This window comes from Chiloscyllium plagiosum, unplaced genomic scaffold, assembly GCF_037043375.1.
Source record: "Chiloscyllium plagiosum isolate Xiang-an unplaced genomic scaffold, Cpla_swu_hap1 HiC_scaffold_45, whole genome shotgun sequence".
Classification (NCBI taxonomy): domain Eukaryota; kingdom Metazoa; phylum Chordata; class Chondrichthyes; order Orectolobiformes; family Hemiscylliidae; genus Chiloscyllium; species Chiloscyllium plagiosum.
The window spans coordinates 17,678,958-17,881,853 of NW_028270183.1; the positions used below are offsets into that span (position 1 = coordinate 17,678,958).

The 202,896-nt window shown below is 40.0% G+C and overlaps 1 protein-coding gene across 8 annotated transcripts; it reads left to right on the forward strand.

Moving 5' to 3' along the window:
* Positions 1-17,342: 17,342 nt before the first annotated feature.
* LOC122552186 (bromodomain-containing protein 4) lies at positions 17,343-196,497 on the forward strand. 8 transcript variants are annotated; one of them, XM_043694781.2, is made up of 22 exons: positions 17,343-17,398; positions 85,825-86,143; positions 101,949-102,086; positions 105,370-105,508; positions 109,063-109,367; positions 110,093-110,482; positions 124,291-124,419; positions 126,645-126,851; positions 132,861-133,075; positions 135,769-135,819; positions 138,197-138,483; positions 147,946-148,065; positions 157,842-157,964; positions 174,105-174,166; positions 176,529-176,766; positions 178,106-178,681; positions 179,564-179,670; positions 181,574-181,739; positions 187,628-187,758; positions 190,437-190,663; positions 192,523-192,736; positions 194,821-196,497. In XM_043694781.2, the coding sequence occupies exons 2-22, from the start codon at positions 85,859-85,861 to the stop codon at positions 194,887-194,889; spliced, it is 4,179 nt and encodes a 1,392-aa protein (XP_043550716.2). In that variant the 5' UTR covers positions 17,343-17,398; positions 85,825-85,858; the 3' UTR covers positions 194,890-196,497. The 8 variants fall into 8 exon arrangements, with proteins under 8 accessions (XP_043550716.2, XP_043550712.2, XP_087839425.1 ...); XM_043694777.2 differs by lacking the exon at positions 17,343-17,398 and adding an exon at positions 18,279-18,598 and having other exon boundaries at positions 176,532-176,766; XM_043694780.2 differs by lacking the exon at positions 17,343-17,398 and adding an exon at positions 18,281-18,598.
* The last annotated feature ends 6,399 nt before the right edge of the window (positions 196,498-202,896 follow it).

The following is a 202,896-nucleotide window of genomic DNA, read 5'->3' on the forward strand; positions in this document are numbered from 1 at the left end:
TAACCCTAATATCCTTGCTCAGAATTAGGCACAATATCATTGCTCCTCAAGTGCTCCAGATTTCCCTTCTGTACTATACTTTGGATGATGTATATAGACATATCAGAATTGGAAATGAAGGAACTACTGAAATTTATCACCCCCCAAAAAAAGTTAGGATATGCAATAGTTGATGGAGATATGATGGAATTCAGCGTTTCACCTAGCTACCCGGTTCAAGAAACGATGGACTTAAATTTCGTACAAATGGAAAATACTGCAGAAACTCAGCAGGTCTGAAAGCATCTGTGCTGAGAGAAACAGAGTTTATGTTACACATTCAGCAAGTCTTTGGAATTTCTTTTACTAGACGTGTGTTTATTAAAGTTCAGAACCTCTATCTGTTCCAAAGTGAATTACTTTTGATGTACGTTTAATGAGTTGCGAATCTAAAGAGGCTTTTGAATAGTCGCAGCGAGAACAAAGCCCCAAATTGTAATTATTTTCAATTATTGAAAGAAGTACAGAAACATACAGGGCTTATGAACACCTGGCCAAAAGAATCATCAGTAAAGATAAAAGATGGTTACAAAACATGTTTCACCAGCAAAAAAAAAGCAAGTACTGTACAACAAAATGCCAAATTTGTGGCAAAAAAAATGGAGATTAGAAATGGGAAATACCAGGGAGAGGCTGGAAACATCACAGACTGGTAAATGGAAGTAAATTTTCAATATTTGATTAAACATTAGAAAAGTAAGTTGGATTGCATTGTAACAATATCTGGTGTGAAATACAGGTTTGATCAAGAAATTATAACTAATTAGGACAGACATCCGTGTTAAATGCAGCGAGCAGAAAAAGCCAAAAAAAAGTCCACTTTGAAATTCATATATGCCTGCCTGTAAACAGACTTGGAGATGACTCACGTATGCCATTAATTCAGGTAATAGACCAGTACTTATCACAGACAACAAAAAACGTACAAACAATAATTTAATCATTGAAAATTGGCTTGAAAGAGACATGGCAATATCATATGTGGGTATGAATATAAAATGTTAATTTTTTAATTCACTCATGAGACATAGGTTTCATTAGCTGACCAGCATTTATTGTCCATCCTGAGCTGACCTTGAGGGTGGTGATGAGCAACTAGGTGCAAGTGAATAAAAAAAATTAATTAGATTAGATTAGATTATTTACAGTGTGGAAACAGGCCTTTCGGCCCAACAAGTCCACACCGACCCGCCGAAGCGCATCCCACCCAGACCCATTCCCCCACATTTATCCCTTCACCTAACCCGCACATTTTTGGTCTGTGGGAGGAAACCAGAGCACCAGGAGGAAACCCACACAGACACGGGGAGAATGTGCAAATTCCACACAGTCAGTCACCTGAGGCGGGAATTGAACACGGATCTCTGGTGCTGTGAGGCAGCAGTGCTAACCACTGTGCCACCATGCCGCCCATAATGTTATTTTCACATCCATATTTTCATATTCATATAAGATTATTAAAATAAACCACAAACAAATTAACTAGGTAAAGACTCACTGGTTTGTAAAGGAATATTTGTGGAATCCTTAATGAATAATATTAAATGATGCAGCATTACTTTAAACTGGAAGGAACTTATACAGTGTTAATACCTACATTTGCAAAGCAGGGAGCTGGGGTGGGATCTGAAAAATGGTCCAGCATTATGTTAAACTCGGAGGAATCTCTATAGAGTGTTAACACCTACATTTGCAAAGTGAGGAGCTGGGGTAGGATCTGAAAAAATTAAAATATAATAATTTCATTGAAATTTCCAAAGGTCCAAAGATTCTCAGATGATACTTCTCAAAAGATATTTTTTTTTCCTAGTGGAGAATATATCTCTCTTCCTCCGGGCTTTAAAGTAAAGCTTTATTTAGATTTCTTACAGTGTGGAAACAGGCCCTTCGGCCCAATAAGTCCACACCGACCCGTTGAAGAGCAACCCACCCAGACCCATTCCCCTACATTTACCCCTTCACCTAACACTACGGGCAATTTAGCATGGCCAATTCACCTAACCTGCACATTTTTGGACTGTGGGAGGAAACTGGAGCACCCAGAGGAAACCCACGCAGACACGGGGAGAATGTGCAAACTCCACACAGTCGCCTGAGGTGGGAATTGAACCCGGGTCTGTGGCGCTGTGATCTTAATTGTTATTGGATATTCTATTCAATTTTGTTATTCTTTCTATTCTTGGCTTATCTTAGATAATACTAAATGTTCTTACAGATGCTTAGAAATAACATCAAAGTGGATTTCATAAGATTTGATGTTACATCTGTTGATGTATTTTGGCACAATATACTTATCCACTTAAAGGTGGTTATTTCATAAATTTTGTTTATAAAATTAGTAAATCATCTCAATTAAGTTTTTTGTTACAACTGAAACAAATCCTAAATGCCATATGGTCCTTAAGCTAGAAAGGAAATATTCAGGAAAAAGAAATCACAGATCCTCAAAATATCTGAGATGTGTAGATCATAGCTAAGACTTAGTAAAATAAGCAGGCGATTTGGAAAAAGTTAACAAACTCAGGCAGCTTCCTCCATGTGGATGATTATGTGAATCCTATAGACCCCAAAATAAATGTTTTCAGGATTGACTGGCACAAACTCATCAGAGAAATTCTCATGATTTATCTTAGCTTTAAATAAGACCTAAGAGTTATTAATCACTCCAACATACTTTTGAAGCAAAGCCCCAGATAGTGAAAAAAAACCAAATAATCAATATATATTACACAGCCAGACAATCGCAACATGAAGAAGTCTTCCTTACCTCTAACCTAATACCTTCATACAAGACAGCTCAGCAAAGAAAATAACATAAATGCACAACCTTCCTCAGCTCATGACCACAAGCTGATATGCCTTCACCATCTCTTTGAAAAGTTTCAACACAAGGAATAGAGGGAGAATCAGCAATTTGAATACAGAACTGGCTCAAAGATAGGTGGTGCTGGAGGGTTGCCTTTCAGACTGGAGGCCTGTGACCAGTGGTGTGCCATGAGGATTGGTGCTGAGCACTACTTTTCTAATTTATAAAAATGCTTTGGATATGAATGTAGGAGATATGGTTAGTAAGATTGCAGAAGACACCAAAATTGGAGGCATAGTGGACAGTGAAAAAGGTTACTTCAGAGTAGAATGGGATCTTGATCAGATGCGCTAATGGGATGAGAAATGGCAGATGGAGTTTAAGTAGATAAATGTGAGGTGCTGCTTTTGGAAAGGCAAATCAGGGCAAGACTTATATACTTAACGGTAACATCCAAGGGAGTGTTGCTGAACAAAGAGACCTTGGAGTGCAGGTTCATAGTTCCTTGAAAGTGGAGTTTCAGCAAGATAAGATAGTGAAGAAGGCGTTTGGTATGCTTTCCTATATTGGTCAGAACACTGAGTATAGGAGTTGGGAGATCATGTTGCGGCTGAACAGGACATTGGTTAGGCCACTTTTGGAATACTGCACACAATTGTGGTCTCCCTGCTATAGGAAGGATTTTGTTAAACTTGAAAGGGTTCAGAAAAGATTGACAAGGCTGTTGCCAGGGATGGAGGGTTTGAGCTTGAGGAAGAGACTAAATAGACTGGGGCTATTTTCCCTGGAGCATTGGGAGCCTGAGAGGTGATCTTATAGAGGTTTACAAAATCATGAGGGACATTGATAGGGTAAATAGACAAGTCTTTTCCCGGAGATGGGAGAGTCCAAAATTAGAGGGCATTGGTTTAAAGTGAGAGTGGAAAGATATAAAAGAGACATAAGAGGCAACATTTTCACAGAGGGTGGTGAGTGTATGGAATGAACTGCGAGAAGAAGTGGTGGAGGCTGGTTCAATTAGAACATTTAAAAGGCATCTGGAAGGATATATGAATAGGAAGGGTTTGGAGGACAATGGGCCAAATGCTGGCAAAACGGAATAGATTAACTTTGGATATCTGGTCAGCACAAACGAGTTGGACTGAAGGGTCTGTTTCTGTGCGGTATATCTCTATGACTTTAAGGAGAACATTAGCTGTCAAGTGAAAGGAAGATCATTGCTTAAAATCCTGTGTTGTCTTTTACTCTTCACAAGGATTACATTTTTACAGAAAGAACTTAATGCTCATGGATTAAACAAGTTGGCATTTTCAATGTGTGTTGTTTTTATTCTTTTCCAACTTTTTAAAAATATTGCTAAATAGATTTCTTTTAAATCACGGAGGAGACTTTCTTTTAAACTTTACTAAAGAGATTTTTTTAAGTTACAGAGGAGAGTTTTTCTAAAATTACAAGCACAGAAGAGAGTTCTTTAACATCGCTAAAGACTTTTTTAAAATCTTGGAGCAGAGCTTTTTTAGATGGAGTCATGTTTACGGATTTTAGACAGGCCCACATGTAAATGGCTCTGGAATGAGTTTTTTAATATCAGAAGATTGAAAGCTGTCTGCTGGACCACTTTAGGAGGAGTCGTTTTTTTTAATTCAATTGTTCAACTAAGTGGTTGATTTTATTTAAGATTTATATGTTTGATTTTTTCGTATGTTTAATATTAATTCTTTTGGGTAAGGAAAGGCAGTTTATTTTATATATTGCCGTTTTTAGGCTTGAAGTCATTGAGATATACAATTCTGAAAGATAGGATTTATAAGCATTTGAAGAGGCAAGGAATGATTAGGGATAGTCAGCATGGTTTTGTGTGAGGGAAATCATGTGTCACAAGCTTTATTGAGTTTTTGGAGGAAATCGCCAAGAAGATCAATAAGGGCAGAACAGTAGACATAGTTTACTTGGACTTTAAGAAAGCCTTTGACACGGTTCCGTGTGATAATCAGTTCTTAAAGTTAGATCATTTGGGATTCAGGGTGAGTTTGCCAATTGGATACAAAAATTGGTTGAATGGCTGGAGACAAAGAGTGACAATGAGGGGTTGTGTTTTGGACTGGAGGCCCGTGACCAGTGGCGTTCCACAGGGATTGGTGCTGGATTTGCTTTTGTTTGTCAAATACACAAATAATTGGTGGTATAGTGGACAGTGAAGAAGATTATCTAAGAATACAAAGAGATCTTGATCAATTAGGTCAATGGACAGGAGAGTGGCAGATGGAGTTTAATTTAGATAAATGCAAGGCATTTTGGTGAAACAAACAAGGCCAGGACTTACACAATTAAAAGGTGGGCCTTGGGCAGTATTGTAGAACAGAGAGACCTAAGTGTTCAGGTACATAATTATTTGAAATTTGCTTTACATATACATAGGGTGGTTAAGAAGGCATTTAGCACATTTGCCTTCATTGTTCAGATGTTTGAATAAAGGAGTTGGGACGTTGTGTTGAGGTAGTACAAGATGTTGGTGAGGCCTCATTCGGTATACTGCGTTCAGTTCTGATCACTCTACATGAATAAGAAATGCTTGGAGGGATATGGTCCAAGTGCAGGCAATTTAATTTAGGATTTTGTTTGGCATGGACTGTTTGGACAGAAGGATCTATTTCTGTGCTGTGTGACTCTATAACTGCAAGTTGGATTGGGATTGGGGATGGTGGTGGGGCTGATTGAAGACACCAGCTTGACTTCAATCATAGCTATTTTTTTGTTTAGTATATTTGAATTTATGTCATATTAATCAAATCATTATAAAAGTAAGGGAAGCTGTAATGGAAAGTGCAATGCTTTGAAAGTGAATTTTCAGTCCAAAATGGATATTTTCTGCTCATTTTCCTTTCAATTTATAATTGTAATGCTTTTACACACTGTGTCCAAATGCAATGTTGTAATATTTTGTTATTGAACAAATGATTGTAGATGGACCAGGTTTTACTGGTCTGATTATGCCTTTTCTTTCCATTCACGTACTTTTGAATCAGAACCCATGCTTTCCAAATCCCATACTGACTGAGTCTTAACGATACCAGTGTCCAACTATAAAGACCAGAGAAGCCGAATTTGTTCTCATTAGATGTGGACCAATAGATGTAGAATTTTATAATTATTAAGGGTATAACTCTGGTAAATAAAGATACAATATTTCCAGCGACTAAATGGTTGTTAATGATAAGATATCAATTTAATGTGATTGGCAGAAGAACTAGAATTAATGTGAACAGAGATATTTTCATATAGTGAGTGGTTAGGAGTTGGAACACATGGACTGATGGAAGATTTTGGATATATATATATACAATAATAGCCTTCAGAAAGAATTGTATACACACTTGAAAGTAAAGGAGGTATATTGGAAACAGTAGGGCAGTGGAATTAACTGGATTGTTCTTCAAAACAAGGTGCCAAGTGGCCTCCACGTATGTGTTTTTATGCTAAAGCCTTCTGTGAAGCATCTTGGGCATCTGTATTTCAGATGAAATATTAAGCTGAATCCCTTTCTACTGTTGTAGATGGATATAAATGAGATGATGGTACTCTTGTAAAGAATAGGGTGTTACCTCATTCCTGATAGAACATAGAAAAGTAGAGCACAAAACAGGCCCTTTGGTCCACGATGTTGTGCCAACGTTTAATCTTAATGTAAAATATAATAACTTAACCTCTCAACTCACTGCTATCCACGTGCATGTCCAGCAGTCGCTTAAATGTTCCCAATGACTCTGCTTCCACCACCACAGCTGGCAACGCATTCCATGCATTCACAACTCTCTGCGTAAACAACCTACCTTTATACCATCCTCCTTATATCTTCAAACTATGACTCCTCGTACCAGTCAATCCTGCCCTGGGGAAAAGTCTCTGGCTATTGATTCTATCTCTTCCACTCATTAGCTTGTATTATCAGGTCTGATCTCTTCCTCCTTCTCTCCAGAGAAAAAAGTCCGAGCTTATTCAACCTTTCCTCATAAGGCAAGCCCTCCAGTACAGGCAGCATCCTGGTAAACCTTCTTTGCACCTTCTCCAAAGCCCCTGTATCTTTCCTATAGTAGGGCGACCAGAACTGGACACAATATTCCAAGTGTGGTCTCACCAGGGACTTGTAGAGCTGTAGCAAAACCTCACAGCTCTTAAACGCAATCCCCCATTAATGAAAACCAAAACACCATATGCTTTCTTGATAACCCTATTCACTTGGGTGGCAACTTTGAGGGATCTATGTACTTGCACACCCAGATCCCTCTGTTCCTCCACACTACCAAGAATCCTGTCTTTAATCCTATATTCAGCATTCGAGTTCCAAAATGCATCACTTCGCATTTATCCAGGTTGAACTCCATCTGCCATTTCGCAGCCCAGCTCTGCATCCTGTCTATGTTGTGGTGCAGCCTGCAGTAGCCCTCTGTACTATTGACGACACCTCCAACCTTTGTGTCATCTGAAAATTTACTGGCTCGCTCCTCAACCTCCTCATCCAAGTCATTTATAAAAACTACAAAGAGCAGAGGCCCAAGAACAGAGCCCTGCGGGACCCCACTCAACACTGACCTCCAGGCAGAATGCTTTCCATCTACAACCACTCTGCCTTCTGTCAGCCAGCCAATTCTGAATCCAGATAGCCAAATCTCCCTGTATCCCATACTTCTTGATTTTATGAATGAGCCTACCATGGGGAATCTTATCAAATGTCTTGCTGAATTCCATATACACCACATCCACTGCTCGACTTTCGTCTACCTGTCTTGACACCTCCTCGAAGAACTCAGTAAGATTTGTGAGGCATAACCTGCCCCTCTCAAGGCCATGCTGACTGCCTTTAATCACACTATGCTTTGCTAAATAGTCATAAATCCTATCCCTCAGAATTATTTCCTAAACTTTGCTGACCACAGACGTAAGGCTGGCTGGTCTGTAATTGCCAGGGATTTCCCTATTACCCTTCTTGAAAAGAGGAACAACATTCGCCTCCTTCCAATCCTCCAGTATGACTCCCGTGGAGAGTGAGAAGGCAAATATCATCGCCAGCAGCTTAGCAACCTCCTTTCTCGCTTTCCGGAGCAGCTATGGATAAATCTGGTCTGGCCCTGGGGACTTATCAATCTTAATGTTTTCCAAAATTTCCAGCACATCAACTTCATCAATCTTGATCTGGTTAAGACTGTATCCCAGCTCCTCAAAGTTTTCATTCACAACAAGTTCCCTTTCCTTGATGAAAACTGAAGCAAAAGACTCATTTAGGGCTTCCCCTATCTACTCAGACTCCATGCACAAGTTCCCTCCGCTTTCCCTGATCGGCCCTACCTTCTCCCTGATCATTTTTTTATTCCTCACATATGAGTAAAATGTCTTTGGGCTTTTGCCTGAAACGTCGATTCTCCTGCTCTTCGATGCTGCCTGACCTGCTGTGCTTTTCCAGCACCACACACCCGAATCTAATCTCCAATATCTGCAGTCCTCACTTTCACCTGTTGGTTCAAATATCCGAACAAATACTTCTCCCTGAATCAGTACTACTATGAAACAGTCTATTTGCCATTATCACATGAACAAATTAATATGGAATTTTATTCATGACAACAGTAGCTATAATTTAAAAGTACATAATTGATGGTTGATACGTGCTCGAAAATGGATTCCAAGACTGCTACAAATATCCAATATTGTCAAATTGCTACATTCACCTGTCAGAAAATAGCTATTGAAATCTGCTACAAAGTGGGTGTAAGAATTTTAAAAGTCATACATCTGTCCTAATTGGTACCGTAATCTTTGCTGATGGCCTTTCACTTGATTGCATTTAATTGCTGTGAACTTTGTTGCAAAAGCAAATAACGGGGACATTAGAAATCTGAAATAAGTATAGAAATTGCTGGATAAACTCAGGAAGCCTTGCAGGAGACAGACGAATAGAATTATCAATAATCTATCTTCAGAAGTCGAAAACCTAGCAAGGAACAAGTTTAGGAGTGGGGAAAGGGGTCACATGAAAGCAAAGAAGGATTCAGTATGAATTTGGAATCTAAGAGTTGTTGAAGGTCACGATCCTTGACACTTGACAGGAAAGAAGAACTTTTTTTTAAAATCCCAGATGGCGAGCATATAAGATGAAACTGTAGACTAGTACAAATCTGAAATGAATTGTTTCTTCTGAAGAAGGTGCTTGAGAATGCGTATATGGACAGGGAGATGAGCTCAAAAGTATCAAGATCATTAGTTTGAAGAATGCTAAATATCACAGAAATAACTGCAATCATGGGTGTTCTGAATTTTGCAGGGTCTTCTTGTTCTAACAAAATCAGCAGAATATCTGATGGTTTCTCATAGTTTTGGATGTGCAATACTTGCTTATTCCTATAAGACCATACGAACAGAAATTAGACCATTCGGCCCATCGTGTCTTCACCATTTGATAATGGCTGATAGATTTTTCAACCCCATTTTCCTGCTTTCTCCCCATAACTTTTGATCCCCTTGATAATCAAGAACTTATCTATCTCTGCCTTAAATATACTCAATGACTTGACATCCACAGCCCTCTATGGCAATAAATTCCACAGATTCACCACTCTCTAGCTATAGAAGTTTCTCCTTATCTCCTTTCTAAAGGGTCTTCTCTTTAGTCTAAGGCTGTGCCCTCGGGTCCTCATCTTTCCTGCCAATGGAAACATCCTCCCAATGTCCATGCAGTCCAGGTTGTTCAGTATTCTCTAAGTTGCAATCAGATTCCTGCTTATCGTTCTGAACACCATCGAGTATAGTGAGATTTTCTATCATGATCTGCTTAGAGTCAGCTGATATTGAGTTTCTGCAGTTCCAACCAATGTGATCACTTTTATGGATATAGTCTATGTCAATGTTGTGTTTAGGAAGTAAACAAGTAGTAATCAGACATCAGTTCTACTGCTAACATGGACTACTAATGAAGAGTCTTTCACCAGCTATTTCCTAGTGAGTTGAGAACATAGGAGAAGGAATAAGCCATCAAGCTGTGAGAAACAGAACTTACTCACAAATCAATCAGCCTGAGACAAAGCCTTGGAAACAAGAACAATTTATTACAGCTTTGCAAGTACCGGACGCTTCTGCAATCAAGCAGAAATGCGCACGAAAACAGAGCCTGTTAGCATTCTTATTCAATTTACAAGTTGGGGAATCATGCCTCCCTTTTCCCATCCTATCATAAGCCGATTACCTCATTTGTTTTTTCTCTAGTTATTTTCTTATCTGGCTATCCTGCTGTCCTTGTCTGCATTCTTTGTTCCTTGTTTGTTACAGCTTGTTCTTTTATCCAGTTTCTCTTATCAATAATAAGCTTTATTGTGAAATGCCCCTGCTGCTTCTTTTTGTGGTCAACTACAACACCTGAAAGTTATTTCCTAGCTTAAAACTATTTTCTTTAAAAGACCCTCTATATTCATTAAAGTCTTAGCCTTAAGTATGCTACATACTACAAGAATTCCACGACCATTTGTATAATGTTCCCCTTCCCTTTCCCCCACTACACCCCCTCCCCCACCTGCAAAAACAACATTTCTAATCTCCCACAAAGCCAGTTCCATTCATCCTGTAATTCCTGTGCTCGTTGACTTACATTGACTTCTCATTAAGCAATGCTTCAATTTTAAAATTCTCATGTTGGTTTTCATATTGCTCCGTGGCTTTGCAACTCTTTTGTCACTATAATCTCTTCCATCCTTACAACTCTTTGTGATATTTGCATCCATCCAAATCTGACGTCATGTGCAACATCAATTTTAATTGCTTCACCATAAGCAGCTATGACTTCAATTACAAGTGCCCTAAAGTCTGACTTTTCATCCTTTACTCACTTATTATAACTTTTCTGTTATATCCTGTTTGGTCATCTGCCCTAACATTTCCTTATGTGGTTTGGTGTCCAATTTTGGTTGATAATGGTCCATAGGATGTTTTACAATGTTGAAGTTATTTCATAAATATATTGTTGGTGTAAAGGAGGAGAAATGGATAGTTTGGATTGAGGTGGCTCCAACTTGAAAAGTCTGTTGAATGAAGTATGGAACCAGAAGGAGAATTTCCAAACAAAAACTAAGGCATACAAAGTGGATCCTACAGCTGAGGGCTACAAGTCTAAAAGGGATACTGATTATGAAAGTAAATCAGAATCAAATACAAGAATAAACAATAAGTGCTTCTGCTGGTATTTAAAAAGAATAGCTAATAGCACCCTTGGAGGATGTGTCATGATATTGTGGCTTTAAGAGGTGTATTTTGTCCTTTTCAAAAAAAAAGACAGGTTTTAAGGCAGAGGTGGCGAGCAATCTCTGAAAAGATAAATAACTGGTGAAGCCTTGGGTGTTTTTTTTAAAGCTGGAACAATAGCAGCAGCCTAAATGGGTGTGGTCAATCTCTCACCCACAGGACCAGGAGTTTTACTTTTTTTAGGCTTTTATTAGCAGAGCTGCTAGGTTGTGAAAAGCTGCCACATCTCTCTTTGCTACAGCTGAAAGCTGGAGTTCTCACTCTCTCAGAATTGTCTTTTGATGTTCTTTCCTCTTAGATTGGAGAACTGCCTTTGGCATGGGTGTGTTTATGGGATATTGCTATATTGGAACAGTTAACTAGTAATATTTAAGTACCTATTGTTCTAGTAAGTTTTCCGATAGAATTAAGTTATTCCAATTCCTTCTCTCTTTTGCTGTATTTTACAGCAGTGGGGTTGCTCATCCATAATGTTCAGTACCATTGGGAACTCCTCAAGTACTGAAGCAGTTCATGTTCAAATGCAACAAGGTCTGGTCACTGACAATCAGCAAATAACATTCATGCCACACAAATGCTGGCAATCATCCTTTCTAATAAGACAATCTAACCACCACCCCTTGACATTCAATGGTGTTACTATTGCTGAGTCCACCACTATCAACATTCCTGGAGTTACCATTGCCAGAAACTCACTGGACTCACTATATAAACACAGTGGCCACAAGAGCACTTAAGAGGCTATGCATACTGCAGTGTATGAGGAACAATTCAGGACTGTGATGGATCACTTCCATTTGCCTGGATGGGTGCAGCTCCAACAATACACAGGAAGCTTGACACTATCCAGGACAAAGCAACCCACTTGATTGTGATCACATCTACAAGTACCCACTCCCTCCACCACTGACACTCTGTAACAGCAGTGTGTACTGTCTACAAGATGCGCTGCAGAAATGCAACAAACCCACAACCACTTCAATTTAGAAGGATAAGGGCAGCAGCTACATGGGAGCACCACTACTTGCAAGTTCCCCTCCAAGTCACTCACCATCCTGACTTGGAGATATATTGTCTTTCCTTCACTGTCACTGAGTCAAAATTCTGAATTCCCTCCCTAAGTGTATTGTTGGTCAACCTATAGCATGTGCACTGCAGCAGTTCTAGAAGGCAGCCACCTCCACCTTCTCAAGGGCAACTAGGAAAGGACAATAAATGCTTGCCCAACCAGCATTGCCCAAATCCCCTTAGTGAATTAAAAAAAGGGACTGCTGGCAGACAATCCACCAAGACATGATGGTCTACATCCAAGGTTTTTAAAGCAAGTGGCTGCAGAGATTGCAGGAGGGTTTCAGTGAATTAGAAAAACACTAATATGAGGCCACTTTTCAAGAAGAGAGGAAAACTGAAAGCAGGAAACAATAGGCCAGTTAGCCTAACATTTGTCATTGGAAGTGCTAGAGTCCATTTTTAAGGAAGAAGTAGCAGAACATCTAGAACGGTTTAAGGCGATCAAGCAGTCAAATCATTTTTGGCAAATTTGCTAAGTTCTTTGAGGCTATTAACAAGCACAGTTGATAAAAGACAGCCAGTTGATGTAGTGTACAGTATTTGGACTTCCAGACGGCATTTGATAAGGTGCCACATTAAAAGTTATTGCACAAGATACGAGCTCATGGTTTTGTGGGTAATATATTAGCATGGATCAAGGATTGATTAACACAGAATATAGTGATTGTAATGAAGTCAGCCAGGTGGACCTCATTGAATATGAGTTCTGTGATTGGGGGCTGTTAATCTGACCCAATCAGGGAACCCTGGCTGACAGATAAAAGGCATGTCTGACATTCTAACAGCTGGCTCGAAGGGAACTGCACTGATGTCAAGGACTTTCCATGTGTTAATAGAGGGTGACCTGCTGACAGAATACTAGCCTCTGTGATGTTATTTTCACAGAGGCAATGGCAAGTCAAGATTAATGGGTCTTGTTCGGGTTGGAAAGACCAAAAGTAATAGAATGCCAGAAAGGTCAGTCCTTTGGCCTCAATTATTGACTTGGGGGAGTGGGTAAAATGCAGTATATCCATACCTGCTGATGGTACAAAAATAGGTGAGAAGGCATGTTGTGATGATGGAATAAGAATTTGAAAGAGCATATAGATAGATTCAGTGAGTGGTCAATACTTAGCAGATGTAAGAAATGTGAGGCTATGCACTTTGGTCAAAAGGCAGACTATTTTTAAAAGAAGATGCCAAAGAAGTGCAGCAGAGGGGTCTGGGTATTTGTGTTCTGAAACTCAAACCTTTAGCATGCAGATGCAACCAGTAATTAAGAAGGCAAATGTAATTTGGGCTTTTATTGTTAGGGTTGGAATTTAAATTTAGGTAAGTCTTGTGAAAAGCATAAAAAATAGCAACAGCTGCTCCCAAAGTTGCTGAATATTTTGTCTGATTCTAAGAGAAAGTGAGGACTGTAGATGCTGGAGATCAGAATTGAGAGTCTGGTGCTGGAAAAGCACAGCAGGTCAGGCAGCATCCAAGGAGCAGGAGAATCAACATTTTGGGGATCAGTTTCCTGATGAAGAGCTGCTGCCTGACCTGCTGTGCTTTTCCAGCACCACACTCTCGACATCTTGTCTGATTCTGCCATTTCTTGCCATGCCCTGCATTGCTCAGACCCATATCTTCCCAAATATAATTTCCAAATGTGTCCCCTTATTGTGCTTGATAGAAAAGCTTGTGTTTGTAAAAATGTCATCAAAGCTCCTGAACTTGGGAAAGAAAATGTTTTCAGCCAACATCTCTAATCCTGAATGCTTTTCCTTGACCCTGCTGGAACTGCTTATTGTACAAATGCCAGAATTTAGGACCCTTATAAATTTGAAGAGCTTGCCAGTGATCCTTGTTTAGATCACGTGATGCATAGCAACTTAGATGAGGCAACGGAAGCAGCAGGTAGATGTGGAACTGTGGCATGTCGGGTCTTTGGGGAGACAGCAAATACAGCATATAAAATGTAAAGTCCATAAAGAGGCTATTTGGCCCACTGTGATAGTGACAACAATGAAAAAGCTAGCATTTGGTCCACATCCCTGCAGATTATGGCACTTCAAGTGTACATCCATGTATTTTCAAAATACATAGGGCATCTGGTGCCCTAGTCATTGTTAGCATTTGTTAAAATATTTTCCTTAATACTCTGCCTCAGAAAAAAAAGCCTGTTTATGAAATGCTTTTTTCACACCGCTTCTGAGCTGAACTTAAACCCTTCACCCAATTCATTGTCAAAGTCTGCTTAGTTGCTTTACATGTTTATATTCTCTGTCCCAATCACAAAAATTGAAACACTAATCCTGTTTTGTCACTTATTTCTGCAATGCATCCAGACTTCATGACCTGCATTTCACCCTGCACTAAGATCCTGCTCACCAGTTGCCTTTCCCTTACCAAATTACACTGATTTCTATTTTCTCCAAGGCATGAATTTCAAAATCTTCTTGCACTTCATGAGATTAGCAGAACAGCTGCATTGGAAAATCAATGCTATTTCGAGGACTATATGCTAGAAATTATCTCAGACATTTAATATTTCCATGTCATTGATTATTAACAATAACTGAGTATTAACTTAATTCTCTTACCCTATTTATTTCTTCTGAAACAGCTCACTGCTAAGATTAACTTGGAGGAAAAATATTAAATAATGGAAAATAAAAGAGGAATCAAGCAAAGGGATTAACAAAAAACATTTATTTGTTTACTCTAACTGTTTAATATATTTTTAAAAAGTGATACCGGTTGGGAAACTGAAAAAGAAGTAATGATAGAACACCTGATCACCATGGTTTCAATAATTACAATTCTGCATTTAGCTTCAGAAGCTTCCGTAACCGTGGTTTCAGTAATTGTTTACATTAGCAATAAACAGGAACTTTGAAAGTGAGAACCAATGTAACTCAAATAAAATATTGGCATTGCTTCAGGCAAGAAAGAATTTAATCTGTGAATAGTGTAAAGCATGAACAGAATATGTGTTGCAAAAAAAAATTCTGCACATTCACAAGAATAGTGAACATGTGAAATGAATTGCTACGAAGAGCAATAAGCATACATAAAAGGAAAATGGAGTGGGTTCCTGAATGAAGAGAGTAGAGGGGACAGTCATGAATCTTAGTAAACATGACGAGAGAAATGACTGTCTGGAACAGAAGTCAAGAATTTACACATATTAACTGGGTGGGCTGAATAGCCTTTCATTTCTCTTGCTCGTACATCAGCTTCTTTAAAGATTCTTTTACTTTATAGAGGTAGGTGTCTGCATTGAATCCATTAAAATATTCACTTGCAATATTTATTCATCATCATGGAGGTTCTTCCATTCATTTTTTTTTGCCTTTCTTATTTGAAGATTCCACCTCTTTTCATACATTCTTCTTTACATCGCTGTTGAGTAGCTTTACCTCACTGCATTAATATAGAGTGTGTTGGAAAGCCATTTGAGTTCTTTAATTTACACAAGTACTGAGCTTTACTGAATACAATGCAATCTGATCATTGTCCCTATACCAAGGAGTGGGGAGATGAACAAAGCATTTTCAAAACTTCTACTTGAATTCATTTCAGAGATTGAACTAAATTTTACCCTTCTAAATGACTCAGATCGCGCTTGATATGCTTTCACAAAAGTTGTTCAAGGTTGTCAAGGATAGTGTCTCAGCCTGTTTGGCCACATTTAAAATGGCACTTGAATGAATAATCCATAAATGGAGCATGTAATGTCTAGGCTTTTAAAAAATATTTATGGGAACCTGGAAAAGAAAAAATATTACAGGCTTTTGAGGATCAGCAGTATGTAGTCCAATTTGATAGTAATTTTAAAGAGCCCTCAAAGGGATGATGGGCCACATGACTTCTCCCTGTGAATGGTGAGCACCATACGACATCATCTCAACAGTACTGGCTTGATGTAGATGTAGTTTTAACTAGAGTATTATTACAGTCAGGGTATCCTGCAGTAGGCTTCTTCAAGAATGATTAGAAGTTTCTCAATCACTGACCCTGCAGAGCAAATATTGATGTCGAATGCAGAATTTGAGAGAAAAGCACTTAACACTCAAAAACTTAAATGCCAGATTTGATATTTTAGCACTGATCTCCATATGTTTTTCCCAAATACAAAATCTGAACTATCATACATTCTATCCTCATATCTGTGCTACCATATTTTTCATAGTCAGAAATTGCAAATTAATAATAAGTCACAAGATTCATTTTTGTTCATCACTTGTTATTCCATGTCCTCATACATTTTTATTACATTAATTTTAGGCATATCTCAGCAGCAAAGACCAAAAAGTACTGAAAAATCCAAATTTTCAGATCTATGGAATTCGAAATGGTTTAAATATTTTCGTGAATTCATGATACAGAAATACAGTACTCAAGCAGAAAAGAATACAATAGAAGAAAAAAGTATGAGCTATGAATGAGTGGGTGCATTCCTAGTCAGGAGATTGTGAATTCAAATCCCATTTCAGAGAGCCAACCACCAAAAATCTAGGCCCACATTCAGTGCAGTACAAAGGGAGTGCTGAGTTGTTCTTTAAGACAGATATAAAATATCACTCGATACTTTTCAAAGTAGAGTTTCATCTTCTCAGTTTCCTGGCCTTCATTTATCATCAAAAACATTTTTTGGTTATTGCTGTGTTACAACACAGCGCCAGCGACCCGGGTTCGATTCCAGCATCGGGTGACTGTGCACATTCTTCCAGTGTCTGTGTGGGTTTTCTCTGGGTGCTCTGGTTTCCTCCAACAGTTCAAAGGTGTGCAGGTTAGGTGAATCTGCTATGCTAAATTGTCCATAGTGTTCAGGAATGTGTAGGTTAGGTGCATTAGTAGTTGAGTTTCAGTTGCAAGAGGGGTTAGCGAAATGGAAGGTCCTACTTTTAAACAAAAAAAATCAAGCAAAAAAACAGAAATTGGAGTGGAGAATTCAGTTCTGATTTGAAGGATCGTTGGATCCGAAGCATTAATTCTGCTTTCTCTCCACATATGCTGTCAGACCTGCTGAGTTTATTCAGCAATTTCTGCTTTTGTTAGAGGTTATACTTTACCTGGTTTTCAACAGTTAATGGGCCCATCAAGGGTCAAGAGGGGGCGGGCCCCATCGGTTTTCATTGACAGCTGGTACGCACGGTGCGTCTGACGTCACGCAGAGGCCGAAAAGGTTGTGTGGAACCGGGACGCCGCGCGCGCACACAAACACAGGTAAAAAAAATTACACAAACAAACAAACAAGAACTGAGAAAGCGATCAAAACCGAAAGCTGGGTCTTTAGCAGAGCCCTACGCAGTTGGGGTTTTCTCACGGTGGGAGGTGGAAGGAGGTGAAGCCAAAACAGGGTCAAACCTTGGCGAAAAGGCGCAAGTGGAGAGAGGGAAAAAATACACAAGAGTTGTGGAGCGGCCTATTGAGGCCTGTGTGTTCGGAGAAAGGCGCGGCGACCTTCGCTGTTGGGGCCGACCGTTGCTCAGTAATCGGACAACCAGGGATGGTAGGCCGAATTCCGGCCTGGTGTGGATTTCGAAAGCGGCTTGCTGGGAGGGCGGAAAAAATTTGGGGCGGGGGGAAGGGAAGGGGGGGCTTGAAAATTTGCGGCGGTCGAAGGCTCTATCGTCACGTGCTGTGTGCCGACCAGTGACGGCGCGAGGGCTATGTCACGTGATAGGGACTCCGCCAATCCCACTCCGTCATGGCGGCGGAGGAGGAGGAGGCGGCGGCGGCGATGGCGATGAGTTGCCCCGTTACCCATTTTCTGTTGCCTCCCGCCTCTTTCCTTTTTTCGTCCCTCCTCCTTTCCCCGACCGCGAAGCACCTTTTAGAAATTTTCCCACCGTTACGAGCTTCCCTTCCGTGGGGTCTGCTCTTCGACGCCACAGTTTTTTTCCAAAAAAAAAGACGTCCTATGACTCGCACACTCAGGTGGCGGACCAATTGCGGGGCGGATTTGAAGTCACGTGGCAGGCACAGTCCAATGGAATGGTGCGGCGAGACGTCACGTGCCCCTCTCGGCGAATGGGACCGGTCAAGATGGCGGGCGCTATATAAGGTGTTGTCGAGGGGGTGGGGGTTCTGCCATCTGGGGAACGGAGACTTCGGTTCAAGGGGAGTCGCTTCGTATTGGATTTAAAGCGCCGGCTGTGGGTGGGTGGATTTAAGGGGTCGTTAAAGGCCAAGCGGCATTTTGGAGAGGGAAAAACCGGCCGGGAGCGAGAGGCAAAGTTTCGACGGGGAGGGGGTGCTGTGTGTGAGAAGGTAGGAGAAGTGGAAAGCCACTCACACACTCACCCTCCCTCCTCCCCTCACATCCTCAAAAGGGCGCCGGTTGCTGCTTCCAGGAGATTAGGGTGGATTTTTAAACGGCAAGATGGAGCGCGAGAGCGGTGCCTCGGCAGGCCCGACTACACGGTGAGTGTCGTGGCTGGGCCAAGGCTACCTACCAGTAGTGGTCCAGGTGGGGTTGGGAAGAGTATGATAAGAAAGGAGAGTCAGAATTCAAGGGTGAAGCTTAGAGGTGAGGAGGGACAAATGGAAAAAGCAGGAGGGAGAGGCCCGATTGTGGGGAAGGTAGCGGGTGCGAATCAGCTTTTATTGTTGTCGGCGCAGAGCGGGAAACTGCTTCCTGACGCCATTTTGTGTGAGAGAGGCCCAGAACCGGGGCGCAATGGAGCTCGGCGCCACTTTCACATCTGTTTGTGTGTGTATATGGAGTGTGTAGCGGAAGAGCAGCGTCTGCTTTCCCAGGGACCCACATTGCCATTGTGGCCCCACATCATTTTCAAGCAGTGTGGCCAGTTTTCAATCCACCCACAAGGAATGCGGTGTCTGCCTGTTAGAAAAGTACTCTATCTCTTAGTTCTTCTCCCCCCCCCCTCCCAAAGCTTTGCATTTGCCTCCATCCGCTTCCTGTGCCCCGCTGTAATGGTTACAGGATTGAAGTGCCGTTAGATTCGCAGTAAGCAAATGTATTTCTGAAAGTCGCTGTTTTAAAACGTGCAGTTCGGATAGAAACGTCGCTCGGACCGCGTAAGCGGTGGCGTCGGAATTAAATATGCTTAAAATATTTTCCCCTTCATAAGAGGTAATTTTAAGTTGTCCATCCGTGTGAGGTAGTTGCTACTATTTGTTTACTTAGAATATAGCTTCATATGCCGATCCGTTCCTGATGCATAAATGAATGTGTATAGAGTTGTGATTTCTTTTAAGTTGTATATATGCAGCGGCGTTAGGAACCTTGTTTTCTTTGGTCGTTGTGTAGTTGCAGGTTTTGGCAATATGGAATACGTAGTTGCTCCATTTCCACTGATGGGAGGGATGCTAATATTACAATTACAGGAACCAGAGGAGATCATTCATACACTGTAGCCTGTGCATGGCCGCATTAGAATTTTGTTCGGCACAAATAAATCTACCAACTACAGATCTGGTTGGGAGAAGCAGATTTTTTTTTGTTGTGCAGTGTCTTTTTGATTACATTTCATAGATAATAAAATATGTTTTGAAACTGATGCACCTAATTCTTTTGTCACTGAACATCTTGCACTCACGAGGAATTTGCTCGTCTGATCCAAAGTGGGTGACTTCGCACTATCCCTGTGCTGTCTTGCTTTTGCTCACTTGTATAGTTATTTTTGTCTGATTTCTTATATCTTACTCATATCTGCAAGTTGGTATGTCAAAGTTGTTCATCTAATTCTAGCGCATATAAGTAAAGGTGAGGTGCTTGTCCATATTCTGGGGTAAATCTCTAGTCATATTTAGCAAGTCAGAAAACTCTTTATCCTTTGTCTTGGTCTTATACCTCCATCTAATTAACAACTCTTGTCTCTGTTAACTTCATTTTTCTGTGATATTTTATTTACAAATCTCTTGTAGAATCCTAACCGATTGCTTTTTGGAATTTCACAGCAACAATTTCTTTGACCCTCCCTTATTAATGTTTAAGGAATTTTGAACGCGGGTGATCACCCCTCACCTTAACTTTTGGATGGATAAATGATTTACCATTCTAAACCTGATTAATATAAAGTTATTTTATTGATCTTGAGTACATAAACCAAAAGCACTTTTTGGGGGTAATGCATTTTGTTTGAAGAATGCTTGTTATGATAACCTCCGTATTGCTGTTCTTCAACCTTACATTTGCTGTGCCAGTGATTAGCTTGGCCAAGGGTTATTTTTATGTAATCAAATGCCAATATGAAAAAGGCTGTTTTGTGATTTAATATTGATCTTATTTCAATTAATTATGCTATATCTAGTGTACATTATCATTAGTAATGTGTTTGTTTTGTGGCTTAATATTTTCCATTGAATTTAATATAATAAATTATAGCTAAACGCAATACCTTAATGCACATAAATGGATAGTTAGATTACATTGTTTATTTTATGCCAGTTTATAAATTGCTATAATGTTGAACTTTGTCTGTGTTAATGTAAAGTTTTAGCTTTGTTTCTAAGTGTCTGCTATTTGTTTTTAGCAAATGGAGCATTTTGATGCATTTGGAAGTTATGCAATAAGGGAACTGTGGTCCTTTGAAAAACTTGGTCGTTGTGGTCTTGGAGGCCAATTTATAATGAATCTGTAAAAATTATGTCCTGTTGCTATTGTTTTGTGAAATACATTCTTGACCTGTTAAATCTGTATCTGCGGAAAACGTCACTGCTTTGTGTGCTTATGGATTCAAGTTGCAGTTCTCTTGGTTTTTTAAAGCCAATTTGAGGTGCTTTTACCATGCAAAATAAGAAAATAGTATGCACTTGCAAAATAATCAGTGTGGTAGATAAGTTGAACTTTACATTTCATCTATGTAAATTTGATTTGCTCGTCACACTGTAACTTAGTGATTGCCCCAGGGATGATGTTTTCCTTGTTTGCTTGTTCATTATAATTCAGTGATGAGAAGCTAAAAGCATGCGGGAGAACTAAGCTGCCATTGGCAGCTTAGTTATTGACCAGTACAATTTTTGCTATATCAAGTATTTGGATTGTGACCTGTTCAAAATAAGTCAGTCAAAGCATGAGGTGATGAGGAACTGCTTTCTGAAAACAGATGCAGTCAATTTGAAGGTTACTTCACTGTATGCTTTTGATAATTCCTGCAAAGGAAGTATTACCTTTTAAGATGGCAGATTTCAAACAGGAATTCCTAGGGAAGTTTTTTTAAAATGGAAGTTCAACAGCTTGGGGGATTTGGTGAAAGTGTCTCTTCATAATCTGTGGGAAACCTGCCAATATTGGTTTCTTTGAATACCACGAATAGATTGCGCCGATTTAGATTCTGTCTTCCTCCTTCCCCTGTTTTTTTCCCCCTCTTCCATGGACATGACTTTTTTAATAGGATGTTATTTCCTTGTATGCTGCTGCATTTCTACTTTTGGAGAATGTGAAATCCAAGTGAATATTACCACAAACTCCTTCCCTTCTTTTAGCTTTACGAGGCCGAATCATATTATTTGCAAACTTACTTCTGTGTTTGACCTGGAGATGAGTTTCCAAACCCAACCATGTCAACAATGTGGCTGCCCTGCAACATGCGTCCTGTCTTAGTGCAACTTCTAAGACACTTATCCATGCCCTTGTCTTCTTTAGGTTCCAATTCAGTCCTGATGGCCTTCTGCTTTCTTGCCTCCAAATCATTAAGTTCATTCCAAATCTGCTTTGTTATTTCAGTCTAAAGTTCAGTTCACATTTCACTGTTGTGCTCCCTGATCAATGCTGGCTCCTGATTAAGAATCTCCCTTAAATTACCATTCTTATTGTTATATACTTCCTGAAAATAAGGAATGTCTTGGAATAGTGTGATTTTGAAGGTACTGCATGGATTCAAGGCAATGTCATGAAATGTTCTGTGCAAATAGTTACACGTAATTTGAAATGGACGTCTGTAGATTATGAAAATAATACCATGCAGAGATCACAAACTGAAGTAGAGAAATTTTAGCTTTGCAACCTAACAACTTCACTGAACAATAAGGTAAACCGTAGGTAATGGTCACTAATAAGAAAGTGAATTTGCTGACCTTATAGATTTGAGAGCTGGTGGGGTGGCTTAATGAACATATGGTGTCATTTAAACTTATTGGTGGTGATTTAGTTGTACCTTCTGCACTTATTGGTTTGTGTTGATCTAATGAATTTAGACTTTGAATTATTTGGTCTAGACAGTTAGTTAACAATTTGTCATTATCACCATGCTAAATTGAATGGCCTTCAGACTGACTGGTGGTGTTGAAACTGAGCATCCATAATTCATCAGAATTATTTACAACTACAATCTGTAACTTCATGGACTGACATTCCTTTCTTCTACCATTGTAAACAAGCTGAGAAATAATTCCAGATTCAATGAAGAAAGCGGGGGAGCATGACAGGAGAAGCAATAGGCATGCCAGAAAAAACTTTCTTTGGGTGAAATTAACTGCGAAAATGTGGAAGCAAGATGCAGTCGGCAGGGCTAAATGATCTCCAACAGATCAGTCTTTTCTCATCTAGTCATGACTGGCATGGACAATTCAGCATCTTGGAGGAGTAATCTCCAGAGATCCCCAGGGTTGAGAATATGGAAGTCCAATGCATCAGTGCAATAGCCAGCATTGATCTATATGTATTCAGTGGCTGATCCATCTCAACTGCCTGTTGTCTGAGTGACATGCCAGTCTTCAACTAATTTGGTTTGTTTCTTCATAACATTAAATAGTTGAAAATATTGGATATTGTAATGGCTATGAGATTTAGCAATATTTTGGCAATAACATTTAACTGATGTCAAGTACCAACACTGGCATCTACCTAAAAATCTTGGAAACCTGTCGAGGTCTGTCCTCTGCACAAATGACAAATCCAACACTTAAATCATCAGCTAATTGATCAAAAGAGCTATCCAGTTTTGTTGAACAGTACTTGAAAAGGAGTATCATGCTCTCAAATATTCAGGTTCAGTTCTGTCAGTGCTCCTGACCTCCTTACAGCCTTAGTCACATGGACAAAAGAACTAAATTCTAGAGATAAGGTGGGAGTGAGTTCAAATGGCACCTTGATGTCAAGATCAGAATATGCTATGAAGGCACTCTAACAAATCTGGACTTAATAAACATTTGGGCAAAGCTCTTCACTCATTGGAGTTGTACTAGTACCAAAAAAGGTGAGTTGTGGTTGTCGGAGGTCATTCATCTCCGTCCAAGGGCATCATTGCAGAAGTTCTTCAGTTTAGTCTCCTACCTGCAACGATCTAAAACTACTTCATCAGCTTCTCTTTGTGAGGTCAGAAGTGAGAATGTGTTTGCTGATTGAGATGCTAAAGCAGTCAGTATGCACAAATTCAGGACCGCATTCAAGTGAGGGCTGCTGAGTGAGTAACGTTGTCTGGTACTTATTGTTAGGTTCTTTTTCTTGAGATTCTTACACACTTGATGCAACTGCAATATGCCAACATCTGTGAACAGCTAAAATTTATTAAAACATGTACAAGGTTTGGAGGAACCCTTAACACGGCGTCACGATGGTTATAAAGCCATGACGAGATCTCTGAACAATGGGGCCAGTTTTTCCTTTATACAAATTTTTTTTCATCAGTTAATGCCCAGAAGACAACAGTCAGCCACTCCCCCATAGTCATGTGCCACTCAGAACAATGCAGTGACTTGACTAGTTCCAGAAAGAATGTAATTCAGATCATTCCTTAAAGGCAAGATCTGATGTAAATCACTTATTTTTAAATGGTGGGCCGTAATCAGAATTTTAATTTCAATGTTCTTAGTCTTCTGCTATTCAGAATCAATATGTAAATTTTTTTACTTAGTACCTGCAGATCAGAGAAACTTACCACCCTACCCACAGGGCATCCATTTCTTACAGGTCAGCAGAGCAAATTAACCCCATAACATTCTCACTTGAGTTGGGAATGACCATATTGAATGAGCCGTTAAACTCTGCATCAACTGTGTGATTTCCAGATATTCCCCCCCCCCCCAGCCGCCAAAGAAAAGCATGCAGCATTCCACGCAGTGACTGTACGAAACGCTATAGGGCAAACAGGCAGACAACTAGCAATTTGCATCCATTAAACTCCACAGCCGGCTGTCCCTAGTAGCTGTACACAGATGACCAGGACCACAGATTCGGCTGGGACAACAGCATGGCACTCAGCCATAGAATGCATCAGCAAGACTGAGACCCAATATACTGGCTACTACAACAAACAACCAGAAACAGCAAAATGGAACCAAATAAATTTTAGAAGGCACAGTACATCAGTGCTTCACAGGAGGCTCCAAAGCACTGAAGATATCATCCAAACAGGGGAAGAAATATCTGCAAATCAGTATCCCAGCTCGGTGAGCAGACGCACAACCATGACAACCGGCACCCGAACTGCAAATCTTTATACAAACCTTGAAAATTACAGTGAAGATAAGAGAATGGGTAGATGTCTTGCCTGTTTAATGTTCGGGAGAAAGGAATAGTGCAGGTCTGTGAAGGATGGGCTGCATTCCGCTTTGCTGATTTTTACATATGAAGGCTTCAGTATTAATCCTTGTATATGTTTCAGTTAAATGTTATACAAATTCTTTGGTTTTTTGCAACTTGAGAATCTTTGGTGTTTTTTTTTAAATCAGCTGGCATTTTTGCAAACCATATCCTGTACTGTGCAAAAAGTACAGTGCACTGTGCAGGCTCTTTCCTCTGTAGATTTTCTAGTTGGAATTTTGATGAAATGCAAAGCTTATGAATGAGTCTGTGGGGAATGTAGGTGGATGTGCAGTTGATAAATGCAACAGTTTACTGACAAGTGGAGAAGCGCAAAGTAGCGACAGTGATTTTGAGGTGGATATATCTAGGTTTTTATTAATCTTTTTATTTTGATGCTGAAAGTGAGTATTTTTTTCTGTCTACTGATTCCATGTATTGTTAATTTACGTGGTTGTGGTAAAGTCTGTGCTCCATAGGGAATTGTTAATTGTCGACTGACTGGGGTTGAATGCTGCCATAATTGAAAAGTCTATATCGTTTGACGTCTGGATTATCACTTTAGAGCCAAGAGTTGTATCTCTGGAGATACCAGTCTGTGGCTGTGGAGGGCTTTAATGAATTTTATACTTTGAATGCTTGACAATGCCTCTGAATGCCCAAAATGAAGCTGATAGGACAACTCTTTTTATCAGAAAGTAAATTTTTCCGGGTTCCTTCACAACTTAATTTTAGTGGTAATGAGACATTAAAGAGTTAATTTGCTTTACTGACTTGCAAAAAATTGAATGCCCTGGGGGTAAGGTGGTGTGTATTTGCCCTATAGGTGGAATGAGGGAGGTTTACATGGCCATTTCCTTGCCATTCAGGGATAACTTAGATTTTTCATCCCCTATTCAGAAATCAGTAGGAACATTATAGTTGGAATTTGACTACTCCCCTAAACAAAGGAACCTCGATTATCCAAACTTTCTTTATCAGAACAAGACATCAAGGTCCTAATACTTGGCTAAATTGTGTTATCCGGTGGCATTCAGTTATCTGACAAAATATTCCCTGCCTGTGTCATTTGGATAATCGAGGTTCCTCTGTAGTTGCAAATCGTTTTTTTTGTAACAGGTTTGATCATTTAAGGGATGATTTGCGTTGTATCGAGTGGCTTATTACTGTGAGGGAGTGACAGGGTTTTCTTGTGGGCATAATAACTGTGATTTAAAGATTTTCGATAAAAGGACTGTTTTCTTCAATAAGCTTTTGCCACAGCCCCATTACCCCTGCGATGTTTGTTAAGTTTCTCCAAAGCTTGTACTGGACTGTGGTTAATAAATTTGGTTGCTTGTTCACAGAACTTGGTGTGTTGCAGTTGCATCAATTATGTAAAATCCTCAAAAATAACTTAACATTCTGGTTTTAATACTTTGCAGATCCTTGATCCAATTTGTATTGCATGTTGAACCATTCTTGGTAGAATTTTATGGCTGATGTCTAGGTTATTTGTTCACGATCTCTTAACTAGTAACCTCTACTACAAAGATGTGTGTTAGATGTCAGTTGAAGATAGCAGATTAGATTCATGAAGCAGGGTGCACATAACGTCAGGAGAATTATACCATTCCCCACTGTTTGGTTATCACTTTTATTTAAGACCACATTCAGCAAAGTCTGAGGTTTGCACTATTTGCAAGTGTTCATTTTGTAATGGTTTATTAAACTAGCCTATCTTGAGCTATATGATTCATGTGTTATGATGGAATTGATCATGGTCTTAAATAAACGTTTACACGTCAAATTTGCAATGCTGTTCCTTATTAAATAGTGTAATATAACAATGTTTTTGCTAAGACTATGCATTTGACATGAATCCCTGCACAAAAGTGTCAATGTAAATGTTTGTAAATAAAATTAGGGTAAACATTGCAAGGTGTTTTCTTGCGCAGCCTTGAAAAATGTTTCATGTTCTTTCAGTGAATTTTGTAGCTCCATGTTGTTCCATTCCCCACCTTTTTGACATAAACAGCAATGTCTTCCCTTTCTTAATTTTAGCTGCTAATTTTAAATACTATTGTCTTTACAGCGCTGTTATGTTCCAGGCAGCGCTCCTTTTGATTCTGAACTGTTTCTGATCCCATGTTTTCCATTGCAAGGACTGCCATCTCTGAAACATCAGTTCAGTGTTCAAAATACTTAGTTGTATTTTGTCCTTGAAACCCTTCACTATGCAAATGTCAAAAATAGGTGACAATATTCAGTTTTGTATTAAGTTACATTCTCCTTGAGTTTGCTGTCTGAAAGTGGGTCCTTGGTGTTGTTTGCCAAGCTATGAAGAAGTAGCAGATTTTACTTACACAGGGCAGGGATGCATGTTTGACTTTTCGGGAATAGGGATCAGACTCCCGCTTTGATGTCAGTGGAGCTAATCAGATTCCCTTTAACTTAAATTCTTCAGCCAATATGTGTGGTTGGGGCAGAACCTGAGTAATTGCTCTTGCAATCACAGATTCTGTCTTTTCTACTTTGATTTCTTAAAGTACAAAATCTGCCATTAGAAGTACTAAGGGAGGGATGGAACATAGTTTGGAGTTTGAGGACTAGTTATCGTGAAAGATAAGGCAGTCCTGGGACCAGGAAATGAGGAGCAGAAAAAAGAGATGGCCAGAAACTCTGTAATGAGGTCACATTAGCCGGTTGTATTGAGAATCTCTTCAAGGGTAGCAAATGAGTGAGATGAGGTTCATCCTGTTGTTAATTTCCCTGTAATCCCGTGGTAATGGTTGGGGAGCCTGTTGAATATTTTTGGAAATTGAGAACAGTATTTGGTGATGAGGGACACCGGCTTTTTTTTTTTGTAGCTGTTAAGATGCATTTAATCTGCAGGTATAAATTTGATCGATTACTTGTCAGCCAGTTTCACTCCTCAATCAAAGCAAAGCACTTGGAGACAATGGTTTTACCTCCTTGATCTCTTCTGGGCTCTCGAAGGATAGAGAGCAGTCGCCAATGTGCACAGAGACACAGCAGTTCCACAATGACCTATATAGTCATTTTACAAGGAGGAGCGTCCAGATAAGGCAACATTCATATGGACATGGTGACCATTACAATCAGTGAGTGTCAACAATAAAGATTAAGTAATTTGCTGTTACACAATGAATAACTGGCTTCACATAATGAATAATTTTCACCTTATTAAACTGACCTTACATACTGAATGCTTCCAATATTGTTAAATGGCTCTGCATAATGAATGCTTTTCTACCTTGTTAACCCATTACCCTTGCCTCCAGCACCCCATTGTTAACTGTAAGTTCTTATCTGATCTGAATCTTGCTCAGCTGAACCTCTTGTTTTATTAAACTCAAACTTAACTCTTGCCCTGCCTGCTCATACCCTAGGAAAAAACAATGACTGCAGATGCTGGAAACCAGATTCTGGATCAGTGGTGCTGGAAGAGCACAGCAATTCAGGCAGCATCTGACGAGCAGCAAAATCGACGTTTCAGGCAAAAGCCCTTCATCAGGAAATACACATTCTCAGTAGCCCTGGTGTCTTGACCGAAGGTTTCCAGACATTTTCATCTGCTTTACAAACTATGAAAAGCACTTGATGTGAGCTGAGTCCACGGATTGTGGTGAAGTTTGATTGTTAACATGTGAAAGATGAAATACATTAACCTCTTTGGCCTTTGGTTTTTCTTAATCACTATTTCAGAAATAAATCACTTTTTTTCTTGATCCTACAGTGAGTGAAAGAGTAGCCCCATAAAATCAACAAGTAACCCATGACCAAATTATTATATTTCAAAAAAAGCCTGTGGTGGTGAGCTTACTTTGCTATTTCAATGTCTTGTAATTTGTATACTAATTTAGAGTTTTGTTCACTCATGTCTCATTTTCTTTGACATTTACTCCCGTAAGATATAGTAACAGAAGAGAGCCATTCAGCCTATCATGTCTGCTGTGCCATTCAGTGAGACCAAGGCTGATCTGATGATCTTCGAATCCTACTCTCTTTCGATTTATCCTTTACTGATTTGCCAATCTCTGCCTAGTCCTGATCACAACTTGATATTACTTTTTCTGTATATAAGAGCTTCCTAGCTTGATTTAATTTACTTTGCCTTTGATCTGTAAACTCGCAGCTCCTCCTCCACCCATGCATGAATTGTTCTAATTTATCTCTGCTGTTCCCTAATTTTCATATTCCATAGTTAGGTTTCCTCTGTAAATCTTTGTCCTCTCGAAATTCCCCTGAAAGATGATCTTAATGACCATTATTTTGCGTACACGGTCTAAAATTCATCACTAATTTTAACTACTTGTTGGGAAGCAACGTTGGTTTTTGCTGAAGAGAATTTCAGGCTTTTTTAATTGGGACTTCTACACTGATTTAATTATTTTATACATACCTGTGCAGTTGTGTATGGGCAGCAATTTAAAATGGTTGGTCAATAATTTGCCCATATGCTCATTGAAATGAGGGAGATGAGTTGTCCAAGATATCATATTGGCCTGCTTCATATGCATTTTTGCAATCTGTTGGTGAGAGACACAAGCAGAGGCACTTGGTGACTGAATAAGTTGCTTTGTGTTTGTAATTCTGGGACTTTTAATTGGTTTTATACTCTCCATTTATAATTGTGTATTTGTTCTATGGAGAATAAACTTCAGTTGTGTTCTTCGTTGCCAATAGGTTTCTGCTGGTTTGGAGCGTTCATTTTGCATTTAAATCTTTCACGGTTCTGTCCATATGGGCTTGTTTGCTCACCTGTGGAGCAATCCGTGGATAAACATGTTTTCCTTTTTGATTGACCCATTGCGGGTAGAGGTTGTTCTGGTATAATGAGAGTTTCGTCAATGCAAATTGGTTATAACATGATTGACACATTTGTGGATGCTGTTTGGATATCACAAACTTTCTACTGAATGGATATAGTGATTCTATAGTGTAAGGTTGCAAAAGAACACAACTGTTGTGTTATACTAGAATACCCTGTACATTCAATTTAAATACTTGAACTTCAAAAAGCCCTACTAATGTATGGCTGGAAAAGCCTTTGTTTAGATTGGCTGTATCTACTATTGCTCTGGAACTCATCTCAAATGTGGGCAGTCACATATATATGTAGTCTTATCAATATACTTCAGTTTCTTCCTTTATTCGTACTTTCTGTCAAAGTGAATAGTGTGGTATTAGGTGCTCTTAGAATCATTTGATCTCTAGTTAGTTGAGAAGGGGTTAAATTCAATCATTAATTAGATCATGCTCCTTTTGAGACTATTGTGCAGTACTCTAAGCACTGAATACTCTTAACTTTTTGTGACCTCAATATTTAAAATGGATGAAACTCTTGCTTTTATTTTGTATCACATTTTACTTATTTCACAACATTTCATGTTATTGGACTAGTATCCGGATGCTAAGGCTCAAATCTCACCAAGGCGTCTGGTAGAAATATGACTATAATGAAGAATGTGGAATTGAAAGCTAGTCTTGCACAGTGACCATGAAACCGTTGCTTATAAAAGCCATCTAGTTCATTAACACCTCCTTTTTGAAGGAAAGGGCACCTGCCATCCTCACTTGGTCTTGTCTCCAGAACACCAGAATTGTGAATGACTCTTAACTACTCTTTGAGTTGGTCTACAAGCTGTTCACTTACTATAAAAAAGAACTGCATTGGCACTTCACCCAGTACTTTCTAAACTGACAATAGCAGATAAGTGGGAACATGACCTGCAGGTTCCACTCCAAGGTATGCACCACCCTGACTTGTAACTAATTCGCAATTCCTTCAGTAGTGGTGGGTAAACATTTGTCAAGAGAATAGGTATAGGAGCAGAATTGGGCTATTCAGCCCATCGAATCTGCTTCACAATTTGGTGGTTGATATATTTCTTAACCCCATTCTCTTGTCACCTTCCTGTAAGCCTTTGCCCCTTGCCAGTCAAGAACTTGTCTATCTCTCTCTTAATGACTTGGCCTCCAGCTCCCTCTGGAAAGACATTTCTCATCTTGGTTCTAAAGGTTTGCCCCTTTACTGTGAGGCTGTGCTCTTGAGTCCTAATCTGTCCTGCTAGTGGCAACATCTATGTCCACCCTGTCTAGGCCCCCCATATTCTGTGTTTCAGTCAGATATCTCCCCCAATTCTAAACTCCCATCAAGCATAGATTGAGAATGCTCAAATGACCCGCCCTCCTTCACCTTCTCAAGGACAATGAGAGCTAAATGCTGGCCCAACCAGGAATGTCTGCATTCAAAGTTTTTGTTCGAGATTTCATGCTTTTCCAGTGTACTGTTATTATATTGGTATTTATTCGTTGGATTTGTGCATCATTGCAAGGTTAGCATTTTGCCCATTCATGATTGGTCTGGAGAAGATAATAATGAGTTACCGCATTCCCTGGGATGTGGGAATATCCAAAGGTCTGCTAGGGTGGAGAGTTACAAGGCTCTGACTTTGACACAACAGTGAGGGATCAGTGATTGTAGATTCAAGTCTGGTTAGTGAGCAATGGGAAAATTTGAAGGTGATGTTCCCGTGCTTTCTCCTCTTGTCCTCCCTGGTAGTGCAGGTCATATCTTTGAGTCGCTGAGCTACACAGACCTTTGGGCCCAACTCATCTATGCTGACTAGTTTTTCCAAAATTAATCTCTGTCCCATTTGCCAACATTTGCCCCATATCCCTCTAAACTCTTCCTATTCATATGCCTATCCAGATGCCTGTTTAATGTTGTAACAGCACAAGCCTCTGTTAGGTTATTTTTGGAGATTCTTATGCACTTGATGCAACTGCAATATGCCAACTTCTGTGAACAGCCAAAATTTATTAAGTACAAACTTTCTGGAGGATCACTTAACACACTTGGCAGTGCTTGCAGAGCATGTCAAGCAAGGTTCTCTGAACAAGAGAACAATCCTCCTTTTAATACAGAATTTTACATCACCATCAGTAATGCCCAGAAGACAACCCCTCCATAGTCACATGCCACTTCAAGGCATGTGGTTATTTCCAGAAATAAAGTGGTTAGGTTATTCCTTCAAGCAGTGTGGGCGAGGTTGTCACATTCTGTCTGCAAACCCCCCCCCCCCCACAAAAGACATCCAATTTCTTAGACGTCAGCAGAACAAATTAACCCTTTAACATCTGACCTCCACTGCTTCCCCTCTCAGTTCATTCCATTCTCCCACCACCCTCTGAAAAAGTTGCCCCTTAGATCCCTTTTAAATCTTTCCCCTCTCACCTTAAACCTATGCCCTCTTGTTTTAGACAACTCCTCTCCTCTCCTCTTTCTCCCTCCCCACCGCCCCCCAAAAAAAACCATGCCCCTCCGATTTTATAAATCTCTATAAGGTCACTCTTCAGCTGTGACACTCCAGGGAAAACAGCCCTAGTCTGTTCAGTTTTTCCGAATAATGCCAATCTGGCAACATCCTTGTAAATCCTCTCTCAACCCTTTACAAGGTTTACAACATCCAAAGGATCTAGAATTACACACACTATTCCAGAAGTGGCCGAGCCAATGTCCTGTACAGCCACGACATGACCTCACAACTTCCTGCTCCTCGGATGTTGCCTGAACTGCTGTGCTCTTCCATCCCCATTCTAATCTAGAATCTGGTTTCCTGCATCTGCAGCCCTTGTTTTTACCATACTCAATGCACTGACCAGTAAAGGCAAGCATGACAAACACGTTCTTTTCACTCTCCTAGAAACCTGCAAATCCTCTCTCAAAAAAACTCTTCAGCAGTACTCCCTAGGACCTTTGCATTGAGTGTATACTCCTGCCCTCTTGTATAAGGAGGTATGGTGTGTCGACTGATCTTGTCAGTCTCTGTTCATCAAGTGCTAATCAAGTTGGCTGCTTTGATATGAATAGTGTTGAGATTTGAAAATAACTAAAATCCAAACTTTACCTTTTTAGAAAGAGAAATATAGAAGTTAAGCATTCCTTGCACAAAGTAAGGTAGTATGAAGAGTGTTATCGTGGAATTTTAAATTGTATGTTGAATTTGTTGAAGTGCTGTCCATCAGAAGACGTTTGAGGCAAAGTCATTGTCTATTTAAGACGGGTATGTAGACTCTTGATAAGGGGTTCAAGGGCCGTGGGAAAAGAATGGTTGAATAGTAGTGGAGATGAGGTGCTGAATGGTCTTAATTCTCCTATGCCTTTGAAAAGATGGAGCAATATACATAGTGAAATGCCAATTGCAATAGGGAGAGAGTGCTTTTAAAAACAAGCTGTGCAGTACAGTGTAATATTTCTAAGACTCATTGTGATGAAATAAAATTGTGCAATGTTGAATTCATCAACTTTGTTTAGAAATCTTTGTAATACTCTTTTAAACAGTGTGAAATTCATTTGTTGTAAATAGAACAGTGGCTTCAAATGTTGTATGTGTTTGATTAGAAATGACTAAAAGTATTAATCAATCTATATCAGAACTATAAACTTGACATTGCTCTAGCCTTAATTTCTCACCCTTTTTCTACTCGATAAATGTCTGTGCGTGTGGCCTTGACTAGGCCGATGCTTCTCCTACTCTGATGTCTGCTGCATGGAGATTGAACCTGGGACCACTATAACTCCTTTCTTATTATTTGTTACTACATGTTGCGTCTTTGCAGGATGATTTGGAAAATGTTTTGATTCAGTTGTGTTCACACTCAGTGAAATAGATGTTGATCACTCCAGGGTATCAGCACGTGATTTGTGCACGTACTGTATTTACTCGCATGATAGTCAATCTTGTGTAAAGGTCGACCCCCTACTTTCACCAAAAAATCTGGAATTTTCCATTTATCTCATGTAGATGTCGACCCTAGTTCTTCACAGATAATGGGAGTCAGTGTGCCGGTCAAGGTTTCCAATCTGCTGGTCATCATGCTCTGTTCTGGGTCTTCCAGGCTGCCGACTGCATTTTCAGAATAACTATAATTCATTGGTTTTTGTTTTATTTGTTTAGAGACCAGTAGTCAAAAAAATCCGACTATTACTCTCATATACGGTAATTCTGAAGAAATGTTGCCGTGCTCCCAGCAGTGTTCTAGATCACAATAAGCAGACGTCTCTCTGCCAACATGTCATTCAGGCGGATGGAAAAAAATGTATATACTGTAGAGCAGGGAGTTTTCACTTGCCATTTAATCAACACTTGTTCCTCCAACGCCAAAACAAATTAACTGGCTACTTATTTAGTCACTTTAATTATAGGACCTTGTTCTGGAAGCATTTGTTCTTTTCAGTAAAGAAATTGTGATCCTATAAAATCTATTATGAAATGTTTGGGATGCCCTGAGGGAATGACCGTTTGTTGTTATTTCTCAACTAATTTTAAACAGGAAGAGCTGTCGAGGCTGGTAGACTGGAATGTTTATTTTTGGTAGACTTCATTTTAAGTGGTGCAGACCAAGATTTATGCTGATACTGCGCAATGTTGGTAATGTGTAATGCATTAATCTGGTTGCATTCCTGCATTTAAGTAATCTACATTTGAAAGTTTTTTTGTTAATGTAAAATGTAGGTAGGCTGTTGGCAGATCAAAAATGACTTCCACAACATCAAAAGTGAATTAAACATGCTAATGATGAGTGCAAGAATATGAATTGCTGCTACAGTCAGACCCATCTGTTCTTTGTTCCCATCACCCAATATCTGGATTTGTCCTTCGACAAAAGTCCTGTTTGCTGAGAAGTTAACTCTGAAAGTCAGTGTTCAATGCATTGGGTGGTAGTTTTTGTAAATCACTGAGTATAACTCATTCCATTGACAACGGAACGAGGACATGCCGCAACCCAAAGGACTAGCCACACTACCATACATCAAGAACATCTCTGAAATGACAGCCAGACTACTGCGACCACTAGGACTTATAACCGCACACAAACCAACAGCCACACTCCGACAACAACTCACCAGAACGAAGGACCGATACCCAGCATGAGCAAAACTAATGTAGTGTACAAAATCCCATGCAAGGACTGCACAAAACACTATATAGGACAAACAGGAAGACAGCTAACGATCCGCATCCATGAACACCAACTAGCCACGAAATGACATGACCAGCTATCCCTAGTAGCCACACACTCACACGACAAGCAACATGAATTCGACTGGGACAACACTATAGGGCAAGCCAAACAAAGAACAGCCAGGGAATTCCTAGAAGCATGGCACTCATCCACAAACTCCCATCAACAAACACATCGACCTGGACCCAATATACCGGCCACTACAGCGGACAGCTGAAACTGACAACCGGAAGCGGCAGGGACAGACCACTATAAACACCGGAGTAAACATCAAAGAAGCGCTTCACAGGAGGCTCCCAAGCACTGAGGATGTCACCTAGATGGGATGAAACGTTTGCAACAAAAACTTCCAGCTCGGCGAACAGAACCACAGCAGACGAAGACTTCATTTTCTAATGGCAAAAGTTCAAGTTCAAAACAGTACAATTTAGAAAATAAGTGTACAAGTTGCATGGTTGAAATGTGGTTTCACTGATGTTCTGCAGATGCTAGCATGTTCTGGACTGGATTGTGTCCCTGACAGATTTTATTACACGTTCATGACTATACTCGCACATTAGTGTTCATTTTGTATACGTGGAGTCAAGTCTCTGGTGCTTTCATACCCGACTGCTGATCAGGATAAATTTGTTAAAAGAAAAGACAGGTGGTTGTTTTCAAACTGTTTAAATATTCTTTTAATATTTATTCTGAAAGTTAGCTTTGGGGAGAGGGAACGCCAGTAAACTGTTAATGCTAAAGAGCGGAATGCATAATTTTTTGAAATTAGGTGAGAGCATTTAATGTGTTTTTCAGAATGTAAATTTGCAACTATTTGATATTGTGGATGTTAGAAGCTATAAAAAGTTAAGATTCTGAATATATAGAAGTATATTAATCATAAACAGGTAATTTGACTTGGTATCCTGTAAGTAAAAAGCCTCAATAGTCTGTTTATAAATTCCTTTATCATTTTCAGTCATATATCCCATCTAATCATTCAATGAAAGCTATACACTCAACTGTTGAATTGGAAGTGAATTCTGCACTCTGGAGCTTCCTCTCTGTCTAAAATGTTCTTTCCAGTGCCTCTATTCTATAGTTAGAATATTCTAAACATTGCTGCAATTTCTCCTGAGTTATCTTTAATTGTACTGTGACACTAACCCCAAATTCCCTCCCCTTCGCTGCTCCATTGTCAGCATAAATGGCAACTCTGCATGCTACCAGTCAGCAAGAGAAAATAATACCTGTTTAAATGCGTGGTAAGTGGGTTAGGTGTTTTGGCTCAATCCTTGATGGTGAAATATGCTATTGCAATAATGAGTATTTTTGGGTATCTCTTTGTACTATGCCAAATTTCTCTGACAGAATTTAAATACACACTTCTGTTTTGATGGTATCTTATGTATTTGACTTGAATTCTGTTCGCTTTCCATCTAAAGCGCTCTCAATCTTGCAACTTCAATGTTATTTTTGTCTGGATCTTGGAGCGTAGAACAATATTTTCTTAAAAATTGAATGTAATCTGTAGATGTAAGTATTACGTTTGGGATTAGAATGAGTTGCTGCCAATGAATTAACTATATCTAAACATTGCAAAATTAAACTGTGGCGCTCAGGAAAAAAAAAACAAGCTTGTTCCTGCATAGATAACTATTTTCTGAATTAATGGACATCTGATATTGTTAGGTTCTTTTTTCCTTGAGGTTCTTTACACACTTGATGCAACTGGAACATGTCAACTTCTGTGAACAAGCAAAATATTAAGTATTGTACAAGCAGAGAGATCCATAACACACTTCACAATGCCTGTGAAGCCATGTCACGGAATCTCTCTGAACAAAGTAACAGTCCTTCCTTTATATAAAATCTTTACATCGCAGTCAGTAATGCCTGCTGGAGAAACCCCAGCCATCCCCCCACAGTCACGTGCCACACAAGGCAGAATGCAGTGACCTGACCATCTCCAGAAACGATATAATGTATCCCTTAATGGCCAAATCTGTTGTGAATCATTTTTTTAAACTATGGGGAGTAGTCAAAATTCCAACTGCAATGTTCTTATTGATTTTGATTAGGAGGGTGGTGCAGTTCTTTTATTCTGAATAACTAGGAATTGCCTCTGAATGCCAAGAGTTGGGAATATAAATTCCTTACAATCCATCTTCACCTTGGGACATCCAATTTCCTGCAGGTCAGCAGAGCAAATTAACCCTTTAATATCTCACTGCAATTGTTAGGTTGTACACTTACACACTTGATGCAACTGTAATATGCCAACTTCTGTGAACAGCCAAAATTTATTAAGCAAGTACAAGCTTTTAGAAGATCACTTAACATTCTTTGCAATGCTTGCGAAGCGTGTCAGGCAAAGCTCTCTGAACAAAGGGACCGGTTTCCTTTATGCAAGATGTTACATCACCATCAGTAATGTCCAGAAGACAACCCCCACCCACTCCCCCATTGTCACATGCCACTGAAGACACAATGTAGTGGTTTGATTATTTCCAGAAGCAGTGTGATTAAATCGCATCTAAATAACAGGAGATGGCTAGTAGATTTTTTACCTTCTCCCTGCAAGACAGAAACATACCACCCTGTCCCCGGGACATCAAATTTCTTGTAGGTCAGCAGAACAAATTAACCCTTTAACACCTCGCCATTACAACATTTAAGAAGCACCTGGATGGGTGTATGAATAGGAAGGGTTTGCCCACCAAGAGTACATTTTGTACCCTTGCCATTCTGGCCCCACGTGTTCACAAAGAGGAATTCGTGGGGTCCAGAGTAAATGTCGAAGATTGTGGGCGGCACGGTGGCACAGTGGTTAGCACTGCTGCCTCACAGCGCTAGAGACCCGGGTTCAATACCCGCCTCAGGCGACTGACTGTGTGGAGTCAGTGTGGATTACATTTCCACACTAATGTAATCTAATCTAATCTAATTCCAAGGGCATCTTTTTCCTGACTGCCACTGCGCTGCCACCTCTATTGGATTTGTCCTGCCTGTGGGACAGGACATATCCAGAGGTGGTGATGGTGGCATCTGGGACATTGTCTGTTAGTCATACTCACGAAATCATACGTGACTAGTCTGAGAGACAGCTCTCCCTATTTTGGCACTGGCCCTGTGTGTTAGTGTGGAAGATTTTATTGGGTTGGCAGGTCTGTTTCTGCCATTGATCTACCCAACAGGAAAGACAATGTCAGGAAGCCTGTGTGTTGTAAATCAGCTGTCAGTGTAGTTCAAATTACTTACTGTTATGAAATACTTTGAAATGGTTTTCAAATATTGTGAGATGGTCTTTGTTACAAATTACGTTACTGCATGTCACACATTCAGGAAGTTGGTGGTTTTGTCATTTCAGTACAGTCTCTCATCAGCTTCTACTTTCACCTTTTTTTGTTTTTCATGAGCATAACATGATTTTAAAAGTCTGGCAGTTTTCCAAACTGTTATAAAATCAAACAGTCATTTTGGCATGATGAGCTACAACTCAAGTAGTTGCATGGAACTGTGCAACTACTTGAATGTAGTGAGTTAAATTATTTTGTTAATCTGGTAGTATTGTAGATATTATGCATTCTTTTCTGAAACTAGCAGTTCCAGAGCTTAGTCTAAATGCTGTATTAATTTGGCCTCAACCGGTTTTCCCAACTTTCCTTTTTGGTGAGTTAAATTTAGTTATAAATCTTTCAGGAAGTGGGAACAATAATATCTTAGTCTCATTATCAGCTTCATTTCTGTTTGCAGTTAAGTGTGAATCTCTTTGTGTGTGTTTATCTTTAATGGAGCTCCAAGAATATTTAAAAAAAAACACTTCCTGCCTAACTGTGATATTAGAGTTAATTTCCTAGTTATTCAAAAGCCAATTTACATTGTCATCTCCTACTATTTACATTTTCATCTCCTATTCAGAAATCAGTAAGAACATTACAATTGGAATTTTGAATACTCCTCGTAGTTAATAAAAACGATTCACAACAGATTTGACCATTATTAAGGGATGATTTACATTTTATTGTTTCTGGAACTGTGGTCATTGCGTTGTCTTGAGTGGCATGTCTCTGTGGGGGAATGGCTAAGGGTTGTCTTGTGGATGTTACTGACTATGGTGTAACTCTTGTACCATATAAAGGAAGGACTGTTTCCTTTGTTCAGGGAGATTTTTTGACACTATTCCACAAGCCCTGCATAGTGTTGAGTTTCTCCAAAGCTTGTACTGTGCCTTTATTAATTTTGGTTGTTAACAGAAGTTGGCATGTTGCAGTTGCAATAAGTGTGTAAGAATCATAAGAAAAAGAACATAACTGATGAGGTAACTGAGGTAGTGATGATATACATGAGCACTATTTAGTAGTGAGCTTGACTTTATCAATGTTCAATTGCCAAACTTTAAAATAATGTGTAGTTTTCGGTTTCATTTGGTTGGTAAACCTTTCAGTGGACTTGATGGAACTGCAGCAAGTGAACCTCTGAACAACCAAAGTTTTATTAAGCAAGCACAAGCCTACTGGAGGAACCCTTAAAATGCTTCACAGGGCTTGCGGAGCAGTGTCAAAGATCTCTTTGAACAAAGGGACAGTTCTTCCTTTGTACAGTACAAGAGTTCCACATTACAGTCAGTAACGCCCACAAGACAACCTCTTGACATTCCCTCACAGTCACATGCCACTCAAGACACAATGTAGTGATCACATCATTTCCAGAAACAGTGTAATGTAAATCATCCTTTAATGGCCAGATCTGCTGTGAATCTTTTTAACTGCAGGGAGTAGTCAGAATTTTAATTACAATGTTCTTAATGATTTCTGAATCAGGGAATGATGTGATTCTTTTACTCTGGATAACTCTGAAATGGCCTTGCAAATGGCTAGAGATGGGAATGTAAATTCCTTCCATTCGATCTGTAAGACAGAAACATACCACCCTACCCTCTGGATATTCAATTTCCTGCAGGTCAGTAGACCGAAATAACCCTTTAATATCTCATTCCTTTATCATACCATGATAACCATTGAGATGGTGGATGAGAAAGGCGTTACCAGCAGCAGGGTAGGTGAACATAGCATTCTTTGCTGCTTCTGCTCTGCTGTTAAATGTAATTAAGCCAACTGGCTGTTGTGAAAGTTAGCTTGATCAGCAAGCCTTCATATCCCTTAAATGACTGAAAGACAAGGTAAGGCTCATCTGGTTGAATGCCCTTGCAATATGAAGGGGGCCAATGAAATCTCAAAGAATTGACCCCTAAACCTTAAGTGAGTGGTAGGTTAAAGAGAGAGATCAAGGCAAATGCGGTGGCTCAGTGGCTAGCACTGCTACCTCACAGACCAGGTTCCCAGGTTCGATTCCAGTCTTGTGCGACAGTCTGTGTGGAGTTTGCACGTTCTCCCTGTGTCTGCGTGGGTTTCCTCCGGGTGCTCTTGGTTTCCTCCCACAGTCCAAAGATGTGCAGGTTAGGTGAATGGATCATGCTAAGTTGCCCATAGTGGTAGGTGCATTAATCAGAAGGAAATGGGTCTGGGTGGGTTAATCTTCGGAGAGTCGGTGTGGAACTTGGGCCAACTTCTGTGAAGAACCAAAGTTTTATTAAGCGAGTAAAAGCTTTCTGGAGGAACTCTTAATACACTTCGTAGGGCTTGCGGAGCTGTGTCATAGATCTCTCTGAACAAAAGCACTTCTTCCTTCATACAGTACCAGAGTGTCTCATTACAGTCGGCAACACCCACAAGACAACCCCCTGCCATTCCCACACAGTTACATGCCACTCAAGACACAAATAGTAATCTCTCAATTTCGAGAAACAGTGTGGTGTAAACCATCCCTTAATGGCCAGATCTCCTGTGAATTGTTTTTTTTTACTGCAAGGAGTGTCTGAATTTTAATTGCACTGTTCTTAGTGATTTCTGAATTGGGGAATGATTATAATTATTTTCCTCTGAACAACTAGGAAATGACCGTACAGATGAATCTGGCAAGGGATGGCAATGTAAATTCCTTACATTTGACCTGTAAGACAGATGTCCCACCCTAGCCTTGGGACATCCAATTACCTGCAGGTCAGCAGAGAAAATTAACTCTTTAATATCTCACCAGTCTGTCTTTGTTGACCATGCCTGATGCTGAGTTCTGTACAGTTCAGCCAGTGAAGAGTTTTACCCCCATTCCAATTGTCGAGTAGTCTTGGCAAACTGAGCATTGCTGAGCCAGGGTTGGAGTCAGTCTGGAATACCTTGGTTTGACATGTACATCTGTACATTGAGATGTAGCTAGTGGTGAGGAAGGTTACCTTGCACTGGACGCATGGCATGTTCAGGATCCATATCCTTTCAATTTAGTGTACTTACATATTGTAATATGTGGAGTGAATCAAATTGTCTGAAGACTGACACCTTTTTGGCAACGTTGTATCTTGGCAGTTCTCTGAGAGGATGGTCACAAATATTTGTGCGCTCCATGTGTTCTAATCGACTTGTTCACAGATGTAATCACGTAGCAGGTTTGAACTTGAACGTGAGGTAGGGACACTGCGTCGGCTGCTCTTGTATTTTTACACTTGTTATGTCAACATTGAGGATGATTATGTTCATGGAGCAGCTACTGCCTCCTATTATTTAATTGTCCACCACCATTCAGGACTGGATGTGGCTGGACTGCCAAGCTTTGAGTTGATAGTTGATTGTGGAATGGCTTATATTCTAAACAGCTTAAATTATGTAATGTGCTGCCTTCATTTCGTAATTATGTTGTCACCTCTTCTCTCATATGCTTGATGTCACTGAGTACAGTCCTTTGTACTGATTGAGCTTGCGTTTTGATGCCAGGCCCTGTGCGTTCTATGCTGTGGTGGAATATGATTTTGCTGTTCTGAATCTGTTTGTATTTTGGTAGTATAACTCAATAATGAAAAATGTCAGTGTGAAGGTGTGTCTTGATTATCACCCCACTGTTATAAATCGTCTACAGCACTGCATGCACATAGTTTCTCTCCTACACGCTCAAGCCGTTTAAAATACAAGTATCACTTGAATAAGTCATTGTTTTAGTCATTAAGATGTGGCTCCTACTGGCCAGTTTTGTATGTTGTCCATCCCAAATTGCCATTAAAGGTGCTGATAAGATGCTGCCTTGAATTGCTGTAGTTCTTTGGGACAACTTTGTACAACTGCAAAAGTTGCCAGGCCATTTCAGGAGCGGAGAATCATCCACATTGCTATTGCTTTGGTGTGAAGAGATGCTTGCTTGTCCTGAATGTTTCGTGAGGCAAATAGGTTTTACTCATGCTCCAGGAGCTTAGTTATCAGACTACTTCAGATTTACCAAACCTATTTAATTAATTGAATTCAGTTTGATAGTTGTAGCTGTGAGATTGAACATTATTAATTAAGGCATCTGGATTACTTGCCCTATAGCATAACTAAAGATGGTTGACACTTGGATTCAATCTGTACATTGTTGCCTAAGCTGAGTATTTCAAGTATTGTCTGTTTTTGCATCATGTTCCTAATATAGCATCTATCTTGTCAAACTTAATCTGCTCCAATATGGATAACGTCACTGACTGAGTCCTTCATATTTGAGGATGCATGTCGAATTTACTTTCTCTTTAATAGTAACTGCCAGAAATGTGAGATACTATATTGAACAGCAGAAAATGCATTTCAGTTGACTAAATGAGTTTGATTTTGTAGCAAGTTGGTCATTTTTGTACGTCCAATGTCTTGTGGATCTGCCTGCAAGTGAACAATGCCCCAAAGGGATGTACTGTTACACTGCATGTAGAAACAAATTAAGTCATGTATTAAAAGTCATCTATCTTTACTGACTTGTGTGCATAAATATCCAGCTCCCTCTGCTCCTACACACGTTCGTATGTGTTCTTTCTGCCAGTCATACAATTGATCGTCATCTCCCACCTATTTGCCCACTCCATTTTGCCTGTATCCTTTTATGAAGTTCCACCCCCTCTTGCTCTGAATTTATACTTGGAAATTGTCCCCAACACGCTAAGATCTAGATCATGAAGGGAAGGCCCTCCTTGGAAAACCCAATTACAAACCTTCCTCCAGTCTTAAAAAGTATCCTTTGACTGTTGTTTCATATCCTTCAGTCAATTTTGTAACCATATCAATGCTATTCCTCCTTTTTCCCAAGCTAAACTTTCCTCGTCTGTTTTGTGTCACTGTATTAAATGCCTTTTTGAAATCTGTGTTTGCTGCATCATTTGTATAATACCCTTATCAAGCATCTTACCTCTTGGAGAAATATCCAAGTTAATTGAACCAGCATTTCTCTTAATGCAGGTGTTTTGTAATCAATTCACATTTTTCCATCTGAATATTAATTTGAATGACTTTCTGAAAGCTTCCCACCACCAAAATTAAACTGACTGGTCTGCAGTTGTTGGGCTTTATCCTGAAAAAGGGTATAATGTTTTTCACACTTCTTGAGCCACCTCTTTGTCAAAGGAAGACAGATTATGGCTGGTGCCCTGGAAATATCTTGCATGCAGCTCATCTGTCAAATACCAGTAATAGCCTATCTGTTACTGCTATTGTCAAACCTAAACCCTGCTAGTGAGTTTTCTCCTCTGTTACAATGGCTTAGGTAGCATCCACTTTAGGAACACTAGATGCAAAATATTATTAATTTAATACCTCTGCCGTTAGATCACTTGTCTTGTCCTTTTATTGGCCCTACTTTCTTTCCCACCTCTTTTATTATTTGTGGCAGATCCTTGTTAAGTATTGGCAAAATAAATGCAAGTGTGCAAACAATTTAAAACTCAAAATAAGCATTGATTGCCAATAAGTACTTGTCAATGCACAAGAAAGATAACTGAATAAATGCCATGAATATACAAAGCTTTGTATTAATGAAATTGCATCCAAGTTTCAATAATGTATTACACTTGTTTAGTCTGAAGATATGAGGTACTTAGTCCGAGGGCAAGGTAGAACATGAATTGTTGGCCAAGAGAATTACTGTCTGCAGTGGTGCTGAGCTGTCCCACAACAGTTATTTCAATAAAGACCAATACAATTGAAACCAAATCTTGCACCCAAAAAAAAGCTTGAAGGAAAAAATCCTCTTTGCATTTCTCACAGACCTCGTCTTGCTTCCAGATGGCAGCTGAAGTATGTTTTTGAGCAATGCTGGCAAAAGCTTTGCTCTTCTCATATAGACTTTTAAGCTGTTTTAGCACACTGAAATTGTTTGTTACTAAAATTAGTTCTAAAACACTCAAATGCTAACACAGAACACTTCAAGCACGAATTCCTAAGTTGGCAAAAGCACTCCAGTGCTACTTGTCAGTGGTTTGAGGGTATGTAGTATGCTTTTGAGTATTGGTAGGCCAGGAAAACCCTGGTGTACGAGAGCTAAGAAATTTCACTTTTAGGCTCATCTGGAAGGAACAGTCTTGTTGATTCACTTCACTGTTATTTATGTATTTCATCCATTGATTTTCAAACTTTTAGTATGTCTGTGATGCATGATATGTTATAGGAAATGCACTACTTTTATTGGTGCATCTCATCTCGTGCTGTAAGAGTTTACAGTGCTGAAGATGGACATCGAACTTTGGAGCAGGAGTAGGTCATTTGGCCCTTCAAGCCTCCTACACCATTCAATAAGGTCATGGTTGACATGGTTTTGGTCTTGCTTCACTTTTCTGTCTGAACCCAGATGCTTTGGTGTCTGAAAATTCAGGAATTACAAACTGATAGGAGTTTTAATGTTGATCTGATTTGTTTCTTGAGAATCTTATTGTTTACACTGCTTCATTGCAGTTGAAATCAGGTGAGAGATGGTGTCAGCACAGATTGAGTAAACTGAAAGTAGCAGGTTGTTAGGTTCGCAATTTGTAAACAGTTAAAGTTTATTAAAGCTTGTACAGGCTCGGTGACCCCCTTTGACTCTATTTGCAGGTGAGCGAAGTCGAGTCAGTTTGAAGCACTGAACAAAGAACACATTCCCGTTAGACCGGTGAATTGGCCGTGCTTTCAGATACTCTGGCCACTCCCCCACAGTCACATGCCATTCAAGACAGCCCCCAGTTACTCAGTCATAAGTTACTCCAAGTCCTATGGCAGGATGAGATCGTCCTCGGTGATTTATGCAAGTGCTCATGCCCTAATCCTGGGTAATCGTTATGCAGGTGATTTCCTGACTCGTGATTTCCCCAAGACCATGCAGGTACTGCATAATGAGTTTCAGGGGATGGCCAGAAAGCATTTTTGGATGGAAGAAATTGAATTATAGCTTAGCTTGACAACAGCCGGGAAGTAATAGCAAATGACTATCTAAATGAAGTGTAAATTACAATGAATGGTCATCCACTTTCTTTCTTTCATGATTGTTGACCCTGTCCAAAGTGCAATTTTCCCCTTTTAATATTACATTAAATGGGAATATCTCTCTTGTAATGTTAAAAGATTAATGCCCAAAATGACAGTGGAAAACAATTGCCAGTTAGTTTATCACCATGACCTTTTCTACTTCAGCTTATTCTGCAGTGCTGCAGTTGAGAGATTTTGGCTTTCATGTTTCTAGTCTGTGAGCACAAATGTGCTTTCCTGAAATCTTACTCATGTCATGGCTCAATGCTTTACTCTATGATCCACTGTTTTGAGGGCTTTGAATTGCACGTTTTAAGAAAACTAATTTATTAAACTGCTTTACCCTTCCATTTTCTTTCCTCTTCTGAAGCTGAAATGTTTTTACAGATGTTGGCTACCTCTGACATTCTGTTGGCAGACATTTCCTCTATTGACCTCTATATACACACACCTGCTTTCTATCAAGAACTGTTGGATAAGCAGCTGGGAGTTGGTAACTCTGGCTGTGTATTTATTTTTGTACCGTAACCCATGGATGTTAAAAGTCAAAGCACTTCCGGTTGTCTGTTTTAGAACAGTGAACTCAGTGTAGACCTGTGATCATCCTAGCGGATACAGTACTGAATGAAAGAAGACATCAGCATAAATACCACCCTTCCCTGGCTGTTTTCAGTTCCAAAGGGTCACTGGCCTCCACGTTCGCTCCTGTTCCCCTCTGCACATGCTGCCAGACATACTGTGTTGCTCCAATTTGTTTTTTGTTTCTATTCAGATCTTCGTTTTGTAGTTTATTTTCTTTTCGTGGTTAATTAACTACTGCAACTATTCAACGTATGCCCAACTTGAAGTTCCCCTTTCTCTGGAAGTATTTGTTATATTCTATCTTGTTGTTATCATTACTTTTATTCTCCCTCCTAGTATTTTAATAAGGTATTTGCAAAAACTTGCTTACATCGCAGTGTTTCATTCCTTTGGCTCAGATTTAGCCACATGGATTCCAACTGGATTCTCCTCTTTTTGTTTTGAATCACTCAATCACAGGAAGGTCCATGATGTGCACTGCTTTTCAGATGGCTGTTCTTGCCACATTCTGAGATCCACACTCAGTATAATTTGTCATATATGTAGGTTCCATTTTATTCTTTGGCTCATTTTTCTTTTGAAAAGGAACTGTCTGCCTTTCAGGCTTGAGGAATGCAGGCTTCAGCTGCTCAGAGGTACCGGAATCCTCTGGAACCTTCCCCTTCCTTTTCCTTAATTCCATCCCTTCTCCTAATCTATCTCTTGTCAGCTATTTATGATACTGCTCTCTGCCAAATATGCTGTGCTCAACAAAGGACATGGTGTTCTCATTTTTGTGCAAGACATGACATTGTACTCTTTCATTTTCTTCATCTCTGTGCCCTTTTAATTGGATAAGAGTCCTCTCCTTGTCCCCTACACTGCTTCACCTGTCTGAATGCTCTCCCTGAGCCTGGACCCCACTGTCTAGCCTCTTAGCTGCACTTGACCTGCTCATTTAGACAGTTGAAGTGCTCATAGTTTTCTCAATCTTTCTGCACACCTTGCCTGTTGTTAACTCCCTATGAACTGACTGCATGCTATGCCCTCCTGATCAAACATGCCAAAATGGTTGATGCTGTTAATTGGCATCATGACCTTGTTGAGGTTGAGTGCCAGGTCTCTAGTGGCACCTTATGTTTACCCAGTCTGTAAACTATTGGAGCAGGTTTAAGCCATTCAGCCCATTGATTTTGATGCCCCACCACAAGATCATGGCTGATATGTCAAGCGGATTCTCCTGCCTTCTCTCTGCAACCTTCGATCCAGTTGCTAATCAAGAAACTACCCATTTCTCTCTGAATGCAAGTGCTCCACAAAAATGCATTTATCCGTAAAAGTGACCCCCAAGCTTCCAGTTGCTGCTTCACGCCAACATTTGTTGCAGGCCTTCTGCAGTGCTCTGGTGAGGTTTGACACAAGCTGGAGCAATGACAGCCATTACTTGTCTACCTTTTATGGCCTTCAAGTCTCCATGCGGAGCATGAACACCACCTTCAGAACACTTCCTGAACCCAAAGCATGAACTGTTTTCTCCATACTTGCTGCTAGACCTGCTGGGTTATCTCAAGTTTACTAATTTTGTTTGTTTTAGATTTCCAACAGCTGTAGTTCGTTCTTTTATATTATCACAGTGGATAGTGCCTTACCAGCTAAGCCGATAACAAGCTTCAAGTGAACATGGTCTAATTATAGTCATGGAGAAGTACAGCATGGAAACCGACCCTTCGGTCCACCGTGTCCATGCTGAGCAGATATCCCAACTTAATCTAGTCCTACCTGCCACTATCTGGCCCATGTCCCTCCAAACCCTTCCTATTCATATACCCATCCAGATGCCTTTTAAATGTTGCAATTGTACTATCCTCCACCACTTCTGGCAGCTCATTCTATACACGTACCACCCTCTGTGAAAAAGTTGCCCCTTGGGTCACTTTTATATCTTTCCCCTCTCACCCTAAGCCTTATACCCTCTAGTTCTGGATTCTTTCCCCACACCAGGGAAAAGACTTTGTCTATTTATCCTATCCATGCCCCACATGATTTTCTAAACCCGATTCTTTAAATTCTCTTCCCACAATTCTCACTGTTCACTTTGAAATTGTGTTGTTCACACAAATTGAAAAATATGCATTTTAAAGTGTATGTTCTAGGCAACCAATTTTTAGAAATCCATGTTGCTGGACTTAAGAACTGAAGTGGGGATGATTTTTATCCTGTGGCTTAAATATATGCTAAATAAACTTGATTGCAGTGAGTGGGTTTGTGGATTACTTCCAATATTGCCTGGTATTCTTAGAGAAATGGAAGAATAGCTACTTAATTATAATTGAGTATGTCTTGGAAATGGAGAAAGTGAGGAGTGCAGATTTTGGAGATCAGAGTTGACCAGTGTGGTGCTGGAAAAGCCCAGTAGATTAGGCAGCATCTGAGCAGCAGGAGAGTTGATGTTTCAGGCATAGTTTCTCATGAAGGGCTTTTGTCCGAAGCGTCGACATGTCTTGGAAATTAACTTGTTTGCTTAAATGATATCGTTAATAGAATTAGTTACTTGACTCTCTGCTTATTAAGTAGAGCTTTTGGGTGATGGGTACTCAGTTTTATGTATGCAGGGAACCACAGAATATGAATCAGTGGTGAAACTGTAATCAGACACAGTTGATCTTAATCTTCCCATATGTTCGACTGCACATAACTTGAGCTCTAGTGTCGCAAATGTCCATGTCCCTAGTTCTGACTCATTCCTTCAGTCTTGCATTTTAATTTTTGATTTCCGGTTTCCTTCCATTTTCTCTTGAAGGTATTGACTTTCAAGAGTGCACAGTTCACTTAACAGTAGATTTCCAACCAGCCATTCAGTTGAGTTGAAGCATGAGTAGAGGTCATTGCAAGAAAATTGAACCACAGAATCCAAGAGTTGTTAGCATGAAAAGGAAGGTATTTTGGCTATTTGCCTGCTCTGGCTGTTTAAGCATTTTGACTTGGTGCCTGTAACTGTTCACATTGAGAGATGTGTAAAGGAACAGAGGTGAGATACAGGTAAAATATTTCACTTGGTTGTTGAATCTTGAACCCGAGGGACATCATTTAAGAGATGAAAGAGGGTGGTAAATCTGGGGGCATAAAGGGTGGGTGGGTAAAGGCACTTGAGTGTTTGATCCACCGTGATTGTATTGAATGGCAGAGCAAGCTTAATGGCCTATTCCTATGAAAATAATCCAGCACCCTGTTGAGTGTCACAATTAAACCTGCATCCAACACACTACCAGATAAGTGCGTTTTGATTTGGAAGCTTTCTCAATTTGCATTTATTTTTGCAAAGCACTCTTAATGTGTATTCTTGTTCCCAATCCTACCTACCATTCTCATAAAGATGCTCCTCTAAACTCCTGGGTGTAGTATGCTTCCCCTAGGTAGTTAGTTAGAAGATATCTCAAGCAGATTTAGTTGTTTTGAGAGAAAGTTACCAGATGTACGTTCAGTTATATAATTTTTTTCTTTTCTGAAATAAGAATAGAAAAGTCATATACTCCTGTCAGGCAGTATCTGCAGACAGAAGCTATGATTACTGTAGGTTAATTTTTGTTTGAACTTGAAATATTAGCCATGTTACAGTTTTACAGCAAATGTAGAGATAAGAACATGTGGGATGGATCAAAAAGCATAGGGAATCATAAAGCTGGATGCTACTGTAAGGATCCCAAGATGCCTTATGTTGAGGAAAGTGGCTTGAGCCCTGAGTAGAATTAAAAAAAACTCCTGATTATTGTGGTGTTCCTCAGTTTGGTGCAAGGGCAAGAGGAGAAACTTTGAATAATGTCAAGAAAAGGAATCTCTTACATGGAAATAAAAGTGAGTGAGTTTTGGTGAGATGTTTAGGTTTAAAATGTATTTATAGAGTAGTGGTGGTTGTACTTTAAATAATTATACAGTCAAGATGTTTTGTTTCAAAAATGAAATCTCTTGTGACTTCATGACTTAGTTATTTTTCTTGTTTCTTGTTGGGAGATTGAATTGAGTTAGAGAAGATGTTAAGGGGGGATTGATAAAGTAGATTTATGAAAGATATTTCCTTGTGGGCCAATCTAGAGTGAGTGATCATTTAGTTTTAGGATAAGTGGTAGCACACCTAAAGCAGATGAAAAATTCCTTCTCAAAGGACTGTGAATCTGGAATTCTGTGAAAGCGCCAGAATTCAACGGATGTTAAAACATTCAGTTAATTCAAGGAAAGTGATTTTTACTTAATCGGCTATTAGTTTCTTTTTCTTGAGATTCTTAGACACTTTATGCAACTGCAATACGCCAACTTCTGCGAACAAGCAAAATTTATGAAGCAAGTACTAGCTTTGGAGGGACTTTTTTTGTAAATATATTTATTAACAAGAAATATCAAGTTCTTGGAAATAAAACCAGTATAATAAAGAAAAGTGCAAATTACAATAAATTGTCTACTAACTATCAACCTACTCCTATGATACAAAACAAAATCTAACACTGCAAACAACACCAATAAATAAATGGCTAATAAAACAAAAAAACACACAAAAAAAAAACAATGATCGGCGCAAACTCCCAAACAAAAGAATGGGTGCGTTGTGTGTATATATACCAGTATTAAGTCAGAAGTCCCCCTCCAGGGCTCAGCAAAGTCAGAAGTCCCCCTCATCCTGGTTAAACAAATGCCCTAGCTAAAATGGCAGACAAATCTGTATCCAAATAACTCAAAACAAAACACCTGCCATGTCTTAGAAAAAAAGTCTGTTGTGTGGTGTACTATGTTTGTGGGAAAAAAAATCCAAGGGAATGTGCTCCATGATTAATTTCTGCCATACCAACAAACCCAGCGGGTTCTCTGACACCCGATTCATCAGAATGTTCTTCAGTGCACAGTAAGTAAGGATATTAAATTGTCTTTGCCAATGCCTGTCTAAAAATAAATTTGGGAGACCTAATGAGAGTTATCGGGTCTACCTTGACTTGGGTCCTTAATACCCTCCCTATCTCTCCCGCCACAGTGCTCGAATAAACACTGAGCCTGTGCCATGTCCAGAAGTGATGGGTAAGAGTACTTACACACACATTTTACATTTGGGGCACATTGAAGATGCCCTTTTTAAAACCTCTCCAGCCAGTCTGAACCCTGTGCAGAACTTTAAACTGCATAGCGCATGTCCTATTAACAGATTGAGATCTTTTGCACATTCTCCCGTATGTCCTTCCATGTTTCAGAAGAGATCTCCACTCTGAGCTCTTGCTCTCAGAACTGGTTAATATCCTACCAGTCTCTGTCACCCAGCAGGCAATAGAGGGCACTAACAGAGAGGGTGCTTGTGGAACATTGGAACAACTTCTGTATCAGGCTTATAGGGCTTAGTGAGAAACGTAGTTTTCTTCTGGATGAAATCCCTAACCTGAAGGAAAGGAAAAGATCTCTAGACAGCCCGTGTTTGTGGCACAGTTGATCAAAATACATCATAACCACCTCCTCCTCCAAACAACATCCCAAACTGGAAACCCCTCTCGCTGCGCACAGTTTGAACCCTGAGTCCCTCATTCCTGGTTGGGACCCTAGCATACCAAATATGGGTGTAAGTGACGATTAAGCAACTGTCACTCTGACGCATCACCCTCCATGCCTTGACCGTACTAATAACAATGGTGTTCCGGCAGTGTTCGATAACTGTCCTCATCTTATCTACGAACAATAGATTAATGAGATGGCACTTTGCCTGGAAGGCTTTGATATCTAGCCATATTGAGCCCTGATTGTTACCTGTCCAATTGTGCACACAGGACAGCAGGGAACTAAATTGATACCTCCTGATGTCTGGGAAATCAGCACCTCCCCATCCTTGAGCCAACCACAATTTAGTAAGTTTGAGGGGCGGCCCACAATGCCAACCAAACTAACTAAACCAACCCACAAATTTCTGCAGCATTGATCTGGGAAACATTCCTTGAGGTTCCCAAAGGATTAGCCTCCGATTATTCAAAGTTGATCTTATATCCTGAAATTGCCCATAATGAATTGATACATTGTATCAGATGGGGTATGGAGGTCATCTGGTCCGATTTTTAAAAAAAAAACAGAAGAACATAATCTTGTCCTTCAATCCCATAATCTTGTAACATCAATCCCACTTCAGGACCAGTTATGTGTACGTTCTGATGAATGACCACTGACAGCGGCTCTATCACCAACATAAAAACAATGGTGAAAGGGGGGAGCCTTGACGACTACCCCAATCAATCCTAAAGTTCCCAGACTTCACCCCGTTGGTGATGACCGCGGCCAGAGGGTGGTGAGATAAATCATCTTTCTTCCTCCCTCCCTCCTCTTTGCTCCTCTTTCCTCCTCCCTCCTCTTTCCTCCTCTCTTTCCCCCACCCCACCAGCAAAGACCCCACTCAACCAGAACTGCTCTAAGACTTAAGGGATACAGCTATTCCACCGTGCATCTAAGGAAATTGCCTACCCTTGAATTGATCGTTGCTGACCTACTCAGTAGCCTTCTAATATTAGAAGGCCTACGGCCCCTTAGAAAACCTTTTTAGGTCCTCTTTGCCAATATGGGCTAACGTTTTTTCCAATTTCAGCACCAAGATCTTAGACGGAATCCTGAAACCTGAATTTAATAAGAGATGGGCCTGTATGAAACACAATCCTCAAGAACCTTCCCCTTAAGAAATATTAGCTTCTCTCTCAGGTGGTGGTCAGCAATCATGCATATAGGAGTGATTGTACATCACCAACATTGGCCCTGACAGAATCCCTATGAACTCCTTATAAGATTTTACCCCCTCTGAAGTTGCCGAGCTGCCTCCTGTATTTCCTGGGCATTAAGGAGAGAGGTCAGTTCCAAGGTTACCCCTGGAAAGTCCAGGTTCTTTAAAAAAAAAAGGCTTCCATTTTAACCCACTTGTCCTCCTAACCTTCAGACTGATACAATTCAGAATAAAAACTCCAAAAAGCCTCATTAATCCTTTTGGCATCGTATGTAAGGACCTCTACACTGTCTCTAATTGTAGTAATGAATTGGGGACCACGCTTTTTCCTAGTCACATGAGCTAAACACCTCCCTGGCCTATCCCCATACTCAAACAGCCTTTGTCTAGCAAAAGCAAGTTCGTTCTTTGATTTGTGTAAATATTTTATTCAAGGCAGCCCGGAGGGCTGTGATCCGCTGAACCTTAGTCACCGAAGCTCTGCAAAATGTGCCGCCTCGGCAGTTTTCAACCGTGTTTCCAGTAGATATTGTTCCCCCTTCTGTCATTTCTGGCTAGTTGAATAGGAAATAGCTAATCCCCTAGCAAAGCCCTTAGCAGTCTGCCATAGCATAGACTGACTACTAGCCGTGCCTAAGTTGATGGTCAAGAATTCCTGAAACTCCTTCAAGAAGTACTCCACAAATTTGGCAAACTTAAGAGAAAAGGATCCAGATGTCTATACCACAAATCTCGATCCTCACTCTTGGTCTTCACTTCTGGATATACTGCCACGTGATCAGTTAGCTGTGTTCCCAATTTTACAACCCATAATCTAGCCGAGAATGATTGAGGGAGCCCAATCAGTGTGTGACATTTTATGGGTTTGAAAAAAAAGTGAGGTAGGGTGAAGACACCTCCAAATATCCACCAGCCCCAACTCTCTGCATAAGTCAATCATCTACTTGGTCTGCAAAGAAATAGTTGGGGGTCCACTAGGCATCTTGCCCACTGTCTGATCCAAAAGGCAATTGAAATCCCCCCCAAATAATAATGTGCTGTGTTCCAAAGGCACTCAACTTAGAAAAGGTACCAACCAAAAATTTGAGGGGATGTGCCGGAGGACAGTAGACATTTAAAATGCCATACTACTCCCCATGTATCAGGGCCTTAGGTATCACAAACCATCCGTGCACATCTTTCACCTGCTCTAATAACGTGAGTAGAAGATTTTTCTGGTTAAGTACTACCAATCCCCTACTTTTAGTGGTGAAGGATGAAAAGAATACCTGGTCATAACCCCCTGTTGTAGGTTTCAGGTGTCCTCCATTATCAAAATGGGCTTCCTGTAACAGAGCAACATCAACCCTTTCCCTCTTAAAGCTGGAAAGCATCTTTTTCCTTTTAACAGGTGAATGACTTCCCTTGATGTTCCAGGTGCACCATTTAACAAGATACTTAGCCATATCCCTTTTCAGAGATCCTTGAACCCCTGGGAGGCAGAACCCTGTTTACAATGCGCCGGCACAAGTAAATAAAGACTGAGTCACAAAAACTACTCTAACATAACTACAAACAACTACTGCTACCAAAGAACTACAAGGAAAACCAGCTATAAAACCTTGAACGGGAGACCCCCGTCCATATGGGGTATTCACCCTACCCATCCCCTCCACATCAATTCCTGAGAGTCTGGTCCCTGGACTTTCGAGAGGGGCTGCTGCTGTGGCCTCTGGTGTACCTGCTGCTGAAGGGGAGGATCCTCCCGGCTGTTTGCTTGTTCCTTTTCCCACTCCCAAATATTAACGAATGTGTTCTGTAAGGTTTTGAACTAATAATTCCGCCAAATAAGTTGGCCAGGGATGGCAAAAACACCAATATGCCTTGGCTGTTAGGCAGAGCCGTCCACAGCAGTTCTACAGAATTGCCGACATCTTGCTAAGTCCCTTGGAGGACCCTTAACACCTGAGGCATGGTACATTGGGGAAACCAAGCAAAGGCTGCGGCAGCGGATGAACAGGCACCGCACAATAATCAATGGACAGGAGTGTTCCCTCCCAGTTGGGGAACACTTCAGTGGTCCAGGACATTTGACCTCTGACCTTTGGGTGACCATCCTACAAGGCGGACTTTGGGACAGGCAGCAGCGAAAAGTGGCCGAGCAGAGGCTGATAGTTAAGTTCCATTCCATAGGGAGGGCCTCAACTGGGACCTGGGTTCATGTTACACTACAGGTGACTACCATTGCACTATACATGCGCACAGACACCTGTACACGCGCGCACATGCACACCCCCTTACAGACACACACTCTCACATGCATCCTCTGAGACTTAGACCACTCTACATTCATGGGTGCGCGCGTTCTCTCTCTCTCTCTCTCTCTCTCTCTCTCTCTCACCTCTCTCTCTCTCTCACCTCTCTCTCTCTCACCTCTCTCTCTCTCTCACCTCTCTCTCTCTCTCACCTCTCTCTCTCTCTCACCTCTCTCTCTCTCTCACCTCTCTCTCTCTCACCTCTCTCTCTCTCACCTCTCTCTCTCTCACCTCTCTCTCTCTCACCTCTCTCTCTCTCACCTCTCTCTCTCTCACCTCTCTCTCTCTCACCTCTCTCTCTCTCACCTCTCTCTCTCTCTCTCTCTCTCTCACCTCTCTCTCTCTCTCTCCCCCCTTCTCTCTCTCTCCCCTCCTCTCCTGTCCCTCCTCTCCTGTCCCTCCTTGCTTGCTTTCGCGCTTTCTCGTGCTCAACCCCCCACCCCAGACACACTCCCACACTCCACATGCACCCCCTCACAGACTTAAGACACTCTATGCACATACACATATGCGCACTCAACCACCCAACCCAGACCCACATGCGTGCGCCCACACACATACGTTTGTGGGGTGAATTTGTACTTTGCTCAAAAACTGCATGAATTCATGTAAAACTCTGATTCTAATCTAAAAAGTGAGAACAATCTAAACATCATGGCAGAGGGGCTAACAACTTCAACATATTGTCTAGCTAACACCAATTGTTACAGTTAACCTGAGAATGCAACTTTTTTTAAAAAAAGTTTTGTGATTTACATATGAAAGAAGTGAAACTATCATGGTACTTGAACAGATGAAAGACTCAACAGAAGGTATTTTTCAATGTATAATTTCAGTTACATCATGCTGTAAACTTTTGCTATAAATTCTATGCCTTACAATTGTGTCCTCCACAACCACCTGATGAAAGAGTGGCACTCCGAAAGCTAGTGTGCTTCCAACTCAACCTGTTGGACTATAACTTGGTGTTGTGTGTTTTTTAACTTTGTTTCTAGCTTTGTTTGAATATTGGGAATTGGTATTTTTTTAAGACTGCTTGCTTGTTGAGAAAAATTGCAGTGTCCTTAACTTTTTAAAACCTGCCAGTGCTCATTCTGAATGTGATTTTTCAGCGTATTTGTAGGACTTTCATCTTGGATTGCTTTTAATTATGGTAACATTGACGTGGCTATTTATTGGAAATGTATTATAGACATGTCCTTTTGGGCTTATTTATTGAGTCATGAATGTTAGTTTGCTTAGACACCTTTTCAATAATGTATTCAGTGCTTTCAAAGCCTTTAATTTGTACTAAATGTGACCCAGTACTGTTTTAGGTGGAAATGCCGATATTGCAGTGTAAGAGATTTGTGTAATTTGGGTACAGTATAAGAATGTTTGCCTTTATGCACAACTTTTGTTGTCTTTAAGTTATTGCAGAAATATAACTACACTCCGTTGAGTGTAACTAAGAAGATAGGCATGTAATTTTTTTGAGTGGGTGATCTTTTGGGTTACAGAAGTTACTGAATTTTAGGTTTGTGGTTCATTGATTTTGTTGTTGAATCTGCAACTCACTTTAAACTTGACTGTTAACTTGGGCATACTGCATCAGGATTGTTAGCTCTATATGAACGGTTGCTTGTGATTGAGATTCATTTTTATCTTTTTCATTAGTGTATCTTAGAGATTTATCCCATGTATGTTACACAAATTGTATTATGCTTGCAGAGGATACTCAATGAATAAATGCTTTACTTATATAGCCCCAGTCATTGTGTTGATTTATATTATGCTTTTCCTCTGCCACCATAATAAATACCATATTCTGAGATTCTGTTTTAAGCACTCTTCACAATGGAGGAGTAACTTGAGCCATAATTTGTGAAAATGCTCGACTATAATGGAGCTGGTGAAGTTTTATTTATTGTCACTTTGGAATCTTGTTCATTTTAAGTTTGTTTTCAATTATATATGGTTGCTGTTAATCAGAAGTTTTAATATGTACTCTGATCTGGTAGGAAAAAAGTTTTTTGTTTGAAAGGCAGAGGTGAATTCATTTAGGAGGCTCCAGTGGAACAGACAAATTATTATTGTAACAGAACTAGGCACAGAGTTTAACTAGATTAACTGACTAGATATTACATATTTATAGGAATATCTTTATTGTTCCAAGGTATATTTTGCTTGCAGGGGAGAAGGTGAAGAGGAGAGGGCGACAGCTATTTGGGGTTTCCTCTTCCTTAATTTGCTTAAACAAAAGCATTCACTTAACTGTAGAAATAGACTTCCCATTCATCTGTTGTAAAAATGTGAATAGTTTGAAATTTGGAATGTAAACTGAAAGTTCCGCTCCAGCTCAAAATGGGCAAATGCAATTCTAGTTAGTCCCTATTCACTGTAATGAAAGGAAATAATGTGCGATTTGTTGCAGATGTGAGATCAGGATGCGTATGTTAGAAGTGGTGTAGTAGTGATGTCCCTACTCCTGGACTGGGAGGACCAGGTTCAAACCCCACCTTTCTAGAAGTGTAATAACATCTCTGAGCAGGTTTATGAGAAAAGTGGTCAACTTTAGAAAAAGAACCTTAAACTTATCTTAATATTGAAGGCAAAGAAGTTCCAAGGCAAGGTGAGTTGGTAATATTATTTTAAATCATTATTTTAAATCAAATTGCGATCCAGAGGAAAATTTTCAATTAGAGATGGGAGGACGTGGCTAAGGTATAAATGAATATTTTGCATTTGCCTTCACAAACAGTTGATAGATCACATTTTTAAAAAGTGGGAAGAGGAATAAGAGCAGAGGTAGATAGCAAATCAACTTGTTGCCCTGTTTTCCTCCCTCAGTCGAAGCAAAACGCTCAGACCCGTTCATCTTTATTCTGGGCCCTGGAGGAAGAGAGAATGATCGCCTTTGTGCACAGAGATCTGAGGTCTCGGTCTTCTCTGGAACAACAGTTTCTCAATTTCACAGGGAGGACCATCCAGAGAAGACAACGTACATATTAATCTGTTGCAATAGCAGAGACCAATCCCTTTACTGTTATACAATGAATGTTCTTAACCTTGTTAACTTAACTCTTTCCCTGCCTGCTTATACTCTATACACATCGCCTAAAAAGAACACAAAGTTTGATAGTCTCCTTGCCTGGATGAGTGCAGTTTTAGTTGCTGAAAGAAGTAAACTAGAAATTAAGTCTTTCATAGTGTTGCTGTTAAGTTCTTTTTCTTGAGACTTTACACACTGCAACATATCAACTTTGAACAGCCAAAATTTTATTAAGCCGCAGTACAGTTCAAACTTTCTGGAGAAACCTTTAATACACTTCATAATGCTTGCAAAGCCATGTCAAGGGGTCTCCCTGAAAAGACAAGACAACCCCCAGTTGCTACCTCTGTCACATGTCCCTCAAGAAACAATGCAGTGACCACATCGTTTCTAGAAACAGTATAATGTAACTCATCCCATAATGGTCAAATCTGTTGTGAATCACTTTTTTTTATAAACTATAAGGAGTAGTTAAAATTCCAACTGCAATGTTATTGATTTTGAACAGAATGATGATGCAAATCGCTCTAAGCGGCAAGGGGTGATAATCTAAATTCACTGTGACGAGGAATGGCAAGAAATGAGAATGTAAATTCCTTACAATCTACCTGTAAGAGAGAGACATCCCACCCAGCCTCTGCACATCCAATTTCCTGCAGGTCAGCAGAATAAATTAACCCTTTAATATCTCATTGCAACCCATCACAAATTGTCACCCTCGATATATTATAAATAATGTTATACCGTTAGCCCACGGTCTTCCTTGGATAAACTAGGAAGGTACATGGCCAGTCATTCTAACATCATTTGTGGGTGTTGGAACCATTTGTCGTTTAATGTCATTGTGGAGCAGGCGAAGGGTGGTGACAAACTGTTTGGACCAGTGTCAAGCAGGGCTGTCGTCTTCTCAATACTTTTAAATCTACTCCCTTCAATCATTCACCTCACCGTTGATGCGCTCCCCTGTTTTGAGTGGAGCTAACTTAAAGAATCAGTGGAAAATTATTGAACCTCCACTGCTTTCAAGTTTGAAATTCCAGTTACTCCGACCAGTGTCAATGAACTGCAGTATGTGGATGATGCTTGCGTATATGCAGTCTCGGAGGATGTAGCTCAGACCATTGTCACCCCCTTTACAAAGGCATATGAGGTGTCACCCTGAACATCTGGAAGATGAAGGTCTCTGGCCTGGCATTGTGGAGCTGAGTGCTGATTGTCAATGTCCATGGGAATGCCTCAGAATGTTGACCACTTCCAATGTTTAGAGTGTTATGTCAGCCAAAGGGCCTACTGATGGAGATCCAGCATCAAGTCCAGTGTGTTAGTGCAGCTTTCGACCACCTGAGGAGAGTGTTTGAGGACAACATCAGATCCAATAACAAGCTCATGGTTTACAGAGCTGTGCTGAATCTCTTCTCCTAATAATCTCTTGAGACAGTAGACACCTCAAGGCGCTGAAACAGCACCACAAATTGTTTGTATGAGATCATGCAGATCCATGAGGACATCCACCTGACATCCCCAGCATCAAGGCACTGATCACCATTGATTAGTTGGCTACAATGGGCTAGGCACATAGTGCGCATCGCAGTTTTAGGTTCTTTTTTTCCTGAAGTTCTTAAACACTTGATGTAACTGCAACACACCAGCTTCTGTGAACAAGCAACAAAATGTATTAAACGCAGAACAGTATGGGCTTTCTGGAGGAACCTTTAACAAACCTCAGAGCTTATGGGCTTGTGGCAAAAAGCGCTCTCTGAACAAAGGAAACATCCTGCGCCAACTGGTTTTCAAACTAGAATTCTCCTTTTAAAAAAAGAGCTAGATGTGAGAATGTGTATAACATATGAGCAGTTAGGAAAAGAGTGAAGTTTCTGGTTTGCGTGACAGGCTCAGCTGGCATGTATTTGACCAGATAAGAATTTGCAGTAAACAGTGAGGGGTTGGAGGCAAGGGTAGGATGGTTTAACGAGGTGAAGAACATCTATTGTGTAATGCCACTTGGCTTAATCTTTACAGTAACGGTCATTCAATTAATATAGGTGTTGCCTTATTTGGATCCTGCTCCCTGTAAGTGACTATATAATTAAGCATCTGTTTGAGAGAAGATCGAGAACTCGTGTCTTTTGTATACATGGGAATAAAGATGGAGGTCGAGCTATGCTGTATGAGTGTTTGCTTCGACTGATGTAGAAACGGGATGACAATTGTAGACGAGGGGCCTTCTGAGCTGCTTGTTTTTTAATTCTGTACTGTACTTAGGCTGACCTCTTTCTGACTTCCTGGTTTGGTTTCAGCTCCCTAATAAGAGGGGGGAATGCTTTGGCCTTTAGTGTGGTTTGTTTACCCAAGTATAAGGGAGAACAAAAGCTGTTTGAAGTTTGAACTTCGTCTCATTGTTTTGTGAATGCAGGTTTTTAGATATTTTTGTCCCCATTTCATTGTCTTTTGGGTTGAAGTCTCAGGATTCCATCACTTAATGATTTTTTGAATAGTGCACTGGAGTTTGAAACTTAAAATGTTGATAGCTGGGAATTCATTGCGCAGGCACTGGAATAGGAGCCAGGTTCTTCAAGTCTGTCAACCCTGTTGATTGAAAAAACTGTTCGTCAGTCAGTATGAAAAACCTAGAGATCATTCAGGGGGTTCATAGCAGATACATGGTGGGTTACCCTACTCTATATCAGGGCATCTCTTCAGTTACTTGCTATGTAAAATTTTAATATTTGCAAGATAAAGCCCCAATAGTCATTAACTGTGGGTTTTAACTTGAAATCTCAATTTGCTCAATAGTTAGGATCTGTAACTTAATTATTCCTTGTTTCTGGAAAAGCGGCATTTGTTCTGATGCCTCTGTATTTGTGGATACTGTTCTGTGCAGTACAGAGGAACGTCGGTCATCCAAAGGACACAGGAGGGTAGTATTTTGCTCATTTAATTGAATTCTGGATAACATAGTTAAGCCAAGCATCAGGATCTTGCCGGATAATCCTATATTTGGATAATCGAATGCTGGATAATTGAGGTTCTTCTGTAGAGAAGTAATTAAGCTTTAATTTTAGAATACTCAAATTGGTGGTGTAACATGAGCCATGTATCTGGTATGGAATCTGTTGACCACCTGCACTATTTGGAGAGGAGGGAGGTATCCCAGTTCACTTTTCTCAAACAATGTGAAATGACTAACTGGCCTTTCAATCTTCCTTTTTGTTCAGTAATCTGGAAACTGAGACCTGCAGTAGTATACAAATCAAAGTTTCTTCCTTTGTGAAATATGCTAAAAATAAGTGACATTCTTGCTACTGAATGCAGGTTCATAGTTCCTTGAAAGTGGAGTCATAGTTCCTTGAAAGTGGATAGTGAAGGCATTTGGTATGCTTTCCTTTATTGGCAGAGCATTAAGTATAGAAATTGGGAGGTGATGTTGTGGCTGTACAGGCCATTGGTTAGGCCACTTTGGGAATATTGTCTCATTCTGGTTTCTCTCCTATCTGAAGGTTGTTGTGAAACTTGAAAGGGTTCAGCAAAGGGTACAAGGATGTTGCCAGGGTGGGAGGGTTTGAATAATAAGGAGAGGCTGAATTAGCTAGAGCTGTTTTCCCTGGATTGTCAGAGATTCTGGTTGAGAATGTGTGCAGGGTATAAGTAGGCAGGGAAAGAGTTGATTTGAGTTTAGTGAAATGAGGTTTAGCTGAGCAAGACTCAACAGATAAGAACTTGCAGTTAACAATGGGGAGCTGGAGGCCAAGGTGATAGGCTAACACAGTGGAAAAGCATTCATTATGTAGAACCATTTAACAATATTGTAAGTATTCAGTATGTAAGGTCAGTTTAACAAGGTGAAAAGTGTTCATTATGTGAAGCCAGTTAAGGTAAAGAACATTCATTGTGTAACAGCAGATGGCTTAATCTTTGCTATTGACACTCATTGATTGTCATGGTCACCCAATCAGTAAGTATGTTGCTTTATCTGGATGGTTCTCCCTGTGAAATGAATAAATAATTCATTAAGAAACTGCTGTTCTAGAGAAGGCATTGAACTCCTGTTTCTGCACATGGGTAATCATTCCCTCTCCCTCCAGAGCCCTGAATAAAGATGAAGGAGGTTAAAATTATACTGTCTGAGCGTTTTGCTTTGACTGGGGTGTCGGGTAAAGAAGAAAGGGATGATTGGGTGACCTTTATAGAGATTCATAAAATCATGAGGGGCATTGATAGGATAAATAGACGACAAGGTCTTTTCCATGGGGTGGGAGAGTCCAGAGCTAGAGGGCAAACTTCTAGGGTGAGGCAGAGAAAGATATAAAGGGGACAGAAGGGACAACTTTTTCATGCAAAGGGAAGTGCATGTATGGAATGAGCTGCCAAAGGAAGTGGAAGAGGCTGGTACATTTGCAACATTTTAGTGGCATCTGGATGGGTATATGAATGGAAGGGTTTAGAGGGATATTGCCCAAGTGCTGACAGATGGGGCTAGATTAGGTTAGGATATCGGTTGGTATGGACCAGTTGGACTGAAGGGTCTGTTTCTGTACTGTACATCTCTATGACTCTACTGAAGATGTAAAGGAAGGTGAAGCTAATATCTCTTTAGTTTGGAAAGGAGCAAGCTGTAAATCATGAGATTGGTGAGTGACTGCTTCTAAAGTTAAAGTTTGTTTATTATTCAACAGCAGAGGGTACAAGTACTTTTGTGACAGAGTCAAGAACACCTGAAGAGAATAAAACAAATTTTGTTTTGCTTCCTGTGGAACTGAACATATACAGTTTTCTAGGCCAGTGTTCCATATTTACCAAAACAGCTATGTTCATCTTAACTCCCAGTTGCATTCAGTAACTGTAGCATCAAGCCAAAAAAAGCTCTGATCTGATTACAGGCAAGTGCATGATTTGATAAGTTTTTGACTATTTCACTTTTTTTTGTTGTGAGCAAGGAGGAACATGCCATCTTGCCTCACTTAGCATGACAGCAGTGTTGAGGCAGAGAACTCTGCTTGGTTAGAGAGTGCCCTGGTTCAGGTATCACGCTGAGCACTAATGTTTTCCCACAAACGTTCTAGGTCTGTCCAATGTATGGTAAATTTGTTTAAACATTCTTACTGTGAGATAAGTGGTCTACCTATTTTAAGTAATGTGAATTGTTTGCAGAATGCAAATTAACCTGGGCATTCAAACTTATTGAGAAACACTGTTTTTAACCTCTCCACGTGTCAGAGTACAGAAATTAAACTATGCAATAATTAGTCCAAATAATTTTAAGCAATGTTATCTTTTGCATCACTCTCCATATTAGATTGCTTTCTTCAAATAATACTGCTCAGAATCAGCTCTGTTGCGTTGGACCTTTGCCAGACAATTAATTGAGACGGCTGTTATGAGCAGCTTTCACCCCGAGTAGCAGCTGTTGAATTGAGTACATTGGGAATGGAGATTGAGGAAACAAATATCCTGTTCACCAATTGCCCTACTGACATATATAGTGTGATCTGTGCCAACAAACGCTCTTATTGAGGTTGGTGAGGGTGGGGTTGGGAGGGGGAGAAAGAGGAATCTCTTTACCTTCGGTGAAGATTTTATTTGCAGTCTTAAATGTAACTCGGATTGTAAATGTGGGATTATTGTATGTTTAGTATTATAGTCCTGAAATGGGAAATGCTGTTAAGCGCATGAACTATAAAGCATTCAAAATACAGGCCATTTGGCACAATAGATATAACCTGTAATTTATGCTTTTACACCTTTTCCCCTTGTGTGTTGTAGCAGAGATGTAGCACATGGGAGAGAGAAAAGAATCCTCCATCTGCCATAATAAGAAGTGGGCTCTTTTTAGTGTATCTTGTAACAGCCTACAAGAGGAATGGCTTAAAGGCAAAATGTTCCCTCAAGCAACTGTCCTCACATTCTTCATTAACCCTTATTCTCTCCCTTCCTGCAGTCAAGTTCATACACCACTGAAGAAGTCTGAGAAAATGATTTGTATTACTTTTCTAACACTTTAGGTTTAAAAATACTTAAACCTAATTTTCCTCACCTGCGTTCCTCTTTCAATAGTATGTCGCAAAATAGAAAACTTTGACCAAGTATCTGGCTGTCTGTTTTGAGAGCTAGTGCAATAAGCTTTTTATTTTTAGTCTACTGCACCAAAAACTTGCTAATCCCTCCCTCCCTCCCTTAGTTTTATTTTGAATGTAATGCAAGTGTACTCCTGATTGCATTTTTACATTCAATGGATTTGTTCTTTTTAATTTTCCCATAACCTTCCATGATTAGTAGATGAGAAGGATGAAACTGATGACCAACCATGTTGTCTGCCATTTTTTTTGTAACAATTTACACGATTCATCATCACAAAACTTAAGATCTCATGGAATCTCTACAGTGCAGAAAAGAGCCATTTGCTCCATCTGGCCTACACTGACTCTCCGAAGACCATTCGCCCAGGTTCTACAATATCTCCATATTAGCTAATCCACCTACTTACACGTCTCTAAACATTACGGACAATTTTAGAATGACCAGTCCAACTACCCTGAACGCGTTTGGACTATGAAAGCAGAGCACAAACTCACTCAAACAGGGTGAGGACTTGTAAATTCCACTGGTCTCCTCCCTATCAGAAGAATGTTGTGAAATTTGAAAGGGCTCAGAGAAGATGTACAAGGACGTTGCCAGGTTTGGAGGACTTGAGCTACAGGGAGAGGCTGAAGAGGCTGGGGCAGTTTTCCCTGGAGCATTGGAGGCTGAGTGGTGACCTTTATAGAAGTTTATAAAATCATGAGTGGCATGGCTAGGGTAAATGGCAAGGTATTTTCTCTGGGGTAGGGGAATCCAGAATGAGAGGGCATAGGTTTATCGAGAGAGGGGAAAGATATGAAAGAGACCTAAGGGGCAACATTTTCACGCAGAGGGTGGTACATGTATGGAATGAGCTGCCAGAGGAAGTGGTGGAGGCTGGTATAATTACATCATTTAAAATAGATTGTAATGGGTATATGAATTAGGAACAATATTTTTAACATTAAAAAGCTTTTTTTAATATGCAAGAGATTTTGACAGTTACTTTTGTGGATGGTTGAAACAACAAAGCAGGATGGAACTAATGTGATGAATTTGCTTCAGCCCATGTGTTGTCTTTTGTTTCGAGTAAAGACCTTCCCACCCACAGCTGCTCTCCTCCTCCATGCAAGCACCTTGTCAGCATAATTAGGGTAGGTCCTCTGTGATTAAGCCACAGCTGGAATGTGATTAATATTCAGATTTAACCAAACTACATCCCTCTTTTTTGAGTAGCGTGTTTTAATGAGCCGGATGTTTTATGTAGATAAAGCTCCCTTTTTTTGACTGCCTATTTGTCAATCAATCTGTGTGTAAACACAGCAAGATATTCACATGACTAAGTCAGTAGTGTAATTGGTGCACTTGTTACTGTTGTATAATCCTTTTAACTTCATTGAACAAGTCTATTAGATTATTGGTTTTACTGTATAAATGATTGTGGTCAGTTGTAACTGAAAACCGTTAACCCTAGAGAGTTTTTAAATGAATGATGTGTGCTAGTACTTCAACAAGCACTTGTTTAAAATTGCAATTGTTATATTTAATTTCTGTTTGAATGCAAAAACTGTTTTAATGTTACAATCCAAAAGCAGATAAGAGTAACTGAGTTGATGAATATTGAAACATAATATGTTACAGTATGAACAATACTCATGATACCAGGTTAGTAATCCAGTGGCAGTGACAAATTAATCCAGCGAAAATGAATTCACATCCCACCATGGCAATTTAAGTATTCTTAAATAATGAGGTCTTGAAATAAAAAGCTAGATTTATTTAACTGTAGCCATAACTTTCAGATTGTTGTAGTCAATTATTTTATGAAGAAAACTTGCTGACCATTGCTAGCTTGGCTTGCATGTACCAATGGAAATGTCACCAGGGGTGCTCACCTTCCACCCTACAAACCTCCGCATAAACCAAATCATCCGCCGACATTTCCGCCACCTCCAAAAAGACCCCACCACCAGGGATATATTTCCCTCCCCACCCCTTTCCGCCTTCCGCAAAGACTGTTCCCTCCGTGACTACCTGGTCAGGTCCACGCCCCCCCTACGACCCACCCTCCCATCCTGGCACTTTCCCCTGCCACCGCAGGAACTGTAAAACCTGCGCCCACACCACCTCCCTCATCTCTATCCAAGGCCCTAAAGGAGCCTTCCACATCCATCAAAGTTTTATCTGCACATCCACTAATATTATTTATTGTATCCATTGCTCCCGATGCGGTCTCCTCTACATTGGGGAGACTGGGCGCCTCCTAGCAGAGCGCTTTAGGGAACATCTCCGAGACACCTGCACCAATCAACCAAACCGCCCCGTGGCCCAACATTTCAACTCCCCTCCCACTCTGCCGAGGACATGGAGGTTCTGGGCCTCCTTCACTGCCGCTCCCTCACCACCAGACGCCTGGAGGAAGAATGCCTCATCTTCTGCCTCGGAACACTTCAACCCCAGGGCATCAATGTGGACTTCAACAGCTTCCTCATTTCCCCTTCCTCCACCTCATCCTAGTTTCAAACTTCTAGCTCCGCACTGTCCCTTTGATTTGTCCGGACTTGTCCGACCTGCCTATCTCCTTTTCCACCTCTCCTCCCTGACCTATCACCTTCATCTCCTCCCCCACTCACCTATTGTACTCTATGCTATTTTCTCCACACCCCCACCCCCACCCTCTTCTAGCTTATCTCTCCACGCTTCAGGCTCTCTGCCTTTATTCCTGATGAAGGGCTTTTGCCCGAAATGTCGATTTTGCTGCTCGTCGGATGCTGCCTGAATTGCTGTGCTCTTCCAGCACCACTGATCCAGAATCTGGTTTCCAGCATCAGCAGTCATTGTTTTTATCTCCTGTCATGTTGTCCCATTTGACCTCAATTGATGACGTGCACTTCTGAGTCAGTGGATTTGAGTCCTACTTAAGGAGAACAGTTAATTGAGACTCACTTGTTAGAGATAATGTTGAAAAACATTTATGGCACAACACAGGCCGACAATGCTGTATGATTTGTCAACGGGAACAGGGATCCTGAGTGAAAATGAACTTGACAGTTCCTTGTTGTCTATTTTCTTCTGTAGCATCATCTTGTCCTCCCTGGTTACCCTGTGACTTTAACTGCATAGTGCTTTAATAGCTTCAGCAGTCCCATTTCCATTGAACACAGTACCATGCAAGCTTCTCCTTAATTTCTGACCCCTTACTCCATCACCATTTTTCTACTCTGCATCTTCACACCATACTTCACCATTATGACCTGCAAGAAATCAGATGTCCCAAGGCTAGGGTGGGATGCCTCTGACTTGCAGATGGATTTTAAAGGAGTTTACATTATCGTCTCCCATTATTCAGGCTTTCTCCAGCATTCTGCATGCTATTTCATTGGGTTGTCACGGGCCAGTTATGTAAATATTCTGGCTGTAAGAGATGGTCAGAAGCTGGGGATTCTGCAGTGAGTAAGTTTTTACTTTTGACTCCTTTAGTCTGCCATCCAGAATGCACAACTGTGCTCCGATGCAGTGCATTTGTTTGGATGGAAGTCTGATTATATTGAAGAAGCTTGATACTATCCAGGATTCAGCAGTGTACTTGCTTAGTATCTGTTAGTTCTTTTTTCTGAGATTCTTGTACACTTGATGCAACTGCAATGCGCCAGCTTCTGTGAACAGCCATGGCATTTTATTAAGCAAATACAGTACAAACTTTGGAGAAACTCTTAACACACTTTGCCATGCTTGCGAAGTGTGTCAAGAGGTGTCCTTGAATAAAAGAATTGGTTCTTCCTTTTATATAAAATATTTACAGCACAGCCAGTAATACACAAGACAATCCCACAGCCAGTCCCTCACAGTCACATGCCACTCAAGACACCATGCAGTGGCCTCATCATTTCCAGAAATAATGTTATGTAAATCATCCCTTAATGGTGTTTTAAAAAATTCTCAAGGTCAGGTTCGTAGGAGAGTAGTCTGACACAGAACAAACGACCAAGAGGCGAGTCTGCTAGAATATGAGCATTTTATTCCCCGCAGCGTCGCCACAACCAGGTCTCATACTTACAACGGGTCTGGCTTATACTCACTCTACATGTTACCGGAACTGGGAGCCGTCAGTTCTCGTAGAGCGGTTGCCAACAACCCACGCTCGGCGGTTAAACGTAACCCCGGAGCAGACTCTCCGAACTGGAGACTTTTCCAGCTGATATACTCTTTTCCAGATATAAACATTCATGTGAACAGCAGAGCAAGGCTAAAAAACACATTCCATTCTGGTTACATACAGATAAGAAGATTCACACGGGGAGGTGTGTAATAAGATTCACACTGGACTAAGCAACACCTCCATTCCGGTTAGATTCACACATGTATTGGGACATAATTTTTTAACCGTTTCACCACAAATGGTCAAATCTGTTGCAAATCTTTTTTTTGTAAATATAGGATGCGGTCAAAACTTTAATTGCAGTGTTCTAACTGATTGTGATTAGGTGATGATGCAAATGGCTCTGAATGGCAAGGAAATGGCCATGTAAATAGCTCTGAATAATGGGAGACGATAATGTAAACTCCTTTAAAATCTATCTGCAAGTCAGAGACATCCCACCCTAGCCTTGGGACATCTGATTTCTTGCAGGTCAGCAGAGCAAGTTAACTTTTTAATATCATAGTACCCATCCACCACCTTCAACATTCAGTTGTCCCCACAACTCCATGATGAACTGCAGCAACCGAGGTCCTCCAGCATTTTCAGCAGCTGACGGCACTGACATATGTACATGTGTCTATCCCAGCCCCTCACCATCATGACCAGTATCACTGCCAATTCATTCCCCCTGCTACCTGGACCTCTAGGATTTGTGCACAGCAGAAATTTCCACATACAAGTTCATGCATAACTTGTCGATCAGTCCGAACACAACTGCAAGGCAGACCTGCCGCTTCATGGGAGCAATGATGTTGATTTAGTACCACAGCAAACTTTGCCAGTTTATCAAGAATAGCATTTAAAAAGAAAAATACCTTGAATGACAGATTGATCATATATTTGGGATTTACCGTGACCTGGATAAGTGTTGTAGATCAGAGACCAAGGGTTCAAGTACATATTCTTTGAAATTTGCATTATGTGTAGACAGGGTAGATTAGGTGGTGTTTAGCATGTTTGCAGTCACTGCTTCTCTTTTGAGGATAGGTGTTGGGAAGTCATGTTGAGGTTGTGAAGGATGTTGGTCAAGCCTCTTATGGTGTAATATGCTGTTCTGATTGCCCTCATAGGAAAGAGATGAAATCAGAGGGTTAAGACAGATTTACCAAAATGTTGCGGGGAATGGTGTTTGGAGTTACAAAAATCTGCTAAATTCTAATTGTTAAAAGATTTAAATGGGAATATCTCTTGAGACATTAAAGGGTTCAACTGCACTCTTTGGGGATGACAATCATACAAGAATGCAGATGACTCATTTTGTTTAAACAGTCATATACGACTACCCTCCTGTTATTGGCAAGTTAAACTATCATTCGATCACTTTCATTCAGAAATACTTTCTGGCCAGAGGAATGTTGCACCTGCATTGTTGTGGGGCATCACTGATTCAGGAAATTGTCTGCATAACTATTCCCCCAGGATTAGGGCATTAGCATTTGCATTATCTCCACGGATGATCTCATCCTGCCATTGTATCTGAGGTAACTTGTGGCTGAGTAACAGAGGGTTGTCTTGAATGGCATGTGAGGGGGGGGGTGTGGATAGAAGTATCTGTGAGCATGACCAAATGACCTGTATAAAGGGGATGTGTTTTCTTTGTTCAGGATTTTACTTTGACTCAAACTCGCACACCGAGGGGGTCAAAAGGGGTCACCTAGCTTGTACAAGCTTTTATAAACATTAACTGTTTGCAGAAGTTGGTTTGTGTGAATTGTCTTGTGTGCAAAACCTCAGGAAAAGAACCTGATAAGATAACCTCGGACTTTTTTTCACTGGAGCAAAGGAGGTTGAAGGATGACCTTCGAGGTTTATAAAATCATGAGGGACAGAGTTAAGGTGAATGTTAAGGGTGTTTTTCCTAAGGTGCTGGAGTTCAAAACTACAGGACGTAGTTTTAAGATGAGATGAATAAGATTTTTAAAAAGACATGCGTGGTAATGTCTTTACACATTGGCAGATCATTTCCAATGTAAACCAAAGGAAGTGGTGGATGCAGGTACAGCTAGAACATTTTAAGACATTTCTGGAAGTGCATGAATAGGAAGGTTTGGAGGGATATGGGCCAAACACAGGCAAGTGGGACTAGTTCAGTTTGAGTGTGGTCATTTTGGACCTGTTGGATTGAAGGGTCTGTTTCCATGTTGGGAACTTTTTTCTTTTTTTCTTGAGATTCTTACACACTTGATGTAACTGCAATGTATGAATGTCTGTGAACAAGAACCAAATTTTATTTAGCAAATACAGTACAAACTTTGGAGAAACTCTGAGTGCTCTTTGACATGTGTGCGAAGCGTGTCAAGGTCTCCCTGAACAGTAGAAGAGTTGCACCTTAGTAAAGCCCACAAGACAACTCCCAGTCATTCCTGCACAGTCACATGCCACTCAAGACAATACAGTGGTTACATCATTTTTAGAAACAGTACAATGTAAATTATCCCTTAATGGTCAGATCTGTTGTGAATCGTTTTTATAAACTTCAGGGAGTATTCAAAACTCCCAATTGTAATGTTCTTATTGATATTTGAATGGGGGACGAAAATGTAAATAGTATGAGACGACAATGCAAACTGGCTTTTGAATAACGCAGAAATGGCCGTGCAAATGGCTCTGAATGCCAATAGATGGGAATGTACACTCCTTACATTCTACCTGTAGAACAAAGACATCCCACCCTGGCCTGGGGCATCTAATTTCCTGCGGGTCAGCAGAGCAAATTAACTCATTAATATCTCAATGACTCTGAATCTCTGTCTGAGCAGTTGTTTGAGGGTGTGAGAGAGAAGGCTGTCTGCCCGTAAGTCTTATTTAAGGCAGTGTTGCATTGTTATTTGTGATGAGTGTTGTGTATACCACTGCATTACATTGCTATGACTTATTGTGTCTTTAAACATTGATCATGTGGACCTCTTCATAACCATAATATTTGGATCATATGGTACACTCCTGGTCCTATAGGTGCCAGTTTAAAACAAAATTGCTGCGTGCTGCTGTTCCTTCATAATCTCTGGGTCAAAATTCTGGAACCAGCTTCCTGAAAGCGTTGTGGTGGTGCCTTGCTGTCATGGACTGCAAATGGGTGACCCACCACCACTTTAAGGGTAATATGGTTAGTCGGTGTTTACCTAATCAGTACATTCCATGTCTTTTAAACAAATAAAAATGTGTAAAGTCCAGTTAGAAGTCTCCAATCATTCCTCTGATTATCTAACCTGTCAGAGCCTCGAGCTTCATTCTTACCAGTCAATTTGGTACTTGGTACATTGAGGTCATTCACAACGTCTTTGAAAGCAGAAATTGTGTGCAGAAACCAACCTCTTCAGACTTCATTTATTGGTCTCTCCAAAAAAAAAGCTGAATTAAAGAGTCTGTCAAAGCAGTATTTTAAGATTTGGTTTGATTTTTCAAAGTCTGAGGTTCTAGTTAATTGTCAATATGGTTAACCATTAATGTTATAATGTAGAAAATGTCTGATTTGGTTTATTGTTGTTACATATAGCCAAGTACAATGAAACGTTATATGTGAGCAGTACAGATAGATCATAGGGTGCTTAGAGCCAGGCATAAATGTTATGGCTGTACAGGAAGTGCACAAAGCAAGGTTAATCTTATTTGAAATTGGGTCCAACCAATAGTCTTAACAGCAGGGACAAAGCTGTTGTTCAATCTCTTAATTTGTGTTCAAGCTTCTGTATCATCTGTCTGACAAGGTTGCGAGAGGGCATTACTTGGGGTGGGAGAGGTCTGTGGAACCTTTCCATGGCAATGAGAAGTGTAAATTAAGTCACATGCATGGGAGGTTAGCTTCTATGATGGTCAGGGCTGTGCGCACAACTTTGTGTAGTTTGCAATGCTCCTGGACATTGCAGTTGTCATAGCATGATGTTATGTACCTGAATAGGATGCTTTCTGTGGTGCATCTGTAAAAGTATCGTGAAATCAGTATCGTGAATTTAAAGTTTTAAATGCATTAGTGGGAAAAGTTACAGCTTCATCATAGAATAACTATTTTCCCTCGAAGGAAATTGCCTGAACTTAGCAAGTTGTGTGGAATGGTTTGGAAGATGATGGCAACTCTAAATCGAATGTTGCTGGATTTGAAGGTACAGATTCTTGATTCTTTTGAACTTGCAGTCCCCCAAGTAGTGGGAGAGTTGCTATTGATCGCAATACCTTCATATTTTAGGGGTGGGGACCTCTGATGTTATTCCAGATCCAGTTGAGGCAGCTCCAAGCGTCTTCAGATTGTTTTCAGAGGTTTGACAGGGTGGTAGATGTATTGCTAATAGTCTTGAATTGAGGAAGCTGTGGTGGATGAGACAGTTACTACATCATGTTCTTGTCTGCTTTTCTAGGCACTCTGATTTGATATTTGAGCTTTGGATGTTAAATATTGCTTTCTCCATGAGATTTGTTTGTCCATCTTGTTTTCCCCCACCATGTTTCCTGTTGAAGTTTGTTTGGTCACTATACCGAGGTACTTCACATCAATCTATTACATCGGTAAATTGAGATTCAGCAACTGTATCATTAAAGCTTGCAAAAGGAAATTGCATTTCATTCACAGCAATATTTCTGTTGTGCATATGTTAGGTTCTTTTTCCTGAGATTCTTAACGCACTTATTGCAACTGCAATATGCCAACTTCTGTTAACAACCACCAAATTTTAAGTACAGTACAAGCTGTGGAGAAACTCTTAGCATTCTTTGCCAGGCTTGTGAAGTGTGTTGAGAGGTCTCTGAACAAATGAACAGTCCTTCCTTCATACAAAATCTTAGCATTAAAGTCAGTAATGCCCACAAGACAACCCCCAGTCGCTGCCCCCCACACACCCCCCAAACTCATGCCAGTCATGACAATGCAGTGACCATATTGTCTCCAGAAACGATATAATGTAAATTATCCTTTAATGGTCAAATCTGTTTCAAATTGTTTTTAACTACAGGAAGTAGACAAAATTCCAACTGTAATGTTCTTCATTTTGAGCAGAATGATGCAAATGTAAATTCTGAGTAATAGGAGATGGCCAGGTAAATGACTCTGAATGGCAAGGGATGGGAATGTAAATTCCTTACAATCTACCTTTAAGTCAGAGGCATTCTATCCTAGCCTTCTAGCCTTGGGGTATCCAATTTCCTGCAGGTCAGCAGAGCACACTAACTCTTGAATATTCCACACAACGCTCACTCAAACTGTAACTATTTTTGTTTTCTAGCTCTGGTGTTATGAATCCTCAATTTACTTGGCAGTCAATTCACTACTGTCTTGACTTCAGGGATTGGAGACCTAAAAATGGCATTTTTAACATTCCCATTTTGCTGTTAACTCAGGTTATTCCATAGTGACAAAGGGCAGAGAATCTCAGCTATTTCTGATTCCTATCTCAGACTAGACCTCTCTATCTTTGAGATTATACTGACAGGTGTCCAGGAGACTTTAAAAGAGTCATGCTGGCCATACTGTTGTGCTTTCTAATTATTTTGGATGGTAACTTCCTTTTGAGGCTGGGAAACTTCATCGAAGAATTGAAAAAATGGGGCGAATTACTATAGAGGTGAAACAGTTAAAACTCCGTCAAAATACCTGCCTCAGCTCATGACCCCGAACTTTCAACTTGTAAACCCCACTTGGGCTCCCACACTTTGGCAAGTACTGCCATTCTGTATAAAATGTATTTTATATAGTTGTATAATTATTTAAACCTAATTTATTCTAGATAAACTTGGAAGTTATCTTTTGTCTTACGATTGTTTATTGCCAAAAGAGGATGTATATTATGAATTCTCTGGAATTATGTATTTATATTGAGAATTGGATTTCTCTCAAGCAGGGGAAAGAAGGTAATTGAGGATGAAAAATTATAGGATTTTCACATGGTGTTCAGAGAAATTGACCTAGTTACAGAATTTAGTGCATCATTTGAAGTTTAAAGTGGAGTTCATGAAACTGAAGGTGTAATGCTGCCAAGCAAGATTTAAGCATCAGATCATGGCCAAAATATGATCATGTACTTCTGTCATGATCCCTTGCATCCCAAGCCAGGACAAGACCAAACCAAAAATGTCAAATGATGTACAATCTAGAAATCTTTAGTAAGTCTGTAAGTTTATCAGAGAGAGGCTATGTAATCTGGATGAGAAAAATCCACCAAATGAGCAGTGATTAAGTTTAGTACTTCAGTGATTGAGAAATTGAAAGATGCAATGCAAATAGAAATTCTAGTTTGGATAAACTAATACGGTTAACTTTCTTCAGCACTGAGCGCTTTATTTATCTGTTTGTAATATATCGGCTCCCCAATCACGCCATGTGTTGACACCTCTGACTTCACTTCAGCGCTCCTGTCATTGATTTAATCCATCATCAATTTTCAGACAATTATGTTTGGAAAATTCACTCCTTTTCCAGCCTGACCTTTCCTGTTCTTTCCTGCTGTTGTGCCTTCTCTTATCTGCATGTTTTACAAATATGGCTTTGAGGTTGAGGTATAATTGCTAAAATTAAGATTATAGAGACATCTCGTTTGAAAGATGAGTAAGCGATCTTATTTCGAGCTCAACCTATATTTATGTCAGTTAAGTGAGCAAACACTGAAACATGGGTAACCCCTATCTGTGTCCTGATAGGAATGATGTAACAACAGCTAACTTAATGGGGATAACTTTTTAAAGGAATATTCCCAGTCAAAGCAGTGTTTTGAAGGCGAAGGATGAACAAAAGAAGAACTTTAACCATATTAGGTTAAATGAGAGGTAATTAATTTGTGTCTCAGGGGCATGCTAAGTGTGACATGTTGCTGTAGAGGTAGCTTGTTTGCAAGATGTTTCACCTAGCTTGTGTGTCTGTTTCTCTGATACAGGCAGCAAGAGAACTTCCAGCAGGGTCAGCTTGGAAGGCGCTGGGAAGGCACTAGTGTAACTGGCACTAGTCAAAGCAAAGATGTGGAGGCCGTTGGGAACTAGCTATGTTCCTGAGTTGCAGTCATGAAGTGGGAGTGGTATGTAGGGCTCATGTTTGGAACTCTAGTCTTGTGCCAAAAGAATTTAAATTAGTTCTGTTTGGCAAAGGAAGTGGAAGGGTTCAGAATTGGAACGTGAAATCATTGGCGAAGAAACAAACTCTGGAAGTTCTTCGCAGAAAATGGGGGAGATACTAAATGAGTTATTTGCATCAGAATTTACTGTGGAAAGGGATATGGTAGATATACACTGCAGGGAAATAGATGGTGACATCTTGCAAAATGTCCAGATTACAGAGGAGGAAGTGAAACGGTTGAGGGTGGATAAATCCCCAGGACCTGATCAGGTGTACCCTAGAACTCTGGGAAGCTAGAGAAGTGATTGCTGGGCCTCTTGCTGAGATATTTGTATCATCGATAGTCACAGGTGAGGTGCCGGAAGACTGGAGGTTGGCAAACGTGGTGCCACTGTTTAAGAAGGGTGGAAAGGACAAGCCAGGGAACTATAGACCAGTGAGCCTGACCTCGGTGGTGGGCAAGTTGTTGGAGGGAATCCTGAGGGACAGGATGTACATGTATTTGGAAAGGCAAGGACTGATTAGGGATAGTCAACATGGTTTTGTGCGTGGGAACTCATGTCTCACAAACTTGATTGAGTTTTTTGAAGAAGTAACAAAGAGGATTGATGAGGGCAGAGCTGTAGATGTGATCTAAATGGACTTCAGTAAGGCATTCGACAATGTTCCCCATGGGAGACTGGTTAGCAAGGTTAGATCTCACGGAATACAGGGAGAACTAGCCATTTGGATACAGAACTAGCTGATAGGTAGAAGACAGAGGGTGGTGGTGGAGGGTTGTTTTTCAGACTGGAGTGCCACAGGGATTGGTGCTGGGCCCTTTACTTTTTGACTTTTACATAAATGATTTGGATGTGAGCATAAGAGGTACAGTTAGTAAGTTTGCAGATGACACCAAAATTGGAGGTGTAGTGGATAGCGAAGAGGATTACCTCAGATTACAACAGGATCTTGACCAGATGGGCCAATGGGCTGAGAAGTGACAGATGAAGTTTAATTCCGATAAATGCAAGATGCTGCATTTTGGGAAAGCAAATCTTAGCAGGACTTGTATACTTAATGGTAAGGTCCTAGGGAGTGTTGCTGAACAAAGAGACCTTGGAGTGCAGGTTCATAGCTCCTTGAAAGTGGAGTCGCAGGTAGATAGGATAGTAAAGAAGGCATTTGGTATGCTTTCCTTTATTGGTCAGAGTATTGAGTACAGGATTTGGGAGGTCATGTTGCGGCTGTACAGGACTTTGGTTAGGCCACTGTTGGAATATTGCGTGCAATTCTGGTCTCCTTCCTATCGGAAAGATGTTGTGAAACTTAAAAGGATGCAGAAAAGATTTACAAGGATGTTGCCAGGGTTGGAGGATTTGAGCTATAGGGAGAGGCTGAACAGGTTGGGGCTGTTTTCCCTGGAGCGTTGGAGGCTGAGGGGTGACCTGGTAGAGGTTTATAAAATTATGAGGAGCATGGATAGGGTCTTTTCCCTGGGGTGGGGGAGTCCAGAACTAGAGGGCATAGGTTTAGGGTGAGAGGGGAAAGATATGAGACACCTACAGGGCAACTTCTTCTCACACACGGTGATACGTGTATGGAATGAGCTGCCAGAGGAAGTGGTGGAGGCTGGTACTATTGCAACATTGAAGAGGCATTTGGATGGGTATATGAATAAGAAGTGTTTGGAGGGATATGGGCAGGTGGGAAGAGATTTTATTGGGACATCTGGTCGGCATGGACGCGTTGGACCGAAGGGTCTGTTTCCGTGCTGCACATCTCTCTGACTCTAAAGTGCCGGACTGGTTCTCCTCCGTTTCCAAAGTGAATTCTTTACACTGTGGCAGCCCTTTTGATTGAACTGTGAAGAAGTGAAGGAAGCCTCAAAATTGTTTAATGTACTGTAGAAGTCATTGCTGGAAATAAGTGCAGTATTAAGTGTTTTGATTTAATAGGGTTAATTGATTAGTGTCTATGAAATGTAATTTCAGTTTAGAAATTTAATTATACAATAGAAATTTTTCAATGTGTAATCTTGTGCATTTCTTGCTGTTGAGTTTGACTTTCCTTTTTAAGGTCTCCCTTGAGCAGAAGCGTGCTTCAAAGAAGTTTCTAGAAAACTATTAAATCTCAATGCGAAAATGCAGATTTCTCAAATACTTGATGAAATTTAATACTGTCAGAACAAGGTTTGCTTCACTGCTGGAGGTGGGGATCAGGAAATGTCGAGATCTACCAGCTCTGCTGTTTTAAGGCTTGGTCGTATTAGTATACTGTAATTTGATAAGTTAATATGCTTAAGGTTAACATACATGGTAAAGTCACATAGGATTCAGGTAATTTATTACCTTGGATAGAGGATTTGGCTAACAAAGCTGAGAGTCTGGATAAATGGGTCTATTTCAGGTTGGTAAATGTGAGTGAATGAGGTGCTGTAGGATTTTGTCCTCTGGTTCTGACTTTTTACAACCTATATTAATTTATGTCGGGAATAGAAAGTAGCCAAATTTGCATATGGCACGAAAGTAGCTGGGAAAGTCTGTTGCAACGAAGGAATATTATTCCAAATGAGTCAGGGTAGCTGAATGGACCAAAATTTGGCAAATAGGTTTAAAGTTGATAGATGTGAGGTTATCCATTTTCGGCTGAAGTGTAGGCAACTTATCTAGAGAAGACTTACAGTGCTTTGGTGTGGCGGTGTCCTTACACTCTTAACAGAGAAAAATAGTATGTGGAAAATAAGGCAAATGGATTTTGGCACTTATTGCTAAAGTATAAAAGTGAGGAAGTGTTGCTGCAACTGGTACAAAGTATTTGTGAGACTGCACGTGGAGTACCACATGCAGGTTTTGCCTCCTTCATTGAGGGATATTGATGCATTGGAGTTTGTACAGAGGAGATTCATTAGATTTACTCCAAAAGTAAGGGTTTGTATTTTGAAGAGAGAACAGTTTAGACTGAAACTCTGTGGAGTTGAGAAGAATGAGAGAAGATCTAATTGAGGGATATAAGGTTCTAAAGGTGATCAACAAAGTAGACATTTTCCTGGTGGGGAAAACTAGAATGAAAGGTCATAGTTTAAGGATAATGAGTAGTGGATTTAAAATAGCTGAGACATTACTTCTGAGTGGCATGAATCTATGGAATTTGCAACCCCAGAGTGCACTGGAACAATGGAGTAAATTTGAGTAGGCGGCGCGATTGAGGACTCTGGGTCTGTATTTGGATATCAGTAGGATGAGGGGAGGACCTGATAGAAACTTATTATCAAGGGAGGCCTTGATTTACAATGGCCCATGAGATGATAATTCCACTGATAAGAGAGATGAATACCTGAGGGCACAGTATCAGAGAGAAAGGACAATCCTTTAGGACTGAGTTGGATGGTGAATCTGTGGAACTCATTGCTGAAGAGAGCTGTAGAGACCAAGTAATTGACTGTATTTAAGACAGGTCCTTGATTAGTAGGGTGAGCAAGAGTTATGGGGTGAAGGCAGAAGAATAAGGTTGACAAACGCATTAGCCAAGATCTATTGTTAGAATAGACAGTGGCTGAATGGACTAATTGTGTTACTATATCCTATGATAGTAACTTACAATGTTAGGAGTGAGGCATTTTTTTATTAGTACTGGTTTGAAGGGTTATGGAGAGCAGGCAGGAAAGTGGAGTTGAGACAGAGTTCAGGTCCACCATGATATCAAATTGAGCAGGTTGGGGGGATTGAATATCCTACTTCTGCTAATTAAGTTCTTTTGTTCTTAACTGTCTGAGAAGATACGTGTAATTTGAAATCTGCTTTTTGTAAGAAATAGTTTATTCTTGTGTTTTTCCATTGTTGTCTTCACCTCAAACCTGTCTGTCTTTGATGTTAATTATGGTATAGTCTATAATATTTGCTATTTCATTTCCCTAATGAGCAGTCCCTTGAACTGAGAATTTGATTCTCCTTCAAAGGGGAAAATATTCTTCTTTCTGAATCAAACTCCTAATTTTCTGAATGTCGGGACCTTGAACTTTGTTCTGAAATCAAAACTATACCAAGGGCTGGAAAGGCGCAGCTGGTCAGACAGCATCAGAGCAGCAGGAAAGTTGACATTTTTAGTTTGGGACTCTTTGGGACAGTTGTGCCTTCCCAGTTGCATGTTTTATTGACTCTGACTCTGACTTGATGTGTTCTTGTGCAATCCCTGTTGTTGAAGAATTGCGCTTCAGAAGCAGCGTTTAGTGTTGGCAATGCAATCGTTTTACAGCCAACACATGTTTTAAAAGTTCGCACTTTAGAAAGTGTCTCTAATTCATCAATTGTGTTAAAACGAATTAAAGTTTTGGAACACGTTATAGCAATGACCTGTATCTCTAAACTAATGGCTAATTTCTGAACTGATGGTTATAAACTTGACATAAACATTCCTATCTATTTACATCATTAGGAGTCCGGTGAAGCACTTAATATGTTTTGTTGGAATTGATAAAATGATGGGTCATTTCTAAGGGAATTTCTGCCTTGATTTTTTAAAAAAATAAAACTTTATAAGCATTTCTGTTAGACTGTAGACTGAAGGACTAATGCTTAGCAAAACTATTCTGGGCAGGAGTGAAAGGAACAGGGTGGCCATTATGGGGGACTTTAACTTGCCCAACATTGACTGGAAATGCTATAACTCTAGTATGTCGGATGGATCAGTTTTTGTCCCATGTGTGCAGGAGGATTTCCTGACACAGTATGTTGAAGGCCACATTCGATCTGGTAGTTGATAATGAACCAAGGCCAGGTGTTTGATTTAGTGGTAGGTGAGCACTTTGGAGAGTGACCATAAATCAGTTACATTTACTTAAGCAAAGGGAGAGGTACACACCGCAGGGCAGGAGTTATAGATGGGGGAAGGGCAATTTATAATGTGATTTAGGCAAGACTTTGGAGGCATAGTATGGGGTAACTAAATGCAGGGGATGGGGACAATTGAAACATGGAGCTGGTTTAAGGAACAGATATTGCTGTCCTTATAGGTATGCCCCTGTCAGGGAGGAAGTGATAAGGTAAGGCAACTGTGGTTTACTAAAGAAATTGTATCACTTGTTAAAAGGAAAAGGGAGGCTTATGTGACATTGAAATGCGATGGTTCAGATGAGGCAATGGAGAGTTAGATTAGCAAGGAAGGATTTAAAAAGAGAGTTAAGAGGAGCAAGGAGGGGACGTGAGCAGTCTTCAGGTAGAGTAAAGGAGAATCTTTAAGCTTTCTATAGGTAGGTGAGGAATAAAAGGATGATTAGGGTAGGAATAGGGCCAGTCAAAGAGAGAAGCAGAAAATTGTGTGTGGACCCTGTGGAGATCAGAGAGGTGCTGAATGAATATTTCTCACTCCAAAAAAAAAATATTGTTGAGGAGAAGACGGAGATACAGGTTATTAGACTTGAAAAGATTGAGGTTGGTAAGGAGGAGGTATTATCAATTCTAGAATGTTTGAAAGTAGATAGGTCCACTGGGCTGGATGGGATTTGAGGATTTTCTGGGAAGCTAGGGAGGAGATGATGGAGCCTTTGGCCTTGATCTTTGCATGTCATCCTCTACAAGTTTAGTACCAGAGGATTTGAGGATTGCAAATGTGCCCTTGTTCAAGAAGGGCAGTAGAGATGAGCCAGTTAATTATAGACCAGTGAGCCTTGCGTCTGTTGAAGGAAAAGGTTTGGAAAGGATTATAAATGAGAGAATTTATTATCATCTAGCAAGCAACAGTTTGATTTAAGATAGTCAACATGGTTTTGTCAAGGGCAGGTCATGTCTCTCAAACCTCAGGATTTTTAAGAAAGTGACCAAGCATGTGGATGAGGGTAGGGCATTTGATGTGGTGTACATGGACTTCAGTCAAGCCTTTGAGAAAATGCGGAGGCATGGGATTGAGGGTGATTAAGCAATTTGGATTGGAAACTGGCTTTCTGTAAGAAGGCAGTGAATGGTGGTTGATGGAAAATATTCAAACTGGAGTCCAGTTACTAGTGGTGAACCACAGGATCTTTTTGGGACCACTGTTGTTTGTCATTTTTATAAATGACTTGTGCGCAGGCATAGGTGGAAGGGTAAGTAAGTTTGCAGATGACATTAAAGTTGGTGGACTGATGGATAGCGTGGAAGAATGTTGCAGGGGGACTTGGATAAACTGCAGAATTGGGCTGAGAGGTGGAAAATGGAATTCAATGCAGGTAAATATGAGGTGATTCACTTAGGAAAGAATAACAGGTAGGCAGAATACTGGGTCAATGGAAAGATTCTTCGTAATGTGGATGTGCAGAGGGATCTTGGTGTCCATGTATATAGATCCCTGAAAGTTGCCATCCAGGTTGATAGTGCTATTAAGAAGGCATACGATATGTTAGAGGAGAAAGTGAGGACTGCAGATGCTGGAGATCAGAGCTGAAAATGTGTTGCTGGAAAAGCGCAGCAGGTCAGGCAGCATCCAAGGAACAGGAGAATCGACGTTTCGGGCATAAGCCCGATATGTTAAGCTTTATTGTTGGAGGGATTGAGTTCGGGAGCAGTGATGTTATGCTGCAACTGTATAAATCTCTGGTGCGGCCGCTCTTGGAACATTGTGTACAGTTCTAGTCGCCCCATTAGTGAAAGGATCTGGAAGCTTTGGAAAAGGTGCAGCGGAGGTCTACCAGGATGTTGCCTGGTCTGGAAGGAAGGTCTTATGAGGAAAGGCTGAGGGACTTGCGTCTGTTCTCGTTGGAGAGAAGAAGGCTAAGAAGGGATTTAATAGACACATACAAGATGATCAGAGGATTAGATAGGGTGGACAAGGAGGGTCTTTTTCCGAGGATGATGACCTCGGCTTGTACAAGGGGCATAGCTGCAAATTGAGGGGTGATGGATTTTAAGACAGATGTCAGAGGCAGGTTCTTTACTCAGAGTGGTAAGAGTGTGGAATGCCCTGCTTGCCAATCATGTTGACTCAGCCACATTAGGGGCATTTAAACAGTCCTTTGATAAGCATTTGGATGATTGCTGGGATAGTGTAAGGGGATGGGCTTAGATTAGTTCATAGGTTGGTGCGACATCAACTGTCGAAGGCCTTTTCTGCGTTGTTTTGTTCTATGAAGTGGTGAGACAACCAATGAGAGGGTAAAGCATATTTGATCTCGTCCTCACCAATCTGCCTGATGCAGTTGGTATCTGTCCATAACCTTAACAATAGGGTCACTTGTGGAAAAGAAATCCTGCCTTCACAATATATTTTCAGAACTTGGCGTTGTTATTGCTATCACTGTGTTAAATGGGGCAGACTTCAAACAGATCCAGCAAATTCATATTGAGCATGCATGATGTACTGTGGGCTTTGAGCCAAGTTGTACTCCAACACAATCTGCGACCTCATGATCTGGCATGTCTCCCATTTGACCATTTTCATCAAGCCAAGGGATCAATCCTAGCTCAATAGTGTGAGAGGGTATATGAGGTTCAGCGCAACACATACCTAAAAATGAGGTATTAACCTGATGAAGCTACACAGCAGGACTATTTGCATGCCAAACAGCCAAATCAGCAATTACCAAATGATAGACCTAACTGATCCCACATCAAACAGATCAGATCTTAAGATCTGCAGCCTTAACGCATCCAGTTGTGGCGAGTGAACAATTAAACAACTTGGTGGAGGAGGGGCCTCAGCAAATATCTCCATCCTCGAAAATGGAGGAGCCCAACACATCATTGTAAATATAGCAACCTTACCTTTTGTAACAATATTCAGCCAGAAGTGCTGAGTATATGGTCCATCTTTGCCTTGTCCCCAGCATAACAATTTGATTTGCTCCGTGTTATTTTAAAAAAAAACTGGAAGGCACTGGAGTACAGTTCTGTTATAACACGCTGCTTCAATGCGGATTGGCTTTAATGTGATTCAAGATTTTAGACTTGTTATTTGTAGACCGTGAACTTTCCTTTCCTATATTGGCTATACTGCAATTCCGGCCTCATTAGTTTAAATAGCCTTGAGATTTTCTTGATATGAGATCACACTGTTAGGTTGTTTTTGTTGATATTCTTACACACTTGATGCAATTGCAATACGGCAGCTTCTGTGAACAGCCAAAATTTATTAATCAAGTACAAGCTTTTTGGAGGGATCCTTAACACTCTTCGTAGGAATCATGGAGCCGTGTCAAGAGTTCTCTGAACAATAGGACCAGTTTTTCCTTTGTACAAGATGTTACATCACCATCAGTAATGTCTACAGGACAACCCCCATTGTCACATGTGACTCGATGCAATGTAGTGACTTGATTTCCAGAAACAGTGTGATGTAGATCATTCCTTAATGGCAGATTTGGTGTATATCATTTTTTTAAAACTGCAGGGTGTAGACAGAATTTTAACTGCAATGTTCTTCGTCGTTTTGAACAGGAGATGTAAATTTTTTTTTTACATTCTACCTGCACGACAGAAACATGTTGAGTGTGTGGTGCCGGAAGAGCACAGCAGGGCACCCTACCCCCAGGACATCCAATTTCTTGAAGGTCAGCAGAGCATATTAATCCTTTAACATCTCAGCACGAGAACAGAACTTCTGGTATATCAGAACTGACTGTGTGTTGTAAAGGCTATGGGTCCAGATATTATTCTGGTAATAATACTGAAGATTTGTGCTCCAGAGTTTGTCATAACCTTAACGAGGCTGTGCAGAGCAGCTCTCAACACTGACAACTACCCGACCATGTGGAAAGTTGGCTACATTTATCTTGATTTGTATGTACAAGATGTATCCAACCTGGCTGACTACCACCCTATGTTCTTGATTATCAGTAAGGTCATGGTGTTATCAAGATCTCCTGTCTAGCAATAACCTGTTCGCTGACATCAGGCTTTGGTTCCACTCGTTCGAGACTCATTTCATCCTTAGTTCAAATATTCCATAAGTGAGGTGTGACTGCCTTTGACCTGAAAGATGCATTTATAGAATCATGTCATGCAGCACAGAAACAGGCCTTTGGTCCAAATCGTTCTTGGTGACCAATTTTCCCATTTGCCTGCACTTGGTCCATAAGCCTTTCTTATTCATGTACCTGTTCAACTGTGTTCTAAATGTTGTAAATGTATCTGCATTTACTGCTTCCTCTGGCAGTTAATCCACATATGAACCACTCTGTGTGGAAAAGGTTGCGTCTCTGGTCCCTTCTTTACATCTTTTCCCCCTCACCTTAATATATCCTCTGGTTTTGAACTCCTCTATGAGCGAAAAGACCATTGCTATTCACTGTATCTCATCCCCTCATGTTTCTAATAGACCTCTACAAAGTCACCCTCAACCATCTCAGCTCTAGTGAAAAAGATGCCAGCCTATCTAGCCTTTCCCTGGACTACAATCCTCCAGTCCCAGTAACATCCTTATAAATATTTTCTACACCCTCTCCAAGTTGTTAATAATCTTCCTATAGCAAGGTGACCAGAACTGTACACAGCGGTTAGGGGCATTCAGCCTCTGATCTTCGGGTGACCATCCTCCAAGGCAGACTTCGGGACACTCAACAATGCAGAGTAGGCAAGCAGAAGGCTGATAGCCAAGTTAGGAACACATGTGGATGGCCTTAAACAGGACCTTTGGTTCATGTCACACAGTAGGTGACCCCACTACACCATGTACTCTAACTAACACACACCTCATCTCCTGCACATGGTGTCACATACACACACGCCCCACGCTCTCACCCATGCACATGACCTCTCACAGGCATATACTCCATCATGCGGGTGCACACAAGTTTATGGGGTGAATTTGCATTTACAGATACGATGGAAATAAAACCAGTTTGACTCAAGATTGGGGTGAAGACTCTAACCTCACACCCTTTTAATGCACTGTCTGAGCTGGGTGTCACGTTTTTTTATAAAACCTTAAGTTATCTTGAAGGTGACGTAAAAGAAGTTCTGGGCTTTACATATTAATGAACCAAAACCTACAACCCATTCTAGAAGATGAAGGACTTCACAACAATCTAGGTTTGTTCAGTATATCATTTCAGTTGCATAACACTGATCTTTTGTTAGGAGAAAGTGAGGACTGCAGATGCTGGATATCAGAGCTGAAAATGTGTTGCTGGAAAAGCGCAGCAGGTCAGGCAGCATCCAAGGAGCAGGAGAATCACGTTTCGGGCAGCATCCTGAAGAAGGGCTCATGCCTGAAACGTCGATTCTCCTGCTCCTTGGATGCTGCCTGACCTGCTGCGCTTTTCCAGCAACACATTTTCAGCACTGATCTTTTGTTATAAAGTCTGTCTTACGATTCTCTTCTAAAACTACCTGATGAAGGAGCAGTGCTCCGAAAGCTAGTGCCTCGAAATAAACCTGTTGGACTATAACCTGATGTGATTTTCAACTCCTATCGATGAGCCCAGTGTACTTGTGCATTTAAGTGTGCAGCCACACAGGAGTGTGGCATACTATTCTATAATAAATAATCCCTGTGCATCAGAGAAATTAACACATGTAGCAATGGTTACTGGCTTTTGGAAGCTAGTTGAAACCTTAGTCGAGAAACAGTTGTTGATGTGGCCAGTGGCTGCCGATGTTTTTATTGAATCTTTGCTAAAGTTCAGTCTTGTAATAGCAATCCCAACAGCATTTCAGTTGTTAAGATGAAATTTGGGCAATTTTGGGAAAGCAGGGTCATGAAGTCATTTTTGACAGACGCTGTACAAAACGTGAAGAGTTAAGTCAGAAGTAGTGAGGCGATTACTTCAGTTGTAGCTTAAGTTAACATTCAAATGGTGAAGGTTTATTTATTATGAATCTCACTTCAGTAATGATGCAGACTCATTTGAAAGTTTACCCCTGAGTATTAAATCTGAGTTGCTAGATGAGGTATTAAGTATAAGTACTGCTGCATGGGGTTTCAAGAGGCTCTAATTCCACCCTCTCTCATTCCAGGTTACCAGGCGAGGTCTACAATGGGATCAATGGTATGTCAAGTGAAAGTGGTCCAGGGAAGAGATTAAGAAAATTATCAGCGATGGGGGATGGCCTAGAAAGTACACAAATGTCTTCAACACAGTCACAAGCTCAACCCCAACAACCAAGTAATGTTATCGGCAATCCACCCCCTCCTGAAACTTCCAACCCTAACCGATCCAAACGGTTGACGAACCAACTGCAGTTTCTCTCAAAAGTGCTCTTGAAGACAATATGGAAACATCAGTTTGCATGGCCTTTCCAACAGCCTGTGGATGCTGTGAAACTAAATCTGCCAGTAAGTTGCTTGTTTTTCCTTTGAATAAACAGTTTTGTTTTTATTGCTTTGTAGGTCTACCTTGTCCTGTCTTCATGGGAAAACCATGTTGTTCAGTTACTAACATGTCTGCAAGTATTGGAAACCCTGCTATATTATTGCCTGTTAATGAGGGATTTCTGGGAGTAACTTCATTGTTCCCGCTGTTGGGATTGAGGGCAATCAGACTAGAATTAAACATACTATATTAAGTGTCAGTCTAACTTAGAAATATTTGCCTTTAAAGCAGAAGGCAACGGTTCAGGTTTCACTCCAGAAACTTGTAATATTTGAAGAACTGTTTTCTCAGTCCTTTTGATCGGTGGCTATTTTGTTGATTTGCTATTTGTGGGACCTTGTTGTGATAGTATGCTGAATTTGTCTCCAGAAAAAAAATTGTGCAATACACAATTAATTTAATAGGAGGAAGTGAGAACTGCAGATGCTGGAGATCATGTCTGAAACATCGACTCTTCTGCTCCTCGGATGCTACCTGACTTGCCCTTTTCCAGCCCCACAGTTTTTGACTCTAATAGAATTTAATAGTCTGAGTGATATACAAAGGCAGTTTCTTCATATTTTATGGAGCTCATTCAACCACATGATAACTCATTTTGGGACCCTGCTTTTAACAAAAAGGTGAAATTTTTCTGTAATTTACATTTTGAAGTCTAAATTACTTGTTGAGATACGCAGTGATTACCTACGATAGGTGTCATATGTTGCATTGCATTCATGCTGTGTTCAAGTTCAGTTGTGATCCACCAGGTACTAAGCTCCCAAGTTCAAAATACTGTGCAAATAGTGAAATTCAAAAACGAGTGTCAGCTGAATTATTTTGTGGCATATTTGGTTGTATATGCAAACTCCATAGTGGAGAAGCTCTGAACAGTTGGTTGCACATTTGTGGCGGGGTTAGCTGCAAAATAGGCATTTACAAGAACATAATCTGAGATTGATTTCCAGCTGCTGAGAATTAACTTTTTACTAAAGATGGTGTGGAGGTCTTGGTGTGAATGTTTCGAGCACTGTCTGCACTGTCATTGGTCCTTTGTCTCCAGGTGTCTTTTTAAACTAATTGGTTGAATTTAAACTGTTGTGAACTACCTGGTCGGAATCCTAACTAGTTGTTTGTATGGAAACAGAATTAGATAATTGACCCCGTACATTGTCTCATCTACACACATTCAATATAGTCAGTCAAGGTAAATAGCTTGCATATCTTTCTGGCCTGATCTAATTTGGTCGTGAGTTCTGCAAGTTGCTATGTAAATTCCATTCTCAGCATGCTATTCCGTTGACAATTTTGCTTTGTCCCAAAAGAGCTGGTATTCAAAGTTTGTGCGAAGATTTGTAGCTCGGGTGCTCGTTGTTGTGGTTCTGTTCGCTGAGCTGGAAGTTTTTGTTGCAAACGTTTCGTCCCCTGGCTAGGCGACATCATCAGTGTTTGGGAGCCTCCTGCGAAGCGCTTCTTTGATGTTTCCTCCGGTTTTTATAGTGGTCTGTCCCTGCCGCTTCCGGTTGTCAGTTTCAGCTGTCCGCTGTAGTGGTTGGAAAATTGGGTCCAGGTCGATGTGTTTGTTGATGGAGTTTGTGGATGAATTCATCCACAAACTCCATCAACAAACACATCGACCTGGACCCAATTTTCCAACCACTACAGCGGACAGCTGAAACTGACAACCGGAAGCGGCAGGGACAGACCACTATAAACACCGGAGGAAACATCAAAGAAGCGCTTCGCAGGAGGCTCCCAAACACTGATGATGTTGCCTAGCCAGGGGACGAAACGTTTGCAACAAAAACTTCCAGCTCGGCGAACAGAGCTGGTATTTTGAGACATTCGACTATCTGAGTAAATGGCAGCACGGTGGCTCAGTGGTTAGCACTGCTGCCTCACAGCGCCAGGGACCTTGGGTTTGATTTCAGCCTCAAGTGATTGTCCTTGTGGAGTTTGCGCATTCTCCAGTGTCTGTGTGGATTTCCTCCACAATCCAGATATGTGCAGGTCAGGTGAATTGGCCATGCTAAATTGTCCATAGTGTTCAGGATGTGTAGGCTAGATGCATTAGTCAGGGGAATGTAATCGGGTAGGGCAATGAATCTGGGTGGGATACACTTCGGAGGGTTGGTGTGGACTTGTTGGGCCAAATGGCCTGCTTCCACCTTGTAGGGATTCTGTCTGTTCTATGAACAGCCTTTTGATTGCCTCTAATGCCAGCATATCCTTCTTTAGATAAGGTGGGCGGCACGGTGGCACAGTGGTTAGCACTGCTGCCTCACAGCGCCGGAGACCCGGGTTCAATTCCCGCCTCAGGCGACTGACTGTGTGGAGTTTGCACATTCTCCCCGTGTCTGCGTGGGTTTCCTCCGGGTGCTCCGGTTTCCTCCCACAATCCAAAGATGTGCAGCTCAGGTGAATTGGCCATGCTAAATTGCCCGTAGTGTTAGGTAAGGGGTAAATGTAGGGGTATGGGTGGGTTGCGCTTCGGCGGGTCGGTGTGGACTTGTTGGGCCGAAGGGCCTGTTTCCACACTGTAATCTAATCTAATCTAAAACTATTGACAGTATTTCATCTATGGTCTGATGAGTGCCTTGTATTGTTTTAGCAAGTTCTTCCTACATTGTTTCTTTTCAAATAAAGACCAAGATTCCATTTCCATTCTTTATTGTTACAAAGCAGAGGTTGATCCTTGTCTGATAATTAAAACTGAAGCACCCAGAGAGGAGCATCTTGCTTTTGTAATCTGATAAGTGTGGCAAGTGGGAGAACTTACCCCACTCCCCTGCAATCTGTCGTAAAGGAAATGAAATGCTTTCACTCACTCTACAATTAACAAGTAACAATTTATTTACCTAGCTCCAATAGTGAGCAAATTAACAGAATTCCTAACGAACTGAACAATTACTCCCTAACTATTCCCTAACTGAATTAAATTCTCTTGGTATGGTGTTTCAGTAGCAGGTTCCACATAGATCCAGTTAATAAGAACAATGAATTTAAATGTAGTCTGTCAAAGGTCACAGTGGATCCTCCTGAACTTTGTATTATCTTCTGTCATCTTCCTGTCTAAAATGCCGCCTTAGTTATTTTCTGGTGTCAGAAATATTCGCTGAATATGCCATGTACCTTTGCAGGTAGATGCTCCTTTTTTTCTTGAGTGCTGGAAAGTTCTTCATCTTGAATTGGCAGTTGACTGTTCATTCTCTGTCCAATTGCTCCTTTGTTATATAACCCCATCAGACATCAAATTCTTATGATTGGTTTCAAGTTGTCAACACCAGATTTGAATTTCATTGGTCCTTTGTGTCTTTTTAAACTAATTGGTTGAATTTGAATTGTTGTCTGGGTAAAAATGCTGTGAACTGAATGGCTTTTTGGTACAGTGTGTCAATTGGAGCACTTGCAACTGCTGCCCACAGGCATTCATTTTCAAAACTTTAAGCATAAAAAGCACTTAAAGGAATTATGCAGTGCTTTCTTTCTTTCATTTTACAATTTTACCTTTTTAACACAGCAATTCATGACACCTATTATCTACAAAACTTTATGCTAGCTTCTTGTGACTCATACATGAGAGCTCCCAAATTTGTTCCTCAGCTGTCTGCAGTCTTCCCTTATAAAAAAGGGAGGGAATTTTTGTGTTCTTACATTTTCTTATGTTATCCATGCTAAAAACTTCCTCCAAAACCCCTTAAGTAGCTTAATGTATGGTACCTTTTGAAAATCGAAATATGATGCATCTGTTGCTTCTTGTCCATTTATTCTGCTTGTTGCTTTCTCAAAGTATTCTATTGAATCTGTCAGGCATGTTTCTCCTTCACAAAGCTGTGCTGACTTATCTTGCAGTTGTACAGCTAGGTGAGGCTGCACTTGGAGTAATGTGTTCAGTTTTGATCACCTTGCTATCTGAAGGATGTTATTCAACTGGAAGGAGTGCAGAAGAGATTTACAAGGATGTTGGCTGGACTCTAGGTCTGAGTTATAGGGAGAGGTTGGACAAGCTAGGACTTTTCGCTTTGGAGTGTAGTAGACTGAAGGGGGTCCTTTTGATGTGTGTAAGATCATGAGGCGCATGGATAGGGTGAATACACTCTATCTTTTTCCCAGGGTTGGGAAATCCAGGACAAGAGAGCATTAGTTTGAGCTTAGGGAAAGAATAAAAGACGACCTGAGGGGTAACTTTTTTGAGGGTGGTATGCATATGGAAAGAGCTGGCAATGGAAGTGCCACTTGATTATTTAGTAATTTTGTCACCCTATTAGAGTCTTCTGCTTTGAAAACTGATGCAAAGTATTTAACTCATTCACTATTTCCTGGTTTTCCAGTGTTATTTCCTCAACCTCATTCTCTAAGGAGCCTATGTTCACTTTGACTTCTCTATTCCTGATATTACTTAAAACCTCAAAAATAAATCCCAATTGTCTGGTTTACTGCCAATCTTTGCCACACTATGTATTTTTTTCTTTCAATTTGATATCTTTAACGTCCCTCGTTAACCATAATTGTCTCATCCCCTTCCCAGAATCCTCCTCCCTTACTGCAATATGACTTTGATTGTAATAACTAGAAGATCATACCTGTGAACCTGTATGTATACCATTAATTAGCATGTAAGGCCATTTTCTTTGTATGCCGTTTGAAGAATTTAGGATGAACAAATTTTTAAAATTCCATTCAGAAGATGTTGAGTTTATAATTAAATTCAGTTTCTCACTTGAGTTTGGTGCTCTTTAGGGACCAGAGAGTTTAACAAAAAAGTTTAATCTGAAATTTCCAGACCAGGATAGTTTAGAAAACTTCTGACTTATTAAAAACTGAAAACATAGCTATTCAGATGTTTGAAGGTCGTATCGGCAGGTTTGCTAAATATCTAGTAAACTATCTTCACAGACCAAATAAGCTGTCAGAATGCTAAAGAGTTGAGATATTAGGCTAATTTCCTGGATTTGGATATCTATGGCAGAGAGTATTTTTTAATGAGCTGGTGTGGGCATCACTGGCTGGCCAGCATTTGTTGCCCATCCCTAGTTGCCTTAGAACCAGTGGTGGTGAGCTGCCTCCTTGAACTGCTAGAGTCCATGTGCTGTAGGTTGATCCACAATGCCTTTGGGGAGGGAGCTTCCATAATTTTTAACAATGATTTATGTCCAAGTCAGGATGGTGAGTGGCTTGGAGGAGAACTTGAAGGTGTTGGTATTCCCATGTATTCGCTGCAGGTGTCCTTTGAGATGGAAGTGGTCATGGGTTTGGGAGGTGCTGTCTGAAGATCTTTTTAGTTCCTAAAGTGCATCTTGCAGATGGTACACATTGGTGTTACTGAGCGCCAGTGTTCAAGGGAGTGGATGTGGTACCAGTGAAGAGGCTACTTTGTCCTGGATAGTGTCAAGCTTAGAGTGTTGTTGGATTTGCACTCATGTAGACAAGTGGGGAGTATTCCATCACACCCCTGATTTCTGCCTTGTTGATGGACAGGCTTTGGGCAGTCAGGAGGTGAGTTACTCACCACAGTATTCTATGTCTCTGACCTATTCGTGGTGTTGTCCTTGTCATCTGTATGGCTGTTCGGGACAGCTGATCGTGGGTGTGGATTGCTAGTTATCTGTATGTTCTCTATTGTGTTTTGTGCAGTCTTTGCATGAAATCTTGTAAATTACGTTATTCTTGCACATGATCCACATCCATGAACAAACTAGCCACAACCACTGTCCTGAGTAGCCATACATACAGATGACCAGGACCACAAATTTGACTGGGACAAAACTATGATCATAGGACAAGATAAACAGAAGACTGCGGAGAATTTCTAGAAGCGTGGCCCTCATCCATGGACTCCCATCAACAAACACACAGACCTAGGCCTAGTATACCGGCCACTACAGCGAACAATTGTAAGCAGCAGGAATGGAATCAAATAAGCTTTCAGAAGACACAATGCAACAGCGCTTCACAGGAGGCTGCAAAGCACTGAAGATGTCACTTAGACAGGGGAAGAAACATCTGCAAATCAACTTCCCAGCTCAGTGACCATACCCACAACTATGGCAATTGGTACCGGAACTACAAATTTGTACATACACCTTGAGTAAGTCTTTGGTACTGTTGCCAGAATGTTGTCAGAACCTGTAGCCTTTGCAGTATCCATTGTGTCCAACTATTTCTTGATACTACAAGGGGTGAATAGAATTGGCAGAAGTCTGGTATCTATAATGCTGGGGACTATTGGAGGAGGCTGAAATGAATAATCCAAATGGCACTTCTAGCTGAATATTGCTCATGCTTCAGCTTTATACTTTGTTTGGACGTGTTGGGCTGTTCCATCTGAGGATATTCGTGGAGCTGCCTCCTCCAGTAAGTTGTTTAATTGTCCACTATTCGGCTGTGGCAGGACTGCAGGATTTAGATCTGATCTGGTTGTTGTGGGATTGCTTAGCTCTATCTATCACTTGTTGCATATGCTGTTTGGCATACAAGTAGTCCTGTTTGACTTTACCAGGCTGGCACCTCATTTTTAGCTACGACTGGTGCTGCTCCTGGCAAGTCTTTCTGTACTATCCATTGAACCAGGGTTCACCTCCTTGCTTAATGGTAATGGTTGAGTGGAGGATATGCCAGGCTATGAGATTACAGATTGTGCTGGACTACAATTCTGCTATTGATGGCCTATAGCACCCCGTGAATGCCCAATCATAAGTTGCTAAATCTGTTTGAAGTCTGTCCCATTCAGAACAGTGATAGTGCCATGCAGCGTGCTGCAGGTTACTCTCAATGTGAAGATGAGATTTTGTCTCCACAAGGGTTGTGTGCTGGTCACTCTTACCAATACTATAATGGACAAATGCATCTGCAGCTGACAGGTTGGTAAGGATGAGGTCAAGTATGTTTTTCCACTTGGTTCCCTCACCACCTACAGGTCCAGTTCTAGCAGTTATATAGGACCAGTAGTAGTGTTGCTGAGCCACTCTTGGTGGACATTGAAGTCCCTCACCCAAGTTTAAGGGGTAGGCCATTTAGGACAGAGATGAGGAGAAACTTCTTCACCCAGAGAGTGGTGGGTGTGTGCAATGCTGTGCCTCAGAAGGCAGTGGAGGCCCAGTCTCTGGATTCGTTTAAGAAAGAGTTGGGTAGAGCTCTCAAGGATAGTGGAATCAAGGGTTATGGAAATAAGGCAGGAACAGGATGTTGATTTAGGATGATCAACCATGGTTATAATGAATGGTGGTGCAGACTTGAAGGGCAGAATGGCCAACTCCTGCACCTATTGTCTATTTACATTCTGTGCCCTTGCCATCCTCAGTGCTTCTAAATGTTCAACATGGAGGAGTACCGATTCACCAGCTGAAGAAAGGTAATCAGGAGGTTTCCTTGCCCACATTTAACCTGAAGGCATGAGACTTCATGGAGTCCAAAGTCAAAGTTGAGGACTCCCAGGGCAACTCCATTCTGACTATGTGCCACTGTATACTACCTCTGCTGTGTGTGTCCTGCCAGTGGGACAGGACATATCCAGTGATGGTGGTGTCTGGGACATTGTCTGTAAGGTTTAATTTCATGACCATGACCATGTTGCTTGAATAGTCTGAAACAACTCTTCCAATTTTGGCAATAACCCCTCGGTGTTAGTAAGGAAGACTTTGAAGGTTTGACAGGGCTGTTTTTGCTGTTGTCTTTTTCCAGTACCTAGGTCGGTGTCAGGTGATCTGTCCAGTTTCATTTGTTTGAGACTTTGTAGCGATTTGTACATCTGAATGGCTTGTCAGGTAATTTCAGAGAGCAAGTCAAAGTCACCCACATTGCTGTGGGTCTGCAGTCACATGTAGGTCAGACCAGGTGAGGACAGCAGATTTCCTTCCCTGAAGGACGTTTTTCCAAAAATCAGCCATGATTTCATGGTCATCGGTTGATTCTCAATTCCAGAGTTTCTTCATTGAATTCACAATCTGCTATCTCCCATGGAAGGATTCGAACTGCGGTCAAAGAACAAAGAAAATTCCAGCACAGAAACGGGCCCATTGGCCCTCCAAGCTTGCACCCGTCCTGATCCCCTCTCACCCTGTTGCCTATTTTGAGGATCAGGCTCGAAGGGCAGAATGGCCAACTCCTGCACCTATTGTCTATTTACATTCTGTGCCCTTCCTGCCCATTCATGTATCTGTCAAGATGCATCTTAAATGCCTGTGTCTACCACCACTGCTGGCAACGTGTTCCAGGCACCCACCGCCCTCTGCAGAAAGAACTTTCCATGCATAGCTCCCCTAAAATCTCCCCCCCCCGCCACTTTGAAGTCGTGATTTCTAGTAATTGAGTTCCCCCATTCTGGGATAAAGCTGCTTTCTATCCACATTGTTTATGCTCCTCATGATTTTGCACACCTCGATCAGGTCCCCCCTCAACCTCAGTCTTTCTAATGAAAATAATCTTAATTTACTCAACCTCTCTTCGTAGCTAGCATCCACCATGCCAGGCAACATCCTGGTGAACCTCCACTTCACCTTCTCCAAACGGTGGCTCAGTGGATAGCACTGCTGCCTCACAGCGCCAGAGGTCCAGGTTCAATTCCCCCTTCGGGCAAGTGTTTGTGTGGAGTTTGCACATTCTCCCCATGTCTGCGTGGGTTTCCTCTGGGTGCTCTGTTTTCCTCCCACAATCCAAAGGTGTGCAGATCAGGTGAATTGGCCGTGGTAAATTGCCCGTAGTGTTAGGTGTATTAGTCAGGGATGAATGTAGGGGAATGGGTCTGAGTGGGTTGCTCTTCGGAGGGTCATTGTGGACTTATTGGGTTGAAGGGCCTGTTTCCACAATCTAATCTAATCAAAGCATTGACATCCTTTTTGGTAATGTGACAATCAGACCTGTACAGAGTATTCCAAACGTGGCTGAACTGAAGTCTTATACAAGTGTACAATGACCTGCCAAATCTTCTACTGAATACCCCCTCTGATCATGGAAAATGTACTGTAAGCCTCCTTGACCACACTATCGACCTGCGTTGCCACCTTCAGGGTACAATGGACCTGAAACCTAGATCTCTCTCCATCAGTTTTCCCCAGGGCTTTTCCATTTACTGTATCGTTCATTCTTGAATTGGATCTTGCAAAATGCATCACTTCACCTTTGCCCGGATTGAACTCCATCTGGGGAACCTTATCAAGGGCCTTACTGAACTTTAGTTAATGGCTTAATAGTCTAGCGATTAATATCATAAGGCCATCACCTTTTCTTTGGTGGCTGAGAATAATCAACCCAGTGGTGAAAGATGGCGCCAAAAGATTGGTGACTTCATTGTTGGTTGGGGCTGATGTAGGTGTTGGAGAACAGATGGGCTGGTTCAAGACTGATGGATTGGTTCAAGACTGATGGATTATCTTTAAGCTAAACCTTTCTGTATTTAAAACTGTTCAAAATTGGACTAGATTATGGAGACAGTGGAAAACGTTTTCACTATACGGTTTTTCTTATTGAAATGCACATGCCAATAAAACTAATCATTCGTTCGTATTGGAGACAGTCATTCACACTACACAACTGTCAGGCAATGTTTACTTACCATTTGCCAGCCCAAGCCTGAATGTTGACTAGATTTTGTTACATTTGAACATTGACTGCTTCAGTATCTGAAATGTTGTGAATGGTGTTGGGCTCAGCACGTTTGGCGGTATCTGTGAAGCAAAAGCAGAGTTGATGTTTCTCATCCAGTGACCCTTTTTTCGAACTAAACATCAAGACTTTCCTGTCGCAATGTCAATCCTCTGCCCTGAACTTCCAGACACAGTAGCTCAATAAAGGTTTTGAGGTTGCACTATATATCTGTTTAGTTGAGGGAAGTGTACCAACTGGCGAAGTGATGGACAAACTAGTTTTGTCCTTCAAATGAATGTGAGGCTGGAAAGGCTGTGCATTTGCTAGATTTCCTAAGAAGGCTATTGACTATCGTTGAACTGCTGCAGACGTTGAGTTAATGGTCTTTGCATAATGGTATTTAGTAAGGAATTATTTAAAGTTGATTCAAAGATGTGGAAGGACTGATGTTTATGGTCAAAACTAGATTTTCATGCTCTTGATCCTTGAAATAACCTTGATTATCAGCACTGGTGTAGGTGATAATGCACAAATATGGATGAAGGATTAGTTATTTCCAGGAAACACAGCATCGAGAACAATGATCACTTTCATGTTGTTAGGTATGGTGAAGAAGGGCCTGTGCCCGAAACGTCGAATCTCCTGTTCCCTGGATGCTGCCTGACCTGCTGTGCTGTTCCAGCAATAAAGTTTCAACTTTGATCTCCAGCATCTGCAGACCTCACTTTCTCCTAGGCTATGGTGATGACCACCACAGGGATCAATGTAATCTCAACTGTTTACTATCTTCCATAACTTTGAATACATTGTGGCTCCATTTGCACATAGCACCCATAGGAAAAGTAATTTGAGGCAGTAGTGTGTCTGCAAAGGAATATCGATGAATTAAGTAGTGAGTGGTGTTTGGCGTGTATGTTTCTGTAGTACATCACAGATCATACTTGCATACAAATTAGGCATAGAGGTAGACCATCAAGGTATTTGAGCCTGCCCCACTTGCTAAGATGTTGGATTGGTGTGTGACATTGTGTGTATAGGGTATAAATCTTCGAGGAGAAAGTGAGGACTGCAGATGCTGGAGATCAGAGCTGAAAATGTGTTGCTGGAAAAGCTCAGCAGGTCAGGCAACATCCAAGGAGCAGGAGAATGCCATTCCTGAAGAAGGGCTCATGCCCGAAACGTCGATTCTCCTCCTTGGATGCTGCCTGACCTGTGCTTTTCCAGCAACACATTTTTAGCTCTGTATAGGGTATAAGCAGGCAGGGAAATAATTAAGTTCTGAATTTAGTGAAACAAGGTTCAGCTGAGCAAGATGCAGATCAGATAAGAATTTGCAGTTCACAATGGGGTGCTAGAGGCAAGGGTAATGGGTTAACAAGGTAGAAAAGCATTCGGTATGTAGAGCCATTTAACAATATTGGAAGGATTCAGTATATAAAGTCAATTTAATAAAGTCAAAAGTGTTCATTATCAAAATCCTTTCTCCCAAGTGCTCCACTCTCCCACCTCCTGAGAATCTGTATTAGGTATGAGCAGGTAGGGTAAGGGTTAAGTTTTGATTTTTGTGTAGAGCTATTTAACAATAAAGGAAGCATTCAGTATGTAAGGTCAGTTCAACAGGGTGAAAAGTATTCATTATGTGAAGCCAGTTAAGGTAAAGAACTTTCATTGTGTAACAGCAGATGGCTTAATCTTTGCTATTGACACTCACTAATTGTAATGGTCACCCAATAAATATGTATGTTGTCGTATCTGGATGCTCCTCCCTGTAAAATTAGTATATAATTAATTAAGAAACTGGTGTTCCAGAGAAGGCTGTGAACTTCTCTGGAACGGGGGTGGGTTTGGGATGAGATCTGGATCTTGAGTGGTTCTCGGAACTCAATTGTAGGGTCTAACTTTTTTTTCCCCTCTGGATGTGGGTGTTGTTAGTATATCCACCATTGGTCTCTGCAGATACTTTCTATTTTAGCTCAAAAAGCACACAACCTGCAGGCAGTCAATCCATATAACATTTTATAAATTCCTACTTTAGAAATAAAGCCAGTCTCACTCAGGATTGCGATTCAGACAACTAACCTCGCATCTTTAATACGTTGTCTGAGCTCATGTCACCTTTTGTTACAAAACGTAAGTTGTCTCCAAAATGTGACTTATAAGAAGTTCAGGGATTTACATTTTGATCCATCAAAACCTGCAACCCATTCCAAAAGATGAAAGACTTATCAGCAATCTGGGCTTGTTTAATTATGTTGTTTTAATTGCACGATGCTGTGTTCTTCTGACTTGTAATCCTGCCCCCTAGTTATTTGATGAAGGACCACCACTCTGAAAGCTAGTACTTGCAAATAAACCTATCTGACTACAACCTTGTGTTGTCAGTTTTTTTTTGTCCATTTGCTAAGGTCGTTCCTGTTCTGGTTGTGACTTTAACTCCTTTTTGTTGTGACTTTAACTCCTTTTTAACTCCTGAGAATACCATGATAGTTTCACTACTTTCATGTGTAAATCACAAAACCTTTTTTAACAAGTTGCATTCTCAGGTTAACTGTTAACAATGGTGATAGCTAGACAAGATGTTGAAGGTGTTAGCCCCCTGTGTTCTCTGTCTATGCCATGATGTTTAGATTGATTCTAATCTAAAAAGTGAGATAACGGAGTTTTACATGAATGCATGCAGTTTTTGAGCAAAATACAACATAACCCTGCAAGTACAAATTCAGCCCACAAAATGTGTGTGTGCATGTGGGTCTTTGTCTGTGTGTCTGGTTTGGGGGTTGAGTGTGTGTGTGTGTGTGTGTGTGTGTGATCTTTGTGAGTGTGCGCGCGTTGTATATATGTGTGTAGGTGTGCGTGTGTGTGTGCAAAATGGTGGTCACCTGTAATGAGACATGAACCCAAGGGGCTGGTTGAGGCCCTCCCTATGGGTACCGAACTTAGCTATCAGCCTCTGCTCGGCTACTTTTTGCTGCTGCCTGTCCCGAAGTCTGCCTTGGAGGATGGTCAACCAAAGGTCAGAGTTCAAATGTCCTGGACCACTGAAGTGTTCCCCAACTGGGAGGGGACACTCCTGTCTGTTGATTCTTGTGCGGTGCCCAGTTATCCGTTGTCATAGCCTTTGCTTGGTTTCCCCAGAGTAACATGCCTCCGGGCATCCTTGCTTGCAACGTACAAGATAGATAACGTTGTCTGAGTCACATGAGTACCTGCCATGTACAAGGAGGGAGGTGTCCCCACGTGTAATGGTGGTGTCTGTGTTCTCACTCTGACACGTCTTGCAGCGCCTACCGTGACAGGGTTGTATGGACACCCACACACACCGTTACAGACACACACACACACTCCCACACTCAGATGCACCCCCTCTCAGACTTAAGACACTCTGCACTCACTAAACTCACGCTCGCTCGCACTCACGCTCGCTCGCACTCACGCTCGCTCGCACTCACGCTCGCTCGCACTCACGCTCGCTCGCACTCAATCCTCAACCCAGACAGACAGACAAAGACCCACATGCACGCATTTTGTGGGGTGAATTTGTACTTTCAGGATTACATTGTATTTTGCTCAAAAACTGCATGCATTCATGTAAAACTCCGTTATTTCACTTTTTAGATTAGAATCAATCTAAACATCATGGCATAGACAGAGAACACAGGGGGCTAACACCTTAAACATCTTGTCTAGCTATCACCATTGTTAACAGTTAACCTGAGAATGCAACTTTTTAAAAAAGGTTTTGTGATTTACACATGAAAGTAGTGAAACTATCATGGTATTCTCACCGATGAAAGGCTTAACAGATAATCAATTTTTCAATGTATAATTTCAGTAACATCACACTAAATTTTTGCTATAAATTCTGTGCGTTAGGATTGAGCCCTCCACTACCACCTGATGAAGGAGCGACGCTCCGAAAGCTATTGAGCTTCCAATTAAACCTGTTGGACTATAACCTGGTGTTTTCTGATTTTTAACTGAGTTTTCATTGGAAGCTTGTTTGTTTTACCCTACATGGTGTAATTGTAGCCTCTGGAAAAGAGGAACATGCTTTCAGCTTCCCTGCTGTCATATTGAGCTGAATGCTACTTGCTTCCTTGCGACACTGAATTGTAAACCCAGTTTTTGATCAGGGTTGGGATGAGATCTGGACCTTGAGTGGTTCTCAGAATGCAAATTATAGGGTCTAATTTTTTTTCTCTCTGGATGTGGGTGTTGCTGGTAGATCCACCATTGGTCTTTGACTGACTGTTCAGCTATTGCCAGTTCACAATCATTCCTTGATGCATTTAACTCTTTCTAGTGTTGGTATTCTTGATAAGTAGGTATTGATTAGCGATATGTGAAGAGGGGGGCTTGAATTTAACTGGTAGATTTAAGGAAGGAAATGGAGGTGGACATAAGATCAGAATTCAGTGTCTGTCACTCGGAAGCAAATTTGTGGTTACTAAAAGTGGGTAGAAGAGATTTTGGATAACGCAAAAAGCTAGTTTAGAGCAAAACAATCTATGGTGGATGGTTATGTAACATAGTTAAAGTATCTTGGCGAGAGTACTGGCAATCTGGTGATTATAATCTGCAATATTGTGTACTGCCTTTTGTTACTTCACAGAATTGACTGGATTTAAGTGTGTATCCCCGTCTAGCAGCTTATTAAGCTGATACTTCATTCTGAGGTGATCTTCTGCACATGTTACACCCTTCTACATTTTGCATTCAATCAAACTTTTGCATATTTTATAATCAATTTGTTCATAGATATTAAGTACCTCTCTGGAGCAGGTAGCACTTTTAACCTAACTCAGTGGGGCCAAAGGAGTAGGTGATGTGACTATTCATGAGTTTATCGTAGTTCATGGATTTTGCCATTTATGCCCATACAATCTTTTTGTATGTCTCTGCTTTCATGGTGGCATGTGGGCTGTCTTCATTGTGAAGAATATACTTGGTCTCCACAAGTACCCATGAAAACTGTTTCTTGTACATAGCATTAACTGTGACTGTGAGAATGAGGTCAAAAGCAGTAGATTTTACTTGGACTTCCATCAAGTCTGAGACTATTTGGAGGCAGATAAAGCTGAAACCAGAGACCTGAAATGGAAGGGATGTAGCAGAAATTGGTTTGGTATAGAGAAAGTGCTGTTTTTGATCATTAATGATAATTGTCTTTGCCCCAGGATGGGTGATTTCAAGATTAGGAGGCACATTTTTAAGGTGAGAGGACAAAAATTTAAAAAAGATGGGCAAATTTGTTGCACAGGGTGGGCTCGAGTGAGGAATGGACTTCCTGAGGAAGTGGTGGACGTGGGTACACTTATCAAGTGTTTGAGACATTTGGATAGATACATGCACAGGGAAGGTTTGGAGGGATATGGGCAATGAACAGACAGATGGGGCGAGTTTAGTTTGGGTTGATGTTCAGCCTGGGGTTGGACTGAAAGATCTGTTTCTGTGCTGCATGAGTCCATGATTCTAAGTAAGCTGCTTGCATATTTGCTCAACATTGGCTGTGTTCTGTCTGGAAGCTATCCTCTTGAGACTTTAACAGTGCAGTTGGTATCATGACCAAGCTCCACCTGTATATTGGAATGTTCAACCAAACGTACAGAAGTTATTGTGCCATTGCTCCTTTTGGAGTCTTCCAGTGGTATGATAGTTGCAAAGAAAAGCTGGGTGAAACTTCAGAAAGCACGATTGAAATCTTGCGGATTTGGCTGCAGCTAAAGAGAAACAAAATTTCGAGTTCAATGACTCTTTTTTTCAGAACCAGTCCCTTGACTCGAAGTTGACTTTACCACCTTCAATTTTGGAAGTTGCTGATCACAACTGAGTGGTTTCTTCTTCTACTTATTCCTCAGATATTTTAATCAATAGTTTTTGTTTTCATGGCACTGGAAGCTTCCTGGTTGTTTTTCTGATTTATCATATCAAATGCATATTACTGAATTTAGTTGAAGAAGGGCTTATGCCCGAAACGTCGATTCTCCTGTTCCTTGGATGCTGCCTGACCTGCTGCGCTTTTCCAGCAACACATTTTCAGCTTATGGAGTCAATGGTTGCATTAACTCTCAGTAGAGAACATGTAGACTATTGATTAAGTTTGAATGAAATTTTGTCCAGTGTGTGGTACAAGGATTACCTTTCCACCTGAAGGCTGTAATTTTAAGTTAACAAGTGATTATACTGATCTAATTAATCTCTTTTCAGGATTATTATAAAATCATCAAGAATCCTATGGATATGGGAACAATTAAAAAGCGCTTAGAAAACAATTACTACTTGAACGCCCAAGAATGTATTCAGGACTTCAATACCATGTTTACCAACTGTTACATTTATAATAAGGTAAGATCTTGACATATTTAAGGTAAATAACATGGGGAGCAGCACATCCATGTACCAGGAAAAGGCTCCTAATTAAACTTCCTCCTTTTCTGAACTACTTTGAGTGAACGTAACCGAATCATATTATTCAGCTGTTACCTCACCCAAGCTACCAGTTTTCTATTGTAAACCTAGTTAGATAGGTACCCCTTAAGATGGAGTTCTCTTTGATGTCGAACAGTATCCAAAAGATCTGCTCCTGGATGAGTGCACTTTATGCATGTTCAGTTAGGCGCTCCTCCGCTCAATACAATGTTATTCAGCATCAATTAGGTGCCATTTGGAAAGTGTATGCAAGTTATTTTGTTACTGAAGTGCATGTTTGGTACTGGATATGAGGGGGTGTTTTGTGATACTAGTTGTTGGAACATTCCATTTTGTGGGGTGTCAGATGATGCATTTTATTGTGTACCCTGCAAAACAACAATATTTTGATTCAACAGATGGAATCAGTACCTTTAGGTGAAGACACAGGTATTGAACATTAAATGCTTGGTGTTGTGTTGCATCACACTTGTGCTTTTAATTTTGTATGAAGGGATGTGATAGTATTTTGGAAAATAAAATGCTCGGTAACTCTGAAATGAGTGGTCTTAGTGAATCCTTCAATGAGGTGATTAACGTTGCTTTATCAGCTATTGTGTTGAAATCAAACTTTTGGGGTATAAATGTCTCTTTGGTAGGTTGAACAGAATCGGAATCACCGTTCACTGCGATGTGTTGCAAGACAGTAGCTGTCTGCAGAAAAACAGTTGCAGCTACGTTTGCAAACATGTGGTGTCATTAAAGATTGATGCTAAATGATTACATTGTTGTTTGGATGATGTGCAGTTTACTCATTGGTAGTACTCAGTATTTGATCTCAAATTGTGTCTAATTCAGAAATGACCTTGCTTTAGGAGCAAATTACTGGAGATGCTGGAATCTGTACTGAAAACAACAAATGCTGGAAAATGGGAAGCCTTCAGAAATGAGATACTGAGAGTCCAGTGGCAGCATATTTTTGTTAGTGTGAAAGCAAAGGCTGGTAGGTGTAGGGATGACTAAAGAACCAGAGGGTGTGGTTTTAAAAAAAAAGGAAGCATATGTCAGGTATAGAGAAGATCCTTAGGAGAGTATAAAGGTAGTGGGAGTATACTTGAGGGAAATCAGGAGGGCACATTGCTTTGGCAAATAGGGTTAAGGAGAATCCAAAGGGTATTTCCAAATACATTAAGGACAAAAGGGTAGCTCGAGACAGAATAGGGCCCCTGAAAGATTGCATATCGGCCCTTGTGTGGAGTTGCAAGAGATGGGGGAGATATTTAAATGAGTATTTTGCATTGGTGTTTACTGTGTCAAAGGACATGGAAGATATAGAATGCAGGGAAATAGATGTTAACATCTTGAAAAATGTCTGTATTACAGAGGAGGAAGTGCTGGATGCCTTGAAATACATAAAGGTGGATAAATCCCCACAACCTGATTGAGGTGCATCGTAGAATTCTGTGGAAAGCTAGGAAAGTGATTGTTGGGTCCCTTTGCTGAGATATATGTAACATCGATAGTCACAGTTGAGGTGCCGGTAGACTGGAGGTTGGCTAAGGTGGTAAGGACAAGGCAGGGAACTATAGACCGCTGAGCCTGATATCAGTGGTGGGCAAGTTGTTGGACTGAATTCTGAGGGACAGGATGCACATGTATTTGGAAAGGCAAGAACTGGTTATGGATAGTCAACTTGGGTTTGTGTGTGGGAAATTATGTCTCACATAGTGAAGAAGGCATTTGGTGTGCTTTCCTTTATGGGTCAGAGTATTGGAGTTGGGAGCATGTTGCGGCTGTACAGGACATTGTTTAGGCCACGTTTGGAATATTGCATGCAATTCTGATCTTCCTATCAGAAGGGTATTGTAAAGTTTGAATAGGTTCAGAAGAAATTTAACGTTGTCCGGGTTGGAGGATTTGAGCTATAGAGAAAGGCTGAATAGGCTGGGGGTGTTTTCCCCTCCAAGTGTCGGAGGCTGAGGGATGACTAAGATCTTGAATGGCATAGGTAAGATAGACCAAGTCTTTTCCTTGGGGTGGGGGTTAGGGGTCCAGAGCTAGAGGGCATAAGTTGAGGGTGAAGGGGGAAAGATATAAAAGAGACCTAAGGGGCAATTTTATGCAGCAGGTGGTATATGAATGGAATGATCTGCCAGAGGAAATGGTGGAGGCTAGTGCAGTTGCATCATTTAAAAGGCATTTGGATGGGTGTATGAATAGGAAGGGTTTGGAGGGATATGGGCTGGCTGGCAGCTGGAATTCGGTTGGGTTAGGATATCTGGGTGGCATGGACAAGTTGGACTGAAGGGTCTGTTTCTGTGCTGTACATATGAGTCTATGACTCTATCACAGCAAGTCAGGCAGTGTCCATGGAGTGAGTAACCGAACGTTTTGAGTCGAGATGACTCCTATTCAGAACTGACATGAAGTGTCGGGGAACAGCATTTCTGCAGTAGTGAGAGGGTTGTCCCGTTTCCTCCCTCAGTCCAAGCAAAGCACTCAAAGACACTGTATAGTTTTACCTCCATCCTTATTCCGGGCCTTGGAGGGAGAGAGAACGACCGCCCATGTGCACATGGCCATGATTTCTCGGATTTCTCGGTCTTCTCTGGAACAGCAGTTTCTTAATTATATAATTATTTTACAGGGAGGAGCTTCTAGATAAGGCAGCATACATATTTATTGGATGACCATTGCAATCAGCGAGTGTCAGTAGCAAAGAAGAAGCCATCTGCTGTTACACAATGAATGTTCTTAACTTTAACTGACTTCACCTAATGAATACTTTTCACCTTGTTAAACTGACCTTACATACTGAATGCTTTCAATATTGTTAAATGGTTCTACGTAATGAATGCTTTTCCACCTTGTTAACCCATTACCCTTGCCTCCAGCACTCCATTGTTAACTGTATGTTTTTATCTGATCTGAGTCATGCTCAGCGGAACGTCTTGTTTCACAAAACTCAGAACTTAACTCTTTCCTTACCTGCTTATACCTGGCACATAACTAGTCTATTTTGTTAAGATGTCATGTTCTATGTCATTAGCTTCATTACCATTTCTCAAAGTTGCTCAATGTAAATGGGCTGCAATATTTCCTCTGTGCAATCAGTTTCCATTCACAGTTTCTTTTAACTGTTAGATTAAGAACTAAGCATCTTCTTTGCTTATTGCTATCATTAAATTGTCGCTACTGATTAATATTATTTCATTAACAGCAAGGAGATGACATAGTCTTAATGGCAGAAGCTTTGGAAAAGATCTTCCTTCAGAAAATTTCAGAAATGCCACAAGAAGAGATTGAAATACCCATACAGCCTACCAAAGGATCACGGGGTAGGGGCAGAAAGGAAACAGGTAAATGTTTTTTGTCTTGTATTCCTTAATTAGGGGCTGATTCGTTCAGGCTATCTCATGCCTGTCCTAGCACTGACTGCTGCTTTGCTTGTGCATTTCGCTGTGATTTAAAAAGGTTACATATTTTCATTTTGAGCATACTATGTTATTGTTTCACTTAGCAAAGAACCCACTATTAAATTTGAAGATAGTTTTGTTGCTTGGGCTGTTGTAGGCTATGAATGAAGAAATTTCATCTTAGTTTGATTACATGTGATATCGTGATTTGTTGAACCACTGATATTTGCATTATATGGCCTTCTGTTTTTGCTGTTTCCCCCTACTTGTATATAAATTTCTCTACATTGTGAACTGCCTGATCCAAGTTCTCTTCTAGTGTAGCTCTAAAACTTGCTTTCACCATATTTTTATCCAGTATTTAACTTGTATGTTTAACTTTTTTGAATATATCACCAAATGTCATCTTTTGGAACTAAAGGGATAGCATTGTAACATCCTTTTTGAATTAGTTTGTGTAAAGTGTTCTATTTGGTTATACTCTTGACAAAAGATTTTGGAAGGACAGTAGTTTGACCAAACTGATCTTTAAGTTTTGTATCTACCTTATTCAAAACTTGTGCTCGTCGAATGTATCTAGTTATGAGGACATTAAAGGATGCAATAAAAGGTAAAACAAAAGAAGGGATAGTGACCACTAACTCCTGAGTAGTGCTGTTGAATGTTACTGTAGATGTTCTTAGCAAGTAACTCTACTTAGTTCCCTTGAGCAGCAGTGCAAACATATATCACACCTTTCCAGGAAAATGCTTATTTTCAACCTGTGTTTAAAATATGATGGTCTAACTTTGTCTTCACCCTCTTAATATGCACAAATTAAATATGGATTGCTGCTAATAGCATTTTCCTTTGTTTGAGTTGCAAAATAGCTGCTAAGGAAGTGTTTTAGCAATAAACCATTAACTGGTGCCCTGAAACTGAGAATATCCTGATAACATAATTTGCATATTGACCACAGTTGCGCGGTGTAGCTGGAATAGTACAGTCGATTAATATGCATATAAAGTAGGAGAAAGTGACGTCTGCAGATGCTGGAGATAATTGAAAGAAGTGGCCCTGGAAAAGCACAGTAGATTAGGCAGTCTCCAAGAAGCAGGAGAATTGGTGTTTTGGGCGTAAGCCTACATATAAAATAGACAATAAAAATTAGCAAGACCAATATTAAGTTGTGATCTTCTGTTTTTTTTTGTTTTAGGTATGCATTTTGCCATTTTTTTTTTCAATGTTGTCTCAAGGGTATATTTACACAGATACTTGGTTCCTTGTAGAGAATATTTTTTTGCCTGCATTAGCTGCAAGGAATTGATTTTTTTGGTTGTGGATAAATAACAAATTAATAGCATTAATCTGTAACTTCCTTTTGTAATGCCATGCTGAAAGGCTAATTGATTGTTTGGGTTATTTTTATTACTGAGATTGGTAACATTGCAAACCAAGACCCTATTGACTTTGTCAAGTCCAGAATGAATCCCAAGTAGGGAATAGTTCGTATTTGTTCTTCTAGAGGTTTTGATTACACACTGGAATATTGTTAGTGCTTAACTACTATCAACCTATTGCTTAAATCTGGAATTCATTTCCAAACACCACTCACCCGCCTCTGTACAAATACTCCATAAAGGGCATTGCTTCGACCAAACTTTTGGCCTTCTCTACTCATCATCTTAACTGGCATGCTGTCATAGTTTGCTGAATGCTGCTGTGGAACACGGGCAGTTCTGTTATGTTCAAACTGCTGTATAAATATAAGTTGTTACTGCTCTGGACTTAGATTGTGTGTTTACAGGGAATTACAGGCAACAGAAAACAATCCATTTCTGATCTAGGTCGATAATGTAATATGTTTTTTTTTGGACAAGGCAGATACTTAGCTGAGAAAACAAAAAAAACCTCTGCTTTTCAGTTCTTGAATTGGTAAGCAGTTAAGTTGATTGACTGCAGTAGTATAACCTCTGCCGCCTTCCCAAATCTCTTGCACTTGTAAGACTTGAAAGAAAGATGATGCAGGAAGACTATTAATTAATTCATTTTAATTTACTTGAGTCAGTCAAATTCTATACTTCAACAAGCCGCAGTGTTTTATGTGAGGGCAATCCATTCTTGCCTTAAATAGAATATTATAGATTTGCCCTATGAGTAAAGGGTGTCATTTATCAAATAAGAGCAGGTAGCTCCTTTTGTGAATTGTGTGCTCATTGTGCTTCATTTGTGGCAATCTTAGACTTTTTAAATTCTATATTTTGGTTTTCTGTAAATAAACTGACAGTGGATTAAATTCATAAAGTAATTTACTGGCTAGATCACTAAGAATTTGCGGATCTATTCTCTTGACTGACTAGGCCTCATCAGTTAACTGAATTGAGGTGCTTTAGTGCAAGACCCCCACTCACTGATAGTGATGTTGTAGGATCATGTTACTGCTACAGCTAACCAACCACTACTGATGTAACTGTCAGCAGAAAGAATTGTTATAGTGCTATAGAATTTCCAAGCATCAAGATATTAATGTCCTCGTATATTGACTGTTAAACTTAAGCAGCCTTTCTGAGGGATTATGGGAAAAAGTATCAATTATGAGTAGGTTTCCAAGTTAAAATTGGCAATAATGGCAAGAGTTCCTAATATACTAACTGCTTTAACTTTCCATTTTAGTATTTGGCATTTACATAAATCAGTAAGAAGTCACCTAAATGGGTTGGAGCCTTATTGATTAGATGGTGTATTTTATCTTCACGTGATTTTTTTCTTCCTTCCTGGAAGATTCCAAATATTTCATTTCAGCAAATGTTTACAGTATGCGAGACATACAGTTGTAGAACGTTTCCCTAGCCAGTGTTCTCCCAGGAAGTCAAAAGCAATCAAAAGACCGCTATCCTATTTAAAGACAATATTTTACTTGTGAGCATACCAGTTTCGACATCTTCCGATATTGAGATATATTGGGAATCATTAAAATGCCAGCAAATAATTATCCTTAACTGTATGGAAAAGCAGCAGTGGTTTTGCGCATAGCAAGGTACCATGTCAAACACAGATGCTAATTAATCTACACTGTTTGAGGGCTAACTGTTAACTAAGTTCTTAGAGCATAATTTAATCTGCACAACTTTTCCATAACTTGTACTTTTATGGAATGCAACCACTTATTGATGTGGTACATCTATGTTGAATCATTTCTTCCTTTAGCATCCTATCAGGTGAATTTTGGTTTTTTGCAAAGTGTTGTCGATTCTTCTTACTATTGTATCTCCCCTAATTGAGATTGGCTTGTATGGTGGAGAAGTATTGAGGTGCCTCATTTCTTAAAAAGGAAACCTTTTAAAATAATTGTCCATTGTTTTCTGCTAAATGCCGATTACTACAGAGAGTAAGTGGTGTATAATAGTTGTTAATGGTTGATCTTTGTGTGGGGACCAATTTCAAGATCTCTGTTGTTGGGGTTGAGATTTAATCTGGTTAAATATTTAATATAGATTATCATTTTGTTTTTTGTTTAGTTCAGTCTAAACCCAACATGTCAACTGTACAGACTGTCACACAGACGACAATGCCAGCATTGGCACCAACACAGCCACAGCAGCAACCACCCCAGCGGGCACCTCAGGCGTCTCAACCACCACCACCACAGCCGCAACTTCCTTCTGTATCAGTGCCAGCACCCACACCCCAGTCATTTCCTCCAGCGACTCCTGATTTGATAGTACAGCCACCAACAACGACTGTGTCGCCACATACGTCAGCTCCTCCAATGCCAACCCTCACGCCAACAACAGTAATGACAACAGCTTCACAGCCTTCAAAGGTCAGTAATCTTTCAGTAGCTTTTCCACTGGTTTTGTCCTCTATACTTTCATCTTTTTTAGACTTGAGTCATCTAAATTCCAACAGAGAATTTGAATCAGCAAAGTCCTGAATGTTTTATCAAGTATACTTGTATATTTTTTGAGTGGATAAACTGCTTACTCTGAACTTTGCAAAGGTTTTATTTTGTTGTATTTCGTATAACCCCTGTTTGAATTAATTAGTTGTAACTCATTCATTCTCCAGACTCGGTACTGGGAGAACAGATGAGTGAGAAGGTCCAACAAAATTGCAGCTGAAGTGTTTGATATCTATGTTTATTGAAAATTCTAAACAATTCTCCCAAAGTGAGGAATTGTCCAAAGACACACTCCTTCCTTTTGCTGCATCTGTCCAAGCAGTGCAGCATTTAATGCAGTTGAAGACACTGTCAACTTTTAAGACAGACATCGTCTGAAGATGCATGTCACCAGCTGTGCTTGTGTTTTCATTCATGGTTGTGTTGTGCTTTAAGTGTGAATAAAAATTAACTCGCTTTATAAGAAGCAGTCAGACTTGGGAACTTTCATTTGTCTGACAGTGGAAGAACACTTTGAAATAGACTTGAATTAGTTGAAGGATAATTCTTATGTGCATCGCTTATCTCCCACCCCCAGAGTATTGTTCGGATGATACTGTCTTTAGAATTGCAAGAATAGAGCCTCAATTGTACATTTTTCTTTGCAGCATAAAAAGGGAGTGAAAAGGAAAGCTGATACAACAACTCCAACAACCAATGTTGCTGTGAAGAGTAGAGAGTCTTCTCCTTTAGTGACCGAGCCCAAACCTGCAAAGATTCCATCTAGAAGCGGCAGACCTCCAAAACCTGTCAAAAAAGAAATGCCAGACTCTCAGCAACAACACCTAGAAAAAGCTGGTGGTGGTGGTGGGGTGGTTGTTGGCAGTGGAAAGGTTTCGGAACAGTTGAAGTACTGCACTGGCATTCTAAAAGAAATGTTCGCCAAGAAGCATGCAGCCTATGCCTGGCCCTTCTACAAACCTGTGGACGTGGAAGCCCTGGGACTGCATGATTATCATGACATTATTAAGCACCCCATGGATCTCAGTACTATTAAAGTAAGTTAATACCTACAATCTTGGTTGCTAAAATTTTAGAGCTTGAATTATGTAGCAGCATTGAATCTAATTTGTTGGTTATTTTGTATGTGAGGAATAACCTAAAAAAAACATTTTTTTTATTATCCACATTGTACAGGTGCAATCCCAAACACAGACAGTTGAAGCCATTTAAAGTTGAGTGGGATGATACCTTAATGTACCATAATATACTGGTCATAGAGTGCATGCATGTAGTCTGTAGAAAGACCAATTTGGACACAGAAATGTTTAAACTTGTTACATTTTGGAGTTGACCTCTGCTCAGCTCTTGTTCCCATTATTAAAAGAATGCTGAGAATGACTTTCTTGGTGTTTTATAATGGTCGACAAAAGTTTGAATACAAAGATTTTTATTTGAATAATCATACTGTGATCTAGCACAATAATTAAGACTTTAAACAATGTTTATTCAGCATAATCTTTTGAGAAAAATGTTCTGAATCTGAAATAGAATAAAAATTGTTTGGAGCTGCTCTTGTTTGTTAAATTTAAAAACACAACAATATAAAACTGCAGAACTGCAACCTATCTAAGGTTAAGAGCTTCATTGTTTAATGGAAAAAATAATCAAGATAGCCCTATTTACCTGTGCTTGTGATAATTAAGGTAACTGATCAGGCCTTAGCTATATTTCATTAAACTTTCAGTAAATTCTTTACCCTGTATAAAATGCCTTATACACTCTCCAGCCTTGTTGACTGTGAACGTTATCTAAAGCTTAACTCAATGAATATTAAATTTGTATTTCAAATTTGTCCATAAAACAAATTGAAAAAAAGTTTGAGAGAAGAATTGTAGCTTGGGTGCTCGTTGTTGTGGTTCTGTTTGCCGACGTTTCGTACCATCTAGGTGACATCCTCAGTGCTTGGGAGCCTCCTGTGAAGCGTTTCTGTGATGTTTCCTCCGGCATTTATAGTGATTTGTATTTGCCGCTTCCGGTTATCAGTTCCAGCTGTCCGCTGCAGTGGCCGGTATATTGGGTCCAGGTCGATGTGCTTATTGATTGAATCTGTGGATGAGTGCCATGCCTCTAGGAATTCCCTGGCTGTTCTTTGTTTGGCTTGTCTGATAACAGTCATGTTGTCCCAGTCGAATTCATGTTGCTTGTCATCTGAGTGTGTGGCTACTAAGGATAGCTGGTCGTGTCGTTTTGTGGCTGGTTGGTGTTCATGGATGCGGACCATTAGCTGTCTTCCTGTTTGTCCTATGTAGTGTTTTGTGCAGTCCTTGCATGGGATTTTGTACACTACATTGGTTTTGCTCATGCTGGGTATCGGGTCCTTCGTTCTGGTAAGTTGTTGTCTGAGAGTGGCTGTTGGTTTGTGTGCTGTCACGAGGCCTAGTGGTCGCAGTAGTCTGGCTGTCAGTTCAGAGATGTTTTTGATGTATGGTAGTGTGGCTAGTCCTTTGGGTAGTGTGGCAAGCCCGTTGTCTTTCCCTTAGGCATCTGTTGATGAAATTGCGCGGGTATCAGTTTTTGGCGAATACATTGTATAGGTGTTCTTCTTCCTCTTTTTGCAGTTCTGGTGTACTGCAGTGTTGTGGCCCTTTTGTACAGTGTCTTGATGCAACTACTTTTATGTGTGTTGGGGTGGTTGCTTTCATAGTTCAGGACTTGGTCTGTGTATGTGGCTTTCCTGTATACCTTTGTGGTGAATTCTCCGTTCGGTGTTCTCTGTACCATAACGCCAAGGAATGGGAGTTGGTTGTCCTTTTCTTCCTCTCTAGTGAATTGGAGTGGTGTGAGTGTGGTGTTGATGATCCGGTGTGTGTTCTCTATTTCTGTATTTTTAATGATGAAAAAGGTGAAACACCTGATCAGCAGATCCAGACACTCTATACAATCAACACAGGAATTCTTGGACATCATCAGAAATATACACATAGACAAGGAAGAAACCATGGTCTCATTCGATGTAATGGCACTGATTCACCTCTATCGACAAAACCCTAGCCAGAGAAACAATAGCCGACCTGCTGAACATACAGAACAGACAACAAGACGGGGAACCTATCAACAAAGACTGCATATTCAAACTACTGGACCTGTGCCTCACAACACGCTTCACATTCAACAACCAAATATATGAACAAATCAACGGCACACCCATGGGCTCAGAAGCAGTAATGCAAACATTAGAACAAACAGTCTTACTGCAAATTCATCCCCAACTCTGGGTCAGATATGTGGATGATACCTTTGTAATCATTAAAAACACAGAAATAGAGAACACACACCGGATCATCAACGCCACACTCACAGGAATCCAATTCACTAGAGAGGAAGAAAAGGACAACCAACTCCCATTCCTAGACGTTATGGTACAGAGAACACCGAATGGAGAATTCACCACAAAGGTATACAGGAAAGCCACATACACAGACCAAGTCCTGAACTATGAAAGCAACCTCCCCAACAAACACAAAAGAAGTTGCATCAAGACGCTGTTCAAAAGGGCCACAACAAACTGCAGTACACCAGGGCTGCAAAAAGAGGAAGAAGAACACCTAAACAATGTATTCGCCAAAAACTGATACCCGTGCAATTTCATCAACAGATGCCTAAGGGAAAGACAACGGAACGAGGACATGCCGCAACCCAAAGGACTAGCCACACTACCATACATCAAAAACATTTCTGAACTGACAGCCAGACTACTGCGATCACGAGGACTCGTGACAGCACACAAACCAACAGCCACTCTCAGACAACTCACCAGGACGAAGGACCCGATACCCAGCATGAGCAAAACCAATGTAGTGTACAAAATCATGCAAGGACTGCACAAAACACTACACAGGACAAACAGGAAGACAGCTAATGGTCCGCATCCATGAACACCAACTAGCCACGAAACGACACGACCAGCTATCCTTAGTAGCCACACACTCAGATGACAAGCAACATGAGTTCGACTGGGACAACACTCCTATTATCGGACAAGCCAAACAGAACAGCCAGGGAATTCCTAGAGGCATGGCATTCATCCACAGATTCAATCAATAAGCACATCGACCTGGACCCAATATACCGGCCACTGCAGCGGACAGCTGGAACTGATAACCGGAAGCGGCAGACACAAATCACTATAAATGCCGGAGGAAACATCACAGAAACGCTTCACAGGAGGCTCCCAAGCACTGAGGATGTCACCTAGATGGTACGAAACGTCTCCAACACTAATTCCCAGCTCGGCGAACAGAGCCACAACAAATTGGAAGAAAGTGAGGTCTGCAGATGCTGGAGAATTGACATTTCAGGCATGGTGAAGGGCTTATTCTTGAAACGTCAATTCTCCTCCTTAGATGCTGTCTGACCGGCTGTGCTTTTCCAGCACCAAACTCTTGACATAAAACAAGTTGGTCAATTGTAAAAAGATTAGCTTTTGTCTTCCCGTCCTAATTAATTTCTTAAAGGAAAGAAGGATATCTTTCCCTTCACTACGTCAGTGCTTACACAGCTAATTATTTTGAATGATGTGGTTAGTTATGACTTTTCATTTCACTGCCTGATTGTGAAGCAGCAAATTAATATAAATTTTTATTTAACCCATTTCTCTAATCAACCTGTTCAGAAATATTATTACATGCCTCTGGTGAGACTTCAACCTGGCCCTGCTGGCCACTGTCCTACAAAGCCTCTAAACAGTAAATTGCACCGCATGAAATTGATAAGCTGCATCTGACATCTGTAACTTGTGCGCTTGATGACCACGCTAGAATGATAACTAGAATCTAGCTTCAGACCTGATAGCAAATCTGTGTTGGTTTCTTAATGTGCTCCCCCTGTTGCAGTAACTTTTTTATTCTTCCTTTTGAAAAATGGCAAGCTACAAATGTGTGTAAAGTCACCCAAGAGTTTAATGTTACAAAGTGAGTTTTGTTAAACCATCCCTTTCGGAATCCTAAGAAATACAACTATATAGGTCATCCAAGTGCAACTCCAGGTTTGTTTGGCAAATTCCCACTTGTGTAAACTTGTAGCCAGAGGATGTTATTTACAGTTTTAATAAATATATTGTTGCACTTCCTCTTTATTAAAAAGCTTAGACATTGTTTTACATAGTTTGTTTGAGGTTGAGGTATTGCATTGCTAGCAGGTTGGTATCTAAACCGAACAGCTTTCCACTTCGAGTCTTTTTATGTGCAAGTACAAGTGTTATTTGGACAAGCTGGGTAAGTGGGCAAATGCTTGGCAGATGCAGTATAATGTGGGTAAATTAGATCACTTTGGGAGCAAAAACGTGAAGGCAGATTATTGTCTGGCTATGAAATGAGAGGTAGGGGTGGGAAGTGTGTATTGAGGCTTGGGTGTCTTACACCAGTCGCTGAAGGTTCAACTAGTTGTCAAGGCAAATACAAAAGAACCTTGATTATCTGAAGGACACGGGCGGGGAGTATTTAGTTTGGTTAATCGAATGCCAGATCATATTGATTAGCCAAGAATTGGGACCTTGGGATCTTGCTGGATAATCTGATATTCGGATAATCGAGGTTCCTCTGTAATGTGTTGGCCTTTAATGTTTGAGTCCGGAGCAGGGATGTTTTGCTGTAAATACATAGGATCTTAGTGAGACCACACCTGGAATATTGTGTGTAGTTTTGGTCTCCTTATGAGGAAGGATGCTCTGCTGGACTTATTCATTTAATGGTGAGGTCTTGGGCAGTGTTGCTGAACAAAGAGACCATGGAGTGCAGGTTCATAGCTCCTTGAAAGTGGAGTCGCAGGTAGACAGGATAGTGAAGAAAGTGTTTGGTATGCTTTCCTTTATTGGTCAGAGTATTGAGTACAGGAGTTGGGAGGTCACATTGCGGCTGTACAGGACTTTGGTTAGGCCACTGTTGGAATATTGCGTGCAATTCTGGTCTCCTTCCTATCGGAAAGATGTTGTGAAACTTGACAGGGCTCAGAAAAGATTTACAAGGATGTTGCCAGGGTTGGAGGATTTGAGCTATAGGGCGAGGCTGAACAGGTTGGGGCTGTTTTCCCTGGAGCGTTGGAGGCTGAGGGGTGACCTGGTAGAGGTTTACAAAATTATGAGGGGCATGGATAGAATAAATAGACAAGGTCTTCTCCCTGGGGTGGGGGAGTCCAGAACTGGAGGGCAGAGGTTTAGGGTGAGAGGGGAAAGATGAGACCTCGGGCAACTTTTTCATGCAGATGGTGGTATGTGTATGGAATGAGCTGCCAGAGGAAGTGGTGGAGGTTGGTACAATTGCAACATTTAAAAAGGATCTGGGTGGGTATATGAAGAGGAAGGGTTTGGAGGGATATGGGCCAGGTGCAGGCAGGTGGGACTAGATTGTATTGGGATATTTGGTCGGCATGGACGAGTTGGACCGAAGATGCAGGAAGGATGCTCTGATGACTGGAGAATCCAGAATCAGCCGTCACAGTTTAAGGATGCAGGGTAAGTTATTTAGTGATGAGATGAAAAATTTATTTATCCAGAGGAAGTGAACGAGTGGAGTTTACTACCACACAAAGCAATTGAGTCTAAAGCATTGTATGATTTCAGGGAGTTGGAGATAGTACGTGCGGCTAACGGGATCAAATGATAGAGGAAAAGCAGGAGCTGGCTACTGAATTGAATGATCATCATGATAGACCAGGTTTGAAGGGCCATATGGCCTACTCCTGTCCTATTGTTTCTTTTGGACCTTTGCACTTGAGTGTCAGTGCATGTGTTTATTGAGTAGAGGACACTAATTTAATTTAATCTCTATTGATTGGGATTTGTTTTGTGTGCTCCTCATTCTTGAGATTTCCAATCTTTGGTGCACTGTTCATGTGAATTGCTAGATTGAACGTAAGCGTCTTCCCTAAAGCAATTCCGGGAGACAGTGATGTAACTAATCTTTATGATATGGCTAATTTTTAGGTTGTAAAGCTATCTGGAATAAAGGTGTGTAGACTGGTGAGTCAAACAATTGGAAATGAATTAAAATCCGGGAATATGAGCCAAATTAAGAAAAGCCTAAAAATTGCATTTAATTTCAGTAACTTGTAAGGTGCTTAGCAGAAGCAAAAAATTGAATTGTATTTAGTTTCATTTATGGTTCTGTGTTAAAACATGTATATTACCTTCACAAAAATGGATGCTGCTCATATCACTGTAAAAAAGAAAGTAATAGTCAAATTGTCTAAAGTAGAAATAGATAACTAGGAGGTGTTTAAATGGTTGGCGGTGCTAAGCTTTTAAAATACATAGCTGTGAGATTTCTCTTTAAGTTAACTGATCAGCGGTGAAACTTGGGCTGCAGTTTTCCAATCATAAGGAATGAGGGTTCCCAAAGAATTAGAGTTGAAACTTTTTCAAAAGGCATGAAACAAAATCAGTAACCTGCTAACCAAGCAACCTGACTTCATTGTAACAGTATCTATAGGTTATTGAAAATAACATTTATTAATATTTAATGTTGACAACCAATAAGAATTTGTTGCTGGCAAATCTTATTTGACTACTTTGATATTTTTAAATTTTTGGGAGAGTGGATAAGAGCAATTTTTAAAAATGTACTTCAGAGGAGTTTGATAACGTGCCAAATAAAACAGCAAAATAAATGCCTATGATATTAAGGGGCAATAGCAGCAATGGTACAGAATTCAACAGGAGCACCTGGATAAAGTTGCATGGGATAATGCCTTGATGTATCATCATATACATAGAATGCATGCACGTAGTCTATAGAAACACCAATTTGGACTTTAAAATGTTTAAAAATTGTTGCATTTTGGAGTTGAACCCTGCCTAAGCTCTTGTTCCCATTATTAAAAGAATGCTGAGAATTATTTTTCTTGGTGTTTTATATTCGTCAATAAAAGTTTAAATACAAACCTATTTTTATTTGAATAATCATGTGATCTCGCAAAATAATTAAGACTTTAATACAAAAATGTTTATTCAGCTGAATCTTTTGAGTGGTTGTTTCAAATACAATGTTAGTATTATATAGGGGTGTTTCCTGTGAACAGAATTAGAAATACTGTTCTTTGAGATATGACCTCGACTTGAGTACTCATGGCACAATTTATAAATGACCCAATATTAAAAATCAAGATTTGGGAGGGTATAGACTTGTGAAAAAGTTCATGGTGGAGAAAATTCAAGTGTGGGCTGATGCATTTTGGAAGGAAGGACAGGCAGTGTATACTGAATTACAACTAAATTTAGTGGGAGAATAGAAAAGCATTGGGTTTACTTGCAGGAACTTCTGAAGATGACAAATTAAGATTTTTAAAAAATGCATATAAAATTCATGACTTTGTAAATGGCATATGGAAACATGGAAATTGTGCTATACCTTTTAGGTCATTGAATATGCCTCACCTGTTGTGTTTTCCAGTCCTGGAAAACTCGCTTTAGGATAGATGCAAGCTCTTGGAGGTTACAATGGAAATTTACTGGCACAAGGGAATTTCTGTAGTGAGACAAGAGAATTCGGGGTTATTCTTGAAAGTCCAGTGGTTCCAGAATGTTTTAATAGAGATTCAAGATGTTGAATGGTTTTGATTGTCATTTTCTTTTTATTTAAACCCGGAATTGTGAAATGAGGCCAATTGGATAGTTTCTTCAAGCATTTGGGAGTAGAGTGGATTCCAATCACCACCATCGCCTCAGAGCTACCTGTGATCATAAATTGTTGGTTATGTTCCTTTAAATTTTAATTGCATAAATCTTTCAAATCCGAGCACTTTAAATCCTTCCATAAAATCAAAGTACCACAGCTGACTAGAGTCAATGTCCATGCAGGATAGATTCATTCATCCCATTGTTTTCCTCCTCAAGGAAGCATTTTTGAGATGTTTTAATGGCCATGGAAGTGGTCGAAATAATATCATGAGGCATGAATTCATGGGGGGAATACACATTTTAAGCCTACTGACTGCTGGGGAAACAAAGTAAGGTTGAGGGCAATTAGAATAACTGGAAAAGATTGACTTTAGATGAATTTTACTCGTTTTTGCGGGCTGTACTCCATGTTGTAATCCCATATGATTATAATCAAAGACCGCTTAGTCTGTTGACTTGACTACACCACAGTTTTTAATGTGAAACTTCTTTAATATGTCTTGGAGCAATTTCATAGTTGTAACTGCAAATAAAATGCTATCTTGGTATGCAGTATAGAGCTTGGAGCAAATATCCGTTGCATCATATGGTTGTGAAGCAAGTCGAATTTTTTAGGCTCTTCTGCTTGTGTTGGTAGCTTTTCAAGTTGTAAATGTTCAGTAGTTGGCTCAGTCCTCCAGAGATTAGGTAGGTTTGGAGTCGGTTGTTCACTTCTTCCCTTTATTCCCAATTATGCAATCCCTGCCATAGGCACAGTGATCCTTGGATCTTTAAATTGCTGATGTGTATTAACCTATTAATTACCTGTTGAATATTTGAGGCCTTGAATAAATTATTTTAAGAAAATCTATCAAGATTATTTGCTTAGATTGTAGTAACTGGATAAATGCCATATTTCATTATCACAGTGAACTAGTTATTGAGCAAAACAAAAAGGTTGCATTATCACATACAGCCACCGAAGCAACAACTAAATGTTTTCAATATTTAATGTGGCAATGATGCATTACTGCATTTTAAAAAAAATCTGATTTCCTTGATCTCTCTCGCTAGTATTTGTCTAGCATTCTTGTCAAATGTTGAACAGTGCTGGCCAAATGATTGTTAATTGCTATTCATTGTTACTAAGCTGCAGGATTTAAATATGAAAGAAATGTCATTGAGAATGTTCTGAATTCTCGTGAACATGTTAAAGATAACATTAGACACAGAACAACCATATATGTCATAACTGACTACAAAGCAATGTCAAACAGAATCTGGGGCAACAGTACGTCTGTACCCGACAAGCTCAATGCATTCTATGCTTGCCTTGAAGAGAAGGTCAGTGAGATGTCACCTATTCAGACAGCCTCGGATGCACCTGTACCCATGGTCATGCTGCAGAATTTAGATTGGCCTGCTTGAGACTGAAGCCACAGAAAACGACTGACCAGGATGGAGACACTGGTCTTGCATTTGGATCCTGTGTGGACCAGCTGGTGAATTATTCATAGACATCTTTAACCTCTCCTTAACATGATCTGAAGTCCCCACCTGCTTCAAGAAGACAGCCATTATTCAAGTGCTGAAGCATGTTCATGCAGCGTGCCTCAATTACCATCCGGTGGCTCTGACCTCCATAATTATGAAATGCTTTGAGATGGTAGTGAAAGCTCATGATCCTCTGCAATATCCCTGCCCACGCAACAGGTGCACAGCAGATGCCGTCTCCTTGCCCCAGCCCTCATCCCTGGAACATTTGGATAACAAGGATACCGATGTCACGCTCCACCGGCAACACAATTACAAACAAATTCCTCTCTCAACTCTGAGACCTAGGTCTTGGCTATCCCTTCTAATTGGATCCACAACTTTCCTGCCCATAAATCACAAATCTAAGTATAGGCGGCAGCACCTCTTTGACCATAATCCTTACTGGTGCCTTCAAGAGTGTGTACTAAGCCCCTTACTATACTCCTTACACAGTCCGGACTGTGACCAAATTCCACTCCAACTCCATTTACAAGCTTGCTGATGACGCTATTATTCGATTAGATTACTTAGTGTGGAAACAGGCCCTTCGGCCCAACAAGTCCATATCGACCCGCCGAAGTGCAACCCATCCAGAACTATTCACCTACATTTACCCCTTCACCTAACACTATGGACAATTTAGCGTGGCCAATCCATCTAACCTGCACATTTTTGATTGTGGGAGGAAACCGGAGCACCCGGAGGAAACCCACGCAGTCACGGGGAGAATGTGCAAACTCCACACAGAGTCGCCTGAGGCGGGAATTGAACCACTGTGCCACTGTGCTGCCTGTGTGCCACCGTGCCGCCCGTTTGTAGGTCTGATTTCAAGTAACAGCGAGTCAGAATACCGGAAAGAGATTGCTGTTGTCACACCATGCTACTAAGCACTCAATCTCCATTGATGTCAACAAAATGAAGGAGTTGGTCATTGACTTCAGGAAGCAGAGTGGAGGGCACGCCCTTAAATTCACATTAATGGTGCTGATGTGGAGATGGTCATAAAGTTTCTGGCAGTGGTGATCATCACCCATCTGTCCTGGTCTATCCACGTCATTGTGATGTTTAAGAAAACACAATAGCATCTCTATTTCCTCGGCGGCTAAGGAAATTCAGCATGTCTAGAAGGACTCTTAATAATATTAGTAGATGCACTATAGAAAGCATCCTATCTGGATGCGTCACTGCGTGGTATGGCAACTACTTTTCTCAAGACCACAGGAAACTGCAGTAAGTCTGAGCACTGTCCATCACGCAAGCTAGCCTTCCATCCATTGCCTCTGTCTATACTTGTTGCAACCAACATAGTGAAAGCCAATTTCCGTACTGGTGTACTTACTTTCATCCTCTTTGGTCAGGCAGATGATGTAAAAGAATAAATACATGTACAGACTTTAGAACAATTGCTTCCCTGCTATTATCAGACTTTTGAGTGCATCTCAGTCCTTTTTTCTTTTGAGTGGATCTCTCAATTGTTAATTTTGATCTCTCTCTGCAGCTATAACACTGTATTGTGCATTCTGCTGTCCTCCTCTGATGCACTTTATATGGTACAATCTGCATATATATCATGCAAGACAACACTCTTCACTGTATCTCGGTAAATGTGCAACAATTAGTCAGTCAATTGTTGAGATTGCTGAAAACAAATCTTGTAGACATAAACCTCCTCATCACCTATGAATAATTTAGTTGTGGCTTCATAATATCTCTGCATTTGCTGTTGTTTAAAGCAGGAGGCAAGTGCTGCAGCAGCTCCACTGCCAACTGTAGTAAAAGGAATGCCTCCATTGTTCTTGGCTGTCTACATTGAGCATGGCAAATCTTCAAGTCCAATATCAGGTTGCAAGTCTTATACTTTTGTGTTTATGAATGTGGATTTGTCACACCATCGCAGTCTTTAAAATTCTTGGACTTTAAAATTCTTTGTGCGCTTTTCATTTAAAAATGTAATGTAGATTTTGTAATATGTTTTTATTTTTGGTCTTCCCTTCCATGTCGGCACTTATCATCCAGACTGCCTTATTCTCTCATAAGGCCTACCTGCTGTGGTGAAACTGTTCCATTTAATTCTTGTATGGGATCAAGGAGAACTGAAGAGTTGGAAGGAGAAGATATCAAAGTCCTCAAAAATGAAACTGAATTGATGATCCTTTCATATTTTTAACTTGTTTCATTTGTGTGTTCCTCAATGCAATATAAGAAGCAAAAAGGGGTTTATTCTCAAACTTATAAATTTCAGTTGCATTTACATGGTCTTTGGAGAAGTCTGGGAAATGTTCTACAGTCACACAAGGATCACTCAGCTTACTTCTGTGCATCCACTTTGTAAGGCAAGTTAATCTGTTTGTTTTGGGGCATTGAGGACCTTGAAATACATTAGGGACTTGGACGAGATGTGAGGTTAGATGGAGGAGTTGGACAGAAATCAAGTAAAATTTGGGAGGAGGTTTTAAATACATACACATCCTGAGGCTTGGCAGTTAAAGATCTAATAAGAACCAAGAAAAGTTATGATTTGGGGATTTTTAAAGATCAAAGAATGTGGTGGGAGAGCTTGGAGAATGTATGTGAGTTTCCCCACTGCAGTAGATGTGGCAATAAAAGACTACTTGGTGACTTCTGCTGCCATTGGACCTGTTAATAATAATGTTAGAGATGAACCAGTTTTTTTAGTATTGCACTAAGGTCATGTGTTTGAAACCTCTAGTTATCATCAATAGATTGAGACTATAAATGTGAATTGGATTGATAGAATATTGCTCACCATGCGGCTGCATAGTGGCTCAGTGGTTAGCATTGCTGCCACACAGTAATGAATTTCGATTCCAGCCTTGGGCGACTGTCTGTGTGAAGTTTGCACATTCTCTCCGTGTCTGCGTGGGTTTCCTCTGGGTGCTCCGGTTTCCTGCCACAGTCCAAAGATGTGCTGATCAGGTGAATTGGCCATGCTAAATTGCCCTTGGTCTTAAGTGCATTAGTCAGAGGGAAATGGGTCTGGATGGGTTACTCTTCGGAGGGTCGATGTGGACCTGTTTGGCTGAAGGGCCTATTTCCACACTGTAGGAAACCTAATATAAAATTGATTTGTTTACATGCTTATTTTTTGTAAGGTCCTAAGTTGCAGACTGTCTCTCATTAGCTCAACTTCGAAACAAGTGATCCATTCATAAAATGTTTAATTTCTTAATTGAATATCTTATTTATGTGGTACATATATTGTTTTGAGCAATCTCGCTGACTCATACTGATGTGATTGTCTGTTATATTGTTCAGTCTCATTGTTTTATCATTGGTCAATCATGATGTCACCTTCTGTAGATCTTGTTGCCTAATTATGGTTACCACAATTAATGTGTACCTCCATGGGTTTAATCAGTTGGTTTGGCATTAATAACCATGTACCTGCTTACTCAACATCTAAACTAGATTTTTCAAGCCTATTTAAATTTTTGGTCTATAATGGAATAATAATTTTTCTAATGAGCTTACCTTGCATTTGATGGGAATTTCTGCTATTGGTGTGGGTGGGTGTGTATGGGGGAGACTGTTGTTGAATTGTTTTGTATTTTGTGTGCAAATTGACTGCTACATTTCCTATATTACAACAATGACTATGCTTCTAAAGTACTTAAAGTCAAGTACTTTGGCCTGAGGCCTGGAATGGTAATATGAAACAGGGCAAGTGTTTATTCAATGGGCTTACTTTCCATTTGTGATTAAATGGTGCAGCTCATGCTGCCTCTTATGGAGTCCAAGTGTCAGGGGTTGGGAGCCAAGAAACAGGCATTCAAGTTGAGGAGCACGTCGAGAATAAATAAGTGTTTACAATTTGAAAGTCTGGGATCTGAATAGCAATGGAAGGTGACTGAACAACACCGTTAATATATCTGACTTGTTTCTGATTGACATATTCTGTACAGCACAAAGTATATATTTCAGGTTACTTCTACAAGATACTACAGAAGGCCAATTAATTAGTATTTTAGGATACACATAGGTACTGTTGATGTTGTGCTTCAGTTGTGATGGAGGCATGTGTAGGTGGCAGATTCTGTTGTGCAAAATGCTATTGAGGGATTATGAGGAGCATGGGAGCATAAAAGAGGAATCATTGAACTGAAAGTTTTACATAAGGATGTACTTAATATGAACCTTGGGGAGAATAAGAAATTGTTGAATAACATCTTTGAATGTTTTCTTGTGACCTGCATAGAGGGGTATTGGGATATTACACTGCATTTTGTGCATTTTTTTTTTCCTGCTTTATATAAATCTGGTTACTATGAAGAGTAGAGGATAAAATTTTCCCTTTATCAAAAAAGGCATTTTTTAAAAAACAAGTTCATGTCAGAGCAAATTGTTCTCCACTTCCTTACTCCTTCTGGGAGGATTCACTCGTCTCGCAGACTTTTTTATACTTGTAACGTTGCACTGGAATTGTAGTTCCTTGTTAGGTGCACTGATTTTGATACTTTTGATACAATTAGGTTTGGCTGTATAGCCCAGAAAGCAGTATGCAAGTCTCTTCAACATTCCACCCAAAATCTTTAGAAATTGTAGTATTTTTGTTTTGATCGAAGTTCTGTAGTTCCAGCAGTACAGTGGTTCCTAACTGATTACAAACATGTTTGTGAATCTCACATGTTTTGACTTAATTTCCTGTTGTTCTTCTAGTCAAAAATGGACAACAGACAGTATGGTGATGCTCAAGAATTCGCCGCAGATGTTCGGTTGATGTTCTCTAATTGTTACAAGTATAATCCTCCTGACCATGAGGTGGTGGCCATGGCAAGAAAACTGCAGGTTGGTATTGGTACTTAACAGGGATATGCTGTATTGAGTTTTGCTTGTTGGTCTGTAAAGTTTTCTGTTTTAATCATGCCTGATGAATTGCTTCAGGATAAAGAACTCTGGTGTAATCGTTATTTGCTCCAATTTGTTTTTTGGAGTGAGTTCACATTCTTGGGGGGTGTTGGTGGAGGGGAGGAGGAGGAAAGATACTGACCATTAATTTTGGTCACTGAGGTTTCAATCCAGAGTCTATCATTCTCTTGCCTCTGACTGTGAATGTTCAGGATATGCTTCCACATAATCCAGATTGATACTTGTGTCATATTAATAGTAAATTCCATTATTAGAGGTGCTACTTCAGTTGATGTTCTTGGGTCTCACCAGTCTTCCCATTTGGCGTTTAACTGTTTTTTACTTGCATTGTCTTGCTGATTACACTTCATGCTTTGGGAGGTCCTGAGGCTCTGAACAGTGACTTACTAACATGTGAAAATAGTTATGTTTATCGCCTGTCATTTGTCCGGTAATAATTGGAAATTGCTGTTTGGTTCTAGTTACTCTATTTTGAGAACAATGGAAAGGGAACAGTGATGAATTTATTGGAGTGTGGTGAAAGAATTGGGCATGTTGAAAGTTATGAAGAAAGACTCCAAATTGTATTTTACTTGAAGCACAAGGTTGAGGAAAGTCCTGATATTCTAAAATTGAAAGTTTTTATTCATAGATCAGTTTGGTATAAAAATAAGCATAAGGCAATGTAGTTATGGAGACTGAAAAAGAAATGAGAATATTTTTAATCTGAATTATTATAACATGGAATCAAGTGGATTTGGAAAGTATCCAAGCATGGATGCTTGGAAACCATGCTTCCAGCTAAAGAACGACTACTGATTAAACGCAATGCAATGTATGGCTTCCTTTTACTAAGTTTATGATAGATTGTGCAGCAATTAATCATTAAGGAAGATGTAGCTGAGTGTGAGCCAATACTGAAGCCAACATTCACTGGTATTAAATTTGCATCTTTTAGACCTTTTACAGTCTTCCAAGTTTTCAAACAAAGCAAACCTGGATGATAAACTTTCAAAAAGATAACAGTCCCCACCTTTTGGTATCCTAATTTTTGTAAATGAGTTAAAAGGGATGGTTCTTATGTGTACTCTCATGTCAACCTTAATTTCATCCATTTACTGTTGCACTATCTCTTATTTTGAAGTGAGAGAAGAGGAATTGCTCAATTCCTGATGTTTTGTGACACAGTTGATTTTGATAACATTATACATTTTTGTGCTCACCAGTAAAATACAAGAAGTCGTCTTTTAAGAATTGTTTTCCGTTGTTTTTCAAGTAAGATTTTATTAGCAGAGAACCCATCCCCAACCTAAGAAAGCTGGAACTGGCTCTGCTAGTGCTTAGAGTACTGTTGAACCGAGGAGGGCACTTAGCAAACTTGTTGGTTTGTTACCTTGTCGTCAGGCTGAACTTGCTTTCCAGTTCATCTCTACTGGTTTATGTGAGAAGATGCTTGAACTTTGACTTAGCATAGTTAGTCATGAGGTGCTAGTGGAAAATAATAGGCTTGAAATGATGCTGTACATATTGAGTAATATTATGCTGAATAACATTTTTTAAAGCACAAAGTTAATGGTATTTATTCCTGAAGTAATTGAGATAAAAGTAGGGAAATATTGCTGCAATGTACAAGGCATTGGTAAGACTGGAGAATTGCATGCAATTTTGCTCCCTTTAATTGAGAGATGTAGAAGAATGAGGGGGGATCTGATTGAGATATACAAGATGCTCAAGGGGATTGACAGAGTGGATGCGGAGAGGTGTTTCCTCTTATAGGGCAATCTAGAACAAGAGGTCACAGTTTTAGAAAAAGGGGTAGCAGTTTTAAAACTGAAAAGTTACTTCTGTCAAAGGTTCTTGAATCTATGGAATTCATTACCCCAGAGTGTAGTGGTAGCTGGGAAATGGACTAAATTTAAAAACTCGATAGAGTTTTAATTTGTATTGGAGTGAAATGTTATTGGGAATGGGCAGGGAAGTGTGGTTGAGGCAGAATTTGGCCATGATAGTATCGAACAGAGGCACACGGAGTATTGCGTGTGCAGTATTGAACGGAGGTGAACTGCCTACTCCTGATTCTTGTCTGTGCACTCATCCTAGTACTCAAAACAGGTCAATGATTTAAAAACTGGCATTCTTCATTTTGGTGTTTTTGTCTTTGTCAGGATGTGTTTGAGATGCGTTTTGCAAAAATACCAGATGAGCCTGTTGAGCCAATTGTTCCATCTCCTCCTCCTTTGCCACCTCCGACAAATCAAGTGTCATCCTCTTCCTCGAGTGACAGTAGCAGTGACAGTTCTTCTGACAGTGACAGTAGCACAGATGATTCAGAGGAGGAGCGGGCGCAGAGGCTGGCTGAACTTCAAGAACAGGTACTGTCTCTAAGGTGACTGTACAGATTTATTCTGGATAATTTCAGTTTGCACTTTATTTTACAATCTGTGATAAGCAGGTGAAATAAACAATCCAGAGATGATCGTTTGTAGCTTAAAAATTTGTGGCTTCTTAACTACAGGAAACCTTTCATTAGGAATTATAATAGTCAGTATATCGACTGCAAATTTGAAATACAAAGGAATCTCAATTATCTGAAAGACACAGGTGGGGAGCATTTCATTCGGTTATTCAAATTCTGGGTAATTGAATACCGGATAACATAGTTTAGCCAGGATCTTGATGGATAATCAAATGCCAGATAATTGAGGTTCCTCTGTATATGGCTTGTGATTGTAGTGTTTATGCATCAATGGGTGTGATCTAATCATGGGTAGTATTGGGCAAAAGGCTGAAATATTCTACTTTCCTTCCAAAATTGAGTGTTTTGAGACTAACAAGTGAGATTGAGATTGTTGTCCTCTTTGGGATTGAGATATAGTTTGTTTCACTTGAACTTGACTGTTTGGTGCGCAGTGACTTTGTTTGATTAATTTGATTAGTTCATGAATGAGATGTGGCCTGATCCAGCCCAGGTTTCTGTAATGTTCACATTGAAATGTTGTCTTCATCTGCAGTTACCCATATTATTTATATTTCTATGCATCCTGCACGTTTGTATAATTTAATTCAGGCTTTTTGGATTGCAGAGCGTTGCAAGGACACTGCAACAGCTAATAACTCATGCAGCATAACTAATAAAGCATTTTTCTTTATCCGAACGCTATCCCCAGCCACTGCTCCCCTTTTTCAAGTGTATCCTTTACGTATCCTTGTGTCTCCATATTGCTGTCACTTCCACTTAAATCACATATTCAGTCAGTTCTTAGTCCAAACCCATCTATGGCTTCATTGTTTCTGTATGCATCTTTTGGATTCTTAGCCTAGTTATGAATTATTTTTCACAAACATGATTTTTAAGTTTTAGTATGTTTAACGTATTGTGCCTAATGACCTGAAGGTGCTATTATGAGTAGGGCACTGGATTAGAGCTCTGGAAAAGTACCCAAGATCAAATATTAAAACAGGACAGAATACAGTTATTACTCTACTGATCCCTGTTCATATAATTGATAACTTGATATGTTGGGCTATAGTATAGTTTCATTGCAGTTGTACATTTAACAATTGGCTATATTCAAAACAAATTTTAAAAAAAATTACGTATAGTCGAGTCGCAAGTTTCTCTCTGGGCTTGAATGTTAAGAGCTTTATACACCAAACTATTGAAACGTTATTTCTAATACATTCGTGATCTTTGTGTCTAGCAAAGCCAACATGTATTCCCTTGCTCTAATTGTCCTTCGATTTGGTGCCATTTGATTACTACAGTTCATGTGGTGTACACATTCCCATAGTGCCATTCAGAAGGAAGTTCTGGATTATATCTCAAAGTGAAGGAACAGCAAAATAGTTCCACATCAGGCTGGTATATGGCTTGTAGGGGAACCTGCAGGTGGTTGTGTTCTCATGCATCTTTTGCTTTTGTTTTTCTGGATGGTAAATATCAAGAATTGGGCTAGGGGTTTGTAGCTGAAAATGTGTTGCTGGAAAAGCGCAGCAGGTCAGGCAGCATCCAGGGAACAGGAGAATTGACGTTTTGGGCATAAGCCCTTCAGGAATGAGGAAAGTGTGTCCAGCAGGCAAAGATAAAAGGTAGGGAGGGACTTGGGGGAGGTGTGTCGGAAATGCGATAGGTGGAAAGAGGTCAAGGTGAGGGTGATAGGTCAGACTGGGGTGGGGGCAGAGAGGTCAGGAAGAAGATTGCAGGTTAGGAAGGCGGTGCTGAGTTCGATGGATTTGACTGAGACAAGGTGGGGGGAGGGGAAATGAGGAAACTGGTGAAATCCGAGCTCATCCCTTGTGGTTGGAGAGTTCCTAGGTGGAAGATGAGGTGCTCTTCCTCCAACCGTCGTGTTGTTGTGGTTTGGCGATGGAGGAGTCCAAAGACCTGCATATCCTTGGTGGAGTGGGAGGGGGAGTTGAAGTGTTGAGCCACAGGGTGGTTGGATTGGTTGGTCCGGGTGTCCCAGAGATGTTCTCTGAAACGCTCCGCAAGTAGGCGGCCTGTCTCCCCAATATAGAGGAGGCCACATTGGGGCCCATACGGGTGCCCAGCTATGCCTGCCTCTTCGTAGGATATGTGGAACAGTCCATCTTCTGCAACTACACTGGCCCCACCCCCCACCTTTTCCTCCGCTACATCGATGACTGTCTCGGCGCCGCCTCGTGCTCCCATGAGGAGGTTGAACAGTTCATCCACTTGACCAACACCTTCCACCCCGACCTCAAATTCACCTCCCCTTCCTCGACCTTTCTATTTCTATCTCGGGACCGAATCAACACGGACATCTACTACAAACCGACCGACTCCCACAGCTACCTGGACTACACCTCCTCCCACCCTGCCCCCTGTAAAAACGCCATCCCATATTCCCAATTCCTTTGTCTCCGCCGCATCTGCTCCCAGGAGGACCAATTCCAAAAACATACAACCCAGATGGCCTCCTTCTTCAAGGACCGCAATTTCCCCCCCGACAAGTTGACGATGCCCTCCACCGCATCTCTTCCACTTCCCGCTCCTCCGCCCTTGAGCCCCGCCCCTCCAACCGCCACTAGGACAGAACCCCACTGGTCCTCACCTACCACCCCACCAATCTCCATGTACAGCGCATCATCCGCCGTCATTTCCGCCACCTCCAAACGGACCCCACCACCAAGGATATATTTCCCTCCCCTCCCCTATCAGCATTCCGTAAAGACCACTCCCTCTGTGACTCCCTCGTCAGATCCACACCCCCCACCAACCCAACCTCCACTCCCGGCACCTTCCCCTGCAACCGCAGAAGGTACAAGACTTGCGCCCACATCTCTCCCCTCACCTCCCTCCAAGGCCCCAAAGGAAACTTCCATATCCGCCACAAATTCACCTGCACCTCCACACACATCATCTATTGCATCCTCTGCACCCGATGTGGCCTCCTCTATATTGGGGAGACGGGCCGCCTACTTGCAGAGCATTTCGGAGAACACCTCTGGGACACCCGGACCAACCAACCCAACCACCCTGTGGCTCAACACTTCAACTCCCCCTCCAACTCCACCAAGGATATGCAGGTCTTTGGACTCCTCCATCGCCAAACCACAACAACACGACGGTTGGAGGAAGAGCGCCTCATCTTCCACCTAGGAACCCTCCAACCACAAGGGATGAGCTCGGATTTCACCAGTTTCCTCATTTCCCCTCCCCCCACCTTGTCTCAGTCAAATCCATCGAACTCAGCACCGCCTCCCTAACCTGCAATCTTCTTCCTGACCTCTCTGCCCCCACCCCAGTCTGACCTATCACCCTCACCTTGACCTCTTTCCACCTATCGCATTTCCGACACCCTCCCCCAAGTCCCTCCTCCCTACCTTTTATCTTTGCCTGCTGGACACACTTTCCTCATTTCTGAAGAAGGGCTTATGCCCGAAACGTCGATTCTCCTGTTCCCTGGATGCTGCCTGACCTGCTGCGCTTTTCCAGCAACACATTTTCAGCTCTGATCTCCAGCATCTGCAGACCTCACTTTCTCCTCCTAGGGGTTTGTAGACCATTTGTAAATTGTTAGTGCAAATGACAGGTTCAGTATTTCTTTTTCTGATCAGTGGTTACCCCCAGAATATTGGTGGGGGTCAGCAATGATAACGCTTCAAGGACGTTTAGTTTAAATTTTTTTGTTGGAAGTGGTCTCTGCCCAGCACTCGAGGCATGAATGTCACTTTGTGCAAGTTTGAATGTTTTTCAGACGTTGGTGCATGCAGGCAAAGAGGGCTTCACCATTTGAGTGAATGGTAGTAATACTGCACTTATCAGTGAACACCCCCATGGGGTTAGGGTTGATAATACAACATCAAATCAGAAGTGAGTTTGCCTTCAATTGCATGTTATTTCTAGCTTCAGTATTACTATTATGTAGATTGCATTCTTTGGGATCTAGTTTGAGTTCAGAATTCAGACAAAATCTTAATTTCACCTGCTTTCCACTGGTGAATAAATTTACAAATGACCTTCAACTTTGGATCAGTTAAATAGTTATTGAATCAGCTGCCTGATTTTTTTTTAGACTAAAAGTGCTTGGCATTGATTTAATCAGTAATGTCTTAGCCCATAGTTCAGAGATTAGTGAAATGATTATCCAGCATTTAATGAAAGGTCAAATTTGTTGTTTATTCATAAGTCTACATTTCTCCTTATGAAGAATTTCATCTGGAAGCATTGCAATTTTTTTGTGTGGATGGTGACATTTTGCTGTCTTCCCACTTGTTGAGGCATTTAATTATAGTCTATTTCTTACAGTTCCAGTGGTTAAATGCGTTAATCTTGAATATACTTGAGTTAGTCACACTCCTGTCCATACCTGGGGAATATTTAATTAGATGCTTTATCTCACCTTTATCCTGCTAGGCAGATAAAATTACGTTATGGCAGCCAGGGAAAGTCAGTCACAAGGTGAAGAAAGTGGTCCTTTCGATAAGCTAAAAGAAAAATGATGCTTGGCAAAAGCTGACATTTCTAACATGGATGCAGTCATACGATAACAATAACTTGATTGTATTCATTCTGAGGAGCAACAGAAATGCCAATTGTATGCTTGGAAACCTTTGAAAATTAGATTGAAGTCATGATATCAGAGTTGTCTGAAAGATACCAAATTAAATAGTAAGTGCAATGCTTGAAGATGAAATCCTTTATCAGGAGAAATGTAGACTTGAGAACAAGCAACAAATTTGGCCCTTCATAAAATGTTGTATAATCAGTTCATTACTTTGATCTCCGAACTATGGGCCAAGACATCCCTGATTACATTGCTACCAAGTGCTTCATTGGTCAAAGTATTGAATATGGGAGGTCATGTTGTGACTGTACTTGATTAGGCCACATTTGACACAGTGTAATTCTGGTCGTCTTCCTATCGGAAGGATGTCATGAAATTTGAAAGGGTTCAGAAAAGATTTACAAGGATGTTGCCAGGGTTGGAGGATTTGAGCTATAGGGAAAGGCTGAATAGGCTAGGGCTGTTTTCCCTGGAGCGTTGGAGGCTGAGGGGTGACCTTATAGAGATTTATAAAATCGAAGGGCATGGATAGGATAAATAGACAAAGTCTTTTCCCTGGGGTGGGGGAATCCACAACTAAAGGGCATAAGTTTAGGGTGAGGCGGGAAGATATGTAAGCGGGGGAAAGATTTAAAAGGGACCATAGGGCAACTTTTTCATGCAGAGGCTTGTGTGTGTATGGAATGAATTGCCAGAGGAAATAGTGGAGGCTGGCACAATTGCAGTATTTCAGAGGCATTTGGACGAGTAAATGGATAGAAAACATTTAGAAATATATCGGCCAAGTGCTGGCAAATGGGACGAGATTAGGTTTGGATATCTGGTGAGCGTGGACAAGTTGGACCAAAGGATCTGTTTCCATGCTATATGTGTCTCTGTCTGACTCTAAGTGATCGGGATTTTTCAGCAGATGCTTTAATGCAGGAGGCAAGTGCTGGGAGGTTGCAGCATTTGTTGCTTTATCATTAATATTGATACCAAGAGGAAACTAACTTCTGTATGTCTTGATTGTGAGAACATTGAATGTAAACCACTGTTGTAATGTTCAGTTGTGAACATTTTAGTGTTGTCTGAAATACTGTGTTGCATCTAATCTGTCATACCTGACCTTTGAAATAATTGACCGTGTCAAATTACAAATTATTATTAAAGAAAGGAATGTTTTCCCATATCCTTTCTTCCACACCTACACCAGATCTTGATCTTTATGTGGATGTGAACCCATGAACTTGAGTGAGTAAATGCTAAGCAACAGCTGTGTGTTCTGACTTGCATGCAAACTGTTTATATGGGTTCATCAGTTTGTGGAGTGAACTGCAATTAAGTCTGACGAGTATTATTTTGTCACAGTTGAAAGCGGTGCATGAGCAGCTGGCTGCCCTTTCCCAACCACAACTGTCAAAACCAAAGAAAAAGGAAAAAGACAAGAAAGAAGAGAAAAAGAAAGAAAAGGAAAAAGACAAGAAAGAAGAAAAGAAAAAGAAGGAGGATGTGGACGAAAAGAAGAGGAGCAAAGCTAAGGAGCAACAGCCAAAAAAATCAAAGAAGAACAACGCAAATACCAGGTAATTCTGTTCACTAAGTTATATTTAGGACCAGTTTCAAATATTAATGAATATTAGTGAGTTTGGATAAGGTTCGTAGCTCAGATTGAGGTTCAGGATGTAAGCTTGCTCGCCAAGCTGTAAGGTTCGTTTTCAGACGTTTCATCACCATACTAGGTGAGCCTCTGGTGAAGCACTGATGTTATGTCCTGCTTTCTATTCGTGTTTAGGTTTTCTTGTGTTAGTGATGGCATTTCCTGTGGTAATGTCATTTCCTATTCTTTTTCTTGGGGTAGTTGATGTGATCCAAATCGATGTTTGTTGGAGAATAGCAATCTCTTGTGAATAATGACTTTAGCAAAGATAAGTGGAGGCAAGGCAAGAGTAAGTGCACATTGGTGTTTAATTTGTTGATCTTGACACTTCCTGGAAATGATCAGATTTCCTAAACATGGTAGGCCAATCAAGGACTGCATTGCTAGCCTCTAGCTCTCCTTAAATGCTTTGTGGAGGTTTTTTTGTCCACGATAAGATCCTGTCAGTGTCATAAATGGATGGAATATTTGGCCTCTTGCATACAGATGGAAACTGTTTAACCTGTCAGGGATTGCTCAAGGTTTTGCAATTTTAGACCAAATAAATATGATATTAATCCTACCTCTAATAAGAAGCTCCAAATATTTAGACCTTTGCGTTGTATGGTATGTTGTGGATGTTAAAGTTCAGGAGTGGAGTGGTGACTCAGTGGTTAGCACGACTGCTTCACAGCACCAGGGACCCAATTCCTGCCTTGGGTGACTGTGAAGTTTGCACATTCTCCCTGTGGCTGCATGGGTTTCCTCTGGGTAGTCTGGTTTCCTCATAATCCAAAGATGTGCAGGTCAGGTGAATTGGTCATGCTAAATTGCCTATAGTGTTAGGTGCATTAATCAGGGGTAAATATAGAGTAGAGCAATAAGTCTGGGTGGGTTACTCTATGGAAGGTCGGTGTGGACTTGTTGGGCCAAGTGGCCTGTTTTCCATACTGTAGGGAATCTACTCTAAATAAAACTTCTGTTGGACTTGTATGTATAGCAGCCTTTTACAGTCAGATGTTTCAAGGTGGTGTGCAGCCATTTAAATACTTGTTGAAATAAAGTCACATGTTTAATAGGAAATCAGTTTGAATATTTTAAATTTTTATAACCCATTGTGGATGTCTCTAAACTTAAGGTACTAGACATAGCCTACATTAAAAGAATGTTGAACAAAGATTATCTAGTGGTGTGCTTTGTCCGAAAATAAGGCGTAATAGTATTGTGATATCAGGGCATATGAGCACACAGACGGGGTGACTCAACAATGATCCTGGCTATAGCTCTGGATATGTCTGCTCTCAAACTCATTTCTTCCTTACGTGAACAATAGGCATCTTCCCAACAATGTGGAAAATTGAGAGGTGTCCTATCGCAAAAACTAGACATTCAAAGCGCTCAATTATTTTTCTGTCATTGAGTTCATAGCATTTATTCAGGATGATTCCATAAAGTGCTTATTTTAGAGCCAACTGGGGAGCCTGTTGTTCTATGCATGGCAGTGGGGACAGGATTAATCACTAATCTTGTGATTAAAGTCTGTTGGCTAGAGACACCAACATAGAGTTTCAATTGTAGGTGTCAGATTCTTTTTTTTTTAAAACCTGAATAAAAGCAGTGAATGAAGCCAAATCAAACTTGTGAATTATGAAACTAGAGTAGAAGGTATGAGAGTAGAGATGCAATGGTATTTAGAATCTAAAAATAGAAGTACTTTCAAAAGTGGACCCAAACAGACCTGAAGACATGCTGAGTTCAGGTTCTTTTGTGGGGGGGGGGGATACCCTACATGGTCTGAACTGATCTAACAGTGGAGTATTTCAACACCCCACCCCCACCCCCACAAAATGACCTGAACTCTGTATGTCCTCAAGTCTTGTCTGGTCCAATTCAGAGACTTGGGGGGGGGGGGGGGGGGGACAATATTGCCTTAGGTCTGCTTCATTTAAGTAGTGTTTCCTTTTCCCAAAGGGTCCCAATGGACCTAGTGTATCTTGATAAATGCCAGTCTTTTGATTTGTTTGTGCCTGATTCTTCTCCTCTGCAAAATTACTTAGACACCGATGCACACAGTATGATCACTAATAGTTGGGTGCAACCATAACAGGAGGTAATAACCATTCTGAATTATTTAAGTGATTCATTAAGCGAGGTGACAAAGATTTCCCAACACAGTTGCAGAACCTGACCTGTCCCAGAAATTTGAATAGACATATTGTGACCTTGGTTTTGACTGTACTTTGGAACAGTAGATTAAAACTATTCAAATCTATATACTGTCTTCTAATTGAATTCTAAATATATATTATGTCCACCAAAAATACCCAAGGTCTTTGGATAAAGGATATCTGACCTGTCTCTGCCAATTCAAAAACAAATCCTGATGTGTGAGAGAGAGGCTCACCAAGCATGATGCATCATTTATGGCTGAATAAGAAAGTAAAGAGTATTGCCAAATTCAAAGAAAAACTTAAACTTGGAAAGATTAATGGTAGTTCAGTACATTGGCCTGGTATGAAGAACCAGCAAAGAATAATTTAGAGGGAGAATGTAGCTTTCTTGCATTCTAGCTACTCATCTTGAAAACAAAGATTCTGCGTGTATTTTTAAGAAAAGAATAAAGCTAATGTTTCTTTCTAGAGAGTCTGGGGAAATTGATGGAAAACAAGGAAATGGCAGAAGCGTTAACAGGTATTTTTGTATCTTTCTTCACTGTAGAAGGCTGAGAAAATTTCTCATACACTTGAAGATCAAAAGATGAAAGGGAAACACTTAAAACAATCAGCATCACCAAGAAAAAGATGCAGGGAGGGTGTGGTGCTGGAAAAGCACAGCTGGTCAGGCACCGTACAAGGAGCAGGAGAATTGACGTTTCGGGCATGAGCTCTTCATCAGGAATGGAGCAGTCAGCAGTCCTGACGGGCCTATGCCTGAAACGTCAATTCTCCTCCTCAGATGCTGTCTGACCTGCTGTGCACATCCAGCATCTGTAATCCTTGCTTCTCCTCCCTGATAGAAGTAAAGGCTGACAAGTCCCGAGGAGCAAATGGTCTCCAGGTTCAAGTTCTGAAAGAAATGGCTGCTGAGATGCATTAGTTACAACCTTGCAGAATTTCTTACATTCTGGAAATCCATTTGGAGTGGATAATAGCTTGTACTTCAAAGATTAGAAACAAATTGGGAAACTATAGGCCAATTTGCACAACACATCACAGGAGTGTTGGTTTGAATATTGTTATCAAGGACGTTATAATGTGATATTTAAAATGTCTTTATGGGATCAGGCAATGTTCAGCTTGGTTTTGTGAAAAGATTTATTGGGAGTTGATAATGGGGAGCATATTTTGTAGCAGATAATATCAACTTGGATGAAAATTTTGGTTAGCAGAGAGGCTAACTTTTTCGGGTTGTCAAGCTGTGGAGTCCTACCTCATTGATTCATGTAGGGACAGTATATATCGTAGATATCAATGACGCCAAGATCAGTAGGAAAATAGTTTAGAAGGAGACAGTCTGCAAAGGATATGACAGCAGCACTACGAGACATAGTTGAAAAATAATAGGCGTCCCATTTAAGGGATGAGTGAGGAGAAATTATTTCTCTGAGGATAGTTAGTCTATGGACTTCTCTTTCCCAGAAAACAACGGAAGTAGATGATTGAATTTGGAGGCTGAATTAGATAGATTTTGATAAACTCGAGTTGAGACAGACTAGTGTGTGGAATTGAGACCACAGTCAGATTAGCTACTCGTGCTCCCAGGTCTAGTGTTTGTGTGTCAGCCTTGTTGCCATCTTCCAACAAAATAACAATTAAGTGTTACTACTTGGCACTTACTCCTTAATAACTTGATCACCATTACTTAGTTTGAGTTCCATCTGGTCAGGTTCAGAATATGAAGTGAAGATCTGAATTCTCGAGGTAAGGTCAGAGTGATTGTCCTTGATGTCAAAACAGTATTTGACTTGTATGAAGCAAGCCTTGGAAATCAAAGTCACTGGGATCAAGGCAAGTATGTCCACTGGCTGCAGGGGTTGAGTTAAATGTGTTGGATGGTGTGCTAGTGAGTTGACATTTGTACTAAATTGTTGCAATGGCAGCCAATTGAAAAATATTCTATTGAACTCCTGATTTGTAATTCTCAGATAAATTGAGATCAGTTGCTTCAGAATAGTGAGCTGCTTGTAACCAAACTACTTTTCAGTGAATGAGATGGGTAGTGGCGACAAGTGGGATCTGAAGAGAAAGCATTCTGCGTTGTTGCAATTCTAAATGTTACATGCTTGTCAGTATCTAAGAATGCTCCCTCTTTTAGTCCTGTTTCTATTAGAATAGCAAGGGAAAACTGACTTCAAAATGGAAGGGATAGTGTAGTGCAAACTTCTTACAACACCTGGTCATAGTACAGGTAATATGCTATAACTTGCTGTTAACATTGGCATCTTTTTAAATAAATAGTATTAACTGCTTTGTCTCCCTATTGTTTGAATGGTTGGTGACCATAATGCCATGTATTTGAGAGAATGGGTTACCGAGCCCCACCAGGAACTTAATTTGTTCGTTTTGAAGCAGTCAGGTCCATGGTACCTTTACAGATAAGTTTGTCTTCAAACTGGCAAAGTATTCAAATCATCCTTTCAATATGCTTCATTTTACTGTTAGCATTAGTTTTCTAATGCTAACTGTTAAATGAAGCATATTGAAAAATATTGATTTTTCAGTTATTTGATTGTCAAATAGGCTGTAGTAGTCTTACTAGGCTTAGATACTCCAGTTTTTTGATGTCAAATTGTCTTATGGACTTACTTCAATTCTTTGTTTTTACTTCGTCCTAAAATCTCTGCTTTCACAAAAGTAAATCCTTAATTTACTTCATGTCTTTCCTTCAGCTTTGTGTTCTGCTCTTTGTAATACTGTTTATTATTTGAAATTATCATTTGAAATGTTCAATTTATTTCTGTGCGTACATGGACAGTGTCGGTTCAAATGTCTGCAAAGCATTTATATGTATTGTTGCTATAAGCCTACAATTGCCACGTTTGTTTGAATTATACTTGCTTTTCCTCCAGAAATCTGAAGAGCATCAAACCTGGTCCTGCGTATGACTCTGAGGAGGAGGATAAGTGCAAACCGATGACATATGAGGAAAAGAGACAACTGAGCCTGGACATAAACAAACTTCCTGGTGATAAATTGGGGCGAGTAGTTCACATCATTCAGTCCCGTGAGCCCTCACTGAGAAACTCAAACCCTGATGAGATTGAAATAGACTTTGAAACGTTAAAACCCTCTACGTTGCGAGAGCTAGAACGATACGTTACATCATGTTTACGGAAAAAAGCGAGGAAACCTCAAGGTGAGAGTTAGCCCTCGCGGATTTAAAAAAAGTTGTCACCTCACTATATAAAATCGATCTAAAACTTTGGTTGTGCGCATGAATCCGTCTAATCAAGCCATTCTTAATACATCAGCCATTCCCTCTAAATTAAAACTGTTCTCCACTTACCATGCCATTTGCTTTTTTTCTGACTGCAAGGTGTGTTGGGAGCTTCTCCTCTCTTCTCCGAATGCGACCCCACTCCATTTCTCCCTGGACAGGTTTTTCCAAGTATTACCTCTGAAAGCCGGCTGTTAGGTAGTGACTAAGATGAACATGGGATTTGGGCAGGGTATGGGTGAGCAACGTTTTGTGTTAAGTTCTTTCTTGGGCCCTAAACTATGCTATTACCATTCTGTGGATTATCATGACCCTATTTGTGTCGTAAATGGTTTGTTGAAACAGTGGCCAATGATTAGCTTAAAATGGTAAATGCTGAAATCTGAAATAAAAACAGTATATTCAAGATGCATCTGAAAGAGAAAATGTTTTGTCTTCTCACTGACCAATAGGATCAATATAAAAATGGACAAATTGAGTATCATCATAGATATTAATGTTACAACTGCTTTTTGGAATAGCTTTCTGTACAAAATTTCAATCTTGTATATTACGAGCTAGACAAACTTGCTTGATTTTGGATTTGATCCCATTGGGCGCAGTCTTAGCTTTGTGGAACATAAGCAGCATTACTGCAACTCTCAAGTTACTGCTAAATTTGAGTCATAGCCATTTGCTGCGCCCAAGAAGGCAAACTTGATTCCTTTTGTTCTGTCTTTTGCAGCTGTTCCATGTGCTGCCAGAATGAATATTTTTTATGCACGTGGCAGCCAGTAATTAGTTATTATTTGTTCAACATTCAAGGTGGAGCATCAAAATTATTCCCTTTTCCAACCGAGGGCCACCACTTCTTTTTCAGTTGAAGGTTTTGATGTTGGAAATAAATACAGGGTGAATTTTTTTGTCAGCCAAAATGTCAGCTTGGCATATTGGGGTAGAAGAACGCTGGCATTTTCCCCCAGAACAAGGATTTCTGTATTTGGACAGCATGTCTTGGCAAATCAATCAAAATTTAGAAGAACTGGCAGATAAGTCAGTTGCCAATATTTTCATTGTGAAGCTTTAGCATTCCATGACTGGGTGATATTTCTTGTCCTAATCTAGTCAGTTTCTGCCCACAAAAAAGAAACAAAGAGCCAGAGTGAGGATTTAAAACATGGAAAAGAATTTGGGACACTTTATTCTTCCCTGTTCAACTATGAAAACAACCTTAGGAATAAAAGCTGTGTTCTAAATTTAAAATTGGAGGTATAGTGGACAGCAAAGGTTACCTCCGATTACAACGGAATCTTGATCTGATGGGCCAATGGGCTGAGGAGTGGAAGATGGAGTTTAATTTAGATAAATGTGAGGTGCTGCAAGTCTTAGCAGGGCTTGTACACTTAATGGTAAGATCGTAGGGAGTGTTGCTGAACAAAGACCTTGGAGTGCAGGTTCATAGCTCTGTGAAAGTAGAGTTACAGATAGATAGGATAGTGAAGAAGGCGTTTGGTATGCTTTCCTTTATTGGTCAGATTATTGAGTACAGGAATCGGGACGTCAAGGTGCGGTTGTACAGGACATTGGTTGGGTCACTTTTGGAATATTGCATGCAGTTCTGGTCTCCTTCTGATCGGAAGGATGTTGTGAAACTTGAAAGGGTTCAGAAAAGATTTACAAGGATGTTGCCAGGGTTGGAGGGTTTTAGCTATAAGGAGAGGCTTTATAAACTGGGGCTGTTTTCCCTGGAGCGTTGGAGGCTGAGGGGTGACCTCAGAGGTTTGTAAAATGTTGAGGAGCATGGATAGGATAAATACAGTCTTTTCCTCATGGTGGGGGAGTCCAGAACTAGAGGGCACAGGTTTAGGGTGAGAGGGGAAAGATATAAAAGAGACCTAAGGGACAACTTTTTCATGCGGAGGGAGTTGCCAGAGGAAGTGGTGGAGGCTAGTACAATTGCAAATTTTTAGATTTGATTAGATTAGATTACTTAGTGTGGAAACAGGCCCTTCGACCCAACAAGTCCACACCAACCTGCCGAAGCGCAACCCATCCAGACCCATTCCCCTACGTTTACCCCTTCACTTAACACTACGGGAAATTTAGCATGGCTGAGTCACCTAACCTGCACATTTTTGGATTGTGGGAGGACACCGGAGCACCCGGAGGAAACCCACGCAGATAATGTGCGAACTCCACACACAGGTCTCGCCTGAGACGGGAATTGAACCCGGGTCTCTGGTGCTGTGAGGCAGCAGTGCTAACCACTGTGCTACCATGCAAAGGCTTTTGGATAGGTATATGAATGGGAAGGGTTTAGAGGTATATGGGCCAAGTGCTGCCAAATGGGATGAGATTAGGTCGGGATATTTGGTTGGCGTGGACAAGTTGGACCGAAGAGTCTGTTTCCGTGCTGTACGTCCCTATGACTCTATTCTACTTAAAGTAACTGATGTGTGGCAACGGGGAAAAGAATCTAAGTTAAAGTGCATAGTTAAGTAGAATAATGAGGTCAACTTAAAAAGAACTGAGGCATAACAAATCAAATTATATCCATTTGTTAATCACTTGGTATTTATACACAAATTAGTTCTTACTAGAAATAATTTTATAGTAATCATACCAAGTAGATAGCGCAGCCAGTGTTGCAACAGTAGAATATGGGCATGTATGGGCAGTGAAACTGCTGTACATGACGGCTTATATGAAACATGTAAATAATCTGTTCAGTCATTGAGCTGGAGTAAGAGGTGGGAAGACTTAACAGGAGGAGAAGAATATCTGGCTTATTCTGGATCACGGGCACCACACACAGGCATATGAAGAGGAGTGTGAGACCTAGTCATTAGGGTTAGCGGAGTGTTATAGAATTAGATAAAATAAAGAAGGCATGCACAACGTACATTAAGAACTAAGGACTGAGCAAATGAGTGAATTAGGAAAGTCTGGAATAAACTAAAAAGAAAAAATTAAAATGATGTATAATGTAAGCAAATACGTGACAGAAGAGTAATTAAATTTACTAGGGTATCCAAGGTAAATCTGTATCGGGTAATGGTGAAATTGGAGGGATACTCAATAATTACTTGTTACAGTTTTCACTAAGGCTAATGAAAATAAAGAAAATGACTCCAGTGTTAGTTGTCTGAAGGGATATGAAGGAAAGAGTTTCAGAAATTTCAGAGTGAAACTTTGAGTTAAAATAAATTGCACCTGCAGATACAGTGGAAGATAACTCAGACTGGTACGTATCTATACAATGAAACACTATTAAAAAAATTTGAGGACTTTTTGGAAACAAATGCAATCCTACTTTCAAAACTGGAGCTATATCAAATTCTACAAGCAATAAGCAAGTGGACTTACTATGCTGATCAGAGTTACTGGAATCTATCTATCTTACACAAGAATTACTAACTTTCTGAAAGTGAAATGCTATTAAATTTTGCATTTGCATAAAGAAACAAATGAAGTTGATCCTGTTAGGCATTGCCTACTGCACCTAGGGTAAGAGGCTGGCAGGATGATGTTGCCACACTTGTGCCATCAATGATTTCTTTCAGGTAACTCCCTCAGAAGGCTATGGGAAAGAGTGAGAAGAAATCTACTTGCAGAATGATTACAGCATGAAGTAAGAGGCCACTTTGTCTGTTTTTGTCTGTGCAAGCCCTCTGAAAAGTCAATTTACCTAAACCAACTCCCTGTAGCCTTGCAAGTGTTTTCTTTTAAAATAATGAATAATAACGGTCCCTTTTCAAAACATCAATTGACACTGTCTACTACATTCATTATGTTTAGATTCTAACCACTTGCCTCCACAAAAACAAGTTATTTCTACCACCATTGTTATATTTATCTTAAAAATTGAATCTAGATACTTAGACCAGTCGAGGCATTTTCTCTCTCTGTATTTGTGCAGATCCACCATGATGTTACATGTCTCTGTCAAACCTTCTCTTAATTTTTCTCTGTTCAAAGGAAAACCGTTCCAAAGTGTGGTTCCTAGAAGTGGAAGCAGTACTCCAGTTCAGAGATTTTTCAGGCTTAAAGTTTTAACTACAAAGCCAAAATGCTGTGCAGGCTGGAAATCTGAAAACAAACCTGAAATGCTGGCAAAACCTCCGGTCAGATAGCATCAATAGAGCAAAGTAGTGTTAAATGTGTCAGGTAGATGACCTTTCACTGTTCTGATGAAATGTCATTGACCTGCCATCAATGCTTCATGACTGTGTAGATTATCCAGCTTTTTCTGTTTGTATTTAAGGTGACTTAACCTTGCTTTTGTACTTTCCTGTTAGTACCCAAGATGTCGTGTGCTTTTTCATTCCTTGACTCACGCATGTGCATCCAAAGTTCCTCTGCTTCTGCATCCCCTTGAAAATTGTGTCCTTTGTTTTATACCTTTTTTTTGTCTTTGTACCTTTCCTGCCAAAAAGAATTAGTTGGTCTACACTTGCTCTACAGAGAAATCTGCTCTCTGGCTTTTTGCCTTGGGGAATTGCAACAGCATCTGCTAAATATTCCAGCTTGGGGACAGGGGAACTGTATTTGAAAGTTCAGCATCAAATATCAGCAATAGAAGTAAAGATGGCTGTCTCCAAGATGGAGTAAATGTTGGTATTCTGTAGACTTCATTGTGGCCAGTTTTTACTTCTGGAGTAGTGGTGTACTTAGTTTTTGCTATTACATATTCTTTGCAGCACACTTCAAAGCATTTGGTGTCTTGAAATTTCTATCATGTTTTAAACAGTGAAATCCACACTGTGGATCAGTGGTTAGCACTGGTTCGATTCCAACCTCGCACAACTGTATGTGTGGAGTTTGCACATTCTCCCCGTGTCTACATGGGTTTCCTCTGGGTGTTCCAGTTTCCTCCTACAATCCAAAAATGTGCAGGTTAGGTGAATTGGCCATGCAAAATTGCCCGTAGTGTTCAGGGTTGTGTAGGTTAGATTCATTAGTCAGGGGAAATGTAGAGTAATAGGGTGGGTTACTCTTATGAGGGTTGGTATAGAGTTGTTGGAATGGAGGACCTGTTTCCACACTGTGGGGATTCTATGAATTGGAACTTGCTTTGTGGCCCAGCACTTGGCTCTGCAGGAATTTAAATCATGGTGATGTTCAGGGCCGAATGCAGCTGCCATCAGTCACTGCCATTTAAGTATTGAAGCTCCAATTGTGGAATTATTGGTGCGATTTGATTACACGTTATCAGCCCAAAATTCTTGTGGTAACATGACTTCAGATCCTGGGGTTGAGGAAAATCAGTGAAATATATTCTTTAAAATGCCTTCTGGATAAATGTTAACTTAAACTAATTTTGGATCTTTCTGTAGCTAAATTCAAATCCCATTCCTGGTGGTGTTTACCAAAACCTTTAGATATTGGGACATGAATCTTCAATTTGTTGACAAGTTTAATGTAGGTCGAAAACTGAAATTTCTGTATTTTCTGTGCTCATGTTAAAGGATGTTAATGTACAGCAATAGGTCCCATTTGGTTTTGAAATTTAAGGTCAACATCCACTGTTCCTAATTGATGTGAAGTCCACCTGGATGCAGAGGAAAGCTCTATCCAAGTGTGTTCAATTAGTTTATTATAGAAAAATCCTATGAAGTGTCAGGATCCTCTTTCTCATTTATTTGAGGATCATTCTTCTGTCAGAGGAGGCTACAACACAGAAAATGGTCCTCCAGCCCATCAAGTCTGTACCGGTCAAAAACAAGTGCCTCACTATTCTAATCCCTTTTGCTAGCACTTGGCCTGTGGCCTTGAGTACCTTGGCATCGCTAGTGTGCATCTAAATGCTGAAATGTTGAGTTTTTTTTTGTCTCTACCACCCTTTATAGACAGTGAGATCTGAATCTCACTGTTTAGACTGCAGGACAATAAACTGTGTCCTATAGAGGGTGAGCAGCCAACTGAATCAAACCAGGATCTGATGTATTTTGTTTATCTTGGATGTCCGAAGCTGGTGATGAATTTCGCTCTGTCCCACTCTGCGTACACTTGGGATCAATCAGTAAATATGTTTATTAAATAAACAACAATGTTTGTAAAACCTTTCAAGTTATTCCTTTTGGTCGGTCTCTGAGAATCAGACTTAATATCCAAGTAGTCACTGACCAGCTTTGTCATGTTTGCTGAACATGTGTCACCACAGACTGTTCGATTCAGGAATTTTGAGAAAGGGCTGATTTCCATCCATTGAAGTTATGACACTACATTTGTCTGTACTCTTTGCTGTAAACTTAATTTCAAGAATTTTTGTAATAAGTTTATTCTATCCTGTTAGAAAGTCTTAAATGTTGTTGCGTTAATTTATTGGAAAATAGTCTTTCACTTGGCTCCCTGTTAAATTGGGTCTATATTTACTTCAGCTGTTTGACAATTCATGGGGAAATTTCAGGAGTTTCTCTCCAAGCAGATCCACTGATCCAACAAGCGGATTATTGGAAATTCCCAAGTGGACTGTTCCTGGTTTACAGCTCCTGGTTTACATAAAGCTGTGTGGTTTGAGATGTCCATTTTATACGAAAATTTGTTTGTTTGGGCCAGGGTCCTAAGTGTTTAAAAACAATTTTTAATTTGAGCCAAGATGAGAGGTTTTAATTGCATGTGTTCAGGATAAATGAAATCTAAATTCCTGAAATCATGGACTTAATTCCATGTGGCTCCTAATCTTTCTCTTAACCCATTGTTTTATGATTAACAAACAAGATCAAAAAATAAGAGCAGGTTCGGCCATCCTGTCACTTGAGTATTCTCTTCCATTTAGTAAAATCACGATTGAGGTTTACTCTGTTTTCCAGCCCTATTCCCATATCTCTTGATGTCGGTGTCCAAAATAGCTACCAATCTCAGTCCTGCTCATGCGAGTCCTTTTGTTCTAGTAATTGAGTTGGGCACTCTTGTGGCATGATTCATTTTTTTTCTCCTTCCCTTGTCTACTTGGGTTGTATCAGATGTAATGTCTGGTGTGGGTGGAGCTGCAAACTCTATTCCCCACGTTACCACTATAATTTGTCACTATGCAGATAGGCTGAATGTATGATTCCTATTTGGTATGGTTAGTTATAAGTGCATAGAATAGGTGTATAATTAAATATAATTGAGGGGAAAGCATCTGCTTTCACTCGCCCCTTTACCCAAATCCATTGTCATTAAATTGGCTTCTGTTGCTTGTTAACCAGATCTATAAGGTGACGCTCGAGCAAGTCAAATATTTTGTCATACAGGAATATATGTCAATCATTGTTATGTACATGGCATTTGGTTAGTGTTAATCATGCGAACAGTTGAGGGCCTGAGATGACTGTTAGTACACAACAATGGCTGCTGTTAAAATTAGCTCATTCTTTAGAATTTCATTGTGGTATCAGACTTGATTTTCGTAGTTTTTGGACTAAAATAAACTGAACACCATTGCTCAATCTTTTTCCTTCGCTTTTCTCCTCCCTGTTCTCTTTGAATCTGTCATGCCATATTGCATCTTTACCAATGTACAATGCAAAGTCACTATTTGAGTAATCTCATTTAAATATGTAGTTTCTTCATTTATATGAAATGAGAAATAAGTAAGAAATGGGAAAACTCTTGTGGATCGGCCTTGGACAACTCATTATGGCTCTGATTTTTGGCTGTTTTTCGTGTTTCCAAATGAAATGTACTTTCCACGTGGCAAGTGCTTAAATTCCCTTTTGAAGCAAAAATGGAGCAACTCTAACCAACTGCTTGTTAATTTGTCGTCTTCCAATGCCAATAATTTGACAGAGGCTGCGAGACTGGACTCTGAATTCACATGCTCAATGCCACTGAACACCATTGAACATCCGAGTTTATCTGTGGTTTGGGTTTCTTCCCAGACCATATATCCTCCCTTGGAGACAACTTAGAAACACTCAATATTAAGATTCAACACAAAATTTGGTTCTTGTGATTCCAGGATATAACTATATTCTTTTTTAGGCCATTGGGATATCCACATTGGGAGAGAGATTTGCTTTTCGTCACTGAGTACTTGAGGAAATGTTGCATCGTGCTTAGAAGAAAAAAATGTTCTTGATAATTTGAGATTTTTTGAGTACTTAGAAATGGTTTTCGGGCAGTGTACATGTTTGCTGACACAAAAATGCCTCATTACTCAATGGGTTCTGTTGTTTTAATGGCATGATTTGGGTGATCTCGTCTTCTGTAACTTATTCTTCACTGTGTTATATGTGATTCGCTAAGCTTGTTAGGAAATTATATGAAGTGTTCAGTCTGTTTAGAGAAAAAAAAACAAAATTCTTACATTGGGCATGTGATGATTTAAGATCATCGATAAATGATCGGCTTCATTATGTCATTGTTCAACCTGTGTATGGGCACATGTGGGTGGAGTGGTGATGTCACTGGGGCTTCTTAGAGTAAGAGTCAAAGCAACAGCTGGTTTTCAGAGGTACATTGTTTCCTTTTTAATCTTGAACTTGATCTATCTTTACCTGTGAAACTGATTTTATTATTGTAACTTTGCAAAATTTGATAATTGCAGCATAGTGATATCATGATTAAATATTAAACTTGTGTTTGTGCAAAAACCATCTGTGTGAAGATATATGATTGTTTTCCCCTTTTAGGCAATGCCCAACAAAGCATCAAGTGGTGTACTGAATCAGACATTCTGTCATGCCACTTGGTGGAGGGGCTTGTATAACTCATCCTGTTGAATCAATGAGACTGACCATGTCGCTCTGGTGAAATAGGGAATATTTCCTCGGAGAGCATGGAAATCACTTGCCCTTGTGGCAGCTTGTGTATGGTGGCTATGGAGGCTTTAGTACAGCTTGTCACATGTTTTGGGGGAAGAGACAATAAATTGAAATTATTTACTTGATGAAAGGCTTTTTATTTTTTTAAAAAAGTGGGAAAGACAGAATTAATTTCCTTTCCCCAGAATCCCTGAGAAATTCCTGTGCTGGCTGTAAACCACCTTTTGAGGTGGTTGCCCTTAACCTACTTGGCAGTGGCAACCCAAGATTACACTAGCCTCTGGTCTGGCCTTCCCTACACAGCTCATTAAAGCAGCACAACTGAGGTCAATGGCATGATGAATTAAACCTTATGCTTTGTTACCCCACCCCCCTCATTTTAATCTGCCTTTAAAATGGGCCATGACCCCTCTATTGCAAAATCCTTATTCTTCCCAGTAAGTCAATTCAGATTAATGGCCTTCAAGAGCAGTCACAAATTGTGAATGTTTTTTTTTGTTTTCCTACAGCTGCTTTCTTTTCTTTTTGAATTTGCAGAAACCTTGCATCTGATCCCACGTGCCAAACTAGAGTAATTTTATTCACTGTGTTGTACCTGTGTACCGGTACCAAAGTGTTTGGTCCAAATCTTGTTGTGTGATGCTGTTTGCAGTGAAAAAAGTCCCAGGGAAATCGAACGATGACCTCCAGCTAGACTCGAAGAGTGAGCTGGATACCAGGTTACATGACGTTAGCGGCCAGCTGAGCTCTGGGAAGAAACCAGGCAGAAAAGGTTGGTGTAGTGCAACCTTGTGAAGTAGATCCTTAGGTGAAATAGGCTGGGGCCAAGGATCAAGTCAGTTTATATGTTAATGTAATAGTCTTGATTTATCTTTATAGTGCACATACCTCTCAAACTGCAACGTATTTATGTTGGAATTCAGGCTTATATTTGGGGAAGCACTGACTTTCTGTAGAGTCAGCAAGTTTGTTGATTTTACTTTCCTCAATGGTGCAGTTTTATGTTGGGAAGCAGTGATTTTAAAACAAAAACAGTTGAGAGGTATGATGGTAAATCTACTTTATTTACTGGGCCGAAGCGATTATAAATAAATGTTTAATTTGGGTTATGCACCACAGCTCATAACAATTTTTTCATTCATTAGTTTAGTTATAGGCAAGAGTTAAGATATCTTCATTTCCTGAAATTAAGCTATTAAAGGAGTTGTCTAAATGACCCCGTGTCTCCTCTTAATGTATAATACAGCATGAAATTGGGAAAATATGCTTTTCTGACAAACAAAATCATTCCTTAGAGTTAAAATGTAGGTCCTGAAACAAGCCATTAATTAAAATGGCAGACTCTGCTATTTGCCAATACTTATTTCTAAATATTTCACATTAAAGTGGAATATTAATTCACTAATTCAGTGCATTGTCATTCTAACAAAGTTGGTATCTGAACAAGATGGGCATTAAAGTTGCCTTTTTACTGATTGCAAGATGTTTGAGAAGTCTGCAAATGATAGAAGAATTTGTTAATAAAAGATGTGTATCCCAGTCTCAACAATCTGACATAACATTTTGAAATAAAAATCTATCCCTTCTCACTCACTCTCCCATCTCAGTGGTAGGAAAGAGAGAATTGAACCCAGTGTTGACAGTGCTCTGTTTGTCCTTACTGTATTTTGAACTTGAGAAGCATTTACATTGACCAAGTGCTGTTTGTGTATGACCTCTTAGATGTTTTGGAGAGTTAATAAAATATTGTTTTATGTGCACCCCTTCTGAGGCCATAATCATTTATTTTTACCAATGACTGAACTTCTCATTGTGAGACTTTAAATTAGTCTTTGTGATATAACCTCTGCTCCAGTTCTCATTGCCAAAATATTTACAAACATTTATGAGCTAGATATTGCTTCAAATTCTGATGTGAAATTTAACAGTGAGTTGTGGTGCATTTTATCTTGTCCTGTTTTCATCCTCCACTCTTAAATTTACTCCCTGCAGGTGGCTCGTCATAAACTGATGGAACTTCTTGACTGTTTTCATTGTTCCCAGTTATCATTACATTGCAGTTATTCCCAGTTATCATTACATTACAGAGTCACACAAACTTGGGAGTCATTTCGAAGGTTGAGGTTTATCTTGACTGTAGATAGGTCTGTCCGGTTAAAGCCAGTTTGAGTCATTCCATGTAGCTTCATATGCCATGTGTTGCAGGATCTCTCGTGGAGAACTGGGTGAGATCACACAACTGGTTTCCTAGGTAATGGCAGCTTATCTAGTAGCCTTCTATGTTGCAAAATTACAAGTAATTTTGTGGCGTTTTTGGAAATCAAATTAGGAGTGTGGGATGTTGTGCAATATGAGTTTCACAAACATAGAGGTTGCTTCCCATTTATCTTGAGGTCACTGGCAGGCTCAGGCATTATTCCTACTTCTAAATGATTAGACTGACATGATACTAAAGTTTGATTTTGCTCTCTTTATGTTCCATGCTGGTAAAAAGTGAACAGTGCTGAGCTGAGACCTGAGCCGACTTGTTCACTTTATTCTCCTCCTTTGTATTCCATTCAAGTTCATTAGCATTGAGATGATTGTCGTGCACTGACAGTTGATCAACCTGCTTTTTGGGTCTCCGGTACCTTTTTTATTATTTTAGACGTGTCTACCTGATTATCGAAGTGTCTTATATTTGCTATTTCTATAACATTGCCCAATCTTCATGTTTCAACTCATCTGCCTACTCTATGGACTTGACTCTCTATGCACCCCAGCTCTTTCTAGCATAAACCTGAAGTCATCCAAAACTGTTGACTATTACTTGAAACAAGTTCTGCTCACCAATCAGTCCTTTGTTCATTGACCTGTGTTAGCTTCTCTTGAACAACACTTTTTTAATCTCCGTTATTGGCTGAAGTAACTAGATTCCAAGTTTTGGATTCATTCCTGACGAAGGGTTTTTGCCCAAAACGTCTATTACTGCTCCTCTGCTGCCTGAGCTGCTGTGTTTTTCTCGCACCACACACTCAACTCTAATTTCCAGCATCTACAGTCCTTACTTTTTCAAAGTTTTGGATTGTCCTCTCTGCCTTGCTTTACTATGTTTTGGGCACTCCTGCAAAGGCACTCCTTTTTTTTAAAAAAAACTACTTTTTGACTAAACTTGAGTCATTTGACTTAATATCGCCTTACGTAGCTTGGTTTAAAATTGCTTATGTTTTTTTTTGAAGCAGTTGCAATAAAGATAGTCTGTAAAGATGGATTATCTCGCAAGTAACATCCTTTTGTGAAGGTTGAATGAGTTATTGATAGCAGTCTTTGGTTTGGAATGTACATGTTTTAGCTGTTAACTTGGTTAGTATCTCTAAGATGCTGGTGTGAAATAGCTAACCAAAGTATAGGAGCTGCTCAGAAACTAACAGGTCAGTTATCTGCAAGTGCTTCTGAGCTTCAGGGCTACAAGTCAGTGACATTCAAATAACTATTTGACAACCGCTTAAGATACATAAAGGCAACCCTGCCAATATCTTCTATTCCATTACAACAAGGCAATAAAGCAATCTCGTAACTCATATGCCCTTAGCAGCAAGCTTGTTCCTAAGTCATGAGCTGTTAGAATGATGACTTTGTGATGAAACATTTGCTAGTTGGTTGGAGAAGAACCACTTGGATAAGTTTGCTCATTGCCTGAGGACGCAGCAAAACAGAAATGTTGATTTCTTCATTGTTCTGGGGAAAGCAATTCCATATCAAGAGCCTGTGAAGAGCTGTATGACTCTTTTTCAAGAAATGTCATGATGGGTTTGACAATAGCAAACAACGGTCATGAAATGTTAAGCCCACAGACTGGAAACTTCACAGCTCAGAAAATAGTCCCATTGTTATTGCAAGGCAACGGTATTGTATAAAACATGAAAGAACAAAGTGATTAGAAAAGACGTGGAAGGTAGGAAACATCTAATGTGTCTTGGTTTCAGTCTCAGGATGATCTGTAGCACAAGCAATTAAGTGACCGCCCTGCTGAGAACCAAACATTGACGGGAATAGGGAAGCAGTCCATGTTTGCTGGAGAGCACAACTACCTTTGACTTGAACATCCTCAATTCCACTCCACCTAGCTTAGCCTTGGCTTTGCCCTGATGTGCAAAGAGGTCCAGAAAGCTTTCTGCCAGTTGAAAACAACAGAGCCTCTGAAGCAGATAGAAACCGTGGTACCATTCTACCATTTTACTTGTTGGATCGAAGGGCCTGTTTCCACACTGTTTTTAAAAAAAAATTCTGAAATACAGCGGGATTTACTTCTCATGATTACATAATCTCCTTCCTTACCTAGAAAGAGGATATGTTCCAGGAAAATTTCAGGGATGCTGTGATCGAGAGTCTAATAGCAGAAGGAAAATAAGTTGCAGTAACTACAGAGGAGTTAGCCTGCTGTTTGTCATGAAGATTATTAGCCACAAGCTTCTATTGTCTTCTCCTAGTGCCTGAAGAGGTCCTTGAAGTTGCAGTGTGCTTTTCACCCTTCAAGATATACATGATCTCCCACTGCATGGCAAGCCCAAGAAAATTTCAAAGAACAGCAGGGAGCCTTTTGATTTCACCAAGTCTATTACTTTTATGAAGGCTAGTTTGTATCCTCTCTGAAATTTATTGCCTGCCTACATCATCATGACGTGCAAGCAATGATCGTAACTACGATCCCAACCCACTTATCCTACCCCAGGGAAGGTCTGGGTCAAACAAGACTAGGACACTGCACCAATCTCCTTTTGCTTTCTTCCTTGATGAAGTACTACAGTTCAAGCTTGTGGGTAATTTGCAGGAGTAGAGATACACTACAGAGCAGGTGGCAAACAATATCTTTAAATTCAAAACCAAAGTCACTCCAGCCTTTGTCTTTGAGCTTCTGTGTGCTCTATTTGACATTTGTATGCACATTAGCGCAAACGCAGCACCAGGTCATCCCTGACTCCTTGGAAACAAAGAAAATGCCTTTCTCCAGATACACAGAAAATGCTTCCAACTGACTTTCATGGCACAGCCTTCCGTGCTATCAATTTGAGATCCTGAAAAATTGTGGACCATTTTCGACATCTAGAGAACTTCCTCTAGACAAAGATGATAAAATTGTTTGCCTCCAATGTGTCTGCTCAGCCGTTGGCTGATTAAGAATATTTAAGGATCGGCATCTCAAAACCATGATTTATAGTTTACTGAGCAGCAGTGATCTAATTGCTTCTTATACTTAGGTACCTGTAGGTTGTCCAACTCAAAGTGTTGGTACGTACCATCAAAAGCCTTTCAAATCCAGAGGTAAGATGGTCCAAAGGTGCTGTCTTCTCAAATCCAAATGCTCAACATTAAGGGCGGCACGGTGGCACAGTGGTTAGCACTGCTGCCTCGCAGCGCCAGAGACCCGGGTTCAATTCCCGACTCAGGCGACTGACTGTGTGGAGTTTGCACGTTCTCCCCGTGTCTGCGTGGGTTTCCTCCGGGTGCTCCGGTTTCCTCCCACAGTCCAAAAGATGTGCAGGTTAGGTGAATTGGCATACTAAATTGCCCGTAGTGTTAGGTAAGGGGTAAATGTAAGGGTATGGGTGGGTTTCGCTTCGGCGGGTCGGTGTGGACTTGTTGGGCCGAAGGGCCTGTTTCCACACTGTAATCTAATCTAATCTAATCTAAACATTAGGTTCAATTCACTCAACCAGCTCTGCTGGACCACATGTATCATTCTTATTTTTGTTACTGAAGCAACTGCTACACTCAGAATTTGGTTGCAAGGCAGCTGAAATTATTTCGGGATATCCTTTAAGATGCTTGAAGACAGAAAATATCTACAACTCCTAGAGTCTCAAGCAGTTAATAGACAAATGAAGGTTTAGTCAAGGTGACATCAAGAGCATTGAGAAAATGCACAATGAAGGAGTTGAGGCAGAGAAGATTGTGCTCAGTCAAATATCCAGCCAAATCATTTACTGGACACTTCCAAATACACCTAGCTCATGTGTGGCAGAGTCTGCAGATTATGCACTTGCTTCCACTCAGATGGGTTCAGAGATAGATGTACGACATCCTTGTTCAGGCAGAATTGTCTAACTGGAGATTTGTTTGGGGCTAAGTTTGTTAGAACGGGTTTAAATGAGAAAGCTGATCATTGGCAGTTATCATTTGAAAATAAACTAAGAAGAGAACATGAGCTGTAAGGTAGTTAATTGAAATGTAATGTTCTGAGACCTTGCATTGACCTACATTAACCATTGTTAGGAAGCCAGGGATGAATTAACTCAGTCTGAGTGAGGTTGGACTTGATGAAAAAAACATGGCTGAACTTGCATTTCATACTGTGAAACATTGTCCTTCAACTCAAGATTAGCAAACTTGTAACTCCCATATGCAGCCTACACTCATTAATCTAATTTATTGTTGTATCAGTGACAATGGTAATGTCTGGTAACTTTAATACCTGAATTTGCACATCACTGTATTGGTCATTTGTGTTTCCTGTGCACCATTTTGATGAGAAGAAATCCTATATGGCCGCTTCCTGTTGGTAACTTAATTAAATTTGATCAAAGCTGGAGAAAATGGTCCTTGTATGCTATTATTCCATTAATGCTGATTCCGTATTATTAATGGTATAGTTTCAGATTGGCTCCAATAATGACTCAAGTCCTGGGTAACTCATCCAGTAGTTCAGTTTGGCTCCTACCACAGCTGTACTGAAATTGAGAACAGTAAATCTGCTAATTTGACTTTAATTGGAGATTTTGAATTTGAAATTTGCTGCAAATTTGGGGAAATGCAGTTGATATAATAATGTCCATCACACACTGATCCATCCCTTTCTGTTTCATGATTTAAGTTCTGTTTTACAATCTTGACTTTGTTCTCTGAAATTTGGAAGCCGTTGGGCAGCCCAGTAAGTTGGGACACAGTTTTCCATCATAAATATTTTTGTCTTCCATTGTTCAATATTGGTCACATATCTAAAATGGGAAATTTTCAGTGCACCAGTGAACATTAACCCATATTTTTTCATTTCAGTAAGATTAGAACAATAAGGTACTACACAAGAGTAGTAAGATGAGGACGCTGTTGATATTCTACAGAGTTGAATTATTATATCAGGTTGGCCATCTTATTTTGTTCGAAGGCCTCTGACCGAGATCTCTGCTTTTATTGCAGTTTGCTTATTCTCTCCAAGTAACGTTGTTCTTTTGAACTTTCTTGAAGCTATTGTTTCCTTGTGGGTAATCCCTTAGTAACTGCCCAAGTGACTTGTTTTCTTTTGAGAGCTCTGGTATATACTGATACTTTTTTTTTCCCCCCTCCCCACAGGGTCAGCAACTGAGCCTATTCCCATACTTTTATGAACTGTCTTCTAGTCAGGGTTGCTAGATCATTGAATGCTCGCTTGAAGCACGTGTCTCAGTTTTAACACCTGGTAATCTGGTTAACAGTAAACATGCGTAAGAACTTTCTTCTCTTGTTTACTTTTGTTTTCAGCACAGTCTAGATGACAATGGTGAGAGTGATCACTTATTTGCTTAAATTGCAAATTTTTTTCTGACTTGTAAATAGTCATGTTATGTTTTACTATTAATTGCAAATAGCATATTGAGGTGCCTGCTGACCCCATTAATGTTATCATTCTAGCGTGCATTGGTCCAAAAGTGACTCGTTCTAGCCTGATTATCAGGTGACACAGAGGTTCAAAAACTGTTGAAATAGACAATAATGACAAACTCAAAGTTGCAAGATAGATTTTATTTGTTTTGGTAATAAGATATCTTCAAAATAAGTATACAACAATTAGGAAAAGGAGTAGTAGTATGATCATCTTGTGCCATTGAATAATGTCAGCGATCTTCTCCAAACTGCTTTGTTGCTCTGTCCCGTACTCCTTGACCATACTTTTGGTGTTGTATATACTCAATGACTGAACATGCACAATCGTCTGACAAACACTAAAGTCTCACTACTCCCTTGAAGGAATGTCCAAAATGGATGATTCCCAGTTTGATTCCATCCAAGGAACACAGTCTTATTAATATCTATTGTAGAGCTTCTCAAAATTTTATGCGTTTCAGTGACATTTTTTATTCTTAACTGCAGTCAGTGTAGGCCCACCCACCCCTATCTTGCCTCACAGAATAATTTCCTTGTTCCAGAAATTAAGCGGAATGAACCTTTATTACAAAAGCGTCGGAAAAAGTGACGAGACTGTACACAGTTCTCCAAGTATGGTTTCACCAAAGCCCTAAATAATTACAGCAGAACCTCCTGACTCTTAACCACCTCTCAGTAGGGACCTCAATTTTCCTCATTGCTGCTACCTTCACATTAACTTTCTGCGATCTGACTGCAAGAGCACTTGAATTCTCTGCAATACGAAAGGTAAACTGCCAGTTATACTGAATAATGATCATGTGCGAGAGACATGGTGATCAGCTACCCCTGAGATACACGTGACATTGTGGGATTGACAGTGATTCTGCATTGGCGATAAAGCTTGTAAATTGTTAACTCTTGCATGGGTGATCGATGCAAGCTTTAGTCCATAAATATGAGCAAAATATCAAGAATATTGATACAAGGCCATAAGATATGCAACTAGCAATTCATTCAGCTAATTGGCTCAGCTCCGCCATTCAATCGTGACTGATCAGTTTCTTAACCCTATTCTCCCACTTTCTCATCACTCTTGATCCCCTTGACGGTCAAGAACCTATCCACCTCAGTTTTAAATATACTCAGAGTAAGACATTTGCCTCTGATTTTATTGTGGCTTGCATTTATTGCCATCGAGATGGTTACAAAAATTATCAATTAAATATCTAAATGATTGAACAAATGTCTAACGTTATTGCATCAACCTTAGTGGCATTTTGTATATTTTTATTACACCAGGTTAAATTAGATTGCTTACTGTTTCAGTCTTTGATACTAAACTTAAGATTTATTACTATGAATCAGCATCCAAAATGAAGAATACTCATTAATGCTCACTTGGCTCCAAAACCTTTGTTCTAATTCATGGCAGACATAATTGAACACGTTCGGGAGCCACCACCCAATTGAAACTTGATGATACCATTGTTGTTGATGCTTGAAGTATATTTGAAATTTGACTTTTTTTATCTCTCATCAAAGAAATGAGCTACTTAAACCAACCACTGCAGCCTCCTTCCGTTCTTTATCATCCAACCTGAACACCAGCATGCTTCCTAATAATTTTCATTGCTCTTTAAGAACTGGCATCTTATTTCCCTTTTCTAAATAATTTTGAAAAACAAAATACTGCCATTTCTTAGCAAATCCCACCAGGTAACAACTGTTAGTTGAGTTATCACTTTATGATTTTAAACTAAGTTTGCTTAAGGCCTTTTAGGTAGCGTTTGAAGTATCAGCCATGGCCTCCAAACTGGTTTCAGATTCAAGTTCCACTTGAGCTCAAAATTTAAGGCTGATGCTGAAATACAATACTATGGGAGTGCTAAGTTATTGGAAATGTCAGATGAGAAGTTAAACTGAGGGCCTGTTTTGATCTCTCGGATGGATATGAAAGATTCCATGACATCAAAGATGAGTAGGGCAATTCTTCCCAGTGTACTAGCCAATATTTGTCCTTGTATCTGCATTATCAAAAGGGATTATCTGATTAAATGAGAGCCTTATTCACCTATATCTGTTTGCCACAAAATCTGCATTTGCAGTAACTGGTAAAAGACAGTACATAATGGAGTATCGAGTGCTTTAGAACAACATTGTCATTAAAGGCTTTTTGCATATAAGATTTTTGAGAGGATGTAATCCTTAACTATTCTTCTTGTACAAATGTGTAATCAAAATTTTAGCCAGGCAAAGGAAAACAATCAACAAAGCATTTTACAATTTGACCTTTAGGTTATTCGCACACCTTGCAATTAATAGTTAACAAGATATTTTGTTATACTTGTGAATGTTATTTATTGTTACATCACTCTTAGAGTCCTTATTGTGTTTTTCCAATCTGTTTTAAGCTTGAGGAAATGAATATTAATTGGGACAAGCATTCTGCTAGAATATTTTAGTTTCATCAAGACTGAGGAAATTAATCTTTTCATGGAAATGGACTATATGATAAAGGTTACTTGAGCTGCACAATGACATGGTGTAATGCAGGCTTCAGATGCCAAGCACTTGCTTATGACCACATTTCTAAGATTCTAATGTGAGCTAGTTTAAAAAAATTAAGCAAGTGAACTTATGGATGTAGCTTTTCTGAATTATTTAATGGGTTGTGAAAGTTACTAAAGTTTCCAGAGTTAAGAACTTAGCAACCTGCCTATTTTAAGAACAACTATAGCCCTTACAGGTTCTGTGCCTCATTTTAGTGTTTGAGCTACAATATGAAGGAATTACCCCAAGAATGAGTAATAAAATGTTGATAAATATCAACAAAGATCTAAGTTGATATTTGCAATTAAGAGCTATGTGAAGCAAGTTTAGTTAAATATCAATTTAGGATTGAATAGATTACGCTGTATATATATTTATTTATTGATTCTTTTTATGCAGCGGAGAAGCATGACGTAAGCATGGATGTGGGAGGTCCTTCAAGGATGAGAAGCAGCAGCAGCTCTTCTGAGTCAGACAGTAGCAGTGACTCCAGCTCCTCTGAGAGCAACGACTCTGAAACAGGTTAGCGTCAATTCTTTCAGTAATTGAGCCTGTTGCTAGCCTGGTGCTGGCAGTGTCCATTTTCCCTCTGCCCCCACCTATACTCCATTCACCACCCACGATAGTTTCCAAGCAACAAGTGACTTCTAAATACAACTGCAATACATACAGTTTGCCAGATTAATGGAGTTGGAGCCCTTTGCCAATAGTTTGTTAAAAGATCGACATGTCTGGAAGAAATTCTAATAATCTGTTAAAGCTGCATAGAAAAATACGTGCAATAATGCTGACATTAATGACAATGGGAAGCCATAAAGAGCTTGAGTTGCACTTAACTTTATAAAGCAGCTTCAACAGAGATTTTTTTAAAAAAAAAATTCTTCTTGGAAAAAGCAGGATTGTTTTTTTTTCTACCTCTCATCTCACGAAAGATCAACGTTTGACTACCGGCAAATGAAATTTGCTACTACACCTATCTTAAAAAAAATTTATGAAGGATTTCTGGTCAGAACATATAACATGTGGAATGCAGTTTACAAAACATGGTGTACACGTGTGCGTAGTTCGTGTAGTGTTTCACATGGTTGGTGCTAACACAATGCATTCTATGGTCACTGGGGCAGGTTCAAGATATTCCCCAACTCCGAGTGCACTGTGGACTTTTGCGCAGTAGGACAAATGTGCTTAAGTATAGCTTCTAAAACGTTAGAAACACATCAGAAGGAGGAAACAAAAGCTGTTGGGCTGCAGATCTTGTGGTATCCTTTTCAACTGCCACAGTTAACAGATGATCTAGGTCCTATGTTCTACCACTTCATCTTCATGATCATTGACTCAGCGAAGCTACCGTAAGAATAGCAAGTAAGCTGTATTATTTTGTAAAACTGTTCTTGATTTGTAAAAAAGATAACAAAATGTTTGCAAGTTAGCTAGTTGCATTGCTGGAACTCAGTTTTCATTTGGGGATCAAATATTTCCAACTTGGGTTGTGTGATTTGATAGTGATATTCTACAAAATTGATTGTGTTTTTCCCTGCTGAGATGTACACCTAATCATTAGAAAATCAGTCGTGCATCTGTGACATTGTCTAGTGTTTCTAGATAAGTCTTATCCAAATAAAGAGCCATTATACAGCTTTTGGATAAAGAGCCATTTTGTTAGATTCAGTGATCGTCTCTCCACTTTAGATCCTTTAAATATGTTTTACTGCAACAGCTATTTTTCAGTCTGGGTTCTTGATTTAAGAATTGTACTCTTTTTCTTGTACCCTTGACTGAATTCTAGGCTTCATAAGTCTTCCCTATCCTGTGTTCTGTACATACACTGAACCATAGGACATTAGTTCACAGAGAACTGCTTGAAACCCATGATTTCTAACTGGTGTACCTTAAAGAAGGTTCTTGCGGTCAAATTTCCTTCATACTTTGCAGCTTTGTTTGGGGCAGTTCAAATTTTAGTACATTGCAACTTGAATCTAGGGAATCTTTGCCTTCAAGTACCCTCTTAAAAAGAGAATTTCATTCCACTAAAATTATCTGTCATTAATGAATTATTTATATAATGTTGGTTAGAAAAAAATGACCAATGGATTTCTAAGCAACAAATAAACTGGAGCTTCAGTTTGCAGTTGGCAAAATTCGTTACACACTAGTTGGTCATCAAAGATTTGTCAATAGAATTGTTAAGGGGCTCTTGCTGTGTATGTATTTAATACATCCAAGATGGTAACTGTAATTTTATTTTTGTATTATGCAGTCCATTATCACAAATGTGTTATGATATGTATGGCCTTTGGATGCTGTGATTTCTTACCCTAATGCTGTCTTTCAAATGAGTGAATTTTTTAGTTATACGCTGTACTTTTCCATAGATTGACTTGTGTAATAGCCACAGAGTGCAGAGTTTGCAACTGAGAGGTCAGCCAGCTAAATGTATTTTGATTCTCGTTGTGGTGAAATAAAAATAACTGAGGCAACCTTGTACACAAGGACTGGACCACAGTCATGTTTGGAGATTGTGGTTATATAAAATAGACCTAACTTCTGAATGTCAGAACTTGCTTTTGGAAATAATAAACTTCATCGGTTCATGAGGATCACCTGGATAAGTCCTTGGCTTTAGTAATAAATTACTAAGTGAAAATCATTCAAGTATTGAGAATTTTTCTTTTGCAAGTGGAATAAACATTACAGAAAATAGTGTGCCACCCAGCTGTGTGAGATCTCCAGTAGCCCGTTTGTTTAAATCAACATTTGGATCAGATCGGCTGTCTTTGGTTTTAATGTAACAAGGTCAAGTTGTTGAGGAATTTCTGACAGCCACCTGAAACTTGGTGAACTCATTTCAAATTATGGTAGCCATATGCAAGACTCTAAGCATTGTACATTTAGTATTGCAGAATAGTTTTTTTTTGGTAGGGTATTCTTTAAAAGTTCCTGTTTTATTGAATTGACCTAGCTGGCAGTAATATATTAGACAGTCTGATTAAAAGTTGACTAATTCAGATTTTACCCGTAATGTTTTCACTTTCTTACATTGTGTGTTATCTAGCATAGATTGGATATACTGTGTCCCAGCTGAATTTAGTCGTTTTCGTATACCTTCTATAAAATAGGCAAGTCTCAACTAGCCCCACTAACTCCAATGACATACAACTCCTTGCTGCCAGTCTATCACCTTAACCAGCAAGTTTTTGTGATTCTAGAAATGAATTTGTGACCGAGGGTCAGCCTAATGCTATTGCTAAAAATGCCCCACAAGCTCATAAAATTCAGATAGCTATCACTGATGTTCCAGCTGAAATCCTACAGTCTTCTCTCCTCACCAGAATTCAATGGTAGCATTCCAACTGTTGTCCTGCTTCAAATTAACTACATGGATCAAATATCAATCTGATGAAGTGTCACATTGCAGCATAAGGCAGTGCCTTTATGTGCAAGGCCATTAGGGTCACAGTTCAGTATTCTAATGTCCATTGGCCAGATCCGGCATGCATGCAAAAAGGGTAATAATGTATTATATGAAATGCCACAATCTAAATGGCTGTCTGGTTACCCAACTCGGAAGTATTGTATTCCTGGTAAGTGTTGTGTAGGATACATCAATTGGTTCCTAGACCATGAGTGTAGTTTAGATTACATTCTTTTATAGCTGGATGGTAATGAGCATGACACTGTAGCAGAAAAGGCAAAGTAAGGAATTTAGAAGTTAAAACTTGAAGTTGATCAGAGTAAGCAATTACTTGTACTTGTACCTAATTTTTGGTACAACACATTGAGTTGTTGATTTCTTATTGAGGCTTGAGAATGTATGCCAGGCACAGTACCATGCTTAGAATTTATCCTTGAAATATCCCACAGAGGTCTGAAACAAAAGTCCTAATTAAAAAAGTTAAATTCAGTTTGGCTGAGTTAGAATGACAAATACTTGGTTTTTGATCTTGAGATTAATCCCAGTTAGTGATGCGATTTAAAAAAAACTTGATCGAAAATGTCATACTCTTAACTATCTCTTCCCAGTTTCTTGTGCATTTATTAGTTATACTCACTTTTGCTTCCTGAAAAGTGGATGTGGCGCCTGAGCACAAGTTATCAAAATAATGAACACTATATAGCTTGAAAGCTGCAGGGATAAGTGATTTAGTTTTGTACTTTATGCGACAGGTGCATTGTATTGTGTTTAACACAACCACTGCTACAACTAGTTACAAACCTGTAAAATATAAGTAGTTCATCCTTGTTAAGGAATTTAAAATGCTATGTGTACTCAATCTGGCATTACGGTTCATCAATTTGAATGAGGAATAGGCTGTGTTTGTAAAGCAGCTATGTATTTTTTTGTCTTCTGCTTTTTGAAGTTCTAGATGACATTTGATGGGAATTTTATACAAACTGTTTCATACTCTACTATCCTGGCCTTGTCTGAAATGGCAGGAAGTGCTATTTCGCCAAGATCCCAACATTATTTTTGCTTTTCAATGAACTTGATTGGGAAGTCTACAGCATTTAGTTAATGCTTAGGTATCAACATACTTCATAATAAGAAGAAAATACTTCATAAGATGTTACAGAACAATATACTTCCACTGAGCCTAATTGGTATTTAGACTGAGGACATTTCCATGATACATGCCAGGCTGCATCTCCTGGGAAAGTGACTGATGTGCCAGAGTTTCAAGTCTGTTTGTCCTTGTTTCTCTGGGTTTTGACCATAGTTTATCTTCCATGGTTTGTTGCAATAGGACCCACCTACTCACTAACAGTAGGTATCCTGCATCTGATTGCTAAAACCATTACTAAATTCACATGATTGATGTCATTCACTTTTAACAATGTTGGGTGTAAATTTAACACCAATGGTTACTGGCGCATAAACCTTTGGATTTAGGTATGCGTGAGCATTTCTCAAGTGCTGCAATTTGAACAATATTTCTATGACCTGCATGATTTGGTACAACTTTGAAACTGGCATTTCAATCGGAGATCTCTAAGGAAAGGATTGCACACAAATTTTAATTATTTAAGATTCAATTGCTAGAATTTTATTCATTTTTTGTTGGGGCAAAAGTAATTTTTAATGGTCAGTTTACTTGCTGTTCTACTTACACTAATGCTTTTGACTGTGGGGCTAGATCCTTGTATGGAGATGCCTCGTAAGGAAAAGAAGTTCGACAATAGACTTGGGCCTGAGCAATTAGTTTTAGTTTGTGACTGGCATATCTTTGAAAGTAATGATTAAATCTTTGGTCGGGTAGCATTCAGATTGTTGTAGATTTGTGTTGTGCACCACAGTCTTTCAGGACCTAAATTGGTATGGATTTGTGTTCATAGAATAGTATGGTTTGGATTTATGAGTGAGGAAATGGTGCATCTGTCCTGTTTTTCGAGCAGGTCTTTTTTGGAGAATACTTTGCTTAGTGTTTATTTGAAACACGTTTCAGAATTCATTTCAGCCCTTAGTTTTGGAATTGAGGCATTGTATTTAGTCAGAAGTAATTTTTGGCAGATGAGGCAAACTGAAGTAACAGACTTTAAACAGTACTTTTTTAAATTTAGCAGAGCAGGAGCTTTTACTTCTGTTTTGGGAATGGCATAGCTGGCCCCTCAGTCAAAACTTTAGCACTCGTTGGCTACTTTGTTTGAACTTTTTTTAAAAGCTAAAAGATGAAATTTGTGAACTTTTTGGAAAAGAAACTGGAGTATGTATGCCAATTTTATTGTGATGAAACAATTCAGTGTTCCACAACTGTTTTTTTGTATGCAACTGTATATCTTTATTTATTTTGACTTTGCATGTTTTGTAATTGTGGGGAAAGTTTTTTTTGCTTTTTAAACCTTTTGTATTTTTCTTTTGACTTTGGGGTCACAAGGATTGATTGGAGTAGCTGTTTTTTTAAATATGCATTGCATGCAAGAGAAACCTTAGTTAAAATCTACATGTAGTGTTTGGCAGTTATTAAAATGAGACTGAAAGCTGTATTTCTGGTAAAACAGCTGTTTTAACAACTGGAGCTTAGAAGATTGTATCCTGTTTATCATGAAATTTTGCAGACTGTCTGTGGTCAGCTCTACCTGCAGCTTAATTGAGGTGCTTGTTTTTTTTTTCTTAGAGATATTAGAGTGAGATATCATTAAACTGGGAAGCTTTTTTTTGACACTGCATTGTGTCAATATTTTGTGCTCCAGGCCTAAGAACTCCAGGTAGCCATAAGGCAAAGTTCTTCAGTATGACTGCCACTTGGCTACTCTTTTTTTTTTTTTGCACGTTCCAATCAGTTTATGAAATTACTGTCAGTTGACCCGCGGCCATTTCTTTTTGATATGGCTGTAATCTTGAAAAAGAAACTAATCAAAATTTCGTGAGATTATTTTTCCATTGAGTTGCCATTTTGTAATCAAAATTGGTGCGCTTGCCACCTGTTCATTTGAAGGGGAGGGTTTAAGCATATTTGATAAGAAAACTCTTGGATGTTGTCCTATTAATATGGTAATGAGTGGTCAGTTGCAAATCTGTCTCATTAGTTTTGCCATTTTAACTCGAATAGTTGAAATTGGTACACTGCATTTAAACAGTATTCCTTGCGTTTCTTGTAACTTGAGCTCAAAACTTCCTAATTGAAAGATAGATGAAAGTAACTTCTTTGTTAGCTTTAGAATTCTCTCTAATTTTCAAAAATCTCTACCCTGTTCTCCAAAGGAATTAAATTCACAGTACAAACCCACTAATGTCTATCAACTTGTTCTCTTCCCTCAGAGAGTGATAAATGTGACTGAACAATTGCACCAGCACAGAGAGAGATACTTTGGTTAGGCTGGACCATAATCGATTTGGCTATATTTCATCGAGTTTATGCTGCACCCTGGTTTGTGAATGTTAATTCAGTCAGTAGGCGTCAAATGTTAGACCATATTTTTCCTTTTAATCAGTACATTTTTAGATTTAGTAATGTCTAGTAATGGCTGAAATGTTGTGGGTGGAGCTACATTAGTTTGGTGTGCTTGACCCATAACATCTATTGTAGCCAACCATTGTGGTCAGACCTAACTCTTTGTGCTTTATAGCGTGGCATGATCTGGTCACACCATGCTCTGGTATGGTGTGGTCCAACTTGGGGAAACAAATGTAAGAGCATGCTCACACTCATTGGTACAGTCTTATTTTATTTTTCCAAAATACTCTTTCAAGTTGCTAAGGTTGTTTGTTTGTAGATATTCAAATGACAGTAACACGATCTTAATACTTACCATGATCCTGCAGTGCAGCTGGGGACAACGATTGATGAGCAGAAAACACATGAACATTTGCATCTTGGAACGCGCAACATTGTAGGAAGTCTTGAGTATTTTTAATTGATCTTATATAAATACTTTCCAGCTACTGAGGTCAATTTTAATAAGTGTTTAGTATTGTACTCCTGTTCAGCTGTAAAAATGATCCCATTCGATGCATGGAATTTGGGATTCTTTAAGATGATCTTTCAAGATATTTGGCAATTTCCCATCTATGTTCAAAATTTGGTCCAATTTGATTTTGCAGACAGATTTTATTTCATAACCGATCTTTCAAAGACTGGATTTGTGATTGTTCTGCAGTGTTTGAATACATATTTAGCTTGTAATAAAACGTAATTTCATTGAGCATCAGAACAATATACTTTGGATTGAATTTTTGGAGACCACCCAAGTGCAGCTTTTGGTTATAGTCACTCAGTTATTTCAAATAATCTTTAACGTGATTGTCATTGTGGGGAATTGTGAAGCTGTATGAAATTTTAAGCTGATCATTTAGCTTGTCATTATTCATATGCCATTTTCACTGTTATCTATGTCCCTCTCAAATGAACAATTAACTGGATATAGTTACCAGAAATGCAGCTTTTGTATATATAAAAATATATTTTTTACTCTTTCTACTTTTCTAGTTGAATATGTATCTGATGCATGTTGACTTTATATTTGGGGTTAAATTATATATGTTTTTTTTTTACTTTGTATAGTTTTCTACCTTCATCAGTTCTCAAATAAAACAAGTTTACAAACCAGAATGTGCTTGCTTGGTGGGTTGAGTTGTGTACTGTATGGTACTATTTAGATCCCTAACTCATTGCAAATCTATAAGCAATATGATGTACCTCCATTGGGTAGGTGATCACCTCAACCGGTAAGTTGACAATACATCCAAAATGTAGGAAATTTGAAGCTGACTCCTTACCAGACACAATGTGGAGAAACTCCACAGTCGTAGATGTAATCTCTGTCCATTACATTTTATTCTAAAGTTCGAACAGAAGTACACAGCAGATCCTATTGGATCTATAAACCGAGATCATAATACAAAAAATGAACAATGTGAGTATAGATCCTGCAGTCATGCAGACCTGTTTCTGTGACCTCATTTCCATGTCCATCTGTTTGCGTGAGATTAATATCTCTATCCCTACCAAGTGATGATTGTTGGAATTAATTTCAATCTTGCTTCAAATTACTGAAATTCATTATTTGTTCTGATGTGACCCTTCACTTTTGGATTTCAAGCAGCTTGTCCATCTAACACCAATCCAAATGCGATTCGATAAAAATTCTTTTTACAAAGAAGCCATAATGTTGGAGAGCTGATGTTGGGATGAGGGTAATTAATATTGCTAGAAACAAAGATGAACACACAAATCTCGATTTTAGAATTGTCAAATGTCTTTGAGTTTCCTCACTTTTGGAATGTCAGAACAACTTTACACATCTGTGTGGTATTGTAAGCAGCAAATGCTTGTGCATCTTAAATGCTACCATTATTTTTGGAATTCCTATTTAGTGTAAAAAATATTCATGAAAATGGTGAAGCATCATGTTATGGGTACTTCTGAAGAGAATGATGATTTTTGCCTCTTATCAAATTATATGTAACTTTGGAGGGCACTTTTCACTTGGAGGTGGAGTCTAAATCACACTTGGATCTGTTTGTTCCTTAGGAATTGCCATGATTTTTGATTCTGCCATCCCTATGCCCAAGAAGTAAAATAGTAGTCCAAAAGCAATATGATGATTTATTTCTGGAACCATTAGTTCCCATGTTACACAGGGGCTGACTTAGCCTCTATTGTTTCTCAGATGGTTTACAAAAATGAATTGGTTTACTGTGAAAGCAAACACGGCAGCAGGTTTTTATAAGCTGTGTGTCACATAGGCAAATGAGTAACCAATTAAGTATTCTAATATTGGTGATCCCTCAATGTTAATTAAGACCACAAGAACTCTTCTTTGAAAAAAAACATGGAATCCGTAATCCCATAAAGAAGGCTTTCCTTTATTGGAACATGTAAAGGCTGGCATCTTTATGCAGCTCTCTTCTCCCGCTCCCCCACCCAAAAAAAAGTTGTATGCAGAATTCCTGGAGTTTGGTTTTCATGTTAAACATCTGAAGTGCTAATACAATCAATGGACTAAGTCAATGACCTTAAGCCAATTTTTATATTTATTTTGGGGAAAAAAAAGTCTTTAATAAACTGGAGTCAGGGCATTTTAAGCTGCCATGTTTAACTAGCTCCATGTCAAACTCTTTTGTAGTCTTGAAAATAAGATGGAATGGCTGAATTTGGTGTAAACTATATGAGGAAAACATTCCTATCAGCAATGAATTAAGTTGCACACTCATCTGAGTCAGAATATTTGGTTCAAGTCCCACTCGAACTTTAAGCTTAAAAAATCTAAGATGACTCACCTCAAAGATACTACATTGTCAAGCCAAAATCGGTCTGCACTCTTCAGACGCATGTAAAAATCCCATATCAATATTTTTGCTTCAGTTGTAAGCAATAAAAACAGATTACCTGGTTATTATCAAATGCAAATCGACTGTCATTTCGATCTTACAAGTGACTACACTGAAAAACCTTGGCTTTCAAGCCTTAATCAGACTGGGTAAAGTCATTCCATAGAAAATTCAAATTACATTCATTTGATGATTGAGACTTGACATTATGAACATGAGGTGATGACACTTTGAGCTTCAGAACGGATGTTTGAACTATCTTAATTGTCTCAGTCAGGTTCCGAAAGGCTGTCTTTTTTCTTGGGGATGCCACATGGCCATGCTGAATTAGCCATTTCTTTAAAAGCTATTGGAAAAGTGCTCACTCTGAGGGATGCCTTCCTTCTCTAATCAACCTGTTCAGATGTTGTTACCCCATCTCGAGCAGATGGGTTTTGAGGTTCTGTCTCCTGGCTCGGAGGTAGGGACGCCGCAATTGCACCACCACCACCACCACTCCTTGGATGCCTCATCCTCTCTTGGAATGCAGAGAATAGATTCTGATTATGGAAGTTGATTGACAGTCACAATTGTAACAGTTACAGAACTCTGTACTGGATATAGAGGTAACCTATATAATATTCAGGCCAGTTATTTTCTTGGGATCTTCGCTCTTCCTTGTTCTCCTTAGCCTGCATCTTGCTCATCTCTCACTCTCCCTTCTCTCCACTCCACCATGTACATTGCTCCCTTCCTCTCCAACTCTGCTTACATCCCCACACCCCACTGTCTTCCCCTTGCGCCTCCTTCGTTTGGTTTCCCTATCCCCTCCCTCCTTTACTTGCTTCCCTCTCCTGTACTTGCTTCCCTCTCCTGTTTCTTTGCCCCCTCTCCCCTCCATTGACTCCTTCCTCTTGTCATTCCACTTCGCCCTCTCACTCCTACCCCTATCTGCACACCTGCTTTTCTCTCCCCCCCCCCCCCCCCCCCCCCCCCCCCCAGGTTCTCTCTTCCATCCACCACTCACTTCTCTCTTCAACCCCCACGGCTTCTCTCTCTCCCTCCCCACTGCCAACCAACGCTGTTCTTCTCTCTCTCCCCCCCCCCCCCCCCGACCAGCTTCTGCCCCCACCCTCAGGTGGTTTCTGTTCCCTGACCCCCACCTCTCTCTGGCTTCTGCCCCCCCGCGCGCCCCCCCCCAATACCACTGTTCCTTCTAGCTCCTCCACCACTGCACCCCAGTTTCTCTCTCCCATTCGCAGCTTCTCTCTTCTACCCCACTTCCGACCTCTCTCTCTTCCACCATCCTGTTCCTCCCCCCTTCCTTCCAGCTTCTGTCTTCTCCTCCCTATCTCTGCAGCTCTTCTTTCTATTCTTCCCCCCCCCCCCCCCACCTTCCAGCTTCTCTCTTCCCCTCCTGTTCCTGCTTTTCTCTCTTGCCACCCCACCATTCAGCTTCCCCCTCACCGCCGCTGCCCCAGCTTCTCCCCTCCACCACACTTACTTCCAGCTTTTCTCTTCTCCCTGCCCCTCAGCTTTCTCCCACCTTCCAGCTTTTCTCTCCATGCTGTCCAGATTTTCCTGTTTCCCCCATCTGCAGTTTTTCTTCATTTTCCCCCCTCCCCACCTTCCAGGTTTTCTCCCACCCTCCCCAACTCAGCTTCTCCCTCCACAGCTTCTCTTCCACTCCCAGCTTCTCTCTCTGCCCCTCCCACAGCTTATCTCTCTTCCCTCTAAAAGCCCCAGCTTCTCTTCCCCGCCACTTGCTTCATGCTTTCATCCTGCCCCCTTCCCATTTCTCCCCTCAGACCCTGCCCTCCCCTTGGGCACACAGCCCCTTTGCTGTCCCTCTCCTGTCTCTCCCTATCCCCTGATCTCAAAGTTTTTGGTGCCATTTTACTGCATCAGGTAATCCCTGCTTTCATTTGAAATCTTCCTCACCCTAATTTGAAAAGAATGCCATTGGATTGCAGTGACCTAAGTCAGGGGGTTGCCAAGACATGTCTGCCTTTAGAGAGGAAAGATGTAACTTGGACTAAATGATACAAGAATGTTAGATAATTTGACCATGTTTATTTGTTAATTGTGCTTGCCTAAAATACCAGTGTGTTTGTGGCCAAGGCAAACTGTACCTACGTGATGCAGGTTTTCTTAAAAGATGAGATCACTTTATGTCAAGTTCTCAGCAGCTATTTTAAGTATAGAATATTTTAGAACAATTCGCATCTGAACCAAATTAGCTGCTGCTCAATATTTCTTCTTACCTGCAAAGAAACCCAAAGTGCTGTTGCACAGATCACTGCTTACATCTCTTTCGTTCTGTTTGAATAATCAACAGGAGTTTTGGTTCATTTTAGCACCATGGAAGTGAATTATGGCCCCTTTGCTTACAGTGAGTGCTCAAGTGTGATCGTATGCACAGAAAACTAGAAATATGCAAGTATTTCTGTTGTAACCTGAAATGGTAAATGATAGATTCTGCATTTTTTTCTTAGTGTAAGTGTGTATTTTGATAGTAATATTAACATAATTTTTATTTCATAATGTGCGCTCTTCCCCAAAATTTTGTCCTTATTTGTAAATTTAGTTTTGATTTTTCAGTTTCATCTACTGAAGATTTTCAAGCATGCTTCCCTCTGGCTTCATTGTCCCACATCTTCCAATGTTGCTGAGAGTTCGAGTGTTTTTTGCGAGACAATGGTGTTCACTTCAATCTTCAATAACTACTAATAAGAATTATAAACATGCAGTAATAGTAGCTACTCATCTGGGAATAGTTTGTTAAATGGGGAGAAAAATTACTTCTTTTCACCAACATTCATCTGAAGCTCTGCGATTATACATCAGCTGTTAAGGTACTGGGAACAGGAACTTTGGAACTTAAGTGTAGTAATCCGTGTCATACAGCTGTTGGTCAGAAAATGCAATGTCTGGTCCTTCCCTGCACACTTACTACTTGCCTACGATTTGTCAAGTTAATTGAAAGAGCCAATCTGTAAAAGAAGTAGGTAAAAGGATAATTATTTACACACATTTGGAAAGTTGAGGAAAGACAGTTCAGTTTTTGAAATAATTAACAACATGGAATCTTCAGGTCTACATTAAATGATCAGACACATCAAGCAAGAACCTCAGGATTAGTTTTTGAAGTAGTTGTGTTTAATTCTGCTTAAGTTACTAAATAAATCCTCTTGAATTCTTGCTGTTGTACATGGAACCCCATCAGTGGTTTACAAAGGATGCTAGCTGGGGATTTGCGAAATGCAATTTATACATTGATATTTCAGGACTAGAATGTAAATGAGAGTGTACCCTTGACTGCTTTTCTGTGACTTCAGTTATTTTAAAAGGCAAATAGAAGGCTCAACCTGCTGAATTTCAATATGAGCATGTGTTTCTTGGGAGATCTTTAGTGAATTGAATAACTCCTGTTGAGCTAATCTAGCTGCTTTTATATTGGGATATCTGCTATTATCACTTCTGCACAGTTTTTTTGTGTAGATATAAGCAACATCAAAATAGTTTTTTGGCGTTCTGAATGGTTTTCAGTCAGATAATTGAGGCATCCCAGGTTTAGAATAGAAATTAACATGTCCAACTGCTGTGCATTACAGTGGTTAACAGCAAAAAAAAATTCGTATTTTTTGGCAGTAGTCCAATTAACATTTCAAATGTTCTTTGATATTTCAAATGGGTGGCACGGTGGCTCAGTGGTTAGCACTGCTGCCTCACAGCACCAGGGACTCTGGTTCGATTCCAGCCTCGGGAGGCTGTGCAAACTCCACACAGACCTTCTCCCCATGTCTGCGTGGGTTTCTTCCAGGTGCTGCAGTTTCCTCCCACAGTCCAAAGGTGTGCAGGTTAGGCGAATTTGCTGTTCCAAAATGCCCATAGTGTTCAAGGATGTATAGGTTAGGTAGATGAGTCATGGGTAAATGCCGGGAAGTGGGTTTGGGTGGGATACTCTTTGGAGGGTTGGTATGGACTTGTTGGGCTAAAGGGCCTGTTTCCACACGAGGGATTCTCATTCTCAATTGAGGATAATGAAGCATCCGGAGGAAACCCAAGCAGACATGTATGACTTTACCAAAGCAGACGGTGAAGAAACTATTGATTCAGTTTACTGTCTCCAACCTTGAAGAAAATTGGAGGCTCCATGTCACTATCTTGATTAAGAAGGCACACGAATCCCAAGTTGCTCCTCATCAGTTTGGCAAAGCGCATTGTATTGTATTAGAGTAGATGGCAAGCATATTTTATTGCCGGTAGTCATGTAACATTCCAGAAAATGATTAGTTATTGTGAGAGTTATTGTACATGCAACCATAATACAAATTACAGTATATTGCAGGTTTATAGGATGCTGGATGAGGCTTTATTGCTTTGCAGTTCATTTAAATTTGAAGTTTGGCGTAATGTGCAGTGTTTGAGACTATACTAAAGAGGCAAAATCTGAGCAAGTTTGCTTGATAAATGACCCATTAAGGCAAAACAGAGAAAACAGTGTACCTTATAGGTACCAGTCAGGTTTATATTTATGTAACCTTTCTTTTAAAAAAAAAGTCTATAGCCTGTTGAAACCTTTTCACATTCAGCAAAGCCATTTTGCAGAGAATTTTATTTTTATTCATTTTTCTAGCAAGTTCCAGCTTTATGTCTGAACAATATGCCAAATTATTTTTAATCTATTTATACTAGTTTAATCAAAAATTCAACTTTAGTATGCTATTTCATGCAGAGTTCTCTCAACGTATTGGTTTGTTTTGTGAAAAGTCTAAAATATCTCTGTTCTGTTTTAAGTGAGAATTTGTTTGAAAAGCACTCATTCTTAACCCATTCAACACTCTCCCTCAGATTCTTCCTTGAAAGCAAACTTTGAGCAAGTTAAGATCATGTCTGTTCTTTCCCCACTTTGGTACTAAATGTGTTCTGTGTACTTTGGCATGTTTTAAATGCAAGTTAGAGTAGATTTGAGTCGTTTATGTATGTGATGGTGTGTTCCATTTTGGAAGCTATCTTTTTGGTTATCTGAAGATATGAATTTCATTCTCTTAAATCTGAGGTCCAGATTGTTGCTATGATATTTATGTAGTTTCCTGCCCTATTCCGAATATTGTAATGTGGCATTTTCTGAAAATGGTTTAGGTAAGCTATTAGAGAAAAGTTGGACCAAGGAGGGAGGCGATAACTAAAAATGTTTTTGTAACTGAATTGTTCATTTGGGATCAGGATATATCAGTGAATTATTTGAGAAAATCCATGTTATTTCCTTATTGTTTTCTATGCTAATATAAATCAGTTTTGTGTCTTAAGTACAAGTAATTTTGATAGCAATCAAATGTTAGCCAAGGTGAAAAGATGTTATCATGATCCTATTAAAGTTACTGCATGATTAACAGTACCTTTTGTTGAAATATGCTGTGAACTGGTTTGGAGGATGTCTTTGGAATCATTTAACTAGCTCCTTGCTGGAAGATAATACAATGAAACAATCCACTTAAATGTGTAATCAATGTGCTCTGAGGAACAATGCAAAAAGACAAAACCGCGTTAATCCATAATACTATTTGTGCACAGAGGTGTAAGCGTTTGAGTAGTACTTTAACCTCTGTGGACCTGACTGTTGTTTATACCATGTGTTGAACTGGAGTTTGAAAATCACCTAATTTGTGCCAAAAACAGTCCTTCATAGATTTGATTGCAATTCTATTAATCCCGAAGACAAAATAGCATGTATCCTATTAATAAGACGCTAATTAAATTGAACTTTTCAACAGCTACTGTCTCTAGTTGTATTAAATGAGGAGAAACTGATGCTGTGATTTGTTCATCCCTTGGGTCAGCAGTTGGAAGGGCAATGGAAAACCAGTCTCATACAAACACAATTAATTAGATACTGTGGCGCTCAAAGTTTGTTTTTCATGAGCAGACAAAATATTGTTTGCTCACTTAAGTTGATGTCTGCTATTGAATTTGAAAGACTCATTTTAAACCGGTTTAGAGGAATTTGGAATGGTCAGGTGATGAAACTGAGTTATTGATATAGAAAAGAAAACTGGCTAATTGGCCTACAGAATTGTAGGAAATGATAATTGCTTATCACAGCTGTCTCATAGTAGGGAGGCATTGAAGAAAGGGAGCCTGTTGATTGACATGCTGCCTCTGCGAGAGAAAATGAGACCTAAGCCCTATTGTCGGTATTCATTCAGCAAAAAACAGGAGTACTTAGAAACAGGTTGCTAATGTTGTTTTGTAATGGAGGAAAAAAGCAATGTTGTAGGAGCAAAGGACAGCAATTGAAGCACAATAGTAAACTCCTGAAGTGGGAATCTGAACTGTCACGTTACATTTAATTCTTAAGCTTTGAGGGGATAGGTTAATGTGCAGCCAGTACATATCTTAATAGAATATAATTAGTTGTTAGACTTTAATTACATGGTTGAGTCTTCTACTCGTATTTCTATAAGATACCAAATGAGTTACTATGAAAAGTAGAACTAAACATTGTACTGATGGAGAATTGGGGTGTTCATTCATTTATAGAGGCATAATTCCAATCCCCAAGGGAAGGACAGACAATCCAGAAGGGTAACTTGGAACCAGGCAAATCATGCTGGTTGATGACACATGCATACCTTGTGGCTACAGGTGGATGCAATCAGGCAAAAATGCAAAGAAATTGGGGAAAATTTGTAATTTCTAGCCCTTTATTAAAAAGAGAGATTCCTCCTATACAAAGGCTGCTATACATTTTTCTTGGGATGTAAACAACTCTTGCTGTAATCTGCTGTAAGCAGGTCCTCTGTTGGAGCTGTTTAAAGGAAAAAAAAAGTCAGCTGGAGCTCTTTTGTATACAGTATGGATTAGATGCGGTTGTCCGTCAGCCAGCACGTCTCAATTTCAACTCTCTTCTGCAGAGATGCCACCTAAAGCCAAACATGGCAGCCACAAGAATCGCTCTGGACGGGAGCAGAAGAAGGTAGGAATAAATGATGGGCTGAGACTGTGTGCTCTTTTTACTTTCGGGATGGGTTGGGGTTTTTAGCGTCTCTTCACTTGCTACTTTGCAAATTTACTTACTTTATGCAGATTTCCAAGATACTGTGCTGTTTCACTTGATTTTCTGTTTCTTCCCCCTCCATACCCCACCTTTTTAATGTTTCTATCACTGCTAGCCAAGACAACAGGCAGGAAGTCAGCTTTCCTGATATATTTGCACATTTGTAATTCAAGTAATTTTTGATGAGGAGGGGAGGAGAGAGGAAAATATGGCCTAATGTCTCGGATCTTGCTTAGTCTTAAAATATTACATGTCGTGAAGGTGTAGGGGTTTAGTCTCCTCCATCACCTTTGCTCCTGGCCACAGATAATCTTGGTAGCACTGAACTGGGCTAATTTCACATCAGGGAAATCTGTTAGCTGCTATGCTGGGCTTGAGTGACACCATCAAAGGACTTGTTTCAGTTTACTGCAGCTGTGGTCTGGTGCTGCAAATGTACTGTTGAGGGATGGAATAAAGAAGAAAGCTGGAATATGTCATTTGAGAACTGTAATGTATTAATATTAAAAAGAGCCTTTTTTATCGTAGTCCTCCTAGAGGAATTCCCAAATTTAAAAGCTTACAAAAATGCTACAGCAATGCTTTTCTTTGCCTTATGTTAAACCTGTTTGAAGAATGTAGAAAGTTGCGAAGTGTTTTGATTTAATAATTGTGACATGCTTGAAGATAATACTTCAGTGTCAACTTCTCTGTGATAAATGAATAAGTTCGAGATCTGCCAACACCTTTCTCCCTAATATTTGTTTGCTCTGGTAACTAAACATCACCAAAAATCTGTAACTTGGAATGATGTACACTTTGGAGCACATGAGGAGGTCACTTATCCCTGAAGCCTGCTCTAGTGTTCATTTAGATTATGGTTAACCTCTACCTCAACTCCTGTTTTCCTTAATATCTTGCTGCCAAAAATCTACCGACTTCAGCGTCAACTTGCATTGGATCTGTTTCACAATATTTTAGAAAAAGTTCCAGATTTGTACTATCCTTGTGGGAGAAGGAATCATTGAATTCCCTTTTTAAATGGTTTAGCTCATTTGTTCATTACTCAGGGAGACGAAATAGGCTTTTAATCTATCCAGTTAAATCTTTTGAACATTTCTAAACTGAGTGATCAGATCAATTTCTAAATTTTCTACAGGGAGTATAATGTGAATTAGTGAATCACTTCAGTAGATTCTGTGCAGAACGCTGGTGAAATCCATTTATGCTGTCGAGCTATATTAGCTTAAAGTTTACTGTAAAGCTTCAATCTTGCAAGCTTTTTTCATCAGATTCATTTATAAACTGTGTTTTAAACTATGCTTGATTGCCTGTTGGTAATGTTTTTCTTTGTTATTGTGTGATACTGTGGACTTTAAAGGTAGGGGTCTGTATAACCAACTAAGCCACCAAAAGGAATTTTAGCAAACATGGATATTGGTAGCTGCAGGACCTCCTATGTCTGAGATTGCATTAATGTTGTTGGTTATGTAAAACTCTTGCTTTTTGAATGGCAATTGTGTAGAAGTTAGAGTGTTCGCCAAATTCCTGCAGAGTAAAACTATACAGTATGTCATATGGGAATCAGTGATGTGCATGTTGGAATGGCATTTAACTTCTTGACTGCAGAGTCAACAATTCCAACTCCCTCTTCCCTGAAGGATGTCGATTTAGAAGCATCAATCTTGCTGATCCCAATCTTTCCCTGCCCTCACAGCCCATGATGCTGGGTAAGGCTGTTGTTGTAGCTCCTGCAGTTGCTTCATAAAGATAAAGTTCAAGATGAGCTTTGCCATTTCCAGCATAATACCTCCAAGCATGGTGCACACTATTTTGAAGTTGCCAATCTTGTTCTTTTGGAGTACGTTTGTGTGATGCCATTTGTTAACACCAAAGAAACTGGGAGATGCAGTTTTAATATTAGTCCTGTTGTTGATCCCCATTTACTGTACGCATCTGCAAGTTGAGGACCAAATGACAGGAATTTGGAATGGAGTGTTGTCTCATCTGGGTCACATGAGTATACCAGCAGTTTGTTATATTTAATGTATTAAACTTGGGAGCAAATATGTGGTGCTTAGCTATTGAGTGAGATGACTAGCAGAGCTGAGGAGAAAATACTTGATATTTAATCAAATAATGAATAAGCCAATTCCAGAAAAATACACAGGGCATCTTAAAGATGAATAAAATATAAAATGCCTGATTAAGACCTAAAATTAAACCAATAGTATGATATTGATTACAGCATTTATTACTCAGCATTGTATAATGAAAACTTTTCTTCCCTCTTTTTCTGCAGCAGCACCACCACCACCACCAGCAGCCACAGTCGATGAAGCAGTCACCTCAGTTTATGCCCACTTCTCTTCCGATCATGGAGCCACAGATATTGACCAATGCCTATGATGCCATGCCACACTTTGGGCCACCCATGATGCACCTTCCACACCAGAGTGAGCTGCAAACGCATTTGCCACCTGCTGCTGAGCAGCACTCTCCCCCTCATCTCTCTCAGCATTCGGTGGTGTCTCCTCCAGGTTCGTTCACATGGTTGGTTTAATTTTTCACCTTTTCAGGAAGGTCCAGCATCACTCTTGAGAGGTTTTGTGAAGCTGCACTATTTCGTGGCTTTTCTCCCTTTGAACTTCCATGCTGTGTATGTGTCCGCTTGAATTTCAACAAAATATTCCATCGTCTGGAGACTTAGTGTGCTTTTTATCATTTGTTGCAAAAATGTTTGCTGAATAAATTATACTTATAGGTACATACTTACAAGTTGCGTTAATTTTGTGTACATGGACCTTGCTTTCTCTACACACTGGAATCTGAATATTACAGCATGGGAAGAGTTTTTTCAATCTGTAGTGTCCACATTGATCGCTAAGTGTCTTTACTGTAATACCATTCCTAACATTTGGCCTATAGCCTTGTATGTTTTGGAGTTCTCGATAACCATTATCCTCTGCGTGTAAACAGTTCTCCTTCATTCCCCTCTAAAGCTTTGACCCTTGTCTTAAATCTCCATGGCTGGTTATTGACTCCTCTACCAAGAGAAAACGTTTCTTCCCATCACCTCTAGCTATGCATGCCCCTTTATAATTTTTCAAATCTCAGTCAGACCTCTCCCTTGGCTTTCTCTGCTCGAAAGAAAACAGCCCAAGTCTATCTAGTTTGTCTTCATAGATGAAATACTCCAGTCCAGCCAACATCCTGGTGAATCTCCCCTGCACCCCCTCCAATGCAATCTCAACCTTCCTATAATGTGGTGACCAGAACTGCACAGAGAAGTCCAGTTTTGGCCTAACCAGTGTTATGTACAGCTCCACCATAACCTCCCTGCTCTTAAGGTTCAATGCTTCAACGAATAAAGGCAAGTATCCTATGTGCTATTCCCGTACCACTTAACCATGCTGGGTAGAGTGCCTGTGGGTTCCATTCGAGATTGGGATTGAGAGACAGACCTTGGAAGCAGTAGAGAGGGATTTCCTGATAATTAAAGAATGTGAAAAAAGCCTAGGAAGTGGAATTCTGTTTGTAATCATGTAGTGGTATATTGAAATGGACAAAATAAAGATTCAAACAAATTTCAAGAGCTGCTTCAGGAGATGTGGGTTCAAGCTAGTAAAGGGTACTTTTCATGTTTTGAAATGTTTTCAAAACTGGGAGTGATCAACATGGGCTGGAATTCCAGTGACAGTAATGGGAAATAAAACTCATGTTAATTTAAGAAACAGTTGAATGCTACAGAAGTGAGACGACATGTAAAGAATATGGACATCTAAAACTATTTCTGACAGTTCTCCTGCTTATTAAACCTCTTTTTTGAAAAGAGCAACTTAATAACAATTTCTCCTTTTGATATTTTTCCTTTTGTAGCTTTGCACAGTAGTCTGCCTCAACAGCCATCTAGACCCAGCGGGAAAGCCGCACCACTACCTCCAAAACAGCCACGGCCCCTTGCACAGTCCCCACCCATGGTTCCACAGCCTATATTACAGCCACCGCAGATGACGCAACCGCCAGCATTGCTGGAAGAAGAGGAGCCACCACCTCGTCTCTCAATTCCCCTTCAACCTAGTCAGATGCATCTGTATTTGCAACAGCTGCAAAAGGCACAGAATCAAACCCCACTTCTCTCAACAGTCCAGACCTCATCCCAATCCCAACCCCAACCCCAGCCAGTCCACAGTCAGCCCCAACCCCCTCATACTCAGCCCCAGCCGCTGCCTCACACTCAGCCTCCGGCACATCCCCAGCCCCAGCCTCTACCCCAGCAGCAGGTGCCGCAGCAGCATCAACCGAGGCCACTTCACATGCAGTCTATGCAGTTTCCATCCCACATTCAGCAACCTCAGCAACCACAGCACCAACCTCCCCAGCAGGCGAAACCCCAGCAAGTCATCCAGCACCACCACTCACCGCGACAGCCGAAGCCTGACCCTTACTCTACAGGTAAGGAATCCTGCAGCAATTTATGTGAGAATACTTGTGGTGGGGACATGGTAGGGCATTGTCAACCTGGAGTACAGGCACCTCTCATGTTCTAATTGCATATGAATTTATCAAGAGGAAATTGTATTTGAAAGGGAAAACTAAAATCAGGATTGGATAGATTACTTGGAAAGAGCAGGAGAATGGTACTAAACTGAATAGTTCTTTCAAAGTGTCACCCACTTTGTCTGAACCATAGTTTTCCTTGAACAGTAAATGCTCAGGTTTAAGCATTTCTTTCAGTTCATGGGATGTCGGTGTCACTGGCGAGACCAACGTGAGTTCCCTCTCTGAAATTGCCTGCGAACTGAGTGGCTTACTACACCATTTCAGAGGGGTGTTTTAAGGATCATCCTGAGGGTTTGACATCATTTGTAGGCCAGATCAGGTGAAGATGACACTTTCCTCCTTTGAAGGACATTCCTGACCCAATTCATTTGTTTTCATTCTATAGTTTTGTCACCATTACTAAAGTTAGCTTTTGATTCCAAATTTATTTGAATTCAGTTTTTAATCTGCTTCTGTCTCTGGATCACTAGTCCAGTGATAATATCACTCTACAATTGTATGTGTCCATCTGTGTGTGTGTCTCTCTCTCCAGAGAGCCTAGGAGGTTTGTTGTAGAGGAGTATGAATACTTGTACATAAAAATCAGATGGCTTCTGCTGAAAAATATCTAGTGTAAGGTGTCCATCTTCAAGTAGCTTTCTTGAGTCCATGCACTACAGAAACATAACTACTGTGCGCAAACTTGGAATTCAGAAATTTGGGTGTCAAAAAAGTTACAAACTGCTTTGATGGGAAATTATTTGCCTCTTTTGATTTTTGGTATTCTTGTCTCAGCTCATTTGGCAGACGTGTCCTCACCGCTATTGATGCATTCCCCACCGCTGCCACAGTTTCCATCCCTTGTCCAGTCACCACCGAGAACTACCCAGAATAAGAAGCAGGTAAGCAACACTGGTGTGAAGTCACTTTTTATAGTGCATTGAATATGGAGCTTCTTGAAGTCTATTCCACTCTTGACTGGTAAGTGTGTTAGATAATTTGAAAAGCATTTTTGTCAACTTTCCCAGCCAGCATCCTGACAAATGTGGATGTAAGGAATGGGTGTGAGGCACTGGGGTGGTGAAACATGGTTCAAATCATGTGTGCCTACACAAGTCAGCATTACTCGGCCTTATAACAACAGGAAATGTCATAGTGAATCCAATATCATATGCTAACCCTGTGGATCTACATTTTCAGGAAGGATTAGCTGGATTCAAATTAAAGGTGAAAGTTATCTTTTGTGGTGTTCCCCTGTTTTCCTTCTCTGGGACAGATTCAGGATCCATCCTAGGGCCTTTATGGTTGGTATAGTTCAAATACATATTGCCCTAACCGACTGAAACATTGGATGATTCATTATATAAAACAAAGCAATGGTGAATTATGAACATGGGGTGCGGTGTTGTTACTTGTGATGGCAACAATATACATACTCCAAAAGCAACGACTTTGCCGAAACATTCCCAGTACGCGTGCTACTCCAGGATACTCTTTCTATCCATCCTCCACACAGAATAACATAACTGAAATGTGCCATTTGAGATCCAGTTCCCCTTTGGGCTGTTGCTATGGATATTGACTCCATTTTCCCTGAAGCTGTTGTTCTAAAGAAGTCTTTTGCAGCAGAATGGAACAGCTTAAGGGATATACTGAGAGCAAACACTAAGTACAGTTGATTCCTATTCATTTGCTGTACTCAACTGATTAGGGTTTTGCATTGAATGTTTTGTTGTGTACTTTTAATTATTCTGTAAACCTCTGGGAATGAGACAAAATTTTATTATTTTTCTGAAGCAAATTAGTATTTTACTTGGGAATAACCATGACCTCACTTCTAAACCTGTAATTAAATTGTAACTGATTAACAATCAGCCTGGTACCTATAGTTCTCATACCACAGTTTCAGGATGTTAGTCCTAAGTATAGTATGTGGGCAGAAACTAAACCCAATCAAGAGGAATTTGCAGTTCTTTATTATAACTGGAGTTACTGCAATGATTAAGTGTCAACGTGATAGAAGTTCAGGTAAGTGTCTTTACTACCCATACACACGCATTGTTGAGTTTCTCCACCCAAGTTTTGTCCGTGCAGACTTGATGGGCCAAAAGGCCTATTCTGCACTGCGGTCTGCGAATTAACCTGTAATTCCATCCTCTCCACTTTTATTTTGCTGAATAACAATTTCTCAATAAACGACTGTTTTCCACATTGCTGTCAGCTCCGTGAGAGACGGCCTTATGTGATTTACTGTGTGATTATTTTTGTCGTCTTTTCTCCCAAGCAAAAACGGTCAGATGTTTGGTTACACAGACCTTAGCATAAAGCATAGTGTTGTCTGAGAAGCCACTGCCCTGCCTTGTGGTCGTTAGAAAGGCATTTTGTCATTTTTTTTCAGAAAATTGCTGCAAGCTTTTCTTGTGGTTTTTTTGAATTTTGGTTTGATTAGATGCTAATTTATGGAAATGAATTAAGGGAAATGGAGAATGGAACACTTCAGCATCATAACTAGTCCAGTGTTCTGTCAGGTGCAAACTGGTAGGATACAGAGCAGTGTTTGTACTATGGTTACTTTTTAAAATCAATAATCTGATTGGAAAGTACCTCCTAATTTCTAACACAAGCCATTTTCTTTTCTGTTGATACTGAGAATTAGTGGAATTTGGACCAGGCATTGTGCTGTTGAGGAACATATTGAGACTGTGCTATTTCACTTCAGTCTTTTGGTCTAGTAGTGTGGAGACTATTTGATCGCATGAGGCCTGAGTTGGATTGGTATTTTTTTCATGATTTATTATCTTACAGGAGCCAAGAACTCCCTCAATAGTGCAATCTCAGCCGATGTTGAGTGTGAAAGAAGAGAAGAGTCACTCTTCACCGGCAATCCGAAACGAGGCATTTAGCCCTTCGGTGCGCCAAGAATCATCAAAGCAGAGGGAAGGAGGGAAACCACCTCCACACCTTGGACACAGTAAGTAAACTCATGGAGCTCACATAAAATTCCTAAGAAAAGCAAGAAATTTATTACATGTTTTACATATAAACTCTCCTCAGAACTGGGGCATATAACCTTAGAGCTAGGCTGATCAGGAGTCCTGTTAAAGGTACTGTTTCACATATTGTAATGGAAATCTGAATCATTTTCTTCAAAGGCTGTTGGGGCTGTACATCAAAATTGAAATTCTAAAACCCATGCTTGTATGATTGTGCGCAATCAGCAATGGGAGACTAGTGCGAGTGAATTCCTTTTAAGATGCAAATGAGATGATCCATTTGAATTGAGAACAGGTGCAAAAGGTGAATAGCCTTTTCTTGCTGTGCTACCTCAGTGCCTTAACTCATGTATATCCCTCAAATGTCACTGCTTGGTCATTCCTTTTGATGTTTATGGAACATTGCTTTGTGAAATAAAAGTGAAGTAGTGTGGATGCTGGAAATCTGAGATATGGAAAATACTGAAGAAACTCAGTACGTCTGGTGGCATCTATGGAGAGAAACAGAGGTAATGTTTCGAAATCAGTGACTCGTTAGAACTGAATATGCTTGGAAATGGTTTTTGCACTGTTGCCAAAAGGTGAGGCGGAGCATGTGGACAGATAGTGAGGGTGCATAGAGCAAAAGAGAATCCTAATAGTAGTAGAGGATAATAGACATAAAGTAGATGTGAATAATAGAGAATAGGTCACCTTTGTTGAGAGCTAATGAATGGAAGCAAGCAAATGGTGGGGTATTGGGAACCATGATGAAATGGATAGTGTTCGTACTCTGAAGTTGAATCCTGAAGACTGAATTGTTTAAGTGGAAAATAAGGTGCTTTTTGTCCAGCTTATGCTGGACTTTGCTGGAGCATGACAGCAGACATGATGAATTTGTTTGCCAACTAAGCACCTCTACTTCCAAACAATTCATAACATTAAAAGGCTTGGTTGTGATGTGGCACTATGTAAATACTGGGTTTCTCCTGACGTTCTCCCTGGTCCTGGATGATAAATTAGATTATTTGAATAAATATCTATCTAATTTGAAGTTTATGGATGCTTTCTGTGAACAGATTGGTTGCTACACTGCATTGGTGACTACTACTTGGATGACAATAATAAAACAGCTGCTTGAGATCTGAAACAAGCACAATTAGTTGGAGAAATTCAGCAGGTCTAATGGCATCAGTTGGGGAGAAAACAGTTAACATTTCAAGTCTGGTGACTCTCCATCAGAACTGGATGATGTGTTCTAATGAGTCACTGAGCTCGAAACGGTTACCGTTTTCTCCCCGTAGATGCTACCAAACTTGCTGGGTTTCTCAATCTGTTTTTGATTTGATTATAAAGTCATTTTGGGATATTGAAGTCATGAAAGGTGTTAGTGTTGTAAATCTCTTTCTAATACCAAACAAAACAAAGTTTTAGTTAGATTTGAACTGAAATTTAGTGAAGAAAATTAAGTTTCTCAAGTTTTAATCGTAGTCAATGTCATATTTTCCTCCAGTTGCCTGCCCACCCCATGATCATGGTAATAGTTTGTGTACTGAAAATTGGGTATGTTCGTATATTCACAATCACAATTACAGAATGATTATAGCATAAAAAGAGTCTATTTGGCTTTCTGTCTGCACCAGTTCCCTGAGTAATAAGTCATGTGCCTTTCCTCCACTTTATTCCCACCATCCTGCATATTTCTCCTTTGCACAAAATTAAATTCCTTCTACAGTGCCTTGATTGACTCTGCCGTCCCCACTTCTAGGCAGTTTATTTCAGGTCTTAACCATTTGCTCTATGAAAAGGTTTCTATTCATGTCTCACTTGCTGTGTTTGCCTTTACTATAAATCCATGTTGTCTTGTTCTTGATGTTCCCATCAGTGGGAACCTGTTTCTCCACCTAGTCTGTCAAGACAATCTTGTCATAATTGTTTCTTAGAATCATAGAATCCCTGCAGTGCAGATGGAGGCCATTTGGCCATCGATTCTGCACTGACCCTCTGTAGAGTATCCCACCCTATTCCCATAGACCCTCATTTATTATAGTTAATCCACTTAGCCTGCACATGCCTGCATGCTATGGGGCAATTGAGCATGGCCAGTCGCAACTAAACTGCAGATCTTGTGACAATGCAGATACTGGGAGAAAGTGCAAACTACACACAGACAGTCATCCAAGGCTGGAATCACTGAAAAGTTAACCACTCTGCTACCTGAGGAAAGCAATCTTCCCCAAGGAAAGCAGTCCCAACTTCTCCAGTTTATCTACATAACTGAACTTCCTCAGCCTGGGAGCCATTGTATATTGTTTCTGAACTTCGTCTAATACTTTTCCTTCCTGAAAGTTTGGTGCCCAGAACTGGACACAGTTCCAGTTGAGCTCTTTGATGTGGCTTTTATCTTACCCCTAAATGGAGTCTAGGTTTGCCATATTCACACCAGCTTTACAAAATGACTCATACATTGGGTTATTTTTGAAATTGGGTTAATGGGTTCCAGATTATCACATCAGTAAATTCTGAGATGTCCATTTGACCTGCTGTCATGTGGATAAACATCTCAGAAGAAGAGGATAAATAGGAAGCTAATTGTGGTGGTGTGGAGTCAGCCTGTTCACTTGTTAATAAGTTAACAGGACTAAGAATTCATGCAAAGAAAAATAAACGTGACTTTCTCCAAATAGAAATTTTCTGTTTGGCTGTCATCAAACATCCTGATGTTGATGCAGGTCTCTGAGAGTAGAGCAGAGACTGTGTTACTTTGTGTTATACAGTGGGAAAGGACTGAACACTGAAGGTGGGAAGAATGAGCGATTTGTGGATTGGACAATACCCAGTGCTGCTATTGAAGTGTTCCAGTGCTCAACGGACCATTTAGAAGAGTCTGAGGAGAGAGTCTTTTGGGATACTGTACAATTTGAAGATTTGTGACCAGAGTGAAGGAATGTTTATGGATGTACTTCATCGATGATTATCGTACCTGGGACCTTCACGTGCAAGGGCTGCTGTTGTCAAGTGTGACTCGAACTGGAGCAGTTGAATGGAAAGCGAGAAATTTTACAAAATTTAAACCGAGTCGGAAAGACATGATGCCACAGTTATGTGGGAAGTAATGCGAGTGCTTGAAACCAAGTGAGGCGTATGTTTGATTTGATTACTTAATATTTTTCACTTGTGAATAAATGTTTGAGCTATGTTGATTCTTAGTTCTTGTTTCAGTAGTAATTTTAAATTAAAACCTGTCTAACGGTTGTTTTTATTGGCATCATAGGGATTCCTTAAGTTGTTGGACTCCATGGGGATTGTATTGAAGGCTAGCAGGTGTGTCCTGTAACTATGAAAATAGGAAAGAAAATAATAATTAGCGCAATTTGGAAGAGAAGCACAATTTGTTCTCCCAGAGGCTGCTGGTTTGATTTTTAATTAATTGTTTTATGTATAATTTCTAGCTTTAAAAGTGCAATAGTTTTACTTTTTTCCCCACTCACTGCCATGTTCAATCACCTATAATTCAGAAATCAGAACTCCTATTATAGAGTGTCACAAACCATGTTTTCCTCCTACAGCACTATCCTAGCAGTGCCCCTTTTAGCAATGGAATCGAGAGAAGAACAGGGCTAAAATAATTTTGTTACTGCGAGCAGAAGAACTATACAGGATTCTACACAATGTAGATGGAGGAAGTTGCAGCTTAGCTGGATTAGTTACTGGTTTATGATTAACACGTATCACTTGACATGCTAACCTACCTCGTCTTTTCAGTTGGTTGTGCATTTAAGGGCATAAGAAATTTCAAGGAGAGACTATCAAAAGCCCTGCGAGCATAAGAAATTGCATGAATAGCTATTTGGTCTTAACCCTGCTTCACTATCCAATAAAGTCATGGCTGATCTGATTGTGGCCTTCACTCCACTTTGTTCTTCGTGAATCAGAGACAAAGATCTAATTTAGTTTTGAATATAGTCAGTGACGAGGCTTCCTCTACTGTAGGGTTTTTGATGACTTCAAGGATTAATGACACTGACAGGAAAAGAAATTCACCTCACTTTTATATTAAATGGATGACTCCTGACTCTGAATTACTGCAACTTAGTTATGGATTCCTCTTGATGGGAAACATCCTCTTGCATCTACCATGGCACTATCCCTCAAAATCTTCTGTTTCAGCTCCTCATGCTGCTAAACTACCATAGGTGTAGGTCCAACCTCCTCATAAGGCAACCCCTTTACCCCTAGTTGATCATCTCTAAACTACCTGCAATGTATTATTCCTCAAATAGGAGACCAAAACTGTACTTGGTCTTCATGGTGTCTCACCAATCCCATATAGTTGTAGTAAGCCTTCCTATTTTTTGTATTCCATTCCCTTGCAATGAATATTGATATTGCATTTGCATTACTACTTAATCTGTTTAAATTTAAAACTAGTATTAATGGGTGCATTCTCCATGGCAACACCGTTACTAATTTGTTTGCTCTGTTTGCCGACCAATCAGCATTCTCCTGTCATGCAATGTAAATTCCTCCTCAGTTTAATTGGTATTCTTGTTAATTGTCCTGATGTGTACAAGATAGAAAGATTTCAGCTTTATCTTTCAGCAATTCTTAGAAGTTCTCATCTACCAAATAGCTGTTAAATTATTCTTCTTAGTTCTACAAACTCTTGTGTTCTACCCTTTACATGTCGCCTTATCAAACACCTAATTTTCACATTGTTATAAATTTCCACTGCTTGCTGTTTTCACCCTTAGCAGATTTGCATTGATGGAGCACTGAAGGTAGTGTGAGCACAGGTCTACTGTCACTTTACCATTTATTGTACCAAATTGGATAAGTTCTGGATCCCGGGGTACTGGTTATCTGTATTTATTGTGGGTGCAGTGGCCAACTATCTCTTTCTACTCTTTCAAGAACAACATAGTAATTAGTTGTGACATTATCCAATGAGTAACAAAGGTTTGGATCTCTCCAAAGCTATGTAGATATCGTTTAAGAATACTATAAACCACTAGGGAGTTTAAGCAACTAAAATGGCTTGTCTCTGAATTCCTGGTCAGAAATGTGTGTTGTGTGGTAACACAATCACTTTTCAGCACGAAGGTATCGTTCTTGTAGATAGTGAATTTCCACCTAAGGAAGTTAGAAATGGAGTCAAAATGTAACAGCGGATGAAGTATGACAAATATATGTATGCACAAGATTTGTGACTGGATGCATAAAGAGGTTTGCTATTGAGGCTTTTCCTCTTGCACTGATCAGGTCAGATGCAAGAATTGCTCATTCTGAAAATGTGACCTAGTTTGTATTGCATGAGAAAACAGTGCTAATTGATCAGCGTGTTGCCTCTGAGTCAAGGTTTAGCCATTTCTCTGTGATGCGTAGTTGGTCTTTTTAAAATTAGGCATTCTTGCATTTGTGATCAGTGCAAGGCAAAAAGCTTCAGGATTTTTCCTTTTTTTGAAGCAATATTCAAGTTTTATACATGCTTACTCACATTTGTATTTTCCCAGTTATTGTGGGGGTTGGGGCAGAGCCATGATTCAGTCTTTGTTTAAAATCCCAACATTGCAGAGCTAACCTTTGTATTCATTTTTAAGCTTTCCAGATGGTGTAACTATTTGACTTAACAAGTTTCAGCTGTTTTTTTCCCCCCAAATTGGATTTAGGGCCGTTTTGTATTGGATACTATTTGGATTCCTCCAACATAAACCACTGTTCTGCCACCAAATTGAGTTAGGATTCTAGTGCAGTGCTTAGATATATTCTCCTTCACTCGCTTCCCAAAGCCAGTAGTGCTGGCTGGGACTGCTCAAACGGTCAAATGTTGGTAGCTGCTATGCAGGTACACAAAATATTTGAACAATCTCTGCACTACCTTCTACAGGACCAGAGATGAAACAAATGGAAGTTGCTGGGCCAGTGATTCGACCTCCAGAACATGGCACACAGCCTTCTCCTCAGGACAAAGACAAACAGAAACAACAAAAACCCAAAACTCCTGTTGCTCCCAAAAAAGTGAGTTTGTTCATACATTTGCTGCTGTGTTGCTGGTGGCCTTTTCTCTCTCTGCCTCCCTCACTACTTCTTTGTCTGGCTTCCTCTCCCCACACAATCAAAAAGTTGTGAAACAAGTGATGGCTCCTTGATTATTCTTCACGTGCTTGAAGCCAAAACTTCACAGCAAGATGCCCTCAATAGCAAATAGAATCTTTTGTTTTTCTATTTCCTTTCCTTGCCCAGGAGCTAAGAGTCTGATCACATTCTCCGGAAACGCTTGCATCACAGACTAAAACATGCGATTTTCTAATTTGAAACAGCATTATACTAGGGTACTTTTATATCTCCAAGGTTATTTTGGTATTTTTATTATTTGCTGACATACAGTTAATTTCCTTGTTTTTCCTCCTTCATTTTAGCTGCTGCTGCTGTGTTCCAAGTTGTCTTTCAAATCTCTGAACTTGTGAATGAAATGCTTAGTTTTTTATTCTTCATTTGGGACTGAGGGTGTTTCTGTCTCGACCAGCATTTATTGCTCTCCCAAATTGCCCAGAGGGCAGTTAAGAGTCAACCACATCGCTGTGGGTCTGGAGTTACATGTAGGTCAGATCAGCTCAGGGCAGATTTCCTAACCTAAAGGACATTAGTGAACTAAATGGGTTTTTCCTGGCAATCACCAATGCATTCATGCTCATCATTTAGACTCTTAATTCCAGATATGTATTATATTCATTCAATAAGTAGATCAATCAGTCCATTGTGACAGTTTGGCTATTCAGTGAGATCACAGCTGATTTGATAATCCTCAACCTATTTCCTGCCTCTTTCCCCCATAACCCTTGATTCCCTTACAATTAACAAATCTTTGTCTTGATCTTGAGTATTCTTAATGACTCATTCTTGACAGCAATCTGCAGTAAAGAATTCCATAGATTCTCTGACCTCTGAGAAGAAGCTCTGTCTCATCTGTGTTAAATGGATGATCTCTTGCCCTGAGACTGCTGTCTGCTCTTAGATTCTCCTAGAACAGCAAACAGTCTGCTATGTCAGATCTCTAAGAATGTTGTACATTTCAATAAGGTTGTGTTTCATTCTAAACTCCCTTAATATGCAAAAACCCAATCTATTAAACCTCTCTTCGTACACAGCATCTAACTATTGAACCTTCTCTGGACTGCCTCCAAACTCTTCTATCATACCTTTGGATAAGGGAAAATAAAGTGTTCAGTATCCTAGTTATGGTATGACTAGTGCCTTGAACAGTTTTAGCAAGACTTACTGCAATCTTTAACAGTGCACAATTCCCTTTTGAAATAAAGGCTAATTGTCTACTTACCGTCCCAATCCATGCAGCTGGACCCTGAAGTTCCTCTTTGTAGCTTTCTACAGTCCGTCTCTTTTTCAAGCTTATGCTTTATCAGTTCTTTTTTCTTCCTCTCAAACTGCATAACTTCACATATTGCCCACATTCCATTTACAAAGTTTTTTCCTACTCTCTCAACCTTTACCTCCCTCTGTACCTGTTTGGTTATCCTCATCACTTGCCCACCCATCTATTTTTATCATTTGAAAACTTGAAAATAGGTTCACCTAAGTCATTTTAGTACATACTGTCAATGATTGTGACCCCAGCATTAATAGTTACGGCACTGCACTAAGTACAGGTTTCCCTCCTGAGAATGGCTCCTTTACTTAAACCTTCTGTCTTGGAAGATTATTACCGATGCATCTATTATCAAAGTATCTACTTTGTCCTTTAACATCCTTGGATGTAACCCATGAGGTCTGGACAACTTGCCGGTCTTTGGACCCATTAATTTTCCTAGTACATTATCTCCAATTAGTGTTTATTGTCGTCTCTCTTCCCCCCCAACCCCTCCATTTTACCCCTTGATTAGTGAGCATGATATTAGTGTCCTCCATGATTAAGATTGATGCGTATTTAATTCCTCTGCCATTTCCTGGTTCCCCATTATTTGATGAAAGATTTCCCGAGCCTCATTCTTTAAGGGGACAATGATCATATTAGTACTCTCTAACTTATTAGGTACTTAAACAAACTCTTACTCTCCATTTTCTTTGTTAGCTGCTATTTTCTTTTTTGGCCATCATCTGCCTTTGAAACTTCTCAATACTTTGAATGGCAATGTGGCAAAGATTAGATTCATTTTTTTTTCAGTTTGATACTGTCCTTATCTTTCCTTGGTTAACTGTGACTTGTGTATCCCTTTGCTAGAAACTACCTTCTTCATTGCGATTTTTATTGTTGAGCGTCAGAGAGTCATAGAGATGTACACGGAAACAGACCCTTCGGCCCAACCCGTCCATGCCGAACAGACATCATGAACTATTTTCTTAAATGTCTGCCATTGTTCATCAGCTATTGTTTCTGCTGAACTTTTTTCCCGGTCCGCACTTGTCCACTGTACTGTCATCTCTTAATTATGCTGTGCAGTAGCTCTGTGCTAATGCTCATTAACCTGTCTATATCTATGAGCATTTCCCAATTATTGTTTTAAAAACTCTGCAAAGGTTTCATGTTACATTTTATGACGTTTCTTCCCTTTAGTGCCTGTAAAGTTATTTTTTGAAATCTAAATATTGCAAATTTCTTATTATTGTTCGGTGCCTTTTGAGTTATCCACACCTTGAAAACTTGTTTACAGTTCTGTATTCTTTGTGGACACGTGCTTTAGGATCTTAAGATCAAGAACATGGGCTCTTGGGCAAGTCTGGTAACAAAGGCTCCTTCTAATCCTTCATCCACGGCAAAATCTTCGAGCGACAGCTTTGAGCAATTTCGCCGAGCAGCACGGGAGAAGGAGGAGAGAGAAAAGGCACTGAAAGCACAAGAGGAATTCCGTAAAATGCAGCAGGAGGCAGCGGAGAAAGAGCGACTCCGAATGGAACAGGAGAGACAAAGGCAAGCCTAACTCTTCAGTTTAATAGAATTATCAAACTTGTGTAATGCCTTGGTTACGTTGTCAAATATGAACAAAGTTCGCATGCAATGCCTGCAATTGGCTGCAAATGCTTACTTCCAGTGTTCTCATCCATGTTTGAACTGGTCACCAATAATTTTATTTCCTCTGAACCTGCTAACACACTAATGGATTGGTGAATCTTGAGCACACTATGCTGTCAGGAAGACTTGTAGTGCAGAGGGAGAAACCTTCTTTGTGCTGAGGACCGTCAAGAGGAGGGAAGATTTCTGGCTCACAGCTTTCTTCCCTGCCTTGTGGTGTTAAGTGCACAGTGATGCATCTTCAGGCTCATTACTGACTTGCATTCCATATCAAAGGTTGCAGCCAGAGATTTGGAGCATGCTGCCTCAGATTTTCCTTTAAAAGTGTACGGATGAGGCTAATGTGTATGATGTAGAGCAGTTTCGATGGGATGTTAGATATTTGGTTAAACTTATTTGAAGACTCACTTCTCAGATGTGTGACTCTGCTGTTAGATTCATGCAAGCAGCATTGGGTTGTCTGCAGACCTTAAAGGGTTTGGAATTTTACCATTTATATGGTAGCTGTGAAGGTGTCTTTCTGTTTCAGTCTGGGAGCATTTTAAATAGTGATTTGTTAATTAGTGCAAATCAATTTGATTGGTTGTTGTGTATAAAAATCTGTGTGGATAGACATTCCTTCAGGTTTAATTGGATGATTTAAAAAAGTAACTTTCTTTGCTCATTTCTGTCTTTCCCGTTTTTTCTGTCTTTCCCGTTTTTTCTGTCTTTCCCGTTTTTTCTGTCTTTCCCGTTTTTTCTGTCTTTCCCGTTTTTTCTGTCTTTCCCGTTTTTTCTGTCTTTCCCGTTTTTTCTGTCTTTCCCGTTTTTTCTGTCTTTCCCGTTATTTCTGTCCTTCATATTCTGAAAGGAAAATAGACTTCACTATTGATTGCTCTTTGCCATTAATTTCACTTCTATCTGGCTGGTTAAGGAGATCTCTTCGGCCATCCATAAGGCTTGAAATGGGGATTTTTGCTTATGATTGTACAAATGTTCAATGTCCCTTACAACTCCTTTGTTTCTGAAACAGTTTTTGACCACATACAGCAAGATCTAAATAACATCCAGGCTTGGGCTGATCAGTGGCAAGCAGCTTTGCCACCACTGATGTGCCAAGTAATAATCATCTCTAGCAAGAGAGAATGTAACCATTTTTAAATGGCATTACCATTTCTGAATTCCTGAAGTATCAATATCCTAGGGTTGCCATTGAACTAGACCAGCTATGTAGCTACAGTGGCTAGAACAGATCAGAGGGTAGGAATATTTGCAATATGACTCAGCCCTTGACTCCCTAGTGCCTGTCCAGTATCGACAAAGCTCAAGTCAAGAGTGTGATGAATTACTCTTCGCTAGTCTGTCCACACCAATCCAACACTGGCACCTCCACACCCTCTTGACTTGGAACTATAATGCTGTTCCATTAGTCATGGGTCAAAATCCTGACATTCTTTGCCTAATGTCACTGGGTATACCTGCAATGGATCAAAAAAGCAGCTTAGCAAATGTCTGATGTTCCTGGAAAGATTGAGTTGGGTGTCCACCTTTCTTACTGGCATTGAGCTTGCATTCCCAGTTCCTTGCCTCATGACACTTCTAATTAATGGCGAGTGCTGTTAGATTCCCTACAACAGCAAATCTTCGGTTATTGTTTATGCTGTTGGTTGGGTGTATTATTAACCTGATGTCCACAACTGTTGTGACTAAAGAGAGTGCGATTTCAACGGCCCTGCCTCTTTTGGCTGGTTTTGACAGTGTCTTGCTTCTGACTGCAGAGGCCGAGATGAAGAGGATGCTTTAGAGTGTGCTCGGAGAGCTCACGAGGAGGCGAGAAGACAGCAGCAGCATCAGCAACAACAGCAACAACAGCAGCAGCAACAACAGCAGCAGCAACAACAACAGAGCTCTCAGCCAACTTCACAATCTATGCTGGATCAGCAGCGAGAGCTCGCAAGGAAGCGAGAGCAGGAAAGAAGGCGGAAGGAAGCGGTACGTTTCTGTTGTATTTCGTAAAGATCAGTCTTAACTCCAAGTTGGAATCTGATTTTTTTTGTTGTTAGTTTGTATTTACTTGGTCTAAACGCGGTGGTGGTTACTGTTGCTGCAGTTGAGATTGGATATACCTGAGCTAGAATTTTGGATTAAAAACTAGCCTGACTTTTCTGCTCCTGATTGTAATCTACTAACCCCTCCTCTGAAGTGGACATGTGCAAATCAGAGTATTCAGCTTTGCCATTTTTTCCAGTACCAAGTAGTCCTTTTAGTAGCCACTGAACATGTCCCAAAAACCGTTGAGTAGTGGTGATAGGCCTCCAGCTTCCTGAAATAATAATCTTGCGAGTGTCAGAAATTAATTCTACAAAGGTCTATTTTTAAATTGGCTGCTGCTCTTTCATGAAATGTGTGAACATCTGAATTTCGACTTGACCATGCTGCGCTGATGATATTTGAGCTTTAAAATGAAGTGTTAGTTCTTAAAAAAAACCAGATGTAATCAAGCTTGGAAGATTTTGACCATGTAGCTGGGAAAGGTGTGAAGTGATCCATCAGAATTGGGCTAAGTGTGAATTTCTTTGCCTCGGATTTAATCACAGTTTATTCCATTTTCTCACTACTTTTCCTTGCAGTGACTTCAAATTTGTATTTTCCTCAGATTTAATATGTAGCTACTGTGTGTACACAATTTTTCATTGTGTGGAACAAATTACTGCAACTTGATTGAATTGAAACAAACCTTTCAGGATTCTTTTAACATGTTCTTGTTTTTATAGCCTATTAGGTTTGTCAGGATATTCCAAAGCGCAGATTACCGAACTGCTTCATAGAAGCAGGGCATTTGGCTCATTGAATCCACACCACCCCTCCAAAGAGCCTATCCCCCAGACCCATCCTCACCTTACAACCCTGCTTTTTTTCATGGCTAATCAACCTTACCTACACATCACTGTTTACTATGGGCAATTTAATATGATCAATCCACCTAGCCTGCACATCTTTGGACTGTGGGTGGAAACCATGTATCCAGAGGATGCTCACACAGACACTGGGACAATGTGCAAACTGCACACAGACAGTCACCTGAGAGTGGAATTGAATCTGGGTCCTTGGTGCTGTGAGGCAGCGATGCTAATTGCTGAGGTCCTACATTTGGGGGAGACACAATTAAGGCTAATTCATGCTGATTTTCTTTTCACTTTGTGCACGATTTTAAACCTTGGCCTGAGTAAGAGGCTAGGTATGATACCACAGTAGGGGGTTTGATATAAGTTCCAAGGGGGATGTGAGAGGTCTATTTTTCCTATATGGATAGGGTAGTATTTCTATTTCAATCAGATGATACTTGGCTTGCCAGGGTTTGTTTTTTCTGTATACACCGAAAAGGCTGGAAATGCTTTTCTTTGAAATGTTATTCTCTGAAACAGTGAGGTGTTTTAGTAATTTGGCAGCTAGTTAGGTCAGTTAATCTTTCGCACTGATGAAGTTCTGTATAAGGCACAGGGCAGAAGAGACTCTTTAACAGGTAAATGATACTTGAATTTCATCATTAGTGAAAGGAGTTAATCTGAGAAAAGGGCTGTAGCTCTGGTTTCTATTACAAAGACTTTTTGGTGCTTTGTTGTGAAATGATTCCCCTCTGAGTCCTAATGCATCCTACACTGTTCTCTGCAGGCTTTTTCCATTGTGTTTTTGAATTTAGAAAAGCAGTCTACAATAATCTGCTGCAAGTCTATACTACATTAGAAGTTCTGAGCAAATCGTGAACTGTTTATTGATGTTGGGTGATCCCAGTTAGCCTCTGGAGCCTGTCCCATGCCATTCATTGCAATCATGGTTGAACTCTGATCTGAACAATCTGAAGTTAGTGATGGGACGATGTCCAAATCCCATGATAGTAAAACAAAGCTGTATATATCTGACTTTAACCATATCCTTTAATACCTTCTGTTGACTAATATTGGCTTTGGCGTACCAATACAATGTGTCATTGTATGTAATTTAACCCTGCTTTAAATGGCTAAGAATATAATTAAACTATGTAAGCTAAAATGTTGCATCTTTTCTTTGTGATTTAGATGGCAGCTACAATTGACATGAATTTTCAGAGCGACTTAATGGCAATATTTGAAGAGAATCTCTTCTAAGGGCCTCCTGATGCTGGATATCCTGATTCTTGAAAGTACTACGAAACTGTTTTCCATGAGTTACGTGGCACCGTAGTGTTTCAGCCAGGTTCTTGGTGCACGGTCTTTCTGCATGTGTGACCCAGTGAGTGAGCGAATCATTCAGTCAATGCCTTGAAAGGATGGACGGACATGGATGGACAGAAGTCTGCCTTACATTTAACCCACAATATAGGAATGAACAAATAGACAAAACAAAACTTATCGATGTTGTGTAGAAAACACGTGCACAACTGTGCATCCAGCTTTCCGAATGATACTACTGTAAAGGGGGGAGGGGGGGTTGTACCCGTTAGCTGCAAGGCTGTCCTCGCCAAGCTCCTTCACTATGTAAGAAAAGACACAGTAACATTCTGATGTATCCAATCAAACAGGGTTTCACTGTTGCCATGTGAGGGCCCTGTTTGCGAAACGGTTTCTCTGCGTTGGTTCTGTAAATCTAGTGAGTCTCCTTCACTGCTAATAAGAGGAGAAGAGGGCGAAAGCACGATATATTTAAAAAACACAGATTGGGTGAATACCTTTGTAATTGGGAAAACCGGGCCCTTCACTAAGTCACAACAGTATAATCTGGATAGACTATTTAAGCAGTGCGACTTTGTGTTCATTACTTTTTTTTTACAGTGCATAGTGCTGTCTGCGGATTTTGTTTATCTACAGAGTTTCCAGTTACTAGGCTCAGTGTGTTCTGACAAGCCATGTGATGGTTATGACAATACAAAAAAGGGAAAAAAAATAATCGTATGTCAGAGGTTATGAGTTAAAACAGCAGTCCCATCAAAAACTTTGTTGTTTTTCTTGTTTTAATTTCTTTTCTGCAGTGTTTGGGATCAAAGCTGGACTACCAACCAAAGTAGGTGAAATTGTTTGTCTCGTTACCTCAGGAGATACGAATGTTGAATGGCACTGCTGAAACTGTTTTGTACTGTTGTCCCTCTGAATAGTAGAGATACAAGAGCTGACTTTTCTGCAAATAACCAGAGGTTTAAGCCGCCCTTGAATAGTGTTCGACCGATGCTGTATAGTGGGTATAGTTGGTGTGACGCTTAAAACTTGTTAAATGTTTTCTGTAATTAAACACTTACTTTATTCATGTAGCAGACTTTCAATACTCTTTGGAGGCCCAGGTGCGTGAGTTTTATCTTTAACTAACTGGTCGATTCTGGGCTTTCTTTCTTTCTCCTTCATAGGGGTGTACAAAATATACAAGCTGTTTCTGTGCAAGTGTCTCATTCGTATTTGCTAAAAGCATCAAGTGAAGTGCTGGCTCTCCTAGTTAAACTCCGCAGCAAGAATTAGACGAGTGATTGTTTTATTATTATATGGCAAGATTTAAATTAATGTACCATTCCTCGTCTTTGCCTTTAAATATAATTTTATTTTTTCAGCTGTTTTTAACCTTTTTTTCCTTTTTTTAAAATGAACATTTTAATGTGCCAAAATACCCACCATACAGTACCAGCAGATCCAGTGTTGGCAAGTACCTCGGTTTAGAATCAGTTTTACTGAAAGGCAGAAAAATTGCATTTGGTCTGTATCGATTATTGAATAAACACACCTTTTATACAATATGCTGGCGTCTTATTTTTTAAACCAGAGATGGTTTCCAGTGGTGTTCTTTTAATTGTCACTGTTTTGGTGTGTGTGCTCATGGTTGCTCATTATAACGATGGATGCATCTTTAAGGCAAGAATACATTATTTTCCCTTACCTAAAATTGAGCCTGTACGCAATACCTGTAAATAGTCAATATTTCTGCTCTGGCTCCACATCTTTAAGGCTTGTAGTTACTTGGAGTAGCTTGATGGGATGGATAAAAATGCTTGTTTTGATGATGCGATAACATGGAAAACCTGAAGATTTAGCTGATGGGTCCAGCATTACTTTCAAATGTGGTCTTTTTGTTTTATATATGGCATTCTCTGTCTTCCAACGTAAAATGTAATGATGTCAGTGCAACTGTATAAAACTACACATATTTTTCTATTGGAGCCTTCCTCTGAGAGTTCCTGTAAAGACAAAGATGCATATTCTTAAATGGCCTGCTTCAGATAAAACCGACTATTGTATTCAGACACAAGATTACGAAATGTGTGCAAATGAATGTTTATTGGAGAATTGGCTTTTGATTAGCGAGGAGTTAGTCAGTCTTTATGGGCGGAGTGGTCTTTTCCTCCTTTGAACTGTGGTTCAATGGATTCTAGACCAATTAATGAAGACATGACATTGAGTGAAATGGAAGCTTGCCTCGTATATTTAATTTTGGGGGGAGGTGGGGGAGGAGGGGAACACCTGTGAATATTCACAGATGCTCAACTGTTGTATGTTATCCAGTTGGAGAAAGTGGTGTTAACTGTTGAAGGAACTTAAAACCCCCCAAAATATGCTGATAAATTATAATTGCTACAATCTGTTTGATCTCCAACGCATCAATTTGATGATTTATTCTCCATTAATATATCATGGAGTAGTTTTGAGCAAAAGAAGGGGATATGTTCAAAAATTAGTTTTAAGTATGTCTGTTTTGGGTAGTCGAATTTAAAATAGAGAACTGATTCTCAAAAGGTGTGCATTTTGTTGCTCCTGCAAACAAGGCACCTATATAAATTGCTACTTGTTCAAGTGTTTCAGATGGTTTTGGTCATGGGCAGCACAGCAATAAAAAGTATTTCCTTATTTTGTCTCCAACAAAATTAATGTTTAAAAATTTAAAAACGTTTAGATTTACTTTCAAATCTTAGCTTAAACTTAGCTTAATATGTCAGTTCTACAACATGTATATTTGGGAAGCTTTGAGCGAAGGTTTCTTACTTGGAAGTTTGGTATGAAATCATGATGCGCCCTTTATATGTTAAAAAAAAAAATGCATATGCCTTGTGCAAATTATCTTCAATCTGTCCCATAGTTATAACCCTTTAGTGTTCATTTAAAAGGCTTCCTTAAGTTTAAATGTCCTAAATTTCCCCTTGACCTCTGCTCTCAGGGGGAAAAAAAAAGTCCCATTTTCTCTCCATACTTGTACTGTTTGTCTTTTTTTCAGCATTGGAATTTTATAAAACTCAGATGTGTTAGTTGTGCATAATGTGAATGTTTTTATTTTTGTTTGAGGTGAAGGGGTTGCCATGTCCTTGTCCCAAGGAACAACACAGCTATGATTACACAATTGGTTGCTACTTTAAGAATTTAGAAAATGCTTTTCACACTTGAGTTTATGTATACTTTGTGCTTTTAAACACTTCTGGTGGTTGATCAAAAATGAGTTGCTGCTAGTGTTTTCCAAACTTTGATGTTGTGTCTGGATCTTTCCTTAAAATATGATTACTGTACACTTATATTAGCAACATATGCAGTTTGGAGTTTAACTTGAGATGGAACAAAATTGAGTAAATCAGAGTATCTCCTCTGTTTTTGAGACAGAGTATCCAATATTTAATTCAGGTCCTCTTTTTTTTCAAAAAAACAATTCCTTATTAAGCTACTATTCTCAACCACTACACCTTTTTGCTTCTGGAAAACTGTGGACTTATGCTTATCAGTACTTCAAATGAAAGTTGTCAAAATGTGTTCTATTTGTGTGAAATAGGATTCCTGTTGATACTTAACTGCTTAGCCAACATACAAAAATGCAATTAGTCCAAAGCAACCAAGCCAGATACTGGCACTACTCAATTATTGAAGCTACTTGAGTCTAATTGTTGACCATCTGAGAGATTTCTGTACAGATTTGCTGAAGTTTGACTTCATAGTGTTCATAACTTAGTAAAAATTCAGAAATGGAATTTTCTCTTTGGTCTTAAACCATTTGTTTTTCTCACTGGTGACTTAATATTTTCCAACAGCTTTGAGTCATTATGCTTGCTTAAAAGCAGACTTGCAATCAAAAGTGCTTATTAAGTATTTGTTGAATGGAGATTTGTACTGGACTTTTGCTTTACCTAATTAGTTGCTCAGCATTAAAATAGAGCGAAATCCTTTGAAATTTACATCTGGAGATTCATGTAAATGAATGAAATGTTTCATTATAAGTTGTAAGTGGTCTGCCAGGCACTTTAAACAAGCAATGAAGATCAGGGACTTGAGCATTGCTGCATTGGAAGGTGCCCCCAAAGTTCTGTCTGATCACTGATTAGGTTTCCAGTTGGTTTCTGGAGTTCTAATATTTTGTCAAACGTATCAGTTCTACCGGACTGTTAAGAATTCCCTCCTATGCTGTGCTTGCAGAGCACTCATCTGTTGCACCTTTTTGATCACCTATTAGTTAGCACTTCAGTGGAGAATGAGGCTTGCATGTTGCACTTATTTTTGAGCAGTAGTTGCGAAAATAGTCAGAAGTCAGTTGTATTTCAGAATACAGGCAATAAGCTAGCAGCTAGTTTATTGTATTTTGAAGTGGCTTCAGCCCTAACCAAAGCTACCTGAATCCTGTCTTAGGTATTCTAAAAGCTTAGGTTTGAAAAAAATCTAAATAATTGCTTTGTTTCACCAATTATTGCCAAACTGCAGATGCAACTGGTTTTTGTAATGAAGCTGGATATTACTGATTTTATAAACCTGTCTTGCTTTATCAAAAACGTAATGATAAAATGGATAGTAATTGCAATGGCTAATAATTGCAAAATGTTTTACTGTGTAGCCAAGAGTGACTAGCTTATTCATCCAATACATAGTAGAAAAACTGCATTTCACCAGTCGAGGTTGCCAGAAAATAAATATTTTTTGAATCTCTGGCTTAACTGTTGTGTATTAAAGGTACCAAACCCCCAAAACCTCTGCATATTCTAAAGGGGAATGTACCTTCATGGTTAGTTCTCCTCCAGTATGTATAACTTAAAGCTAATTGCTAAGGAAGGAATTAATTTTGAGTATAATATTCAAAAGTGTCATTGCATTTTGTAATGGAATGTAACAACATCAAAGTCTGGAAATTGGTTCCAGTTACATTGCCACTACATTTCACAACATCCTCAAGACAACTTTGGACAGAAGAAAACTATCTGATTTTTGGGGTGCCTCAGAGTTAGTTGCAAATATTGGCTTAAGTCACCAATGACAATTGAGAATTCTGGGGAAATCAATAAGCTAGCACTCTCATCTACAGGAAATGTGTTCACCCAAGCTCTGTGCAGTAAGTACTTTGAACACATCGGTATTGACAAAAGTATGTTTTTGAACTGATTAGCTCTACAACATACACAGGATTGCAGTTGTTTGAAACAAATGGACACATTTGAGTTGTGGAAAAAATGATACTATGTACATTAATGTATGCAGAGAACAAAATATTTGGTAAAACATAGCAATGGTTGATTTTGTATTGGTTTTAGACTGTCTTCTAACATTGCTAAATATTACTCATTGTTTATTGACATTTTGGTCAGAGTAGGTGATGTACTCATTCTATTCTAAAACACAACTTGCTGTACACAAATGTCTATAGTTTGTATTCCAGTCATCTTTTTCCATAATTTTTTTGTTTTTGGGTCCTCAGTTCTTGTATGAATTCTGCTCCCCCCCCCCGCCACACACTTGAAAGAGAGAAAATTAATTGTTCAATGATATGCAATAGTTTTACTTTTTGAATACCTGCCAGAGGCATTTACAGTCCTTTTCTCGAGTTTGTATGCTCAACACACACATTTTTACATTATTTAATGTTTGTTTTGTGATAGTTTAGACTTGCAAGGATTGAAAGCATCATAATGTGATGTAAACTAGTAATTAGATAGTACAGTCAGCCTTTTTTAATGTAAAGCAAATGACAATGTCACTCATGTACTCAAATTCCCAAGTTCTCTAATTATGTTGAATATGAAAATGCTTGTATTAAACTCTTCAGATTTGTAGAAAGAAATTGCTAGATTTTTTCACTTGAATTACTACGTTTTTTTGTGCAGTTATTGTTGAAATAAACGTTTTTACTGAATATAGAATAAATGTAATACCAGTTTGGAATAATGTGATTGAATTGTGCAACTGTTGCAGAAATCAAGTAGAGCCATGGCACAGGCTAAGATGTGGGATTGTGGCAACCACTTTATGCAAATACATGCCTGCTTTCAAAATATTAACCTGGAAAGCAGAAATTTATTGATTACTACTATGTAATCATTAGCTTTTTTGAAGTTCTTGGGGGCTGTGGGGGGGAGGAGGAGGTAAGGTATACAGTTTGGCATTGTATACACCCCAGAATGAACAAAGTTAGAAAATCTCCAAATACATTTATTTATAGCAGTTACCATATTTTATACAAAATCATTGACAAAAGTTTAACTTCTATTTCCTGTCCAGTGTTGAACAATATGTTGATGTAAAAGAATCCATGATTTTCCAAAAGGAGTATTGTTAACATCTATCTTGGTATGAATGAATAAAAATTTTCATGCAACAGAATTCTTCTGATGCTTACCCTATTTTAAAAAAAAAAATTGAAGTTAAACACAACCTGATCCATTTATTATTAAATAATTTGGGGGGAAGGTGGGACAAATGAGAGGTCAAATTCCATTGGATGCAAAGATTATTGCTAAGAATTTAAGCTGATTGCTAAGTCAGAATACTGGATAAGTTCCTCTGCTGCTTTTGTTTTCTCCTCTGGTCATCTCTAATGCACCAGAATTGGCCTCATTCTACAGAGCGATTTAACTGGAAAATTTGACAAGCAATATATATATACTACTAACAGTTCAGTCAAGTCCTGCTTGGCTCTGATAATCTATACAGTTTGCTGTCTGACAAACTGCAAAGATGGGAAACATTACTTTCTTGTGTAAAGACAACCGAACTGGAATTGATGTGACAGATCTCGAAACTCCGAGAATGAAATGGCATCATTGCAAAAAGCGGGATGAAGTTTAGGTAGCAGTGGGAGTTGGTAGGTTCATAATGAATGTTAGTAGATAGCCTGTCCCTGGAAATGGAGACAAAGGAGGGAAGTGAGAAATTGAACCAGGCAGTTAGAAGGGTGGAAACTGGAAGCAAAATTGACTAATTTCTGTAGTTTAAACAAGAATTTGAAGTGGCACCAATAATTATTAATGCACCAGAAAGATGTGTGGGGACTCAAAGGAAGATTGAAACAAGGAATATTCCCCAAGAAAATGGGAATAACTAAATCTGTTTCTCTTTAAAATTAGAAATTTGAGACTGCAAGAATTATAATACAGAACACTGGCTGTTTTTGATACTACTTGTACAGACTGTAATTCATATAACCTTGGCTGCAAGTTGTGAACAAATATTTTTGTTTTGAATGCTCTTGATAAGAATGACTCTGTGTCAGAGTGCCTGTGTCTGTGAATTTCAACTTCGTGATCTTTAAGACTGCTTGTGATCATTTAGATGATCAGACAGAGCAAACAAGAAACGCAAGGTCACTTCCTTCACCCACATGTCACAAGTAGAAGTTAAGAGATGAGGATTTAAAAAAAAAAGGGGCCAGAAGTCCTGAGTTGCACACTGAATTCTAGGATACGGTTCAACACTTGGGACCAATTGTTCCTAAGAGAATGTCCTGATTGACAAAAAAAGGAATAGGTTACATTTCTTCTGTTTGTCCCTTCTTCCCTGCAACTATCTTCACCTTGATGGTAATTCAATGTGCACCCATAGCTGTCTTGCTCCTTGTCCAGTAAACACTCACTAAACTATGTGGTGTATTGTTCAGATGTGAACAGCATCATGACTGAGCCAGACCTAGTGCTTGTAGAGTTCTATCCATTACTGCTGGTATTGCAGGGGCTGATTATATTTAATCCTTTCCCTAGGATATTTATGCTAGTTATACAGCTGTAGATGAAATGATTGGTTAACCTTCGGTCAAAGCTCACTCAATGTGTCTGTGTCAGTGATCTCTACCTTTTCAATTTCCATCACAATTGTCTCCTCTTGATCATGTAAGAAACCACTGGTAACTTGTCCAAGGTGCAAGCTAAGATGGCAGGTTGAAGACCGAGGCATCATAGCCGAACT

What these genes read in the sequence shown, in the direction of transcription:
- LOC122552186 (XM_043694780.2), top strand. Translation starts at nt 18,558, where the DNA reads ATGGAGCGCGAGAGCGGTGCCTCGGCAGGCCCGACTACACG. An exon ending in GAGCAACGACTCTGAAACAG is followed by an intron (nt 157,965 to 174,104) that starts GTTAGCGTCAAT and finishes TCTCTTCTGCAG; the next exon opens with AGATGCCACCTAAAGCCAAA. An exon ending in ACCTCCACACCTTGGACACA is followed by an intron (nt 181,740 to 187,627) that starts GTAAGTAAACTC and finishes TACCTTCTACAG; the next exon opens with GACCAGAGATGAAACAAATG.